The sequence below is a fragment of the Budorcas taxicolor genome, chromosome 12 (genome assembly GCF_023091745.1).
Source record: "Budorcas taxicolor isolate Tak-1 chromosome 12, Takin1.1, whole genome shotgun sequence".
NCBI lineage: Eukaryota > Metazoa > Chordata > Mammalia > Artiodactyla > Bovidae > Budorcas > Budorcas taxicolor.
The window spans coordinates 70,144,848-70,433,205 of NC_068921.1; the positions used below are offsets into that span (position 1 = coordinate 70,144,848).

Consider the following 288,358-nt stretch of genomic DNA (forward strand, 5'->3'; position numbering starts at 1 on the left):
CCTACTCCTTATTTTCAACACTTGTCATCAGAGGGATTACAACCTGATATTAACATCCAAGTTTGTTGTGCTCATATTGTGAGAAACCCTTGGGCAGACAGTATTAATAGATTTCTCAGCCTCTTTGTCACTCTGTGTTTATCTCCAGGCTTCGAATTAGTAAAATGATTTTACTTATCAATTTGCTCTAATGGTAAAACTTGTTAATCAGAATGATCGGAACTCTAGTGGATCTACAGGTTGTTTGGCATTAAGTTCAGCCCTGTTGAGGGTTCTAATGGGGCTATTTCCTCCGTAGAATAAACACACATGTTTTTTTAAAATTATGTCTCCAGTAGATATGATTTGCTTCAAGTGAAGAAGGCACCTAGAAATGTGTTGCCTTAGGAGAAGGACTTTAAAACTCTTAAACATTTTGTTTTTGTCTTTCCCCACCCCCAGGTGAATTATGAAGGAAATAGCCAGATATCACTCACAGTGACTGTGTGGTTTTATGAATGTTATGAATGTCTAGGGGACAGCCCTCAGCCCTAACAATTTTTGAGTCAACTCTGTGATTCTACCATGAGTTCATGTCTATTCCAAAGGCATTTTTCCAATAGGTTTTTGCGCCGCATAAATTGTACTTTTTTTTCACTAACAACAAATATTTACATAGCACAAGATGTTTACTTTTTTCTATAATTTTTTCCTCCTCCTTCACTCGGTGCTTTCAGGCTCTTGCAAAAGGATTTATTATCTTTATTTATATGTTACAGTGTTTTCTTTCTTATCCAAATCAGAGTGCGGGTCACCAATAAACCTGTCTCCCAGGTTTTGTGTCTTGAGAGACTCCAGAGCCAAACTCATTTTCTAAGATTTGAGACGAAGTTGTCACAGATTTTTTTTTTTTTTTACTGTTTCCAGAATTACATATTACTTTCCAATTATGTCAGGGCTTCTGTTTACTTGAAGATACTGTGAAGTTGTTTTGTGTTACTACTTCCTTTATGATCCATTTTCCCACTCAAAGATCTCTGGTTAAAATACTAGACATAACTAATAGGAAAAACATATGATACATGTAGTTTAAGTGACATTATAGGAAAGAGAGATGTTGCCCTCCAAAAAAACTATGGTTAAAATATAGGACAATATTTTATGTTCATCTGTGTCCCCTGCATTGCAGGCAGATTCTTCACCATTGAGCCACTGGGGATGCCCTCTAAAAGAGAAGAAAGAGAAAATATGCTTTCTCAAAGTAGGAACCCTTCCTGGGATTTGCTCATGAAGGACAAATGTGTGTTAGACTGTCTTCTAGATACAGTATTTAATTTTTTTTACATTTAAAAAATGTGGTAAAACATATATAACATAAAATTTGCCATATAACCACTTTTAATAATACAATTCAGTGGCATTAATCATGTTTACAAGGTTGTGCAACCATCGCTGTCTAGGTAACTTTTGGTAAAGGTTGTTATTTCTGCAGAGTCATTCTGGTATGTTTCATTTTTCTAGAAGTGGATTTGTTTCCTGTGAATTTTGAGCTTGACTGGCATAAATATATTCACAGTATCTTATATGCTTAATCTCTGTCCTTTTGGCTTTTAGTTTTCTTTAAGCTTTCGCTTTTTTATTAACAATCTTGCATAACTTTTTCCTATTTTCAAAAAATCAACTTTTTGTTTTATTGAGGCTCTATTTTTTTCCTAACTCCTCACATCATTTTTTCTTCCCTTCAACTTTTCCTCTGAGATTTTTTTTCTCTAAACTCTTAAATTGGAAACATTAATAATGTCATTATTTTTCTAATATAAGTATATGAAGCTGACATTTTTTTCTGAGATCCACTTTAGCTGCAACCTACAAGTTTTGATACTTAGTTCAATCAATAGTCAAAGTATTATGTATTTTCTAAATACTAATTTAATTCATTAACTCTATCTTTTATCTATGGGTTATTCATAAGTATAATGTTTTCTAAGTTTCAAATGCTAATGGATTTTTTTCTATTAGATTGAACCATGTGGAACTGCTAACATCCAGTCTTTTTATAAGCTATAAAATGGCACTTTTTAATGGTTAAACAATAATTTTCTTTTGTTATTAATATATAACTTAATTTCATTTTGGTCAGACAACATTAGACTGTGGATTTTAAACCAAAAGTAACGACATTCTCACAAAAAATCCTTGTTTCTACCATTTTATATTTTATTTGGGGGGTTTATAATGTTATAAATATGTATGTAACCAGTAATTTTCAAATAAATATCCTTCCTGAGTACTGGAATGTTTTCTGATATGTGTTGCAGGCGGATTCTCTTGGATGCAGACTCGGTTGGAGTTTAGTATTAGGATGTGTATCAGGGGTGCCCTTGGGGTCAACACTGTGGAATCAGGAGGGATGAAACGGGATAGGGCAGAGGAACACTGGCCAGATGACCTTAGCTAACCACATGGGGGTCTGGAGTGATGATGGCTTTCCAGGGTTGTCCTGACACGTCCACTGGCCAGGCTGTCATACCTCCCCCTGGATGGGTAGTGCACATAGGCTCGTTTCGGAGGGGCTGGTGGTTTAAACTTGCCCACTGGCAGCACTTCCAGCAGTTGGACAGTGAGTCCTTGAAGGGAGGTCAGTCCTTAAGGTCAGAACAGCACATCTTCATGTTCCCCTCATAGTATGTATCACAGCTTCAGAGGTAGGTGATGAGGGTGTACTGTGGGGGAAACTCTTGATGACCGATATGTAAGTCAAAACAGTGATTTAGTGATTCTCCTCAATACCCTCTGGTCTAAAAAATAGAGGAGAAGGTTCATACAGGGGAGATATCCTCATTCTGCAGGGTCAGCCCAGTTGTCACCTCCTCTAGGAAGTCATCATCCTAGGTAACTTGTATTTCTGTAGGACCCTGAGCACCTCTCGTTTGTTAAACTGAACCATGCTTGGTTAGTGTCCTGTTGTCACCATCCTGAGATACTTCATTTGTAAACAAGGGGTCTGTTTTTCCCATTGTGCACTGCTTCTATATGATGTGGCCTAGAGGTTAAAGCATCTACCTAAAATGCAGGAGACCTGCGTTCGATCCCTGGGTCGGGAAGATCCCCTGGAGAAGGAAATGGCAACCCACTCCAGTATTCTTGCCTGGAGAATCCCATGGACGAAGAAGCCTAATAGGTTACAGTCTACGGGGTCGCAAAGAGTCGGACAGGACTGAGCGACTTCACTTTCACTTCCATCCTGATTATGAGTGTTCACACGTGGTCTGTTTTCTCATTAAGTCAAGTGAGAAAAAGACTTGGAATTGTGCCCTATTCACTTTTTAATTACGTCTTCAAGCGCAGTGTGCATCATGTGGGGGGTGCTCAGTAAATGTTGAATGAATAAATGTTGACTGAGAACAAACATTCCTTTTCAAATTTATAATTTTGAAATTCTAAGAGGTAGCCTGGGATAACAGACAGCCCTGGGTTTGGAATCAGTCACACTGACCTGCCTGTCAGGTCTTTCTCTGCTCTCACCAGCAGTGTGAGTGTCCAAAGAATGTATTTTCCAGAGTGGGACACTTGAGAGTGACGGGAAACCGATAACCAGCCAAGATTCCAGGGAAATGAACTGGCCCCATCCTTGATAAAGCGGGCTCTGGACACCGTACAGCCATGCAGACTTAGTTTCATGCTTGGGAGAGTATCTTAACCTCTGCCTCTCAGCTACTTTGGAAAATGAATATAATTCCTGCTCTTGAACCATTGCTTTGGTTGGGATGATGGATGGACCAAGAACATCCAAAGACACAGGGTGCAATCACTGACCGTGGTGATTCTTAATCACCAAGAGAAAAGAGCAAAACGGGTGTGGATGAAGGAGGTTTGTGGACTTTAGAAGGTGTATTTGAGGAGGTCCTCATCTGATGGGCTAAACCAGACTGTCCCTCCTTCACATGTAGTTAAAATGACACTAGCACACGGGGAGGAGCGCAAGCTCTGGCGTCAGCCTTCCAGGGACAAATCCGGGCTCCTCTGGACACTAACTGGGTTTAGATACGAGTTCAGCTGCCTGCTAATTATGGGCTTTTAAGGTTTGGAAGCCCACTGTGCTTCAGTGTCTTTGTCTGAAAGTCGAAGTGGGGATAGTATGACTCTCAGAGGGCTGTTGCAAAGATTACCTATGACAGTGACACTCGCAATGTGGTCTGTGCACTAGTGCCAGTCCATGAACTGTTTGTAACCAGGTTAGAAGTACGCACAGGAAATTTAAGAAAGCGAGAAACTCATCCATCAGCTATGGCTGTGACATCCACACTCAGGATGGTGGGATCCTGAACATCCCAGAGACTAGTGTGGGTGTTGCACTTACAGGGGGAGGGGCACAGGGCTGAGCTGCACACTAGCAGCGCACAGTGGATCACTGATCAGGCAGCAATGGACTGAAAATGTGAAATTAAATAAAACTGATACTAATCCCAGGCAGGTGAGAAACACTGCTTTTGAACAATGCTGGATGTGTAATTAGCTTTCAACCAGTACTACCCTCTCCAGCACTACCCTCTTTATTAATTGTTACCATCTTACTTATGCTTAAAATGAGACCATATGGGCTTTCAAAAGGTCCTACTGTACATTGTCAATATTTGTAATAGCATTAAAAAGTTGGAAATAATTAAATTTCTTTTTACGTTTAGAGGCCCCCCCCCCCCCAAGCCAATACTGTGCATGTATTTATACTGATGCTATTCTTGAATCAGCAACATGGTCCTAAAGTTGAAGAAGGTACCTGGAAATACAGCAGGCTACTTTAAAGCTCTTCAGAGTTTTTTAAACACATAAAAGATTTTATGTGTGAGCTCTTAATTTTCCTTTAAAAACAGAAAGAATAGGGATTAACCGAGGTTTTGTATTTTATTTTTTTAAATATAAATGTATTTATTTTAATTGGAGGTTAATTACTTTACAATATTGTATTGGTTTTGCCATACATCAACATGAATCTGCCACAGGTATACATGTGTTCCCCATCCTGAACCCCCTTCCCTCCTCCCTCCCCGTACCATCCCTCTGGGTCATCTCAGTGCACCAGCCCCAAGCATCCAGTATCATACATCGAAACTGGACTGGCGATTCGTTTCATATATGATATTATACATGTTTCAATGCCATTCTCCGAAATCATCCCACCCTTTCCCTCTCCCACAGATGTTCTAAGGAATTTTTTTCCCCCAAAACTAAAACAGCAATATGTGTTGAAAACTGGGATAAACATATATTTATTTGAATTTAAACCTAAAAAATAACATTACAAGAAGGAATAACATGCCCAGCACTATGAAACCTCCATCTGTACTCCAGACCCATCTGACTTGCCTTAGGAGTCCAACTGGGATTGTGTGTTTGTGTGTGTGGGTGTGTTTTAAGAAGAACCAAGGTTAAGACACACTAAATGCTTTACACAAAGTATACATTGAATGGTTCTGACTAAATTCATTCTTTCACTCAGCAACCATGCTCGCAATTATCCATCCCAATAGGTGGAAGCTTGGGATATTCCGAAACAGTGTTTGATCCAAAATCTAATCATATTTAATTCTGGAGAACATTGTGTGAAAAACATTTTTAAAATTACATTTTGCAGACTATCTAGACAAGAATGAGTCTCTTAGATGTAGTTTATATCACATTAGAAATGTCAAGAGTAATGATAAACAGAGGATTGAGGGTTTTAAAACCCTACATTTCACAACAATAAAATTTTTTTAAAATCTGAATTTATATTGATTCCAATAAGACAGAAAATAGGAGGAAGGGAAAGCTCTTTTTTGCTGTAGAATACCAACTCACAAATCTAAACAGGTTGACAGAAAAGTACCTTATGGCAGCCATCATTGTCATAAATAATTCAGACAAATTTCATCATTGGCTGAATAGACAGTGAATGTTTGGGGGCTGGGGGAGACATGGCATTTTCATGGACTCAAAATATTTTCTCAGATTAATTCTTTAGGGAAGAATTATATTTTTAAGTTGAAAACTGGAAAACACCAGGCTAAGCAAGTAACCAAAATAAACATTACTAATAACGAACCTAATGACACCCTTAGCGTTTTTTTTTCCATGTTTCTTTAAAAATTTGTTTAAGCATAGTTGACTTACAATGTGTTAACTTTTGCTGTACAGCAGTGATTCAGTTATAGAGATACATTCCATTTCATATAAATTAAATCAGGGTGACAATATACAGCCTTGTCATACTCCTTTCCCAATTTTGACCCAGGCAGTTGTTCCATGTCAGGCTCTAACTGTTGCTTCTTGACCTGTATACAGGTTCCTCAGGAGACAGATAAGGTGGTCTGGGATTACCATCTCTTTAAGTTTTCCAGTTTGTTGTGATCCACAGAAAGGCTTTAGCGTACTCAATGAATCAGAAGTAGATGTTTTCCTGAGCAGAGACCATAAGGCCCCCAAAGCCTGGAAATACACTTCCTGGTCCTTTACAGGAAAACCCCTCCTACCCTGCTCCAGATCCCTGCTGTTCTAAGCAAGGCCTGTGGACCAGCATCCTTGGCCTGCCCTGGGAGGCTGTTAGAACACGGAATCTTGTCTCTAACCCAGACCCACTGACTCAGAATCTCCGGACCCCAGGTGACTCCTGCTCACAGTACAGTCAGAGAAGCGCTGGTTTAGAAGCCCTGTTCCATTATTCTGTGGTTGCACCCTCCCCAGGGGTAGGCAGAGAGGACCAGGGGGTGTGGCCACCTGGAGCCCCACCCCCTCCAGGTGTGCTCTGAGCACCTGGACCCCAAAATCCCTGCTCCCAGAGCCAGTGCCCGCCTCCCTCCCGTGGGTTATGTCCCAGCCTGACAGGAGGTCAAGATTCAGCTCTTTAAAGGGTGGAAGAGGGTGGTCTGAGCTTGGACTTGAAGGTTGGGGGTGCTCTTTTTGAGCAACAGATTGCACAGAGCCAGAGGTGGGAAGAGCAGGGGGAGGGCTGAGGGCTGGGGCGGCCCCTCTTTCTGCTGTCCTGCCTTCTGGCTTGGAGCTCAGTCTGCCAGGTTTTAATAGTTAGAAAGGTGTACTTGACAGTTTTGATTGACTGATTTATAACTTTTAACTGTTTAAACATATAGTATGGGCTTCATTTGTACTCTTGACCTGGGGCCACGGATGTGAGTGACAGGTCTGTTAAATGCTTCTCAAAGTGTGTTCAGAGGACCCCCTGCATCAAAATCCACTGGGTTGTTGGTTAAAAATTCAAATCCCAGGCCCCACTATGTGACCTCCTGGATCAGATCTTTGGGAATGGAGCCCAGGAACCTGCATTCTGACCCCTCCTCTGGTGACTCTGATCCACAGCAGAGCTACAGGAGCATGTGTAATGAAGAGAGGGGCATGGAGGGGAGCTGCCACGAGTGGTGGGAAGTGTCAGGGGGAGAGAGGGAGGTCCCAGGTCAGAGGTAAGTGTTGACCACGAGCTCACTCTCTTCCTGCTTCTCTCCTGGTTCTCCTCACAGCCTGGCTTGACCCCAACCCCGGGAGCTGGCTGCAGGGAGAAGCTACCAGAATGGGACAAGGGTGTCCTCCTGCCGCTCGTGGGGCTCTCGGGGGCTGCCTTGGAGAAGGAAGGACCCAAGTCAGGGGCAGTAGGAGCAAAGGGGCTGCGAACGCCTGGAGGGACCTCACGGACCCACCCGAGGAGTCAGGCTGAAGCTGATGAGCAGGTCTTTGGCCAGGGAGACCTCCTAGTCCTGCGGGACACAGGTGGAGTGGGGACAGACCGTGTGGTCCCATCTGCCTGGGCTCACAGGCTGCGTCTGTCAGTTAGGAGTCCTATGACATTGATCAAGGTCCTAAAGTGCTATAAGATGGGGCTTCTAATACCCTCTGAGCGTGTGTTAAAATTAAACATGATAGTCTTTTTGTTCAGGCCCATGACATTGGCAGAATGGGCAAGTGTCACAGTCTTCATATTGCCAGGAATTTCTGTAGCCACCAACAAGCCCAGAAGTGGCATGGTAAGTAGTACAAGAAAGCCCATTTGGAAAGCCCTGAAGGCCAACCCTTTTGGAGGTGCTTCTCATGCCAAGAGAATTGTGCTCAAAAAAGTAGGGGTTGAAGTCAAACAACCAAACTCTGCCATCAGGAAATGTGTCAGGGTTCAGCTCATCAAGAATAGAAAAAATCACAGCCTTTGTACCCAGTGATGGTTGCTTGGATTCTATTGAGGAAAATGATGACATTCTGGTTGCTGGATTTGGTTGCAAAGGTCATGCTGTTGGTGATGTTCCTGGAGTCCTCTTTAAGGTTGTCAAATTAGCCAGTGTCTCTCTTTTGGCCTTATAAAAGGCAAGAAGGAAAGACCAAGATCATAAATTCTGATGAAGAGAGCATGATAGTAATAAATTTTTATATACCAAAAAATAATTAAATGTGCTAGTTAAGTAAAAACACATCCTGGCACACAGAACAGAATAAGGGGCAGCTGATGTTTATTGGGACTCTCATTACCTTACACCTCTGCCCTTCTTGATGCATAGCCACTTGTTACTGGCTGTGCACAGTCACGTCTGACTCTTTGCAACACTTTGACTGTAGCCTGCCAGACTCCTCTGTTCGTGGGATTCTCTAGGCAAGAATATTGGAGTGGGTTGCCGTTTCCTCCTCCAGGCATCTTCCTAAACCAGACAAGGAACTTGCCTCTCCTGTGTCTCCTGCATTGGCCATTGAGGCTGGGAAGCACCTGTCACTGCCTGATAAGATCAATTTCCTCAACACCCCAGGGAGTGCTTGTGGTAAGGAATCTGCCTGCAACTGTAGGAGACCCAAGAGATGCAGGTGTCATTCCTGGGTCAGGAAGATCCCCTGGAAGAGGAAATGTCAACCCACTCCAGTATTCCTGCCTGGGAAATCCCATCCTCTGTCCATGGGGTCCCCAAAAGTCATCATGACTGAACACACACACCCCTCAGACCCCAGGGACAGGAAGACTCCATTCACAGCCCTGTTATAGACTCGTGCTTGGCCAGTGGCCCGGAGCTCCTTGAGCTTCCCTGTGCAGGAGAGACTCCTGAAGTTACTGCTGAGCTGCTCATCCTATAAGGTTCCCAGGATTTCCCTCCCAGCAAGCCACACCTTGGGACTCAGGCTCAGGTTTGTGATGAACTAAGGCTGTGGTGGTTTAGTCACTAAGTCATGTCCAACTCTTGTGAATCCAAGGATTGTAGCCTGCTAGGCTCCTTTGTCCATATGGGATTCTTCGGGCAAGAATACTGGAATGGATTGTCATTTCCTGCTCTAGGGGATCTTCCTGAACCAGGGATTGAACCTTGTAGCTTCTGTATTGGCAGGGAGATTCTTTACCACCAGAGCCACCAGGGAAGCTCAACTAGGCTGGGCTGGTATGAAACCTCCAAGAACAACTGTGCTATACTGAACATCACCACCAGGGGGCAGAGGAATCCATGTATCCAGGTGAGCAGCGTGGAAAGGCCATGGAAGGAGGCGACAGGAAGACCTCTCAGCGGGCAAGAGGTATCACAGGCCCCCACCTCAAGCACCTCATCTACACCCTAGACACAGAAGAACACACTCCTGCTCCTACAGAATCACCTGATTTATTTACTCTGTTCCTTGTCCAGATAGAGTCCTTATAGCTTAAACATGGCAAAGGTTTGTGGTTTGTAAAATCACCAGGGGAGCTCTGTAAATTCCAGTGCTGAAGCCTCATCTCAGTTAAATCAGAATCTCGGGAGAGGGAAGGCAGGAGGCAACGCTTTTTAAAACCCCACAGGTAATTCTACCCTGCAGCCAAGAGAGGACCTCTGTTGGAAACAAAAGATCTCATTTCTTCCCAAATGGCAGCAGCTTTCATTGCTAGAAAATGTTTGTTACTCCGTCTTTTCTGACTCTTTGGAACTCCATGGACTATCAGTTCAGTTCAGTTCAGTTGCTCAGTTGTGTCCGACTCTTTGTGACGCCATGAATTGCAGGACGCCAGGCCTCCCTGTCCATCCACCAGAATTCCATGGAATTCTCCACGTAAAATACTGGAGTGGGTTGCCTATTCCTTTCTCCAGGGGATCTTCCCAATCCAGGGATCAAACCCGTGTCTCCTCCATTGCAGGCAGATTTTTTTACCATCTGAGTCACCAGGAAAACCAAAGATGGTTTGATTTCTTCCTACTTTGTTACTGACCCTCCCCAGTCAGACCCAAACAGGGGGCTGGAAGTCCTTTAACCAGGTTTGTGTGTGTGCTTAGTCACTCAGTCATGTCTGACTCTGCAACCCCATGGACTGCACCCCTCCAGGCTCCTCTGTCAGTGGGATTTCCCAGGCAAGAATATTGGAGTGGGTTGCCATTTTCAGCTCCAAGGGATCTTCCTGATACAGGGATCAACACAAGTCTCCTGCACTGGCAGGCAGGTTCCTTATTGCTGAGCCACCTGGGAAGCCCCTCTGCCAGGCGTGGCTTGTCCCAATAGAATGTGCTCTAGAGGACACACTCTCTCCTAAAAGCACTCCTGGGACTGCTGTGTGTGATTCTTATCAGCTGGGGGTTGGAGGGGTTCTCACAGGACAGGCTCAGCTGTACTGCTCGTGGCTCCAGGTTGTAATGCTGGGTCAGCATCTCTGCACACAGCCCCGTTGCCGCCATTTTGAATCACAGTGCTGGGCTCAGCATCTCTCCACACGGCCCCCCTGCCGCCATCTTGAATCACAGTGCCGGGCACAGAGACACACGGCCCTCAGAACTGAGGTGGCTTTTCACACCAGGGAGTCTTTTCTGAAGGGACAGGTGTGAGGCTTCTGCACGAGGTGCCCTGTGAGCAAGTGAAACAAGACTCAGCACAGAGGGAGAGAAAAAAGGTGACACTTTATTTCATTATCCAGATTCTACTTTTACTCCAGGAAATTGTTGATGGGCTTTGTCAGTGACTGTTCCATCACAGCCCAGCCTCCCTGAATATTAAGGGCCCCGCCTTACCTTTAATGGCTGTTTCCTTTGTTACCTGTGGAGATAATCTTGATGAAGAGAAAGAGACGAATTTCTCCCTATGCCTGAAGGTTCAATAGGAAATGTATTGATATAATCAGTTTTGTTTTCTTTAATGCATAAGGTAACTCCCTCTTGGCTGGGGCTTGATGTTGCACCGGAAGTAAGTGGGAGTTCCTGGTGCCCTTCATTTGAGGAAGACAGCCTAGTATTGCTTAAATGGGAAAGGGAAGGATATAGGCATCAGGGTACACATAGAAGCTTGTGTAACCCCATACACAGGTATGGACTTCAAGATGACAGGCTAAGATGGCCTTGTCACTATGGAAACAATGTGTCCATGCTGTTGAGACAGAAAGGAAGAGGGGCATATATATTGAGAAAAACAGGATCCCACAGAAACTGGCTTGAACAAGCTAATCAAGATGGTGTTGACCGTGGTCTGGTCTCTGATCCTGCATTATAACACTAAAAGTCACTCCCCTCTCAACATGGCTGGTGCTGTGATAGTTCGAAGGCTGACCATAGAAGGCTAAAAAGTGATACTGAAGGGGTGGGGGGCATCTGGCTGTTCGCCGCTCAAAAGCCAATACAGAGACGAGGTTGGTGGAAAAGAACTTTATTTTAGTTGCCAGTATATATGAGTCGGGGGAGAGTGGGCAGCTGTTCAAAGGCTGATTGTCCCCACTGTTGATAGTGGACAAGAGCTTTTATAGACAAGGAGAGGGCTATGAGTATAAAGAGCACAGTCAGCGCTGACAGTTGTCTTGAAATTAGTCATTGGTGGTCTGACCAGCATCACCTTGATTGTTTTTAGTACAGCTAAACTGCAGATGGTGACTGCAGCCATGAAATTAAAAGATGCTTACTCCTTGGAAGAAAAGTTATGACCAACCTAGATAGCATATTCAAAAGCAGAGACATTACTTTGCTGACTAAGGTCCATCTAGTCAAGGCTATGGTTTTTCCTGTGGTCATGTATGGATGTGAGAGTTGGACTGTGAAGAAGGCTGAGTGCCGAAAAATTGATGCTTTTGAACTGTGGTGTTGGAGAAGACTCTTGAGAGTCCCTTGGACTGCAAGGAGATCCAACCAGTCCATTCTGAAGGAGATCAGCCCTGGGATTTCTTTGGAAGGAATGATGCTAAAGCTGAAGCTCCAGTACTTTGGCCACCTCATGCGAAGAGTTGACTCACTGGAAAAGACTCTGATGTTGGGAGGGATTGAGGGCAGGAGGAGAAGGGGACAACAGAGGATGAGATGGCTGGATGGCATCATGGACTCGATGGACATAAATCTGAGTGAACTCCGGGAGATGGTGATGGACAGGGAGGCCTGGCGTGCTGCGATTCATGGGGTCGCAAAGAGTCGGACACAACTGAGCGACTGAACTGAGCTGAACTGAATCTTCACTTTTCTGTGATTGTGGTTTTCAGTCTGTCAAAATTGCCGGGAGAAATATCAATCACCTCAGATACGCAGATGACACCACCCTTATGGCAGAAAGTGAAGAAGAACTAAAGGGCCTCTTGATGAATATTAAAGAGGAGAGTGAAAAAGTTGGCTTAGAGCTTAACATTCAAAAACTAAGATCACGGCATCCAGTCCCATCAATTCTTGGGAAATAGACTGGGAAACAGTGGAAATAGTAACAGATTTTATTTTCTTGGGCTCCAAAGTCACTGCAGATGGTGACTGCAGCCATTAAATTAAAAGACCCTTGCTCCTTGGAAGAAAAGTTATGACCAACCTAGACAGCTTATTATAAAGTAGAGACGTTAATTTGCCAACAAAGGTCCATCTAATCAAAGCTGTGGTTTATCTAGTAGTCATGTATGGATGTGAGAGTTGGATTATAAAGAAAGCTGAGTGCTGAAGAATTTAAGCTTTTGAACTGTGGTGTTGGTGAAGACTCTTAAGAGTCCCTTGGACTGCAAGGAGATCCAACCAGTCCATCCTAAAGGAAATCAGTCCTGAATATTCATTAGAAGGACTGATGTTGAAGCTGAAACTCCAATACTTTGGCCAGCTGATGCAAAGAACTGACTCATTAGAAAAGACCCTCATGCTGGGCAAGATTGAAGGCGGGAGGAGAAGGGAATGACAGAGTATGAGGTGGTTGGATGGCATCACCAACTCAATGGACATGAGTTTGAGTAAACTCTGGGAGTTGGTGATGGACAGGAAGGCCTGGTGTGTTAGAGCCCAGGGGGTCACAAAGAGTGAGTGACTGAACTGAACCAGTTCTCAGACTATACAGACACAACTGTGTCCCACAATTAAGTCAGTTCTGACACTGTCTGCCTGGAGTTTTTGTTAGACCTTGTTATAGGTCAAGGACCCAGTCCCACAATACTACCCCTTCTTCTCAACTTCAGAAGCCAGTGGTGAGTCTAGGTGGTTACCTGTTTTTCTTACAGACTGATCACAAATCAGGCTTCCCATAACCTCCTCCTTGGGTTTGGTAATTTTCTAGAGTGGCTTACAGCTCAGGAAAACAGCTTACTCAACTAGATCACTAGTTTATTATAAAAGGATTCAACTCCAGAACAGCCAGATGGGAGAGATGCAGAGAGCAAGGGAGGGGAGGGGCAGGGGCTTCCAGGCCTCTCCAGGTGAGTCGCCCTCCCCACACCTGCACAGGTTCACTAGCTGGGAAGCTCTGTGAACCCCATCCTGTTGGTTTTTTATTGAGCCTTCATAGAAACATACTTTAGTCAAGACTGGTTAATACATTGGCCATTGGCAGTTCAGCTGTTTCCAGTCCTTCTCCCTTGACATGGCAGGGTGTGGCTGAAAATGCCAACCCTTTAATCAGGTGTTTGGTTTTTCTGACAAACAGATGAATTCACTAAAACTCAGGTGTAGTTGAAAGGGGGCCTGTGATAATTATCAAAAGATACTTCTTCACTCTTACCTTAAAGCACCTAAGGGTTTTGGGAGTTCTGTGCCAGCAACATCATGAAGACTAAATACATATTCTAATTATAAGTCACAACATCACAGTCTTCAAGGTTCATACACGCTGCGGTGTGTGTCAGAATTTCCTTCCTTTTTAAGGCTGAGTGATATTTCATTGTATGTTTATACCACACTTTGTTTATTCATTCCAGAAACATTTCTTTGAATGCATTTATTTTCTTCATATATATGCATATGGGCTTCATGTATGGGAAAAATGACTGCAGTTATTCATTTCCCGCTTGAACTGATGTCTGCTTATTGGCTGATTCAAAATTTATTTATTTGAGGGATAAACAAAGTAAGTGTTGACTTCTTGCCTATGTATTTTTCTCTGTGCATCAGTTTACTGCTGCGTAACTGTCCTTCATGCCAGGAGAAGAATGTGCTTTACTTTTCCTTTTTCTTTACTTTTCCCTGCTCTTAACAAAACAGGATTCCTCAGGGCCAGCCTAGCAGCAGACCAGACACTGGGGAGCCTGGGGCTGTCATCTCAGTAGCCTGGCAGCTTTGTGCCCATCATCTGTGCTCACCTCCACTGACCAGTACTGGCCACTAGCTCAGGGTATCTCGCGGTGGGGTGGGGTCTCTCCCAGGAAGGCCCCCCCAGGGTCCTGCTCCATTCCAGTTGGAGACCTTCCCACAGCGCCCTGGTTTGGTCCTGATGAGGGCAGCGTGCCCAGAGGGCGGGCTGCTATCTCCTTCTGCCAGCTTTCTCTGTCTTCACCACAGCTGAGGGGCGTTTCTGCTGCAGCCTGCCCCTCCCTCTCCATCTTCTGGGTGGGGTCCCGGGCTCAGAGCGCGCCCTCTGGTAGACTTGGCAGCCCAGTGCGGAACGAGGGCACCTGGGGTCCTGCGCCCCGCGCCTTGCGGTTCCCCCGCCGGCTCCATCAGCGGCGCCTGCGGCCTCGCCTCTCACCTGCGTGTGGCCCCCGGCTGCCCCGACCCCACGTCCCCGGCCCCCGCGGGTCCAAGCTGGCAAGATGGGGCCGGTGTCCCCTGAGGAAAAGCCCAACCCGCTGCAGGACGCGAACTTCTGCTCCCGGCTGTTCTCCTGGTGAGCCCCGCCTGGGCTGAGACACCCCGCCGCCTCAGGCCAGTGCCTGAGTTGCGCCTCTCAGGGGCTGAGGGTCGAGGGTCAGGGCGAGGGAGCGCTTCCCGATGGCTGCTTGTGGCGGTGGGGTCTCCTCACGCCGGCCGCGTGGTCCCTGTCTGCGCCCTCTGGGTGAGGTGGCGGGAAGGGGTAGCAGGAACGGGAAGAGGGACCTGGTCTCGGGGCTCAGGGTCTCCCTGCCTAGCAGCTCGCTGCCCCGTCAGCCTCCTTAGTCCCTGGGAGCAGGAGGGGCAGCGGGAGCAGGCGGCAGGGAGGCAGAGAACCCAGCCTGCCCAGGGGGTCACCGCCAGCGGGAGAAGGACCTGACCCTGCACGCCATCCTTAGCCGCCTTTCCCAGTACAGCGCTGGATTCATAGTTCTGAACTAATTCTTACTTCCCCCGCTAAGCAAACAGCCCTGAACCGCTTCCTTTATCTAATTAGTGCTCTGCTCCTGTTGCCATCTTCCAATAATGTCCCCTCCTTTCCCCACATTCCTTGGGTGACAGCTGAGTCCAACCGCACTGGGTTCCCTTGTCCCTGTGTCTGTGACCCTGTCTCCCTGCCTCCCTCTTTCTCTCCCTGTGCATCGCTCACTGTACATCCTGGTACCTAGTTGTGACACATTTCATGTGTGTAAGAACACTGTTGTTTTTTATTTAATGAACGGGGACATAATTCTTGAACCCATTTTGCTTTTACTTGGGATACATTGGGAGGACTGGAGGATATATTTGACCAGCCCCTTACCTAACTGTGAATGTCTCTGCTTCCACCTTTGAGAGTCACCCTGGGAATGGGGTCCCTGAAGCCTATGGGGTCTTATCTGCATCTCTAGCCTTTCCAGAAGCAGTGCATGGTATTGATGCAGGTGGTCCTGCCCAGGAGTCCTCTGGTCCTGAAACCACTGAAGGGTCCCTAAGCTGGGAGGAAACTCACAGATGAGAAGGGATTCAGAGATATGAAGCTCTTAACTGAAGTTTTCCATCTGGTAGCTGCTGCTGCTGCTACTGCTGCTAAGTCGCTTCAGTCATGTCTGACTCTGTGCGACCCCATAGACGGCAGCCCACCAGGCTCCCCTGTCCCTGGGATTCTCCACACTGAAGTGTGTTGTCATTTCTTTCTCCAATGCATGAAAGTGCAAAGTGAAAGTGAAGTTGCTCAGTCATGTCTGACTCTTAGCGACCCCATGGACTGCAGCCTACCAGGCTCCTCTGTCCATGGGATTTTCCAAGAGTACTGGAGTGGGGTGCCATTGCCTTCTCCACCATCTGGTAGCTGGGACCACTAACTAGGTGGGGTGGAACCTCTGTGTTTAATCACACTTGAGTGATTATTTTATCTTTTGTTCCTGGACCCTTCATCTTTCATCTTTCCCACGCATTCTGGTATTTCCTTTGTTGTTATGTGGGAGGACCTTGGGGATCTCCAAGAAACAGAAACTCCTGTGCATGTTTTGATGGTGGTGTATTCAGTGTATGTGGCTACGTCTCTTGGCCGTTTGATAGCCTTTGAGGAAAAAGGATCAAGAAGGAAAAATATGGGTGTGGGATTCCCTGTTGACTCAGTGGTAAAGAATTTGCCTGCCATAGCAGGAGCCCAAGAGACCTGGGTTTGATCTCTGGGTGGGGAATGTCCCCTGGAGGAGGAAATAGCAATCCACTTTAGTATTCTTGCCTGAGAAATCCCATGGACAGAGGAGCCTGGCAGGCTATAGTCCATGGGGTTGCAAAAGAGTGGATATGACTGAGTGGCTAAATAGCAACAACTGCAAATGATACCAAAGTAGAGCCACCTCTTCTAACTTCAGGCAGGGCAAGGAACTCTCCACGGATGTTCTATTTGTGGAATTTCAAAATGTGTGTGTATGGAAATGGGAAGATGAGGACTTCTCATTGATTTGGGTAGACCCCCCATTTCCAATTTTCCTGCTGAATTGGAAGGAGCTGTTACCTCTTATTTTGCACGTGAAGTCACTTAAGCAGAGAGTTTGAGTAATTTTTTTACACTATTTTATATTGGAGTATAGCCAATTTACAATGTTGTGATAGTCTTGTGTGGACAGGAAATGGACTCCGTCATAGTCGCTCAGTTGTGTCTGACTTCGAGACCCCATGGACTGCAGCCTACCAGGCTCCTCCATCCATGGGATTTTCTAGGCAAGAGTACTGGAGTGGGGTGCCATTGCCTTCTCCGATACATGTATCCATTCTCCCCCAAATTCTAAGAGTTTGAGTAACTTGCCTGCATCACACAGCTTAATAGTGAAAGTTGGACCCCAAATCAGGAGTCTTGCTCCCGAGTTTGTGTTGCCCTGTATGTAACTGCTATTTTGAGTCGCTTCTCTTTGGATACTTGTTCTTAAATGCAGAGAGAAGGCAAATGCAAACACACCCTTTGATCTTGTAGGCAGGAGTTTCTCAAGGGAAGTTCTTAAAGTTCTTGCTGTTGGAGATGATGCTCGTGAAACATCTCTATAATCAAGGTTTAGGGCAGCTGTTCTCAGAGTATGGCTCTGAGACCTGCGGCATCCTTGTCACCTGGGAGCTTGTTAGAAATGCAAATCTCCCTATCAAGTCGTTTTAGACCAATTCCTTAAGTTTAGAAATGGTGGGGGTGGGGTTAAACAAGCTCCAGGTGATTCTGATGGAAGGTGGAGGCTGGCTTCTGCTTTAAGCCTCTCCTCCCACTGGCATTGTTCCTTCAGTGCTAACTTTTAAAAAGGGTCCAGACTTTGTGATGTTAGTTGGTGACCACAATTGCCATCCTGTTTGTAAAGTCTGAGGTACCCTTGTGATTTCCTTGTGTCCTCCACTCGCTGTCCTGGGAAATTGAAATGAGCCCAGGCAGGAAGTGCTGCCCAGAGAAAAGGCCCACCTTGTACAGAAACTGAGTTTTCATCTTCTCATTGGGTGTTTGCTTTTCTTCTCACATTTCATCTGCTTTCTCAGCTTGTAAATGATGCCAGTATCTAGCTTACTGACTTTATACAAATGACCACACTGAGGTTTTAGTGTTTTCACAGCACAGGTAGGACTGAGAGTTTAATTGTGAATTTTAGAATACATAATTTTCTATTTCTATAAAAAACTTAAAACATAGAAGAAGAAGGGCCTCCCAGATAGGTGGCACAGAGGTAAAGAATCTACCTGCGAGTGCAGGAGACACAAGAGATGTAGGTTTGATTCTTGGGTTAGAAAGATCCCCAGTGTAAGAAATGGCAACCCACACCATTATTGTTGCATAGAGAATCCCATGGACAGAGGAGCCTGGTGGGCTACAGTCCATAGCATTGCAAAGAGTTGGACATAACTGAGCACATACAAGAAGAAAGGACTAAGGATTTGTTTTTATTAGCCAGGTCTACCTGCTAATATTTTGGTTATTTCTTAGTCTTCCCCTAGAAATCTTTCCATATCTGCACATGCACAATTTTTTTTTAAAAATTATAGCTCATATTTTTTTAGACTTGATTTTTATTGGAGTAAGTTGCTTAACCATGTTGTGTTAGTTATGCACCGCAATGAGACACCAGCTCACACATGGGAAACAAAAGGAAGAAACAATAGTGTTGGCAAGGATGTGGAGAAACTGGAGCTCTGCACACTGGCGGGTGGGGTTGCAAAATGGTGCATCACAAAGGACAAAGATTTTATGATTTGATTTACATGAAGTCCTCAGAGCAGTCAAATTCAAAGAGAAACAAAGTGGCCTCGTGGTTGCCAGGAGCTGGGGGCAAGGGAAGTGGGGAGTTAGTGTTTGATAGCACACCAGTACAGGATGAAAAGTGTGCTGGAAACTGGTTGCACGGTAATGTGAAGATAGTTACCAATAATGAACTGTGTGCTTGAAAAATCATCAAGATAGTAAATTTTATGTTGTGTGCATTTCCCACAGTTTTAAAAAAAGTAATGCAAAATAAAAATGGCACCTGATGTGCCTCATTTGGAAGTGTTCCTGTGTTAGAGTCTAGACTTTGCCACTTCCTGGTTATATGACCATGAACCAGCCACATAACCTCTCAGTATTGGCCTTGGGAAAGTGGGGTGAAGACCTGGAGAGAACACCTCCCTGGGATGCTGAGAGGATCGGTGATGCTCTGAACAGGACAAAGTCCCCCCAGACAAAGAGCAATCATCACCACCACAGAGTGCTCCAGTAATCCCATGTGGTCCCCAGTAGAAAGCCTCTGATAACTTTGATAGATGAGGTTACAACAGCAGCAGCCCCCAACAGGAAGAAGAGGGACTCCTCTCCTTTCCTGGCAAGGATGCAGGCAATGAAAAGCCATGACTCTGTAAGAGCCCTCCCAACCTCCTCTTCCCCTCTGTAAAAGTGCTCTCCAGCTCTGGCACTTTGGGGACTTACACTTGGCTCTCCACAAATGCAGACCCCAAACTGCCATTCTCTGCTGATTCTGAATAAGCCCATCTTTGCTGAAGAAATATCTGACAGTCTATTTGTTTCAGGTCAACAGAGGGTAGGGAATCAACACACTGGGGGACCCATGGAAGACTCTGGGTGGAAAATTATCCACTTGCTACCTCTGAAAGGACACTAGTCTCAGGCTGATCAGGTGCAGAACTACAAAGACCAAAAAAATCAAGAGTAAACTACAGGAGATAAACTTAAATTTGTTAGGTAGTTTGTTTTGCTGTAAGGACATACCAGTAAATTTGACTATACCTTTGGGATGTTCTATTTCTTGCTTGAGGCTGTGGTTATTGTATAAAGTTACCAAAACTCATCAAACTAAACATTCCCTGGGAACAGGTCAAGGTCAGAGAAAGCGCCCTGGGGAGCTCATGCAGCCTCCATCTACAGTGTGTGGATTTCTGACTGTTAATGAAGAATAACAGGTGGTATTCTGAAAATGGTGCAAAGAATCATAGTTTGAAATTAAACATTTCTATCCATTCACAATCGATAGTTACTGAGGCCTAGCAGGACAAACCTCCCTAAATGATCTCAGCACTTGGCCAGTTCACATCCCCCCTCATGTCATCAGCTTCTCTGAAAAGTGTCTCCAGAGAGTCTGTCTCGATACCAAACAGTTTCCACATCCACACTCCCTTTGCAAGGGGACAGTTCACTTACAGAGACATGGCCAGTGTCAGGGGAGCAAGGATTTAACAGCTTCCTGATGGGCCAAGTGCATCTGGTCCGAGACCCTGCCCCTCCCTCATCCCTGGGGACAGGTCCTGCACTCACCCTCAACCTGCTGGCCTCTGGGATGAGGGTGAAGAGAAATGCAGAGCTCACCCCAGAGGCTGCAGTAAGGACAGAGTCTCAAAGGACTGGACAGTCCAGTCCCCAGCTGGACATGCTTCATTAACTGTGTTTCTTATTTCCAATAGTGAGGAATAAGAAAAAGTCAGTAAACCATAATGGGAGAATGGACTGTTTTAGGAAAAAATGGGGTCTATCCTATATCAAAAACTTAAAAAAAAAAAAAATTCTAGCTGCCTTTACTATTAGAAATAAAATTAGAAGAAATCTGTAATAAAACACTGAGATTTAGATGACCTTAGGTTATACTACAGAAGATATACTACAAAAGCAGCAGGAGAAATGAAAAAGAAAAGCTTGATTTTATTTAATGATATATAATTTTAAACCTCTAAAGAACAAATGAAAATCTAAAAAGTATTATGTGCACGATTACAACTTATTTCAAAAATATAAATGCTCTATAGAAAATATATTAATAGACATTTGAAGAAAGACAGATGATCAAGAGACATAAAAAGTGTTCCATCTTCACAAATCAAATGGCAACCCACTCTTGTATTCTTTCCTGGAAAATCCCAGGGACAGAGGAGTCTGACAGGCTATAGTCCATGGGGTTGCAAAGAGTCTAACAGGACTGAATGACTAAGCATGCATAAGTCAAATAGATTCAAATTACAACTCCTTGAATTATTTTTAACTTTAGGCCCAGAAAAACTGTAATTCAGGTACTCAAAGTCGACAATGAAATAAGCTCACAAAGAGCTGTTAAGAAGGCAGATTAATCTGAACCTAACGGAAAACAATTCAGCCCTTATTCTACTTCTGGGAATTTGGAAAAAGGAAAGATGCATCAAAATATATGATCATAGATGTGCATCACATCCTAATTAGCAATAAACTGCATTAAACAAAAGTGAAAGACTGCATACATTTCAATTAAATACCACATTCTGACAGAAACAGACTCAGACTTTAGAGAATGAATTTATGGCTGTCAGGAAGAGTAAAGGGGGAAAGGGATAGTTAGGGAGTTTGGTAGGGACATGTACATACCGCTGTATTTAGGATGGAGATTCATGGGGTCGCAAAGAGTCGGACACGACTGAGTGACTGAACTCAACCAACAAGGACCTACTGTATTGGACAGGGAACTGCTCAATGTTATGTGGCAGCCTGGATGGGAGGGGCTTTGAGGGAGAATGGATACACGTGTGTGTATGCCTCAGTCCCTTTGCTGTCCTCCTGAAACTATCGTCCATTGGATATACTCCTTTACAAAATAAAAAGTTTAATTAAAATATAAATACCACATTTTGAACATTACTTAATGCTATAAATAAATGTTAAACTTTCCCATCGAAAGTTAGGAAGGAATCTGGATCCAAAGATATTTTGATGTTGAGTATCTTTTCCTCTTCAAGTAGAATTTTAAAAAGGTTCTTTGTGGGCTTCCTTGTTGCTCAGGTGGTAAAAAATCTGGCTGTATTGCAGGAGAACCTCGTTCAATCCCTGAGTCAGAAAAATCCCCTGGAGAAGGGAATGGCTACCCACTCCTGTATTCTTGCCTCGAGAATTTTATGGACAGACCATGGGGTCACAAAGAGTTGGACACAACTGAGTGACTAATGCTTTCACTTGGGGCAAGATGTCATCATCTGGGTGAGTCCCAGTGCTGATTCCCTGAGCATTTTCTGTAGGGGACAACTGTGGAATAAATCACCCAACATGTGTCAAACCTGCTTAGTGGTAAAGCTCCTAGATGTGCACCATTGTTTTGGAAGGTAACTGAGACCTAGAGATCGTGGAGCTGCTGAACTGGAGTGGAGACGTGGAGCAGAGGACAGCTGAGGCCCTGGGTGCTCAGCACCACAGCTGGGACTAGAGTCCTGTCTTCTGACTCCTGGACCAGGGCACCAAGATACCCAGATTAGCAAAATCTGAAGTTCAGTCTATCTTATTGCTTCTTTAATGAGTCATGGGTATTCATACATTCAACAAATAGTTCTTGAGCATCTGTACCCATGTTGTCGTAGGAATAACAGGAGAGAAGAAATGTGATCTCTATCGTTGCTGTTATTCAGTCACTCAGCTATGTCCGACTTTGTGACCCCATGGACCAGCACGCCAGGCTTCCTTGTCCTTTACTCTCTCTCATAGTTTGCTCAACTTCATGTCTATTGAGCTGGTGATGTTATCTAACCATCTCATCTTCTGCTCTCCTCTCCTCCTTTTGCCTTCAATCTTTCCCAGCATGAGTCTTTTCCAATCAGTCAGCTCTTTGCATCAGGTTGGCCAAAGTATTAGAACTTCAGCATCAGGCCTTCCAATGAATATTCAGGGTTGATTTCCTTTAGGACTGACTGGTTTGATCTCTATCCACAGGTTATTATGGTCTGGCCTTGGAAATTTCTTTACCCTGGCACATAAGTAAAATGGTGTTTACCAATGGACTATCTTTGCATTCTAACTACTATCATTTAAATAATGCATAATCAATCTGAAGAGGTTTTTTGGTGGGATCATCTGTACAGTTACTGTTATTTTTCCCTTTATAATAAATAATTGCAGAGAGATAAATTGTGATTATGTAAATATCATCTTCTACTTCAAGCTTTCACACACTTTTTTAAATTTCCATTGATGATTTTCTGACTTGATCCTTTTTTTCTGAATTGTTAAACATTTTTATTGGGCAGACTTATAACTTTACAGGGCATGCAGTGTAAAATATCAGTAAGCATATAAAATTTCAGCAGTCTTTTGGACCAGCACTTGATTTGCACCTGGGACTAAGCATCTATCTAGATCAGACATGTCTTGGGACACATAGTTTACAAATTGAATCACAAAACAATTTCCCAAGGGCTTTTCCTCATATAAAGAAAAAAAATCTTATACTTGAAAATTATTCAGTATAGTACATTTTCAGTTATGTACACAGCTTAAAAGTAACTGATTACTCCTTTTATATTTGTTTGGATTTGTTTGCAAGAGCTTACCTTTCTCTCCTGTTTACGTAGCACTATGGATTCATGGATTCTTTCATTATTTACTGGGTTAAGGCTCATTGCCATTTGATTGTTTTGATGCTCTAAGTATCCCAGATTTGTCTAGCAAGAGCCATTTGAGCTTCTCTGTCCTTCTACACATCCTCATCATTCCTTGAGTGCTTCCTTATTTTATGGCACAAGATGTCCCAGACCCATCTTGGACTTTCTCTGCCTGTTGGTCTTGGCCTGTAGAAAGTGAGGCTTTTGCCAGGGTTGCCTGGGACTGTGCTCACCAGGGCTCATACTAGTTATGCACAGCCCCCACAGAAATTCTCCTTTTGCAGCCAGTGTTGTGTCTGGACTGGCCCTTGTGTTTCTTAGGGTTGTGAGACACGTCTCAGAAACAACCATCAGTTCAGTTCAGTTCAGTTCAGTCTCTCAGTCGTGTCCGACTATCTGCGACCCCATGAATCACAGCACGCCAGGCCTCCCTGTTCATCACCAGCTCCCGGAGTTCACTCAGACTCAAGTCCGTCGAGTCCATGATGCCATCCAGCCATCTCATCCTCGGTCGTCCCCTTCTCCTCCTGCCCCCAATCCCTCCCAGCATCAGGGTCTTTTCCAATGAGTCAACTTTTCACATGAGGTGGCCAAAGTATGGGAGTTTCAGCTTTAGCATCATTCCTTCCAAAGAAATTTCAGGGTTGATCTTCAGAATGGACTGGTTGGATCTCGTTGCAGTCCAAGGGACTCTCAAGAGTCTTCTCCAACACCACAGTTCAAAAGCGTCAATTCTTCGGCACTCAGCCTTCTTCACAGTCCAACTCTCACATCCATACATGACTACTGGAGAAAAACATAGCCTTGAATAGAAGGATGTTAGTTGGCAAAGTAATGTCTCTGCTTTTGAATATACTATCTAGGTTAGTCATAACTTTTCTTCCAAGGAGTAAGCGTCTTTTAATTTCATGGCTGCAATCACCATCTGCAGTGATTTTGGAGCCCAAAAATATAAAATCTGACACTGTTTCCACTGTTTCCCCATTTATTTCCCATGGAGTGATGGGACCAGATGCCATGATCTTCATTTTCTGAATGTTGAGTATTAAGCCAACTTTTTCACTCTCCTCTTCCACTTTCATCAAGAGGCTTTTTAGCTCCTCTTCACTTTCTGTCATAAGGGTGGTGTCATCTGCATATCTGAGGTTATTGATATTTCTCCTGGCAATCTTGATTTCAGCTTGTGTTTTTTCTAGTCCAGAGTTTCTCATGCTGTACTCTGCATAGAAGTTAAAGAAGCAGGGTGACAATATACAGCCTTGACGTACTCCTTTTCCTATTTAGAACCAGTCCGTTGTTCCATGCCCAGTTCTAAGTGTTGCTTCCTGACCTGCATACAAATTTCTCAAGACACAGGTCAGGTGGTCTGGTATTCCCATCTCTTTCAGAAATTTCCACAGTAGATTGTGATCCACACAGTCAAAGGCTTTGGCATAGTCAATAAAGCAGAAATAGATGTTTTTTTCTGGAACTCTCTTGCTTTTTCCATGATCCAGCGCATGTTGGCAATTTGATCTCTGGTTCCTCTGCCTTTTCTAAAACCAGCTTGAACATCAGGGAGTTCACGGTTCACGTATTGCTGAAGCCTGACTTGGAGAATTTTGAGCATTACTTTACTATCATATGAGATGAGTGCAATTGTGCGGTAGTTTGAGCATTCTTTGGCATTGCCTTTCTTTGGAATTGGAATGAAAACTGACCTTTTCTAGTCCTGTGGCCACTGCTGGGTTTTCCAAATTTGCTGCCATATTGACTGCAGCACTTTCACAGCATCATTTTCAGGATTTGAAACAGCTCAACTGGAATTCCATCACCTCCACTAACTTTGTTCATAATAATGCTTTCTAAGGCCCACTTGACTTCACATTCCAAGATGTCTGGCTCTAGATTAGTGATCACATCATCATGATTATCTGGGTCGTGAAGATCTTTTTTGTATAGTTCTTCCATGTATTCTTGTCACCTCTTCTTAATATCTTCTGCTTCTGTTAGGTCCATACCATTTCTGTCCTTTATCGAGCCTGTCATTGCATGAAATGTTCCCTTGGTATCTCTAATTTTCTTGAAGAGATCTCTAGTCCTTCCCATTCCGTTCTTTTCCTCTATTTCTTTGCATTGATCACTGAAGAAGGCTTTCTTATCTCTTCTTGCTATCCTTTGGAACTCTGCATTCAGATGCTTATATCTTTCCTTTTCTCCTTTGCTTTTCCCCTCTCTTGTTTTCACAGCTATTCGTAAGGCCTCCCCAGACAGCCATTTTGCTTTTTTGCATTTCTTTTCCATGGGGATAGTCTTGATCCCTGTCTCCTGTACAATGTCATGAACCTCATTCCATAGTTCATCAGGCACTCTATCTATCAGATCTAGGCCCTTAAATCTATTTCTCACTTCCACTGTATAATCATAAGGGATTTTATTTAGAACATACCTGAATGGTCTAGTGGTTTTCCCTACTTTCATCAATTTCAGTCTGAATTTGGTAATAAGGAGTTCATGATCTGAGCCACAGTCAGCTCCTGGTCTTGTTTTTGTTGACTGCATAGAGCTTCTCCATCTTTGGCTGCAAAGAATATAATCAATCTGATTTTGGTGTTGACCATCTGGTGATGTCCATGTGTAGAGTCTTCTCTTGTGTTGTTTGAAGAGGGTGTTAGAAAGTGGTCCACTGGAGAAGTGAATGGCAAGCCACTTCAGTATTCTTGCCTTGAGAACCCCATGAACAGTATGAAAAGGCAAAATGATAGGATACCAAAAGAAGAACTCCCCAGGTCATTAGGTGCCCAATATGCTACTGGAGATCAGTGGAGAAATAATTCCAGAAAGAATGAAGGGATGGAGCCAAAGCAAAAACAATACCCAGTTGTGCATGTGACTGGTGATAGAAGCAAGATCCGATGCTGTAAAGAGCAATATTGCCTAGGAACCTGGAATGTCAGGTCCATGAATCAAGGCAAACTGGAAGTGGTCAAACAAGAGATGGCAAGGGTGAATGTTGACATTCTAGGAATCAGCAAACTAAAATGGAGTGAAATGGGTGAATTTAACTCAGATGACCATTATATCTACTACTGCGGGCAGGAATCCCTCAGAAGAAATGGAGTAGCCATCATGGTCAACAGAAGAGTCCGAAATGCAGTACTTGGATGCAATCTCAAAAACGACAGAATGATCTCTGTTCGTTTTCAAGGCAAACCATTCAATATCACAGTTATCCACATCTATGCCCCAACCAGTAATGCTGAAGAAGCTGAAATTGAATGGTTTTATGAAGACCTACAAGACCTTTTAGAACTAACACCCAAAAAAGATGTCCTTTTCATTATAGGGGACTGGAATGCTAAAGTAGGAAGTCAAGAAACACCTGGAGTAACAGGTAAATTTGGCCTTGGAATGCGGAATGAAGCAGGGCAAAGACTAATAGAGTTTTGCCAAGAAAATGCACTGGTCATAGCAAACAACCATCAGGAACTTTGAAATACCAAGTCGTATCACTCACATGCCCTGGAGGGTGCAAGGCACCCCTGGGGTGACACAGTGAGGTCCTGGGTAGAGAGTGAGAGCTCATGAGCAAGCTTGGACTTGGGATTCTGCCCTTTTGAGGTTGAGAGTGGGGTGTCTAGGATTTTAAATGTTCACTCTTTATTGATGAATTTAAAAAATGAGAATGGGAATTAAAGTGCGGGAAAGGAGAAGCAAGCAGTCAGTGAGATGGTCTGTTATCAGGTCAGCCAGAGCTTTCTGAAAGCAGGAACTTCACGGGTGGGGTGGCCTGGCTCTTTATCTCACTGTGTAGCTGTCACGTGTTCACCAGAGATGGATGTCTTTGGCATGGATATCTCCAAAGCTTCATGTCAGGCACTTCTATTACAGTAAAAAAACAAACAAACACACACACACACACACACACACAAAACAGAATTATCAGTGTTAACGCACACAGCCCCAACCTTGGAACCAGCCATTTCTTCAGTTGGTTCCTTTTTGGGAAGAAGGATATTAAAAAGCCAAGGCCTGGATGAAGGGGGCCAAAAGACACAAACTTCCATTATAAAATAAGTTATACAGTAAGATTAACTATAGTCACCAGACTGCACATTACATTCTCGTGAAAGTGAAAGTCCCTCTGTCGTGTTGGACTCTTTGTGACCCCATGGACTATACAGTTCATGGAATTCCCGCCTGCAATGTGAGAGACCAGAGTTTGATCCCTGGGTTGGGAAGATCCCCTGGAGAAGGGAAAGGCTACCCACTGCAGTATTCTGGCCTGGAGAATTCCATGAACTGTATAGTCCACGGGGTCGCAAAGAGTTGGACGCAACTGAGCAACTTTCACTTTCATGAAGGTATAATGTCCAGTCTGGTGACTATAGTTAATCCTACTGTATTGAATACTTGAAAGGTGATAAGACAGTACACTTTAAAAGTCCTTCCCACAAGAAAAAAAAATGTAATTGTGTATGTTAAACAAAACTCCAAGAATCAGGGGCTAGAATGCTCTTTGCTACCAGTGTGTCATTGCTTCCAGGGCCTCTCAGCCTACAGAGTTAGGGAGTGTGTATGTATCTGTGTGTGAGTGTGTAAACACATGTCTAATTATTCCATCATATCTCTATATATTTAAAATATAGTTTTTTTAAAAACAAAGCCCATCACTGTAGATTCTAATTAGAGCTGTGTAATTTAGATATATGTCACTGCCCTTTTAATTTTTAACAGGTGGCTAAACCCCTTGTTTAAAATTGGTTATGAACGGAAATTAAAACAAGATGACTTGTACTCAGTGCTTCCAAAAGATCGCTCCCAGCATCTTGGAGAACAGCTGCAAGGGTGAGCACAGACATCAGAGAGAAGGGGAGGAAGAGTGAGAATTTCCATGTGGGGCTAAAGGTGTGCGGGGTCTTTGCTTCCTCTGGGTTCTTCTGAGCCTCCTCCCCTGACATTGCACACTCACCCCTTCAAGCTGACCCCAGGCTTAGCCCACTTTGGAGGCTGGGGGAGCCCGTGTTCCCGCTGAGCTCTGTCCCCGGATGTAGGGTCCCTGGAGGAGGGTGTCTGCCCTCTTGAGCTGTTCATGACCTGTGAGTCCAGCAAATTATGGCAGGTACTTGTTTCCAGAATCTGGAACTTCTCCCTCAACGCCTGCTCTGGTGCTTTTTCAGGTGCTTCGGTCTACACTGCTCATCCTTCAGGAGCCCTGTGAGCAATTAGCCATCATTTATGGGGCAGCCGCAGAGCGCCCTGTAGTAAAGCCTTCTGCTCCGCCCTCCTCCGTTTTACCTGAGCAGGGCTATTCTTTCCTGTGCTTTGTTTCTCATCACAGGTACTGGAATCGAGAAGTTTCGAGAGCCAAGAAAGACGCACGGGAGCCCTCTTTAATGAAAGCAATCGTCAAGTGTTACTGGAAATTCTATTTCGTTTTGGGGCTATTTACGTTTCTTGAGGTAAAAGCTTTTCCATGCTGTGCATTGCTTCTCAGTGTATGCAGATCATTGCTGATATGGATGAGATGGTGGGGAGAGAGGACAGTGGTTTAAGATCTGAAGATAAAACTTGTCTGTGAATCATGATGTAGTTCAGCGGTTGTATTTACTTTTAGAATGGACAGGTGCTTAAAGACAAATGCTCCAGGGGATTACTATTGGGTTGGCAAAAAAAATTCTTTCAGGTTTCCCATACCAGCTTATGGCAAAACTTGAATGAACTTTTTGCCAAGCCAATATTTTTCTTTTAACCCATTAAAATATAGTATTGTGGAAGGATGGCACTGTCAAGAAAAGACATTTTATACCATACTAGAAGGAAATGGCAACCCACTCCAGTATTCTTGCCTGGAAAATCCCATGGATGGAGAAGCCTGGTAGACTACAGTCCATGGGGTCACAAAGAGTTGGACATGACTGAGTGACTTTACTTACTTAGGACATTGATAGTGTTCAGTAAATGATATAAATGTTAACAGTTATCCTTGATTAGCTCTAGTAATTTTCTGGTGGAGTCTTTAGGGTTTTCGATGTAGAGGATCATGTCATCTGCAAACAGTGAGACTTTTACTTCTTTTCCAATTTGGATTCCTTTTATTTCTTTTTCTGCTCTGATTGCTGCGGCCAAAACTTCCAGAACTATGATGAACAGTAGTAGTGAAAGTGGGCACCCTTGTCTTGTTCCTGACTTTAGGGGAAATGCTTTCAATTTTTCACCATTGAAGATAATGTTCGCTGTGGGTTTGTCATATATAGCTTTTATTATGTTGAGATATGTTCCTTCTATTCCTGCTTTCTGGAGAGTTTTTATCATAAATGGATGTTGAATTTTGTCAAAGGCTTTCTCTGCATCTATTGAGATAATCATATGGCTTTTATTTTTCAATTTGTTAATGTGGTGTATTACATTGATTGTTTTGTGGATAATGAAGAATCCTTGCATCCGTGGGATAAAGCCCACTTGGTCATGGTGTATGATCTTTTATAAAATCAACACAGAAATCCCTTGCATTCCTACACACTAATAATGAGAAAATAGAAAAAGAAATTAAGGAAACAATTCCATTCACCATTGCAATGAAAAGAAAAAAATACTTAGGAATATATCTACCTAAAGAAACCAAAGACCTATGTATAGAAAACTATAAAACACTGGCGAAAGAAACCAAAGAGGACACTAATAGATGGAGAAATATACCATGTTCATGGATTGGAAGAATCAATATAGTGAAAATGAGTATACTACCAAAAGCAATCTATAGATTCAATGCAATCCCTATCAAGCTACCAGCGGTATTTTTCACAGAGCTAGAACAAATAATTTCACAAGTTGTATGGAAATACAAAAAACCTTGAATAGCCAAAGTAATCTTGAAAAATAAGAATGGAACTGGAGGAATCAACCTCCCTGACTTCAGGCTCTACTACAAAGCCACAGTCATCAAAAGAGTATAGTACTGGCACAAAGACAGAAATACAGATCAATGGAACAAAATAGAAAGCCCAGAGATAAATCCACACATCTATGGACACCTTATCTTCGACAAAGGAGGCAAGAATATACAATGTATTAAAAACAGTCTCTTTAACAAGTGGTGCTGGGAAAACTGTTTAACCACTTGTAAAAGAATGAAACTAGCACATTTTCTAACACCATATACAAAAATAAACTAAAAATGGATTAAAGATCTAAACCAGAAACTGTAAAACTCCTAGAGGAGAACATAGGCAAAACACTCTCCGACATAAATCACAGCAGGATCCTCTATGACTCACCTCCCAGAAACCTGGAAATAAAAGCAAAAATAAACAAATGGGACCTAATTAAAATTAAAAGCTTCTGCACAACAAAAGAAACTATAAGCAAGGTGAAAAGACAGCCTTCGGAATGGGAGAAAATAATAGCAAATGAAGCAACTGACAAACAACTAATCTCAAAAATATACAAGCAACTCCTGCACCTCAATTCCAGAAAAATAAACAACCAATCCAAAAATGGGCCAAAGAACTAAATAGACATCTCTCCAAAGAAGACATACAGATGGCTAACAAACACATGAAAAGATGCTCAACATCACTCATTATCAGAGAAATGCAAATCAAAACCACAATAAGGTACCATTTCATGCCAGTCAGAATGGCTGCGATCCAAAAGTCTACAAGCAATAAATGCTGGAGAGGGTGTGGAGACAAGGGAACCCTGTTACACTGTTGGTGGGAATGCAAACTAGTACAGCCACTATGGAGAACAGTGTGGAGATTCCTTAAAAAACTGGAAATAGAACTGCATTATGACCCAGCAATTGCACTGCTGGGCATACACACAGAGGAAACCAGAATTGAAAGAGACACGCGTACCCCAATGTTCATCGCAGCACTGTTTATAATAGCCAGGACATGGAAGCAACCTAGATGTCCATCAGCAGATGAATGGCTAAGAAAGTAGTGGTACATATACACAATGGAGTATTACTCAGCCATTAAAAAGAATACATTTGAATCAGTTCTAATGAGGTGGATGAAACTGGAGCCGATTATACAGAGTGAAGTAAGCCAGAAATAAAGACACCAATACAGTATACTAACGCATATATATGGAATTTAGAAAGATGGTAATGATGACCCTGTATGCGAGACAGCAAAAGAGACACAGATGTATAGAACAGTCTTTTGGACTCTGTGGGAGAGGGAGAGGGTGGGATGATTTGGGAGAATGGCATTGAAACATATATAATATCATATAAGAAATTAATCGCCAGTCCAGATTCGATGCATGATACAGGATGCTTGGGGCTGGTGCACTGGGATGATCCAGAGGGATGGTATGGGGAGGGAGGTGGGAGGGGGATTCAGGATGGGGAACACGTGTACACCCTTGGCAGATTCATGTTGATGTATGACAAAATCAATACAATATTGTAAAGTAAAAAAAAAAAAGTTTTCCTTGAGAAAAAGAAGATCCTAAAACCTCAAGGAATATGTGCCTCCTGGTATGGAGGAAGTAAACTTGGACCTGAGCCCAAAACCGAAGACATTTTATAATCACTCAGCAAGCAGTTGTTAACTTGGCCAGGACACATCTGATAAATGCTTTCCTAAGAAGGGATCATAGCCTCTCCTGTTCAAGTGGAACAGGACCCAGGGCCCTGCATCTGGGCAGGAGCTGCCAGAGCTCCAAGAGCACACCCTTCCCTGGGCTGCTCCCTCTTCATGGGCCAGGTCACCCAAGTCAGGGACCCCCATGGGGAGGAGCTCCAGCTTTACCATGAATCGTGGAGAATCCATGTACCATCAGTGCTAGTTTCAGTCCTGGCTGTGGGGGTGGTTTGCTGGTTGAAGGGAGAGTCTTGGTATCCTGGCATTGGCAGAGAGTGTAGGAGGGGATGTGCAGGAGAAAACCAAGGCAGAAAGCTGTGAGGTCAGTGAGCTCCATGACCCTGAAGATCCTGAGTCAAGCCCCCCCAGAAGACAGTCCACCTGGGGACACAGTGCTGTCAGCCCCCTGTTCTGGCTGAGACTGCTGGAGGTCTGCTGCAGACCCCCCTGGGTGGCTCATGCTCTCCGTGGTCCCTTAGAACTGCCTAAGGACATGGGCGGCCTGTGCATGTCTGAGGGCAGGATGGATGAAAGATGCAGTTGCTGTGAAAGGGGTGTTTTAGGTGGAGAAGGTGTGAGCTGTCTTCAGTCCATTGTGTTGGGGGTGAGGTGGGTGGGCCAGGCAGTTTACAGGTGGGTGGCGTGGCTTTTGTTTAAAGGCTGTGCTGTATTGAAGGGCACTGGGCAGCTGGGCAGGTGAAGTCCACCCCATACAACTGGAGAGACAGAGAATCTGTCAGCTCCCAGGTGACTGGGTCAGGAAGTCAGATTTGGGACCTGAATGAGGGTAGAGTTCAGGTGTCTATGTCCCCTGGGTGCCAGATTTGACTAGGATGTTGATGCTAGAAGCAACATCATGCTGTGTTCAGATAGACCAAGAGCCCTTTAACCTTCCCCTCATTACCATCCTTAAGTGGTGATAATTTTAGATAGCATAAGATCTAAACTCAGCGTAGGACTCTCTAAATCATGAACACATTTACTTTGTGACCTCCTGCCCTCTTTTAATTCTTCTGGTGCACAGAACGACTCATGGGTTACCCATGGTTCCCAGACAGTGCTGTGACCAACCACAGTGCAGGCACTCCAGGCAGCACCAGTGGGAAGAGGCAGGGTGATGCTAGTCCAGGGTGAGGCTTTAAGGGTTAGGATTTCGAAGTGTGAAACTCTGTCCTGTGAGAATTGAGGAGTGATCACAATGCTTGGGGAAGCCAGTACCAGGCTAATGTTCAACCTGGAGCACGTGCAGGTCCCCCCTAATTAGAACAGAACAGCCAGCAAGTTCCCAGCACCTTGGCCCCTGTGTGCACCCCCATGGGGACCTCGGGTGAGGAGAAGGAGAATAGGTCTCCTCCTGCCTGGGGCCCTCAGAGTGGAGAGGAGGATCCTAAAGACTCTTCCTGGACCAGAGACACAGAGACCACCTCCCCAGGTCATCAGGGCTTCTCTCTGAGAGGTGAGGTTTTCACCTGCTGGTGTGTAAATGCGGTGACCTTGAAGAGCCTCAGTGGGTTCACTCACTCCCGACCCTGGGAACCTTAGAAATGGCTGGCCTCATCTAATCACTGACCTTTATCCAAGACCACTTTTGCTGGTTGTCTCTGTTTTAGGTAGAGGCTATAGGAAGATACATATTTGTATAAGTCTTCGATTTGGAGCTCAACTGATGGGCAGGGAGTAAGGAGAATCATCTGAGTCCCAAAGTGGGCTTTGTGCCTCGACTCAGGGCTGGTTCCCCAAGAGCTAAGTGGTCTTTGCATTTATTTCCCAACTCTTTCTTCCATGTATCCCTCACTTCTGCTCGACCTGGGAGGCTGAGGAGTGGCTGCTGGTGGCAGAGATACTGTGGGCTCAGAGCAACCACTGAGGACCACACAGCAAGGGAGAGGAGGAGGGGGCACTGAGCCAAGCAGCCAGGGACCTGCAGAGCAGACCTGTCTTGCTGATTCTTGAGAGCATAGCGTTAGCCATCAGATGTCAGTAATATCCACAGTGATGACCTTGAGGGTGGTGCTTTTCAATTCACTTTTAAAAAAAAACTGTATTTTTATTGTCTCGTTGAAAACTTTTTTTTAAAAAAAATTGAAGTATGATTGACTTACAATATTATATTAGTTTCAAGTGTATAGCATAGTAATTCAATATTTTTGTACATTATAAAATGATCATGCTGATCAGTCTAGTTGCCCTCTGTGACCATACAAAGTTATTCCAATATTATTGACTGTATTTCCTATCTTGTACATTACATTCCCATAACTGGAAGTTTGTGCCTCTTAGTCTCCCTCACCTATTTCATTCATCCTCCAATCCCTCTAAATCCATTTTCTTTAATAAGTCAAGGAAACAGATGACTCCTTTTTAAAAAGATTGCTTTCATAATGGTGAAAAATTCAAAATTCTTCTTAGAAGTGAAACTTCTAATTACTGTCCAGAAAAGTTGATTTTTAGAAGTGACTTTTCTCAATAGTTCTTGTTCAGCTATGATGGCCTATAAACAGCAATGAGTTTTCTAAGCCCTTTGTGAAACCAAGCTCTGCCATTAAGGATAGGATAGATCTCTTCCCAGGACTCCTGTCTTTGTGCAAACTGTAGAAATCTTCGCTAATTTTTTGCTTTCTGATATGACAAGAAGTTTCTGGTTTATTGTTACACACAAAAAAGCTGGGCATCTTAAGTACAAATTTGCCCCAGCCCTGGAGTCTCCATTTCTCCAAGCAGCCATGGCTCCTTCTAGTGGGAAATGGTATTTAGAGACTATGGTCTGGGCACTAGGGATGCTCGTTGCTGTTGAGTTGGCTACTGTTTCTCAGCTTTGTCATTGTACAGAGCTAGAATACCTTTTTTTAAAAATAGTAAACAGACCTTGAGTTTATATGGGTATTTCCAGTCTAAACCAGATTCAGGACAATAGTATTTTTACTTTATCTTTTTACTCTTAGATGGTTATCTCTTTTCCTCTCATCATCTTTTCTCTTTTCTGCCATGCTTAATGTTGGCTCAGATGGTAAAGAGTCTGCCTGCAGTGTTGGAGACCTGGGTTCGATCCTTGGGTTGGGAAGGTCCCCTGGAGGAGGGCATGGCAACCCACTCCAGTATTCTTGCCTGGGAAATTCCATGGATAGAGGAGACTGGCAGGCTATAGTCCCTGGGGTCACAAAGAGTCAGACACGATTGAGCAACTTCAGTGAATCGCAGTTCTCAATGATACCGACATAATTATTCATTTAAAAATCTTTTTAAAAAATCTTATAATATCAACACTATTAACCATAATGTGACTTTTGGAAGTGTATTGTTGTTGTTGTTGTTGTTGATATTGTTCTTAGATAGACATATCACACAGGGAATGTGTTTTCAATTTTTTTTTAAAACCACTTTTAATAATTCGTTTTTATGTAATTGCCAGCCTACTGGATGGATATAGTTTTTGTTTCATTTTACTCTGAAATTTTAGGAATTGATTTTGAAAACTTTATTGTTTTATAATTACAATTCTGTATAATGTTTTCACAATTCCAAAGTCAACTCAACAGAAGAGGCTGTTTTAAAAGAAGACTGGTATCCTTGTTCCATTCTAATTCTTCTCCCTCTTTAGATGTAACATTACAAATTTTGATTTATATTTTTATTTTGTAAATACTGTATTTTATAAACATTTAATTTTTTCCTGTGGTTTCAAATGAAAGGTCTGAATTTCATCTTTGGAGTCTCAAGAGCTTGGGTTCATAAGGAATTTTCTTAGAAGTATGATATGTAACATGGAACTCAGGTTTAAACTTTCTGTGGTACTTGTAAGTCCTTCAAAGCAGGTTCATGGCACCTCCAGGCCCAGATGCCCTGATGATGCAGGAGAATAGCAGATGCTTCCATGGGATTAGTTTCTACATCCAGAATCTTCCAGGGAGAGGGAACTTCAGGGTCCATCCTTAATCAGTTGAACCTAAACCAGTTTCTGGAGGCTTGCCTTCAGGTTTCAGAGTGCTCTTAATCCCTCCCAGGTGATGCTAAGGTGCAGTCAGGATGAAGACCACTTTGTCAGGAGGAGTGAAGTTATATTTAGAATCCTAGTGATTATGATTTTCCAAGAGTCATTTATTTTTCTCCTTAGCTCTGGATCTTTCTCAACTCTGCTGTTTGTCACCTGTTCCCCCATTTCTGAAGATAAATTGTCCCTTCATTTCTCCCACAAGCTCATTTTTTTCTGCTTATATATTTCACTCAAGTATTTTTTTTTTCTTTGTCTGATATAGGCTTTTTCTGTTTTCTGTGTTTTCTTAATTTTTCTCATGAAGCAGAGATGGTGAAGTTGGGTAAGAAACCTTTTAAGTATGTGTGGAAATGTAACGGAGAAACTATACTGAGTGGGGAATATTAGCACTTAACCCTGTGAAAATTTCCCCTAAGAAGCAGGAAATAGGGCCCAAAAGTCAAGTGCTATCAGGAGGCTGAATACAAAGGACTCCTCCGAGAAATGTCTGCTGCAGAGACTCAGATTCTTGTAGAACTTTGATCAAATGTGGTCATATTATATTAGACTCTTTTTTAAAAAATCTTTCATGGTTTCATAGTTGTGAAGAATTCCTATAAAGATATAAAAACTCTATTTTTCAATGGTTTGTGGAAAGAATATTCAAAAATCAGACTGATGTCGAAGATGAAGAGTTTGGGGGAACAATTTTTGATCTTGTGGCTGCCTATCCAGAAAGTTTTCATTTGGTTAGTTTCAAGATTGATAGGGAATATTTTCTCAGTTGTTTTATTCCTCACTAGTTGAGGTGAGGATCAAGAATAGACAGAAGAGTAGAAGCTGTAGGCTACGGACTGGCATTACTCCTTAGTGAGTTTGCTCATTTGGGTTATTAAAGACTTTCTTTCAGGAGATAACCCTAGACGCTTATGCAGTAATGACCTGCCTTTATTTTACACTCTTTTTTGCTGAATTTCTTGCATTTATTGATATTCTTTTAGGTAGGTGACATTACTCTTACTCCTCCTGTAATTGAAACGATGTTATGATCAAATAGATGAGTAACAGACAGCTGAGTAACAGCCAACAAATGTCTGTCTAGTCAAAGCTGTGGTTTTATATGATATTATACATGTTTCAATGCCATTCTCCCAAATCATCCCACCCTCTCCCTCTCCCACAGAGTCCAAAAGACTGTTCTATACATCTGTGTCTCTTTTGCTGTCTCGCATACAGGGTCATCATTACCATCTTTCTAAATTCCATATATATGCGTTAGTATACTGTATTGGTGTCTTTATTTCTGGCTTACTTCACTCTGTATAATCGGCTCCAGTTTCATCCACCTCATCAGAACTGATTCAAATGTATTCTTTTTAATGGCTGAGTAATACTCCATTGTGTATATGTACCACTACTTTCTTAGCCATTCATCTGCTGATGGACATCTAGGTTGCTTCCATGTCCTGGCTATTATAAACAGTGCTGCGATGAACATTGGGGTACGCGTGTCTCTTTCAATTCTGGTTTCCTCTGTGTGTATGCCCAGCAGTGCAATTGCTGGGTCATAATGCAGTTCTATTTCCAGTTTTTTAAGGAATCTCCACACTGTTCTCCATAGTGGCTGTACTAGTTTGCATTCCCACCAACAGTGTAACAGGGTTCCCTTGTCTCCACACCCTCTCCAGCATTTATTGCTTGTAGACTTTTGGATCGCAGCCATTCTGACTGGCATGAAATGGTACCTCATTGTGGTTTTGATTTGCATTTCTCTGATAATGAGTGATGTTGAGCATCTTTTCATGTGTTTGTTAGCCATCTGTATGTCTTCTTTGGAGAGATGTCTATTTAGTTCTTTGGCCCATTTTTGGATTGGTTGTTTATCTTTCTGGAATTGAGGTGCAGGAGTTGCTTGTATATTTTTGAGATTAGTTGTTTGTCAGTTGCTTCATTTGCTATTATTTTCTCCCATTCCGAAGGCTGTCTTTTCACCTTGCTTATAGTTTCCTTTTGGGAACACGTGTACACCTGTGGCAGATTCATGTTGATGTGTGGCAAAACCAATACAATGTTGTAAAGTAAAATAATAATAATAATAAAGCTGTGGTTTTTCCAGTTATGTATGGATATGAGAGTTGAACTATAAAGAAAGCTGAGCACTGAAAAATTGATGCTTTTGAACTTTGGTGTTCGAGAAGACTCTTGAGAGTCCCTTGGACTGCAAGGAGATCCAACCAGTCAATCCTAAAGGCGATCAGTCTTGAATATTCATTGGAAAGACTAATGGTGAAGCTGAAACTCCAATATTTTGACCACCTGATACAAAGAACTGTCTCATGGGAAGTGACCCTGATGCCAGAAAGATTGACGGTTGGAGGAGAAGGGGATGACAGAGGATGAGATGGTTGGATGGCATCACTGACTCAATGGACGTGAGTTTGAGCAGGCTCTGGAAGTTGGTGATGGACAGGGAAGCCTATCATGCTGAAGTCCATGAGATCACAAAGAGTTGGACACTATCGAGCAACTGTACTGAACAGACAGCAGTGATTCCCCCCAAAAATCAGAGTTTTAGGACACTCTGGGATGGCAGGTGTTATCACTGGGCTTCTGGTGGATATCCCCAGGTTTGTAGCCTGCAGCACTGGGCTTTCCTTGATCATATCTGGGCTGAGACTGCCATGTGTAGTTTGACTTTCTTGCTTCTCTGTGTAAGCCTCCAGACTTCCATCTCAGTAAATTGTATCAACAGTTTTACAATCTATGAGGGGCTCTTCTTAAGCTCTTAGTGCCTGCAGGAGTGAATGATGAGGCTTCCTAGAAATGTAACAGTGAGCCTTTGTGTTCTTGAGAACTAGTCATCTTCCTCTGATATGGTCATCCTACTCATAATTCTTCCAATAAACAGTCTTCTCTTCTCTGGAGTAGATGAAATCTCCTGTGACCTTGTGGAAGGTAAGGCAGGTGTTACAGCCTGTGAACATGTGTGTGTAGAGCAAGACAGGAGTGTAGGGCTTCAGTGCCTCATCCATTTGAGAGATGGCATCAGCTTTCTGTCAATAATCTGATCAGGCACTAGTTAGTTGAGCAGAAAATGCTTTTTAGTTATGCTTTGTGTTTTGAATTTTGGATTCTCCTTCTCTTCCTCCTGTGGATTCCTCAACATCTTACAGACAGAAGAGAGCTATCAAAAACAAACCCATCAGGGGACTTCCCTGGTGGTCCAGTGGTTAAGAGTCTGCCTTCCAATGCAGGGGTCATGCATTTGCTCTCTGGTTAGGGAATTAAGGTATCACATGCCTCAGGGCAACTATGCTGCTGCTTTCCAACTAGAGAAGCATGTGCATTGCAATGAAGACCCAATACAGAAAAAAAAAAAAAGGTTCGTGTTGGAGATTTCTTGGTGAATGATGTTTTTCAGTTGAGTAGACCAGTTAAAGTTGATAGAGATCAAATCTAGACATTAATTGAGAACAATCAATGTTATATCATGTGGGAGATAGCCAGCATACTCAAAATATCCAAAAAAAGAAAAAAAACACATTGAAAGTCATTTCACCATCTTGGTTCAATTAATCACTTTGATGTTTGGTTTCCACCTAAGTGAGGAAAAAAGAAAAACCTTCTTGACCATTATTTCCACAAGCAATTCTCTACTGAAATGTAGCTATTAATAAAATGTTCCTTTTAACAAACAAATTGTGATGGGCGATGACATGTGGATACTGTACACTAATGTGCAATGAAAGAGATTGTTGGGTAAGTGAAATGAACTACCACCAACCACACCAAAGTCCAGTCTTCATCCAAACAAGGTGGTGGTGTGTATATGGTGGGACTGGGAGGGAGACCTCTGTTATGCACTGCTTCAGAAAACCAAACAGTTAATTCCAATGAGTACTTCTCCTCATTAGGCCAACTTAAAGCAGCACTTGATGTAGAGTGTTTGAATTAGTCAACAGAAAATGAATTATCTTCCATCAGGGTAATGTAAGACCGCATGTTTCTTTGATGGCCAGACAAAAACTGTTACAGCTTGGCTTGGAAGTTCTGACTCATCTGCCATATTCAGCAGACACTGCTCCTTCGGGTTTCTATTAATTTTGTTTTTTATAAAATTCTTTTAATGGAAAGAATGTTAATTCCCAGGAAGACTTTAAAAGGTACCTGAAATAGTTTTTGCTCAATATAAAGTTTTGGAAAGATGGAATTATAGTTTCCTGAAAAATGGCAGACGATAGTGGAATAGAACTTTGAATATGTTCAACAAAGTTCTAGGTGAAAATGAAAAATATGTTTTATTTTTACTTAAAAACCAAACGAACTTTTTGGCCAACCCAATACTAAGACTTTATTGTCTTTGAATGTAAGATTTTGGCTTACGTTAAAACTATTTTCTGCTTCTCTTATTGGAGATAGTGGATCTGTGTATTTTTTTTTAAGATTAGCCATGAATGTAGCATTTTGTCAAGATGGGTTTTTAAAATGCTATAATAAAAGTAAAGCTTGTGTTAAGAAAAACTGGCATGACTTGTATTTCTAATTAGGGCTTTTTTCTTTCAGGAGGGCACCAAGGTAGTTCTGCCCATGTTTTTGGGGAAAATGATTAGTTATGTTGAAAACTATGATCCTGCCAATTCTGCCGCTTTGCACGAAGCCTACGGCTATGCGGCAGGGCTGAGCGCCTGCGTGCTTGTGTGGGCCGTCCTGCACCACTTGTGCTTCTATCACATGCAGCGCGTGGGGATGAGGCTGAGAGTAGCCGTGTGCCGTATGATCTACTGCAAGGTGAGTGTCGCTCGGTACCACGGTGTGTTCCTCCCCTGAAGGATCAGGAACATTTGGGGGAAGTTCTCTGTATATTACAGATTTTGTAACTGGGATCATTTACACCTTCCTAGAGAAGCTTGCTATTTGCATCAGGCCAATTTTTTTATTGTCATTTAAGCAAACTTTACCAGTAAATAATGAAAAGTTTTGTATTGAGATTGGGTCAGGGCTGCCTTTGATAACTTTAATCCACAAGTTGTTGCATAATATCCACTCAACTTGTAATGGAATCTAATTAAAAAAATAAGTATAAAAAGTATTAAATTGGTTTTCAATGTTTCCGTACCTTAATGTTGTAGCTGTATTTGTGGCAATTTTGTTGTTCGTTAAGACCATCTTTTATATCAAAGTTGTATTTAAAAGTAAACCTCAGTGATCAGATTTGTAAAGTTAAATCTAGGAGCACAGAATGTATTTGAGAAAGGGAATGATTATATGTTTAAATGACCCATCTAATCATGTTGAATGTAATTTTGTGAACTAAAGAAAAATATAAATGGAATCCATGCTAAATATAGACTCGCTCACTATATCCTATAGTTATGATTGTTCATAATGGTATTAAAGAATAGAGCTGATGTTGGAATGAAACTTGAAATCTTATGCTGTTTTTAGTAATTTTGGTGAGAATTTATTGCTATTCATTCAAGTTATTTTCTTAATTCAGTATTTCCTTTTTCTTTAATATAAATTTTAGCACTTTTAATAAAACCTGATTTGATGTGTTCAGTGATTTTGTATTGAGAAATGTGACAGAATTATTCCATAGTTTACCCTGATCTTAACTAGTTTAAAAGAAATAAGGATTTTAGGTGTTTTTACAAAGGAATTGCCACTGATACACCAGTGTTAAGAGCTGAAGAGCTCTTTATAAACTTGATCCTGCATATCTCTTTGCCCTGGTCTGTTTGCTTTTTTCTAGAAAAATTTTGTTATTTAGCTGTATTTTATAGTTAAAATTTGCAGAGAGAGTAGATCTTAAGTGTTCTCACCACACACACACGAAAGGATAACCATGTGTGATGATGGATATGTTCATTTGTTTTCCTATTGTAACCATTTCCCAATGTTTATTTATATCAAAACATCATGTTGCCCACATTAAATATATTTAATTCTTATTACAAATGAAGAAAATCCTCAGTGAAAGCTAAAATGAGGCAATTTAAATGAAATTTATTGTTTCTTTTACTGTTTGTTACTTATCTAGAGCTCCTGTTTCTTGGGAATACTTTTCTGGGCAAAATGTAGAATGTCTTCCCCATGTTTCCTTGAGCAGACTCTTGTTAAATCTGGGGACTGTGTGGACTCAGGGCCCTGGCATCTCACTGTGTGTGTTTGGTACATGATCCCAGTTTCTCCTTGGGTGACATACCTTCCAGTTAAGGGTCTTCACTGTCAGCCATCGTCATTTTTGTTCTTCTCTTGCACCTTCTACCATTTAGTAGACAAATACACAGATTTCCCTGAAAATTAGCTAGATGTTTATCTTTTCAGATAATGCTTAGTTTTCAGAAGTATGCAGGAAACTTCACCAGAACTGCATTGTGAAAACCTTAAGTTAGATTTGAGATGATGGTTTAGTCAAACAAAGCTCATGCTTTGCTGCATCAGTAGGCCACTGTCCACCTAGTTTTTTTCCTCTTCCCACTAACACTTTGGAATCCTTTAGGAAATCTGATTTTGGAATCCTAAAGGAAATCCAGATTTCCTTTAGGAAATCTGATTTTACCTTGTATGTTGCCTATGTGAATGTAATCATCTCCCAAACTGTTCATGTACTGGCTTAATTAGCCTAAAATAATTGTTTCTTTACCAAGTCAGAAACTGTACATAACCTGAAATTCCAGAAACATGGGAATTTCCTTGTGCACAGCCTTACATCTGGATTTCTAGTGAGGTGCAGAAATAAGACACTTCTTGCAGGTTACATGTGGGCCGATTCCTTAGGGCAAACCTGGTGCTGCCGAGTGGCTCTGAAAGGCCCCTGTGAATGTCTGTGGTTCATGCTCAGGCCCCACCTCCTGACCCCTGATCCTGAGGAGAAAGCTGGTCGGGTGTTGGAAATGGAATGGCTGCTAAGCTCAAAGTCATAGTTTGTAATTTGGAATATGTATCATATATAATGGAGAAGGAAATGGCAACCGACTCCAGTATTCTTGCCTGGGAAATTCCATGGACAGAGGAGACTGGAGAGCTACAGTCCACAGGGTCACAGAAAATCAAACGTGACTGAGCGACTAGTACACACATCACATATAAGACGGCTTGTCATTTATTTACCTTTCTGCAGATTTGGTAAAATTACTGTTGGCTTTGGTTCATTCATTTAAAAAAATTGTTGTAAAATATTCACGACATAAAATTTACCATTTTAACTGTTTTTAAGTTTACCATTTAGTGACATTAAGTACATTCACATTAAGCCATCGCTACTGTGCATCTCCAGAATTTTTTCTTCTTCCCAAACTGAATCTCTGCCCCCATTAACTCCTCAGTCCCCTCCTTTTAGTCATCATCCTTCTACTGCTTCTTTCTATGAATTTAACTCCTCTAGGTCCCTCATATAAGTGAAATCACACAAAGTTTGTCATTTTGTTTATGCCATGTGAGTACAATGTCTTCAAGATTCATCAGTCTTGGAACAGATTCAGAATTTAAGTCCCTTTTAAGATTGAATCATATTCCTTTATATGTATGTACAACATTGTGTGTATCCATTCATCTGTTAGAGGGCATGTGAGTTGTTTATAACTTTCGATTTTTGTACATAATGCTGCTGTGAACACAGTGCACAAATAATCAGTTTAAGTTTGTGCTTTAATATGAGTACATTTCTGGAAGTGAAATTGCTATCAGTTCAGTTCAGTTGCTCAGTCATGTCCAACTCTTTGCAACCCCATGAATCACAGCACACCAGGCCTCCCTGTCCATCACCAACTCCCGGAGTTCAATCAGATTCACATTCATCGAGTCAGTGATGCCATCCAGCCATCTCATCCTCAGTCGACCCCTTCTCCTCCTGCCCCCAATCCCTCCCAACATCAAAGTCTTTTCCAATGAGTCAACCCTCCGCATGAGTTGGCCAAAGTACTGGAGTTTCAGCTTTAGCATCATTCCTTCCAAAGAAATCCCAGGGCTGATCTCCTTCAGAATGGACTGGTTGGATCTCCTTGCAGTCCAAGGGACTCTCAAGAGTATTCTTCAACACCACAGTTCAAAAGCATCAATTCTTTGGCGCTCAGCTTTCTTCACAGTCCAACTCTCACAACCATACATGACTACTGGAAAAACCATAGCCTTGACTAGACCGACCTTAGTTAGCAAAGTAATGTCTCTGCTTTTGAATATGCTATCTAGGTTGGTCATAACTTTTCTTCCAAGGAGTAAGCGTCTTTTAATTTCATGGCTGCAGTCACCATCTGCAGTGATTCTGGAGCCCCCAAAAATAAAGTCTGACACTGTTTCCACTGTTTCCCCATCTATTTCCCATGAAGTGATGGGACCGGATGCCATGATCTTCGTTTTCTGAATGTTGAGCTTAAACCAACTTTTTCACTCTCCTCTTTCACTTTCATCAAGAGGCCTTTGAGTTCCTCTTCACTTTCTGCCATAAGGGTGGTATCATCTGCATATCTGAGGTTATTGATATTTCTCCTGGCAATGTTGATTCCAGCTTGTGTTTCTTCCAGTCCAGTGTTTCCCATGATGTACTCTGCATATAAGTTAAATACTCAGGGTGACAATATACAGCCTTGACGTGCTCCTTTTCCTATTTGGAACCAGTCTGTTGCTCTATGTCTAGTTCTGACTGTTGCTTCCTGGCCTGCATACAGATTTCTCAAGAGGCAGGTTGGGTGGTCTGGTATTCCCATCTCTTTCAGAATTTTCCACAGTTTATTGTGATCCACACAGTCAAAGTCTTTGGCATAGTCAATAAAGCAGAAATAGATGTTTTTCTGGAGCTCTCTTGCTTTTTCCATGATCCAGCAGATGTTGGCAATTTGATCTCTGGTTCCTCTGCCTTTTCTAAAACCAGCTTGAACATCAGGAAGTTCACGGTTCACGTATTGCTGAAGCCTGGCTTGGAGAATTTTGAGCATTACTTTACTAGCATGTGCTGCTGCTGCTGCTAAGTCGCTTCAGTCGTGTCTGACTCTGTGTGACCCCATAGACGGCAGCCCACTAGGCTCCCCCATCCCTGGGATTCTCTAGGCAAGAATACTGGAGTGGGTTGCCATTTCCTTCTCCAATGCATGAAAGTGAAAAGTCAAAGTGAAGTCGCTCAGTCGTGTCCGACTCTTCGCGACCCCATGGACTGGAGCCTACCAGGCTCCTCCGTCCATGGATTTTCCAGGCAAGAGTAATGGAGTGGGGTGCCATTGCCTTCTCCACTAGCATGTGAGATGAGTGCAATTGTGTGGTAGTTTGAGCATTCTTTGGCATTGCCTTTCTTTGGGATTGGAATGAAAACTGACCTTTTCCAGTCTTGTGGCCACTGCTGAGTTTTCCAAATTTGCTGGCATTTTAAGTGTAGCACTTTCACAGCATCATCTTTCAGGATTTGAAATAGCTCTACTGCAATTCCATCACCTCCACTAGCTTTGTTCATAGTGATGTTTTCTAAGGCCCACTTGACTTCACATTCCAGGATGTCTGGCTCTAGATGAGTGATCACACCATCATGATTATCCAGGTCATGAAGATCTTTTTTGAATAGTTCTTCTGTGTATTCTTGCCACCTCTTCTTAATATCTTCTGCTTCTGTTAGGTCCATACCATTTCTGTCCTTTATAGAGCCCATCTTTGCATGAAATGTTCCCTTGATATCTCTAATTTTCTTGAAGTGATCTCTAGTCTTTCCCATTCTGTTCTTTTCCTCTATTTCTTTGCATTGATGGCTGAAGAAGGCTTTCTTATCTCTTCTTGCTATTCTCTGGAACTCTGCATTCAGAAGCTTATATCTTTCCTTTTCTCCTTTGCTTTTCGCTTCTCTTCTTTTCACAGCTATTTGTAAGGCCTCCCCAAATTGGTATACTATATGTTAATTTCATTTTTGGTCTTTTGCGAAACTGCCATACTCTCTTCCATTGTGGCTGTATCACTTTATAGTCTTACTTGATCATTGATTTTTCTGTTGAACTTGAGGACTAAGTAGAACATTTTTATGAACCATGACATTTTGTTTGGATCCATGGCTCCAGTTGGTGGTCTGTTCACATAGCTCCAGGTGGTCTGTTCAGGTTCCTTGGATCTCTAGGGAATTTTTCAGAGCTTTTTATCAAATGAAAGAATTGTACAGCATAGGCTGTGCTTTTTGTAAAGTCAGCAGACTGGCATTAAGAACATAGGTTCCTCATAGGATTAGTGTTTTGAATATTTTACTGGTTAGTTTTAGAATGAGGAAACTAAGACCAAAGTGTTTAAATGATGTCACACCTGGTATTAATGACTGACCACATTTATAGTCCAAGTCCCTTAATCTCTTTCCTTGAGGCAGCCTCTCCACTCTCATCTTGTTGTTGTTGTTCAGTCACTCAGTCCTGCCCAGCTCTTGCTGACCCCATGGGCTGCAGGACACTAGCCTTCCCTGCCCTTTAGTATCTCCTGGAATTTGCTTAAACTCATGTCCATCGAGTCAGGGATGCCATTCAACCATCTCATCCTCTGTTACCCCCTCTTCTTCCTGCCCTCAATCTTTCCCAGCATCAGGGTCTGTTCCAATTCATCAACTCTTGGCATCAAGTGGCCAAAGTTTTGGAGCTTCAGCTTCAGTATCAGTCCTTCCAATGAATATTCAGGGTTGATTTTCTTTAGAATTGAGTGGTTAGATCTCCTAGCTGTCCAAAGGACTCTCAAGAGTCTTCTCCAGCACCACATTTCAAAAGCATCAATTCTTCTTGATGGTCCAGCTCTCACATCTGTACATGCCTACTGGAAAGCCTATAGCTTTGACTATATGGACCTTTGTCAGCATAGTGATGTCTCCACTTTTAGGTCTGCTGTCTAGATTTTGGCGCAAAATTGCTTTAGTTGACCCCTAAGTCTAAATCTGTATCCCTTTATCCTTCACACAGGTCCAAGTTCATTGAGAAACAGGGTGGAGGGTTTCACCTGTCTCCTGCTCCTCCCTTTGCTGTTCTTGTAGGCAGGGCTGCTGCCACATTAAATCATCTAAGGATGAACATGGGTCGCTAGAGCCCTGCTTTCAGGCATCATCCTGTTTGCTCGTCCTGACACCACACAAAACCCCAGGAAAATGCACTCCATCTTGCTATGTTCTCAGACTGACTTGGTGTCACGGTAGGAATCTGATTCTCTGTCTTTCTCTCATTTCAGTCACTTCACCTGAGTAGCTCTGCGATGGGGAAGACCACCACAGGCCAGATAGTCAACCTGATGTCCAACGATGTGAACAGGTTTGATCAGGTGAGCTGCCCCTGAGGGATCCTCTTCCATTTCCCATCCTCCTCACTGGGTTTAGCTTATTGGGCTTCCAGGTGCCAGGGTTTGGTGTCAGCCAGGGTTCTGTTGAGGACGCAAGGCAAAGATTCTCTTTATCCAACCCTCATTTCCTCTGTGTGCAGCTTAGATGTGATAATATGTGCTGCCCTGTAGATGAGGGTTTTGTTTTCCTGACAAGGTCTGCAGCCTACTTTCAGTAATAGGCAGGCAGTGGCACCCCACTCTGGTACTCTTGCCTGGAAATTCCCATGGACAGAGGAGCCTGGTAGGCTGCAGTCTATGGGGTTGCTAAGAGTCGGGCACGACTGAGCGACTTCACTTTCACTTTTCACTTTCATGCATTGGAGAAGGAAATGGCAACCCACTCCAGTATTCTTGCCTGGAGAATCCCAGGGACAGAGGAGCCTAGTGGGCTGCCGTCTATGGGGTCACACAGAGTCAGACACGACTGAAGCAACTTAGCAGCAATAGCAGCAGCAGCAGCAGCAGCGTTCTTGCCCAGCTTGGTTAGTGTTTCTGGGTTCCTCCTGGAGTGGCCCATCTTGGCACGTGGTGTGAGTGTTGCTGGACTGTTTTCCTCCCCATCGGGATGATGAAGGCCTGGTGGGCAGGGATTGTTCTTTCTGTGTGCTCTGTTCAGTGCCTGCTGCATAGGGAGCCTTTGAGGAATAATGCCAAGTGTGTGGTCCCCAGTCAGACACAGCCTCCTCTCTGCTGTCCCATCATACCCATTTCACACTTACTTTATGAACAGATCACGTTACCCAGAGTGTTGTAGCTGTTGGTCAGATCTGTATAGACCACTTCTCTTTCCTGGATGATCCTGGCCTTTAAGTTTAGGGGCTTCCCTTGTGGCTCAGGTGGTAAAGAGTCCACCTGCAATGCAGGAGGCCTAGTTTCTATCTCTGGGTCAGGAAGATTCCCTGGTGAAGGAAATGGCAATCCACTCCATGATTCTTGCCTGGGAAAATCCCATGGACAGAGAAGCTTGGTGGGCTACAATCCATGGAGTCGAAAAAATCAGGCATGACTAAATGACTAATGCTTTCACTTCTCCTTCAGTTATTTATTCATTAAACATGATATAAGGCCTCTACTTAATTTGAAGGTGAATCAGCCTTAATTTCTGCCCTGGAAAGGCCACAGCCTGTCTGGAAGGTAAATACACAAGTAGATATTGGAGAGTGTGGTAGGTACCATAATATAGGCTCTTCTGGGGTGATGGGGGCTGAATTTTGGGACAGAGAGAGTTTGGGGAAGCCCTGAGCTCATCTGTGTTGTGGACAAAATCAACATTTTCCTTCAGTGCTACTGTTCAGGTTCTCCCTGGCACATCCCTGAGGCCGGCCCTGTGCTGCCCCAGAACAGCGTCATCTGGGGTGGACACTTGGATTTCTGCTTCATCAGGTTTAAAACTCACTGAGATCATTTCTGTTTAGATTCCTATCTGTTCCTTCAGAACAGATTGTTCTACACTCTGTCCTTACTTATTTTGATTTTATAGTCCTAAGAAGGCTTGTCTTTCTCTTTTAAGGTTACAGTGTTCTTGCACTATCTGTGGGTGGGGCCACTGCAGGCTATCGCAGTGACCGCCCTGCTCTGGATGGAAATAGGAATATCTTGTCTTGCTGGGATGGTGGTTCTCATTATTCTTCTGCTTCTGCAAAGCTGCTTTGGGATGCTGTTTTCATCACTCAGGTAAGAGAAACACTGGTTTAAAAACTAGGTGATGTGTGCTTGGTAGCATTCACCATTTGCTCGATGCTTCTCTTCAAAAACAAAACCAATGCCTTCTCTAGTCTCTTCTTTACGTGGACTGTAGACCCTTCAGGCTTAGCCAGTGGAGGCTCCAGCCCTAAACTGAAGGCTTATCGAGAAGAGGGAAAGGTGACTGCACTCACTGGCTCCTTCTAGCACCATACCTGAATAAGTGGAGTGTCCTTGAGCAGAAGTTACCTATATGGAAGTTATTTAAGTATTATTAAATAGTAACATTCCTGTATGCTCAAGTTTAGCTGCATGAATTTTGGTAATGCAATTTTTCAGTTATCTATGTTCATGTCTTGGTTTTAATTCAGTGTTTCCATTAACTTATATGAGCCTCAAGGACAAGGTCAGTCTTAATTAACTTTGCCTTTATACAGCCCCACAGTCCCAGCAGCATATGTGATAGAACAGTGGCTGGTGATGAAGGGCCTAATGGTGATGAGATAGACCTGAAGCAGGTCCCACAGGGTTGGAGGTGGGTCATTGTCCAGGTTGTCAGGTGATGGAGGTATTGTGCTGTTTGAAGATTTTTTTCTTTGAGTTTTTTTTTCCTTCTTTTTTTTTTTGTGACTTTACATGTGATGTTTTTGTCTATTTGAAATTCCCTTTCCTGTCTTGCTGTGGAGAGATGTTCCTTACCCTTCAAGGCCCTGTTCCAGCGCTGCCAGGTCTCTGAAGCTCTTACTCTCCTTTCCCAGTGGAATTAACAGTGCAATCTTTTCTGCTCGCCGGCATTTCATTCCTATTTTATCACCGCACAGACACTGTCTTCCCGCTAGATTCAGTGTCTTTTTTTTTTTTTTTTTTTTTTACTTTATTTTACTTTACAATACTGTATTGGTTTGGCCATACATTGACATGAATCCACCACGGGTGTACATGCGTTCCCAAACATGAACCCCCCTCCCACCTCCCTCCCCATAACATCTCTCTGGGTCATCACTGTGCACCAGCCCCAAGCATGCTGTATCCTGCGTCGGACATAGACTGGTGATTCGATTCTTACATGATAGTATACATGTTACAATGCCATTCTCCCAAATCATCCCACCCTCTCCCTCTCCCTCTGAGTCCAAAAGTCCGTTATACACATCTGTGTCATTTTTGCTGTCTTGCATACAGGGTCATCATTGCTATCTATCTCAGTGTCTTTTTAAATCCCCTGCCCAACTGTGACCTTAGGTGGAAAGTTTGTACCTGACTCACTTCAGGTCTTCCTCAGCCAGTACTGCGAGTTCTCCAAGTTACTCCTTGAATTGGTCTGAATGATTGACTTCCTAGAAGGCTTTGTCTCCATTTGCACTTTGAGAAGGACCTGCCTGTGATGTCAGCACAGAGGAGCTGTAGGGAATCATGGATCCCTGGTCCCTCCTTGTGCCCCCTGCTGCTGCTGCTAAAGAAAGTTGGCCTGTGGTCACTGAGGCTCATCTCTCACATCTGTCTCCTCAGGAGTAAGACCGCAGCTGTCACAGATGACAGGATCAGGACCATGAGTGAAGTTATAACTGGCATCAAAACAATAAAAATGAATGCTTGGGAAAAGTCATTTATAGACCTTATTACCAGACTGAGAAGGTAAGTTTTTTATGTATCACACCATATTTTTGTATTCCCCCCACCCCCCATTTTTACTGACTGAAATTAGAAGTCTTACCACTTTTCACATGAAGATGAGCTTAAATACTATGAATCCACACCTCACATGTGGCAGGAGGGTTAAGTGGAAGAGGGGAGATGTCATTTTAACCTGCTGTTCCATTTACAATCTTATTAAAGGCAAAATATGCTTCTGAAGTCAAACAGTCAATAAACACGTGAAAAAATGTTCAACATCATTATTAGAGAAATGCAAATCAAAACTACAATGAAGTATCACCTCACACTGGTAGGAATGGCAATCAAGAAAACATCTACAAACAATACCCGTTTGCTTTGTGGTGGGAGTGCAAATTGGCACAGTTATTATGGACAAGTTATTATGGAGATTCCTTAGAAAACTAGGAATAAGTCTACGTATGACCCAGCCATCCCACTACTGGGCATATACCCTGAGAAAACCAGAATTCAAAAAGACACATGTACTTCAATGCTCACTGCAGCACTATTTACAATAGCCAGGACATGTGCTTCCAGAGGGGCCATTGTGCCTGCCTCTGTCTGATGTCTTGGTGTCTCACAATTTTGGGGTGTCTTATTCTCTTCCCCCACAAGTTCATGAGATCCTGGAGGAGAGGGGCTGTGTCTTTCTGTCATCAGAGGGGAGCCCCGCCCAGGACTTGTGGTTATGAATGCTTGTTGAATGAATATTCAAACCCAGCCTGATTGACCCACAGTGTTTACAAGGGTGACAGGAAGCCTCTGCTTAGTTGGAAGAGTGAAGTGGTGATGAAGTGTGTGGTCCTGGTGTTGGGACAGATCCCTGGAGGTGCACTGTATAGTCCCTCCATGTGAGGACTTAGATATCAATACTTCTTTTAAAACCTATTTCATTCTCTCTTTTCCAGGAAGGAAATTTCCAAGATTCTGAAAAGTTCCTACCTTAGGGGCATGAATTTGGCATCATTTTTTGCTGTAAGCAAAATCATGATTTTTGTCACCTTCATCACCAATGAGCTCCTTGACAACCGGATCACAGCCAGCCAGGTGTTTGTGGTGGTGACGCTGTTCGAGGCTCTGCGGTTCTCGAGCACCCTCTACTTCCCCATGGCCGTCGAGAAGGTGTCAGAGGCTGTCATCAGCATCCGAAGAATCAAGGTTTGGGGACAAATAACTTTTTAAAGTTATAGGCAGATTTTACCCAAAATAGCTCCTTTATGTGGTATCCCTGTGTGCCAGTTAGGTGAGATTTAACTCTCCCAGTGCCAAAGCTGGCAGTCTTCCCAGAATGTTGTAGGTACTCTCTTTTTTTATTAGGTAGAGTGCGTTACAGATATTGTAAGACTGGTTCTCATGTAGGGGCAGTAGTATGTATAAGTAGCAGTAGCACAGGGCTCTAGTGTGGTAATGCCTGCAGAGTGACTAAAATGTCTAAAAGCAGGAGAAGCATCAGAGTGCACCTCCTGTGCTGACTCCAGGGACCAGGCAGCGACAGTGCAGTCCTGGGGCACAGGAGTCCTCTCTGGGCCAGGAGGGGAGGAGCTTGCTGAGAGCTCCCTGCTGCTTGGACAGGAAGAGTGGCCTCAGATTCACTTAACTCTCTGTGTTCAAAAATGAGTTCTTTCCTCCACAGATGTTTTGCTTGTTGGTGTCTGAGCCTGCCTTTTGTATCTGCCTTTTCATCCCTGGCCCCTTTTTATTTACTGTGTAATCCTCTCTCTAACTGCCCTCTTCTTTTCAAATTTGTAATTCCCACCATTATGTGAACCAAGAACTTCCACATGCACAAGCTGGATTTATAAAGGCTTAGGAACCAGAGATCAAATTGCCAACATCCACTGGATCATAGAAAAAGAAAGATAATTCCAGAAAAGCATCTACTTCTCCTTCATTGAAAACACTAAAGTCTTTGACTGTGTGGCTCACAAGGAACTGTGGAAAATTCTGAAAGAGATGGGAATACCAGACCATCTGACCTGTCTCCTGAGAAAACTGTATTCAGGTTAGAAAACAACAGTTAGAACTGTTGCTGGAACAAGTAATGGAACAAAGACTGGTTTCAGATTGGTAAAGGAGTACGTTAAGGCTGTATATTGTCACCTTCTCTCAAGGGTCGGTCAGTAAAGAATCTGCCTGCAATGCAGGAAACCAGGGTTTGATCTCTGTTTTGGGAAGATCCCCTGGAGAAGGGCCTGACAACCCACTCCAGTGTTCTTGCCTGGAGAATTGCCATGGACAGAGGCGCCTGGAGGGCTACAATCCATGGGGTCCCTGGTCGGACACGACCGAAGCAAGGAAGCAACTCAGCACAGCACAGCACGTCAACGCTGTTTATTGTCACCTTGCTTATTTAACTTATATTCAGAGTATATCATGTGAAATGCCAGGCTGGATGATGCTCAAGCTGGAATCAAGATTGCCAGGAGAAATATCAATAACCTCAGATATGCAGATGACACCACCCTTATGGCAGAAAGTGAAGAGGAACTAGAAAGCCTGTTGATGAAAGTGAAAGAGGAGAGTGAAAAAGTTGGCTTAAAGCTCAGCATTCAGGAAATTAAGATCATGGCATCTGGTCTCATCACTTCATTGCAATATATGGAAAACAATGGAAGCAGTGACAAATTTTATTTCCTTGGGCTCCAAAATCACTGCAGAGGGTGACTGCAGCCATGAAATTAAAAGACGGTTGCTACTTGGAAGAAAAGCTGTGACAAACCTAGACAGCATTATTAAAAAGCAGAGACATTACTTTGCCGACAAAAGTCCAAATAGTCAAAGCTATAATTTTTCCAATAGTATTGGACAGATGTGAGAGTTAAACCACAAAGAAGACTGAGTGCCAAATAATTGATGCTTTGGAATTGTGGTACTGGAGAAGACTCTTGAGAGTTCCTTGGGCTGCAAAGATTTCAAACCAGTCAATCCTAAAGGAAATCAACCCTGAGTACTCAGTGGACGGACTGATGCTGAAGCTGAAGCTCCAATACTTGGCCACCTAATGCCAAGAGCTGACTCACTGGAAAAGACTCTGATGTTTTTTGAAGATTGAAGGCAGGAGAAGGCAGCAACAGAGGGTGAGATGGTTAGATAGCATCACTGACTCAGTCAGCATGAATTTGAGCAAACTCTTGGAGATAGTGAAGGACAGGGGAGCCTGGCATGCTGCAGTCCACGGGGCTGCAAAGAGTTAGACACTACTTGATGACTGAACCACAACAAATGCACTATGTTATACGATTTTATTGATATATACCATGAGCTGTAATAGCAGTAACTGTTATTCCATATGCTATTTAATATGTTCTGATGTGAACTAATACTTTAAGTACAGTTGGTAAAACATTTAGATTGTACAAAGGTTTTTATTGCAAATCCCAGGAAAGCAGTTGTTTTTTGTTTGTGCTTTCTTCCACAGTTTAACAATCTGTTTTTTGTTTGTTTTGTTTTCTGTAGAATTTTCTATTACTTGATGAGATACCAGAACTCCACCCTCAGCAGCCATCAGATGGTGAAAGGATAGTGGACATGCAAGATTTCACTGCTTTTTGGGATGAGGTAACAAGTCCTCCATTCCAGGATCCTGACTTCTAACAGACAACTGTGATGTGAATTTACTGGAGAATTTTTAGATTTTATGTGTGGTGTAAAATGTGACTTGCTCATTTACTGAAAGTATGTTTTAAAAATTCTCAAAATTTGGACTAAAGTTGTATCAAATGGAGATTAAGTATAAAATCAACCCAAGACCTTTGACTTATTGCTTGCTCTTTATCTCATTTTCAAGAGAGCTTTCAAAGTATTAGCACCTTTTGAACTTAAAGCACATGCATTTGTAATGTTAGCATTTATAGGAATGGACAGACAAAATGCTGCAGTGTGGAATGGGTTAATTGCACAACTGGTTGTTAAAGAGGCTTTGGGGAGTTAGTGTACAAGTTAGCCTTGATTATCAGATCACATTATTATACATAGAATGAGGCTGTGATCTGGATTTTGGCTGGGAGCTCCCCCATCCTGAGCTTCTGGATGGTTCTGGACACTTTGGTGGCAGCCAGGGGCAGGAGGAGACAGCAGGTGGGCATGATGAGCACCAGTGATTCCCAGTTAAAGGACTGCACTTGATGACAAGTCGACAGAGTTGTTGACAAGTTGGTGACAAGTTGGTGGTTTCCAACACTTGGTTTATTTGTTAGTTGCAGGCAAAGAGAAAAAATGACCAGGTCTGGTCTCAGGAAGCTGTCACTATCGCACACCCAGTGTAGCCTCTTTACCAACGGAAATGCTCCCCCACCCCAGGTTTCGTGGCCCTCTGTGCTCCCCTCCTGTGTCAGTGTGGATTAGTCAGGAAAACTGAACCCCACCATGGGAGAGGGAGTTCCATGCAGGGAGTTAGTTACGGAGGTGATGAAAGAGGGAGGAAAAGTTAGAAAGGGTAGAACAGTGGTGCATGAGAAAACTCAGAGCTTAGCAAAGGCAGGAAGCTGCTCCCACCCCAGGGCTGGAGGGACTCAGGGAGGAGACACCTCCACCAGAGGGTCCACCCTCCAGAGCAGAGCCCAGGAGCCCGGCTGTCAGAGTGGGGACCACAGAGCTCGCGTCCTGACTGTAGACTCACCCTGTCTTCCACGCCTGTGACTCTGTGGTGCCCCCTGCATCGTGTTCACCTGCTTCTGACTCAGCACCTGCCGTCCCCACCGTCAACACAGTGGTTTGTTCCCAGATACATGAAACCGTGTCCCTACACCTTCTGTCCATGAAAACTTACACATGGTGCCTGCCCTGTTCTGATGGTTTCTCCTGCCTTAATATAGTAGATTTATCTCCTGCTTGGTGTTTCTCGGCATAATGCTCTTGAAGCATATATAGAAAGCACCACTAAAATTCCATCTTAAAGGCCACTCTATGTGAATGCTAACACATACTTTATATGACTCATTAGCAGATTTTTTTTCCAGTAAACACATAGATTTATTTTATCTATTTATTTTTTGTAGATTAATTTTAAATCAGTTTGATATACAATGCAGATTGGTTCTGCAGTTTTTAGTGAACTGAAATAAAAGTATCTATATACAACAGTGTCTGCCTGTGCAACAAATATCTGTAAGGTAAACTAAGGGACTTATTTGTACTACAGTCTATGTGAAAAAAACAGATGAAAAATCTGAAAAGGTTTCTATATACCTTATAGAGTAAAAAAAAATCAAATTATTAATAACTCAAGGTACTAAACTGCTAAAGGAAGAGGAACAAGGCTGTGAGGCTTTCCTTGTAAACTCTAACTCCATATTATGGTTTTGTTAGAGCAGCATTCAAAATTACAGTAGAGGCTTCATCAGCTACATTTTCACAGAAATACCTACAGTGTTAACATTACTGTGTGGCAACATGTTCCTGTCTACCTAAATGACAATGATGCCTTTGCAGCTAATATTTACCACTTAGGGAGAATGGAAATTCTATGTATTTTCAAATGAATCTTGTATCTTCTAGCACTCACTAAAAACTAACAGTCATGGCACTATTGTGAGGTACCTAGGTTGTTACTACTGAGGGAAACACAAAGATGTAAGCCTGCCTTTCCCCAGAAACCTCTGAAGCCAGAGATTTTAAACAGTTAAGGCCCTTGAAAACACTAGAGATATGTACAGATTTGCAAGGAAAAGAAGCTCTAGCTGTACCAGCAAGTAATGAAGAAACAGTAAATCTTCATTTTATGAACCTTTAATTATCTAAATGTAAGGAAACTTGGCTTAAGAAATGGACAAAAGCAATTTGTCATTTCTTACCATAAAATATTGAAAACCAAGTGCTAAATTCAACCACTATAGACTAAAGAAACCAAAACAAAAAATCCTTAGTAATTGGAGCCTTAATGAGCAAAAGCTCATTTTAAATTGATTTGAGCTCCTGAACTAATTCTGTGTGTCAAAGGCACGGAAGAGGGATCCCTCTAAACTGGAATAAACTAGTGCTTCATAAGGAAACTAAAGAAATGAAAGTATGCATGTTATCACACCACAGGAATTGAAACTGATAAACGATGGGAGAGAAGAAAGAAAAAGTATGATCTGCGTACCCAGGGCAATCATCATTAAAAATCCACAGTAATCTGACCAACTAAATTTTTTTCTGAAATTACACTGCTCACACTTACTGTGTTAAAATGATTGTCTCATTAAAGAGCAAATGATTCTAAAACAATTTCTTTCTTGCCTCATAGAAGTTACTTTTCAGGAAAGCTTGGTGGAAATCTTTGAGGCACAACAGTGTTAGGATAATTTTTTAAAGTACAGAGGAAAATAAAATTAAATCAACTTTATACTTTTTATTAGCCATAAGAAAACTTTTGGGTTGTTCAATAGATGAAGGCTTTTGACTTTGTATAACATCGTTTAAGTCACTTGGGTTTTGAATAAAATAGGGATGTTTTCAATTAAATGCTAACACTTTAGTATCTTAAAGCAGGTTTTTTACTGCCCACATCAACAGTTACATCCTCAGAGGAACTTTTCCCTTCTTTAATGTGAAATAGTGAATCACCAAAATTTTAGATTAAGTTTACCTTTCAGGCTGTCTTTAAGGCACTGTTTTTTAATTTCTCAAAGATATAAGGTGCTTTGCAAGTATGAACAATATGCTGCTATACTTTACTATTTTTCTTTTTTCTATGTAGAAAGAATAACTATTATTAAGCACAGAATTTTGCTGTAAGGCTACTAAATTTATAAATCTATTCCATTTTGGAAATGATAGCCAAAAATCCACCTGATTGATGCTGCTTCAGCATATTTTTCTCAATTTTGTCGCTAAACTACATCCTGAGTTCGCATAAAAATAACAGCTTTCAGACTTTAAAATGACAACATTTAAACTGCCAAGGGAGTCATGGGGTTGTCTGCACAGAACAGAGTTTTCCATCACTTACAGAGTCACAGCTGACATGTCAAGAAGAGAGAACCAATCAGTCATTTAAGGTAAAAGAAGACACAAGGTTTCATGCAGAATGTTTTAAATATTCCCTTGAGCAAAGTGATTTAACTGATTCTTCTTCAAGGGTGGTGCTCATATGGGAACAGTTAAAAGTTCTAGAATAACATCTTCCATGTGGGACATATTGAAAGAAAATATTGTGGTTTCAGTTAGTTACACTCCAGTCCTTGTTAATTTAGCAGGTCTGTTTTCACAGTGTAGTAGTTTTGTTTTTTAGATCTGCAGAATTTATAGAGAAAGAAAATGATACCTTGCACACCCAAGACAAAGATATTTCCTCTAAAGAAACTGGATGTGTCAAAGGCAGACTTTGGCACAGGTTGGGAGGTCGGAGTTAGAGTGGTGTTACTTGTACCTGACGTGGTCTCTGTGGTGGGAGCTGAGGAGGGGAAGGCAGAGTCGTGGTTTTAGAATTTGTTGGCGTTGGTTGGCAGTGGGCACAGAACAGAATTCAGCACCTGGCAGTCACTAATGTTGAGTTATCTGAACAGTAGCTTTTACCTTTCATTTTTTCCCAAAGAAGCTAATATTAGCAACCTTAGCATCAAAACAGGAAACACAGCTGTTGTGGTTTCCCAGATTTATGGTGCTGGAGAGGTACCCCTGAGGAGTAGCAGCACTGGGGCTCTCGTGGTGCTCAGTAAAGTCGGGCTATAGTCACGTCAAGGCCAGGGTGGTGCCCTAAACCAGTCATCACACAGAGCATGGCCAGGCAGCCCACAGCCCAGAGCAGCAGGTGGGAGAGCCCGACGTCGCGTCCTCCATGCAGGTGTTCAAGTAGACCTGGGGCGCCCAATGCTGTCTGTCCTTCTGTCCCCTGCACCCTCCCACCCCCAGTGTGTGTAGGTGTCCATTGAATTGCTTTTGTGTAAACTATGCAGCATTTTAAAGAGAACTATCTTGTTCTTTCAAGAGCTTAATAACATGGTCACAGACTTCTGTGTAAATTGCACTATAGTCCAGAACACCCTGTCCAGTTGCCCTGGCCTTGCCTATGGAAGGACTGTGCCCCTTGCTGGGGTCATTAGTAATTAGGGCTGTCAGGTTAGGTCATGGGTGAGAGAGCCCTCGGAGGGGAAGGGGAAGATGTTGGGGTTTTGGAGAGAAGCTGAGTCTGAATGAAGCCCCTGCTGGGCTGGAAGGCAGGAGACAGATGTGAGCTCTGTAACCTGCTCCCCTAGACAGCCAGGTGGGCAGGTGGGGAAGGTCTCAGGGATCCAGGTCTCATTCATGGAATGATGGGACTTGGTCTCAATCTTTAAGCTTTAAAATAAATGGTCCCAGGACTTCTCTGGTGGTCCAGTGGTTGAGAATCCACCTTCCAGTGCAGGGGACGTGGGTTCTACCCCTGGTGAAGAATTAAGATCTCACATGCTCTGGAGCAATTAAGCCCACACACTACAACAAAGACCCAGAGCAGCCAAAATAAGAAAAATAGTCCTGTGGGAGCCTGCAGATCTCACAGGACCGGGGTTTCGAACTGTGTCTGCAAGCCTGGGCTCAGATGATAATCCTTGAGTCAGTGTCCCCCAGCCTGGATAACCAACCAGTCGGGGAGGGGACCCAGCAGCCATGGACTGTTGAGTGCTGCCACCTTCTGGTCACCTCAGAGCAGTGCCGGATCCTGGAGCCTGAACAGGGAGGGAACACTGTCTGGCCCTAACAGACAGTTCAATTCAATTCAGTTGCTCAGTTGTGTCCAACTCTTTGAGACCTCATGGACTGAAGCACACCAGGCTTCCTTGTTCATCACCAACTTCCAGAGCTTACTCAAACTCATGTCCATCGAGTCAGTGATGCCATCCAACCATCTCATCCTCTGTCATCCCCCTTCTCCTCCCGCCTTCAGTCTTTCCCAGCATCAGGGTCTTCTCAAATGATTCATTTCTTTGCATCACGTGGCCAAACTATTGGAGTTTCAGCTTCAGCATCTGTCCTTCCAGTGAATATTCAGGGCTGATTTCCTTTAGGACAGACTGGTTGGATCTCCATGCTGTCCAAGGGACTCTCAAGAGTCTTCTCCAACACCATAGTTCAAAAGCATCAATTCTTTGGTGCTCAGCTTTCTTTGTAGTCCAAATCTCACATCCATACATGACTCCTGGAAAAATCATAGCTTTGATTAGATGGACCTTTGTTGGTAAATTAATATCTCTGCTTTTTAATATGCTGTGTAGGTTGGTCATAGCTTTTCTTTGAAGGAGCAAGCATCTTTTAATTTCATGGCTGCAGTCATCATCTGCAGTGATTTTGGAGCTCCAAAAAATAAAGTCTGTCACTGTTTTCATTGTTTCCCCATCTATTTGCCATGAAGTGATGGGACTGGATGCCATGATCTTAGTTTTCTGAATGTTGAGTTTTAAGCCAGTTTTCACTCTCCTCTTTCACTTTCATCAAGAGGCTCTTTAGTTCTTCTTCACTTTCTGCCATAAGGGTGGTGTCATCTGCATATCTGAGGTTATTGATATTTCTCCCAGCAGTCTTGATTCCAGCTTGTGCTTCATCCAGCCTGGCATTTCGCTTGAAATGACAGACAGGGGCTGTGATAGGAAGCTGATGTTTGTAGGTGGTTCACTATTTTGTAGTCATAACTCAGTGAAAAGTAGTAAAGTAGGAATTCCAAGTGTCAGGCAGGAAGAAAGGAGTGGAGAAGCTTAAAAAGCTTAAAAAATATTTCTTGTGTTTTAAAATCTAGTTTCTTGTAGATAATTTGTCATTCCCCAAATCTGAAAGTAGCATTTTTTTTGGTGATGAAAAATCATTGTCATTATTTTAGTATGTGAATGTTGTATAATCAGTTCAGTGCTTTCCAGAAAATATTTTCAGTTTGAAGATTATCTAGACTTTTAATCCAGACTCTGTGCTTTTAGTCTTTAGGGCATTTTACTTAATCACGTGTAACCACTATTTTTTTTTTCTTGACACAGAAGTTACTGGCAATTTTATTAACATTTTTAATATGTAAACACACACAGACACACACCCTTAAGTCTACCAGGAATACAACCTGTGATTGGCTTGATGAATACTATGTTTTTTTCCCTCACATTGCTCTTGTGTGTACCTTCATGCTGTATGTTTTTCTTACACTACAAGTACTTTATTGGTCCTATTTAGCCGGGACAGGTAATGCATGTAAGACATTGGAAATTGAGTCTTTATCACTTTACCCCACAATGTCATTAATTTCTTTATTCCCCAATTGTTGTTGTGTTTGTGCTACAGTATTTCAGTTCAGTTCAATCGCTCAGTCATGTCCGACTCTTTGCGACCCCATGAATTGCAGCACGCCAGGCCTCCCTGTCCATCACCAACTCCTGGAGTTCACTCAGACTCACATCCATCGAGTCAGTGATGCCTGTTACTTATAAGAATTAATTTACCAAGAGTGACTTCTTCATATAAAGTTCCCCTTTGCTTGCTGAGCATTACTGAGGTTCATTCTATATGGAATGAAAATGGAGGCATTTGTGGAGATTTCAAATTATTTATTGAAGGGCCAGGCACACCAGGTACTTATGCTGCCACCTTGTGGATTAATGAGATAGACAGTTAAAACCAAGGGTCATGATGAAAACTTGAAAAGGAAGTGAAAGTGTTAGTCTTTCAGTCATGTCCGACTCTTTGCGACCCCATGGACTGTAGCCTGCCAGTCTCCTCTGTCCCTGATATTTTCCAGGCAAGAATACTGGAGTAGGTTTCCATTCTCTTCTCCAGGGGATCTTCCTGACCCAGGGATCGAAACTCGGATCTCCTACATTACAGGCAGATTCTTTACCATCTGAGCCACATGATTAAAAACCTCCCACACTGAATATTGTATTAAGTACATTATTTTTAATAAACTAGCATGCATCCTTCAGTTTGCACTTCAGGCAGGTACCTTGTCATCTCTGCTATTTAAAATCTTTGGGTGTCTAGAGCTGTGTCTAGAAATCTGGTAAAAGAAGGAGCCTTCCTAAAGGCAGCTAAAACTTCTTCAACACCCCAAAGAGAGGATGGATGAAAAGGCCTCTTGGGCACAGTATATTGAAACAGGAAGGAGAAAAATGTTGGTTAATGTTAGCATATCAATAACTATTACATTATTTTCTCTATTTTCTAAAGTAAGGTATGTGTTACTTTATTGAAATGGGTACATTTTTATAAACTTTACTTTGCAGGAATCAGAAACCCCAGCTCTACAAGGCCTTTCCTTTACTGTCAGATCCGGTGAACTGTTAGCTGTGGTTGGACCTGTGGGAGCAGGAAAGGTAAGTTGTGATGCCCTTGATGCAACACCATAGCCCCTGTTAAATTCTCAAGAGTGGAGCCCAGAGCTGAGTGTGACACAGTTTGAATGTATCTAGAATGACATTTCTCTAGGTGTGTTCCATGCAATATTAGTTTTGTGAGAAGGTTTCGTGGCCACATAAACCTGGATAAATGCACACTGTGCTTTCCTTCTTGGTGCTTTACGTTGCACAGTTGGGAACTGGTGTCAGGAATTTGGATATCTCGGTGAGGGAGATTATCTATGTGACAGCTGTTCAGGGTGGATGCAGACAATGGGGGCTTCTTTTTGTCACAGTGGCCCCTCCAGGAAGTCTGGAGGTGGTAAAGGCTCTTCTAGGAAGCTCTGAGCATTTCCTTATGTGACTTAACTTGGTCCCATCAGTGCATGTGCAGTGAAGGTGCAGCCACGTGCTGGAGATAAAGATACAGACTTTATCCCGACTCTCTGCCTTTCAGAGGCAACCCGGTTCTGGGGCAAGATAGATACACAGGCAGATTATTTCAGCCCAGTGTGGTGAGCACTCTGAGGGTGTGGACACGGACACGTCATTTCTCTGTGTTACAAGAGATGTGAAGGGTGTGTATAGGTGCTCTTAGTGTCCTGTGTTTTGTACAACAAAATGCAGAAACCTAAATATGGAGTGTGTACACGAGAGGGTGATGATTTCCTCCATGAAGGGCTTTAATAATTTTTATTTTTTTAAAATTGGAGAATAATCACTTTACAATATTGTGTTGGTTTCTGCCATACATCAACATGAATGAACAGCCATAGGTATACAGATGTTTCCTCTCTCTTGAATCTCTTTCCTACCTCTCACCCTGTCCTACCACCCTAGGTTGTTGCAGAGCACAGGATTTGAGCTCCCTGGGCATGATGGACTTCTATTCTTCAAACACAACTAGCTCAGAGTTCTTTTAAATAATAATCTTTGGATATATTCTTCACATATAGCTTAAAAAACTTTTTAAATATATTTTAAAATTTATTTGGTTGTATTGGGTCTTGGTTGCAGTGCGTGGGGTCTCTAATTGTGGCATGTGGGCTGGGTTGCCCTGGGGCATGTGGGATCTTAGTTCCCTGACCAGGGGACCAGGGATCTAATCAGAACTTCTGTCATTGGAAGGCGGATTCTTCTTTTTTCTTTTTTTTTTTCAGTGTTTATACTCTGAATGTAGTTACTATTGTTTTAAACTTTTTATTTTGTATTGGGTGGTAGCCAGTTAGCAATGTTCTGATAGTTTCAGGTGAACAGTGAAGAGTGTATGTCAGCCATATGTACACATGCATCCATTCTCCCACAAATTCCCCTCGCATTCAGGCTGCCGCATAACATTGAATAGAGTTCCATGACTGATAGAGTAGGTCCCTGTTTGTTATACATTTCAAATATAGCAGTGTGTACCTGTCCATCCTGAACTCCCAGACTGTCCCTTCTGCCCATCCTGGAAGGTGGATTCTAAACCATTTGACCACCAGGGAAATCCCCACATAGCTTTTTTCTTGTGGTTGCAAAATACATTTAATGATGATAACTTTATATAATTTACTTCCTATATTTGATGTTACAAACTTTAGGGTCTTTGAGATAGGCAGGATCCTGGTATGTAACTGGCATAAACCCCAAAATTTGAGCTCTCTTAATTGCTTCTGTGATTTCTTTTTTTGTTCCCACAAAGACCTGTTTTGTGCCTTCTATAAATGCATCCAATAAATGGAGAAATAAACTAGGATAAAAGCTGTAGATTCTTATAATCTACACATTTTTCATACAAGATACATTTTTTTCAGAGGCTCCTTATAAGGATTTTCCATTGGAATAGGCAGGTCCCTGTTGCTGGTTACCTGTTTATATTGTGAACAACTTCTTCTCCACAGCCCTGCATGAATCCCGGGATTTGTGAGGCAGACAACAGCTGTTGTGAAACGTGTCAGCTTTCTCTTCCCTGGCCCACTGCAAAGAGCTACCATAGCGGCCATGGTTCCTTGCTCCTCCCCTCCCCACAGTTTTTTAAGAAAAAGTATTTGTCAAGTAACAAATATCAGATGCAAGAACAACTGCATTAAACATCAGATACAGAAAGTACACATCATGCTGGTCTGCTGTGCTAGCGAAGGATGTTAATCATTCTTAGTCTTTGCTGAGTAGAGCACTTCATTTGGGGGAAACTCTGGCAGGGTGGAATGTTACAGTATTAATATTCCTTATCAACCTTTAGTCTACATTGACCAATAATGCTGTTTTCCATTTTTTCCTGCAACTTCCAGAGCTGTACTTTATCCTGTTCTGATATCACTGATCAAGCACCAGGGTGGGGTCAGCTGTGCTGCGGGGTGTGTTCCGTGAGTGCTGCCTGTTCACATGTATGTGTTGCTGTCTGTTTCAGTCGTCACTGTTACGTGCTCTGCTGGGAGAGCTGCCCCCGAGCCAGGGGAAGGTCACCGTGCACGGGAGGATTGCGTATGTTTCTCAGCAGCCCTGGTTGTTTCCAGGAACTGTGAGGAGTAACATTTTATTTGGGAAGAAATATGAGAAAGACCGATATGAAAAAGTAATAAGGGCTTGTGCTTTGGAAGAGGTGAGTAATGACTCTTGAGTTGCATGTACTCAGATTTCAAATAATGATAATATTGGTTTAACCTCTAAGATTTGTTGAAAGTTCTTTTTATTTGATTTTGAAAGGTCTTTTATTTGTTGCTTTAAGCTGGACTTCTAAGTAAGTATGCAGTCATATACATTGTTGTTTTAATTCTGGTGTGATAATGATGGTCACAGAATGCCTTTGTTTCATTTGGTGAAGTTTCATTCACTCTTAGATTCTTTTTGTAATGGACAATTAACAAAAATTTGTAAGAATAGAGAGCACTCTGTAATGAATTCTCATGTTCCCACCCCGGGTTCAGCCAGGGTCAGCTGGTGGCCAGTCTTGCTGGGTCTTTACCCCTGCCCTGTGCCACCCCTCCAGCCAACATCCCACCCCATCCCCTGGTATTCCAAAGCAGATCCTAGACCTCAGGTTAGTTCATCTGTAGACATTTTTGTTCTGTCACTAAGTCCTATCCAACTCTTTTTGACCCCGTGGAGTACAGCACGCCAGGCTTCCCTGTCCTTCACTATCTCCTGGAGCTTGCTCAAACTCATGTCCACCAAGTCGGTGATGCCATCCAACCATCTCATTCTCTGTTATCCCCTTCTCCTCCTGCCCTCAGTCTTTTCCAGTGTCAGGGTCGTTTCCAATGAGTTGGCAGTTTGTACAAGTGGCCAAATTATTGGAGCTTCAGCTTTAGCATCAGTCTTTCCAATGAATATTTAGGGTTGATTTCCTTTAGGATTGACTGGTTTAATCTCCTTGCAGTCCAAGGGACTCTCAAGAGACTTCTCTAGAACAATAATTCAAAAGTATCAATTCTTTGGCACTCGGCCTTCTTTATGGTCCAACTCTCACATTCATACACGAGTACTGGAAAAATCATAGCTTTGACTGTATGGACCCTTGTCAGCAAAGTGATGTCTCTGCTTTTTAATATGCTGTCTAGGTTGGTCGTAGCTTTTCTTCCAAAAGAGCAAGCATCTTTTAATTTCATGGCTGCAGTCACCATCTGCAGTGATTTTTTTTTCATCTGCAGTGATTTTTGAGCCCAAGAAAATAAAATCTGTCACTGTTTCCACCTTTTCCCCACCTATTTGCCAGGAGGTAATGGGACCAGATGCCACATAAATCAAGAGTAAACATATTCTGTTACCATAAGCAATACAAAATGTAACATTTGACTGTATATTATCTTTAACCACTTTTAAAAACTTAAAAAAAATTTATTAAAAGCTTTTAATGATTTTAAAAAAGTTTATAAAAAGCTTTTAATGATTTTAAAAACTTTTAGGCATTACATAAAGGTATCATGCTGATAAATTCTAGTTTGATATTTTCCCACATAGATTGCTTGACCTTACAACCCCCTCTTGGATGCCTGTAAGTTTGTACTTTCATCTTATATTTACACATTCCTGCCAACTTGGACATTTTCTTTTCAGACTGCCTTAACAATCATAGGATAATAAGTTAACTGATCCTTCTGTGTCTAGGTATAGAGGCCTTTGAGACTTGAGTTATTTTAGTGTTGCTTTCATTTCAAATATAATCTTCGGTCACCACCTGGGCAGTGTGATGTGAAAGAGCAAAAGGCTATGAACTGGTTCAAAAGGACATCATCTGGTTCAGATTCCAGCTCTTCTGTTTAACAGTTGACCATCCTCAGATCAGTGATATGACCTCACTTAGTAAATTTGCTCATCTGTGAAATGGGGCCAGAACTTCCTGTGAGCTTGTTGTGAGGATTAGAGATAATCAGCGTCAGGGCCCAGCCCAGAGCTTGGTGCACAGATCTTACCCCCCCACCCCCACCCCTGCCAGGAGCTGAGAGAAGCTATGTACACATGTACAGATGATGGAGCAGAATAAGATGGTCCTTCGTGAGAGATGGGAGGTGTAAACAGAGCCTTAGGAATTCAGCAGGTAGGGATGAGTCCAGGATGGTTCCATGGGAAAGGGTACTTGGGACGAGCCTGGGGAAATGGGCAGGATACTGACAGGCCATGAGAGGAGGGGTGATTCCACATGGAAGAAAAGCTGTGAAGGAAGGAGGGTTCCTGCTGCTCGACTCTCGAGTCCAGCCCTCCTCTGCCAGGGCCTCACGTCTGGCCCCCATTAACCATTTCAGCAGTCTGCTCTGTGGTGCTTCTATTGTAAGTCTCCACCATCGCTGAAGGGCCCTTGATGTGCTTCTGGACAGATGGCATCAAACCTGCTTTGCCATTTTCTAGTTTGCCTCTAATGTGTGTGTCTGCTGTTCAGTGAGAATTGGGGAAACTTAACTTAAAAGAAAATAACATGAATAATAATACCTTTCTGTCAGCGGGGGGAATTGTAGTCTATACTCAAGTTAGACTTTTCCCTTTAACCTAATCAGAAAATAGTGGCTGGGAAATTAGCAGGACTTGGATTTTATTTCTAATCCTGTGAAATGTTTTTCCCATTTGGGGCTGGTCTATAAATAATGGTCAGAGTCAACAACAAGCTCACAGTACTGCTACCAGACTTGGAGAGAGTTTGTTTCTTGTGCCCCAGCTGTGCTGAGTGAATGAGTGGATTTAGGTGCCTTTTCTAGAACATGGTTAAGATTGCTGTGCTATGACGTGTTACTATTTTGAGAAACAAAATGAAACAACGTAGAATCAAAGCATAAAAACTAAGTGGAACAGTTTACAAGGACTTCAACAGTGAAACACAGGCCAACAATTCTGTGTGTGTGTGTGTGTGTGTGCGTGCACGCGTGTGTGCGAGAACCTGTCTTAAAATGGCTCTGTTGTTCATGAAAACCAAAGCAAGGGATGGTAATAACTTTTGAACTCAACAAAGGAAGAAGGTGAAATAATGATGATTTTCATGACAGACCAATTGCTACCTTTCACTGGATGTACCCCAGTTAAGCTTTGAGTGAGCAGGGAACCTGTGCGTCTGTGTGCCTGTCAGGGAGGGTTATGATATAGACACCCTCTTTCTTCTCTTTATGGTCACGTGCTTTGCATATTGTGATCCACACTATGAATGGGTTCCCACTGTTGGCTTGATGAGAAAATAGGCATCAGACACCAGTAGCAAGTTATAATCAATTCCAGTCCTTTTTCCATTTATGGAGGGTGTTCATACTTAGATTCTCACAGCATCCTTGAGTTTAGTAACTCTTGTTTCTGTAGCACATTCTGTAGAAGAGGAAAGTGAGACTTAGGGAGATCAAAGGACTTGTTATCATGCTGACTCCAGTGTGCTACCCGCTTTCTCCCCAGATTTGCTAAAGTAGAGACAGAGAGTGAGGGCGTCATCTGCAGAAAGGTACCGCTGTGTATCTTACATTGATGCCTGAGGGGTTTAGTAGATAATTCAAAGATTTTTAATTTAATAATTGTGTAACTTAAGCCTGATTGTTATCTTGTCATTTTGGGGATTTTTTTGTCATTTTTAAAAAAATTTCCTCAGGTGCTCTGGGGAAAATAGACTGATTTATCTATTTACTTCTTAAATAGCGTTCAGATATAATTTATGGTAGATTCCCAGATCCTCAAGTCAAAACTTCATATCTTTCTTAACTTTGAGTTTTTCCTGCTTTTACAGACAAGCATCTACTTAGTTCAGCTGATCTGCTGGGTGTCCATTGAGTAAACTGTTTCTTTCCTTTTGGTTTTCCTGCCCAGCCTGCTCTTTCTGCTCCCATTTCTTGTACAGACCTTGTCTATCACACTATGACTTGCCTTAAGTATCACTGTGAAGACATTGGTCAGGTGTTATCCCTTCTCTGAAAGTAGGAAGCAGAGACCAAGATCAGCAAAAGTGGTAATTTAAGATACAATAAATCCTCTTCCTTCACCAGCCTGGGCCACCAGCTCTCACACCTGTGTCTCTGGCACAGACCTTCATACCTGCATGTCCAGCTGCACTGGTGGCACTCAGTGGCATCACTGAGAGGTCATCTCAGCTTGTCCACAAGAAAAGCCTCCTAAACCTGCATCCGCCATCTTCCCCAACTCAGTAAATGGAGACTCTGTCTTTCCCTTTCTTCCACCCAAACACCACAGTCCTCTTCTCTTACAGACAACACCCATCCTGTCAGCAGGTCTTACAGACTCTGCCTTCCAAATGTCTCTGCAGTGTGACCCGGTCTCTCCATTCCCACTGTTTTCTAGCTTATTCCAGTAATGTCCTCACTTGTATCCACCTTCACCCTTCCCCACTTACTGTCTGTTTTCTGCAAAGCACAGGAGTTTGTTTCCTTGTAAACCTCAGACCATGTCAGTCCTCCCCTAACTCTCTTCCTCTTACTGGAGTGCCCCCAGGCTCCTCCTGCTCTGTCTCCACCCTCACTCCCATCATTCTTACTCTGCTCTGCTCTCCTGACCTCCTTGCTTGTCCTGAACCCCTTGGGCATCTCCCTGTGGCCTCTGCACTCGCCCCTCACTCTGTGTGGAGCAGCCTCTCCAGGTCTGCCTGAGCCCCTCCCGCTCCCCAGATCTGCTCACAGCTCCTCTGAGCAGAGCTCCCACACCCCAGTGTGGACTCACTTCCTCCTTCAGTCTCCATTCCCCTGAGCTGGTTTGCTTTTCCTTCTTGTCCTCAGTTCTTGTGCTCGGGTTAATTTTCCATATCATCATCTCCCACCATGGAAAGAAATTTTAGGGGCTCTGTTTCCTTGTGGCTGAATTCATTGTGCCCAGAACGGTGCCTGGTGTATAGTCAGTCCTCAATAAATACCTGTTAAAGTGGTCAAATGCATAAATGCTTCAAAAAAATACAGAATGAAAACAAAGGAAAAGCCCTGCGAGGTTTTTTAATTTTCCTGGTTACAGTTAGTCACTATGCAATAAGCCCATTGCCATTGATTAAATACTTGTATGAAGAAATGATGCAAAAATATTAGGATGGCAGGAGGAGAGCGCATTTTAAGTCTTTTTCTTTTTTCCTTTTCTATCTCCATGCAGGATTTGCACAATTTGAAGGAAGATGTAATCGTGAGAGGAGATGGAGGAACCCCACTGAGTGAAGGAGAGAAAGCCCGAATCAGCCTTGCAAGGTAAGTGGGGTTTCAGTTGCCATCCTGCTCCTACTCCTCCGCGGCTCCTAGTGGACGTGAACACGCAGACCCCGCTCACCGGGTGGGTCTGTGTGAAGCAGGGTCTTGCCTCTTTCCCTGGGCTCTTGGAATGAACATGGGGTTGTTGGATGCCATCATGATTCAGAGATGGGACCCAGGGAGTGTGAAGTGTCCCCTCCTGACATCTCTCTACATTTTCTAGAGCCGTGTATCAGGACGCAGACATCTACCTCCTGGACGATCCATTCAGTGCAGTGGATGCAGGAGTCAGCAGGCACTTGTTCGAACAGTGAGTTTGCTCCTGTGTTTCTATCATCTCTGCTTTCTAAGAACCCTGTAGAGATCAGGGAAGAGAGCTCAGGAAAGCCTTTGTGCTTTAGGAGTCTCAGCTCTCTCTGCCTTGCTGTTCCTCCCTCCCCTCCCTTCCCTCCACACAAGATCCATCGTAGAGAAGTTTTGCATCCTGAAGATGTCAGGACAGGAAAATACGCCAGGTGCTTCAAGTGTGTGGAGGAGAGTGGGGTCAGTGCTTTAGGGAGTGAGGGATAGATGGTTGATTCCCCCATGACTTGCAGGTAATGGATCCAAACCCTAAGGATAAGAATGATGTAAAAATTTTAAATCCAAGAGTAGGCCTTGGGAACCTGATAACTGGATGCCAAACATTTTCCTCCATCATGTGTTAAAGACACATTAGAAGTGAAGTTTTCAGTACCAACATAGGGCTTCCATGGAAAGACTGTTGGTTTATTAATCCATTGGTTTGGAAATACTTAATAAAGTCTAGAATTTACAAATGATTTATTTCATATCTGAGTATGATTCAGGTGTTTAACATTGCTTTATAGATTCTTACTAGAATTAATACTTCAGTTCAGTTCAGTCACTTAGTCATGTCCAACTCTTTGCGACCCCGTGAATCACAGAACACCAGGCCTCCCTGTCCATCACCATCTCCCAGAGTTTACTCAGACTCATGTCCATCAAGTCGGTGATACCATCCAGCCATCTCATCTTCTGTCATCCCCTTCTCCTCCTGTCCCCAATCCCTCCCAGCATCAGAGTCTTTTCCAATGAGTCAACTCTTCACATGAGGTGGCCAAAGTACTGGAGTTTTAGCTTTAGCATCATTCCTTCCAAAGAAATCCCAGGGTTGATCTCCTTCAGAATGGACTGGTTGGATCTCCTTGCAATCCAAGGGACTCTCAAGTCTTCTCCAACACCACAGTTCAAAAGCATCAATTCTTCAGCGCTCAGCTTTGTTCACAGTCCAACTCTCACATCCATACATGACCACTGGAAAAACCATAGACCCTCGTGTAGGGTTACCTTGAATTTGAAACTCAGTATCTTGTTTGAAGTCCTGACTCTCACTTTGTTCTGGAATTTGTTGTCAATGGCTCTTTCTTGGCCACAGAACTCCTGAAGGAGAACAGCTCTGATGCTTCTCTGTCCTAATACATGCTGACTGAGGCCTCTGGTGGAGTCTAGACTGACCTCTTTGAAAGCCTCATGAATTCGCTCTTTCTGAAGCAGCCTCCACATCTACCCCATAGTTAGTTCTCTTGCTGTTGTTCACCTTGTTAAAGCCAATGAGCCTTCTAGCTGCACTTATTAAAGACCTACTGTGTGCACTGAGATCGATGCCCTTACAGATGTTACTGCACAAAACCTCTCAGTTTACAAGGAGGACAGTGAGCCAGGAGAGGGGAAGGACCACACTGGGCAGAATAAGGGAGACCAGGACATCCAGCCCTCATTCCTGCCTCTAACGAACCTGTCTCTACGTGGAGCTTGTTCAGACAGATGCCTGGGGAAATGTCAGCTGAGTCATGGTTTAGAGAGTTTCCATACAGGGTAGGAAATACTAAGTGGAAGTGGCAGCTGGAGGCTTTCACTGAAGTTGGAAAGCTCCCTGTGCCCAGGGCTGGGCGGGCAGTGCCCTGGGGGCCTGCAGCCTGGGCAGGTGTGTGGAGGCTGAGAAGAGGACCCAGTTCTTTTGGGGAAGGAAGAGGAGAAGCTCAGGTGCCGGGGGAGGAGGAAGCAGGGCTGTGAGGAGAACAGCAGACACATCCTCACCTGGAGGAGCGGGGGTGTTCGGCAGGGAGAAGCGGTTTGGGAATTCTCGCTGCGAGGTCTTGTGTCAGTTTGCTGGGGCTGTGTCCGTCCAGGCTGCTGTCACAGGAACCAGAACTGGGTGGCCTAGAAATAATGGAAGTTTATCTCTCTTGGTTCTCGAGGCTGAGAAAGTCCAAGGTCAGGGTGCCGAGAAATTCAGTGTCTGGTGAGGGTCTGATTCCTGCGTCCTCACGTGGTGGAAGGGGTGAGGGTGTCCTGTGGTTCCTTTTATCAGGACACCAATCCCATGTATGCAGGTTCCACCCTCCTGACCTGGTCCTGCCAATGGCCACACCTCCTAATACCAACACAGTGGGAATAGCTTTTAATGCATTAATTTTGAAGACAGAAACATTCAGTCTATAGCAAGTTATCGCGATGGGGGTGCTGAAGAACAGAAATGGATTCTCTCACGGGTCTCGAGGCTGGGAGTTAAGTGTGTGGGCAGCTTTGCTCTCTGCTGAATGCGTCTCCTTGCCTGCTGGTGGCGGCCACCGCGTGGTGTTCTCACGCGGTCCCCTCTGTCCTCAAGCACCCCGTGTCTCTGTTCATTTATTTTTTTTAAAGTTTTTATTGAAATATAGTTGATTTACAGTATTGTGTTAATTTCTTTGTACAGCAAAGTGGCTCAGTTATACACATATATACATTCTTTTTAATATTCTTTCATTATGGTTTATCTCAGGATATTGAATATAGTTTGCTGCACTATACTATAGGACCTTGTTGTCTGTTCATTATACACATAATAGTTCACATCTGCTAACCCCAAATTCCCAGTCCACCACTTCCCCACACCCCTCCATCCATGCAACCCCATGTCTGTTCACTATGTCTGTGAGTCTGTTTCTGTTTTGTAGATAGGTTCATTTTTGCCACATTTTACATTCCACGTATAAGTGATGCATGATATCTGTCCTTCTCTTTCTGACTTACTTCGCTTAGTATGATGAAGTCTAGGTCCTTCCACATTTCTGCAAACGGTATTCTTTCTTTCTGTTTATGTTATGGCTGAGTGGTGTTACATTGTCTATATGTACCATATCTTCTTTATCCATTCATTTGTCTGAGGACATTTAGGTTATTTCCATGTTAGGTTGTTGTGAATAGTTTTGCTATGAACATGGGGTGCATGTGTCTTTTTGATTTACAGTTTCCTCCAGATATATGCTCAGGAGTGGGATTACTGGATTATGAATTAATTCTGTTTTTAGTTTTCTGAGGAACCTCCATAGTGTTTTCCATAGTGCCTGAGATAGCTGATAATCCCACCAGCAGTGTAGGAGGGTTCCTTTTACTCCATTCCCCCTCAGCCACTGTTATTTTAATGATGGCCATTCTGACTGGCATGAGGTGATAGCTCATTGCAGTTTTGATTTGCATTTCTCTAATAATTCAAAATGGGAGCTTCTTTTCATGTACCTATTGGCCATTTGTACGTGTTCTTCAGCGAAATGTCTATGTAGTTCTTCTGCCCATTTTTTATTTTTATTTTTTTAATTTTATTTTTACTTTATTTTAATTTACAATACTGTATTGGTTTTGCCATACATTGACATGAATCCGCCGCGGGTGTTTATGAGCTCCCAATCCTGAACCCCCCTCCCACCTCCCACCCCATATCATCTCTCTGGATCATCCCCGTGCACCAGCCCCAAGCATCCTGTATCCTGTATCAAACATAGACTGGCGATTCGTTTCTTACCTGATAGTATACATGTTTCAATGCCATTCTCCCAAATCATCCCATCCTCTCCCTCTCCCTCAGAGTCCACAAGTCCGTTCTATACATCTGTGTCTCTTTTGCTGTCTCCCATACAGGGTTACCATTACCATCTTTCTAATTTCCACATATATACTTTAGTATACTGTATTAGTGATTTTCTTTCTGGCTTACTTCACTCTGTATAATCGACTCCAGTTTCATCCATCTCATTAGAACTGATTCAAATGTATTCTTTTTAATGGCTGAGTAATACTCCATTGTGTATATGTACCACAGCTTTCTTATCCATTCATCTGCTGATGGACATCTAGGTTGCTTCCATGTCCTGGCTATTATAAACAGTGCTGCAATGAGCATTGGGGTACATGTGTCTCTTTCAATTCTGGTTTCCTCGGTGTGCATGCCCAGCAGTGGGATTGCTGGGTCATAAGGCAGTTCTATTTGCAATTTTTTAAGGAATATCACACTGTTCTCCATAGTGGCTGTACTAGTTTGCATTCCCACCAACAGTGTAAGAGGGTTCCCTTTTCTCTACATCCTCTCCAGCATTTGTTGCTTGTAGAATTTTGGATCACAGCCATTCTGACTGGTGTGAAATGGTACCTCATTGTGGTTTTGATTTGCATTTCTCTAATAATGAGTGATGTTGAGCATCTTTTCACGTGTTTGTTAGCCATCCATATGTCTTCTTTGGAGAAATGTCTATTTAGTTCTTTGGCCCAGTTTTTGATCGGGTTGTTTATTTTTCTGGAATTGAGCTGCATAAGTTGCTTGTATATTTTTGAGATTAGTTGTTTGTCAGTTGCTTCATTGATTGGATTTTGTTGTTGTTGTTGAGTTGTATGAGCTGTTTGTATATTTTGGAAATTAAGGTCTTGTTGGTCACATCATTTGTAGTATCTTCTCCTGTTCTGTAGGTTGTCTCTTCATTGTGTTTATGGTTTCCTTTACTGTGAAAAGCTTGTAAGCTTGATTACATCCCATTTGCTTACTTTTTTTAATTAAAACATAATTATTTGTTTATGGCTGTGTGGGCTGTTTGTTGGTGGGGCTTTCTCTCTAGTTGTGATGAGCAGGGGCTTCTCTCTAGTTGCAGTGTGTGGGCTTCTCATTTCAGTGGCTCCTCTTGAGCAGAGCACCGGCTCTAGGGTGTGTGAGGCTCCTGGGCCCCAGAGCACAGGCCCGGTAGTTGTGGTGCGTGGACTTAGTTGCTCCGTGGCATGTGGGTCCCTCCTGGTCCAGGGATTGAAACCATGTCTCCTGCACTGGCACATGGGTTCTTTACCAGTGAGCCACCAGAGAAGCCCCCATTTGTATATATTTGCTTATGTTTCTATTGCCTTAGGAGACTGACCTAAGAAAACATTGGTATAACTTATGTCAGAGAAAGTTTGCCTCTAATCTCTTCTAGAGTTTTATGGTGTCAGTCTTTAATCCATTTTGAGTTTACTTTTGTGCATGGTGGGAGGGTGTGTTCTAACTTCACTGATTTGCATGCCTGTGTCCATTCCTTGTGTCTTAGTCTCCTCTTCATCTAAGCACACCAGTCAGCTTAGATTAGGTCTAGTATAATTAAGGGTAATGATTATCTTTTAAAAGTCTCTGTCACTGAGTTCTACAGTACTGATGGTTAAAGTATCAAGTGAATCTGAGGGGACATGACTGATTTACAGCAGGTCCAGAATAGCAAAGTAAAGAGACTTCAGCAGAGTCCAGTGTGTGAGAGGGAGATGTGTGAGGAGCTCTGAGCTCTGGACACGAGGAGCTGGGATTCCACGTCCACTAAGCAGGGGTCGTTAGTCTTTGGTGGGACCTGCCCGTATGTAAAATGTGCTCAGTGTTGGGGTGATGAAAGAGTCGTGGAGATGGATGATGGTGATGGCTGCACAACTATGTAAACGTACTCAATGCCACTGAGCTATATGCTTAAAATTGTTAAAATGGTAAATTTCATGTTAGGTATATTGTAACACCCATACAAACCTGCATAGTAGCACTGAATCTTTGAGAACATGAGAGAACAGGGCAGATGACGCATGGCATGGCCTCCAGCTCTCTGATCTGACCCTCCATTCCCAGCCTCTCCTGTTCATGGCTTGATGAATTTTCCCTTAGAGAAGTGCCTGTGTCTTGTCATGAGTTCAGGGACAGGAGCTCGTGCTGTGACAGGGATTCCCCACCCCCACCCTCTTGGCATCATGAGTATCCCAGCCTCCTTGTTCCCAGCGCCCTGCCCTGAGCTCACAAATGTCTTGTGTGCATCTGCACAAGCTCCCCATCACGGCAGGAACAGATTCTACTGGCCGTTGCATCTGTGTCACAGGGGAAGGCAGTTGGTGTCAAATATAGTGTGCTGATCACAGAAGTTCTCCTGAGCTCTTTTTCAAACACAGGAGATATTTATAAAATCCTCTCAAATATTTTGGGTGCACCACTTTGGATATATATTGATAGAAGCAGGCTTAAAACTGTTTTTTGCTAATCAGAACCACATTCTTTAAGGTGACTTAAAGAAAAAAAACAGACAGCATGAAAACAAATTAGGAAATCATTCAGTAGCAGCTGGAGAGTGTTCTCAAGTTAGAGAACTGGATGGAACAATATGCTATGAGAGATGGTGGTCACATGGAAGCTTAGTCATGTGAAGGGTTTTGTATTAAAAGTGAATGAATCACACTTTTACTTATGATTAGCAGATTCCTTCAGTAATGGAGAATGGTCATTAAGGTTTTTGAGTTTTACAGTTTATGCTGTGAACACTAAATGGGTTCTGTCACCTACAGAGGGGCCTTGGGTGAACTGATGCTGTCCCACCTGTGTCCAGCTATGGATACTGTCCTGGTTCAGCCCCACATCCCAGACTCCCACCTCCTGCATTATCAAGTCTTCGGGTCTGTCCTGATCAGACTCCCAGGCTGCTGTCTACACAGCTCACCCTTCTGCTCCAGCCCTTCTCAGACCCCTCTTCACATTCAGGGAGCAGCTTCAGGTCCTCAGATAGAGAATAGGCTTCTGCTGCCCCCATCAGCATTTCTAGCTCATCCTTATATTCACTCAGTATCCAGCTGCGCTGGCTCTGTGGGGTCCTCTCTCACCCCTGTCTGTCTGTACATACTGGTCCCTCTGTTCCAGAGCCAGGCAGTGCACAGGACACAGAAGGAAGACAGGCCCTGCCGTCCCCTCCTTCTCCACCAGGGGGCGCCCGTGCCCTCTGTCTTCCCACAGCCTCAGTGGGTGCACTTGGCCATTTATGAGTCCCCCCACAATCCCCCAAGCTGTAAATGCAGGAAGGTGCCTCAGTCCAGCCTGTTCAGTTCCAGAACCCCTGCACCTGCTGTGTCTTCCAGGATGTTTCCCCAGAGAGTCTCAGGGCTCCCGTGTCTCCCTATCTAAGACAGCACCCTCCCTTGCTTTTTCTTTAGAGCACACACCACAGCCCAATAGTGCATTTTCTATAATCGTTCAGTGCGTCCCCCTGTGCACGGTGCAGAGTATAATCTTCTATCTTGACTTCAGCATATCCTCAGCACTTAGGACAGTGCCTGGCTCCTCAACAAACCTCTGTTGACTCAATGAATGGAGGTAGGGTCTCTGTCTGTTTCATTTGTGTCCCCTCCACCACGGGATGTGTCCTCTCTTAAAGTGAAAAGTGAAAGTTGCTCAGTCGTGTCCAACACTTTGCGACCCCATGAACTGTAGGAGTTCTTCAGGCCAGAATACTGGAGTGAGTAGCCTTTCCCTTCTTCAAGGGATCTTCCCAACCCAAGGATCAAACCAAGGTCTTCCTCATTACAGGCAGACTTTTTACCAACTGAGCTATCAGGGGCCAGCCCTTATATATGATTATATGTGGGATTCTAGGATTAACACAGTCTTTATATCTGAATAACAACTAAACAACTGGTTGCTGACTCAGTAATTTCTATATCATGACTTGGAAATTTTTAATCTAAAAACTTGGAAAATAGTGTATCTTCCTAATGATTTGGATAAAAGCATTTTTTAGGAAAAAATATAAAGCCATCAATTGATCACTTCGTTATAATTATGTTACCTCATCTGTGATGGACTGTTGAGAACACTTTAAAACTTTTGTATTGGTCCATCTTGGACATAACAGCTCATTGGATTTGATTAGCAAATCCAATCTTCTAACAATTAACAAATCTTCTGAGACTACTGGCAGGTAATTATGAATTAAGGAGAAAAAATTCTATTTAAATGCTTTAGTACGATATATGAAAAAAGTGTTAGTCAAGAAACTTAGTATGAACGCTAAATAACACATGTTAAAGGGTAAAAATGAATCCTTTTGGACTTAATGAAGTAATGGTTTATGTGTCTATATCCTGGGGTCCTGATTCTGATCACAAACCTAGTGTCCAGAGTGTCCCCTTAAGACTCTTCTGTACTGAGTCCAAAGCATGGGGCCACTTGTGGTTAGGGAGGAGTGGAGAAGGAGGCTGATGTTTACTGAGCGTGTTGGTGGTTTGATTTCTCAGAACGTGTGGATGACGTTGTCATTGACGTTTGAGATGAAGAAACAGAGATTTAGTCTCTTGTCCGTCAGGCCTGTGAGAGGGACTGAGCTGCAGTCTGCTGCCTCCAGACTCTCCATCTGACTCACAGGCTGAGCGCTGGCCCAGGTTCTTGAGATTTTCTCTGCAAAGGGCTGGGGCACTCAGACCTGCCTGTGATCACGTGCGCCTCCCTAGAGAGGTTGTGGACCCTTTGGGGTTAGACTGGGCTGAGTTCCTAGGGGTCTGCATTTAAAATGTAGGAGCAAGTTTTTTTTTTTTCTTTTTTCCTGTGAAAAATATTTAAGGTTGAGTAGTGAGGGGGTGTAGATTACTGATGATTATGAGTGAAATGACACAGAACTCATGAGACATATGAGACACACAAGAGACAGACAGGACACCACTCTGGCCAGAGGAACAACTGGGCAAACTAATTGCCATTTATTATTATAAAGCCCCCTAGGCAGAATTCTAGACTGTATGAATAAGCCTTTTCAGTACAGTGCAGGTGCATACATGTTATCGTACAGCAAAGGGGAGTGAAATCCCTGTCTACTGCAAAGTCTGTCCAGAGCCCTTATCACAAGAAGGAAAGGTTCCCTCGTTAGCAAGGGGCCATTAATCTCAAGGCTATGTCCATCTCCTTGGCAGAACATCTTGTTTGTAAGCAGCATATCTCCACTTTCCCTATTGTGGCCGCATTAACCGTTCATCTCCCCCTTTTTTATTTTTTCAAGATAATCATGCAAGGTATGATTAGCTCTTTCAATGATAGGTTGCCCTTGACTATTATACGGAATACCAAAAGTATGAGTTATATGGTATTGAGATAAAAAGTGAGCTAATTTTGTGTATTGGTAAGCAGGTGCATTATCAGTTTTCAATTCAATTGGTAATCCCATAACTGCAAAACAAGATAACAAAGGAGTAATAACAGTGTCAGCCTTTTCAGAATATAATGCAGTGTCCCATTGAAAATGTGTGCAAGTATCTATAGTATGATGCACACATTTTTGTTGTCCAAAGGAAGAAATGTAAATTACATCCATTTGCCATATCTGATTTGCTTGTTGTCCTCTTACGTTGACACCTGGTGGGGTAAATGGCAAAGCAAAGGGTGCACATATGGAACAAGAACGAACAATATTTTGAGTTTGTTTTCGAGTAATAGCATGAGATTTTTGTAACCCTTTGGAGTTGGTATGTTGCAAGAGATGTTCTTGCTTTGCTGCTTCTATAGGATAAAGTAAGGCATCAATTGTAGCATTTCCAAATGATAAGGGTCCAGGAAGGGCAGAATGTGCACAGATGTGAGTAAAGAAAATTAACTCTGAATGTTGCAGGAGCAATTGTTGTACTTGGTAAAACAATTTATCAGTAGCTGTTTTAAGGGTCAGTGGAAGGGAGACATGGGGAAGCTGTAGGCAAGAGAGAACAGCATATTGAGAATCTGAAACAATGTTAATAGGAAGTTGGGGAAAATCTTGCAAAACTAAATAGATAGCCCACAACTCAGCGGGCTGTACAGAAGAAAATGAGTGGGGGAGAACCTTGGAACTTTCCGGGGTCCAATATCCAGCAGTATTTTTATTTGCATCTGTAAAAATAGTGGGTCCCTTAACTGGAACATCTGAAATTGGGGAACAAGATATCATAGAGTTAGTCCAGAGAAAATCAATCAATTTAGATGATGGATAATGATTAGAAAATGAACCAAGATATGAGGCAAGAGAAATTTGCCAGTTTTCATTAAATTATAAACATCGAGATATTTGAGCAGTTGTTAACTGAGTAACAATCTGGTGTGGTTCACATCCTGACAATTGTAAAATACGATGGCGACCTTTCTGTATAAGGAAGGCTAATTTATCCATATATATAGTCAATTTTTTGGAAAAACTGTTAGGTAAGAAAACCCATTCTATTAATCCTTTTTCTTGAGCAATTACACCAGATGGGGAATAAGGGGTATGAAATATGATCAAAGAAATAGGTTGAGATGCATGTAAGTAAGTAAAAAAGCCGTCATTTAGTCGTTGCTCAACAAATTGAAGTTCCTGTAAAGCCAATGGGGTTAAGGTCCGGGGGCTATCCAGAGCTGTATCTCCTTCTAAAGTAGAAAACAAATGTCATAATTGATAAGTAGGAATCCCAAGTACCAGGCGTAGCCAATTAATATCTCCCAATAACTTTTGAAAATCATTTAAGGTTTTAAGATGGTCTCTTCTAATTTGCAACTTTTGGGGCCTTATTCTATGTTGTTACAATATTGTCCCTAAATATGAAATAGGAAAGTCTTTTTGAATTTTTTCCAGGGCTATTTGAAAACTGTATAGTCTTAAAGCCTCCTGTACTTTTAAAAAGAATTCATCACGTTCAGCAATACTAGGAGCTGCCAATAGGAGATCATCCATATAATGATATAGAATATAATTGGGGTATTCTTGACGGAGGGATTATAAAGAGCGAGCTACGAATTCTTGGCATAAGGTAGGACTATTTATCATTCCTGTGGTAAGACTGTCCACTGATAATGCTTAACAGGCTGAGCATGATTAAGAACAGAAACTGTAAAAGCAAATTTATCTCTATCTTGCAATTGTAGGGGAATGGTAAAAAAACAGTCTTTAAGATCTAACACCATTAAGGACCAGTTCTGAGGAATAAGAGCTGGAGAGGGGAGTCCCAACTGCAAGGCTCCCATAGGTTCAATACATTTATTAACTTCTCGTAAATCAGTTAACATTCTCCATTTTCCAGATTTCTTTTTTATAACAAAAACAGGAGAATTCCAGGGGGAGGTAGAGGGCTCTATATGACCAAGTTGGAGTTGTTCTTGTACTAATTGTTCTAACGCCTCGAGCTTCATTTGTGGTAATGGCCACTGCTCAACCCATTTTGGAGTATTGTTAACCATTTTAATGGGAATGCTCGAGGAATTTGAGCAGTGGCTATTAGTTTTCCGATGGAATGGTCATAGAAGCCCCCAAAGGAGAGAGAAGATCTCTTCCCCATATATTAATAGGTATATTTACAATATAAAAGGTAGCAAACACTGATCTTCCATTATGGAATTGACATTGTAAGGGATGGGTACTCTTCCAGACATCTGCAGTGGAGCCCAATCCCGTCAGCATTAAAGGGCTTTTTTTTTTTTTCCCCCAATCTTGGGGCCATTGTTGAGAAGAAATGACTGAAACATTCGCCCCTGTGTCTACTAGTCCCTCAAAGTTGTTTCCCTGTATAATCAAGGAGAGAACAGGGTGGGAATCTTTGATAAGCATTTCCCAAAATATATGTCGCCCAGTTCTTCCATATCCTCCTGTTCGTTCATTAGGAAGAGCCAAAAATGGGTGATAAGGTAGAGAAGTATTTGAGCAGTACATTCCCCAGCTAACAATGAAAGTGTGGTAGAAGTAGAGACCATAATTAAAGTTTCCCCAACATAGTCAGAGTCTATTACCCCAGGAATTATGATTAAACCTCTCAAAGCCGCGCTGCTACGGCCTAATATCAAGCCAAAAGTGCCTTTAGGCAGTGGTCCAAATACATTTGTTTTTAAATTGTAAATGCCTCCCTCTGGTGACAAAAGAACATTATCAGCTAGCGGCAAATCAGCAGCAGCACTCCCTGAAGTAGCAGACCGTAAGTCCGAAATCATCATCTGAGGTCCTTTTAACGGGGCATCGGCTCGTAGCGGTTGTTGGGAGGGAATAGGGTTGGGGCAGATGGGATGGGAGGAGGGCAAGGAAGAGAAGTCCCTGGTATTGTTCCTGACCCCAAGGACTTAGGCCCGCAGGATAGTTTCCGGGTATTGGGTTGCTCATTTTGTCTGTTTTAGATCTGCATTCATTAGTCCAATGAAGCCCCTTCCTGCACCGACGGCAAAGTCCAGGAGGAGTCTTATTCTTCCCAGCAGGAGATCTGTCTTTAGGAATTGCACTTTGATCAGCTTTTAATTTCTGACACTCTCTTTTCATATGACCAGGTTTTCCACAATGGAAGCAGTTACCTCCCTTTGGTGGTCTCATAACCTTGGCCAAGGCTGTAGCAAAGACATTAGCCTGATGCTCAGTTCCTCCTATTCCCAAGCAGGCTCTGATATATTCAGCTATAGATGCACACTGTCCCTTTAAAGGTCCTAGTATACGCTTGCATTCAGGATTTGCATTTTCAAATGCTAAAGTTTGTAATAATATCTCTCAAATCTCATCCCTCCCTATAGCCAGTTCCACAGCTACCCTCAATCTTGCTAGAAAATCAGTATATGGCTCATTAGGGCCTTGCATTGATTTAACAAAGGTGGGCTGGGCTTGGCCAGTAGGCACCACACGGCACCATGCTCGTAAAAAGACCTGGCAGACTTGTTGTTAAGTCCTGATCAGAGTATTGAGCCTGTTCTCTTAAAGCCCGATATTGGCCCTCTCCCATTAGCTTGTCCTCGAGAGGACCAGGGGGATTTTGTCCCTCATTAATCCGAGCCTGCTTTATAGCTTCTTCTTCCCACCAGCTACGAAGTTGCAACCATTGAGAGCCCTCCAAGACAGCTTGGGCAATAGATTCCCCATCTAACGGAATGATTAATTTGCCTTTTTCCAATGATTTCAACATAGACAAAACAAAGGGAGATTGAGGACCGTATTGTGCTACTGCAGCTTTAAATTCTTTAAAAAATTTATATTCCAAAGGAGCGTATTGAACATTTATCACATTGCCATCCTGCTGTCTCTGGATGGGAAACAATCGTGGAGGATCGATAAACCCACCAGGGGGAGCAGACAAGTCATCATCATGAATCATAGACAAAGGAAAGGAGAAGCGACAATGTTCCCTGCCCACATCAGGCCGATTAACTGCAGTGGGGAAAAGAGAAGCACAAGGAGGAGCAGAAGGTGTAGATTTTTTCTCCTCCTTACGGGATTTCCACCATTCCTGGAATAGATGGGTCATTTCTTTAATCTTTTTGCCCTCCACTGACGAAACCGAAGAAGCCTCCGAATCTGATTCTGAACTGTCAGATGTTTCACCATTTACAGGAGGAGGCTCATTTGTATCCTTGCCTTCAGGCAATGCAGAAGCCCCACCAACGTCTGACACATCCTCATAAATTATTTCTCCCCTCCTTGAAGCATTAGATTTAGTTTTACTATCAGTAGAGAGCAAGGTCAAAGCCTGTGTTATAGCGCTACACAAAGTCCACAACTTCAAAGGGATCACATTACCCTTCTGATGTTGCTTTTTCAATTCCTTTTGAATTATTTTCCATTCCTTCAAGTTTAACTGTAACTTAGTTTGATATTGAAACCAATGACAATATTGCTCCACCAAGCGAAAGAGCTCACTCAACTGAGTCGAGGCTTTAACGCCTATGGAGTGGAGAAGTCCTTGGACTAACTCCATGTATTGTGCCCGTAATGATGATGAGGATTTCCCCATGATTTTTTCAAAGTTCCCCTCTGCTAGGGTGAGGAATTCAAAGTTCTCCTGCTATGGATTTAAAATCCGCCCCCCCCCCCCCCCCCGGGTTACTCACCCTTTCGGTTTCACTCGAGCCCCACGTTGGGTGCCAGATGTAGATTACTGGTGATTACGAGTGAAATGACACAGACCACATGAGACATATGAGTCACACAAGAGACAGACAGGACACCACTCTGGCCAGAGGAGCAACTGGGCAAACTAATTGCCATTTATTATTATAAAGCCCCCTAGGCAGAATTCTAGACTGTATGAATAAGCCTTTTCAGTACAGTGCAGGTGCATACATGTTATCGTACAGCAAAGGGGAGTGAAATCCCTGTCTACTGCAAAGTCTGTCCAGAGCCCTTATCACAAGAAGGAAAGGTTCCCTCGTTAGCAAGGGACCATTAATCTCAAGGCTATGTCTGTCTCCTTGGCAGAACATCTTGTTTGTAAGCAGCCTATCTCCACTTTGCCTATTGTGGCCGCATTAACCCTTCAAGGGGGGTCTTGACTATAGAGCATTGGCACGTGCTCTGAGCCACTGGGTGATTTCCACTGTGATTTGGGCCATTTGGATTCCGTTCTTTTATTTTCATGTTTGGAAAGTGTTCAGTCCTAATGGAAGAAGACTTGCTTCCTGGATGGAATATTCCTCTGGAATTTTGCAGAGACTAATGGAGGCCACGCTGGCATTTGTTTTTTATCTAACATTCTTTGGGAACAATTGTCTAGCAAATGCACTGTTGCAAAGATTACCAAGAATCTTTTAGTTTTTGTTGTTGTTGTTGTTAATATTAACATCATTTATTATAATCACCTAGAAAGCTGTCTAAGAATGTTCACATTGTTATATGACATAGATCCCTCTCCTCCCATTCCTACATAGCAATAAAATAGTATTTTAGTTCAGTAGAATTTTGGAATCTCAGTATTACTCAATTGTTTTTCTTTATGAAACATGTATATCATTGTTGAGTTTTATTAAAAGACCTTAGCTATTTGTGCCTCCTTCAATGGACTGCTTTTTAGAATTTTTTAAGCAGAGTTGGGTTCAAATTTGCTGCTGATAAATTTAAGAACATAGTCGGATTAATTGATTTGTGTTTATTTAATAATTATTATTGATTTGGTATTTAAACTGCAGATCTTTGACTGCTGTGTGGTCTTTTTCTTATTCTTTTCAAAATATACACTTCCAGTTTGAAGCACCCCCATTAACGTGCTTTTGCATACTGTACCTTTTACATTCGTAGGTGTATTCGTCAGGTATTGAAGGAGAAGATCACAATCTTAGTGACCCATCAGCTGCAGTACCTAAAGGATGCAAGTCAGATTCTGATACTGAGAGATGTAAGTAGTTTCTAGAAGTCTGTGGACTTCCTAGCACTCAGGTGTGTTCAAGAACAGTCATTCTCCTCGCATTCATGGTAAACACCCTCCTCTCCCTGAGTTTTATGCCCTCTTCTTCTCAGAGCTGCTGTTCATGCCTTGGAGGATGAATCCAAAGACCTGTAGCCCACCTGGCTCTTCTGTTCATGGGATTTCCCTGGCAAGAATACTGGAGGGGGTTGACATACCCTCCTCCAGGGGAATCTTCCCGACCCAGGAACTGAAACTGAGTCTTTTATCAAACACTGTCTCATTGGCAGGCAGGTTCTTTACCACTAGCGCCACCTGGAAAGCCCAGAAATATCACTACTACACTCTAAGCCTACACTCTAGGGCTCCCCCTTGTGGGTCAGTTGGTAAGGAATCCTCCTGCAATGTAGGAGACCTGGGTTTGATCCCTGGGTTGGGAAGGTCCCTTGGAGAAGGGAAACACTACCCACTCTGGTACTTTGGCCTGGAGAAGTTCATGGACTGTATAGTCCATAGGGTCGCAAAGAGTTGGACACGACTGAGCAACTTTCACTTTCTTTCACACTCTAAGCCATATAAACCCTAGGTTACTGAATCATCACTCTTCTAATGAAATCTGTTAAGTATAATGTTTATTTAGAATTTTTTATTTTCTTCTTCCATGACTTAAGTTAAAGTGTATTACTTAGAAATTAGAGATACTAATACCTGTTTGTATCTAGGTGATCGTTATACCTAGTTTGCTTCAAGAGCATCTTCCATTAACACAAGAAGTGAGGTTGGGTAGGCGAGCACCCAGGTCAGAGATGCCCACTCTGCTGGTGTCTCCAGTTGCTGGTGTCACTGCCCAGGTCTCTATGTGCCCGATACGTGTGGGAGTCTGTGCAGCAGGAGGACAAGGCCCTGCCTTCACGGGGCTCCTGTTCTTATGGGGAGGATGTGACAGAGAGAGAGGTGGGTGGGCTGACATCCTGGCTGCCTCGCTGAGGAGCTGGTGCCTCACGGGGTCTGAGTGACATGAAGGTGGGGGGACCATGCAGTCACCTGGGGGAAGGGGTCTGAGGCAGGGGGTCCTCAGGAAGGAGCGGCCTGGCAGGTTGGAGGAACAGCAGGAAGACCAGTGTGTCTGAGGAGAGTGAGCAGGGGGACGGGAGGGAGCTGGTCTCTGAGCTGTGGGCAGGGACTGGAAGTGGGATGAAAGCCTTGCACGGTCCAGAGCAGAAAAGGGATGTGGTCTGATGTGAGAGTTAAGAGATTCCTCTGATGGTCACTGGAGGGGCTACAGAAGAAGCAGTTGGGAATCTTAGTAAAGCTGAGAAGACAGAAGTGTGGGCTCAGGCTAGAGTGTCAGTTTTTAGAACTACTGTAACCTAGTACTGCAAACTGAGTCACTTACAACAGCAGAAGTTTATTATCTCCCTGTTCTGGAGGCTACAGATCCCAAATCCAGGTGCTGGCAGGGCCGTGCTTTCCCTGAAGGCTCCAGGGGAGAATCCTTTCTTCCAGCCTCTGGTGTTCACCGGCCTTGCTTGTGTTCCTTGGCTTCTGGCTGCAGCGCTGTGATCTCTGCCTCTGATGTCACATGGCCATTGTCCCTGGTGGTCCCTGTGTCAGTCTAGGGCTCTTCTCATAAGAACATCAGTCATATTGGATGTAGGGTCACTCTGCTCCAGTGTGACCTCATCTTAACTTGATTACATCTGCCGAGACCCTGCTTCGAAATAAGGTCACATTCGCAGGTGTCATGTTTGAACTTACCTTTTTGGGGAGGGAGCACCATCTGACCCACAGCTCCTAGCATGGCTGAGGGTGGGGTGGAGATTAGTGAGAAGTGTTCAGACTTGGTGGTCATTTGGTGCTTCACTCCTTGGCTTTTTTACTTCTAGATCTCAGCACCTTTGTTGTTAACCCCTGACTGTTCCACAGGCCCTTGGTCAGATCCCTGACTTCTGAAATGAATCTCTGTTCCAAGAAAGATTATTAAAATACAGAACCCCTGCCTCTCTGGAAGGAGTTTCATGTGTCAACTCTTTCTCCACTCCTCTAGAAGGGGCTAAGGTTTACAAGGTTGAGAGCAGTTGATTTCATGTGCAGAGGGGGCAATTCTAGTGTGTAAACCCAGTGTTGATATTGTTATGAGCACAGGATCAGTGGCAGGAGAATGACCTATTTAGCCTGTCCCTAGATGTTTTGGAGCCCCCTTATTGCTTCCTTTAAGGATACTACCCCCAATTTTAGTATTAATAAAACCACTATTTGTCTACTGGTGAGCAATCCTGGATGAGTTGGGGACCATCCTCACTGTTTGTCAGGTCCCTCTCTCACAGCAGAGAGGGGATGGCTGCCCCCTTGTTCCCTCGTAATTGTCAGCACTTGATTGCTGAGTGAAATTGCTGTCTTTGTACTACCAGTCATTTAATTTGCATATTACAGATTTGATGTGGTGAATGGTGATTTCATTAAAGAGGTGTGTGAATTTTGCCTCCCAAGTGGAACAAGACACAGTACATTTTGCATAATTTTCTAGTTCTGCAGTATCTGACAGTACCCAAAGGCTTCCCTGCATTTCTTCCAGTGGACCCCCTCAGGAGAGAGGTTTAGAGGGGTCCCAGTGAGGGTCCTGGGCCAGCTCCCTCCACCTGAGCTGCCTCAAGCAGAGCTGCTCTCATTTGATGAGTTTTGCATCCTGACATTTTTTCCCTCTGAGGTTTTATTTGCTACTGAGTGCATCAGCTGAGTCTGGTTTCATGGGGTCAGAAAATAGCAAAACATCTGCACATTATTTTATATGACTTTGGAAGGGAGGGAAACTGTACAAGGATGTGTCACATGTGTTCCAAGAAAGTAATTTGATTGGCTGTAGCTTAAGCAGTTGCCTGATTTGGGGAAACCTGATTGGATGCTTGTGGTTGGTCGTTCCTAAATTTTTTCTTGGATCTGAGTGCATTGATTCTGGCTTAGGTTTTGGCTTGTGGGCATAGACTGCCAAGGTTTAAGAGCCACCCCAGCCCTATGACCTCCTTGTTTAATTACTTTAAAAGGTGGAATATTGAATTTTCAGTTGGGAACTTGCTGTGTGTAGGGGCAGGTGTAGAGACCATGGAGAGGCCTCTCATGGGTTTTCTGTCCGGGGCTGGCTCCTGTTATCCTGGCCGGGCACGTGACAGTGTGACAGAGACAGTGGGCAGTGAAGATTAATGAGAGACTCTCACTCACATGCAGATGTGCTGAGCCCCACCTCTGGGCTAAGTTTAAATTTCTTTCCTGGAATTGTCACATAAGGCATCTCTCAGTTCCCATGATGTCTGAAAAGACTATGCTGATCCTGCCACCAACCTCTGTGCTTCTTGCTTCCCTAAGTGCCCAGGGTAGTCATGTCAATGGCCTCTATTTTAAACACATGAGCAGACCTTTATTTCCTATCCCCCAGCACCTAACACAGGGACACGGTTTGGCAGAGAATCCAGTGCTCAGTTGTGTACTGAGCTGACTGAACTAGATTTCTCAACAAGAATTCTAGACACAGGGATCATATTTTTCTTCAAAAATCATAATTTAAGACCAGATAACTTTTTTGATTAGTATTTAGGTTGGTTTAATATTATCAAATATAAATTAATTTCTCTCTCTCTCTCTTTTTTTTTTTTTTTTAAATTTTAGGGCAAAATGGTGGAAAGAGGAACTTACTCTGAGTTCCTGAAATCCGGAGTAGATATTTTTTCCCTTTTTGAGGAGAATGAGCAGTCTCCAGTTCCAGGAACTCACACCATGATCTCTGAGTCTTTGGTTCAGTCTATCCAGTCTCGCAGACCCTCATTGAAAGATGCGGCTCCAGAGCACCAAGATGTGAGTTTCTCATCCTGCAGGGTGCCCGGGTCTGTCTGCCCTTGGTGGTCTCATGAACCTTCAGTCTGCTTGTGACATCTTCATTTGTCCCAAAGTAGACCCTAAGTTCCCAAAGTCTTGTTCCATGGAATTGATAGAGTTAGAAGAGAATGAGAGGAGCAAGCCTGCTTGGGGTTCCCCTTTGGATGTAGGATGGAGGATCTTATGGAGACCAGTAGTGGGTGCACTGCTATGAATTTTGGAGTACATGTGGCTCACACTGATTGAGAACTCTTCAGGTTACCTTAGTTACATCCTAGTCATGCTCATGGCCCCTGGCTTCCCTTAGGCATCCAGAGACTTAATGTGAAGACCCCCTTAGACTGAGTCCTGCTGTTGCCACGTTAAGTCAGCTACTTGTCCTGTGTGTTGAAATGTTCTGGCACTCAGGTGACTGATGGTAGTGTTTTGCCTCAGTGTCGGACGGTTTGTGAGAGGCCAGAGGTAATGTGTGCAAAGGACCTGACACATGGTAACACTTTTGGTGTTAGTTCCTGTCCTTTCTTACCCTTCAAGACTGAGAAGCACATCTTATCAACCTTGAATCCCAGTGGCCGGGGTAGAGCCGAGGACACACTAGGCTCCTGTGACTCTATAATGCAGTCCAAGTCCTCCAGACAGAAATGAGGAAATGCACTAGATCTCCCTTAAAAACATGCACAGATATTCCCTTGATAGCCAAACCCTCAGTATCCAAACCCAGGAGCCTGGGATGGTTCTGATAAGTATTCAGATGAGCTGTTCACTTTCTGAACTCAGGAATCACTCTCTGAAACTTAGGAACCAAATAGATTCAGATCGTATGTTTGCAATGTGTTATCCAAACTCATATTACTCCAGCTCTCTCTGTGAACTCAGTTTACTCCATTTGGCTAGTATTTTGAGCCCCAAGTATGTGTTATGTTTCTATCATTGAATGACACAAGTCATCTAGAGGGATACATTAGCTCCATATCATTTTGTGTGTTATCTTAGATCAAACTTCTGCATTTATACGTTAATTGATTTTGTTGTGTGTGTGTTGAGAGTCTTGATGTATTTTAAGCAAAACTATGCAACATTGAATGAACTCATGTGAATGAAATATCCTTATTTCTAATAGATTCCTAGAAGTAGGATGGCTGGGTCCAAGTGTCAACACATATGTGGTTTGGCCAGATATCCCCACATCGTTCTCTGTAGGAGATGGACCATCCTGCACTCCTACCAGTGTATGAGATGTGTCTGTTTCCCACAGCTTTGCAGTGGATGACATTGCTGAGATCTTGAAATTTGGGGTTCATTTTTAAAAATTTCATCTCTCACTGCCATTTTTCTTTTCTAGACTGAGAATATACAAGTTACACTACCTCTGGAGGACCATTTGGAAGGAAAAATTGGTTTTAAGACTTATGTGAAGTACTTCACAGCCGGTGCTGACTGGCCTGTCATCATCTTCCTTATTCTAGTCAACATCACAGCTGAGGTACATAAGGGTGTTTATTTTGGTTTGTGCACTCAGCTTGATATTCATATACTATTTATACTGTATTTTATAATTATTTTTAAACATACATATTAAGAGATTTATCTCAAAGACTTTGCTCATGCAGTTGTGGGCCTAGCGTGGTGAATGTGAAATCTGAAAGGCAGGCCTGCAGACTGAAACCTCAGACAGGAGCTGACCCTGCAGTCTTGAGGCAGAATTTCTTCCTCCTCCAGGAAGCCTCAGGGTTTGCTCTTCAAGCCTTCATCTGACTGGATGAGGCCACCATGGTGTTGAGTGTGGTCTCCTCTCCTGAAGTTCTGATGATGGGTGTGATCCATATCCACAGAATACCTTCACAGCAACATCTAGATGAGTGTTTGGTTGAATCACTGGAGACTGACCCAGCCAAGCTGACACCCAGAACTGACCATCACTATACCTATCAAGCTTTTGCTTTGAAAAATCCCAACATTTGTACTGTTATTACTGCCTTTTGCAGTCCACTTGGATTTGCATTGATGTACATTATATTTGGGGAGCAAAGTCATCTAGGGAAAAGGGGATTTCTTTTAAAGATATTAACTTGTAAGATGCCCTCCCCTGACCTGTGGTCATCTGGGGGGTGGGGCTTGGTGCAGACCTGAGCCGGAAGGACCGTCTCCATGTTCTGGAGCCTTCCCATCCCCCATCCTAGTGAGCGGGGTGTGAGGCTCAGTGATGTGAGTGTGTGAGTGACAGTTGTTTCCTGCTCCAGGTTGCCTATGTCCTGCAGGATTGGTGGCTTGCATTCTGGTGAGTGATTCCTGGTCTGACCCAAAGTGCTGTGAGATCTACACAAAGCCCCTTTTCCCACAGAGTCAGGGGGAGAGATGGGGCAAGTTCAGCCTCCTCTTCTGACCCTTATGTAGTTTCCCTGAAGAAAGATGAAAGTTCCTACAGGTGGTGTGTGATCCCCCTGTGGTCTCTCCCCATGTCCCTCCCTGTAGCAGCTTCTTCACAGACAATTCTTTTTCTTTTTCTGAACTTTTAATATTGTATTGCAATATAGCTGATCAGCAAGGTTGTGATAGTTTCATATGAACAGTGAAGGGATGCAGCCATGCATATATGCGTATCCATTCTCCCCCAAACTTCCCTCCCATCCAGGCTACCACGTAACATTGGGCAGACTTCCATATGCTATACAATAAGCCCTCGTTGGTCACCTGTTTTAAATATAGCAGTTTGTGCATGAGCATCCATTCTATCTATCCTTCCCCTCGGCAATCATAAGTTCATCTTCTAAGTCTGTCTTCACAGATAATTTTGAAAACTGAAAGTCATGATTCAGATTTTTAAAAAGGAGACACACAGAGGGCCTTGTGTGCTGGGAAACACTTTCCAGCATAAAATACATTTCTTGAATTGAGGTAACTTTTTGTGTGATATTTGTGTAAATTCTATGTATATATATATAGTGCAATATTTTTTATTTCCTGTTCCATAGGTCAAATCTACAAAGTGAACTGTATTCTGGGGATTTAGTAAAAGAAGATGAAGATGTAGTGTTCGTTCTGAACTGGTACTTAGAAGTTTATTCAGGTAAAGTTGAGTCTTCTGCTCTGTAATACCAGAGTTTAAGGTGCTTACAATGAGTCTGCATGAGCAAGAGGGCTTCCAGAGTAATTCAGTAATGTCTTAATAGATTAAGTATCTGAATTACATTTACTCTGTGAATTAATTAGAGTAGTTATTTTTAAAAAGATATATTAGAAGAAAAGAGGTTGAATGGAGACTCTTAATTTAGTCCATACTGGATTTTGGTAGTTAAACCAGGATTGCATATTGAGAAAATCAGCCACTGGAAATATGTAGCTATTGTGTATTCTAATAGGTGCTTTAAGTAAATCTTATATTGCTGTATGGATGGGTAAGGGGATTAGAAATGGGAGAATGGCATTGAAACATGTATAATATCATATATAAGACGAATCGCCAGTCAAGGTTCTATGCATGATGCTGGATGCTTGGGGCTGGTGCACTGAGATGACCCAGAGGGATGGTACGGGGAGGGAAGAGGGAGGGAGGTTCAGGATGGGGAACACATGTATACCTGTGGCGGATTCATGTTGATGTATGGCAAAACCAATACAATATTGTGAAGTAATTAACCTCCAATTAAAATAAATAAATTTATATTAAAAAAGAAATAGACCCCACCCCGTGGTTCAGGTTGTTCCAATTCTGTCTGAATAAGCCCCAGCTTTTATTGATCTTGGATGAAATCCTCTGGCAGCCTGGGCCCCAGATAAAAGCATTATTCCCTCCCAGGTAGGCAAAGCTCCCATTTCCACACTGCTCATCTCCTGGGCTTCACTAATAACTTGAGAAGCTAAGCAGGGGAAGTCCAGTATCTGGATTAGGATTCCTTCTCTTTCTTACCCTGAGATCACAGTGTTATCTCCTCCTCAACTGTGTGATTAATTCAAAGTTTGGCTTGCCAGACTAGTATTATCATGGCTGTCTCTATTCACAAGAGTATTTGGAATATATATAGCATAGCATTACATACTGTTTAAAGGATGTCTTTAACAGAAACTTTAAATGCCTTATTTATCCATTCATCTGTTGATGGATATTTAGGAGGCTTCCATGTCCTAGCTTTTGTAAATAGAGTTGCTATGAACACTGGCATATTGAGTGCAACACTTTCACAGCATCATATTTTAGGATTTGAAATAGCTCAACTGGAATTCCATCACCTCCACTAGCTTTGTTCATAGTGAACTTTGAACTTGACTTCACATTCCAGGCCCATTTGACGTCACATTCCAGGATGTCTGGCTCTAGGTGAGTGATCACACCATCATGATTATCTTGGTCTTGAAGATCATTTTTGTATAGTTCTTCTGTGTATTCCTGCCACCTCTTCTTAATATCTTCTGCTTCTGTTAGGTCCATACCATTTCTGTCCTTTATTGAGCCCATCTTTGCATGAAATGTTCCCTTGGTATCTCTAATTTTTTTGAAAAGATCACTAGTCTTTCCCATTCTGTTGTTTTCCTCTATTTCTTTGAATTGATCACTGAGAAAGGCTTTCTTATCTCTTATTGCTGTTCTTTGGAACTCTGCATTCAGATGCTTACATCTTTCCTTTTCTCCTTTGCTTTTCACTTCTCTTCTTTTCACAGCTATTTGTAAGGCCTCCCCAGACAGCCATTTTGCTTTTTTGCATTTCTTTTTCATGGGGATGGTCTTGATCCCTGTCTCCTGTACAATGTCCCGATCCTGAGTCCATAGTTCATCAGGCACTCTATCTATGAGATCTAGGCCCTTAAATCTATTTCTCACTTCCACTGTATAATCATAAGAGATTTGATTTAGGTCATACCTGAATGTTCTAGTGGTTTTCCCTACTTTCTTCAATTTCAGTCTGATTTTGGCAATAAGGAGTTCATGATCTGAGCCACAGTCAGCTCCTAGTCTTGTTTTTGTGGACTATAGAGAGCTTCTCCATCTTTGGCTGCAAAGAATATAATCAATGTGATTTCATTGTTGACCATCTGATGATGTCCATGTGTAGAGTCTTCTCTTGTGTTGTTGGAAGAGGGTGTTTGCTATGACCAGTGCATTTTCTTGGCAAAACTCTATTAGTCTTTGCCCTGCTTCATTCCACATTCCAAGGCCAAATTTGCCTGTTACTCCAGGTGTTTCTTCACTTTCTACTTTTGCATTCCAGTCCCCTATAATGAAAAGAACATCTTTTTTGGGTGTTAATTCTAAAAGGTCTTGTAGGTCTTCATAGAACCATTCAACTTCAGCTTCTTCAGCATTACTGGTTGGGGCATAGACTTGGGTTACTGTGATATTGAATGGTTTGCCTTGAAAACGAACAGAGATCATTCTGTCGTTTTTGAGATTGCATCCAAGTACTGCATTTCAGGCTCTTTTGTTGACCGTGATGGCTACTCTATTTCTTCTAAGGGATTCCTGCCAGCAGTAGTAGATATAATGGTCATCTGAGTTAAATTCACCCATTCCAGTCCTTTTTAGTTCGCTGATTCCTAGAATGTCAACATTCACTCTTGCCATCTCCTGTTTGACTACTTCCAATTTGCCTTGATTCATGGACCTGACATTCCAGGTTCCTATGCAATATTGCTCTTTACAGCATGGGACCTTGCTTCTATCACCAGACACATCCACAGCTGGGTACTGTTTTTGCTTTGGCTCCATCCTTTCATTCTTTCTGGAGTTATTTCTCCACTGATCTCCAGTAGCATATTGGGCACCTACTTACCTGGGGAGTTCCTCTTTCAGTATCCTCTCATTTTGCCTTTTCACACTGTTCATGGGGTTCTCAAGGCAAGAATTCTGAAGTGGTTTGCCATTCCCTTCTCCAGTGGACCACATTCTGTCAGACCTCTCCACCATGACCCGCCAGTCTTGGGTGGCCCCACGGGCATGGCTTAGTTTCATGGCAAATTTGGAAAACTCAGCAGTGGCCACAGGGCTGAAAAAGGTCAATTTTCATTCCAGTCCCAAAGAAAGGCAATGCCAAAGAATGCTCAAACTACCGCACAATTGCACTCATCTCACACGCTAGTAAAGTAATGCTCAAAATTCTCCAAGCCAGGCTTCAGCAATACGTGAACCATGAACTTCCAGATGTTCAAGCTGGTTTTGGAAAAGGCTAAGGAACCAAACATCAAATTGCCAACATCTGCTGGATCATCGAAAAAGCAAGAGAGTTCCAGAAAAACATCTATTTCAGCTTTATTGACTGTGCCAAAGCTTTTGACTGTGTGGATCACAATAAACTGTGGAAAATTCTGAAAGAGATGGGAATACCAGACCACCTGACCTGCCTCGTAAGAAACCTATATGCAGGTCAGGAATCAACAGTTAGAACTGGACATAGAACAGACTGGTTCCAAATAGGAAAAGGAAAACATCAAGGCTGTATCTTGTCACCCTGCTTATTTAACTTTTATGCAGAGTACATCATGAGAAATGCTGGGCTGGAAGAAGCACAAGCTGGAATCAAGATCACCAGAAGAAATATCAATAACCTCAAATATGCAGATGATACCACCCTTATGGCAGAAAGTGAGGAGGAACTAAAAACCCTTTGAGGAAAGTGAAAGAGGGGAGTGAAAAAGTTGGCCTAAAGCTCAACTTTCAGAAAATGAAGATTATGGCATCTGGTCCCATCACTTCATGGAAAATGGATGGGGAAACAGTGGAAACTGTGTCAGACTTTATTTTTGGGGGCTCCAAAATCACTGCAGATGGTGACTGCAGCCATGAAATTAAAAGATGTTTACTCCTTGGAAGAAAAGTTATGGCCAACCTAGATAGCATATTGAAAAGCAGAGATGTTACTTTGCCAACAAAGGTCCATCTAGTCAAGGCTATGGTTTTTCCTGTGGTCATGTATGGATGTGAGAGTTGGACTGTGAAGAAACCTGAGTGCTGAAGAATTGATGCTTTTGAACTGTGGTGTTGGAGAAGACTCTTGAGAGTCCCTTGGACTGCAAGGAGATCCAACCAGTCCATTCTAAAGGAGATCAGCCCTGGGATTTCTTTGGAAGGAATGATGCCAAAGCTGAAACTCCAGTACTTTGGCCACCTCATGTGAAGAGTTGACTCATTGCAAAAGACTCTGATGCTGGGAGGGATTGGGGGCAGGAGGAGAAGGGGACGACAGAGAATGAGATGGCTGGATGGTATCACTGACTCGATGGACCTGAGTCTGAGTGAGCTCCGGGAGTTGGTGATGGATAGGGAGGCCTGGCGTGGTGAGATTCATGTGGTTTCAAAGAGTTGGACAAGACTGAGTGACTGAACTGAATTGACTGAACTGATCTGATGAACACTGGAGTGCATGCATCATTTTCAGTTATGGTTTTTCTCAGGATATGTGCTCAGTAGTGGGATTGCTGGGTCATATGGTGGTTCTATTTTTTATTTTTTAAGGAACCTCTATCCTGTTCTCCAAAGTGACTGTAGCAATTTACATTCCTAGTAACAGTGCAAGAAGGTTCCCTTTTTGCACACCTTCTCTAGCACTTATTGTTTGTATATTTTTTGATGATGGACATTTTGCCTGGTGTGAGATAATACTTTATCAGACTTCTGGTCTGCATTTCTCTAATAACGATATTGAGCATCTTTTCATGTGCCTCTTGGCCATCTATATGTCTTCTTTGGAGAAAGATCTATATAGATATTCTGTCCATTCTTTTGATTGCGTTGTTTGTTTGTTTTAATACTAAGCTGCATGAGCTGTTTGTATATTGTAGAGATTAATCCCTGGTCAGTTACTTATTTTGTAATTATTTTCTCCCATTCTCAGGACTGTCTTTTCATCTCATTTATGGTACATATATACACTGGGTTGGGGGGTAGCTCAAATGGTAATTAATCTGCCTGCAATGTGGGAGACCTAGGTTTGATCCCTGGGTCAGGAAGAACCTCTGGATAAGGGTATGGCAACCCACTCCAGTATTCATGCTTATAGAATTCCATGTACAGAGAAGCCTGGCAGGCTGCAGTCCATGGGGTTGCAAAGAATCAGACATGACTGAGCAAATAACACACATATACACTGGAATATTATTTATCCATAGAAAGGAATGAAATTGGGTCATTTGTTGAGACATGGATGGACCTAGAGTCTGCCATACAAAGTAAAGTCAGAAAGAGATAAACAGAAAAAAAATACTTGAATTAATGCATATATGTGGAATCTAGCCTCTTTGTGGATCACTGCCTTATCTTGGTGAAGGGCCTTGTGTAACTCAATGAAGCTATGAGCTGTGCCATGTAGGGCCACCTAAGACAGACAGGTCATAGTGCAGAGTTATGACAAAATGTGATCCACTGGAGGAGGGAATGGCAAACCACTCCAGTGTATTAGCCACGAGAAACCAATGAACTGCATAAAAAGGCAAAAAGATAAGACACCAAAAGATTAGCCACAGGTCAGAAGGTGTCCAATATGCTACTGGAGAAGAGCAGAAGACAACTACTAATACCTTCAAACAGAATGAAGTGGCTGGGTCAAAGTGGAAATGACGCTCAGTTGTGGATGTGTCTGGTGGTGAAAGTAAAATCTGAGGCTATAAATAACAGTATTGCATAGGAGCCTGGAATGTTAGGTCCATGAATCCAGGTAAATTGTATGTGGTCAAGCAGGAGATGGTAAGAGTAAACATCAACATCTTAGGAATCAGTGAACTAAAATGGATGGGAATGGGTAAATTTAATTCAGATAACCATTATATCTACTACTGTTGGCAAGAATCATTTCAAAGAAATGGAATAGCTTTCATAATCAACAAGAGTCCAAAGTACAGTTCTTGGGTGCAACCTTAAAAACAACAGAATGATCTTGATTCATTTCCAAGGCAAACCATTCAACATTTCAGTAATCCAAGTCTATGCCCCAACCACTGATCCTGAAGCAGCTGAAGTTGACCAGTCCTAAGAACACCTAGAAGACCTCCTAGAATGAAATGCAGAGTTCCAGAGAATAGCAAGGAGAGACTGGAAGGACTTCAATGGACAATACAAAGAAATAGAGGAAAACAACAGAAAGGGTAAGGCTAGAGATCTCTTCAAGAACATTGAAAATATCAAAGGAACATTTCACCTGATAATGGGCACAATAAAGGACAGAAACAGTAAAGACCTAATTGAAGCAGAAGAGACCAAGAAGAGATGGAAATAATACACAGAAGAACTGTACAATAAAGATATTAATGACCTGGATAAGCACAGTGATGTAGCCTCTCACTCAGAACCAGACATTCTGGAGTGTGGAGTCAAGTGAGTCTTAGGAAGCACTACTGCCTATAAAGCTAGTGAAGGTGATAGAATTCCAGCAGATTTATTTAAAATCCTAAAAGATGATGCTATTAAAGTGCTGCACTCAATATGTCAGCAAATTTGGAAAACCCAGTGCCGGGAGCCAGCGTGAGGAATCCTGCCCGTGACAAGGTCATGCGGAAGGAAGCCTGACAAACGCAAGGATGTGATCAAGCTTCAGGGGTTTCCCCTGCAATTTTCTGAGCATGTACCCCCGAAACCAAAAATCTGCCAGCTTTCGTACTCTGCTCTTCTGATATTCTCTGGAAAAAGTCAAATCAGGGCTTTAGTCTTTTGCATTTGAAAGGGATGTTTCAGTTAAACCCCCTCTGATAGCTCTCTAGTTTGCCTAACAGGTTCCCCAGACCTCTTACAGCTTGTGAATTGCTTACAGCCCCCAACCACGAGAGGCACAAAGCTTAAACGCATCTTAAAGATACAGAGCCTTTTCTAAAGAGTTAAAAATTATATTGGTAGAGGGTTTTCACTGTTGACTCAATGATTGCTGTCAGGCCTCCATATTCTTTATCTTTTAAGCACCTGGGAGGATGTTAATCAATGTAAACAGGATATGGAAAAAGATATATAGTAGTTCTGATGTTAGCAACACTAGACTTCTGAGTTAATTACTTTTCTTTTGTTATATATCACTGCACTCCTCTTGTGTCCTTGCTATGTAAAAATGTAACTTTATTTAGTGCTTTCTGAGAGTGGCACCAGACTTTGGGAAGATCAACACAAATAAGTCTTCTGGTTGACAAACTCTTATCAGAAAAAAGGCTATAAAATGTTAACTGGCCCTTTTTGGCCAGAAGATGATGTAAATCACCTAAGACTTGTGTATACAATTAGGTATGCAGAGAAAAAAGCCTGGTTTTGGTAAGAGTCTGTGCTGCTAACACTGCATAATTTTGTATTACCCATTGATCTCTATGTACAAAAAAAGGTATAAAAGGCCTTTCTAGACAATAGGGACTGGAGCCAGTTGCTGGACTGGTTTCCCCCGTGTCTCCTCTTTACTCTAATTTCAGGCTGAATTCCTATCTGGAGTGGGGTGGCTCACTAAGTCTACTTACTTGCCCTGGCTTTTAAGACCCACGCGAAAGGGAGCCTAAGGCGGGGCACCCTTTGATATTCATGTGGGCTCCGGTGGCCCAACATAGATGGTGCAAGCTCCTTGTCTGGAACTTTATTGGCCTTCCCCGTAAGCCAAGTTATTCAGCCTTCTTTCTCCACTTAATTTTCCTAGTATACTATTGTTTCTTAATCTAATCTTATATTAATAAATAAATAAGTTTTCCTCGCCAATGCCATCCATGCTTCGAATTCCCTAGATCCACCGGGGCTGGACCCTGGCAACCCAGCAGTGGCCACAGGACCAGAAATGGTCAATCTTCATCCCAATTCCCAAGAAGGGCAATACTAAAGAATGTTCAATACACCATACAATTGCACTCATCTCCCATGCTACTAATGTTATGCTCAAAATCATTCAAGCTAGTTTTCAGCATTATGTGAATTGAGAACTTCCAGATGTTCAACCTGCATTTAGAAAAGGCAGCAGAACCAGAGATCAAATTGTCAACATTTTCTGGATCATAGAGAAAGCAAGGAAATTCCAGAACAACATCTACCTCTGTTTCATTGGCTAAGCTAAAGCCTTTGACTGTGTGGATCATAACAAACTGAACAAGTCTTAAAGAGATAGGAATACCAGACCATCTTCCCTGTCTCCTGAGAAACCTGTACGTGGGTCAAGAAGCAACAGTTAGCACCCTGTATGGAACAACTGATTGATTCAGGATGGAGAAAGAAGTATGAAAAGGCTGTTTGTCACCTCATTTATTTAACTTATACACAGAGCACATTATGTGAAATGCTGGGCTGGATGGCTGATAAGCTGGAATCAAGATTTCTGAAGAATATCAACCTCAGGTATGTGGGTGATAGCACTCTAATGGCAGAAAGCAAAAAGGAACTAAGGAGCCTTTTGATGAGGGTGAAGAAGGAAGGTGAAAAAGCCAACTTAAATTTGAATATTAAAAACAAAACAAAACTAAGATCATGGCATCCAGTCCCATCACTTCATGGCAAACAGAAGGGGAAAATGTGGGAGAAGTAACAGATTTCCAGTGACAGATTTCCTCTTCTTGGGGTCTAAAGTCAATGTGGATGGTGACTGCAGCCATGAAATTAGAAGACAATTGCTTCTTGGTAGGAAAGCAATGATAAACCTAGATAGTGTATTGAAAAGCAGAGACGTCACTTTGCCAACAAAGGTCCATATACTCAAAGCTATCTTTCCAGTAATCATGTACAGATGTGAGAGCTGGACAGTAAAGAAGGCTGAGCACTGAAGAATTGATGCTTTAGAACTGTGATGTTGGAGAAGACTCTTGGGAGTCCCTGAAGATAAAATCAGTCAGTCTTAAAGGAAATCAACCCTGAATACTCATTGGAAGGACTGAGGCTGAAGCTCAAGCTCCAGTACTTCGCCCTCCTGATGCAAACAGCTGACTCACTGGAAAAGACCCTGATGTTGGGAAAGGTTGAAGGCAGAAGGAGAAGAGGGTTACAGAGGATGAGCTGGTTGGATGGCATCACTGGTTCATGAACTTTGGCAAACTCTGGGAGATGGTGAGGGAAATGGAAGCCTGGCATGATGCAATCCATGGGGTTTTGAAGAGTTGGACAGGACTTGGCAACTAAACAACAACATGGAATCTAGGAAAAGTGGTATAGATGAACCTATTTGCAGGGGATGACTAGAGTCATAGTTGTAAAGAATAGATATTTGGACACAGAGTGGGAATGGGGAAGTGAGGGAAATAAATTGAAAGATTAGGATTGACATATACACACTACCATGTGTAAAACAGATAGCTAGTGGGAAGCTGCTGTATAGCACAGGTGCTCAGCTCGGTGCTTTGCAATGACCTAGAGGGGAAGGATGGGGGGAAGGGAAGTCCAAGAGGAAAGGGATATATGTATATGTATAGCTGATTTACTTTGTTGAACAACAGAAACTAACACAACATTGAAAAGCAACTATACCCTAGTAAAATTAAAAACAAAACAAAACAAAACAAAAAAACTAAAATTGAAATATCCTCACAGGAAATGCTTGTACAAGCTTTCTACAAAGAGTAAGTTATGTAAAAATCCACTCATTGAAATTTGGTATTTATTTTATTGATCACTTGATAAGAAACTCGAATCTACCAGCTGTTCACCTTCTGAATTGGTGGACAATGAGTGCTTAAAGAAGAAGAAAGAGATTCTGTTACACATTCATATAAGATGGTGGGCTAAGGCAAATTCCTGTTGATGGAATTCAGGAATTTGAGCAGCTTTCAGAAATTAAATAACACTGATGTGGTAGCTGAACGGAAAAAAAGGACTATATATTGCCAAAGTTATCCCCACTCTGTATAGCATTGTGAGTTAAAGAGATGTTTGGAGGGCTATTTTAATTTTTATATGCATAGTAGTACTCATTTATGTCATTGATAAGACATAAATTTAAATGATTATATTTATTTACAAATGCTTTGGGGTTCTGTAAAACAGTGAGAGATTAGTTTAGATTATCTTGTTTAGATTATCTCATGTCAAAATATAATTTGTAGTTTCTTGCAGTACAATAATTTAAGAGATTGTCCACTTGCAACTTAACATGGTCTTTCATACTCTTTATAGCTACTTGGACATAGAAGTAACTAGTTTATTTTTATTATTTTAAATTTTTATTAATTTTTATTATAGTTGCTTTCCAATGTTGTGTTAGTTTCTGTTGTTCAGCTAAGTGAACCATTGAACATATATATCTTTGGATTTCCTTTCCATTTAAGTCACCACAGAGCATTAAGTAGAGTTCCCTGTGCTATACAGTAGGTTCTTAAAAGTCTACTTTACATGGAAGTAAATTTCCTTGTAAATTACAAGGAAATGGTATATCATGTCTCCTTTTCCCTGTTAATTCATGTGCTGGTAGCAAAGCATTGGAAAAGGAAATGGCAATCCACTCCAGTGTTCTTGCCTGGAGAATTCCATGGTTAGAGGAGCCTGGGGGCTACAGTCCATGGGGTTGCAAAGAGTATGAGCAACTAACGACTGAGCAACTAACACTTTCACTTTCACCAAAGCATACCTTATTTTTAGATTATGGGACATGTTTTAAATAATGAGATTTGAAATGTGGAGAAAGAAAGATCAGCTACTTGTATAATTATCTGTCTTATAAGTTTTATTAGAACTTGTAATTGAATTAGGCAAGCCTAGAGTGAAACTGTTCAGTTCAATTCAGTCGCTCAGTCGTGTCCGACTCTTTGTGACCCCAGGAATTGCAGCACGCCAGGCCTCCCTGTCCATCATCAACTCCTGGAGTTCACTCAAACTCATGTCCATCGAGTCAGTGATGGCAGTTTACACTTATTTTTCTCCCCTGTGTTATTTCTATTTAGTGAGAGGAAAACTGATTTTTATACTTTTCTTTATAAATGTGGTTTTTTGAAAGCATTAAACTCTTAGAAAATCTACTTTCTTTTTTAATTTAAATTTATTTATTTTAATTGGAATCACTTCTAATGAGGTGGATGAAACTGGAGCTGATTACACAGAGTGAAGTAAGCCAGAAAGAAAAATACCAATACAGTATACTAACGCATATATATGGAGTTTATAAAGATGGTAACAATAACCCTGTATGCGAGACAGCAAAAGAGATACAGATGTATAGAACAGGCTTTTGGACTCTGTGGGAGAGGGAGAGGGTGAGAATCTACTTTATATATATATATATATCAGTTTTTTATTCTGTATTCTATATATGTAAACCTCTATACAAATTTGATTTATAGAATGAAATACACAGTATATTTTTAAACTGCCTGCCATGCTTTAGCATGGTTGAGGATAAGACCGAGATTTTGTGCTGAGTCATGTTTCTTTATTGCAGGGTTAACTGTGTCTACTGTCCTTTTTGGCATCACACGGTCTCTGTTGATATTCTACATCCTTGTTAATTCTTCACGAACTTTGCACAACAAAATGTTGGAGACCGTTTTAAGAGCTCCTGTATTGTTCTTCAATATAAATCCAATAGGTAAGTCAGACACCAAATTTTTTAGTGAATATGTCTTGTTAACACATTAAGTGCCTAGTTACATTTTCATATTTGAAAATGGAAGATATGCTTGGAAGAAAATCACTGTGTATGTTTATTCATTTTCTACAAAAGCTTCACTGATAATTTTTCCTGCCAGAGAAAATCTGAATATAGGAGCATATAAGCTTTTATTCCAATTTATACATGTCTGCAGCAATACATGAATGTTTACTTTGCAGGATGATTTAGGTGTCCATTTGTTATGTGGCATATGAAACACCTACAGATGATGCAAATATGTTGAAATGTTTTTGACTAGTTGTTGAAACGTTGGCTGTGTTACACAGTGTTACGCTAACTAGGAAGGACCTTCTTCCAGGAACATCTCTACAGGATACAGGCTGTGTGTTTCTTTCTTTCTTTGCCCATCCATTTCTGGAACCACAGAGCTCTGACATGTGCCCATATTTTGAGTTTTACCTAAACGGTAATGTAAGATTAATTAAAATACAAGATCAGTGAAATGTAAACATCCTCTTCAATAAAATCAATCCTCTAGTTTTACAATGGACTTTTGGTTACATTTAAGAAGTCTTGTGGTTTATAGCAGGTGGACCTTCAGTGTGAAGAGTGTCCCTGACAACTCCCAGTGGTTGTTTCCTCCTCCCTGAGGCCTTTGACCTGTCTTGCTTCTGAAGGTGGCCTCCTGACCTGGGTTCCTCTGAAGAGTTAGTTCATCAGCACACATGCCACTCTGTTCAGTTGGTTAGACTTGTGCTGAGGCCCAGGGTGGCTTTGTTTTTGCCGGTCATATAGGACCTGTTGAGGCAGGGATGTGACTGGAGAGAGGACAGCAGTAGCCTTGACCTGGCCACCAACTAGCTGTGTGATCAAGGCCAAAGTAGATGCATACTACTGGGGAGGCAAACCTCCAGGCAGGATGTTGTCATGGTTATAAGTATGGACCCTGGAGCCAACTTCCTGGGTTCAATCCTGGTGCTAGTTACTAACAATAGTAGCCAGTTATAGTTATGTTAGGACTTATATGCTAGTTATTTAATTTCTCCGTGTTTCAATTTTCTTACCAATAAAATGAGGATACTATTTACACACTTACCAATATCTTGATGTTGTGGGCATTAAGCAGGTTAATACATTCACAGCACTTAGGAAAGGGTCAGTGCCTAATTAACCTCAGTGAGGATGACAGCATGGTGTCTGGGAACTTCTCTCCTGTGAAATGGGAATGACCACTACCCTTCCTGTTCCACAAGACTGTTGTGAGGATTAAAGAAGACTGTTTAGTGCCACATCTTGTGCAGATTTATTCAACACATGTTCTTTAGTCCAGGTAATGTGAGGAGCACAGGATGGTAAACTGCAGAGGCCCACGCAATCTCATCTTATTATGAAGCTGAAGTGAGGAAGTGATTGGAAGAGTCTTTGCTATTACAGCTGTGAAGTCTACTTTTCCTGTTAAAGTGAAAACTACAGTCATAAATTTAGGAGCATCAAGTGGGACTGAATTTCTGTTATCACAGCCTCTGAGAGGTTGTGACCACTATTAACCAGGCTCTTGATGACCTATAGACTTCTCTAGATGCTGATTTATTATTCAAGGGTTTGGAAACAAGTTTAAATCTTTAAGATCACTAATCCTAGAGCAGCAGGCACACATGGTGTATATCTTGTCTCCCTCTCCTGTGTCTATTATCAGAACTTCATTCCTTCAAGAAAATAGAAGCACAAATAAGTACTGCAAAGATAGGTCCAAAGGTTTAGGGGCATCAGTTATTTACTCTTTTAGTGGTATATATATATTAAATTGAACTCTTCTCTGTGTTTATTTTCAAAAGTAGAATTTTTAATAGATGATTTATGGTGGTCTTTGTTTCTGGTATGTGATGGCATGAAGAGAAAAACCACATATAGTGGTATTATTTGCTACCAAGTTCAAGCTTGCTCTGCTTGCCTCACAATGCCAGTGAGTCTTACAGACGACGTGTTAAGGCAAAGGATAATGACTTTATTTGGAAACCTGGCAGACTGAGAAGATGACAGACTAATGTCTCAAAGTAACCATCTTGTTGGGGTCTGAATACCTGGTTCTTTTACAGAACATAGGGGAGAGGAGGCGAGGAAGTGAAGTCAAAAGGCCATTTATCTTGCACAATAAGAGGGTATTTTTTCTGTAGCCATTCACAGCTGGTGAGGGTCAGATTGTCTCCCTGTGAGCTGATAAAAGCCACTTTGGTTTAATATTCAGGCAGGAGGGCAGGGGTCCCTGACAAAAGCATTGAATAGCAATGGTCAAAGAAACAGATCCAGCATGGAGTCAGTATTGGCTCCTCCCTGCTACAGTTCCTTTGGTGTGCACCTCCCCTGTCTGGGCCAGTATCCTGTTCTTTCTCATCCTGAGTCTCCTCAGGGTGCACCACCCTTGCAGGGGTGGCTGCAGAGTCCTGATGGCTGCTGAATCCTTTGTTTACTGATGTGACAGGTGACATTTTTAGTTTGCACCAGATATTTACCAAAAATTCCCATATTCTATTCTGCAGCCTTAAGGATATACTATTATTGTGGATTCTAAGAAGGGAAGTAAAATCGATGATAAGTGATTCTTGGTCATTTAGTAATATTTCAGTTTTCCTGCCTACATCCCTCTGGTCTTCTTAGATGCTTATTCATAAGTCTGTACTTGTCATACCTGGTATACTTATGAAAATAATGGCTTATTACCCCAGTAGTAAACTTACAACTTGGAAATGGCCACAAGCCATAATTTCCCAAAATGTGAGCTGCTGTGAGCCATCTGGAGGGGAAGAAAAATTGCAGAGAAGTTACAATTATGTTTATTTAAAAAGTATCACTTGGCAAAATTAATCTTGATAATTAAAGCAAGATTGATGTAACAATTAGGATTAACTTAGGTATTTTGTAACTATTTGTTTACCGATTTAGCACTTGGAGTAAGTCTTAGATGGCATGAATCTAAAGAGAGGGAACATTCTCAAATCCACCAACCCTTCCTGTTACTGCCACAAGATTTCCCCATTCTTTTAGAAATCAGGACTCAATTTCAATTCCCCACCCACTGCCATTTGGTGATATTTTTGTTTCTCTTTAAGTGTCATCCTATTTTGTTTTTCTCTTTACCACTGACATTGGCTTATTTCATATGAATTTGTAATAAATTTATTGTTGTGTTACCACTAAGTCATGTCTGACTCTTTTGTAGTCCCAGGGACTGTAGCCTGCCAGGCTGCTCTGTCCATGGGATTTCTCAGGCAAGAATACTGGAGTGGGTTGTCATTTCCAACTCCAAGGGATCGTCCTGACCCAGGAATTGAACCCCTATCTCTTATGTCTCCTGCATTAGTAGGTGGATTCTTTAGCATGAGCCCCTCGGGAAGCCCAATATATTAAATATTTAATACATGTACTTTTTAAAAAAGATTCATTTATTTGTTTTTAGTTGCATGGGTCTTTGTTGCTGCACATTGTGGTGGCTTTTTCTGCTACAGGTCTCAGGCTCTAGGCACATGGGCTTCAGTAGTTCTGGTGCACAGGCTTAGTTGCTCTGTAGCATGTGGAATCTTCCTGCACCAGGGATCAAACCCATGTCCCCTGCACTGGGGAGACTGTATCACCAGGATAGTCCCTAAATACATATACTTCAAAAATATTGTTTTGATTTGTTCATGAATCATTTCTCTTAAAGCTCCTATCTGAGGAAATGAGTAATTTTTGTATCCTATTCTTGCAGGAAGAATTTTAAATCGTTTCTTCAGAGACATTGGGGATATGGATGACTTGCTGCCCCTGATATTTCAAGATTTCATCCAGGTAGTGTACCAGTCCTGCCAGAGTTTTCACAGGGAAGAGCAGAGTGCCTGTTTCTCAAGGATTTTTCACAGGGACTGGAGGCGGGCCTTTCAGCCTGGTGATGTGTCCTGTTATCTTCCGTAAGAGGCTGTGTTTCTGAGAGAGAGGTGTGGCTGTGATTGGGAGGCTGAGTTAACATGAGTAACCCCTGGTGCAGGAGTGGCTACACAGTCACATCAAGATTGGCCTGAAGCAGGAACATGCTGGGTAAATGGTTCTCCCTCTGCCTTCCAGGTGTCTGGTGTGGACTCCCTTTACTGTGAACACATCTCATAACAGAGAGACAATAAACTCTCATGGAAAGATAACCTAGATTAACTAAATTATGCATTGTATTGGGCTTCCCAAGTGGCTCAGTGGTAAAGAATTTACCTGACCATGCAAGAGGTGCAAGAGATGAGGGTTCCATTCCTGGGTTGGGAAGATGCCCTGGAGAATGGAATGGCGACCCACTTTAGTATTCTTGCCTAGAAAATTTCACAGACAGATGAGTCTGGTGTCCATGGGGCTGCAAAGAGTCAGGCACAACTGAGCATGAGGATGATGCATTATATTCCCACAGAGGACAATTATTTGCTGCACCATTTTATTTGGATAAAGCCAGGTGTGGTTACTTACAAGTAAAGGATTGGTTAAAAATAAGGTGAAAATAATACTTTAACAAGTACAATGTTATTTAGTTGCTAAATTGTGTCTGACTCTTTTGTGACACCATGGACTGCAGCCCATCAAACTTCTCCATCCAAGGGATTTCTTAGAGACAAATACTGTAGTGCATTGCCATTTGCTTTTCCAGGGAATATTCCTGACCCAGAGATCAGACTTGTGTCTCCTGCGTCTCCTGCAATGTAGGCAGATTCTTACCACTGAGCCACCTGGGAAGTCCAACAAGTTTAATAGAGAGCATCTTTGAAGATATGAAGGCTTTTAAGCCAGTAATTCTATTATGGGATCAAAGTCATCTCAGAAAATGTCTTTTGTTTTCGTAGATACTTTTTCTTTGGCTCAGATGTTAAAGCGTCTGCCTGCAATGCAGGAGACCCGGGTTTGATCTGTGAGTGAGAAGGAAATGGCAACCCACTCCAGTATTCTTGCCTGGAGAATCCCATGGAGGAAGGAGCCTGGTGGGCTTCAGTCCACCGGGTTGCAAAGAGTTGGACACAACTGAGCGACTTCACTTTCACTTTCTTTTCACAGGCTGATTGCTTTGTCTTAAGGTGTCTTATTGACAAATTCAGACTTAAATCAAAGGAAGTAGGGAAAACCACTAGACCATTCAGCTATGACCTAAATCAAATCCGTTATGATTATACAGTGGAAATGAGAAATAGATTTAAGGGACTAGATCTGATGGACAGAGTGCCTGATGAAATATGGATGGAGGTTCGTGTCTTTGTATAGGAGTTAGGAGTCAAGACCATCCCCAAGAAAAAGAATTGCAAAAAAAGCAAAATGACTGTGGAGGCCTTACAAATAGCTGTGAAAAGAAGAGAAGTGAAAAGCAAAGGAGAAAAGGAAAGATATAAGCATCTGAATGCAGAGTTCCAAAGAATAGCAAGGAGAGATAAGAAAGCCTTCCTCAGTGATCAGTGCAAAGAAATAGAGGAAAACAATAGAATGGGAAAGCAAAGGTGTTGAAAACTTTCTAAAGTGGTTACATGTATGCATCCCTTTGGGGTTACCACAGACTGAATCTTCCCATGTACAGATAATATGATTTCAGTTTAGATTTACTACCTTACAATGCATTGTTGTATAAAATACATCTTGTTTGTGCTTTACATGAAATATTTTCTTAAAAGGCTTTGTGTACAATTAAAATGTGTATATTTTCCTACAGATCTCCATTGTGACTTTCAGAGATATAGCCTTAAAAACAAATTGGCCCTGAGAAATTTATTCAGTGTTTTTCCAGGTGACCTCTATACATTGAGGTTATTAGGTCTCCACTAGACCCAATGGCACCCCACTCCAGTACTCTTGCCTAGAAAATCCCATGGATGGAGGAGCCTGGTAGGCTGCAGTCCATGGGGTCGCTAAGAGTTGGACACAACTGAGCGACTTCACTTTCACTTTTCACTTTCATGCATTGGAGAAGGAAATGGCAACCCACTCCAGTGTTCTTGCCTGGAGAATCCCAGGGACGGGGGACCCTGGTGGGCTGTCATCTCTGGGGTTGCACAAAGTCGGACATGACTGAAGCGACTTAGCAGCAGCAGAGATCTCTTCAAGAAAATTAGAGATACCAAGGGAATATTTCATGCAAAGATGGGCTTGTTAAAGGACAGAAATGGTATGTACCTAAGAGAAGCAGAAGATATTAAGAGGTGGCAAGAATACACAGAAGAACTGTACAAAAAAGATCTTCACGACCAAGATAATCACGATGGTGTGATCACTCACCTAGAGCCAGACATCCTGGAATGTGAAGTCAAGTGGGCCTTAGGAAGCATCACTACGAACAAAGCTAGTGGAGGTGAAGGAATTCCAGTGGAGCTCTTTCAGATCCTAAAAGATGATGCTGTGAAAGTGCTGCACTCAATATGCCAGCAAATTTGGAAAACTCAGCAGTGGCCACAGGACTGGAAAAGGTCAGTTTTCGTTCCAATCCCAAAGAAAGGCAATGCCAAACAATGCTCAATCTACCACACAATTACACTCATCTCACACGCTAGTAAAGTAATGCTCAAAACTCTCCAAGCCAGGCTTCAACAGTATGTGAACCATGAACTTCTAGATGTTCAAGCTGGTTTTAGAAAAGGCAGAGGGACCAGAGGTCAAATTGCCAACATCCGCTGCATCATCGAAAAAGCAACAGAGTTCCAGAAAGACATCTATTTCTGCTTTATTGACTATGCCAAAGCCTTTGACTGTGTGGATCACAATAAACTGTGGAAAATTCTGAAAGAGATGGGAATACCAGACCACCTGACCTGCCTCTTGAGGAACCTGTATGCAGGTCAGGAAGCAACAGTTAGAACTGGACATGGAACAATAGACTGGTTCCAAATATAAAAGGGGGTACGTCAAGGCTGTATATTGTCACCCTGCTTATTTAACTTATATGCAGAGTACATCATGAGAAATGCTGGGCTGGAGGAAGCACAAGCTGGAATCAAGATTGCCAGGAGAAATATCAATAACCTCAGATATGCAGATGACACCACTTTTAAATGGCAGAAAATGAAGCGGAACTAAAAAGCCTCTTGATGAAAGTGAAAGAGGAGAGTGAAAAAGTTGCCTTAAAGCTCACCATTCAGAAAATGAAGATCATGCCATTCAGTCCCATCACTTCATGGGAAATAGATGAGGAAACAGTGGCAGACTTTATTTTTCTGGGCTCCAAAATCACTGCAGATGCTGAGTGCAGCCATGAAATTAAAAGACGTTTACTCCTTGGAAGGAAATTTATGACCAACCTAGACAGCGTATTAAGAAGAAGAGACATTACTTTGTCAATAAAGGTCCTCTAGTCAAGGCCACGGTTTTTTCAGTAGTCATGTGCAGACGTGAGAGTTGGACTATGAAGAAAGCTGAGTGCCATATGTGCGTGGATTTATCTCTGGGCTTTCTATTTTGTTCCATTGATCTACATTTCTGTCTTTGTGCCAGTACCATACTGTCTTGATGACTGTGGCTTTGTAGTAGAGCCTGAAGTCACGGAGGTTGATTCCTCCAGTTCCATTCTTCTTTCTCAAGATTGCTTTGGCTATTTGAGGTTTTTTGTATTTCCATACAAATCTTGAAATTATTTGTTCTAGTTCTGTGAAAAATACCGCTGGTAGCTTGATAGGGATTGCATTGAATCTATAGATTGCTTTGGGTAGTGTACTCATTTTCACTATATTGATTCTTCTGATCCATGAACATGGTATATTTCTCCATCTATTAGTGTCCTCTTTGATTTCTTTCATCAGTGTTTTATAGTTTTCTATATATAGGTCTTTAGTTTCTTTAGGTAGATATATTCCTAAGTATTTTATTCTTTTTGTTGCACAGGATACAGGATGCTTGGGGCTGGTGCACGGGGATGATCCAGAGAGATGATATGGGGTGGGAGGTGGGAGGGGGGTTCATGTTTGGGAACTCATGTACACCCGTGGTGTATTCATGCCAATGTATGGCAAAACCAATACAGTATTGTAAAGTAAAATATAGTAAAAATAAAAATTGAAAAGAAAGAAATAAAAAATAAATAGAAGAAACATTAAGAATCCAAAATAAATAAATGAATAAATAAATTTGAGGTCAGATAAAAAAAAAAAAAAAGAAAGCTGAGCGTCAAAGAATTGATGCTTTTGATCTGTGGTGTTGGAGACGACTCTTGAGAGACCCTTGGACTGCAAGAAGATCCAACCAGTACATCCTAAAGGAAATCAGTCCTGACTATTCATTGGAAGGACTGGTGTCGAAGCTGAAACTACAATACTTTGGCCACCTGATGCAAAGATCTGACTCCTGGTCCAGGAGGTGGGCAGAGCTTCTAGGAGGTAAACTTTGTTCCCGGATGAGAGGGAAAGGCCGCTGTGGATGGTTGGGCAGAAAGTGTTGGTGGAAGCCAAGTTCCTGTGTGGGACCCAGTCTTTTTCTCTATCATCAGCTGAGGAGGGGCTGGGGGAGAAAAGAGGCTGGAAAGTCCTTGTTCAGCTTTGTAAGCGTACCTGTGTTCAAACTCATTTTTGATGATTTTGCTTATCCTTGTATTTGATAAACCTTAGAAGATTCTTGATCATTTTTATTTTTATTACTTCTAAAGTGTTTATTCCATATACTTTCCATCATCTAATTTATTCTCACTCCCTTAAATGAAATTTCAGACCATTTATTTAATATTTTGTGATAGTGATGCCAAATGTGGCTAAGGAAAACCCTGGATTCTGAGTAGTGGTCCACACTGCAGGACAGTTCACCCCCTCAAGTGATATCACTCAGAGATCACATCCCAACAGAGAGATGATCATGAGTTTGTGCACCATTCTGTGCACTGACTCTCACAGCTACCAGCCTGTTCAGTCACATTATATGTGTTTGGGCAAATTGGAGCTGTTCACCATTTCAAAGGATGAAGGATAGCAGCATAAAAAAGTCAGTTTATGTGGTGTGATTGCACCTGATAATCATTTATGGTGCCAACAGCTTTAAAGTGTGGCAGTGCAGATCCCTCTAGTCTCCCTTTCCAAGCCCCCGTCCCAGCTCTCCCTCTTACCATCTCCACCCCACAAACCCTCATTCTCCTTTCTGTAAAATGGAGAAAATAACACCCACTTCCTAAGAATGTTGGAAGGATAAAGGGAAATTAATTTTAATACTATTTTTGCATAACATCTAAATGCATGTTGAGCACTAAGTAACTGTTTTAAAAATACCATATGTGTTTTAGGTAAGAGAAGTCGTTTGATGACTGTGGTATTTGTTGTTGTTCAGTTGCTAAGTCATGCTTTACTCTTTGTGATCCCATGAACTGCAGCACACCAGGCCTTCTTGTCCCTCACTGTCTCCTGAAGTTTGCCCAAGTTCATGTCCATTGAATCAGTGATGCCATCCAGCCATCTCATTTTCTGCCACCCTCTTCTCCTTTTGCCTTTGGCAAAGTGGCATTATGTTGCTTTAAAGTTATTGTCAGAGACAGTCTCAAGGCCCATAAATATCTCATGAATTTGTACCACAGAGATTCTAGATTTGTAATCCTTGAAGATTTTGATGGACACTTTCTTTTTTTTAATATAAATTTATTTATTTTCATTGGAGGTTAATCACTTTATAATATTGTATTGGTTTTGTCATACATCAACATGAAAACATGTATAATATCATATATGAAATGAATCGCCAGTCCAGGTTCGATGCATGATACTAGACATTTTCTTATATAGACTCACAAAATAAAAGTCAGTTGTTTCAAGATAGACCACTGAGCATTAAATATTTCAGAGTCATGTAATTTTCATACAATTTGCCAAAGTCCCAAATAACACTGAGTAAGAAGTCTCAATTATCTACAATTCTTGTCATTGAAATCATCACCTCCAAGGTGTCTTCTTACTGTTAAAACAAGTGAAAATGAAGGTGAGATGAGGAAGTTAGGTTTAGGCATATTAATTTTCCAAAAAAAAAGTTTGAGACTGCTCTGAGCATGTGAACTTACACAGCTACTCTCAGCAAAATACTGTAATTTATTGAGGAAAACTAAGTTGCAAAATGCTTATTCCCACACACTCCTCATTCAGGGGAAAAAAAAAATCAGAAGCTTGGCAGAGCTGAACTAGTCTTCACGTCCTTTCATGGTCACAAAGGGCTAATCCTGAGGGGACTTGAGTCACCAGTGGCAGTTGTGGTGGGACCACCAGGGACTATGTCATTCCCTCCTCAGCACACACAGAGCACACTGACTGCAGTTTTATGAAGTGAAAATGCCCAAGAAAAAGAAAATGTGAAGGAAGTGTCCTCAGTCATTTCTTTTCATAGAGGGGAGCCCAAAAGAACAGACCACTGCATCTGGATATTGAGAAGAAAGCCTGAGACTCAGTGTAATAGGTTATTATGAGTCACTTGCTTTTATAAAAGCAAAGAGTGGAAATGCCTTTACTTGTCTCAGCACCACTGACCCTTGCATTTTGTTGTGTAGAGATGTCAGGGAAAGTATGTAGAGAGTATTCAGCCTCTCCCACTGAATAATGAGTTAGTCATTTTGAGATTTCTGTGATATGTTGATCCCTTCTCCAACCCCTTCTTCAAATGTCCCTTGGGGATGTTTATTTTTAAGATATATTTAATATTAGTCTTTTGTGGATATTTTCTTCCAGTCAGTGGCTTGCCATTTATATCCTTAGTGGAGATAAAGGTTTAATTTTGATGAAGTCTAATGTTTACCTTTTTTTTTCATATTTAATGTTTTTGTATCCTGACATGTTTACATATCCTTAGGAATGTGAAGATACTTTTCTATGTTCTACCTTTTTAGATATTGATGCATCTTGCACTAATTTTTATATGTGAAAGAGTAATTAGTGGGTTAGTTTTATTTTTTCCAATTATTCTGGACAAGTTTGTTAAAGACTTTTATGCATTGGATTAAGGAAATCTGCATCTGTATAATTTATGTTGTTCCTCAGTAGTTGCAGTTTATGCCAATATTTTGATCCTTATACCAAAACTGCATTCTTAGTTACTGTACATTTTAATAAGAGATGAAACCCATAGTTAAATTGTCTAACTTTGTGCTTCTTTGTCAAGGTTGCTTTGATCATTCTGGATTCTTTACTTTTATGTGTAAATTTTAGAAGCCTTTCAATTTGTTTTTAAATAAAAGCCTGAAAATTTTATTAATATTTCCTTTTAGCTATAGAATATTTGAGAAGTCTGAGTCTTAACAATGTTGGATCTGCAATTACTAATATGTGTCTCTCTGCTTATTTAGGTCTTCTTTAATTTTAGAAATATTTTGTAATTTTTGGTATAGACATCTTACACTTCTCTGGTTAAATTTATTTATGCATATTTGCCTTTTCATAGTATTATTGGATTGTTTTCTTAAAATTATTTGTTCATTTATTTTGGATGCACTGGGCCTTCTTTGCTATGTGTGGGCTTTCTCTAGTTGTGGTGAGAGGGGGTGACTAGTTGCTGTGGGTGGACTTCTCATTTTGGTGGCTTTTCCTATTGCAGAGCATGGGCTCTAGGGCACATGGGTTTCAGTATTTGTGGCACATGGGCTTGGTAGGTGAAGCTGTCTGGTTCTAGAGCCTGGGCTCGGTAGTTGTGACACATGGGCTTAGCTGCTCTGCACATGTGGATTCTTCCCAAACCAGGGATCGAACCTGTGTTGCCTGCATTGGCAGGTGGATTCTTAACCACTTGGACCACTAGGGAAGTCTTGTTTCTGATACCATTATTCACTTGCTTGTTGCTAGTCTATAGAAATGTTGATTTATTTGTGAATTAACTTTGCATTGCCTGGAGTCAATAGCGGTATGTTTTTTTTATTTTTATTTTTTAATTCTGTAGGATTTTGTCCATATGCAATCATGTCAGCTGTAAATAATGACAGTTTTATATCTTCATTTCCAATATTTATGATTTTTATTTCCTTTTCTTGACTTGTGGCTAGAATTTCCAGTTAGTGTTAAAGAGAATTGGTTAGATTAGATAACCTTGTATTCTTAGGGCAAAAATCTTTCAGTAATTTTTTATTACAAATAATATCAATTGCAATTTTTTAGGTAGATATCTGTTATCAGATTGAAAATGTTTCTTTTAATTCCTCAATTGCTAAGAATTTTAATTTTTAAAAAAATGAAGACTAGGTATTGAATTTTATTTTTATTTTACTTTACAATACTGTATTGGTTTTGCCATACATCAACATGAATCTGCCACGGGTATATATGAGTTCCCAATCCTGAACCCCTCTCCCACCTCCCTCCCCATACCATCTCTCTGGGTCATCCCAGCGCACCAGCCCCAAGCATCCTGTATCCTGCGTCAAACCTAGACTGGCGATTTGTTTCTTACATGATAGTATACATGTTTCAATGCCATTCTCCCAAATCATCCCACCCTCTCCCTCTCCCACAGAGTCCAAAAGTCCGTTCTATACATCTGTGTCTCTTTTGCTGTCTCACATACAGGGTTACCATTACCATCTTTCTAAATTCCATAAATATGTGTTAGTGTACTGTATTGGTGTTTTTCTTTCTGGCTTACTTCACTCTGTATAATCGGCTCCAGTTTCATCCACCTCATTAGAACTGATTCAAATGTATTTTAATGGCTGAGTAATATTCCATTGTGTATATGCGCCACAGCTTTCTTATCCATTCATCTGCTGATGGACATCTAGGTTGCTTCCATGTCCTGGCTATTATAAACAGTGCTGCAATGAACATTGGGGTATAAGTGCCTATTTCAATTCTGGTTTCCTCCAAGTGTATGCCCAGCAGTGGGACTGCTGGGTCATAAGGCAGTTCTATTTCCAGTTTGCCATCCAACCATCTCATCCTCTGCCATCTCCTTCTCCTCCTGCCCTCAATCTTTCCCAGCATCGGGGTCTTTTCCAATGAGTCCGTTCTTTGCATCAAGTGGCCAAAGTAGTGGAGTTTCAGCTTCAGCATCAGTCCTGCCAATGAATATTCAGAACTGTTTTCCTTTAGGATGGACTGGTTGGATCTCCTTGCAGTCTAAGGGACTCTCAAGAGTCTTCTCAACATCACAGTTCAAAAGTGTCAATTCTTATGTATCCTCATGAAAATACAAGGGAAATATTTCCATTTTTAATGGTCAGTTTAATGTCAGCTTGACCAGACTACATTCCTCAGTTATTCAGTCAAAAGGTGATCTGTGTGTTGCTCTGTAGGTATTTTGTAGATGTGATTGAAGTCCGTGATCAGTTGATTTTGAGTAGGGACAAAGCCTCCCTGAAGTAAAAAGAAATTCTGCTTGTGGTGAACAGCATCAGCTCCTGCCCAAGGGTTCCGGCCTGTCCTTTGTAACAGGAGAAACTGAGGATTTTAGACTTGCCCAGTTAAGTTAGATTGTGGAATATTATCTTTTTTTATATGGCTAGATTCAGTTCATTGTTATGTTGTTTAATATTCCAAGACAGTTTGGTTTTCAATTTTTCTTTCTTTTAATGTCTTTATCTGGTTTTTATGTCATGATAATGCTGGACCCTGGAAAAGTACCCTAGAAAAGTTTGGTAAAACTTTTCTGCACAATGTTTTTGTGAAGCCCTTTGGACTTACAGTCTTTTCTTTGAGAAATTTAAAAATTATGTATTCAGTGACTTCCCTGATAGTCCAGTGGTCATGACTTGGTGCCTTCAATGCTGTGGGCCTGGGTTCAATTGCTGGTAGGAAAACTAAGATCCCACAAGCTACATGGAATGGCCAAAACAATAAAATTAAGTAAAATTTTAAAAAGTATTAAAATTCTTAAATCAATATGCAGTTATTCAGATTTTCTATGTCATTATGCTAGTTTTTATGTCATTTTAAAAGACATTTGTCCTTTTCATTAAAATTTTAAAATTTATCTGCACAATGTTTATTATATTCTCTTTGTAATGCTTATGGTGTCTTCTGTATTAAAATGAAAGCTAAAGTGTTAGTTCCTCAGTCATGTCCTACTCTTTGTAACCCCATGCACTGTACCTGTCAGTCTCCTCTGTCCATGGGATTCTCCAGGCAAGAATACTGGTGTAGGTTGTCACCTCCTTTTCCAGGAGATCTTCCCAACCCAGGGCTCAAACGTGGATCTCCCCTATTGCAGGCAGATTTTTTACAGCCTGAGCCACCAGGAAATCCCAATCTTTCGTGTTATCCTCTTTTAATGTGTGTGAATTGTAAATTTTCTCTTTTTTTTTCTTTCTTTTGGATTTTTAGTGATTTCAAAGAACCACGCTTTGTGTTTGTTGATTTTGCTGCTTAGAATTTAGTTTTCTCTTTCATTCAGGTCTTTTGTCATTTAGTTGTTCAATTGTGCCTGACTTTTTGTGATCTCATGGACTGCAGCACACCAGGCTTGCCTGTCCTTCACTATCTCCCAGAGTTTCTTCAAACTCAGGTCCATTAAGTTGATGATGCCATCCAACCATCTCATCCTGAGTTGCTCCCTTCTCCTCCTGCCCTCAGTCTTTCCCAGCATCAGGGTCTTTTTCAGTGAGTCAGCACTTCACATCAGGTGGCCAAATATTGGAGCTTCAGCATCCAATCTTTCCAGTGAATAATCAGTGTTGATTTCCTTTGGAATTGACTGGTTTGATCTTGCTGTCCCAGGGGCTCTCAAGAGTCTATTTTTTCTTATTTTCATTCTTCTACATACTTTAATATGCTGTTTTTTTCCCTTTATTTATAAGATGAATTTCAAAGCCCTTGACTTTTAGCTTTTTTAAAGACTTTTTTCTTTTTTAAAATTTATTTTAATTTTATTGGAATATGGTTGATTTACAGTGGTGTGTTTATTTCAGATGTACAGCAAAGTGATTAGGTTATACATGTACATATATTCATTCTTTTTTAGATTCTTTTCTCATATAGGTTATCACAGAATGTTGAGTACATTTCCCTGTGATATACTTTTATAATGTCCTTCTTTTTAAGGTGTACCTTGTTAAATTAGCAAATAAGAGGACTCCAGAGTTAAATTTTGTATTAACGTTGAACCCTGACAAAAGTGAAAAGGAAACCATTGATCAATGAGATACACTAAACATGAAGGAAGAGACACACCATGTTTCCCTAAAACTTCCTATTGTGCTGGTTAGCAAACTGTGAACCAAACCCCACCATTCGCTCTCCAGTGGAGTTAGCTGTGACTCTCAGGTGGGAGCAAATTTGTGTGTGTGTGTGTGTGTGTGTGTGTGTGTGTGTGTGTGTGTGTAATAAAACCTTTAGAGACATCCTTTTTGCATTGCCTAGAATTTAGGACCATGAAATCTGAAAGACCAAACCTAACTTCAGAAGTTCTGAGAGCAATAGTAATGGGTTTTCAGTGGTTACCTAAGGAAAAAGCATTGGCACAGATTCCATGGAGCCCTTCATTTTGATCTTATCTCTGCCTCCCAGGTTACCTACTGGGCTGGGTTAGTCATAAAAGGCCCTCACCTGGAGTGGTTTAGTCGCTCAGTCTTATCTGACTCTTTTTGACCCCAGGGACTCTAGCCTGCCAGGTTCTTCTGCCCATGGGATTTTCCAGGCAAGAATACTGGAGAGGGTTGCCATTTCCTTCTCCAGGGGAATTTCTTGACCCAGGGATCAAACCTAGGTCTCCTGAATAGCAGTCAGATTCTTTAATCACTGATCCACCAGGGAAGACACCTGGGGAGACCCAGATTATTTAAATGAATGAATGGTCATCAAATGATACAAGTCTGCTAAAAACCAGTAATTTGAATTTTTTTATAATTAACATTTTAGTAGCTTTTTTTTTTTTAAACAACAATGGCAAGCCAAGTGACCTAAAGGCTAGACTTAGAAGGAGCTGGAAGGACCCCTCCCCATGAACATGAAGGTTGTAGTCTGGTAGGATGCACAGTCAAGCCAGCGGCTGTAAGAAATTGTTTTCTATAGGTCTAGTAGGAGGGAGGTCAGACAGCCCTATTTTTCTCCACTTATGATTAGCATTTATTCCTTCAGAATTCCATCCTCTTCACTCTCAGTTTTCTTTTGATACCACGGGAGAGGTGGGGAGAAACAGGAAAAGCACATGGGTCTCCATCCAGATCATGCAGTTTGGTTCCCAAGGGCTCCTGGCCACAGAGTCACAGTTCTGGCCGTTTGCTCCTCCCACCTTCAGCTGTGGCTCTGGTATTCCCTGAGCACAAACTGCTCCTCTCCTCTAGGATAAGCAGTACCTTCCTGGGAAACTTTAGGACAACCACTTACCCTGACAACCTTGTATTTCTTTTTTTTTTTTTTTTTTAAATTTTTCTTCCAGTTTTATTGAGATATAATTGACATAAAGCACTGTATACGTGCACAATATAATGATTTGAATTACATACATCTTGAAATGATTATTACAATAAATTTAGTGAACATCCATCATCTCATATATATACGAAATCAGAGAAATAGAAAACAAACTTTTTCTTGTGATAAGGACTCAGGAGTAAATCTCTCAACAGCTTTCATATGTAACATATGGCAGTGTTAATTATACTGATTTTGTTGTACATTACCTCCCTGGTACTCATCATCTCACAACTGAACGTTTTTACCTTTGGAATTGCCTTCAGTAACAACTTTAATAAAGTGAATATGGGACAGTCAGTCCTCCTTCTACAGTCAGATGTATGACACAGACTCTGGACACCAATACTTGCCTTGCAGCATTACGTTTGCATAAAGTGAAGTGGACGTGGAAGTTGCTCAGTCATGTCTGACTCCTTGCGACCCCATGGACCGTACAGTAAATGGAATTCTCCAGGCCAGAACACTGGAGTGGGCAGCCCTTCCCCTCTCCAGGGGAATATTTCTTATCTTAAAGAACAGCCAGTGTTAACTCAGACAAGCATCTCAGCCTTTTCATCCCAGCTCCCTTTTGGTCAAAATTTCCATCAACTGTGATTACTGCCTGAAAATCATTCATGCCATTCATTCTATTTGTTAAACAAGCCTATAAAATCATCATGAGTCTTAGAATCATCTAAAAATATTCAGATATTCCTCCCTGTGTTTCCCCAGCACCCTGTGCAGATCACCATGGATTTGTATCCACCTGAGATCATAAACATCAGAGGCCTTGGCCCAGACTGGGTGAATCTGCTAGTCCCTACCACCCCACTCCATTTTCATAGCAGGCAGACACTAAATGTTGATTGCATTCTTATTACCTGATACTGTCCTCCAGGGTATCATAATTTTCCTGATAAAGATGGATGCTTAAATCAGCATCAACCAATGATTTCATTTTCTATTCTACCTGCTGTCTTTTATAGGCCAAGATCATTTCCCCAGAGAATATCATCTCAGGGGATAATGTGATGATTAAGAGAATGTTCATGGAACTCAGCACAGAGCCTTACACACAGCACACACATTGTAAATGGAATCTGAGTTGTTATAATAGTTAACCTTTGGAATGGGCCTTTTAAGTACTTGGTATAATGATAGAAAGATGGCTGTATATTGGAGGCAAGCTTAAATATGTCATAATGGCTCATTACTTGGGCTTGCCAACGCCATGACTTAGGCTTTGCAGTCTCCATCAAGTTGCTTTACCTCTCCCTGTTCCTCACTGTCTCCATTTGTAAAATTAGATAATACTGTTACTAGATATGTTACACTGAATTTGTAATTAACTACTTCTTTATCCCTACATGTATAGCTGATGTGTCTGGATTCCTCACCTCTCTAGTAACACCTGCCGACTCCTGACGGATTGAGATGCAGCTCCTACTCTCTGAGCCTCAAATAGTCGCATCTGTTAAAAATAGTAATACCTGCCTCAAAGGGCTGCTAAGTGTATCACAAGAGCTGATACCTAGAAAGTTCTTATCAGAGTGTTTGGTGCATGCAATAAACATCATGAGGACCACCTATAATTTTATTTTTTTTGGAAGGGAAAGGATTCCCTGCTGTTTCAACAAATTTCAAAGAAAGGAGTTTAATCCTAACAAATCAATAAAATTTATCTTTGAAAAGTATCTTTGACATGAAGGCCTCTGTATTTTCAATATTTCAGACATTTCTACTTATGATTGGTGTCATGGTTGTGATGGTGGCTGCGATTCCTTGGACTGCTATACCTGTGATTCCCCTTGGCATCATTTTCTTTTTTCTTCGGCGATATTTCTTAGAGACGTCACGAGATGTGAAACGCCTGGAATGTACAAGTGAGTACCAGGGCTCTCAGGTTGGGAGGGCAGTGCAGGCTGACTTCCATTCATACTGTAATTAACCAGACCCTTGAAATTCTGCAGACTGTCCTGTAGAATTTCTCACTGTTAACATTAAGTAATTGAAAGTTATGGCCCCTGAGAGTAGGTTTGGCTCTTAAGGCAAATGGAGCTGGCGGTGGTTCAGCTGCACTTTGCATTTTAGCCCAAGGAAGATGGATGTGAGCACCATGAGGACAGGGACCATTTCTGTCTTGTTCATGACATACTTCCTTACACAGAGTATCCACTCTATTAATACTCAAAAGCAGAGACATTACTTTGCCGACTAAGGTCCGTCTAGTCAAGGCTATGGTTTTTCCAGTAGTCATGCATGGATGTGAGAGTTGGACTGTGAAGAAGGCTGAGTGCCAAAGAATTGATGCTTTTGAACTGTGGTGTTGGAGAAGACTCTTGAGAGTCCCTTGGAATGCAAGGAGATCCAACCAGTCCATTCTGAAGGAGATCAGCCCTGGGATTTCTTTGGAAGGAATGATGCTAAAGCTGAAACTCCAGTACTTTGGCCACTTCATGTGAAGAGTTGACTCATTGGAGAAGACTTTGATGCTGGGAGGGATTGGGGGCAGGAGGAGAAGGGGACGACAGAGAATGAGATGGCTGGATGGCATCACTGACTTGATGGATGCGAGTGTGAGTGAACTCCAGGCGTTGGTGATGGACAGGGAGGCCTGGCATGCTGCGATTCATGAGGTCACAAAGAGTCGGACACGACTGAGTGACTGAACTGAACTGAAAGTATTTAATCATGTTGAAACTCTTATAGAAGGAAAATAGAGAATTTTTCTTCAAAACAAAGCTGAGTGCTGAAGAATTGATGCTTTTGAACTGTGGTGTTGGAGAAGACTCTTCAGAGTCCCTTGGACTGCAAAGAAATCCAACCAGTCCATCCTAAAGGAGGTCAATCCTGGGTGTTCATTGGAAGGACTGATGTTGAAGCTGAAACTCCCATACTTTGTCCACCTGATGCGAAGAGATGACTCATTTGAAAAGACCCTGATCCTGGGAAAGATTGAAGGCAGGAGGAGAAGGGGATAACAGAGGATGAGATGGTTGGATGGCATCACTGACTCAATGGACATGAGTCTGGGTAAATTCTGGGAGTTGGTGATGGGCAGGGAGGCCTGGCATGCTGCAGTCCATGATGTTGCCACGAGTCAGACACAACTGAGCAACTGAACTGAACTGAACTGAAAGTTACCAGAAATGACAAGGAAAGGAAAAGATTAGGCAAAGGAAAGGAGACCTCAGGAAATATATGTCAGAAGTGATATATTTGAAAAATACATTTTTTCACATGTTCTAGTAAGTTGCAGTTGTTAAAAGTATTGAAAATTCAGCTCAGTCGCTCAGTCATGTCCGACTCTTTGTGACCCTATGAACCACAGCATGCCAGGCCTCCCTGTCCATCACCAACTACTAGAGTCCACCCAAAGCCATGTCCATTGAGTCAATGATGCCATCCAACCATCTCATCCTCTGTCGTCCCCTTCTCATTCTGCCCTCAATCTTTCCTAGCATCAGGGTCTTTTCAAATGAATCACCTCTTCGTATCAGGTGGCCAAAGTATTGGAGCTTCAGCTTCAACATCAGTCCTTCCGATGAACACCCAGGACTGATCTCCTTTACAATGGACGGGTTGGATCTCCTTGGAGTCCAAGGGACTCTCAGGAGTCTTCTCCAACACCACAATTCAAAAGCATCAATTCTTCTGCACTCAGCTTTCTTTATAGTCCAACTCTCACATCCATATATGACTACTGAAAAAACCGTAGCTTTGACTAGATGGACCTTTGTTGGCAAAGTAATGTCTTTGCTTTTTAATATGCTGTCTAGGTTGGTCATAACTTTCCTTCCAAGGTAAGTGTCTTTTAATTTCGTGGCTGCAATCACCATCTGCAGTGATTTTGGAGCCCTCCAAAATAAAGTTTTCCACTGTTTCCCATCTGTTTCACATGAAGTGATGGGACCAGATGCCATGATCTTCGTTTTCTGAATGTTGAGCTTCAAGCCAACTTTTTCACTCTCCTCTTTCACTTTCATCAAGAGGCTCTTTTGTTCTTCATTTTCTGCCATAAGGGTAGTGTCATTTGCATATCTGAGGTTATTGATATTTCTCCTGGCTATCTTGATTCCAGCTTGTGCTTCTCCAGCCCAGCATTTCTCATGATGTACTCTGCATATAAGTTAAATAAGCAGGGAGACAATATTCAGCCTTGCTGTACTCCTTTTCCTATTTGGAACCAGTCTGTTGTTCCATGTCCAGTTCTAACTGTTGCTTCCTGACCTGCATACAGGTTTCAAGAGGCAGGTCAGGTGGTCTGGTATGCCTATTTCTTTCAGAATTTTCCGCAGTTTATTGTGATCCACACAGGCAAAGGCTTTGGTGCCGGGGTCCAGCCCCGGTGGATCCAGGGTGATTCGAAGGTGGGGACAGAGTTGGTGTCCTTGGAAAAATACATATTTAATTACAGATATACAGAGAGATTAGAAACGGATAGTGTAGTAGGAAAATTAGTGGAGAAAAAGAGGCTGAATAACTTGGTTTACGTGGAATAGCATCCATGCTCCAGATGGGAATTCAGCTGGAAAAACGGGGAGCAAGAAAGAACGACATGGGGGTATCAGTCTTTCCGGAAACTGATCCCATTTCTTTATTTTTGGGTTTGCTTATATACCTTTTGTTACACATAGGGATGAATACAGAGTCACGCGGGGGTCAGCAGTCCTGACCTTTATCAAAATCAGGTGCTTCACATAAATGTATAAAAAGAAGGTCTTAGGGATTTTACGTCATCTTCTGGCCATGAGACCTGCTGACATTTTATGATCCTTTCTTTCTGATAACCAAAAACTTATTTTTTCCAAGGGTGTATTTTCTTAAACCAGGCACCACCCTCCAAATAAAGTTGCATTCCTATAGGATGAGGGTGTAGTGAGTTACAATCAAGAAAGGAATTTATTTAACCCAAGGTTAAATGATTAATCTTAAAGGTTGATACTTATTTCTCCTATATGCTTAAAGGTTAAAGCTTATTTCTCCTATATGCTTAAAGGTTAATACTTATTTCTCCTATATGCTTAAAGGTTATTGCTTATTTCTCCTATATGCTAGTTATATTCATTATAAGGGCAGGGAACATGGAGATTTAGCAGCAAACATCAACCCAACAAATGAAAATCCTTTCACCAATGTTCCCCTTAAGATCTATTTAGTCTTAAGATAGTGATAAAGTTACAGTTTTACATATAGTGATCTATTTTACATACACTATTTTACATACAGTGATCTCTTACAAAAGAGAAAATTCATTAACTTAAAAAATCTAGTATTGCTAACCTTAAAAACTACTATATTTCCTTTTCTATATTCCAAATACATTGATTAATATATTCCCAGGTGCCTAAGGATATGGAGGCCTGGTGGCAATCATTGACTCAACAATGAGAAAAGCCCTATGCTAATTAAGACTCTCAAAATACTCCAAAACTCTCTGTGCTGTTTATGGTTGAGAGGTTGTAAACAATCATGTGGTAGAGTATGGATAATCCTGTCACACAAGCTAGTCTGTCAGCAGAGAGGTTTGACTTAAGACACCCTTGTCACACCCAGGGCAGGAAATTAGCAGCAATTATTGGCACAACAAATGAAAAACCCATCACCAATATAATTCCTAACCAACCCACTATACTAATAATTTCCAGTTCCTCAAAAGAATTTGCCTTTAGTAAGTCTAAAACATCTTGTGCCTCTCAGATTGGGAGGCTGTAAACAATCACATGTGGCCAGACAAACCTATACAGGCGGGCTAGATAACCTTCAGAGGAGTCCGTAAGCTGAAATGCTCTTGTCATGTCCAAGAATTTTTATTGCCTTGGAGCTGCAGGTTTACTCCTTCTCCAAGAAAAACAGTTATGGGGGAGAGCATAAAACAGACTCTGGTTTTGGGGTAGATGCTCAGGAACAGGGGGTTTCCTGAGGCTTGATCACGTCTTTGCATATGCCAAGCCTCCTTCCTCATGATCTTTGCCATGGGTGGAGTTCATCACGCTGGTTCCCAGCACTTTGGCATAGTCAATAAAGCAGAAATAGAGGTTTTTCTGGAACTCTCTTGCTTTTTTGATGATCCAGTGGATGTTGGCAATTTGATCTATAGTTCCTCTGCCTTTTCTAAAACCAGCTTGAACATCAGGGAGTTCACGGTTCACGTATTGCTGAAGCCTGGCTTGGATAATTTTAAGCATTACTTTACTAGTGTGTGAGATGGGTGCAATTGTGTTGTAGTTTGACCATTCTTTGGCATTGCCTTTCTTTGGGATTGGAATGAAAACTGACATTTTCCAGTCCTGTGGCCACTGCTGAGTTTTCCAAATTTGCTGGCATATTGAGTGTACCACTTTCGCAGCATCATCTTTCAAGATTTGAAATATCTCAACTGGAATCCATCACCTCCATTAGCTTTGTTCGTAGTGATGCTTTCCAAGGCCCACTTGACTTCACATTCCAGGATGTCTGGCTCTAGTTGAGTGATCACACCATGGTGATTATCTGGGTCATGAAGATCTTTTTTTGTCCAGTTCTTCTGTGTATTCTTGCCACCTCTTCTTAATATCTTCTTCTGTTAGGTCCCTACCATTTCTGTCCTTTATTGAACCCCTTGGTATCTTTAATTTTCTTGAAGAGATCTATAGTCTTTCCCATTCTATTGTTTTCCTCTATTTCTTTGCATTGATCACTGAGGAGATGTGTGTTAGTCACTCAGTCATGTCCAACTCTTTGCAACCACGTGGACTGTAGCCCACTAGGCTCTTCTGTCCATGGAGTTCCCCAGGCAAGAATACTGGAGTTGGGAGCCATTCCCTTCTGTAGAGTATCTTCCTGACCTAGGGATTGAACCCAGTCTCTCGTATCACCAGAGGATTCTTTAATGTCTAAGCCAGGGAAGCCCTGCTGAAAAGATAAGCCCTGTTACTTTCAGGTTTGCTCTTTGTCATTGTCAGGATTTGGGGTGACACCACACTGTTTGTGTACCCCTTTTTCAAAGCTATTCATATAAATGATGCTGAAAATAATCCCCTAGGAGAACTCGAAGGGGAACTGTTCAGTATGCATTTAGTTGATTACTCCATTCACCTTCCTAGTTTTAGAATAATGGGGAACAGAGACTTCTCTGGTGATCCTGGGGTAAGACTCTGTCCTTCCAATGTGGGGGCCACCCCTTCAGTCCCTGGTTGGGAAATCAGATCCTGCAAGGTGCAGCCAAAAAACAGAATAATGGGAAACACATTTTATGATTAGTTAGTCGATTCTACAGGTAATTACAGGTGATTAAATAATCAAATTTCTCTCTTATTAATGTATACATTTCATAAATATTAAAAATAAGGAAAATATTATATATTTTTTAAAGTTATAAAAACAATAGCCAAAAAGTAAGGAGAGAATATATTTGCATCAGAGACCTCAACCATGAATAATTATTGCAAATTAATACCAGCTTAACCTTCTAGAAACCAAGCCAAGAACAGACACATATAGAGTCTCATGCTTCTCTGTATCTACTAAGTGGAAAACAAATCTCAGTTCGTCCAGTCAGAGGAGATTTTTTTTTTTTAAATTGTGGCATTTGTATGTTTTGTTTTTAATAATAAACACTTGAGGTACTTACCTTTATTTGCAAAATGGATAGTGATCATCAGTTTCATAAAATCTGTAGAAGACATTTTCACTCATCAAGAGAAGCAGCTAACCTCCTGTGAGGTTGAGTTTGGCAAGGTGTTTGGATGGATGGGAGCAGTACAGTCCAGATGTGTGTGACGTTTACCTGTATGACTGAGTAGAATGGTAGGACCTGGGGAGGCAGAAGAGGAAGTGATGAGCTCCATCCAGTCTTCTGTGTAGATAGGGCTCCAGACATTTTATGGTTTGAGGCCACTCATGAAATGGAGTCATTCAACAGTCTTGTTGCAAAGCAGGTCTCTGGAACATTGAGAGAGAGGTTGTTCCAGAGAGAATATTTGACAGAATTTTGGCCTGGGGAAGGGCAATTTCCCATTCATATGGAAGTGGAGAGAAGGGCTCCTCCTGAGGCTTTTGTCAAGAAGCAGTACAGGATTTCTCAGTATTTGATCTGGAGAGTCTGAGAACTTTGGCACCATCACTGTGGAATATTTGGACTTTTTGCAGCCAGTAGGCTGAAACAAGTTAGACAATACATTTAATCCAGGTATCCCATCCTGCACACCTCAGATAACCACATGTGGTGGCCAGTTGATTAGAATGTTTATGTTCTCTCTCTAGGTGGTGGTGGTGGTTGTGTTTAGTCCCTCAGTCGTGTCCGACTCTTTGACCCCATGGACTACATGCAGCATGCCAGGCTTCCCTGTCCTTCACCGTCTCCCAGAGTTTGCTCAAACTCATGTCCGTTGAGTTGGTGATGCCATCCAACCATCTCATCCTAGGGCTGAGTGGATGGTCACCTGGCCCCCAGCCCAGGCTATCCTCCCCCAGTCCAGGGCTTCCCATTCTCTCTGAGCCCCAGTGTCTCACAGAAGGAAGCCTGCTCCTTCCTTCCTTATAGAACTGGGAACACTAAACACAAGAGAAGGTTCTGTGTCTTTACCTATTTGTACCTCAACCCCTCTAAATGTGCAGTGCCAAGATGCATGTTGGTACTGACTGAACTGTCACCAGACAGGCATTCAGATACTGGACTAAAGAGTGAGGATCTGAGAACAGTTTGGAGTTTCACCCTTGATTCTTTCCCCATCATTTTATAAAATCTCTGTGGCCTCCTGTAAGATGCATTACTAACTTCCCATAAACAACCTCATTGTACTAACAGGTCTTCTCTAGGAGACACACAGGTAACAAAGTGATGTCAGTATTTCCTGCTGATACAGCACAAGTTATCACTCACCCCAGACAGAGGTCACAGGCTCACTGTGTGCCCCTGACAACAGCAAGTTACAGCCTCATTCATGGTGAGGAATGAAAACCCCACCAGGAAGTGTCCTCCCTGCCTGGAAGCCTGCAGCCCACTTGTTCCCTGACAGGCAGGAGCCTGACCCTGAAGCTCGTGGTCAGTGTGCTCTTAGAGAAGATGGCAGGAAACGGGCAGTCATGTGACACCAGGCCCCAAACCCACATGAAGTCACTCAAAAGATGGACACTGAGGCCACTGTCGGAGTCTAAAAGAATGATGTGAGTGTCACATGCCACCGTGATCTCTGAACACTAGGACATTTATCTATCAGGCAGTTATAAAAACATTCATCAGATTCCCGGAGCAGAAGCCAAGACTGTTCAAAGGCTCCTCGTCTGCCGGGTCCTGTGGGCACAAGGGTGACGCAGTGCCGGGTGACCCACACAGAGGCTCCTGGCACAGGTGCAGGGGGAGGCCCAGGACGGGTAGATGGCGGACTGTCTGCTCCCCTGACTTATCTCACTGCTGTTCTGTGTTTGGCTCTGGTTCAGGGTGGGGGATGTACTGACTCTATCCCAGCCCTTAGGTTACTTATCTAAGGAGGAGGCAAAACACAGATAGCTCACCTAAATTCAGTGTGGTGAGGACTCTAATGAGGAATTAAATTTCAAAATGCTACTGATTCAAAAATTAGTGAATAGTAATTACTCACCCATGAAAAAGAATGAAGTATTACCATTTGCAGCAACATTGATGGACTTAGGGAATATTATTAGTAAAGTAAGTCAGAGAAAGATAAATATGATATCACTTATATATGTAATCTAAAAATAATACAAATGAATCTGTACACAAAATAGAAATAGACTCAGAGACATAGAAAACAAACTTACAGTTGTCCAAGGGGATTGGGAGAGAGGGAAGAACAAGTTAGAAATATGGGATTAATAGACACACTGCTATTAATGTGTCAAATAGACAACAACAAGGAATTACTGTAAAGCACAGGGAATTTTATTCAGTATCTTGTAATAACCTGTAATGGAATATAATCTGAAAAAAATAACTGAATGACTATACTATATACCTGAAACTAGCACATTATTGTAAATCAACTATACTTCAATATATATATATTTTTTAATGTGAAGAATTCCTACCTGGTGAGATGCCAGAAAAATTTGGAGGGAGGCATGTTTGAGAGGATCTTGATGAAAGAACAAGAATTTCTTTATTTAAATCTAGCTGTGATTTGAATTTGATCAAAGGTAGTTTCAAGGAGAATCTTTCATTCCCAGGTCATTAAAGTGAAGCTTGGTGTGAGCAGGAGTTTAGGGTTATATGGAAGATTCCCTTTGATGGAATGTGTGACCACAGAGCCTGGGAGGCAGTGGTTTCCTCGCGTCCAGCCTCCCTGACTTTCTCTGTCATGTGTCTGTCTCTGTTTCCCCAGCACAGAGCCCGGTATTTTCCCACTTAGCATCTTCTCTCCGGGGACTCTGGACCATCCGGTCATACAAAGCTGAACAGAAGTTTCAGGAACTGTTTGATGTGCACCAGGATTTGCACTCAGGTCTGTAAGTTTCTGGACATGATCTCAATGGATGGGATGTGCTCCCTTCTGAGGCTGACCTCCCTCTCAGGTGGCCTGGCTGCCCGCACCTCTCTCTGTGTCACCCCTCATCCCCCTCTGCACCCCTGTCTCCCCCACCCCTTCCTCTCAGCATCCCCTCAGTGCTCCCTTCTTCCCTGTCATCCCCTGCTTTGCTCCCCTGACTGGCTCGCATTGTCCTTGCATCACTGTGCCCTGTAGACTTCTGTCTCTTTAGGACAAGAGTCAGCAAACTTCTTTTTGGTAAAGATCCAGATAGAAAATATTGTAGACTTTGTGTGTTATATACTGTGTCTGTTGCAGCTACTTACCTTTGCTGTTGTAGCACAAAGACAGGCAAAGTAATAAATGAGTGAATGGTTGTATCTGTGTTCCAATAAAACTTTATTTACAAAACCAGGTGGTGGCTGTTTTCGCCCTCCAGGCTGCAGTTTTCTGACTCTTTTCAGAGCGTGGAGGGTGGCAGATGTGATTGAGGAAATAATTTCCTGATTTGCCACCCACTTGATTATGTTTTTATCAGTGAAGATTTTTCCCTAATTAGAAAATTCATAATTTCCTCTAAGTCTATAAAATCCAAGCCAAACTTTCCAATCATTATTGTATTTTGAAGATAAAAATGGCATTTTGAAAGTCACTTGCAGATCCTGTTAGCTGATGATCATATAGACAGTGGCTCCTAAGAATAAACACCACAGGGCCCTGTAATGAGGGCAGAAGGTGCTGGAAACAGTGTGAGCTGTGCTCTCTGCTGTGTGAGAGCTGGGAGCAGTTGGCCCTGTGAGAGGATGATCTTAACGTTGAGGCCCAGCGCTGCAGGAAATGCACTGATGAGGCGATTTTCCATCTTCCTTCTTGTGATCCTGTTTTTGTTGATAACCTGTGGGTTGATGTTTTCAGTGCATGCTTCCTGGACTGATTCCTGTGTGTCCCATACATTGTCTTGTGTTAGAACCTAGTTTTCTAGAATCTTCAGGTTCCTTGGGTGTGTAACTTTGCTGTCCTACCTTGTGTAAAATCTTCTGTAGCTCAACTGAGAAAATATTCTCCCTCATGAGAAGCAGCTAACATGGTTTTACTATTTATGTATTATGCTTATTACGGTTCACAAACCAGAGGCTTGGTTCCTGCTTTTGACGACGTCCCGGTGGCTCGCTGTGTATCTGGATGTCATCTGTGCCATCTTTGCCACTGTTGTTGCTTTTGGGGCCCTGATTCTGGTAGAAAGTAAGTACAGATATGAATACTTGTGATATGTTTACACTTTTTAGCTTTGTTTGTAGCGATTAAACTCTTGTCATCATGTCTAATATACTCTTTGGTTCTAATGAATTGTATTCAAGTGTCTGCAGTATGTGACTCTACAGTGTGGTCCATGTGAAGTTGTTTGTGTCTTAATGAGAACTTTTATCTTTTATTTTTCATTTACTTATTTATTTACAGTAGGTCTTTTTGAGGCCATTTAAAAAAATAATGATTGGCATATGGTTGATTTACAATGTGTTAGCTTCAGGTGTACAGCCAAGTGAATCTGTTATACATATATCCACTTTTTAAAGATTCTTTTTCCATACCCCATGAACATTGGGGTGAATGTATAGTTTTTTAGTAATTTGCATTTTGATTAATACTTCAAATGAACTGTCTTTTAGAAAAGAATTTCTACTTTTCACTTTCAGAATCCTTAGGAGCAAAGTCTAGGTATGACATGCCTACTCCAGCAGCCCTTTGGTGCCTTGGGCCCCTGCTTTGGCTCACTTAGGCCATTCTTTAATTTTTATTTTAAGTTTTATAGGGGTATAGTTCAGTTACACTGTTGTCTTAGTTTCTGATGTACAGCAAAGTCAATCTGCTGTACATATACATATATCCACTCTTTTCTAGGTCCTTTCGCATGTAGGTCATTACCGAGTTCTCTGTACTTTACAATAGTTTCTTATTAGTTATCTATTTTAATATTTTATATATAGTAGTATGTATGTGTCAATCCCAGTCTTCCAATTTATCCCTCCCCTCCCTTATCCTGTTAACCATAAGTTTATTTTCTACATCTATTATGCTACTTCTGTTTTGTAGATAAGTTCATTTGTAGCCTTTTGTTGTATTCCATATATAAGCAATATCATATTCTCTTTTTCTCTGACTTACTTCACTCAGTATGAAAATCTCTAAGTCCAGCCTTGTTGCTGCAAATGGTATTATTTCACTCTTTTTTATGGCTGAGTAATATTACACTATATGGATGATAATGCATCTTCCTTATCCATTGCTCTGTTGATGGACATTTAGGTTGCTTCTATATTCTGGCTATTGTAAATAGTGCTACAGTGAACATAAGGGTGGATGTATCTTTTTAAAAAAATTTTATTTTTACTTTATTTTGCTTTACAATACTGTATTGGTTTTGCCATACGTTGACATGAATCCGCCATGGGTGTACATGAGTTCCCAATCCTGAACCCTCCTCCCACCTCCCACCCCATATCATCTCTCTGGATCATCCCCGTGCACCAGCCTCAAGCATCTTGTATCCTGTATCGAACATAGACTGACGATTCATTTCTTACATGATAGTATGCATGTTTCAATGCCATTCTCCCAAATCATCCCACCCTCTCCCTCTCCCACAGAGTCCAAAAGTCTGTTCTATACATCTGTGTCTCTTTTGCTATCTTGCATACAAGGTTATCATTACCATCTTTCTAAATTCCATATATATGTGTTAGAATACTGTATTGGTGTTTTTCTTTCTGGCTTACTTCACTCTGTATAATTGGCTCCAGTTTCATCCACCTCATTAGAAGTGATTCAAATGTATTCTTTTTAATGGCTGAGTAATACTCCATTGTGTATATGTACCACAGCTTTCTTATCCATTCATCTGCTGATGGACATCTAGGTTGTTTCCATGTCCAGGCTATTATAAACACCTTATCTTCAACAAAGAAGGCAAGGATATACAATGGATTAAAGACAATCTCTTTAACAAGTGGTGCTGGGAAAACTGGAAAACCACTTGTAAAAGAATGAAACTGGATCACTTTCTAACACCATACACAAAAATAAACTCAAAATGGATTAAAGATCTAAACGTAAGACCAGAAACTATAAAACTCCTAGAGGAGAACATAGGCAAAACACTCTCTGACATAAATCACAGCAGGATCCTCTATGATCCACCTCCCAGAATACTGGAAATAAAAACAAAAATAAACAAATGGATGTATCTTTTAGAATTATGGTTTTCTCTGGATATATGCCCAGGAGTGGGATTGCTGGATCATATGGTAGCTCTCCTTTTAGTTTTTAAAGGAACCTCCATATTTTTCTCCATAGTGGCTTTATCAGGTTACATTCCCACCAACAATGTTGGAGGGTCCCCTTTTCTCCACATCCTCTCCAGTATTTATTGTTTTGATGATGGTCATTCTAACTGTTGTGAGGTGAAACCTCACTGTAGTTTCTTGCATTTTTTTCACTATAGTTTTGATATACATTTTTCTAATAATTAGAGATGTTGACCATCTTTTCATGCATTTTTTTTTTTAGGCCATCTGTGTTTCTTCTTTGGAGACCATCTCTTTTTATCTTCTGCCCATTTTTTGGATTTTTTTGTTTACTTACTTATTTATTTTTTGATATTGAACTGCATGAGCTGTTTGTATATTTTGGAGAGTCATTCCTTGTAAGTCACTTTGTTTGCAAATATTTCTCCCCATTCTGCAGGTTGTCTTTGGTGTGTGTATGTATATATGTGTATATATATATATATATATATATATATATATATATTTGGTTTTCTTTGCTGTGCAAAAGCTTTTAAGATTAATTGGGTCCCATTTGTTTATGTTTTATTTTATTTTCATTACTCCAGGAGGTGCAGCAATTTATGTCAGAGAGAGTTCTCCCTATATTTTCATCTAAAAGTTTTGTAGCGTCTGGTCTTACATTTATGTCTGTAATCCACTTTGAATTTATTTTTGTGTATGGTGTTAGGGAAAGTTCTAATTTCATTCTTTTACATGTAGCTGTCCAGTTTTCCCAGCACCAATTATTGAAGAAACAGTCTTTTCTCCATTGTATATTCTTGCTTAATTTGTCATAAGTGATCATAGGTGCCTGGGGGTTATCTCTGGACATTATGTACTGTTCTGTTGATCTGCCTTTCTGATTTTGGTGCCACTTTCAGTTGCTGTATCTTTGTAATATAGTCTAAAGACAGGGAGCGTGATTCCTCCTACCTCCATTTTTCTTCTTTGTTTTTCTCAAGATTACATTGGCTATTCATGGTATTTCGTGTTTCCATTCAAAATGTAAACTTTTTTGTTCTAATTCTGTGAAAAATACCATTGGCAATTTGATAGGGATTGCATTGAATCTGTAGATTGCTTAAGTAGTGTGTTTGTTTACAGTAGGTCATCATGGAGATCTTTTATCTTTTTATCTTTCTTTGAATGGGTTGAGGTCTACATAACTGTAGCAGGATAACCTTCTGAACATCCCAGGTAGTGTCCTGTAGTTGGATAGAGAGAACCAAGTTTACTATTAAGCTTTCTGTAAAGCTTAGAAAAGGCTGAGGAACTAGAGATCAAATTGCCACAATCTGCTGGATCATCAAAAAAGCAAGAGAGTTCCAGAAAAACATCTATTTCTGCTTTATTGACTATGCCAAGGCCTTTGACTTTGTGGATCACAATAAACTGTGGAAAATTCTGAAAGAGATGGGAATACCAGACCACCTGACCTCTCTTCTTGAGAAGCCTATATGCAGGTCAGGAATCAACAGTTAGAACTGGACATGGAACAACAGACTGGCTCCAGATAGGAAAAGGAATACATCAAGGCTGTATATTGTCACACTGCTTATTTAACCTCTATGCAGAGTACATCATAAGAAACACTGGACTGGAAGAAACACAAGCTGGAATCAAGATTGCCGGGAGAAATATCAATAATCTCAGATATGCAGATGACTCTACCCTTATGGTAGAAAGTGAAGAGCAACTAAAAAGCCTCTTGATGAAAGTGAAAGAGGAGAGTGAAAAAGTTGGCTTAAAGCTCAACATTCAGAAAACGAAGATCATGGCATCTGGTCCCATCACTTCATGGCAAATAGATGGGGAAACAGTGGAAACAGTGTAAGACTTTATTTTTGGGGGGCTCCAAAATCACTGCAGATGGTGATTGCAGTCATGAAATTAAAAGACGCTTAATCCTTGGAAGGAAAGTTATGATCAACCTTGATAGCATATTCAAAAGCAGAGACATTATTTTGCCAACAAAGGTCCATCTAGTCAAGGCTATGGTTCTTCCAGTGGTCATGTATGGATGTGAAAGTTGGACTGTGAAGAAAGCTGAGCACCGAAGAATTGATGCATTTGAACTGTGGTGTTGGAGAAGACTCTTGAGAGTCTCTTGGACTGCAAGGAGATCCAACCAGTCCATTCTAAAGGATATCAGTCCTGGGTGTTCTTTGGGAGGACTGATGCTGAAGGTGAAACTCCAGTACTTTGGCCACCTCATGTGAAGAGTTGACTCATTGGAAAAGACTCTGATGGTGGGAGGGATTGGGGGCAGGAGGAGAAGGGGACGACAGAGGATGAGATGGCTGGATGGCATCACCGACTCGATGGACATGAGTTTGAGTGAACTCCAGGAGTTGGTGATGGACAGGGAGGCCTGAGTTCAGTTCAGTTCAGTCACTCAGTAGTGTCTGATTCTTTGTGACCCCATGAATCACAGCACGCCAGGCCTCCTTTTCCATGCAGAATACATCATGCAAAATGCTGGGCTAGATGAAGCACAAGCTGGAATCAAGATTTCTGGGAAAAATATCAATAACCACAGATATGCAGATGATACCACTCTAGTGATAGAAAGTGAGGAACCTCGTGATGTACGTGACAGAGCAGAGTGAAAAAGCTGGCTTAAAGCTCAACATTCAAAAAACTAAGATCACAATATCCAGTCCCATCTGGGGAAAAATTAAAAACAGTGACAGATTTTATTTTCTTGGGTTACAAAAATCACTTCAAACTGTGACTACAGCCACGAATGAAAAGATGTTTGCTTCTTGGAAGGAATGCTATGACAAATCTAGACAGAATATTACAAAACAGAGACGTCATTTTGCCAACAAAGAGCCACATAGTGAAGGTATATTTTTTTCCAGTAGTCATGTAAGAGTTGTCAACAGATGTAAGAGTTGGACCATTAAAAAAGGCTGAGGGCCAAAGAATTGATGCTTTCAAGCTGTGGTTTTGGAGAAGACTTGAGAGTTCTACTGTAAGGAGATCAAACCAATCAATCCTAAAGGAAATCAACCTTGAAATATTCACTGGAAGGACTGATGCTGAAGCCGAAGCTCCAATACTTTGACCACCTGATGAGAAGCACTGACTCATTAGAGAAGACGCTGATACTGAGAAAGATTGAAGGCAGGAAAAGAAGGGAGTGGCAGAGGATGAGATGGTTGGATGGCATCACCGACTCGATGGATGTGAGTTTGAGCAAACTCCAGGAGATAATGAAGGACAGGAAGCCTGGTGTGCTGCAGTCCATGGAGACACAGAGTCAGACATGACTTAGTGACTGAACAACAACTTTGGTCAGTTCAGTTCCTCAGTCATGTCTGACTCTTTGTGACCGCATGGACTGCAGCATGCCATGCCTCCCTGTCCATCGCTAACTCCCGGAGTTTTCTCAAACTCATGTCCATTGAGTTGGTGATGCCATCCAACTATCTTATCCTCTGTCGTTTAACAACTTTGTTAGTTCTTTCTAAATTCATAATATTAAAAAAAATTACTTAATTATTTGGCTGTACTGGGTCTTAGTTGGGGCACGCAGGATCTTCAGTCTTGGTTGTAACAGGCAGGAATTTAGTTGCAGCATGTGAACTCTCAGTTGTGGCATATGTAGTCTACCTGTTCCTTGACCAGGGATCAAACCTGGACCCCCTGCATTGGGAGCTCAGAGTCTTAGCTAATGGACCACCAGGAAAGTCCCTCATAGTGTTTTTTTTTTTTTAAACTTTATTATTGTCTCATACAACAGAAGTAATATTATGAGTAATACTATCATTACATGCAAATGATTTAAATATTATAAAGGAGTCTTCTCACTACTATATATAAAATAGCTAACTAAAAAACACCTACTGTATAGCACAGGGAACTCTATTTAATACTCTGTAATGATATATGTGGGAAAATAATTTTAAAAGAGCAGATTACATATATGTCTGGCTAATTCACTTTACTGTACACATGGAACTAACACAACTTTGTAAATCAACTATACTTCAATAAAAATCATAAAAATAAAGGAGTCTTCTTTGTAGAGTGACAGAAGGACCTGTGTGAGGGGTTGAGAAGGAGACTCACTTTCTTCTTCTTCTTCCTCATTTAGCTTTGGATGCTGGGCATGTTGGCCTCGTCCTGTCACTAACCATCACACTTACCAGTATGTTCCAGTGGTGTGTCAGGCAAAGTGCTGAAGTTGAGAACATGGTGATGTTTATTTTTCTGTTCTTAGCCTTTTCAAGTCTCCTTGCTGTTATATGACATAAAAGCAATTCTTATGTAAAATAATAAAACTGTTACTTTGACATCATTTTACAAAGTTTTTTACATTCTCCTCCATCCTCTTAAGGGCTTCCCTGGTGGCTCAGATGGTAAAGAATCCTCTTGCAATGCAGGAGCCACAGGAGACTCAGGTTTGATCCCTGGGTCGGGAAGATCCCATGGAAAAGGGAATGGCTACTCCAGTATTCTTGCCTGTAGAATCCCCATGGACAGAGGAGCCTGGCAGGCTACAGTCCATGGGGTTGCAAAGAGTTGTGCATGACTGAGTAAGTTTCACTTTCACTTTCCATGTGCTTAAAGTTAATGTAAAATAAAATATATGCATATTTTTCTCAGTCATGTGTATGCCATGTCAGAAGGTTTTGTATTCATCACAAACTGTCTTCAAACACAGTAAATGTCTCGGTAGGAGGGAGATTCTGAAATTCTGGAGGCAATATAAGCTAATTTCGTAGCAGCTTGTTTGCATTTGTTTCTTAATGGGTAATTCCTCATTTTTGGTAAAAGAAAATAATCCAATATTTTGAGGTTTATTTAATTACTATGTTCCTCCACCCATCCCCCATTTTATCATTTATTTTTGTGTGTGTTGAACACCGAATTTGCTGGTGGCCTTCTTCCTGGTAGAATAGGCTCCCTCTCAGAATATGCTCTCTAAGATGTGAAGTCATGGTTGTTTAGAAGAAACATTATATACTTTTGAATATTTGTACCTTTTTCTAAAGGGAGAAAAACAATAAAAATGAAAATTTTCCATATCTTTCTTCTAACAGAATAGAAGTAGTGAAAGTTGCTCAGTCGTGTCTGACTCTGTGACCCCATGGACTATATAGTCCATGGAATTCTCCAGACCAGAATACTGGAGTGGGTAGCCTTTCCCTTCTCTAGGGTATCTTCCCAACCCAGGGATCAAACCCAGGTCACCTGCATTGCGGGAGGATTCTTTACCAGCTGAGCCACAAGGCAAGGCCAAGAATACTGGAATGGTTAGCCTATCCCTTCTTCAGGGGAACTTCCCAACCCAGGAATTAAACCAGGGTCTCCTGCATTGCAGGCAAACTCTTTATAAACTGAGCTATTAGGAAAGCTCATAACAGAGTAGAAAATGACTGATTATTAAAATAAGGTTTGATGACCATCCAATTCTGTTCATCTGTAACACGTGGCCCTTCTGTGGCCACACATTACTAATTGGTGTCCAAAAGTATTCTTTTCTTTGAAAAAATTCTTTTTTTTAAATTCAGATGTGAAAGGAGGATCAATAAAATTTTACCATGCATTTCTCTAATTTTTTAACTTTAATATAAAATTGAAGGAAATAGTCATATGTAAAAGTGTTGAAGATAATGAACAAGTTTTTAAATCATCCAAGGCCTTATCAAACTCCCACTTCTGTCCTTTGTGGATGCTGAGATCTAGGTTCTGAACTGTATAAAAGCAGAAGGTTTCATTTACAATGTCTGAACATCCATAAACAAGACCCTCTGATAATAACTTATGAGATGTCATACATATTTCAGATGATTTCAGTAGAAAGGGTGATTGAATACACAGACCTTGTGAAAGAAGCATCCTGGGAACTTGAATATCGTCCACCGCCATCCTGGCCCAACATGGGAATGATTTCCTTTTACAGTGTGTACTTCAGCCATACGTCGGATGGGCCTCTGGTATTATGGAACATGTATCCAAAATTTTACCCAGGACAAAAGGTTAGTTTAAGCCATTTGCCTTTTTAAAATCTGGCTAAAGATTTAGCACCACATCTGCTCTTGACTTCTTTGTCAGTGTGTCAGGGGGACTATGTTCCTAATGGATGCAGATTAGATCAGTGACATTGTAGGTGAATCTTTCTTGGAAACTGACCATGGAATGGGGATACCAGGAAATTTCTTCCCTGTGTTGTGAGTTCCCTTATGATGGTTGATAGGCCCTGGGATCCAGGGCTTTATTTTAACCTGACCCAGGACACTATATGTGACACCTGATTATTCATACAAAGTCTGGGACGTCCGCCTTGTCTTCCTGGCCCTAACTCTCCAATATCTCATTCCTTTCCATCTTTTCTTGTTTGTATTTCTGAAATCTCCTCCTCGTTCGATGGTACCCCCTGATTGCTGCCTCCTTTTCTGTCCCTTAGCCCTTCCTGTAGCCTTGTTCTCCACTCACCCACACTGAGCTGCCATCCCCCTTCCCTCCCCCCACAGACTGCTGCTTTCTTTAGCACAGATCTGATCCTTACTGGCCTGGTGAGCTGCTACTGGAACCATAGCATAGCTTCAAGTCCACTCCAGCAGGGACCATGGGGTGAGCTTGTGTCCACCAGAGAAGAGCCTTAATAATGACCCAGTCAGGAGTGAGGAATCATGGTATCAGTTGGCGGCAAGGTCTAGAGATTGGCTCAAAGTCAAAAGCAAATTGGAGCAGAGAAGATCCATGTGGGAGACGGCAGAGAGGCTTGTGACCTGGACCTGTCAGCATCCATGTCTGCTGGTGATGTTCCTTCCACACTCAGTTTGAGGCCCTCAGCTGGGATCAGGATGAAATCTTGAAGAAGAGACTGAATTGGAACAGACAAGGTGTTAGGGGCTCTTCCCCACCTCCCTGTGCAGCCAGTTTGTCTGACACATACATAACCTGCACTCGGATTGTGTGTAGTTTCTCCCAAAGCACCACATCCTCCCTGTTCCCAGTGCACATGCTGCCCCTCAGCCTCAGAGACCCAGGCCCTCTGTCATCTGGATAGTTAAAATCTCCTCATTTTCTGAGTCAACCCTAATGCATCTTTGAGACCCTCAGTTCTTCCTTGCTGCTGCTGCTGCTAAGTCACTTCAGTCGTGTCCGACTCTGTGCGACCCCATAGACGGCAGCCCACCAGGCTCCCCCATCCCTGGGATTCTCCAGGCAAAATACTGGAGTGGGTTGCCATTTCCTTCTCCAATGCATGAAAGTGAAAAGTGAAAGTGAAGTCACTCAGTCGTGCCGGACTCTTAGCGACCCCATGGACTTCAGCCTACCAGGCTCCTCAGTCCATGGGATTTTGCAGGCAAGAGTACTGGAGTGGGGTGCCATTGCCTTCTCCCAGTTCTTCCTTAGTGTCTTATATATCCTTTCAAGATAGCGTTTATGGTGCAGCTATATTTATAGCAGCCAAAAGTTGGAAGGAACTAAATCCTTATGTGAAGTATTATTTAGCCTTAAAAAGGAAGAAAATTCTGACCTGTGGATAAACCTTGATGACATCTTGCTAAATGAAATAAGCCAGACACAAAAGGAATGAATACTCTGATTCCATTTATGTGAGATTCCTAGAGAGTCAAATCCAAGAAGATAGGAAGTAGGATGGTGGTCTCCAAGGACTGGGGGAGGGGGAATGGGGAGCTGTTTATTTAATGGGTATGAATTTCAGTTTTATGAGGCAGAAAAAAATTCTCAAGCTTGGTTGCACAGCAATGTGAACGTATTGAACACTGAACTATCCACTTAAAAATGGTCAGATAGTTAAATTTTATGTTATGTGAATTTTATCATAATTAAAAGAAGAGATAGCATCTGCAGCATGCTTTGTAATTTGGGATTTGTATCTCATAATACCTTGAGGCTTTGTAAAATCAGGGAGCATCTTGTTTTCATATTTGTTCCCAGAACGTAGCATTCTCCAGGGCACAGAGAGAGTACTGAGGGACTTCTGGTTGTGAGGGTGAAGTGAATTACACAGGTGTGAGCAAGCAGAAATCAGCACACACACAAAAACACATGACAACTCCGTAAATAACTGAAAGAATTTCTGTTTAAAACTCTTACCACCCCACAGACTCATCTAGTGGAAAATAGCTATAATTTAATGTGTTATTGATTATTGCAAAGCCTTTGACTGCGTTAATCACAATAAACTATGGGAAATTCTGAAAGAGATGGGAATACCAGACCACCTGACCTGCCTTTTGAGAAACCTATAAGCAGGTCAGGAACCAACAGTTAGAACTGGACATGGAACAACAGACTGGTTCCAAATAGGAAAAGGAGTACAGCAAGGCTGTATATTGTCACCCTGCTTATTTAAGTTATATGCAGAGTACATCATGAGAAATGCTGGGCTGGAAGAAGCACAAGCTGGAATCAAGATTGCCAGGAGAAATATCAGTAACCTCAGATATTCAGATGACACCACCCTTATGGCAGAAAGTGAAGAAGAATAAAAAGGTTCTTGACAAAAGTGAAAGAGGAGAGTGAGAAATTTGGCTTAAAGCTCAACATTCAGAAAACGAAGATCGTGGCTTCTGGTCCCATCACTTCATGGGAAATAGATGGGGAAACAGCAGAAACATTGTCAGACTTTATTTTTTGGGGCTCCAAAATCACTGCAGATGGTAATTGCAGCCATGAAATTAAAAGACGATTACTCCTTGGAAGAAAAGTTATGACCAACCTCAGTTCAGTTCAGTTCAATCCAGTTGCTCAGTTGTGTCTGACTCTTTGCGACCCCATGAATTGCAGCACACCAGGCCTCCCTATCCGACCAAACTAGATAGCATATTAAAAAGCAGAGACATTACTTTGTCAACAAAGGTCTGTCTAGTCAAGGCTATGATTTTTCCAGTGGTCATGTATGGATGTGAGATTTGGACTGTGAAGAAAGCTGAGTGCCGAAGAATTGATGCTTTTGAACTGTGGTGTTGGAGAAGACTCTTGAGAGTCCCTTGGACTGCAAGGAGATCCAACCAGTCCATTCTGAAGGAGATTAGTCCTGGGTGTTCATTGGAAGGAATGATGTTGAAGCTGAAACTCCAATACTTTGGCCACCTCATGTGAAGAGTTGACTCATTGGAAAAGACTCTGATGCTGGGAGGGATTGGGGGCAGGAGGAGAAGGGGATGACAGAGGATGAGATGGCTGGATGGCATCACTGACTTGATGGACATGAGTTTGGGTAGACTCCGGGAGTTGGTGATGGACAGGGAGGCCTGGTGTGCTGCAATTCATGGGGTCACAAAGAGTTGGACACGACTGAGTGACTGGACTGAACTGAACTGAATGAATGAAACCCTTGAAACATAAAAGAATATTCAACTTAATGCCTGAATGTTACCCAGGGAGCAGCTTCAGTTAGTTCAGGGCAAAAGCTGGTCCTAATTATTTCCATTTCCATTGTAGGTCAGGGAAAAGGTGAACTACTGTGTCAGGAAAATATTAATCACAGCTCTTGATACAATCTTGTCCCTCAGAGCACTGTATGTGATGTTTACTTACTGTCAGACAATGTGTTTGTCAGATTTTCTGTTGTAAATGTAATTCTGTTAACCTGTACTTGTCTTAAATTTTCCCCAAAGCCATAAAATATGAATTATCTAAGAAACTCTGTAGTATAATTTAGAATCATAACAGATTCTTCTTCCTTCTTAAAACCTGTAAATCATAGGATCATTGAGATTCTAAAATGTTTGAGGGAAAATTGAATTTGGAGACTGAATTAATAAATTCAGTAATGTGACTTTTGATCTGTGCCTTGGTCCACTCTCAGTATCACTGTTAGCTTCATTTCTGTATTTGGAAATGATACCCAGGCAGTGTGTTCATGAATTGATTTTGCTATGCCTGTTACATCCCAGGTTCCCTCTCCTGTCCACCTGCCCCAGCCCTAGTCACTCCGGGACATCCCTTTGGTGCTGGATTTGATTGAGAGAGGCTATTGTCGGGGGGTGGGGAATGGGGACATGGGAGTGAGCCAGCCCAGCAGAAGGGGGGCTTTATTTTCTTTCCCTCATTTCTTCTTCTATCCCAATTTCTAGAAGTTACAGTCAGTAGGAGAGTATGTTAGGTACTATGCAGAATTTTAATTCACAGAAGAAATAGCAAGTGAAAATAAAGAACTAGCACTTCCCTGGTGGTGCAGCAGATAAAAATTTGCCTGCCAAGGCAGGAGACACTGGTTTAATCCCCGGTCTGGGAAGATTCCACATGCCACTGAGCAACTAAGCCCTGAACCACAACTACTGAGCCTACATGCCACAACTACTGAAGTCTTTGCTCAGCAACAATAGAAGCCACCTCAGTGAGAAGCCTGTGCACTGTAAAAGGGAGTAGCCCCAACTCATTGCAACTAGAGACAGCTCGTGCAAAGCAATCAGGACCCAGCACAGCCAAAGATAAAAAAAAAATCAACATGAGGTAAATAGCACCCTAGACTTTCTGGTTAGTCTGAACATGGGCTGCATTTTTCATTTAGATGATTTTGTGATTGATTTGATCATTTTAGAGAGTCCTGAACAATAAAGTATTGTCCAGTTCTTGAGGTAGATTGATTTTGCTTTGTTTTTGCTCACAGCTATTATTTGGATGATACATTTTTACAGATGGCTAGTAGACCATGCTATAATGTGCAAAAATATTAGTTTACTACTTTTTCCCTTTTTTATATAATATTTTCTTAAAACCCGCTCCTCTCCCTCCCAGATTATCCCCTTCTCCTGCCGGCTTCCTAATTCCCTGTGACTCAGACTGTGGTGCCAGGGCCAGCAGCACCTGCCTCTCCTGGAGCTTCTTAGAAATGCAGAGTCTCAGGCTCACCCAGACCTCTTGACTCAGATTCGTATCTGAACATGACCTCTTCCTTTCTCTCCCATGGACAGTTTTTGATGAGTGATAACCTGTGATTCTCAGGAAATGTCCTTTGACAGTTTGAAATTGAACTCAAGAATTCCCAAATCTCTGTTGCGACTGAGCAAGAGGCTCTAGAATGTTCTGTGGCCCTAGATTTACTTACTTTTATGCTCTATAAATTGCACTTTTACATTATAATCTAATTCTGTGTGATTCCACCGCATTATTTGTCTTTCCAGTGGAGTCTGTCTTCATTACAGGCAGTTTTCATCCTGCTTTCTGTCCTTCCCCAAACCAGCCTCCTGCAGGGACTGGAGGGATTTCCCAGACTCAGCCCTGCCTGGACCTGTAGTCAGAGACAGCCCCATGCAGCAGTGTATATTCAGCTGTTTCACCACCTGATGGGATAAAAAATGAATCCTGCTGCCCCAAGCAGGGCACGAGGTCTGTTTGGCCTGTTCCCCAGGCACCCTGTGTCCCACTTATGCAGGTTTCTCTCTCAGTCCGGCTGTGGGTGCCGGGTCTTCCTGCTGACAGCTGGTCCACCTGCCCTCAGGTACCCTCTTTGCTCTCACTCACCACATATACACCTGTGTTCATGTCATGCTTTAACTCTCTGACCATAATATCTCTATGATAGGCCTGTTCCTTTAACTACAACTACGCCTCTCCCTACTTTCTCTGTTCTATCTACACAGAGGGGCATGATAAGTTGTCAGGCCATCCAGGGGATAAAGAGGCCCATCAGCAGATGGAAAAGAGGCCAACAGACGTGGATTTGAGTCCCATCCTGCTACTTACAGGCTCTGATATCCAGACAGACTAATTTATCTAAGCCTCAATCTTTCCTTATGCAAAATGAAGTGAAAGGATGTAACCTGTAGGCCTGATGTACAATTTAAGATAAGACATGTAAAGCACCAAAAGTAAATGCTTGGACAAAAATGGTCATCATTTTCATAGGGTGCAAAAGGACCATAACCACTTATGCTGTGGAAGGTGGTGTCTGTCCCATGAGAATGAGATATTGGCCATTTGAAGTTGTATTTATGGCTATAGGATCCATCTGCTGTGTCTCTCTCTGTCTGATTTATCTTATACCTAAATAATAGGATAATAGACTTCCCATAAATTTCTCTGGCTTGAGTTAAAAAATCTCAGCTCCCAGTGAAAGTTTCTTTGTCTCGGGGCACCACAGGTAATACAAATAAGAAAAAGTCAAACCCAATACAGATCCTGATGTCAACATATACAGTCTAGTTAAAGAAACAAGAAAATGGTTATATTAGCTTTGTAAGCTAGAACGAGGTCACAGTTTTTATAGATGTATATAAAATATGACATAGCATCTGTTGGAGTTAGAACAAACCCACATGAGGAGACACAGAGAGCATTTCCAAGGAATTAGACATGTGAGACAGACTTAGTGATGTGTGGTTACGGTTTCAGCAGGTGGAAATGCATGTGAAAGGCATTCCAGGAGGTGGGACCAGCATAAGCAAAAGCATGATGTCCTGATACAGTGAATGAAGACCTAGACACCTGCAAAGCATTCAGGAAAATGAACTACAGAGTATGTAACACACACTTTTACATTCAACCCTTACCACTACCTAGTGATGCCAAGGAAGCTGACTCATGTACATGAAGAATGGAGAGGTTAGAAAGGAAGAAGAGACATCCTGGGGTGGAGTGTTGGGTGCTGAGCTGGCATTCAGGAGTTTAATCTGAGAAGTGAGAGCACATGGACCAGAGTGGGCAGGTGCAGGGGGCAGGGAACCAGGAGCTGTTATGCCTCCAGCAAGATATCCTGGGAAAGTGATTCCACTTCTTGGAATCAAATTGATTTCGATTAAAACAAAGCTATATCACCTGGATTTCTGAACATGCAGGGGAATGGGTGGGAGCAGAAAATAGTAGTATACTTCTGGAGGGTAGGTTAGCAGTTTAACAGCTCCCTCTGAAAATGTTCATACCTTGTTGTTGTTCAGTCACCTAGACATGCCCAACTCTTCATGACCCCATGGACTGATACACACCAGGCTTCTCTATCCCTCACGCTCTCCTGCAGTTTGCCCAAGTTCATGTTTGTTGTATCAATGATGCCATCCAGCCATCTCATCCTTTGTCCCCTTCTCCTCCTGCTTTCAATCTTTCCCAGCATCAGGGTCTTTTCCAACGAGTTGACTCTCTGTGTCAGATGGCCAAAGTATTGGAGCTTCAGCAGCATCCTTCCAATGAATATTCAGAATTGATTTCCTTTAGGATTGACTGGTTTGATCTCCTTGCTGTCCAACGAATTCATACTTGCTGTTCTAGGGGTTCATATTTGACTCTCAGCAATTCCACATCTGAGAATTTATGTGAAGAAAATGATTTAGATTGTTTGCAAAGATTTAGCTTCAGGGATATTTAAGACAGAGTTATTTATAATAGCTAACTGTTTGATGCTGCCTAAATATCAAGCAGTAGAGGATTTGTTAAATAAATGATCACATGTACTATAATATTATGCAACCATTAATGTAAATTTTTATGAAATATGAAATGAAAGCACATATAACAGTATGTTCACATTAATCCCATTTTGTTTAATATGTGAACTTGTGTCTTTAAGAACACATCCAAAAAAATACAACAACAGCAACAACAAAAAGAACACATATAGAAGCCTAGAAAGTAAAAACATCATTTTAAGAATGTTTTTTTCAGAGTGCTGGGGCATAGCTAGTATTTATTTACTTTTCAAATTCATTTGCACAGATTATGATTAAGGAAAGAGTTTATTTTGTTTTTTAAACCCTGTGAGCCTGGGAAAGATGTAATGAGAGTAAGTGGGGAAGACAGATGAAGGAGTTGTTTTGTGTGGAGCATTGGTTGTTGATTATGTTGAGTTTGAGGCATGAAGAGAGATCCAGGAGCAAGTGTCTAACAAGTTGTGTTATCATCAGAGAGCAACCTGGTTGGAAAAACAGAAAGGGGCCACTGCAAGCAAGTAACAGAAGATTTTCTTTAAGAGACTTTATAATTGTATCTATTTATTTATTTTTGGCTGGGCTGGGGGTCTATTGTTGCTCGGGCTCCTCTCTAGTTACTGTGTGTGGGCTTCTCACTGTGGTGTCTTCTCTTGTTAAGAGCATGGGCTATAGGGTGAGAGGGCTTCAACAGTTGTGGCACATAGGCTTAATGGTTGTGGTTCACGGATTCTAGAGCACAGACTAAATAGTTGTGGCTCACGGGCTTAGTTGTTTTGCAGCATGTGGGATTCTCCTGGACTGGGGATTGAACCCACCTCTCCTGCATTGGCAGGCAGTTACTTGACCACTGAGACAACAGGGAAGCCCCCAAATGACTTTAGATTGGAGAATGTAAGCTTACTGATACTGGTGACACTCTCCATGGGCAATTGGTAAAACCCTTTGATTACCCAGAAAAGACATTTAGACTTAGTTTTGATGACTGAACTCTAGCAATAATCAGAATCAGGTTTTCTTTGAGTTGCCTTTTTCTTTTGGGGGGGTCTGAGGCCATGCAGCATGTGGGATCTTAGTTCCCTGACCAGGGATCGAATCCATGCCTCCAGCAGTAGAAGCACAGACTCTTAACCCCTGGAATGCCAGGGAAGTCCTCTGGTTTTTTAGTTCTCTTCACTAGAGTTTGGAACTCATAGTCCTGTGGTCATGAACAGTCCTCGGTGCCCCTATATATCTCAGTCCATTTACCCAAAGTTTACAGATATTCCCATTTGCACAGATGGATCAGTTTTGGTGGAGATGATAACATGGGAACATACACACATTTTCACAGATCGGTTCTCACCTATGTCCTGATGTGTGTTGATTTATGTATGAGAACAGTCAGAAATATAGGCCCAACTGTTTTACTGTGCTTCACAGATAATGCTTAAAAAAAAAAAAAAAAAAGACATTTATGGCAACGCTGTGTCAGGCAAGTACACTGGCACAATTTTTCCTATAGCATTTGCTCACTTCGTGTCTCTGTCAGATTTTGACAATTCTCGCAGTATGTCAAACCATTTTATTATTATTATATTTATTATCCTGATCTGTGATCAGTGGCTTTTAATGTTACTGCCCTATAAATGCTTAGATGGTTAGCATTCTTTTAACGATAAAGTATTTGAAATTGAGGTATGTACATTTTTTATATGTAATGCTATTGTACATCACTAAACTACAGTATAGTATAAACGTAACTTTTATTTGCACAGAGAAACAAAACATTCATATAGCTTGGTTTATTTTGATACTCAAAATATCTTTGAGGCCTCCCTATACACAGAATGCATTAGCCATATAAATACATACTATGACCTGTCTGTATGCAAAGAATGGCCCATCTATATTATATGAATTAGGGTTTAACGTAAGGTACAAAATGTCCTGAGAAGCCTGTATGCAGATCAAGAAGCAACAGTTAGAACTGGACATGGAGCAATGGACTAGTTCAAAATTGGGAAAGGAGTACCTCAAGGCTGTATATTGTTATCCTGCTTATTCAACTTACATTCAGAGTCCAGCATGCAAAATGCTGGGCTGGATGAAGCACAAGCTGGAATCAAGACTGCCAGGAGAAATATTGGTAACCTCAGATAAGCAGATGATACCACCCAAATGGCAGAAAGCAAAGAGGAACTAAAGAGCATTTTGATGAAAGTGAAAGAGGAGAGTGAAAAAGCTGGCTGAAAACTCAACATGCAAAAAACTAAGATCACGGCTTCTGGTTCCATCACTTCATGTCAAATAGATGGGGAAACAATGGAGTGATAGACTTTATTTTCTTAGGCTCTGAAACTCACTGTGGATGGTGACTACAGCCATGAAATTAGAAGACACTTGCTCCTTAGAAGAAAAGCTATGACAAACCTAGACAGAATATTAAAACACAGAGACATTACTTTGCTGACAAACGTGCGTATAGCCAAAGCTATGGTTTTTCCAGTAGTCATGTACGGATGTAAGTGTTGAGTCATAAAGGAGGGTAGGCACTGAAGAATTGATAGTTTTGAACTGGCATGCTGGAGAAGACTCTTGAGAGTCCCTTGAATAGCAAGGAGATCAAACCAGTCAATCCTAAAGGCAATCAGTCCTGAATATTCATTGGAAGAACTGATGCTGAAGCTCCAATACTTTGGCCACCTGACACGAAGAGCCAACTCATTTTGGCTCTTGACCCTGATGCTGGGAAAGACTGAAGGCAGGAGGAGAAGGGGATGACAAAGGATGAAATGGTTGGGTGGCATCACTGATTCAATGGACATGAGTTTGAGCAAACTCCAGGATATAGTGAAGGACAGGGAAACCTGGCATGCTGCAGTCCATGGGGTCGCAAAGAGTCAGACACTATTGAACAATATCAAAATATCTTATAGTCATTGCATTATCTTTGTAAGATAATAAAATTAGCTGAACCCACTTTTCTTACGTTTAATCTCTATAAAGATAAATTCTTTTTTTGAAGTGCCATGATTGATTTGACAGACTAAGATGTGAAACTTCAGAGGTTTTCAAATCAGGAAACATGAAAAATTCTAAGCATTCTGATTACATTGCTCAGAAAGATTTAGTTCTTTATTTAAAGCCATGAGTTTTAAAATGTTACCGATTTACAAATGATTCAAGTATATCTTACACTCTCATCAATTCCAGATTTTACATAGAGATGAAATCATCTCTTGGAAAGCTTCCTTCATAGAATTTGCAGTTGGGCTTTCTGGGTGTCCCAGACGGTAGAGAATCTGCCTGCAAGGTAGGAGACCCGGGTTCCATCCCTGGGTCAGAAAGATCCCCTGGAGTAGGAAATGGCAACCCACTCTAGTATTCTTTCCTGGAGAATTCCATGGACAGAGGAGCCTGGCAGGCCACAGTCCATGGGGTCGCAAAGAGTTGGACACGAATGATAGTCTAATGCTTTCTTTCACTTTAAAATTCATTGGTAAAAAATGCCAGTTTCTGCATATATATTTGAATGTGGTTTTATCCCCCACCAGCATTTTACCTAGGAAAAGGAAACGTCAACCCACTCCAGTATTCTTGCCAGGAGAATCCCTTGGACAGAGGAGTCTGGCAGGCGACAATCCATGGGTTGCAAGAGTCAGACACTACTTAGCAACTAAACTACCAACCACCAGCATTTTACCTACACTGTATTGATTCTTTAACCTTACTGTTCAGTTCAGTTCAGTTCAGTCTTTCAGTCATGTCCGACTCTTTGCCACCCCATGAATCGCAGCATGCCAGGCCTTCCTGTTCATCACCATCTCCCGGAGTTCACTCGGACTCACGTCCATCGAGTCCGTGATGCCATCCAGCCATCTCATCCTCTGCCGTCCCCTTCTCCTCCTGCCCCCAATCCCTCCCAGCATCAGAGTGTTTTCCAATGAGACAACTCTTCGCATGAGGTGGCCAAAGTACTGGAGTTTCAGCTGTAGCATCATTCCTTCCAAAGAAATCCCAGGGTTGATCTCCTTCAGAGTGGAGTAGTTGGATATCCTGCAGTCCAAAGGACTCTCAAGAGTCTTCTCCAACACCACAGTTCAAAAGCATCAATTCTTCGGCGCTCAGCCTTCCTCACAGTCCAACTCTCACATCCTGACATGACCACAGGAAAAACCATAGCCTTGACTAGGTGGACCTTAGTCGGCAAAGTAATGTCTCTGCTTTTGAATATGCTATCTAGGTTGGTCATAACTTTTCTTCCAAGGAGTAAGCGTCTTTTAATTTCATGGCTGCAATCACCATCTGCAGTGATTCTGGAGCACAAAAAAATAAAGTCTGACACTGTTTCCACTGTTTTCCCATCTATTTCCCATGAAGTGATGGGACCGGATGCCATGATTTTCATTTTCTGAATGTTGAGCTTTAGGCCTACATTTTCACTCTGCTCTTTCACTTTCATCAAGAGGCTTTTTAGTTCCTCTTCACTTTCTGCCATAAGGATGGTGTCATCTGCATATCTGAGGTTATTGATATTTCTCCCGGCAATCTTGATTCCAGCTTGTGTTTCTTCCAGTCCAGCGTTTCTCATGATGTACTCTGCATTACTGTTAGTGCATTTAATTTCTCTCTGCTTTGCTTTTAATCAATAGACTGATGCTTGACATGTGTTTTTCCAAGGTTCAATTTTAAGTATTAATGTATTAATAAATGTCTTTTGAACTGCTTTGATGAAAGGTCCCATGTAAATAGCAAATATTGTCTGTGTTGTTGTTGATCTCATTATGTACATTTTGTCTACTGGCCTTTGTGTTTCAAGACTGAGACCTGCATTTTATATGTGAAGATGTTTCCTTTCAAGATAAAATATAATTAAGGTATTTAATATCAGGAAGTGATTTCATTTTTCTGCCAAAGAATAATTCCTCTTAAATAAATACCATACCCCTGAGAAAGTGAATACTTGTTTGTGTATAATCCTTCTGACTTGACTTGTTGATATCTCTGTAAAATTACCCTTGTAATTCTCAAGGTCAAATTACACAGGGAGTAGGAATAAAACTAATTTAAAATTGACTTCTTATGGACCAGTTAGGAGACTGCTGGGTTTTCACTACAGTCAGATTATCTAAGTCATCTTCTTCCTTTATTATTGATGTTAGTTACATACATACACATGAACACACACACATATATAATACATACACATATGTGTCTTCCCCTCTAACATACCACATAATGGATAATATGTGATAATTATAGAAAACAAGCAATTTTCTGCATATTAAGCATTTACTCAGGGAAATCTGAATAGAAGGCATGAAAGTCACTATAGTTTATATTGTGTATTCTTGGGATGATGGTGGTCTCATTCAGGGACATTTGTGAATTTCCGTCATTTTTGGTTGCCACAGTTTTGAGGGTTGCATCTGGTATCTAGTGAGTTCATGGCTACTGTTAATCATCCTAGAATATACAGGACAGGCCCCCGACACTCAACAGTGAATTATCTGGTCCAAAATGTCAGCAGGACCTTGATTGAGTTTGGCATTTTGGACTATTCGTTACATATAATAGAACTTTTAAAATTCATCTTCAACAATCAGGGTTCTCCTGGGTTTTGTGCATCCTGTTAATTCTTCATCCCCCTGGGTCTCTTTACAGGTTGGCATTGTGGGAAGAACAGGAGCTGGGAAAAGTTCCCTCATTGCTGCCCTTTTTAGATTGTCAGAAACTGAAGGTAGCATTTATATTGATGACATCTTGACAACCCGTATCGGGCTTCACGATTTAAGGAAGAAAATGTCAGTTGCACTTCAGGTATGCACAGCAGAGTACTCTCACATGTTCTTTTTATAAGGTGTCTAAAGTTTAAGTGCTTTTAATTTGATTGGTCTTTTCAAGTTAAGTGAATGAGTTGATCCTTTTTTTTCCCAATAGAGCATATTTTTAGCAGGAGGTATTTTCAACAAACACTTTCATTGGATACCAGGTTTGGTTTTGTTTTGTTTTCATCTGTTAGTTTTGTGTGCATGTGATTTAATAACTTCCGGAGATAGATTTCTGGACTCAGACTTCCTCAGTTTCCACAATGTTATCCACTGATAATCACATAATTCTGAGAACAGAAGGATAAATGGTTTGCTTAGCACTGGAGAATTTCCTATAGGGAAACATTAATTTTATTAATAAGTGTCTTACAGATATAATTTTGCTGTAGGAAATGAGGACATCTTTTAAAAAGTGATATCTCCTCAGAGAACTTTCTGTGAAATTGTGGGGCTTTGAGAATTATAGGATATATAGATGCTTTGGGGAGACTGACAATTTAGCCATTAATGAATAATTTTCACCAGGGAGGCAATACAGAATAGTGAGGAAGAGCAGGGGACTCAGAATTCTGTCTCCATGTATCTTGGTTTTCTCTGTCTTACAAGGCAGATAACAGGACCAACCCCTCAATCTGTTGTGAGGACAAAATAGGTCAGTGAGTGTGAAGTGCTTCATGTAGATCCATATGTGCCTGCTGTGATGGTGGAGTGTTGAGTTGGCCATCTCTTTCTGGGCTCTTATTCTGTTTTCTTTTCTTCTTCTCCATAAAGTAGTTTAACTTTCAGGGAAAATTTTGGAGACTGGATTATATGGATGGGTAGACACTCCTGTCTTTCCTTGTGGTTCATTCACTGAACATAATTCCGTGATATTTACTGAGAAATTACTATCCTCCAGGTATATAGCCAAGGGCAACCTAGTCCCTGTGTCCTCATCTATCATCTTGCCCTCTGGTTTGACAGACTTGCTTATTAAAAAAAAAATTGAGTTTTTTATTTATATACTTAGTAATCATTTGCCCATCAAAGGAAGCTCAGAAAAATACCCTCTTGAGATGAGAAACAGAGAGGAGAGGAGAGACAATAAGCCAGGCAAATGTGCTTCCTGGAATGTGGGTGAAATGTGTCCTGAAACACCTATTTATCAGGAAGCATGTACAACATGACACCCGAAGGGAGGCGAATGTGGACTTGGGTACAACTGTTGTTACGTGCCCGTGACCTCAAAAATACCTGGAATTACTCTAAGTAATTTTAAAACCAAGATATTCTTTTCAGCCTCTAGTGAAATGCCACCTCACACCCCTTAAGATGTCTGCTATCAAAGAAAAGAGAGAGAAAAATGAAAATGATAAGTGTTGGCAAGGATGTAGAGAAATCAGAATCCTTGTTCATTGCTGATAGGAATGTAAAATAGTCCAGCTACTATGGAAATCAACTCGGTGGTTGCTCTGAAAAGTTAATGATGGAATTATCATCAGTTCAGTTCAGTCTTTCAGTCCTGTCCAACTTTTTGCGACCCCATGAATCGCAGCACGCCAGGCCTCCCTGTCCATCACCAACTCCCGGAGTTTACTCAAACTCATGTCCATCGAGTCGGTGATGCCATCCAGCCATCTCATCCTCTGTCTTCCCCTTCTCCCCCTGCCCCCAATCCCTCCCAGCATGAGGGCCTTTTCCAATGAGTCAGCTCTTCACATGTGGTGGCCAAAGTATTGGAGTTTCAGCTTCAACATCAGTCCTTCCAATGAACACCCAGGACTGATCTCCTTTAGGGTAGACTGGTTGGATCTCTTTGCAGTCCAAGGGACTCTCAAGAGTCTTCTCCAACACCACAGTTCAAAAGTATCAATTTTTTGGCGCTCAGCTTTCTTCACAGTCCAACTCTCACATCCATACATGACCACTGGAAAAACCATAGTCTATGACCTAGCAATTCTACTTTAGAGTATAAACCCAAAAGAATTAGAAGAAAGGTCTTGAAGAGATACTGGAACATATTTATTATAGCAACATTATTCTCAAGGCAAAAATGTGGAGGCATGCAAAGGTCCATTGACAGATGAGTCAACAAATAAAATGTTGTGAGTATACATACAGTAGAATATTCAGTTCAGTTCAGTCACTCAGTCGTGTCTAACTCTTTGTGACCCCATGAATCGCAGCATGCCAGGCCTCCCTGTTCATCACCATCTCCCAGAGTTACTCAGCCTTAATAAAGAAGAAAATTCTGACACATGCTACAGCACAGATGAACCTTAAAAAAATTAAGCTAAGTGAAATAAGTCATTTACAAAGGACAAATACTGAGTTACCTAGAATAGCAAATTCATGGATACAGGATGTAGAATGGTGGGTACCAGGAGTGGCCAGGAGAGGGGAGTTGTTGTTTAATGGGTACAGAGTTTCAGTTCTTTAAGATGAAAGGAGATCTGAGGCTGGATGTTGGTGATGGCTGTACAACAATGTGAATGTATTTAGCATCACTGGACTGTGCACTTAAAGTGGCTAATCTAGCAAATTTTATGTATATTTTATCACAATTGAAAAAAAATTTTTTCAAAGGTATCTCTTTTAGGAAAAATAGGAAGAACTTTTTAGCACATTCAGTCCCCATATTTAAAGATTTCCTCTGGCTATTAGATTTATGACTTATGGTTACAGTAGAAAATAAATGAGCTTAGATTCCCAAGTTTTATGTTTTGATGGTACTCATCGCTGAAATGGCCATGTGAGATTAGTTAGTAGAAATAAAGGGCATGTCTGTAAAGTCCTTTCATATCCTTGGATGCAAAGCTTTAGAAACATACCCTTAATTATTTTTAATGCTTCTTAAAAGGAGAAAGTTGCATGCTTGTATACATAAAATAACTCTGTAAATAAATAACACTGGATGATTCTTGGCTCTGCCAATAATATTTGGAAGCACATCTGAGCAAAGATTAAACATGCCTTGACCTCAGCATGTTTTGGTTCTGTTGGTTTTCATCCTTCCTTGGAGCATGTTCTAGGTACACACTCCAGAAAGTGTGTTTACAGAATAGTGCTAAGCTTTGTATCTATGTAGATTCCACTTTATATGCCTTTGTCTCCAAGGTGCAGTGTTGGTTGGTTAAAGAAAAAGAATCTGGAGAGAACTTGCAATGTGTAAAGATTCCCAGGAAGCCATTCAGGAAGCAGAGAGGGCTAGAATGTTGAGAGTGTAGCCCAGGTGTCAGTGTGACCCACAGTTTATTCCTGCTCTGCCTCGTCAACTGTGGGGCCTTGATGTTGTCACTTGGCTGCCAAGCATCAACATCCTCGTCCTTAAACCCAGTCTGGAAATCATTGCCCCACAGATTTGTGATGAAGATGTAATTTAGTCAGATAATGTTTGTGCCCTTGTTTCATTCTTAGGAATGCTCAGTCATCAGGAGCTGTTATTATTCTTAAGAATCAGGGCACTAGCCTTTTGGTTATTATTTCTACTTAAGTAAAAGAGTAATACCTTCTGAAATGACTTTACTCTTTACTTTCTGTTTATGTGTTCATGGTCTTTGGTGATTTTTTTTATATTTATTGTTTAATAATAAAAACTAAATTGTTACATAAATATGAACAGTAAAGCAAAGAAATAAAAACAAACAAACAAACAAAACACGATAAGAATTTTGGGGAAAAGCATAACAGAGAAATGTATCTAACATTTTCCACCAAGAGCAAGAAATCAGACTAAAATTTTTTTTATATTTTGATTTCTGGCTTTCCTTCCACCAGCTTCTTTCCTGACCATCACCTTGTGCACACTTGCCAGGGTCCTGCCCCGGTGGATCCAGGGAATTCAAAGCAGGGACGGCATTGGCGAGGAAAAACTTATTTGTTTATTAATATAAGATTAGATTAAGAAACAATAGTATACTAGGAAAATTAAGTAGAGAAAGAGGGCTGAATAACTTGGATTATGTGGAAGACCAATAAAGTTCCAGACAAGGAACTTGCACCATCCACGTTAGGCCGCCGGCGTCCGTTTGAATATCGGACAGTGCCCCACCTTGGGCTCTCTCTCTTACGGATCTTAGAAGCCGGGACAAATAAGTAGACATAATGAGCCTCCCTGCTCCAGATGGGAATTCAGCCGGAAAAAGAAAAGAACGACATGGGGAAGCCCAGCATCGGTGCAAGACTCCAAAAACTATTTTTCAAAATCAGCTTATATACCCCAAAGTGTACATAAAGAAATAGAGTTATGCAGGGGCAGCAGTCCTGACCCTCATTGAGACAAGGCTTTCTTTTTTGCATATCCTCCCGTATACAAAAGGTCTCAGGTGTTTACATTATCTTCTGGCCAAGAGGCTTGTTAACATTTCTATGGCTCTCTTCCTGGATAATTGTCCAGTAAACTCCTTTTCCCTAGAAGTGTTTTTTCTTTACTCTGCATCACCCTCAAAGTACAAAAAAGTTACATTCCTGTAGAACAAAGGTGCAGTGGGTTATAACAAAGAAAGTACTTAACTCAAAGATCTAATATTGCTAATACCAGGTCTACTACCTGTTTTTCTATATACCAACTATACCTAAAAATAAAAGATATGAAAATTTGGCAGCAAGTATTGGCTCAACAAATGAAACCTTTAATCAGTCCTATTCTAATGATTTTGACTCCTTGGAAGCCTCGACATTCCTAGGATGTTTTAAGCTTCCTATGCCTCCCGAAGAGAGGCCTCAAACAATCACATGCGCAGCTGTATGAGTCCTGCAGGCAGGCTAGAAAGCCATCAGAGGGGTTTTTGGATTGAAACACTCATATAATGCCCAGGAGATTTATTATCTAAAAGCTCTAATTTTTTCCAGAAAAAGGTGGTGGGGGGGACAGTCCCCTGTTAATGACAGAAGAATAGGTGGAAAGCATAACATAGTAAAGCAGGCAGATTCTGGTCTTGGGGGGTGGATGCTCAGGAATTTCCAGGGGGAATCCCTGAAGCCAAACATGTCCTTGCATTTTGTCAGGCTTCCTTCCTCATGTCATGGGTGGGATTCCTCACTCTGGCTCCCGACACACATTCTTACTTTCCAATCAGAGAAGGCAATGGCACCCCACTCCAGTACTCTTGCTTGGAAAATCCCATGGATGGAGGAGCCTGGTAGGCTGCAGTCCATGGGGTCGCTAAGAGTCGGACACAACTGAGCGACTTCACTTTCACGTTTCATTTTCATGCATTGGAGAAGGAAATGGCAACCCACTCCAGTGTTCTTGCCTGGAGAATCCCAGGGACGGCAGACTCAGGTGGGCTGCCGTCTCTGGGGTCGCACAGAGTCAGACACGACTGAAGTGACTTAGCAGAAGCAGGACTTTCCAATCCCCCACCAAGAAGGCCAGCCTTTTTCTCAGCCCTTCCCACACTCTTGACTATTTTCTTTCTCTCTTTGAGGACAGGGCCTATATCTCTCATTTCTGTTCCTATCACCCCTGGGATTTCTTTGGAGGGAATGATGCTGAAGCTGAAACTCCAGTACGTTGGCCACCTCATGCAAAGAATTGACTCATTGGAAAAGACTCTGATGCTGGGAGGGATTGGGGGCAGGAGGAGAAGGGGATGACCAAGGATGAGATGGCTGGTTGGCATCACCGACTCGATGGACACAAGTCTGAGTGAACTCCAGGAGTTGGTGATGGACAGGGAGGCCTGGCGTGCTGCGATTCATGGGGTCACAGAGTCAGACGCTATTGAGTGACTGAACTGAACTGAGTGCTTGTTACAGTCCCTGACAAGTTACAAGAGTATTAATAATAATTCCTAGCGTTTATGGAATTGTTAACACATTTTAATTTCTTATCCCACCATTTCCTGCTTAACCCTCACAATTTGTTGTTATCTTTATCTGACAGATTTAAAATATTAGTCACTGGGAGCTTATCCTACTTTTCAAGTAAGGGGCAGAGCCAGGATTCAAATTTTATGTATGTCTACTTTTTAAAAATTGAAGAATAGTTGAGTCACAGTGTTTCAGTTGTATAGTGAAGAGTTTCAGGTTTATCTCCAAAGACTCCCATCGCAGCAGAGTACAATCCAAAGTACTAGTCACATGAAAGAGACCTACGCTCTGCAGTCTCCACCTTGTCCACTTCTCAGTCGTGTCTGACTCTTTGTGACCCCATGGACTGCAGCACGCCAGGATTCCCTGTCCATCACCAACTCCTGGAGCTTGCTAAACTCATGTCCATCGAGTTGGTGATGCCATCCAACCATTCCCTTCTCCTCCTGCCTTCAGTCTTTCCCAGCATCAGGGTCTTTTCCAATGAGTCAGCTCTTCACATCAGGTAGCCAAGGTATTGAAGCTTTAGCTTCTGTATCAGTCCTTCCAGTGAATATTCAGGGTTGATTTCCTTTAAGACTGACTGGTTTGATCTCCTTGCAGTCCAAGGGACTGTCAAGAATCTTCTCCAACACCACAGTTTAAAAGCATCAATTCTTCAGCTGTGTTGTACTCATCAGATATTTTTCTCATTTTTCCTACCATTCCACTTCAAAGGACCCCCCCCAAACCATAGCAAGAATGAATAAGTATAGAGCAAAGCCAGAAGATACTACTCCTATTGCTCTGTCCTTCATTTGGAAAATATCAGTTTAGAAATGGGTTTATGCACTTGTATGTCATGGGCTGATATGTGTCACGAGAAGACACTCAAAATGTTATCCCATCCCGACCAAGAGCCCTTTGTCTTTACAGCATCTTGCTAGCTGCAGAGGTGGAGAAAGTCTGTTAGTTTGGTTGCTTGAATTTACTTGCCTAAGTGCAGAAACTTACATTTGTCTTCCCCACAGATGAGTAGGAAGCAGTGATGTTTGTGTCTCAACACACCAGTGTAGGGAACTTAGGAAGCTGAGAGCAGACTCTGCAGAGGGGGAGCCCAGTGCTGTTTCTTTGAGTTGCCCCTCTTAGCTGAGCCAGGCCCACACTGTCTTCCCTGGATCCCTGGTCCCTGTGATCCAGGAAGCAGCAGGAAGCTTCCATGGTGTTCTCTCTTCCTCCCAGGCTCATCCCCATCACTCCCAACCCTGCATGAACAGTCAGAACTGGGAAGATGTGATAGTAATGAGGACCTGAATAGGAGCAGAGACAGGGGATTGGGGACATAAACCATCAGTCCTGGGGGGAACTTTCAAAGATGAATATGGTGTTCTTAAGAAGGTACTCCTCAACTTCTGTTCAAAATTTTAGGAATAATCTAAAATGAAAGTTCTTCTTAAAAAATTTCCTGAAACACAACAGGTAGCTGAAGTATGTGTGTTCTTTGTGCTCAGGATCTGAAGTAGTTAAATATGTCCCTCAGAAAGAACACCAATTGAGATTATATGCAGGGAGTGGCCTGCTTACTTGAAAGAACCTAGAAAATGGAGGGAAGATGGAGAAGGGAAGGAGGAAGAATATTGGGGACCAGCCTCCCCTCGCCTGGCTACATCGCTTGTGTGAACCTCATGGAGACAGCTGAAGGGTGAGAAATCACCAGCATGTGGGAATCTTAAGGTTGATAATTACAAACAGTAGCAAGTTTTTATAAAAATCTGAAGTAGAATGATGATTATTCCCCTGACAAGGAACGCTTACCATTGTTTAGGTGGTTGTTTAGTCTTTGATCCTAAATTCAAGTTTTAAGGGAAACCTTAAATTTGGTCTTGAGAGTTTTTAGTTCAGTTCAGTACTCATTCTGAAATATTAGTGATTTTCAGTGCTTTGGAAGCATATTGGCCACTTAATCAACTTTGTGTGATTAAATCTTCCTTTATAATGTCTTTTTAATTGTGGCTTGTGCTCAGGGGTATGTCTTTATTTGGTGGCACACCCTGAGTTTTCTGTATTCCTTTCTCTTTCACCAGACTTAAAACTGAGGCCATATTGAAGGAAGGTTTGGAAGGCTTCCAGAGTATCACTCTTCCTCATGATTAGGGAAAAGAAATGTCTGTCTTCTTCGTCTTTCCTCTCAGGCTTTTGTGAAGTGAGGAGGAAAGTCCAGCCCCAAGGCCAGGCAGGACTTGAACGTAGGGATTCTGAGCATCTGGGCACTTGTGGAAGAGTCGGGTCTCCTCTTGTTCCCACACCTGTGCATCCCATTGTCCTGCCCCCTTTACTGAAAGGAGCCTATTGGGCTCTTCTCTTCTGCCCATATACTTATGACCTGGCTTATTGAGCCTTCCAGAAGAAAATGTAAATGACCTACATAAGCTTATGTATAGGATTCTCTCTTGAGGCCAAGAGCAGACATATATTTCCAGAGCAATTTACTTGTGGCTCCTCCTGAAGCAGATGAATAGGAAGAACTATTTAAATTAAAGTATCATGACACAGGTCACAGTGGGTTTCAGGTCCTCCTGGCCTTGCAGTTAATAACGAATTTGAGGCAGGCCATCCTGACACACATGTAAGAGAACATGGGGGCCAGCTGGTGCCAACATCAGAGGTGCACTCTCCATGGACAGAGGTGCTGCAGACCCCAGGAGCTGACATTCCCCTTGCACATGTGGGGATGCTCATTTCACACATGTGGAGAGATTCCAGATCCTAGAAGACAGTCTGACCAATGGAGAAAATAGCCTAGTTTAGTCTCCAGTGCTAATGTGTAAATATTTAATGGTGTGCTTTGAGGTACAAACCTCTACTAATCATGCTGTTGGTATTTCCCAGTCACACTAGGATTGACAGTTAATTTATGTAGATCTTGATGTTAAGTTTCTCAGGTAATTATTTCCTCAGTTTGTGTGAGTGTTTAAACAGATATTTATTACCAGGGTGGTATTTTTTTTTTTTAAATCAAATCTTCCTTTGTGTTCAGTTTTTTCCTTAAGATGAATAAAAAACTTCAACACTTTCTTCTGTTATTGTTCAGTAGTTCAGAAGATATTTTCTAGCACACTTTGTACAATGGAAAATTATTTTAGAGATACTGTTTTGTAAACATACATTTGCAACTTAATTATTAATAATTAATGAATTTAGATGTTTTTGTATTTTAATTTTGACAGTCTGTACACATTGGAATAAAATGAAAAGAGGTTAAGGTAATAACATTCACTGTTTTGGCATATTTAGGAACCTGCTTTATTCACTGGAACAATGAGGGAAAATCTGGATCCCTTTAATGAGCATACGGATAATGAACTGTGGAATGCCTTAGAAGAGGTAATTTATTAATAGTAACTGTAATTAACTTGTTAGCATCAGTAACTGTGTGTTTATATTTAGAGCATTGCAGATAATTAAGGGGAGTGTATCAGTTTCACTGACTTTGGTAACCTACTAGGAAAACACTGATGACATGGGTGCGCTTAAAAATGTGTGTATTGATGATGATGAAAATCAACAATATAATGTGACATGTTTTGTTTTAGCTATTTTCCTAGAACCCTGAACAAATAGACACATTATCTTGTCCTTAGCAGAGTATTCAATTAGAGTTTAAAACTGTGGGATCGAATTCTACTAGTGACCTAGTGAATTAATTACTCCATTACACTCCAATATTCATTTTATTCCTCTCGTCTTAGGAAACATCTCCTGAGTGGAGACAATAGTAGTTTTTCCTTATTAACTAAAAGATATAAACAAGATCATACTAATAAACTGTAGAAGTTTTATAGGAAAGTGTTTATAAAGATAAATTATATAGTCAGAATTAATGATGATTATTTATTGACAATTCTGTCATTTTAATGCACAATGCAGATAACAGAACCCTGGAACATCTACTCAGCTTTTATATGAGTAGGTTCATTTCTAGAGAATTTTCTGTTATTTGTGTCATGTTTTCCCTTGTCCCACTTCTTTGAATTTCCTCACCCTTGCATGAAAAAAATTTGACTATATTAAGTTACTGTCAGCTTGTATTTTAATACAGACTATTTTGTGTATTTGCACTCCTTTTACAAATCAGTTCTACTGATGGCAGAAACCCTAGACTTCTTTTTGGTGATTTATTTATTTTAATTGAGGGCTAATTACTTTACAATATTGTAGTGATTTTACCATACATAGTCTTTTACTTTTAAAAAGTAAGAATGAGCATTCCTATAAATTAACGATGAAAGATCAGAAAGAGAAGTTGAGAAAAAAATCCCATTTACCATTGCAACAAAAAGAATAAAATACCTAGAGATAAATCTATCTAAGGAGACAAAAGACCTGTACTCATAAAACTACAAGATACTGACAAAAGAAATCAAAGATGACACAAAACAGACAGAGGGGTATGCCATGTTCTTGGATTGGAAGAAACTATTGTGAAAATGACTATACTACCCAAAGAATCTACAGATTCAATACAACCCCTGTCAAATTACCAATGGCATTTTTCATAGAATTAGAGCCAAAATTTTACAGTTTTAATGGAAACACAAAAGATCCCAAGTAGCCAAAGCAGTCTTAAGAAAGAAAAACGAAGCTGGAGAAATTAGGTTCCCTGACTTCAGAATATATTAATGAGCTGGCCAAAATTTTGTTACATATGATTTTATGGAAAAACTTAAATGAACTTTTTGACCAGTTTAATACAGAGCTAGAGTAATCGAGATGGTATGGCACTGGCACAAAAACAGAAATATAGATCAATGGAACAGGCTGGAGAGCCCAGAGATGAACTCACAAACCCATAGCCAACTAATCTATGACATATAGGAGGCAAGAATATACAATGGAGCAAAGGCGGTCTCTTCAGTAAGTGGTGTGGGAAAAGTGGACAGCTATGTGTAAAAGAATAAAATTAGAACACTCCCTGATACATACAAAACTAAAATCAAAGTGGATTGAAAACCTAAATGTAAGACCAGATACTATAAGACTCTTAAAGGAGAACACAGGGAAAACACTCTACCTAAATAACTACTAAATGTTTGATTGATCTTTTCATTTCAGAGAAGTGTGGCGTATTTTTAAAAAAATCTTTGTTGTTGTTACACAGATCTGAGAGATTGATCGTGTTGGTTTGAATTGGTGTGTTTGTCATTTAGTGTCACCCTTCTAGGGAAGCTCTGAAATCTGTAATATACAGATGAACCTTGACTATGAGCAGGCAGATTTGGAGGCATTACCATTTCCAGCCAGTAATTCTGGTTTCTGAAGGATGTCACCACTGAGTCTTTATACACCTACCCTGCTTTTCAGCAGCATGTGGATTTTGTTTTCTTAAATTGAGTCTATTGCTTCACCTTCTCCTCCTGAAAAACAGTGCACCTCTGATTTCATTTAAGTTTGTGAGTCTTTTACAGTAAAATTCTACAAACGAAGAGGTGTGTAGAGCATTTAACCATTAAACGCAAAGAATGATAGGATGATCCATTACTCTTGAATTCATAGGACAAATTTAATGGTGAAATTGGGACACATCTTCAAAAAGAAAAAAACAGAAAGTATTGGTAAATTATTTTTCTATTTGTTTCCCAGATTTTTTCACAGATTCTCAGGTAGTATTACTCTAGAATTTTAGAACATATTGTTCCGTGGACAGAGAGGCAATCTAAATTATAAAAATGCTGAAGTAGTAGATAATACTAAGATCTACTTCTATTTAAATTACATTTGGAACTTTCTATAAAAAGGAAGAAATCTGAGTTTATTTCATAAAGTGAAGTGTGTGGTTTCCATGTATTGTTTCTGGAATTAACCCTGTTAATTTTGGTGATATCACTTAGAGAAATCATCCCATTATTATGCTTCTATAGGAATTGATTCCTGATGACTATGTTAAAAGAAAACTTTTTAAAATATAAATTTATTTAATTGGAGGTTAATTACTTTACAATATTGTATTGGTTTTGCCATACATAAACATGAATCTGCCACAGGTATACACATGTTCCCCATCCTGAACCCTCTCCCTCCTCCCTCCCTGTACCAAATCATTCATTGAAAAACATACAAATGTGATAAAGATATAATTCCTAGAGGATCTGGATAAGGGGGTGATTTATCACTCTAAGTTATTGTCGTTCAGTTGCTAAATCACCACTGACTCTTTGTGACCCCATGGACTACAGCAAGCCAGTCTTCCCTGTCCCTCACCATCTTCTGGAGTTTGCCCAAGTTCATGTCCATTGAGTCGAACATGCCATCCAGCCATCTCATCCTCTGATCCCTCTTCTCCTTCTTCCTTCAAAGTTTCCCAGCATCAGTCTTTTCCAATGAGTCAACTGTTTGCATCAGGTGGCCAAAATATTGGAGCTTCAGCTTCAGCATCAGTCTTTCCAGAGAACATTCAGGGTTGATTTCCTTTAAGATTGACTAGTTTGATCTCCTTGTTTTCCAAGGGACTCTCAAATGTGTTCTCCAGTACCACAGTTCAAAAGCATCTATTTTTCAGTTTAGTTCAGTTCAGTCATGCAGTCGTGTCTGACTCTTTGCAGCCCTATGAACTGCAGTACGCCAGGCCTCCCTGTCAATCACCAACTCCCAGAGTTCACCCAAATTCATGTCCATCAAGTCGGTGATGCCATCCATCCATCTCATCCTCTGTCGTCCCCTTTTCCTCCTGCCCCCAATCCCTCCAAGCATCAGAGTCTTTTTCAATGAGTCAACTATTTGCATGAGGTGGCCAAAGTATTGGAGTTTCAGCTTCAACATCAGTCCTTCCAATGAACACCCAGGACTGATCTCCTTTAGGATGGACTGGTTGGATCTCCTTGCAGTCCAAGGGACTCTCAAGAGTATTCTCCAACACCACAGTTCAAAAGCATCAATTCTTCGGCACTCAGCTTTTTTCACATTCCAACTCTCACATCCATACATGACCACTGGAAAAACCATAGCCTTGAATAGACAGGCCTTTGTTGGCAAAGTAATGTCTCTGCTTTTGAATATGCTCTCTAGGTTGGTCATAACTGTCCTTCCAAGGAGTAAGTGTCTTTTAATTTCAGGACTGCAGTCAACATCTGCAGTGATTTTGGAGCCCCCCAAAAATAAAGTCTGACAATGTTTCCACTATTTCCCCATCTACTTCCCGTGAAGTGATGGGACCAGAAGCCATGATCTTCGTTTTCTGAATGTTGAGCTTTAAGACAATTTTTTCACTCTCCTCTTTCACTTTCACCAAGAGGCTTTTTAGTTCCTCTTCACTTTCTGCCATAAGGGTGGTATCATTTGCATATCTGAGGTTATTGATATTTCTCCCAGCAATCTTGATTCCAGCTTGTGCTTCTTCCAGCCTAGCGTTTCTCATGATGTACTCTGCATATAAGTTCAAAAAGCAGGGTGACAATATACAGCCTTGACGTACTCCTTTTCCTATTTGGAACCAGTCTGTTGTTCCATGTCCAGTTCTAACTGTTGCTTCCTGACCTGCATATAGGTTTCTCAAGAGGCAGGTCAGGTGGTGTGGTATTCCCGTCTCTTTCAGAATTTTCCACAGTTTGTTGTTATCCACATAGTCAAAGGCTTTGGCATAGTCAATAAAGTAGAAATAAATGTTTTTCTGCAACTCTCTTGCTTTTTAGATGATCCAGTGGATGTTGGCAATTTGATCTCTGGTTCCTTTGCCTTTTCTAAAACCAGCTTGAACATCTAGAAGTTCACGGTTCACATACTGCTGAAGCCTGGCTTGGAGAATTTTAAGCATTACTTTACTAGCGTGTGAGATGAGTGCAATTGTGTGGTAGTTTGAATATTCTTTGGCATTGCCTTTCTTTGGGATTGGAATGAAAACTGACCTTTTCCAGTCCTGTGGCCACTGCTGAGTTGTCCAAATTTGCTGGCATATTGAGTGCAGCACTTTCACAGCATCATCTTTCAGGATTTGAAATAGCTCAACTGGAATTCCATCACCTCCACTAGCTTTGTTCATAGTGATGTTTTCTAAGGCTCACTTGACTTCACATTCCAGGATGTCTGGCTCTAGATGAGTGATCACACCATCGTGATTATCTTGGTTGTGAAGATCTTTTTTGTACGGTTCTTCTGTGTCTTCTTGCCACCTCTTCTTAATGTCTTCTGCTTCTGTTAGGTCCATACCATTTCTGTCCTTTATCGAGCCCATCTTTGCATGAAATGTTCCCTTGGTATCTCTAATTTTCTTGAAGAGATCTCTAGTCTTTCCCATTCTGTTGTTTTCCTCTATTTTTTGGCATTGATCACTGAGGAAGGCTTTCTTATCTCTCCTTGCTATTCTTTGGAACTTTGCATTCAGACGCTTATATCTTTCCTTTTCTCCTTTGCTTTTCACTTCTCTTCTTTTCACAGCTATTTGTAAGGCCTCCCCAGACAGCCATTTTGGTTTTTTGCATTTCTTTTCCATGGGGATGGTCTTGATCCCTGTCTCCTGTACAATGTCATGAACCTCCGTCCATAGTTCATCAGGCACTTTATCTATCAAAGCTAGTCCCTAAAATCTATTTCTCACTTCCACTGTAAAACCATAAGGAATTTGATTGAGGTCATATTTGAATGGTCTAGTAGTTTTCCCTGCTGATGCTACTGCTGCTAAGTCACTTCAGTCATGTCCAACTCTGTGTGACCCCATAGACAGCAACACACCAGCTCCCCTATCCCTGGGATTCTCCAGGCAAGAACACTGGAGTACATTGCCACTTCCTTCTCCAATGCATGAAAGTGAAAAGTGAAAATGAAGTTGCTCAGTCGTGTCTGGCTCTTAGCGACCCCATGGACTGCAGCCCACTAGGTTCCTCCATCCATGGGATTTTCCAGGCAAGAGTACTGGAGTGGGGTGCCATTGCCTTCTCTGAGTGGTTTTCCCTACTTTCTTCAATTTATGTCTGAATTTGGCAATAAGGAGTTTATGATTTGAGACACAGTCAGCTCCCAGTCTTGTTTTAGCTGACTGTACAGAGCTTCTCCATCTTTGGTTGCAAAGAATATAATCAATCTGATTTCGATGTTGACCATCTGGTGATGCCCATGTGTAGTCTTCTCTTGTGTTGTTGGAAGAGGGTGTTTTCTATGACCAGTGTGTTCTCTTGGCATAACTCTATTAGCCTTTGCCCTGCTTCATTCCGTATTTCAAGGCCAAATTTGTCTGTTATTCCAGGTGTTTCTTAACTTCCTACTTTTACATTCCAGTCCCCTATAATGAAAAGGACATTTTTTTTGGGTGTTAGTTCTAAAAGGTCTTGTAGTTCTTCATAGAACCGTTCAACTTCAGCTTCTTTAGTGTTACTGGTTGGGGCATAGCCTTGGATTACTGTGATATTGAATGGTTTGCCTTGGAAATGAACAGAGATCATTCTGTCATTTTTGAGATTGCATCCAAGTACTCTAGATTGCACCCAAGGACTATACAGTCCATGGAATTCTCCAGGCCTGAATACTGGAGTGGGTAGCCATTCCCTTCTCCAGGGGATCTTCCCAGAACAGAGATGGAATTGTCCATAATCTAATTGATTCTTCAGTTCTCTGTTACTGTCCAGCTCTCACGTCTGTACATGAGTACTGGAAAGACCATAGGTTTGATTATACGGACCTTTGTCAGCAAAGTGATATCTTTGCTTTCTAATGCACTGTCTAGTTTTGTCATAGCTTTCCTGCCAAGACGCAGTCATCTTCTAATTTCAAGGCTACAGTCACCATCTGCACCGATTTTAGAGCCCAATAAGAGGAAATCTGCCACTGCTTCTATCTTTTCCCCTTCTATTTGCCATGATGGGACTGGATGCCATGATCTCAGTTTTATTAATGTTGAATTTTAAGCTAACTTTTTCACTCTCCTTCTCCCTCATCAAGAGGTATCACTAAATCAATGAAGTCAGTTTTTAAGTGAACCAAAAACCCTAGTTATTAATTTGTGTATGATTCCTAACTGGATATGTGAACCCAAACTCACAGAGTTAACCTGAGAATGAATAGGAGGGAACCACTATGTTTTCCTCTTTATGAACTTCAATTAAAAGGAAAAGATGGCTTAAGATTTTTTTAATGTCCTCTAGTTCTGTTTCCTCCTTCTTCCTTGGCAGAGATGGACATTCAGAAGGAAGACAGTCCTATGGATGCTGCCTGTCTCATTTTGGTTATTTTTCTAAATATGCTGAAAATACATTTTTCATATATTGAAATCTTGCCAAGTTACTGTAAACTGATAAAAGTTCATCAGAAATTGGTGCTATTGGGGTGCTAAAAAGCAAAGGCAGCTCCAAAAATATAACATGAGTAGTGCCTGAAGATGAAGAACTTTATCATTCAGAGGTTAAAAGATCATAGTAGATAAAACTCTGGAAATGAATCATTGATGTGTTGCTTCTGTTAAAAAGCAAAAACAAAACACCTTAGATACTGGGATTTGGAATTAAGGGTAGAGCATGGGGGCTTCCCCAGTTGCTCAGTGATAAAGAGTCTGCCTGCAATGGGGGAGAAGTAGGATTGATCCCTGAGTTCGGAAGATTCTCTAGAGGAGGTAATGGTAACCCGCTCCAATATTCTTGCCTGGGAAATCCCATGGACAGAGGAACCTGGAGGGCTAGAGTCCATAAGGTCCATAACTTAGCAACTAAACAATAACAAAAATGTCCTGTCAAAACTGGGAAGAAATCATGCAGTTAAATGTCTGACATTGATAGCATCTGTTAGGACACAGGCATGTCTCATCACACAGGAAACTAAGATGTAGAAACCTGGGCATCAGCAGCCTGTGCATCAGGAACCACGTTGTTCAGTCCTTGTGGTGGAGAAAGGTCACATGTCCATTTCCCGGGACTTTGTGTTAGGTGAACTTCCTTTACTGCCGGCCCTGCTCTGGTAAAAGCTCTTCCCCATCTGTTGATTGCATTTCAGTGTCTCCTTCTGGCCCACACCAGATTTTCTCTTTGAAAAGTAAGAAAGATCCAAAAAGTGAGGAAACCACCTGACCTCTGTGTTCCCCTCCTGTGAGGGGCGTCAGCACCCACTACACAGAGTGCACACAGCAATGCTGGAGGCAGGGCGCCTTATGAGGCCAGTGTATTATTCTTCAGTTTAACTATATTTTATTATTCTCCCAAGCTCAAAAACAATTTCAGGTATTTTATACTGAGATATATAGTTTTGAATAGTAGTTGTTTGTTCTATTTTCCTTAAATTTTAACTTTTTCAGTGCTTTCCTTTGTTTAAAGTGTGATATGATATCTTGGAGTCAGTTAATTGTTATAAGAATATATCCTTTTTACAATTACACTTACTAAGAAAACAGTATTAGATATAAATTATTTATCCATATGAATTTAGTTTCTAATTTATATGAACAGGTATGTCACGCAATTAGAGTCACTTATGCCTTCATTCATGTTGTTGCTGTTTGTCACGTCTGACTCTTCTGCAACCTCATGAACTGTATCCCACCAAGCTCCTCTGTCCATAGGATTTCTTAGTCAAGAATACTGGAGTGGGTTGCGATTTCCTTAGCTAGGGGATCTCACACAGGATCGAACCCAAGTCTCCTGTTTGGCAGGTGGATTATTTACCACTGAGCAACCAGGGAAGCCCACCTTCATCCAGCCAGCAGATATCTACTAAGAGCTTGTTAGGCAATGCTGCAGATTCTGGGGCTGTCACAGTCATCAAGATACAAAATGTCTGTCCTTCTGGAGCTTAACTTCTCCTGAAGAAGTTGAAAAGCAAGCCAATGATATGTAACAAAATGTACATATGTAACAAAATCTCAGTGCTGATACATGCAAAGGAGAAAAGTGAAGCAGAACTTGAGGAGGAGCAAGCTGATAGCATTATTAATAATGGGCAATATCTCTTGATCTGTTACAAATTCTACATGCAGTGACACATTTGATATTCTTAACAATGTTAAGAGGTACAATTCAGTTCAGTTCAGTTCAGTCGCTCAGTCGTGTCCGACTCTTTGCGACCCCATGAATTGCAGCACGCCAGGCCTCCCTGTCCATCACCAACTCCCAGAGTTCACTCAGACTCACGTCCATCGAGTCAGTGATGCCATCCAGCCATCTCATCCTCTGTCATCCCCTTCTCCTCCTGCCCCCAATCCCTCCCACCATCAGAGTCTTTTCGAATAAGTCAACTCTTCGCATGAGGTGGCCAAAGTACTAGAGTTTCAGCTTTAGCATCATTCCTTCCAAAGAACACTCAGGGCTGATCTCCTTTAGGATGGACTGGTTGGATCTCCTTGCAGTCCAAGGGACTCTCAAGAGTCTTCTCCAACACCACAGTTCAAAAGCATCAATTCTTCAGTGCTCAGCTTTCTTCACAGTCCAACTCTCACATCCATACATGACCACAGGAAAAACCATAGCCTTGACTAGATGGACCTTTGTTGGCAAAGTATACACATCTTTATAATTATGATAGTATAGTCTTACTTAGAGTTTAGGAAGATAAGATAGAGTAGGTTCAGGAACTTGCCTAGTTGGAACAGCCAGGCAAGACTTATGCCCAGGCTGCCTTGCTTCAAGTCTCCAATTTATTTTTTTGGCTGCAAAAACAGTAGTCAACAAAATAGTCTAAAATGTGGTACTTTGGTGTAATCTCAAAAATGACAGAATGATCTCAATTCATTTCCAAGGGAAACCTTTCAGTATCACAGTAATCCATGTCTATGCCCCAACCACTAATGCTAAAAAAGCTGAAGTTGAACAGTTCAATGAAGAGCTAGAAGACTTTCTAGAACTAAAACTAAAAAAGATGTCTTCTTAATCATAGGGAACTGAAATGCGAAAGTAGGAAGTCAGGAGATACCTGGAGTAACAGGCAAGTTTGGCCTTGGAGTACAAAATGAAGTAGGACAAAGGCTAACAGAGTTTTGCCAAGAGAACGTTCTGGTCATAGCAAACACCCTCTTCCAAAAACACAAGAGAGAACTCTACATGTGTACATCACCAGATGGTCAATACTGAAATCAGATTGATTATATTCATTGCAGCCAAAGATGGAAAAGCTCTATACAGTCAGCAAAAACAAGATGGCAGCTGACTATGGCTCAGATCATGAACTCCTTGTTGCAAAACTCAGGCTTAAATTGAACAAAGTAGGGGAAACCACAAGGCAATTCTGATATGACCTAAAACAAATCCCTTACAGATTATACAGTGGAAGTGACAAGCAGATTCAAGGGATTAGTTCTGATAGACAGAGTGCCGGAAGATCTATGGACAGAGGTTTGTAACACTCTACAGGAGGTGGTAACAAAACCATCCCCAAGAAAAGAAATGCAACAAGGCAAAATGGTTGTCTGAGGAGGCCTTACAAATAGCTGAGAAAGAAGAGAAGCTAAAGGCAAAGGAGAAAAGGAAAGATAAACCCATCTCAATACAGAGTTCCAAAGAATAGCACAGAGAGATAAGAAAGACTTCCTAAGTGATCGATGAAAAGAAATAGAGGAAAGCAATAGAAAATGAAAGACCAGGGATTTCTTCAAGAAAATTAGCAATAGCAAGAGACCATTTCCTGCAAGCATGGGCACAATAAAGGACAGAAACAGTATGGACCTAACAAAAGCAGAAGATATTAGGAAGCGGTGGCAAAAATACATGGAAGAACTATTAAAAAAAAAAAAAAAAAAGGCCTTAATGACCCAAATAGCTACAATGATGTGATCACTCACTTAAAGACAGACGTCCTGGAATGCAAAGTCAAGTGGGCTTTAGAAAGTATCATGATAAGAAAGCTAGTGGTGACAGAATTCTAGCTGATCTATTTCAAATCCTAAAAGATGATGCTGTGAAAGTGTTGCACTCAATATGCCAGCAAATTTGGAAGACTCAGCAGTGGCCACAGGACTGGAAAAATCAGTCTTCATTCCCATCCCAAAGAAGGGCAGTGCCAAAGAATGTTTAAATTACCACACAATTGCACTTATTTCACATGCTACTACTACTACTACTACTACTAAGTCCCTTCAGTCGTGTCTGACTCTGTGCGACCCCATAGACGGCAGCCCACCAGGCTCCTCCGTCCCTGGAATTCTCCAGGCAAGAACACTGGAGTGGGTTGCCATTTCCTTCTCCAGTTTTCCTTTAAAATTGGAGGAAGTTACAGTTCAGTACACACAGGCAAGGTCATATCCGACTATTTCACATGCTAGCAAAGCAATACTCAAAATCCTTCACGCTAGGCTTCAATAGTACATGAACCAAGAACTTCCAAATGTACAAACTGTGTTTAGAAAAACCAGAGGAACCAGAGATCAAATTGCCGACATCCATTGGATCATCAAAAAAGAAACAGAATTCCATAAAAAAAAAAAAAAATCTGCTTCATTGACTATACTAAAGCCTTTCACTGTGTGGATCACAAGAAACTGTGGAAAATTCTTAAAGAGATAGGAATACCAGACCACCTTACCTGCCTCTTGTGAAACCTATATGCTGGTCAAGAAGCAACAGTGAGAACCGGACATGGAACAGCTTGTTCCAAGGCAACAATTTGGACTGGTTCCAAACTGGAAAAGGAGTAAGTCGAGGCTATATGTTGTCATCTTGCTTATTTGACTTATATGCAGAGTACCTCATGCAAAATGCTGGGCTGGATGAAGCACAAGCTGGCATCAAGATTTCTGGGAGAAATATCAATAACCTCAGATACCCATCTAACACCGCCCTAATCATAGAAAGTGAAGAGGAACTAAAGAGCCTCTTGATAAAAGTGAAAGAGGAGTGTGAAAAAGCTGGCTTAAAACTCAACATTCAAGAAACTAAGATCATGCCATCCTGTCTCATCACTTAATTGCAGTAGATGGGGAACAGCGGAAATAATGACAGACTTTATTTCCAAAATCACTGCAGATGGTGACTGCAGCCATGAAATTAAAAGATGCTTGCTCCTGGGAAAAGGAGTTGTAAGAAACCTAGACAGAATATTATAAAAAGCAAAGACATCACATTACCGACAAAGTCCATGTAGTCAAACCCATGGTTTTCCCAGTGGTCATGTACCAATGTAAGGGTTGGACCATAAAGAAGGCTGAGTGCTGAAGAACTGATGCTTTTGAGCTGTGGTTCTGGAGAAAATTATTGAGAGTCCCTTGGACAGCAAGGGAATCAAACCAGTCAATCCTAAAGGAAATCAACCCTGAATTTTCCTTGGAAGGACTGATGATGAAGCTGAAGCTCCAATACTTTGGCCACCTTATGTGAAGAGCCAACTCACTGAGAAAGACCCTGATGCTGGGAAAGATGGAGGGCAAGTGGATAAGGGTACAAAAGAGGACAAGATGGTTGGATGGCATCACCAACTTAATGAACCTGAGTTTGAGCAAACTCCAAGCAATAGTGAAGGACTGGGAACCCAGGTGTGCTGCTGTCCATGGGGTTGCAAAGTGTTGAGCATGACTCAGGGACTGGATGACAATAACCTGTATCCATATCCTGGGGTAAAAAGGATATTGTGTTCTATTTTTCATGCATTTTCATTCACTACAATGCATTTATGACCCTGAAGAAAATGCACTTGATTGGTCCACTATTTACAGGATTAAACTTGGGATAGAGCCATCATCAGAATGGGCTCCAGGATTACTAATGTATAAGGGGCAGTTTGTAGTTGCTTGAACTTGCATATATTAAACTTTAGAAAATAATAAAGGGCCAATAAGCTTATATCTTCAGAGAACCAGATTTTCTGTAAAATTTTTGAAAGTTTTTCTCTAGTGTACGAACTCCTATGCAAAATGTACTTTGGGAAACATGACTCAACCATAAAGGTCTTTTTAACTTTTCTGTTTAAGTCACATAACTTACCCCTAGGTGGGGTTTCTGGTGGATGTCCTGTGATGGGAATGGGGGACACTGAGATCTTCCTGTCCTGAGTTGACTCCACCATCTTTCTCAATGAACATTCCCTGGAAGAAGCTCTCCCCATCATCTGGCTGTACATGTAATATACGTAAGAAGTCCTGAGGATGTCAAAGCTCTAATGTCTAAGAGGCTTGTCTTAGACAAGTAGCAGTTTGCTTAGAAAAATGTCATTCTTTCTGTATCCACAGGTACAACTCAAAGAATCCATTGAAGGTCTTCCTGCTAAAATGAATACTGAATTAGCAGAATCTGGATTGAACTTGAGTGCTGGTCAGAAACAACTGGTGTGCCTTGCCAGGGCTCTTCTCAGGAAGAATCAGATACTGATTATTGACAAAGCCACATCATATGTGGATCCAAGGTATGGAGCTGAGCCCCAGGAAGTCTTGAACTGACTTGTAAATGTGGTAAATGGAAAACATTTAGTGAATCTTTGAAATGTTTCTAAATGCTTGCTTGGCCTCATGGATATCTGTTGATAATATTAATTCCAGAAAACAAAGCAAAAAACCAAGACATATTATATGGTGTTAATGTTGTTTTGAGGCACGATAAGAGAGCTGAATTCCTAAATTCAGCTCCTGATAGTTTCAAGCAATTTTGAGGGAAGACTAATTTTCTATGATTTTGTGAAAAATATCAAATTTCTAAGTAGATTTTTATACTTAGCTTTTTAGGAACAAGACTGTATGTTAAAGTATTGATTTTTAAAAACATTGTAAAAATATCAGAATATTTTTAAGTCTTAAGTCTGCTTTTCCTGTCTTTACTGAACTAAATCAACTTCTTTGTTTCTAGAACTGATGAGTTAATAAAAAAAAAAATTCATGAGAGATTTGCCCAGTGCACTGTGCTGACCATTGCACACAGGTTGAGCACCGTTATTGACTGTGAATTTATACTGGTAAGACCCTCTCCATTTTAGCTGTTTCCATTTATGTTCAATTTTCAATCTATCCTTCCATGTAAAATTTGATAGGAATGTCCATTAAGTTTTCTCTTAGTTTTTTCTCTCATTCCTGAAAATTACTCAAGTACTTAACTATACTTTTAGAATGCACTATTAAATAATATATCCAATAATCTTATATTTTCATATTAAAAGTTTATTTGAATTGTCATTTTTTTATGATCACCAACCGTTAAAATATTCCAAACTCAAGTTATGGCTCCATATTTTAGTGGGGCAGAATACTGTGATTTTCACTGTATCATAGTCATTTCAGCATTTTTGGATTCTCTTATTAAAAAATTTGGCTCTAATTTAGACTGCCAGGAGGTTGATGGCTAAAGTTGTAGAATTTCTCAGGAGTCCGTGAGAAGAAAAGGCCTAGTGAGAAAAACAGTACTTTAACTGAAAGGATTTAATATAAGAAATGTATTATATAGGGATTAGAGGGCTAGAAAAATGAAACACTGGGGTAATGATTTTAGAAAGCAGCTACCATATCCTCGGACAGATCTCCAGACCTGAGTATTCAGAAGAGAGGCCCTAAAAATTTGATGTTCAGATCTCCAAGGAGAGGTCACTACCCAGTTACTGGTCATATTTGTGAGGGAGCAGGATGGGGCTGGTTCTCCAGGTGCTAATAGCCTGGAGCTGGAGTCAGGTCCCAGGGCTGAGGTGACGCTAGTAGCAGATTCAGGTAGAACATTAGCTGTTTCCCACCTTCAGTCTCCCTCTAGTGCCCCCTACTGGAAGGACCTAACAAAGGCCACCTGGCAAAAGAGTCAACTGCTGCAGTGACTTGCAGAGACCCAGCTTCTGCATCACAGATGAGAGTTTGGAAACAAAGGCAAATCAGGGAGGAGAGACTAACTAAACAACCACCGAGTCTCTTAACAATAGCTCTGCTCTGCACACATGGCAGGCTCCAGGCTTTGGCCCCTGGATATCTGTCTAGTATATTCCTTCCAGGTTTGGTTGGCTCTTTCTTCCTTAGGAATTTAATATTTCCTTCCTTAGCTTTATTTCCTTCCTCCATCTATTCCTTTTCTCTCTCTTTTTCATTTTATCACTTTCCTTGTCCTTTCCCTCCGTTGCTTGCTCAGTTTCAATAAGTGAGAAATGGGATGTGGCTTTATAACATAAGAAAAACATTCCTCAGAGGAAAAACTTTGGCAGCAAATAATCTCAGGGAATACAAGATACTTTAAGGTATTTTGATGGTCCATACAAAACAGGTAATAATCACTAATGAGTGGTCAGTAATACCCCACAGTTCCTTATGTCTAAGGATAATAGTACCACCTTTTTTGACTTCTTGGGCAGCTTCTGGAATATCACCTCCTGTCCTACTTCACATGCATTGTCAGATGGGATCATCAGTGGGGCACTGAGTAGATACCAGGCTGTCAGCATTGAGGCAGTGCCTGTAGTCTCACTCCCCAAGCTGGGTGTGCCTCCCTCTGGAAAAGGCAGACAGGAGAGGGGCATCCCCAACCAAAAGGATGCTCTAGGCTCCAAGCAGTGTGTATGGCTACCTGGACTAGACATCAAGGTAGGAAGCAGGCTCTACCTGCAGACTTTCATGAGAGATAGGGTGACATTCAAGATTGCCCAACAGTGAATCTTAATGTCTAGAAATGTTTTGTGTCAGGCATCCTTAGTCCTTCATTTTGTGTTCATGGGAATGCTAATTGGAAAAGTAACCTTTTATTCCTAGTTTTTACCTGTCACTTTATTGGTCTTACCTTTCAACATTGTATTTCAAAGACTGTCCCCCAATGCACCATTTTTCCATAAAAAATAAATGATTCTATGAAAAGTACCTGTTTTAAGCCCTTTGTCAGGCTTTAGACATAGCAGCAGAAAGATGGCTTGATCTCCCACTCAGTTAACAGTCTGTTCAATTAAATTCTTTGTTCCTAAATGTACCCTGAATATTTATTTTTGGTTTTTGGTATTACAGCATTAATAACATTCATGGTAGCAGATTCTTTATATTATCTAATTCTTAAAAATGCTGTCAGCTTGAAATGTGTGGTTGGTTAGGGAAACTGAAGAAGGCATAATTTGGAGGCTATGTCACCTGGTCAGTCCTAAAGAGTTATCACTCAGCACCTGATCTGCAGATGTGAACATCTATACCCTCTCAACCAGTCAGCTTTCTTGATATTATCAAAATACATTCATTTTTTAAATGTTTTGCTTACTGGTTTGTTGTTCAGTCACTCAGTCATGTCCAGCTCTTTGCAACCCCATGGACTGCAGCATGCCAGGCTTCACTGTCTTTCGCTATCTCCCAGAGCTCACTCAAACTCATGTTCAATGAATCAGTGATCCCATCCAACCATCTCACCTTCTGTCATCCCCTTCTCCTCCTTCACCCAATCTTTCCCATCATCAGGGTCTTTTCCAGTGAGTTGGCTCTTTGCATCAGGTGGCCAAAGTATTGGGGCTTCAGCTGCAGCATCAGTCCTTTCAGTGAATATTCAGGGTTGATTTCCTTTGGGATTGACTGGTTTGATCTCCTGCAGTCCAGGGAACTCTCAAGAGTCTTCTGCAGTACCACAGTTCAAAAGCATCAGTTCTTAGACTGGCACCCAGTCTTTATAATCCAACTCTCATATCCATACATGACTTCTGGAAAAACCATAGCTTTGACTATATGGGCCTTTGTCAGCAAAGCAATGTCTCTACTTTTTAATATACTGTCTAGGTTTGTCATAACTTTTCTTCCAAGGATCAAGCATCTTTTACTTACCAATATCTCCCGGTAAGGAGGTTATAAGTTTCTATAACCTCAAATTTTTTCTCCCTTGGTCAGTGTCTATGAACAAATCTTTAAAGTAGTTTCATGAAGCAGTGCACTGCCCGTCCCTCCCCAACTTTCTAGTTTTGTCTCACTCTGTTCTCCCTCCTTCCTTTACAGCTAAAACCACACTGATGGTCTTTCAGTTCTCCAAATTCAATATTCACTCTCTTACAATGTGCCCTCTCTAGACTGTTGGCTTAGTCTAAGGTGCCTGCAGTGGAAATGGTGAGATGGTGGGACCTGGGGTAGATAAGGAAGTGGAGCCAAGTGGACTGTGTGATGGATTGAACGTGGGCTCTGAGGGCAGAGGAAGAAGTTGACACTGGTTTCTGGGTGCAGAGACTGAGCATCTGGGTGAATGGTGAAGATGGATGGAGAAGGGAAAGGCAAGGGTTCTGTTTGGAGCTTGTCATCTTTGTGATGAATGACCTTGTTTCCAGAAAAGGATCTTACCCTTCACTGTGGAGCTGCTCTTTCCACTCCTGTGTCGGGAGACCTTCAGTTTAAGGTTCCCTGGTTGAGGTCTTCAGTGAGGTCAAGGGGAGGTACACCAGGAGATGTAACCTTGGCCCTGTGTTTACATCTCAGTCTGAGCTGGTTGAGGTTACTCATTCCTCTGATAGGAATAATAGGATTAGACCTCCGGCCACCAAGAGACAGGCATCCCCCAGCTTCAGGGTTGGGGATTGTCCTCTGTGCTCCATTCACCCTAGGTGTAAAGCTTATATGTTATTCTAGAGCTTCTAATTACCAGTTGACTTTCAATGTAGCAAAAACATCACAAATGATGTTCTTTCTCAAATCTTCAATTTTTGAGGCAATCTTATTTTTATTGCTTGCTTTAGAACTATAGACATACCTTGTTTTATTGTGCTTCCCAGATACTGCAGTTTTTACAAATTGGGAGCTTGTCATAAACCTGCATCGAGCACGTCTATAGGCACCATTTTTCCATCAGCATCTGCTTATTTCATGTCTCTGTGTCTCCTTTTGGTAATTCTCACAATATAGCAAACAGTTTCCCTATCATTGAAGTTGCTTTGGTGATCTGTAACATCAATGATCTTTGATATCACTACTATGACTTCCTGAAGTCTCTGATGATGGTTAATATCTTTTAGCAATGCATTATTTTTAAGTTAAGGTCTCTACATTATTTTATTCAGACATAATGCTATTGCACACATGCTTGGGTATAGTATAGTGTAAACATAACTTCTATATGCCTTGGAAAACCAGAAAATTCATGTGACTCACATTATTCCAATATTCACTATATTCTGTTGAACCCGCAATAGCTCTGAGGGATGCCTATACCAGTATGGGTATAGTATAGTGTAAACATAACTTCTATATGCCCTGGAAAACCAGAAAATTCATGTGACTCACTTTATTCCAATATTCACTATGTTCTGTTGAACCCGCAATAGCTCTGAGGGATGCCTATACCAGTCCCTTTCTGGAAAGAAAGTGATTTTCTGTTCTGAAAGCTTTAAGGATATAAAGACAATTCAATCTGCTGCAAAGCCTGATGCTTCACAGGGAGGGCTGCCAGCCTGAGGGAGGGGCTGGGAAGTGACAGATGCTGACGCAGGGCATAACCAACAGTGATATCACCATAAAGGCCTGTCACTGCAAGTGTTAAGGTGTAATAATTACATACTGTTGCACTGATGAATACTTCTGCACAAAAATAGATGGATCTTTTCTCTTCTCCTGTTTTTTAAAATGAAGAGCCTAACTCATAAAAATATATTTTTGTTACAAAAAGGCAATAAATGTGCAAGGTAAAAATAGGAAAATTTTTTAAAATCTCATAAAGGGAAGATTACAAAATACATACCACCAGAAAGTAACAGTTGTATAGTTCAGTTCAGTTCAGTCGCTCAGTCCTGTCCAACTCTTTGCGACCCCATGAATCCCAGCACACCAGGCCTCCCTGTCCATCACCAACTCCCGGAGTTCACACAAACTCAGATCCATCGAGTAGGTGATGCCATCCAGCCATCTCATCCTCTGTCATCCCCTTTTCCTCCTGCCCCCAATCCCTCCCAGCATCAGAGTCTTTTCCAATGAGTCAGCTCTTCACATGAGGTGGCCAAAGTACTAGAGTTTCAGCTTCAGCATCATTCCTTCCAAAGAACACCCAGGGCTGATCTCCTTTAGAATGGACTGGTGGGATCTCCTTGCAGTCCAAGGGACTCTCCAGAGTCTTCTCTAACACCACAGTTCAAAAGCATCAATTCTTTGGCACTCAGCTTTCTTCACAGTCTAACTCTCACATCCATACATGACCACTGGAAAAACCATAGCCTTGACTAGACGGACCTTTGTTGGCAAAGTAATGTCTCTGCTTTTCAATATGTTATCTAGGTTGATCATAACTTTTCTTCCAAGGAGTAAGCATCTTTAAATTTCATGGCTGCAGTCACCATGTGCAGTGATTTTGGAGCCCCCCAGTATAAAGTCTGACACTGTTTCTCAATCTATTTGCCATGAAGTGATGGGACCAGAAGCCATGATCTTCGTTTTCTGAATGTTGAGCTTTAAGCCAACTTTTTCACTCTCCTCTTTCACTTTCATCAAGAGGCTTTTTAGGTCCTCTTCACTTTCTGCAATAAAGGTGGTGTCATCTGCATAGCTGAGGTTATTGATATTTCTCCCAGCAATCTTGATTCCAGCTTGTGCTTCTCCCAGCCCAGCATTTCACATGATGTACTCTGCATAGAAGTTAAATAAGCAGGGTGACAATATACAGCCTTGACGTACTCCTTTTCCTATTTGGAACCAGTCTGTTGTTCCATGTCCAGTTCTAACTGTTGCTTCCTGACCTGCATATAGGTTTCTCAAGCGGCAGGTCAGGTGGTCTGGTATTTCCATCTCTTTCAGAATTTTCCACAGTTTATTGTGATTCACACAGTCAAAGGCTTTGGCATAGCCAATAAAGCAGAAATAGATGTTTTTCTGCAACTCTCTTGCTTTTTCCATGATCCAGCGGATGTTGGCAATTTGATCTCTGATTCCTCTGCCTTTTCGAAAACCAGCTTGAACATCTGGAAGTTTACGGTTCACGTATTGCTGAAGCCTGGCTTGGAGAATTTTGAGCATTACTTTACTAGCGTATGAGATGAGTGCAATTGTGTGGTAGTTTGAGTATTCTTTGCAATTGCCTTTCTTTGGGATTGGAATGAAAACTGACCTTTTCCGGTCCTGTGGCCACTGCTGAGTTTTCCAAATTTGCTGGCATATTGATTGCAGCAGTTTCACAGCATCATCTTTCAGGATTTGGATAAAATTAGAACTATTAATAGTTTAATAATTATTCTTATGCAAAACAGAGTATTTCACCAGCAGAATTTTTATAGCAACAATATATTCTTCAAATCCCCCATGTTATTAATTAATGTTCTATAGCATGATTTTAACAGCTCCCTAAAATTTCATCTTGGAGATCGAGTACAATTAATCTGAAACTTTGACATAATATGGGTTTCCCTGGTGGCTCAGACTGTTAAGAATCTGCCTGCAATCCAGGAGACTGAGTTTTGATCCCTGGGTTAGGAAGAGCCCCTGCAGAAGGGAAGGGCTACCCACTCCAAGATTCTTGCATGGAGATTTCCATGGACAGAGAAACCTTGCAGGCTACAGTCCATGGGGTTGCAGAGTCAGACATGACTGAGCCACTAACACTTTCACTTTAGAGATTATATATGTTTTAAATTATCACTTCTATTCAAAAATCTTGAAATGATTAGATGGATATGGTTTTGCTTAGTGTAAGTGAGCAAGAGAAAAGGCTGTTGGGAAACAACTGTGACCCAGTTAATAACTTTGTGTATGCGTTGGCTCTCTGAAGGGATTTACCCAGTTTGGGTTCGTTAAACCATTTCAGAATTTTATTTTCCAAAGAAATTCTCTTAATTTTAAGTATTTTAAAGATGTCATAACAGCATCTAAGTTATGATTAAGCATAAAATCATAACAGCAACTAAGTTAATCGTCCTCATTTGCTCCAAAATGGTGGAGCAAGACAGACAAATTAGAAATCCTTTTTTCTCCTAAGACTCACTACTGTCTCTACATTAGAGGGTTCTTCCTACAGATTTTAGGATTAGCTGGGTGCTTGTGACCTGCTTTCTCTGCAGCCAATAGCACAGCTGTTGCCTCCAATTCCTGCACACTGCAGCCTTCATATCACCTGAATTCCCCCTAGAACCATGAACAAAGAGGCATGTGACAGTCTGCACTTGGATTAACAGTATTGTTGTCTGTGGTCAACAGTTTCACTGTCTGCAGCTAGAGAATTCTTTGGAAATGAATGATGAAGAACCAAAACCAGGGACAGGAAACTCAGATTCCACCTCTTTTGTTTACAGTCAGTCTCATGATGTTATGTTTTTATGTTTCTTCCTCAACACAAACCTCTTCTCAGTAGATTTTTTTCCCAGAGAAATCAAAACTAGAAACTATTGTAATATCCCCACCTGGAAAGCACAAAACAGTTCATACCTAACTAGAGTTTTACTTAAGTTCTATTTTTCACCTTCATGGAACATTTCTTTCAGAAGCCTACATGGCTGCAATTAGAATATTTCAAAAGTGAAAATTCCTTCAAAAACTCCAAAAGATTTCACTCAAGTTTTCAAAGGAAAATAACTAATATGGAGGTAGAAAGCCTAGCTGGGGAGAAGAGATTACTTTAAGAGGGGAGTGCTTATGAGCAAAGGCAGCTGATTTGGGAAAGTGACTGTGGAGGTGACCATGACCCAGCCTTCATCACCTCCCTGGTGAGAGACTAATTTATTATTTCAAGATCTAGGAAAGGATTTTGAGCTAATTCTTGCCACGTTGCCCTGTCACTGAGAAAATCACGGGCACCCATGTTACCAATGAGGGGCCCACGATGCAAGTTTGGACAGCGGTCCCTGTGTCATCACCTGGCAGCCAGAAACAGAGATATGACGCAGACCCTCTCCGTGCAACTCTACTTGTCGATAAGTGGGGCTCTATCTCTATTGTTGTCATCATTTCTTATCAGGCTCTAACTCCATCCTCTCCTGCCCCCCTCCTCTCCGTGCACTTGCCCACATCTCCTTGCATTGCTCTTCTTCACTGATGGCATCTTGCCAATGAATGGATCAAGTTATCTTGCAGTGGGTCCATTTAATTTTTATGTCTAGACAGCTACCAGGAATATCTGTACATAAACAGGTTTGATAGACACATCTTCATTGAGCTTATGTAACTCACTTACTTGTCCAGCATAATGTGTTTTTACTTAACCTACTAGAGCTTGATAAATAATTCAAGATTGGATTTCCTGGAGAGATCCTGAGATTCAGGGATTATTATCACACCGATTTTAATGTGTGATTTAGTTTATAGTTTAACGTGTTACAGCAAGTGTGGGGACATAGTGGGAAATTATACGAGATTTTTCTTATAGGGGATGAAAAAAATCCAAAACTATACTTATTTTTCTGTACATAAAGAGAATTTAGATTTGCTTTATTTGTATTTGTTCTGAAATATCTGGAATCTTTGATCAAGCTAGTAAATGTTAAAGCTAAGTTGGTAAAATTCTGTTTCCAGCTATTTTTCAGTCTATGTCCCATCTTAGCTCTTGTAGCCCCTAACGTCTTGTCTTTTAAGTTTAATTAGATCCAATTACTTTTGCTTTTATTTCTTTTGCTTTGGGAGACTGATCTAAGAAAATATTGCTGCGATTTATGTCAAAGAGTTCTCTGCCTGTGTTTTCCTTTTGGTTTATAGTACCCAGTCTTATCTTAGCTCTTTAAACTATTTTGAGTTTATTTTTATGTGTGGTATGAGGGAGTATTCTAATTTCTTTCATTTCTAGGTATGCAGCTTTCCCAGAACTATCTAGCAAAGAGATTGTCTTTTCTTCAATATATATTCTTACCTAATCTTTCATAGATTGATTGAACACAGATATTTGGAGACCTGTGTTTTAAAACTGCAGTTTTTCTTCTTCAACATCAGGAGGAACAGTTATGTTCTATCTATGCTATGCTTAAGTAAAATTGCACATTCAAGGCATCTAAATTGACATGCCCAATTGACATATAGAAAATTCATTATGTGGATGAGGCATTCAATTATTCTTGGACTTTTTTCAGAAAGGTGCTCTTAACAATGATTCACAGTATAAACAAAAGATTAATAGGAATATGCCCTTTGTGAAACTTAAAAAATGGTTCCAATTTAGTACAAAGGATGAAGTTAACTGCAATACCTATGTGTAGAAAAAATAACTTGTGTCTTGTTTAGACTTCCAGCATATTATCTTCTTTTAAAAAAAATATTATTATTAATTTATGTTTGGCTTTGCTGGGTCTTCATTACTGTTTGGGCTTTTCTCTAGTTGCGGCAAATGTGCAGACTTCTCTCTGCAGAGGCTTCTGTTGTGTGGAGCACAGGCTCTAAGCACTCAGGCTTCAGTAGTTGTGACATGTGAGCTCAGTAGTTGTGGGGCATGAACTTATTTGCTCCACAGCATGTGGGGTCTTCCCGGACTAGGGATCAGGCCTGTGACTCCTGCATTGGCAGGCAGATTCTTTTACCACTGAGCCACCAGGTAGGCCCATGCCGCATATTCTCTTTAAATACATTTACTCTAAATATGACCTAAATGAAGAATTAAATTCCACTTAACATCAGAACTGTTTTTGTAGTTCTATTATTTGTTTCAGGTACTTTTTCCCCCCTCCATAACTATTAACCAAAGTCACTCAAAAGTAGAAAGGCAGAGTTTAAAACCCCTTCCTCTCCCTTTCAATTTCCAATTAGCAGGTTTGTTAATGAGCAATAAAAGGGGTGAAAGGCAGGCACCTTAAGAAAGAAAGAGAAAGAAGCAAATAAAGGTAATTTGTGAAAACATATTCAGATCCTAGGCAGTTCAGTTTGGGCTGCCCCATGTGCTGTGCAGGCTGTGATCACTTCAATTTCGAGCTCAATTTTTTATTTGCTTTTATAGTCTTATCCAACAAGAAAATGGGATTTCTAGAAATTCCTTCTGTGCATAGCAGTTATGCAAAAGCTGCTTATATAGCAGCTCCTTTTGCCAGTCTTTCACTCTCATAATAATAAACTACAGCCACAGCCAACTTCAGGAAGCATCTTAACCTCCTGGAAAAGGATTCTGCCCCTCTTGTTGTTCAGTTGCTCAATCTCTCAGTTTCCTACTCTTTGCAACTCCATGGACTGCAGCACTCCAGACTTCCCTGTCCTTTACTTACTGGAGTTTGCTCAAACTAATGTCCATTGAATTGGTGATGCCATCCAACCATCTCATCTTCTGCCGTCCCCTTCTCCTCCTGCCTTCAATCTTTCCCAGCATCAGGGTCTTTTGCAGTGAATCAGCTCTTTCCATTAGGTGGCCAAAGTAATGTACCTTCAGTTTCAGTGTTAGTCCTTCCAGTAGGGACTGACATAATCCAGGACCCTGAAGAAATTCCAGAAGCATTTACCATTTTTCCCCCAAATATCGCTCAGACTGTCAAATCAACTTGACAGTTAATTTGTTGTCAGGACACTGCTATGTGGTTTGTATGATGTCAACCTACTTTTTAGATAAATACAGTCCAATTTTCTTGAATCAAGACATTTTCCAACTCTGCGTATCTATATAAATAGCCCTCAAAGCTCAGAGTCTGAGAGCTAAAAGCACTAACGAATGATAACAACCCCAAATGCCCTGGGCAGAATATAAAATGCTACAGACTGTTCAGTTCCAGTAATCATATTCTAAATGTCATTTTCTTCCTTTCCTATAACCATATAATGATGAAAGGCTGGGCTGGGCCCTTGTCTCCCAGTAAAACAGGGGAATCAAACCACTTAAATACCTCCAATCCTGCTACAAAATGTCTCCCTGACCTGCCCTCTTTTGAAATATTGTCTGAGTTATGTTACTGGGGGATATTGTGTGCTAATGGGTTTCTTTCTGCTGTTAACAGGTTTTGGATTCAGGGACATGGAAAGAATATGATCGGCCATATAATTTGCTGCAAAATAGAAACAGCCTGTTTTATAAGATGGTGCAACAACTGGGCGAGGCGGAGGCTGCTGATCTCACTGAAAGGGCAAAATAGGTGAGCCTGCTGCGGGAAGCTGTAATAAAATTCACCCTCAGGGTGCACTCTTCACAGGCTCTCCACCAAGAGTCTGGCAACAAACACTCTGTGCTCTTTTCAATTAGAAGCCACCAGAGAGGAAGCTTCATGACTGGGTCTTAATGACATGTGGCAGGTTGAAGTCTTGTCTGCTGAGAATCTGCAGCAGTGCTAGGGGTGGGGTCAGGATATGTGCACCCTTCTGTGTGCACACACCTGTGCCTGAGACAGAGATTTTGGATCAACCTTCCACATGTTCAGACTCTGAGTTGAGATTTTCATGGAGCACTGAACACTTTCATTTTGTAGACCCTTTACATTCATTCTGAATGTAAATGGTGCTCAGTATATTAGTGATACAAGTTCTGTTGAGAAATATCCAGGAAATTTGAGAGTTTGAGGGGAAAAATCTTAGAATATTTTGATTCTAGGAAGATCTTCCAGAGAAAGGTGTAGGTCTCTTCTGTTTTGTAATCTATAAAGAAAACTCTTACCTGAAATTATCACTTTCTCCCTAATTCTTTGTTGTTTAGAATTAGGTCCATTTGCCCCCATGCTTCCTCTATATTCTAGAAAATGAAATTGTCATCAGGATAAATCAAGAACTCACAACACCTTCACACTGTAATCTGAATGGTGCCTGAAGGTTACAGAGCACTTTCACGGAGATGTGGTGTGTGAGGCACTAAGCACTGTATGTGGTGTGAGGAAGGGTTTCGATGGGTAACACTCAGGTCCCGTGGTATCTTCCTAACAGAGGTGCAGTGGTGACCAAGGTCTGGTTTAACAGACTTAGCTACTGTCATGCAGCCATCTGTAAGTCTTTCTGGAACCAGGTGGGATTGGGATTGAGGTTGATGGGAAGATAGAGGGAGGGAAGGAAGGTCTAGTGTTTTTGCCCCTTAACATGCATGGCTCAGGGTGGAATTTGGCTTCCCTATCGAAAATTTATCCCTGGATGTTAAATTATGGGTGTAGTTTCCATTCTTCACTCCTTTCTGCCTCTCCCAGATTTTCACTTGTAAATAGAATAAGATTATTTGTGTAATATTTAAAATGTCTTAAAGAAAATATGTCCCAGTGTCTTAAATACTTCTATATGAAAGATTTATCTAAAATGTGGCCTGAGTTCCTCACTGTTTCCTCTCAGTCCTCTCTAGAAATGAGGAAATGCAAAGCAGGGCCTTCCGCTGCTCATTGGGTAGGAGGCGTCCTGGGTCCCAGAGCTGGCTGAAGAGCTGGCAGAGCTAGAGTTCATGCTTTTAGTTTTAGTTTTAGTTCAGTCGCTCAGTCGTGTCCGACTCTTTGCGACCCCATGAGGAAAAGGAAGTCTGTGTTCTGAACTTTTCATAAGTACTTACATTGTGTGCAAATGTTGAGAAGCTGAACAAGGAACTTTGTATATTTTTTATGCCTGAAATTCACAGAGTGCTTTTATCCACCAGAGTGTCTCCCAGTCAGACTATCCCTCCTGAGACCTCCAGAGCCAGGAATCTCCCAAACCCTTTTGCTCTTTTGACCTGAGGCATTTCACATCAAAAAGAGGTGTTCCCACCTGTTTGCCAAAGTCTTCCTTTTAAAACTATATTATCATGTCATTGAATAATGAGAAATGCTGCTACTGCTAAGTCGCTTCAGTCGTGTCCGACTCTGTACGAGCCCACAGACGGCAGTCCACCAGGCTCCCCCATCCCTGGGATTCTCCAGGCAGGAACACTAGAGTGGGTTGCCATTTCCTTCTCCAGTGCATGAAAATGAAAAGTGAAAGTGAAGTCGCTCAGTCGTATCCGACTCTTCACGACCCCATGGACTGCAGCCCACCAGGCTACTCCGTCCATGGGACTTCTCAGGTAAGAGTACGGGAGTGGGTTGCCAATGAGAAATAGAACATAGAATTTTAGATTGGTCCAGATAATAAGATAATAGGATTCAACCCTCTCTTTGTACAGGTGAGGAAACTAAGGTGCTTTAGAAGGAAGGTGGCCCTATGTATATAACTGGTGTTAAGCTAGTCTGCAGCAGACACAGAATTATAAATTTGTTCTTTCAGTAAATATTTTAAATCAAGTGCAACATATATACTGAAGCAGACATAGGTCATAGAATTAGAAATCTTGTGATTCCAGGTCTAGTAATCCTGCACCTACTCTAACAATATTAATGGTAAATTATACTTGTGTAGTCTTTTATAATTTATTTTATACAGTTCACACATGTATGATTTCACTTAATCTTCTGATGGTCCATTTTTATCCCATGTCATGGATGAGGAGAGTTTGTCCAGGGCTCACCCAAGGTCACAGAGCTGGTCCAGGGAGCACAGAGAGGGAATTGCTAAGGGAGGCTGGGTGCTGTCCTAGGTACTGTGTTCTGTGTCAAGCTTGAGAACACTGCTCCTGTCACTTGATAGCCAAAGTAGGGCCAGTCACTGAAGTCCACAGGGTGACAGAACCTCACTCTTGGATTTCAGTCCTGCCACTGGCTCAGGTCACCTCTACAGAAACAAATACATTTCTTAGTTCTCATCACATCTTGACATTATTTGTGCATGCTCCATATCCACTTAGGAGGATAAACCATCAGACTATCAGTCTTTTGAATGTGCAAACATCAGATATCAGTGCATTGTTCAGAGCTGTAACACGGGGAGCACTAGCCTAAGTCACAAGGTTCTCACTCTAATAGAACAGAATTCATTCATCTGAAAAGAAAACCCAACATCTGGGAGAAGGTGCTTCCACATCACATTTTCTTGAACTCGTAGCTCAGGTGAGCTGATCACTATCTGATTGTCCCTTTTTGAATGATCCATGAAATAGTAGAGATAGTACCTTTTAGACATATAAAGCTAAAGGTGGCTGTAGTTTGCTAGGGCTGCCGTACAAAGACCAAAGAGTAGGTGACTTAAACAGCAGAAACTTATATCCTCACAGCCCTGGAGGCTGGAAGTCTGAGGTCAGGGTGGCAGTAGGGTTGTTTTCCTCTGAGGTCTCGCTCCTTGTCTTGGAGACACCATTTTCCCTCTGTGTCTCACATGCTCTTCCCTCTGTGTGGGCCTGTGTCCTGGTCTCTTCTTATGAGAACTCCAGTCTGTTAGATTAGGACCCACCTGTATGATTTCATTTTAACTTTCTTGCCTCTTTAAAGATGCTGTCTCCAAACACAGTCACATTCTGTGGTACTGAGGGATTTAGGAATTCAACATGTAAAACTGGAGGTAAGAGGGTAACAGTCAGGAAGACCAGGGGTCTCCAAATGGAGGGAGTAGGCTGCAAGTGTCAGACATTTTTTATCTCTCTCTTAAGCTGCAGGAATAAACAAACTACTAGTGTTATATTTTTTCCCCTTCAGTGTACAAATTTATATCTGCAGAAAAAGGAATGCAAAAAGGTAAAATGGTTGTTGAGGAGGCCTTAAAAATAGTTGAGGAAAGAAGAGAAGCTAAAGGCAAATGAGAAAAGGAAAGATGTACCCATTTGAATGCAGAGTTCCAAAGAATAGCAAGGAGAGATATGAAAGCTTTCCTCAGTGATCAAAGCAAAGAAATAGAGGAAAAAAAAAAAAAAAAAAGAATGGGAAAGACTAGAAATCTCTTCAAGAAAATTAGAAATACCAAGGGAACATTTCATGCAAGATGGGTACAATAAAGGACAGAAATTGTGTGGACCTAACAGAAGAAGAAGATATTAAGGAGAGGTGGCAAGAATACACAAAGAACTATACAAAAAAGATATTCATGATCCAGATAATCATGATGGTGTGATCACTCACCTAGAGCCAGATATCTTGGAATATAAAGTCAAGTGGGCCTTAGGAAGCATCACTATGAACAAAGCTAATGGAGGTGATGGAATTACAATTGAGATAATTCAAATCCTCACAGATGATGCTGTGAAAGTGCTGCACTCAGTATGCTAGCAAATTTGGAAAACTCAACAGTGGCCACAGGACTAGTAAAGGTGAGTTTTCATTCCAATCCCAAAGAAAGGCAATGCCACAGAATGCTCTAACTACCACACAATTGCACTCATCTCACAGTCTAGCAAAGTAATACTCGAAATTTTCCAAGCCAGACTTCAATAGTATGTGAATTGTGAACTCTCAGATGTTTAAGTAGCTGGATTTAGAAAAGGCAGAGGAACCAGAGATCAAATTGCCAACATCTGCTGGATCATCTAAAAAGCAAGAGAGTTCCAGGAAAACATCTACTTCTGCTTTATTGACTATGCCAAAGCCTTTGACTCTGTGGATCACAACAAACTGTGAAAAATCCTTCAAGTGATGGGAATATGAGACCACCTGACCTGCCTTCTGAGAAATCTATATGCAGGTCACAAAGCAACAGTAAAAACTGGACATGGAACAACAGGCTGGTTCGAAATCGGGAAAGGAGTACATCAAGGCTGTATATTGTTACCCTGCTTATTTAGCTTATATGTGGAGTACATCATAAGAAATGCTGGGCTGGATAAAGCACAAGCTGGAATCAAGATTGCCAGGAGAAATATCAATACCCTCAGATATGCAGATGACACCACCTTTATGGCAGAAAGTGAAGAACTAAAGAGCCTCTTGATGAAAGTGAAAGAGGAGAGCTAAAAAGTTGGCTTAAAGCTCAACGTTCAGGAAACTAAGATCATGGCTTCTGGTCCCATCACTTCAGGGCAAATAGATGGGGAAACAGTGGGAACAATGGCAGGCTTTATTTTTAGAGGCTCCCAAATTACTGCGGATGGTGACTGCAGCCATGAAATTAAAAGACACTTACTCCTTGGAAGAAAAGTTATGACTAACCTAGACTGCATATTAAAATAAATACATTTATATTAAAAAAAAAACACACAGAGACTTTGCTTTGTTAACAAAGGTCCATCTAGTAAAAGCTATGGTTTTTCCAGTAGTCATGTATGGATGTGAGAGATGGACAATAAAGAAAGCTGAGCGCTGAAGAATTGATGCTTTTTAACTATGGTGTTGGAGAAGATTCTTGAGAGTCCCTTGGACAGCAAGGAGATCCAACCAGTCAATCCTAAAGGAAATCAGTCCTGAATATTCATTGGAAGGACTGATGCTGAAAATGAAACTCCAATATTTTGGCCTCCTGATGTGAAGAACTGACCCATTTGAAAAGGTCCTGATGCTGGGAATTATTGAAGCCAGGAGGAGAAGGGGATGGCAGAGGATATGGCATCAGCAACTCAATGGGCATAAGTTTGAGTAAGCCCTAGGAGTTGGTGACAGGGAAGCCTGGCGTACTGCAGTGCATGGAGACACAGAGTAGGATAGCACTGAGGGACTGAACTGAACTGATACAAATTTTAAAAGAGGTTTCTTTTAAAATGCTGTGTTGCCATAAGAATACCTGGTTCCACCTGAACTTAACTTTTCTCAAACCTTGAGCTAACCAAAGCATTTTTCTTATGGAAATGTTTGTCTTAAACTAAATTAAAAGATGCTTACTCCTTGGAAGAAAAGTTATGACCAACCTAGATAGCATATTCAAAAGCAGAGACATTACTTTGCCGACTAAGGTCCATCTAGTCAAGGCTATGGTTTTTCCAGTAGTCATGTATGGATGTGAGAGTTGGACTGTGAAGAAGGCTGAGCACCGAAGAATTGATGCTTTTGAACTGTGGTGTTGGAGAAGACTCTTGAGAGTCCCTTGGACTGCAAGGAGATCCAACCAGTCCATTCTGAAGGAGAGAAGCCCTGGGATTTCTTTGGAAGGAATGATGCTAAAGCTGAAACTCCAGTACTTTGGCCACCTCATGCGAAGAGTTGACTCATTGGAAAAGACTCTGATGCTAAAAGGGATTGGGGGCAGGAGGAGAAGGGGATGACAGAGGATGAGATGGCTGGATGGCATCACTGACTCGATGGACGTGAGTCTGAGTGAAATCCGGGAGTTGGTGATGGACAGGGAGGCCTGGCGTGCTGCGATTCATGGGGTCGCAAAGAGTCAGACATGACTGAGCAACTGAACTGAACTGAACTGATGTAAATGATTTATGCATTTACCCTAGACTCTGTCTTCAGGTGGGTTCCCCCTAAGACTCAGAATTGACTTGACAAACCAGTATGTTTTTCTCATGCAAATTCCTCTTAAGCTATGTCAGTGAGACTGTATCTGCTTAGAAACCTGCCTTTCTTCAAGACTCATGTCAATTATTTTATGGCCAGGGACAATTCGCTTTGTGCCAGTGTTATCTCAAAATAAATGCATGTTGTGTGTGAGGGGCTTGGTGCCAGTCTCCGAGTTTTGAGGCATTTCCTTTCTCTAATTAGCATGCGTCTAGTAGCTATATGGATCTTCCCTGTAGCTCAGATGGTAAAGAATCTGCCTGCAATGCAGGAGACCTGGGTTAGATCCCTGGGTCAGAAAGATCCTCTGGAGAAGGGAATGACAATCCACTCCAGTATTCTTGTCTGGAGAATCCCATGGACAGAGAAGCCTGGCGGACCACAGTCCATGTGGTCTCAATGAGTCGGACTTGACTGAGCGACTAACTACTAATACTAGTAGCTATATAACATCCGCCTAAAAACTAGCAGGGGGCACTCTTTCTGCCTCTTTCTGATGTCTATGTCAGAAGCTTTCTCTGTCTCTTTTATACATTAATAAAACTTTATTACACAAAAGCTCTGAGTGATCAAGCCTCATCACTGGCCCCAAATTGAATTCTCCTCTGGAGGCCAAGAATCATGGTGTCTTTCATGGTTCAGCAACAGCCTTTCAGAGGGGACATGGTTTAGCTCCAAGAATAGATGCTTGTCATCCATTCTGTTCTTTGATGAAGCAGATCAGATTGAGGTTTTTTGAAGTTTCTTTGTTCCCAGTGTATAACAGAGGTGTCATTTTGTCTATTCATAAAATCATCTAATACCGCCCAGAAGTTATAAAATTCTCATATCCAAGCTCTAGGAGCCTGGTCCAGTTGGATAGATGGAGGAGGTACTTAGAATCCACGTGGTCTTGTGTCCCTCAGGTTCTCTGAGCCTCAGGTCCTCACCCGTGTGTAGAGCAGGATTATAACCCTACTGGCTTCTTCACACTTATCACAGGGATCAGATGAGAGAGCAGATGCTTAAGTGCTTTGAGAATATAGAGCATTTTACGGTATAAAAATGGGATCATTTTGTAAAAGGCTGTAGGTAAAACCTTGCCTCCCAAGAATAAAACAAATATACCCATAGTTCTTCTAGGTCACTTTAGAGACTCTAAATCAGGGGTCTCCAACCGCTGAAGATCCTTTTCAGTATTCAGTTCAGGTATTTCAGACCATGAAGCAAAGTCCTTTTCAGTTAAAAGTTGCTAGAAATAATATTTTCTTTATAGAAAATTGTATTGAGAAGGGTTATGGAGAAAAGAACCAGATGATTTTGGAAAGAATATTAAGCAGTAGAAAATGAAATGAATTTTCTTTTGTTCCTTTAACTGTTTTTAGTTTCACCAAAAGAGTAAATATATAATCACAAAATATGTCTATCTTAATAAAATGGAGGAGGGTGATGATATGCAATTAAACTCCCCTCTATTTCCACCAAAGGCTTTTTTTTAAGTGCTTCCATTACAGTGGAAATAGCCTCAGATTTCAGCCAGTGGGCCCAAGCATTCTTGGAGAGTTTATTTTTCTCCTTAAGTGACATTTAAATATATAGCATTTCATATGCAGAGCGGGTTATTTTAGCAACAAGAAAATAAGAAAATGCACTTACTATGAAGGTAGGTGTCCTAGTGCTTTTCTGTTTCATGCATGAAGTTCATTCTCTCTCATGATAACTTTGTTTATAGCGCCCACAATGCACTCGCAGTCAGGTTTTATAAAAGAGATCTGGAATCATATGTCTAAGCAACCCAGTTTGTGACATGAGTCAGCCTCTGGTAGAGGATACATTTTCTGTTTTAAAGACTCAATTGAAACTTTTCACATTCTTCTTTGAGGAAAAGATTTACACTTGAAGTCATTTTTTGCCCAAACCTGTTCAGAGATAAAATAATGTCAGGGCTTGTGAAACCTTATTTTGTTATGTGCATCTGTAAGGAACCAAGATATAATGCAGCTACTAAAAACTGATGATTGTGGACCTTGACAGCACTTCATTCCTTTGTGTTCTGATTATACACTGAGAAAATACTGATATACTTCATGTACCAAAAAATACTGATATAGCTGTATCTCTTCCAGTTCAGCTCAAATTTGGTAGAATTCAAGAGCTCAAAGGTCTGGCACAGATCTGTCCTTTTATTGGGTATCATCTTACATTTTAGAGAAGTCTCTTGGTTGAGTCACTGTTAAAGCGTTTGATTCTCTTTTCATTCTTGGGACCCACTGTCTACAGATCACATCTCTATAGACCCTATAACTGCTCTGCCACATGAATTAAACACCAGGATATTTCATACATATATGCCAGTGTTTCAGTGCCTGTTAATCAGAGTTAATAAAATATAAAGATAACAACCTGATACTAACATCCAAATCTGTTGTGCTCCTTTTATGTGTGAAAATGACAAACCCTGTTCAGATGCTAGATTTCCTATCCTCTTTGTTACCCTGTTTTTAATTTATTTCAGGGAATAAAATGATTTTGCTTATCAATTTATTGTAGTGATAAAGCATATCTGTGAATCAAAAGGATCAGAAATCTAGGATATCTATAGGTTATTTGGCATTACGTCCAGACCCACTGGGGGTTTTAATGGGGCTACTTCCTCCATAGAATAAATACAGCCCTGGTTTTTTAAAACTATGCCTCCAATAGTGATATGGTTGCTTCACATGAAGAAGGAAATCTAGAAATGTGTTGCCCTAGGGGGAGGACTTTAAAACTTTTAAACATGTTGTTTTTGTCTTTTTCTCCCTCAGGTGCACTTCAAAAGGAGATAGCCAGATATTACAGTGACCTTGTGGTTACCAGTGTTTCCAGTGGACAGCCCTCAACCTCACCAATTTTGGAGTCAACGCTGTGATTCTACCATGAGTTCGTGTCTATTCCGAAGGCTTTTTTCCAATAGGTTTTGCACTGCATAAACTATATTCTACTTGTTTTACACCAGCAACAAATATTTACACATTACAAAATGTGAGTTCTCCAACTTCACTCAATGATTTCAAGCTCTTGAAAAAGGATTTATTATGTTTACTTCAATGTTATATTACTTTCTTTCTTATCCAAATCAGAGGTGCAGGCCACCAATAACAGCTGTCTCCCAGGTTTTGTGTCTTGAGAGACTCCAGAGCCAAACTCATTTTCTAAGTTTTGAGACAAATTTGTCACAGGTGTTTTTTTTTTTTTTTTTTTTTAACTGTTTCCAGAATTACCTATTACTTTCCAGTTATATCAGGGATTCTGTTAACTTGAAGACTGTGTGAAAGTACTCTTTTGTCTCATCACTTCCTTTAACGTGACTAGGATCCATTTTTCAACCAAAAGACCTCCGATTAAAATACTATGGAGAAAACTGATAGGAAAACATACAATATACTATAAGTAACAAAAAATAGATATATGGTTAAATACCGAAGGACAATATTATATGTTCTAAAAGAGAAGGAAGAGAAAATATGCTTTCTCAAAACAGGAGCCCTTCTAAGGGATTTGTTAATGAAGGACAGACATGTGCTAGACTGTCTTCTAGATAGAGGATTTTAGTGAGTTAGTTAGTTTGTTTGTTTACATTACAAATGGTGGTAAAGTATATATAACATAAAATTTACCATATAACAATTTTTAGTCACATAATCCAGTGGCATTAACCACACTCACAGTATTGTATAGCCACATTATCTGGGTAACTTTTGGTAATTATGTTTTTCCTATTCAGTGTGTTATTTCTGCAGAGTCATTTTGATAAGTTATTTCCTGTGAGTTTTTCTTGATTGGCATACATTTATTCATAATATCTTTAATGTTTAATATCTACAGCACCTCTAACTGTATTCTTTTGGCTTTCTATTTTTCTTTTAGCCTTCTTTTTTATAAATAATCTTGCATAACTTTTTCCTGTTTTCAAAGAATCAACTTTCTGCTTGAGCGATGCTCTCTTTTTTCCCTAGTTCATCATATCATTCTTTCCTTCAACTTTTCCTTAACTTTGAGGTTTTTCCTCTAAATTCTTAAATTGAAAAGAGATTATTAACCTCATTATTTTTCTAATATAAATATATAAAGCTGACATTTCCCCTAAGATCCATTTTAGCTGCTACCTGCAAGTTTTGGTGCTCAACATCATTGATAGCCATAGTATTATGTATTTTCTAACTCCTAATTTAATTCATTAACAATATCTTTTACCCATGGGTTATTTATATGTATAATGTTCTCTAAATTTCAAATTCAAATGGATCTTTTTTTATTAGAGTCAGCCATGTGGAACTACTAACATTCAGTCTTTTTTATAAGTGATAAAGTGGCAGTTTCATTAGGTTCAACATATAGTTTTCTTTTGTTATTAACATATAACTTAATTTCATTTGGTCAGACAGTGTTAGATTGTGAATTTTAAACCATAGGTAACCACATTCACACAAAAGCTCCTTTTTTCTTCCATTTTATGTTTTATTGGGGGGTTTTAAGATGTTATAAATACATGTGTAACCAGTAATTTTTAATAAAAGTCCTCCCCAAATACTGGAATATTTTCTGGTACGTGTGGCAGGCTGGCTCTCTGGGATGCAGATTCGGATGGAGTTTAGTGCTGGGATGTGTATCGGAGGTGCCCTTGGGGTCAACACGGCGGAATCAGGAGGGAAGAAACAGGTTAAGGGCAGAGGGAAGGATCAAGCTGGATCACTGGCCAGATGACCTGAGCTGACCCCATGGGGATCTGGAGTGACGATGGCCCCTCAGGGTTGTCCTGACACATCCAATGACCAGGCCTTTATACCTCCACCCAGATGGGTCATTGCACGCAGACTGTGCCCAGAGGGGCTGGTGGTTTAAGGTTGCCCAGTGGCAGCACTTCCAGCTGCTGGACGAGTTCCTGAAGGGAGGTCAGGACAGCACGTCTCCATGTCCCCCTTGGGCATATATCACAGCTCCAGAGGTAGGTGATGAGAGTGTACTGTGGGGGAAACTCTTGATGACTGATGTTTAAGTCAAAGTGATGACTCAGTGATTCTCCTGAATACCCGCTAGTCTAAAAAATAGAGAAGGTCCATGTAGGGGGAGTATCCTCATTGTCCAGGGTCAGCCAAGTTGTCGCCTCTTCTAGGAAGTCACATTAAGATCAGTTGCCATACTAGGTAACTCAGATTTGTGTGTTACCCTGAGCACCTCTCATGTTAAACTGAACCATACTAGGTTAGTGTCCTGTGTCACCATCTTGAGAGACTTTATTATTAAACAAGGGGCCTGTTCTTTCCGTTGGCCATGTAGCCTGCCCTGAGTGTGAGTGTTCACACGTGGTCTTTTTCCTCACTAAACTAAGTGAGGAAAAGACTTGAAACTGTGCCCTGTTCACTTTTTAATTATGTCTTCCAGCAGAGTATCTGTGCACAGAGGGTGCTCAGTAAATGTTTGTAGAATGACAAATGATGACTGAGAGAGCAAGCCTTCCTTCTCAACTGTGTAACTTTGAGATATTAAGAGATAGCCTGGGATAACAGAATGTCCTGGTTTTTGAGCCAGTCACGCTGGTCTGTTCTTTCTCTACTACTCACTAGCAGTGTGGGTGTGGGCAACCAGTAACCAGCCAAGGTGCCAGGACATTGGAATGGCACCATCCTTGACGAAGTAGGCTCTGGACACCCTGCAGCCACGTAGTCTTAGATACATGCTTGAGTAAGCATCTCAACCTCTGAATCTCAGCTCATTTGTCTGGAAAATTAATACAGTTCCTGCTCTTGAACTATTGCTTTGGTTGGGATGATGGATGGACTAAGAGTATCCAAAGACACAGGGTGGAATCACTGACCTTGGAGATTCTTATCACCAGGAGAGGAGAACAGGATGAGTGTGGATGAAGGAGGTTTGTAGACTGAAGAAGGTGTGCTTGAGGAGGTCCTCATCTGATGGCCTAAACCAGACTGCTCCTCCTCCACGTGTAGTTAAAATGACACAAGCACATGGGGAGGGGCACAAGCTCTGGATTCAGCCTTGCAGGGACAAATCCTGGCTCCTCTGGGCTCTGACTGGGCTTGGGTACAAGTTCTGCTATCTGGTAAGTGTGGGCTCTTAAGGTTGGGAAGTTGAGGTGGGGATAGTATGATTGTCAGAGGGCTGCTGCAAAGATTAACTGTGACAGTGACGCAGTGTGGTCTGTGCACTAGTGCCAGTCTCTGACCTGTTTGTAACCCGGTTAGAAATAAGTACAGGAAATTCAAGAAATGCACAACCCTGTATTGCTGTGACATCCAGCCTCAGGATGGGTGGGATTCTGAACACCCCGGGGACCAGTGTGAGGGTTGCATTTGTGGGGTGGGGGAGGGGCCCATGGTTGAGCTGCACACTAGCCATGCACAGTGGGTCATTGATTAGGTTGCAATGGGCTGAAAATGTAAAATTAAATAAAACTGCTATTTAATCCCAGACAGATGAGAAACACTGCTTTTGAACAATGCTGGATATGTGATTATCTGTCAATTGGTACTATCTTCTCCAGCCATATCCTCTTTATTAATGGTTACCATCATATTTATCTTAAAATTAGAGCACACAGGCTTTCAAAAGGCCCTACTATTCATGATCAATATTTTTAATAGCATTAAAAAGTTAGAAATAATTAAATTTCTGTTCAAGTTTAAAGTTTTTTTTTTTTTTAAATCAAGTCTAAAAACAATACTGTGCATATATTTTACCAAATCTATTATTGAATCAACAGCATGGTCCTACTGTTGAACAAGGTCCCTGGAAGCACAATAGGCCACTTTAAAACCTTCAGAATTTTTTTAAACACAAGGTTTTAAGTGTAAGCTGTTAATTTTCCTTTAAAAACAGAAAGAATGTTGATTAACTGAGCTTTTGTTTTTTTTAACCTAATGTTCTAAGGAAAGTGTTTCTTTTTTCCAAAAACTAAAACAGCAATGTGTGTTGAAAACTGTGAGAAATATATATTTGTTTTAATATAGACCTAAAAAATAATATTATTAGAAGGAATCGCATGCCCCAGCCCTATGAGACCTCCATCTGTACTCCAGGCCCATCTGACTTGCCTTAGGAGTCAAACTGGGATTGTGTGATTTTTTTAATACGAACCAAGGTTAAGACTTAGATACACTAGGAATGTTCTACAAGAAGTTTACATTGGATGATCCTGAAAATTCACTCTTTCACTCAGCAAATATGCTCACAAGTATCCATCCCAATAGGTGGAAGCTTTGGGTATTCCAAACCAGTCTTTGATCCAAAAGCTTATCGTATTTAATTCTGGAGGACATTGCAAGAAAAACACTTTAAAATTAAAATTTTCAGATTATCTAGACAAAATATGAGTCTCTGAGATGGAGTTTTTATCACATTAGAAATGTCATAAGTAAATAATGATAAACAGAGAACTGAGGACTTTTAAACCCTACATTTTTATAACACTAAAAATATTTTAAAAATACATGAGTTTATACTGATTCCTATAAGACATAGAATAGATAGTAGGAAGAGAAAGCCCTTTTTTTGCAGTAGAAGGTCAACTCACAAATGTATACAGATTGACAGAAAATTACCATATAGCAGCCATGCTTGTCATAAATAATTCAGACAAAATTCATCATTGTCTGAATATAAGGTGAATGTTCATGGGTTGGGGAGACACAGCATTTTCATGGACTCAAAGTATCTTCTCAGATTAATTATTTAGGGAAGAATTGTATTTTCAAAGTGGAAAAGTCTGGCAAACACCTGGCTAAGTAAGTAACCAGAGTAAATATTATTAATAGTGAACCTACTGACACCCTTGACTTTTCTTTCTTGTTTCTTTAAATATTTACTTAAGTATTATTGATTTACAATATCTTAATTTCTGCTGTACAGCAGTGATTCAGTTATACATATACATACATTCTTTTTCATATCAGTTAAATAAGCAAGGTGACAATATACAGGTCATACTCCTTTCCCAATTTTGACCCAGGCAGTTGTTCCATGTCTGGTTCTAACTGTTGCTTCTTGACTTGCATACAGATTTCTCAGGAGACAGGTAAGGTGATCTTTAAGTTTTCTCATTTGTTGTGATCTACAGAGTTGAAGGCTTTAGGGTAGTCAATGAAGCAGAAGTAAATGTTTTCCTGAGCAGAAACCATAAGACCTACGAAGTCTGGAAATGGACTTCCTGGTCCTTTACAGAAAGATTCTGTCCACCTTGCCCCAGAGCTCTGCTGTTCCAAGTGTGGCCTGTGGAACAGCAGCATTGGCTGTCCTGGGAGGGGGTTAGGACACGGAATCTTGTCTCTGTCCCAGACCTCCTGACTCAGAATCTCCAGATCCCAGGTGAGTCCTGCTCACAGCACAGTTAGAGAAGTGCTGGTTTAGAGGCCTTGCTCCATCATCCTGTGGTTGCACCCTCCCCTAGGTGCAGGCCGCCAGAGAGGACCAGGGGGTGTGGCCACCTGGAGGCCCGCCCCCTCCAGGCCATGCTCTAAGCACCTGGACTCTAGAATCCCTGCTCCCAGCGCCAATGCAGGCCTCCTTCCCGGTGCCCATGGTCTAGCCCAACAGGTGGTCAAGATACAGCTGTTCATGGGTGGGAAGCGTGTGGCCTGAGCTTGAACTTGAAGGTAGGAGTGCTCTTGCTTGAGTAGCAGATTCCTTAGGGCACAAAGAGAGTCAGAGCCAGAGGTGGGAAGAGCAGGGGGAGGGCTGGGCTGGGATGGCCCCTCCTTCTACTGTCCTACCTTCTGGCTTGGAGCTCATTGTCCAAAATCCCAGTCTGCCAGGTAATAATAGTTAGGAAGGTGTACTTTACAGTTTTGTTTGACTGATTTATAACTTCTAAATATTTAAAAATACACTATGGCCTTCATTTGTACTCTTGACCCAGGGCCCACAGATGTCAGTGGCAGGTCTGTTAAATGTTTCTGAGAGGAGGCGGTCCTAAGATGGGGGAGGAATAGGATGGGAAGACCACTTTCTCCCTCACAAATTGCTCAAAAGAACATTTCAACGCTGAGCAAACTCCACAAAACAACTTCTGAATGCTGGCAGAGGACATCAGGCAATCAGAAAAGCAGACCATTGTCTTCGAAAACAGGTAGGAAAAAATATAAAAGATGAAAAGAGAGACAAAGGAGGTGGGGAGGGAGCTCCGTCCTGGAAAGGGAAGCCTGTCCCGGGAAGGGAATTTTAAGAAGAGAGGTTTCCAAACACCAGGAAACACTCTCCCTGCTGAGTCTGAGGCGAGCCTTGGAAACACAGAGGGCAACATAACAGGAAGGAAAAATAAATAAATAATTGAAACCAACAGATTACAAGCCCGACAGTAACTCCCCCAGCGGAAAATCAGCACAGACGCCTGCATCTGCCACTAGCAAGCGGGGGCAGGGCAGGGAAGTGAGGGAGGCGCGTGCTGCAGAGATTTGTAAGAATCGGGCAGGAACGCCCCACGCGTAACCAGAACTAACTTGGGCTAGCAAACCAGACTGTGGGATAGCTACCACGCAAAAAGCTCGAACATAAGACACTGCCAGGACCGCGCACAGAACAAAGGACGGAACAGAAAAAGCCGGCTGCAGACCATCCCCCGCCAGGGACAGGCAGCCAGAGCTCTAAGGGCTGGAAAGGGGCAATTGCAGCCCCGGAGAGACTCTACCTACCAAACTGCAAGCAGGCTTCTTTGCTAAGACTTCTGGGGGTGCTGGACAGTCACCATCTGCCTCACAAGGGGCGCCAGTGGTACACCCAGAAAAATGAGCAGCAGAGACACAAAAGGCGATAAGTCACAGCGACCGCACTCACCAAACTCCTGAGCTACTGGGACCTGGGAAGGGCACAAAACGCAGTCCCAACCGAATCTGAGCCTCTGAGGGCTACCTGAGCGCCGAACCTGAGCGGCTTAGACCGGGGAAGTGCACGCAGCCTAGGGCCGGCCTCAGACGGTTCCCGGCTGAGCATCATAGAACCAGAGCGGTTTGTGCGCTGTGAGAAGGGACAGGTCCAGCGGGGCTGAGACACTGTGTGCACACGACAGCGCTATTTGTTTGCAGCATCCCCCCTCCCCACAGCGCGACTGAACTAGTGAGCCTAAAAAACCAGCAAACAGAAGAAGTTAAACAGAGGGAATTGCCTTGGAAGTGACCCCACACTGCCCACAACATCAGAAAAGGGCCAGATATATCTTTACTATTTTTACAATCATTCCTTCCCCCCCCCCCTTTTTTTTTGCTTTTTTTTCCTAACTTTTTTAAAAATTGTTAAGTCTTCTATTTCTCCTCTAATTTTTATTTCTATAACCTACTATTACTTTTCAAAAAATAAAAGACTATTTTTTTAAGGCAAACACCATATATAGTCTTTATGTGGTTGTTGGAGTTTTTTTAATAATTCTTGTGACTTTTTTTTCCTTTTTTTTTTCTTCTTTTTTCCTTCTGCTTCTTTTCTTTAATATTGTATTCTTGAAAATCCAACCTTTACTCTAGATTTTTAATCGTTGCTTTTTGGTTTTTGTTGTCAATTTTGTACATTTAAAAACCCAAACTTCACTACCCAAGTTTACCTGAGAGGAGATTACTGGCTTGACCGCTTTCTCCTCCTTAGGACTCTCCTTTTTCACCACCAGGTGGCCTCTGTCTCTTTCCTCCCCCATCTATTCTCTATCCAACTCTGTGAATATCTGTGTGTTCCAGATGGTGGAGAACACCTAAGGAACTGGTTACTGGCAGGATTTGTCTCTCTCCTTCTCATTCCTCTCTCTTATCCTCCTGGCCACCTCTGTTTACTTCCACCCTCTCCTCTTCCCTGTATAACTCTGTAAATACCTCTGAGTGGTCCAGACTATGGAGCGCACATAAGGAAGTGACTACTGGCTAGCTTGCTCTCTCCTCTTTTGATCTCACCACATCTCATTCCAGTCACCTCTAACTACCCCCTCCCTCTTCTCTCCTCCATGTAACTCAGTGAACTTCTCTGGGTGTCCCGCAATGTGGAGAAACTTTTCATCCTTAACCTAGATGTTTTATCATTGGTGCTGTATAGCTGGAGAAATCTAGAGGCTACTGTAAAAATAAAACTGAAAACCAGAATCAAGAGGCTTAAGTCCAAAGCCTGAGAACATCAGAGAACGCCTGAATTCAGGGAACATTAAGCAATAGGAAGGAGCTCATCAAACGCCTCCATATCTACACTGAAACTAAGCTCCACCCAAGGGCCAACAAGTTCCAGAGTAAGACATACCACACAAATTCTCCAGCAACACAGGAACACACTCCTGAACTTCAATATACAGGCAGCTCAAAGTTACTCCAAAACCTTTGATGTCTCATAACCCATTACTGGTCACTCCACTGCACTCCAGAGAGAAGAAATCCAGCTCCACCCACCAGAACTCCAACACAAGCCTCCCTAACCAGGAAACCTAGACAAGCCACTGATACAACCCCACCCACAGTGAGGAAGCTCCATAATAAAGAGAACTCCACAAATTACCAGAATATAAAAAGGCCACCCCAAACGCAGAAATATAACCAAGATGAAGAGACAGAGGAATACTCAGCAGGTAAAGGAACAGGAGAAATGCCCACCAAACCAAACAAAAGAGGAGGAGATAGGGAATCTACCTGAGAAAGAATTCCGAATATTGATAGTGAAAATGATCCAAAATCTTGAAATCAAAATGGAATCACAGATAAATAGCCTAGAGACAAGGATTGAGAAGATGCAAGAAAAGTTTAACAAGGACCTGGAAGAAATTAAAAAGTCATTATATAATGAATAATGCAATAAATGAGATCAGAAACACTTTGGAAGCAACAAATAGTAGAATAACGGAGGCAGAAGATAGGATTAGTGAAATAGAAGATAGAATGGTAGAAATAAATGAATCAGAGAGGAAAAAAGAAAAATGAATTAAAAGAAATGAGGACAATCTCAGAGACCTCCAGGACGATATGAAATGCTCCAACATTCGAATTATAGGAGTCCCAGAAGAAGAAGACAAAAAGAAAGACCATGAGAAAATCCTTGAGGAGATAATAGTTGAAAACTTCCCTAAAATGGGGAAGGAAATAATCACCCAAGTCCAAGAAACACAGAGAGTTCCAAATAGGATAAACCCAAGGCGAAACACCCCAAGACACATATTAATCAAATTAACAAAGATCAAACACAAAGAACAAAAATTAAAAGCAGCAAGGGAAAAACAACAAATAACACCCAAGGGGATTCCCAGAAGGATAACAGCTGATCTTTCAATAGAAACTCTTCAGGCCTGGAGGGAATGGCAAGCCATACTTAAAGTGATGAAAGAAAATAACCTACAGCCCAGATTACTGTACCCAGCAAGGATCTCATTCAAATATGAAGGAGAAATCAAAAGCTTTACAGACAAGCAAAAGCTGAGAGAATTCAGCACCACCAAACCAGCTCTCCAACAAATTCTAAAGGATATTCTCTAGACAGGAAACACAAAAAGGGTGTATAAGCCCGAACCCAAAACAATAAAGTAAATGGTAATGGGATCATACTTATCAATAATTACCTTAAACGTAAATGGGTTGAATGCCCCAACCAAAAGACAAAGATTGGCCGAATGGATACCAAAACAAGACCCCTCTATATGCTGCTTACAAGAGACCCACCTCAAAACAAGGGACACATACAGACTGAAAGTGAAGGGCTGGAAAAAGATATACCATGCAAATAGAGACCAATAGAAAGCAGGAGTGGCAATACTCATTTCCGATAAAATAGACTTTAAAACAAAGGCTGTGAAAAGAGACAAAGAAGGCCACTACATAGTGATCAAAGGATCAATCCAAGAAGAAGATATAACAATTATAAATATATATGCACCCAATGTAGGAGCACCACAATATGTAAGACAAATGCTAACAAGTATGAAAGGGGAAATTAACAATAACACAATAATAGTGGGAGACTTTAATACCCCACTCACACCTATGGACAGATCAACTAAACATAAAATTAACAAAGAAACACAAACTTTAAATGATAAATTAGACCAGTTAGACCTAATTGATATCTATAGGACATTTCACCCCAAAACAATGAATTTCACCTTTTTCTCAAGTGCTCACGGAACCTTCTCCAGGACAGATCACATCCTGGGCCATAAATCTAAACTTGATAAATTCAAAAAAATTGAAATTATTCCAAGCATCTTTTCTGACCGTAATGGATTAAGATTAGATCTCAATTACAGAAGAAAAACGATTAAAAATTCCAACATATGGAGGTTGAACAACACACTTCTGAATAACCAACAAATCACAGAAGAAATAAAAAAAGAAATCAAAATATGCATAGAAACTAATGAAAATGAAAACACAACAACCCAAAACCTGTGGGACACTATAAAAGCAGTGCTAAGAGGAAAGTTCATAGCAATACAGGCATACCTCAAGAAACAAGAAAAAAGTCAAATAAATAACCTAACTCTACACCTAAAGCAACTAGAAAAGGAAGAATTGGAGAACCCCAGAGTTAGTAGAAAGAAAGAAATCTTAAAAATTAGGGCAGAAATAAATGCAAAAGAAATAAAAGAGACCATAGCAAAAATCAACAAAGCCAAAAGCTGGTTCTTTGAAAGGATAAATAAAATTGACAAACCATTAGCCAGACTCATCAAGAAGCAAAGAGAGAACAATCAAATCAATAAAATTAGAAATGAAAATAGAGAGATCACAACAGAGAACACAGAAATACAAAGAATCATAGGAGACTACTATCAGCAATTATATGCCAATAAAATGGACAACGTGGAAGAAATGGACAAATTCTTAGAAAAGTACAATTTTCCAAAACTGAACCAGGAAAAAAATAGAAAATCTTAACAGACCCATCACAAGCATGGAAATTGAAACTGTAATCAGAAATCTTCCAGCAAACAAAAGCCCAGGTCCAGACGGCTTCACAGCTGAATTCTACCAAAAATTTCGAGAAGAGCTAACCGTATCCTCCTCAAACTCTTCCAGAAAATTGCAGAGGAAGGGAAACTTCCAAACTCATTCTATGAGGCCACCATCACCCTAATACCAAAACCTGACAAAGATCCTACAAAAAAAGAAAACTACAGGCCAATATCACTGATGAACATAGATGCAAAAATCCTCAATAAAATTCTAGCAATCAGAATCCAACAACGCATTAAAAAGATCATACACTATGACCAAGTGGGCTTTATCCCAGGGATGCAAGGATTCTTCAATATCCACAAATCAATCAATGTAATTCACCACATTAACAAATTGAAAAATAAAAGCCATATGATTATCTCAATAGATGCAAAGAAGACCTTTGACAAAATTCAACATCCATTTATGATAAAAACTCTTCAGAAAGCAGGAATAGAAGGAACATACCTCAACATAATAAAAGCTGTATATGACAAACCCACAGCAAACATTATCCTCAATGGTGAAGAATTGAAAGCATTTCCCCTAAAGTCAGGAACAAGACAAGGGTGCCCACTTTCACCGCTACTATTCAACATAGTTCTGGAAGTTTTGGCCACAGCAATCAGAGCAGAAAAAGAAATAAAAGGAATCCAAATTGGAAAAGAAGAAATAAAACTCTCACTGTTTGCAGATGACATGATCCTCTACATGGAAAACCCTAAAGACTCCACCAGAAAATTACTAGAGCTAATCAATGAATATAGTAAAGTTGCAGGATATAAAATCAACACACAGAAATCCCTTGCATTCCTATACACTAATAATGAGAAAGTAGAAAAAGAAATTAAGGAAACAATTCCATTCACCATTGCAACGAAAAGAATAAAATACTTAGGAATATATCTACCTAAAGAAACTAAAGACATATATATAGAAAACTATAAAACACTGATGAAAGAAATCAAAGAGGACACTAATAGATGGGGAAATAAATCATGTTAATGGATTGGAAGAATCAATATAGTGAAAATGAGTATACTAGCCAAAGCATTTTACAAATTCAATGCAATCCCTATCAAGCTACCAGCGATATTTTTCACAGAACTAGAACAAATAATTTCAAGATTTGTATGGAAATACAAAAAACCTTGAATAGCCAAAGCAATCTTGAGAAAGAAGAATGGAACTGGAGGAATCAAGCTGCCTGATTTCAGGCTCTACTACAAAGCCACAGTCATCAAGACAGTATGGTACTGGCACAAAGACAGAAATATAGATCAATGGCACAAAATAGAAAGCCCAGAGATAAATCCACACACATATGGACACCTTATCTTTGACAAAGGAGGCAAGAATATACCATGGAGAGAAGACAATCTCTTTACCAAGTGGTGCTGAGAAAACTGGTCAACCACTTGTGAAAGAATGAAACTAGATCACTTTCTAACACCGCACATGAAAATAAACTCAAAATGGATTAAAGATCTAAATGTAAGACTAGTATAAAACTCCTAGAGGAGAACATAGGCAAAACACTCTCAGACATAAATCACAGCAGGATCCTCTATGATCCACCTCCCAGAATTCTGGAAATAAAAGCAAAAAATAAACAAATGGGATCTAATTAAAATTAAAAGCTTCTGCACAACAAAGGAAAATATCAGCAAGGTGAAAAGACAGCCTTCTGAATGGGAGAAAATAATAGCAAATGAAACAACTGACAAACAACTAATCTCAAAAATATACAAGCAACTCATGCAGCTCAATTCCAGAAAAATAAACGACCCAATCAAAAAATGGGCCAAAGAACTAAATAGACATTTCTCCAAAGAAGACATACAGATGGCTAACAAACACATGAAAAGATGCTCAACATCACTCATTATCAGAGAAATGCAAATCAAAACCACAATGAAGTACCACTTCACACCAGTCAGAATGGCTGCGATCCAAAAATCTGCAAGCAATAAATGCTGGAGAAGGTGTGGAGAAAAGGGAACCCTCTTACACTGTTGGTGGGAATGCAAACTAGTACAACCACTATGGAGAACAGTGTGGAGATTCCTTAAAAAATTGCAAATAGAACTGCCTTATGACCCAGCAATCCCACTGCTGGGCATACACACCGAGGAATCCAGAATTGAAAGAGACACTTGTACCCCAGTGTTCATCGCAGCACTGTTTATAACAGCCAAGACATGGAAACGACCTAGATGTCCATCAGCAGATGAATGGATAAGAAAGCTGTGGTACATATACACAATGGAGTATTACTCAGCCATTAAAAAGAATACATTTGAATCAGTTCTGATGAGATGGATAAAACTAGAGCCGATTATACAGAGTGAAGTAAGCCAGAAAGAAAAACACCAATACAGTATACTAACACGTATATACGGAATTTAGAAAGATGCCAATGATGACCCTGCATGCAAGACAGCAAAAAAGACACAGATGTGTATAGTGGACTTTTGGACTCAGAGGGAGAGGGAGAGGGTGGGATGATTTGGGAGAATGGCATTGAAACATGTATACTATCATGTAAGAATCAAATCACCAGTCTATATCCAATGCAGGATACAGCATGCTTGGGGCTGGTGCACAGGGATGACCCAGAGGGATGTTGTGGGGAGGGAGGTGGGAGGGGGGTTCATGTTTGGGATCACATGTACACCCGTGATGGATTCATGTCAATGTATGGCAAAACCAATACAGTATTATAAAGTAAAATAAAGTAAATATAAAAATTAAAAAAAAAAAACAGATTTCATCAGAATCTGCAATCCAAAAGCAAAGTACTGAATGTAGTTTATAATTTTTATAGTAACTTTATTCCTGAATAAACTCTTTCCATTAAATAAATAAATAAATGTTTCTGAGAGTGCTCACAGGACCCCCTGCATCCCAATCCCCCAATCCACTGGGATGTTTGATAATAATTCAAATTCCCAGGCCCCACTGTGTGACCTCCTGGATTAGATCTTTGGGAATGGAGCCTAGGACTCTGCATTCTGACCCCTCCCCTGTGACTCTGATCCACAGCAGAGCTACAGGAGGACTTGTAATGGGGGTGTGGGGAGAGGAGCGTAGAGGGGAGCTGCCATAAGTGGCGGGAAGTGTCAGGGAGAGAGAGGGAGGTCCCAGGTCACAGGAAGGTGCTCACCACGAGCTCACTCCCTTCCTCCTTCTCTCATGAGCCCTCACAACCTGGCCTGACCCCACCCCCGGGAGCTGGCTGCAGGGAGAAGCTGCCAGAATGAGGCAAGGATGTCCTCCTGCTGACTGTCGGGCTCTCGGGGCTACCCTGCAGAATGAAGGACCGGAGTCAGGGGCAATAGGAACAAAGTGGCTGTGGGCACCTGGAGGGACCACCTGGAACCACCCGGAGAGTCGGGCTGAAGCCACTGGGAAGATCTTTGGACAGGAGAGAACTCCGGTTCCTGCCAGGACAAGGGAGGAGCGGGGACAGACTGTGTGGTCCCACTGCCTGGGCTCAGAGGCCGCATCTGTCAGTTACGAGCCCTATGACCACGAGCAATTTCGTTAAGCTCTGTAGGCTTGTTTCCTTCTCTGTGAGATGGGGATCCTAACACCCTCTAGGCTTGTATTACAGGTAAACACAGTAATTAAGTAAAAACACATCTTTGCTATACTGGAGAGCGGAATATACAGCAGGACTGTTGCCGTTTACTGTGAAGCTTGTCAACTTACAGCTCTGCACTTCCTGATGCTTGATATCACAAGCACTTGTCACTGACTGTTAAGATCAATTTCCTCAAACTGCAGGCATAGGAAGGCTCCAGTCATAGGCATGCGCCAGACCCGTGCTTGGCCAGTGACCTAGAGCTCCCTGAGCTTCCCTGTGCAGAAGCAACTCCTGAAGTTACTGCAGAGCTGCTCCTTGTGTATGGTTCCCAGGATTTCCCTCCCAGCAAACCACATCTTTGGGATGTGAGGATATCTTGCTCACGGATTTTTGATGAATGGAGGAGGGGCTTGTATGAAACCTCCAGGGACAACTGTACCATACTGAAAATGACCACCAGGGGGCAGCAAAAACCACGAGTCCAGGTGTGGCGCATGGAAAGGTCATGGAATGAGGGACCAGGAAGGCCTCACAGCAGGCAAGAGAGGTGGGGCCTCTAGCTTTGCCTCACCCTCATTCACTGCACCCTCCACACACAGAAACGCACACTCCTGCTCCCACAGAATCACCTGGTCTCTGTATATTCAGTTATCTCCTCCAGGTACAGTCCTTTATATCCTCAATATGACAAAGGCTGGAGAAGGAAATGACAACCCACTCGTGTTCTTGCCTGGAGAATCCCAGGGACGGGGGAGCCTGGTGGGCTGCCCTCTATGGGGTCACACAGAGTCAGACACGACTGAAGTGACTTAGCAGCAGCAGCAGCATGACAAAGGCTGGTGGTTTGTAAACTTGGCTGCAAATTTGAATCACCAGAGGAGCTCTATAAAATCCCAGTGCTGAGTAGTCATCTTAGTTAAATCAGAAGCTCGGGAGAGGGGAGGCAGGAATCAACACTTTTTATTAATAAAATCCCACAGGTGATTCCACCCTGTTGCCAACTGAGAACCACTGTTGGAGGCAAAAGATCTTTCTTCCCAAATGGCAGCTGCTTTCATTCATATTTCTGACAAAACATGGTCTACTGGAGAAGGGAATGGCAAACCACTTCAGTATTGTTGCCTTGAGAACCCCATGAACAATATGAAAAAGGCAAAAAGATATGATACTGAGAGACGAACTCCCCAGGCTGGTAGTTGCTCAATATGAACAGTGGAGAAATAACTATAGAAAGAATGAAGAGACAGAGCCAAAGAGAAAACAATGCCCTATTGTGGATGTGATTGGCGATGAAAGTAAAGTCTGATGCTGTAAAGAACAGTATTACATAGGATCTTAGAATGTTAGGTCCATGAATCAAGGTAAATTGGAAGTGATCAAACAGAAGATGGCAAGAGTGAACATTGACGTTTTAGGAATCAGTGAGCTAAAATAGACCGGAATGACTGAATTTAATTCAGATGATCATTTCTTCTATTACTGTGGGCAAGAATCCTTTAGAAGAAATGGAGTAGCCCTCATAGTCAACAAAAGAGTCTGAAATGCAGTACTGGGGCACAATTTCAAAACAACAGAATGATCTCTGTTCATTTCCAAGGCAAATCATTCAATATTAAACTAATCCAAGTCTATGCCCCAACCACTAATGCCAAAGAAGCTAAAGGTGAATGGTTCCTTGAAAACCTAAAAGACCTTCTAGGACTAATACCAAAAGAAGATGTCCTTTTCATCATAGAGGGGTGGAATGCAAAAGTAGGAAGTCAAGAGATACCTGGAGTAACAGGCAAAATTTGGTCTTGTAGTACAAAACAAAGCAGGGCAAAGGCTAAAAGAGTTTTGCCAAGAGAACACACTGGTCATAGCAAACACCCAATTCCCCAAACACAATAGATGACTACACATGGACATCACCAGATGGTCAACAACAAAATCATATTGATTATATTCTTCTCAGCCAAAGATAGAGAAGTCCATACAGGCAGCAAATACAAGACCGGGAGCCGACTATGGCTCAGATCATGAGCTCCTTATTGCAAAATTCAGACTTAAATTGAAGAAAGTAGGAAAAACCACTAGACCACTCAGATATGACCTGATCAAATCCCTTATGAGTAGAAGTAACAAATAGATTCAAGGGATTAGATCCAATAAATAGAGTGTCTGAAGAACTATGGATGGAGATTCCTAACATCATACAGAAGGCTGTGATCAAAACTATCCCCAAGAAGAAGAAATGTAAAAAGACAAAATGATTGTCTGAGGAGGCCTTAAATTAGCTGAGAAAAGAAGAGAAGCTAAAGGCAAAGGAAGAAAGGAAGCATATACTCATCTAAATGGAAAATTTCAAAGAACAGCAAGGAGAGATAAGAAAGCCTTCTTAACTGATCAATGCAAAAAAAAAAAAAAAAAAAAATAGAGGAAAACAATAGACTGGGCAAGACTAGAGATCTCTTCAAGAAAATTAAAATACCAAGGGAACATTTCATGCAAAGATGGACACAATAAAGGACACAAACAGAATGTACTTCACAGAAGCAGAACATATTAAGAAAAAGCGGCAAGAAAACACTGAACTATGAAAAAAAAAATCTTAATGGCCTGGATAACCATGATGATGTGATAACTCACCTAGAGCCAGACATCCTGAAACGTGAAGTCAGATGGACCTTGGGAAGCATCACTATGAACAAAGCTAGTAGAGGTAATAGAATTCCAGTTGAACTATTTCAAATCCTAAAAGATGATGCTGTGAAAGTGCTGTACTCAGTATGCCAGCAAATTTGGAAAACTCAGCAGTGGCCACAGGACTGGAGAAGGTGAATTTTCATTCCAATACCAAAGAAGGGCAATGCCAAAGAATGTTCAAACTACTGCACAATTGCACTCATCTCACATGCTGGCAAATTAATGGTCAACATTCTTCAGGTGAGGATTCATCGTATGAGAACTGAGAACTGCCAGATGTTCAAGCTGGATATAGAAAAGGCAGAGGAACCAGAGATCAAAATGCCAACATCCATTGGATCATAGAAAAAGCAAAAGACTTCCAGAAAAAACATCTACTTCTGCTTTATTGACTATGCCAAAGGCTTTGACTGTGTGGATCACAAAAAAACTGTGGAAAATCCTTCAAGTGATGGGAATACCAGACTACCTGACCTGCCTCCTGAGAAATCTGTATGCAGGTCAAGAAGCAACAGTTAGAACTGAACATGGTGCTACCAAATTTGGAAAGAGTACATCAAGGCTGTATATTGTCACCCTGCTTATTTAACTTATATGTAGAATAGACCACACTAAATGCTGGGCAGGAAGCAGCACAGGTTGGAATCAAGATTGCTGGGAGATATATCAATATGCAGATGACACCAATCTTTTAGCAGAAAGTGAAGAGGAACTAAAAGACTCTTGAAAGTAAACAAGGAGATTGAAAAAGCTGTCTTAAAACTCAACATTCAAAATACAAAGATCCTGGCATCCAATCCCATCACTTAATTGCAAATAGATGGATAAACAATGGAAACAGTGAGAGACTATTTTGGGGGACTCCAAAATCACTGCAGATGGTAACTGCAGCCATGAAATTAAAAGATACTTGCTCCTTGGAAGGAAAGTTATGACCTACCTAAACAGCATATTATAAAGCAGAGACATTACTTTGCCAACAAAGGTCTGTCTAGTCAAAGCTATGTTTTTTCCAGTAGTTCATGTAGAGATGTGAGAGGTGGACCATAAAGAAAGCTGAGCGCCAAAGAATTGATGCATTTGAACTGTAGTGTTGGAGGAGACTCTTGAGATCCCTTTGGACTGCAAGGAGATCCAACCAGTCCACCCTAAAGGAAATCAGTCCTAAATATTCACTGGATGCTGAAGCTCCAAACTTTGGCCATCTGATGGGAAGAACTGACTAATTGGAAAAGACCCTGATGCTGGGGAAGATTAAAGGTGGGAGAAGGGGACGGCAGAGGATGAGATGGTTGGATGCCGTCACTGACTCAATGGGCATGAGTTTGACTAAACTCCGGGAGTTGGTGATGGACAGGGAAGCCTGGCACATGGCAGTCCGTGGGTTTGCAAAGAGTCAGACACGATTGAGTGACTGAACTGAAAGGAGCTGATTATGTGGGGTTCTTAAATTTTTTTTTAGTCTTTAATTTTTTTTATCCTATGTCTTAGATAGAGTCATTGTGTTTAATAGTTGGTGTTTCAAAAAGAACATAATTACATGGCTCCCTTATTAGGAGGACTGAGTGTTATCACTGTTTTCCTCCAGATCTAGTCCCAGGCCTGCCCTATTAGGTGCTGAGGAAGGTTGGATTTTAACTGCTCAGTGAAAACCCATAATGGGGCATGTAAGAAGTTGGGGAAGGACTCCTTTAGGATGGAAGGCTGTGTCCACAGGAGGAGGTGGGATGGCTCCTCCACCACCGAGTCCTGCCTCCTCTCCTGCTTCATCTCCAGACTTTCTCTCACTCAAGCCTGAATTCTATGTGTCTTAACTGTTTTAGTTTCTCACATCCATTAACCTCTCCTTTGTTCTGGACTTTTGGACCCATCTTTTTCTGCCAAGGAAACCTTCCCCCCACACACATATTTTATTGATTGACTCTTACTCTCCTCTCAGGTCACAGGTGAGACATGGCTCTGCCCAGCAGGACTCCTTCTCCCTGAGCATCTCAAGCCCCATGCCCTCCCCTGACCGCCCCCCTCCCACCCTTTCCTGGCTCTCCTGTGTTGGCTCCTTGCTTGTCTCCTCCCTCCTTCAGCCTGGAAGAGTGGCAGCTGTGTCTCCTCCAGGGACCCCAGCACCTGTCTGGGAGCCTGGGCACAGGAGGGCTCAGTATTTGGTGACTGACTTTGAAAGCACTCAGGCGGTAGAGGAACAATTTTCCAAGTCTCACATGTGTCCACTTGCTTCTCTTTTCCCATTGGACTTAGGAGTTAGTGGCTAATAAACCAGGTGTTTGGGGGGACGGTTAGGACACTTGCGTGATTTAAATAGAAGACAGTTGGAGAGAGAAGGGAGAAAAGAACCGGGAATTTCAGAAAGAGCATGGCTGACAGCCAGTTGCTGTGATTTGCACAAAGCCTGTCCTGTGTGTGTGAAAGAGGCTCGCAGGAAGAATGTGCCATGGAGGTGTTCCCTGAGGGCTCAGTCTGGCTGGTTCTCTGATATGCTGAGGCTCTGAGGTCAAGGCTGTGAATGGAAACTCAACTTGAGGGAAACATGTGTTGTGTCTCTTTGTATAAGTGGTTGCTACTCTGCACTGGCAAACAAGCCACTTAAATAGGGACATCACACATTTTACAGTGTCCAAATCTCTCATCCACTCCCAGGGAAGGAAGGACTGGTTATCACTGAGTCCTATCCTTCAACCTCTGAGAACTCTTAACTCACTTTCCCCAGAAGAGCAGGGCTGAGGGTAAGAGAAGGTTGGTTGTGTCTCCATCACCAGCCCCTGACTGCTGAGTGAGCCCGTGACTGAGAGGTGGGGAGGAGGGAGAGATGAATGAGGATGCTCTGGTCCCACAGCCAGTCCTCCCCCCACCCTGCCCCCATCACCTCCACCCTTCCATTCCCTCTGCCCTTGGACTTGCCCTTGGATTTCCTCTCATATTCATTCAAGGTTTCCCAGAGTTCTATCTCAGAGCTGAAATCTTTCTTAAGCCATCTTTTCCTTTGTTTAAAATCTTATCCCTTGATAGTTGAGTGACTTCACTCAGGAGGACAAGGGGAGAACCAGGAGTATGGAAAAGGCAGAAGGGTCTGAGGTGTTACTTAGTTTCTTATCTTAATTTTAAACTAGGGTGTGGGGCACTTAACACAGCAAAGGCAAACATCACAGCATTTCACCAGAAGCAGATCCCCTACACCTGTGAAAGGGAGGAAAAGTTACCTTTGTTGGCCCCTGACCTCCATGTCCATGAACCGTGAACTTCCAGATGTTCAAGCTGGTTTTAGAAAATGCAGAGGAACCAGAGATCAAATTGCCAACATCCACTGGATCATTGAGAAAGCAAGAGAGTTCCAGAAAAACATCTATTTCTGCTTTATTGACTGTGACAAAGCCTTTGACTGTGTGAATCACAATAAACTGTGGAAAATTCTGAAAGAGATGGGAATACCAGACAACCTGACCTGCCTCTTGAGAAACCTATATGCAGGTCAGGAAGCAACAGTTAGAACTGGACATGGAACAACAGACTGGTTCCCAAGAGGAAAAGGAGTACGTCAAGGCTATATATTGTCACCCTGCTTATTTAACTTATATGCAGAAATGTTTAGAGCATACAGAATTAGTGTGAAAGTTGTATTAAACTATTAATACAACTATTAATAATTGTATAACAGAAAATGTGATGGTTATTTGGTGTGAGAACACAGGCAATGGTCAGAAAAACAATCTAAAATTTTTCAAGAAAAAATAAATTAAAAAGAGACTTAACTATGAAAAAAAAAAGAAAAGAAATGCTGGGCTGGAAGAAGCACAAGCTGGAATCAAGATTGCTAGGAGAGACATTAATAACCTCAGATATGCAGATGACACCACCCTTATGGCAGAAAGTGAAGAGGAACTAAAAAGCCTCTTGATGAAAGTGAAAGAGGAGAGTGAAAAAGTTGGCTTAAAGCTCAGCATTCAGAAAACGAAGATCATGGCATCTGATCCCATCACTTCATGGGAAATAGATGGGGAAACAGTGGAAAGAGTGTCAGACTTTTTTTTTTTTTTTGGCCTCCAGAATCACTGCAGATGGTGATTGCAGCCATGAAATTAAAAGACACTTGCTCCTTGGAAGGAAAGTTATGACCAACCTAGATTGCATATTCAAAAGCAGACATATTACCTTGCCAACAAAGGTCCATCTAATCAGGCTATGGTTTTTCCAGTGGTCATGTATGGATGTGAGAGTTGGACTGTGAAGAAAGCTGAGTGCTGAAGAATTGATGCTTTTGAACTGTGGTGTTGGAGAAGACTCTTGAGAGTCCCTTGGACTGCAAGGAGATCCAACCAGTCTATTCTAAAAGAAATCAGCCTGGGTGTTCATTGGAAGGACTGATGCTGAAGCTGAAACTCCAGTACTTTGGCCACCTCATGTGAAGGGTTGACTCACTGGAAAAGACCCTGATGCTGGGAGGGATTGGGGGCAGGAGGAGAAGGGGACGACAGAGGATGAGATGGCTGGATGGCATCACTGACTCGATGGACATGAGTTTGAGTGAACTCCAGGAGTTGATGATGGACAGGGAGGCTGGCGTGCTGTGATTCATAGGGTTGCAGAGTCAGGCATGACTGAGTGACTGAACTGAACCGAACTGACCTCCTTGTCACTGTCAGCCCCTCTCAACACTCCAGGTCTTTGGTCTGTTCCTACCTCTCCTCAAAGTGAAAGTAAAAGTCTTAGTCGCTCAGTCATGTCTGACTCTTTGTGACCCCATGGACTGTAGCCTGCCAGGCTTCTCTGTCCCTGGATTCTCCAGGAAAGAATATGAGAGTGGGTAGTCATTCCCTTTTCCAAGGGATCTTCCCAATCCCAAGGATCAAACCCAGGTCTCCCACATTGCAGGCAGATTCTTTACCATTTCAGCCACCAGGGAAGCCCTCAAACTCATGTTTATTATCTGGCTCCAGTTGTAGGGTGGAAAATTATCTCATTTCCTTATTGCATAGTAATAACAAAAGAAAAGGAGTGGTGTCAAGATAAGACTGAAGCTCATTATCCAATGTTTCAAAGGGAAGAAATAAATCATTCCAGAAACGGCCCTCATGTAAAATTCCAAATAAGTGTGAAAGAAAGTGAAAGTCATTCAGTTGTGTTGGCCTCTTTACAACTCCATGGGCATACTCCATGGACTTCTCTAGGCCAGAATACTGGAATGGGTAGCCTTTCCCTTCTTCAGGGGATCTTCCCAAGCCAGGAATCAAGCCCAGGTCTCCTGCATTGCAGGTGGATACTTTACCAGCTGAGCCACCAAGGAAGCCCAAGTGCAGTATTAAAGCAATGGCTTGTGATGATTTAGAATGACCCAGAGGGATGGGATGGGGAGGGAGGTGGGAGGGGGGTTCAGGATGGATTCATGTCAATGTATGGCAAAACCAATACAATATTGTAATTAGCATCCAATTAAAATAAATAAATTTAATTAAATAGAAAAGGAAGCAGTGATCATTGGAACAACTTCTTGGGTTCAATACATAAAGGATTGTATGTTGAATTAAATGTGTATGCTTATAACGGCTGATGGATCTGAAGAAAACTGTAGTGAAATCCTAGCACTAAAATTTTAGCAGGCAACTGTCCTTTTCTTAAGATTCTCTTGAGATACTGTACTGAGTGTGAGTATATATATCCGTACACACACTTAAATATTAATGTTAAGGTGATTAGTAAAGGGATGATGGTACTGTGTTTATCTTTCTCAAGTGTTTAGCTCTTTGAAACATGTACTGGAGTATCAGTGGGTGAAATATGTATCTGGGAATTGTGCTAAATACTGGTGGCACTACTGCAAAAGAGGAGAGTTTAATGAAATGAGATGGACAACATGTGAATAACAGTTGAAGCTTGTTTTGTGGAAGTTCATTGTGCTATTCTACTTTTGGATATGTTTGAAAATTTTTATAATAAAAAGTTTAAACACCTACTTGCCATGATAGGATATGAACAAATAAGAACTAAGGACAGGGTCTTTGATAAGATGAATTCCCAGTGTTTTAGGGTTGGGAACTCACCATCCCTCATGATACTTCCTTAATAGGCAGGCACAGGAGAGAGAATTATTATTCATTATGTAAAAAGAAATGTGTATGTGAGTCAAGAAGCAACAGTTACAACTAAATGTGGAACAACTAATTGGTTCAAAATTGGGAAAGAAGTACATCAAGGCTGTATATTGTCACCCTGCTTATTTATCTTCTATGCAGAGTACATCATGCAAAATGTCTGGCTGGATGAATTACAAGTTGGAATCAAGATTTCCAGCAGAAGTATCAACAGCCTCAGATATGTGGATGATACCACTGCAATGGCAGAAAGTGAAGAGAAAATAAATAACTTCTTGATGAGGGTGAAAGAGGAGAGTGAAAAAGCTGGTTTGCAACTCAACATGAAAGCAACTAAGATTTGGTATATGATTCTATCACTTCATAGCAAATAAAAAAGGAAAAAGTGAGAGCAGTAACAGATTTTATATTCTTGGGCTCCAAAATCAATGCAGATGGTGACTGTGGTTATGAAATTAAATGACAATTTCTCCTTGGTAGAAAAGGTGTCACAAAGCTAGAGAGTGTATTAAAAAGCAGACATTACATTGCCGACAAAGGTCCATATAGTCAAAGCTCTGGTTTTTCCCATAGTTGTGTATCCATGTGAGAGTTGGAGCATGAAGAAGGGTGAGGGCCAAAGAACTGATGTTTTTGAATTGTGGTCTGGAGAAGACTTTTGAGAGTCCCTTGGATAGCAAGGATATCAAACCAGTCAATCCTAAAGGAAATCAACCCTGAATATTCACTGGAAGGATTGTTGCTGAAGCTTCAATACTTTGGCCATCTAATGCAAAGAGCCATCTCATTGGAAAAGACCGTGATCCTGGGAAAAAACAAAGGCAAAAGGAGAAGGGGGTGGTAGAAGATGAGATGGTAAATAGCTTCACTGACTTAAGTGGACATGAATTTGAGCAAACTCCAGGAGACAGTGGAGGACAGAGGAGTCTGGTGTGCTACAGTTCATAAGGTTGCAAAGAATTGGACGTGACTAAGTGACTGAATAAGAACATGAAAAACCAAGGGAATGAGGGCACAATTATATTTAAAAAGAAGATGGTTGTCTCTGCAGACAGGTGTTCTAATGTTTGTTACCAGTGACTCTGCAAGTTAATTCCAGAGCCCTCTCTCCATTGCCCTCATGTCGCAGTTTGCTCTCCAGACCTCTAGACTTCCCTCATTGAAAAATAAGCCTGGGAGGAGTTCCCTGGTGGCACAGTGAATAAGAATCCACCTGCCAATGCAAGGGACACAGGTTCGATCCCTGGGCTGGGAAGATTCCACATGCTGTGCAACATCCAAGCCTGTGTGCCACAACTGCTGAGGGCCCATGCTGCAACTACTGAAGCCGACATACTTGGAGCCTGTGCTCTGCAACAAGGGAAGTCACCACAACAAGAAGCTCACACACCACAATGCAGAGCAGCCCCTGCTCTCCTCAACCAAAGAAAGCTGCATGAAAGCAACAAAGAACGAAAGACCAGCACAGCCAAAAATAAAACAAGTAAACAAACAATCCTGGGACTAACCTGCCTTCTTTCCTTTTTTTTTTTTTTTTAATGTCACACTGTGTGGCAGGGGTGTCTTCGTTCCCTAACCAGGGAAAATAAGATTAAACCTATACCTCCTGCATCGGGAGCATATAGTCTTATTAACCACTGGACCGCCAGGGAAATCCCTTTTGTTGCTGTTGTTTAACTTTTGGGTTTTTTTGCCTTGCCTTGCTGATTTTCAATCAGTTCCTTGATCAAACTTTGACCCTACTTGAGAAATCAATTCCTTTATCAGACTTTGACACTATATGAGTGTTGCATCAACAAACTACAGCAGGGTGAAAGAGAACTTTACATTCCACATACTATTCTTTGGCCACCCAACTGAGTATCCCCAACACAAGACCAGATTCTTTCTCAGAGCAGGTGAAATGTTAAAGGAGGGAAGCAGAGAGAGGATAGATGATTGGGTCACCATGATGGGTCTGTCCACCAAAATACTGCTGGGTTCATCTCTTGGTTTCTGCAGTTCCACCTGCTCATCCCAGCTCCACCTCCACCACTCAAGCCAGGTGAGGAGAATTTCTCTCCCAGAAAACAGAGGAAACCCTGCATTCATTCCAGCCCAGTGGTTCTCAGCCAGGAACTGGCTTCCCCGAGGATACCTCACCAACAATGTCTGGACACATTTTTGGTTGTCAAGACTGAAGGGGGAGGTGACTGCTGCATCCAGTGGGTAGAGGTCGGGGACGCTGCGACACACCCTGCGATGCACAGGTCTCCTCACCCACAAAGACTTGTCTGGTCCAAATGTCCACCCTGCTAAGGTTGAGAAAGCCAGCTCCAGTCCCCCTGTAAAACCTGAAATGCATAATCATGCTCTTTCTTTAAAGAGAACATCAGATTGTGTCACCCCGTTGCTTAACACTTTTCAACGGTTTCCCACTCTTAGTACAAAGATTAAAAACAAACAACAACAACAAAAAAACTCCTTAGCTCCTTGAACTTGCATGACCTGACACTCACCTCCCCTCTTTTCTTATATTACTTGCAGCAACAAAACTAACTTTATTCTTGTTTTTCTAGAAAGTATCATACTTTCTCCTCCCTCACAGGGTCTTGCTGTTATCTCTTATAAGTCAATTTCTGTCCTCTCACCAGCCTCTCCCCCTTTTCCCTGCTCACTGCTGCCTTCTAATCCTTTAGGAGGCCTCAGCTGGAAAGTGACTCCATCACTGACTCCCTCCCTGGCCACTGAGCTGTCAGAAGCCTGAGATGAGAAGCCACATGAGGGGAGAAACCAGGCCACCCCAGGTCCTTCAGCCATCCCAGCTCAGGCTGGAGTGGAAGTGAAGCCTGTCTGGACACCCAGTGCCAGGGAGGCCCCCAGCTGTGGGCAGGCCTGTGAGTGAGCCGAGGAGGCCAGCAACAACTCTGCCTCATCAGCCTCACAACTGTACTGAGTAATGAATAAGCGACCACTGCTTTAGGCCGCTTACATCTCAGGTGATTGATGTAGTGACAGACAGCAGATTCGCTCTCCCTGGTGTTCCTGACTATGCGGTAAGGAGAGCTCCCTGCTACTGTGGGGAATTCCCCCCCTCACCTCCTGCTCGGTCCCCTTCCCAGGACTGCTCTCAGGACCTGAGTTTCTGAGTCACGGTCCACTTGACAGGATGAGGCTCTCTCCCCAGTAGGTCAGTGAGTGGAGGTGGGGAGACTCTTTCCCTTTCCATCTCACCATTCTGTCCCATCAGCCTCCCTGGAACTGTAGCCCTGCACTGAGCTTAGTTAACTCAAGAACCAGAATATGTTTAAAAGGGTCAGGATCTATTTCAGTAAGCAGGGAAAGAGCTAAAGTTTATCACAATTTGTCTTTTCCCGTATTATAAAGGGGAAATCACTTAGAGAATTGAGACTAGGCTTCCCTTGTGGCTCAGATAGTAAAGAATCTGCCTGTAATATGGAAAACCCAGGTTCAATCCCCGAGTTGAGAAGAGCCGCTGGAAATGGGAATGGCAATCCACCCCAGTACTCCTGCCTGAGAATTTCCACAGCCAGAGGAGCCTGGCAGGCTACAGTTTATGGGGTCACAGAGAATCGGAAACAACTGAGCAACTACACTTTCTTTCTTTCTTTTGGGGGAACTCCCCAGGGTCACACCATCCCTCTGGAACCTGGATTTTTACTGAGAATCCCTTTCCATTCTGTTCACATGAATCTCTACCTGCCTCCTGCAGGAGACCCATCCTCATGGGAAAACCCCATCCCCATGAAGGTCTTGAGTCAGGCTCCATTCCCTGGCCAGTCACCAAATCTCGAGTTTACATCCTCAGTTTAGCATGATGGGGCGTTTCTTGGGCCTCAGGTGGGGAAGGGTGGGGGCATCTGAAGGAAAAGATGCTGTTGATTTCTGGCTCTAGTGTGAGCCTGGTCACCCAGACAACGAATTTCCCTCAAGAATCCCACTCTGAGAAGCTCCTGAGAGTCTGGTTCTGTAAGTCTTTGACCTGATAGAACAGGAAGGTATATCAGCCTCACCTGGTTTCTATCAGGAGGGGAGGCACAGGTTTTCAAGAGTAAACATAACTCTTAAAGGGAATGATGCAAACTACAATGGTATTAAGCCTAATTTTCTTGACTAGTCTGCTGCTTCTCCCTTACCTAGGTCTCCAGGAGAATCACACTCTTATTCAGCAGAAGGGGGTTGGATTTCTTCCTGTTCTGTTACCCACCGTCCCACGTCAGACCCCAACAAGCGTCCTTTGCCAGGTGTGGCTTGTTCCAATAGAACTTGCTCTGGAGCACGTGCTCCCCGCTAAAAGCCTCCAGGGGCTGCTGCTAGTGGTTCATGTGAGTGGTTCATGGGGTTCTCGCGAGTCCAGGCTCAGCTATGTAGCTACACGCCCAGATCCGGTACCAGGTGCATCGGCTCTGCCCACGGCCCCCTGGCCGCCATCTTGAATCATAGCCCCGGGAGCAGCGTCTCAGCACATGGCCCTCTGCGTTGAGGTGTCAGTGGAACCATTTCTCCCTAGGGAGTCTTGTCTGAAGGGCCAGGGATGTGAGGCCTCTGCAGGAGGTGACTTGTGAGCAAGTGAAAGTCAACTCAGCACAAAGGGAAAGAAAAAGGTTAGATTTTTATTTTATGACCCAGATTCTACTTTCTGTTGTTAGTTGCTCAGTCAAATCCAACTCTTTTGTGACCCTGTAGACTGTAGCCCACTGTGCTCCTCTGTTCTTGGATTTCCTGGGCAAGAATACTGGAGTGGGTTGCCATTTCTTTCTCCAGGGGATATTCCCAACCAGGCATCAAACCTGCATCTCCTGTGTCTCCTGCATTGGTGAAGTGAAGTGAAGTGGCTCAGTCGTGTCCGACTCTTTGCGACCCTGTGGACTGTAGCCTGCCAGGCTCCTCTGTCCATGGGATTCTCCAGGCAAGAATACTGGAGTGGGTTACCATTTCCTTCTCCAGGGGATCTTCCCGACCGAGGGATTGAACGTGGGTCTTCCGGATTGGAGACAAACACTTTAACCTCTGAGCGGTAGGCGGGTCCTTTACCACTGAGTCACCTGGGAAGCCCCAGGTTCTACTTTTACTCCAGGGAATTGTTGGTGGCTTTTCTAGTGACTGCTTCATCAGCACCTGGCCTCCTGGGATATTAAGAGCACCACCTTACCTTTAATGACTGTTTCCTTTGTTACCTGTGGAGATAATCCTGATGAAGAAAAAGAGACCAGTTTCTTCCCTAAGCTGAAAGAAATAATCGATTTTGTTTGTTTTGTTGTTGTTGTTGTTTTTTTACCCACAAAGTAACTCCCTCTTGGCAGGGGTTTGATGTTGCTCCTGAAATTAGTGGAAGTCCTTGGAGTCCTTCATTAGAGGAAGACAACTGGGTATTGTTTAAATAGGAAAGGGAAGTGTCTAGGCATCAGGGTGCAAGAGAACTAGGTCTGGGCTCCAGGGTAAGGGGCTAAGATGGCCTCATCACTATAGAAACTGTGTCTATGCTTGTGAGACAGGAAGGAGGGGGCACAATAGTTAACAGAATGAGGACAGGAGCATAGATATTAAGAAAAATAGGATCCCACAAAAACTGGCTTGAACCAGCCACAATCAAGATGGTGTTGAGCATGATCTGCTCCCTGACCTCTAACTCATTACACCTTCATTAGAACAGTAAAAATCATTCACCTCACACCATGACAGGTGGTGTGATAGTTCCAAGGCTGACAATAAAAGGCCAAAAAATGTGCAGTGAGCCAGCTCCTGACACTCCCCATCCCTTCCTCAGAATAGCAAAAATATTCTTCCCATTCTTCGCTATCCTATGAAATTCCCCACCCATTAAAAACTCACAACCCCATACTTCGGGGGCACTCTTGCCTTCTGAGAAAGTCCACATTCTGTCTGTGGAGTGTGTACCTCCCTGAATCAGTCCATTTTCTCTCTACTTCAGCTCGCTCTTGTATTCTTTCCTGCAGAAGCCAAGGACCCTCCCTGGACAGCTCATCTCAGGGCTCCTAGGACACAATATTTCCTCCTCCTGTACCACTGGTACTCTGGAGAATGAAGGATAGAGATTATAGATCTAAACTGATTATAAAGTAGTTGACCTATATTTAAGAAGAATTCTTATTTATTGTCCTAATGTCTCTTAAACTCTAGCAAAGTCTGGTTTCTGCTTTCCCAGCAGATTTTGCTTTTTTAACTTGTTTTGTTTTTAAAATCTACTTTGCTATGGGATTTTAGGGCCTCCCTGATAGCTCGTATTGCTGAAGCCTGGCTTGGAGAATTTTGAACATTACTAGCGTGTGAGATGAGTGCAATTGTGTGGTAGTTTGAGCATTCCTTGACAATGCCTTTCTTTGGGATTGGAATGAAAACTGACCTTTACCAGTCCTGTGGCCACTGCTGAGTTTTCCAAATTTGCTGGCATATTGAGTGCAGCACTTTCACAACATCATCTTTCAGGATATGAAATAGCTCTGCTGGAATTCCATCACCTCCACTAGCTTTGTTTGTAGTGATGCTTTCTAAGGCCCACTTGACTTCACATTCCAGGATGTCTGGCTCTAGATGAGTGATCACACCATCGTGATTATCTGGGTCATGAAGATCCTTTTTGTACAGTTCTTCTGTGTATTCTTGCCATCTCTTCTTAATGTCTTCTGCTTCTGTTAGGTCCATACCATTTCTGTCCTTTATCGAGCCCATCTTTGCATGAAATGTTCCCTTGATATCTCTAATTTTCTTGAAGGGATCTCTAGTCTGTCCCATTCTGTTGTTTTCCTCTATTTGTTTGCACTGATCCCTGAAGAAGGCTTTTTATCTCTTCTTTCTATTCTTTGGAACTCTGCATTCAGATGCTTATATCTTTCCTTTTCTCCTTGGCTTTCACTTCTCTTCTTTTCACAGCTATTTATAAGGCTTCCCCAGACAGCCTTTTTTTTTTTTTTTTTTTTCTCATTTCTTTTCCATGGTCATGGTCTTGATCCCTGTCTCCTGTACAATGTCACAAACCTCATTCCATAGTTCATCAGGCACTCTATCTATCAGATCTAGGCCCTTATATCTATTTCTCACTTCCACTGTATAATCATAAGGGATTTGATTGAGGTCATACCTGAATGGTCTAGCAGTTTTCCCTGTTTTCTTCAATTTCAGTCTGAATTTGGTAATAAGGAGTTCGTGATCTGAGCCACAGTCAGCTTCTGGTCTTGTTTTTATTGACTGTATAGAGCTTCTCCATCTTTGGCTGCAAAGAATATAATCAATCTGATTTCGGTGTTGACCATCTGGTGATGTCCATGTGTAGAGTCTTCTCTTGTGTTGTTGGAAGAGGGTGTTTGCTATGACCAGTGCATTTTCTTGGCAAAACTCTATTAGTCTTTGCCCTGCTTCATTCCATATTCCAAGGCCAAATTTACCTGTTACTCCAGGTGTTTCTTGACTTCCTACTTTTGCATTCAGTCCCCTATAATGAAAAGGACATCTTTTTTGGGTGTTAGTTCTAAAAGGTCTTGTAGGTCTTCATAGAATCATTCAACTTCAGCTTCTTCAGCATTACTGGTTGGGGCATAGACTCGAATTACTGTGATATTAAATGGTTTGCCTTGGAAACGAACAGAGATCATTCTGTTGTTTTTGAGATTGCATCCAAATACTGCATTTCAGACTCTTCTGTTGACCATGATGGCTACTCCATTTCTTCTGAGGGATTCCTGCCCACAGTAGTAGATCTAATCGTCATCTAAGTTAAATTCACCCATCCCAGTCCATTTTAGTTCACTCATTCCCAGAATGTCGACATTCACTCTTGCCATCTCCTGTTTGACAACTTCCAATTTGCCTTGATTCATGGATCTGACATTCCAGGTTCCTATGCAATATTGCTCTTAACAGCGTCAGACATTGCTTCTATCACCAGTCACATCCACAGCTGGGTACTGTTTTTGCTTTGGCTCCATCCCTTCATTCTTTCTGGAGTTATTTCTCCACTGACCTCCAGTAGCATATTGGGCACCTACTGACCTGGGGAGTACCTCTTTCAGTATCCTATCATTTTGCCTTTTCATACTGTTCATTGGGTTTGGGTTCTCAAGGCAAGAATACTGAAGTGGTTTGCTGTTCCCTTCTCCAGTGGACCACAGTCTGTCAGACCTCTCCACAATGACCCACCCATCTTGGGTTGCCCCACAGGCATGGCTTAGTTTCATTGAGTTAGACAAGGCTGTGGTCCTAGTGTGATTAGATTGACTAGATTTCTGTGAGTATGATTTCAGTGTGTCTGCCCTCTGATGCCCTCTTGCAACATCTGTCATCTTACTTGGGTTTCTCTTATGTTCAAGCTGGTTTTAGAAAAGGCAGAGGAACCAGAGATCAAATTGCCAACATCCACTGGATCATGGAAAAAGCAAGAGTTCCAGAAAAACATCTGTTTCTGCTTTATTGACTATGCCAAAGCCTTTGACTGTGTGGATCACAATAAACTGTGGAAAATTCTGAAAGAGATGGGAATACCAGAGCACCTGACCTGCCTCTTGAGAAACCTGTGTGCAGGTCAGGAAGCAACAGTTAGAAGTGCACATGGAACAACAGACTGGTTCCAAATAGGGAAAGGAGTACGTCAAGGCTGTATATTGTCACCCTGCTTATTTAACTTCTATGCAGAGTACATCATGAGAAACGCTGGAATGGAAGAAACACAAGCTGGAATCAAGATTGCCAGGAGAAATCTCAATCACCTCAGATATGCAGATGACACCACCCTTATGGCAGAAAGTGAAGAGGAACTAAAAAGCCTCTCAATGAAAGTGAAAAAGGAGAGTGAAAAAGTTGGCTTAAAGCTCAACATTCTGAAAACGAAGATCATGGCATCAGGTCCTATCACTCCATGGGAAATAGATGGAGAAACAGTGGAAACAGTGTCAGACTTTATTTTGGGGGCTCCAAAATCAACCTAGATAGCATATTCAAAAGCAGAGACATTACTTTGCCGACTCAGGTCTGTCTAGTCAAGGCTATGGTTTTTCCAGTAGTCATGTATGGATGTGAGAGTTGGGCTGTGAAGAAGGCTGAGTGCTGAAGAATTGATGCTTTTGAACTGTGGTGTTGGAGAAGACTCTTGAGAGTCCCTTGGACTGCAAGGAGATCAGCCCTGGGGTTTCTTTGGAAGGACTGATGCTAAAGCTGAAACTCCAGTACTTTGGCCACCTCATGCGAAGAGTTGTCTCATTGGAAAAGACTTTGATGCTGGGAGGGATTGGGGGCAGGAGGAGAAGGGGATGACCGAGGATGAGATGGCTGGATGGCATCACTGACTTGATGGACGTGAGTCTGAGTGAACTCCGGGAGTTGGTGATGGACAGGGAGTCCTGGCGTGCTGCGATTCATGGGGTCGCAAAGAGTTGGACACGACTGAGCGACTGAACTTAACTGATAGCTCAGTTGGTAAAGAATCCGCCTGCAATTCAGGATACCATGGTTCAATTCCTAGGTTGGATAGATCCACTGGAGAGGGGATAGGCTACCCACTCCAGTATTCTTGGGCTTCCGTGGTGGCTCAGCTAGTAAAGAATCCACCTGCACTGCGGGAGACCTTGGTTCAATCCCTTGGTTGGGAAGATCCCCTAGAAAATCGAAAGACTACCCACTGCAATATTCTGGCCTGGAGAATTCCATGGACAGTCCATGGGATCACAAAAAGTTGGACACGACTGAGTGACTTTCTCTTCTCTTCGCTTCATGGGATTTTAAAGGAACGATGTAATTGGTTCTCATCTGCTCCCCAGCTGGATAGCACACACTTCATCTCCCTGTATGACATTGTCTCATCCTGGCTCTAGACTCCATAAGTCTGTTGCTTTCCACTTTCTGAATTTTTCAGACCCCAAGTGGTAAATCAGGATTTTCTACTTCACTCATAACACAGGTTTATGGCATGGGAGTCTCCTCTACGAAGCTGATAACTCTGCTGGCTTCTAGCAGGAGGTAAGGCATGAGCCATACTTGAAGGGGTTTCTATCATATCCTGTGTCCCCCCTACTTTGGGGATGGTGATCACTGGGGACAGGCATCTCCAGCTCTCTGCCTCTCATTCCCAGACCTTTGCTCTCCTCTGACTTGGGGTTTGATCTGTCTTCTGTGGAGGAAATCTTGGTTGGCTGTTTTCTTGCCAATTGTGCTCTTTTATACCAGCACCAGTACCCTTTAGTCTATAACCTCAAGAATTCCATTTTCATTCCTTTTACACAAACATTCACACCATAGCAAGGGACAGGCAATTTAATATCCTGGTAAAATATCTTTCCATAATTGTTTCCACTGATTGAACATCTCTTTTGTGCTAGGAACTGCAGTAAGCACTTTCACATCAACAATAACTCCATGAAATTGATACTGATTTCCAGTACCCACTTTACAGATGAGAAACGTTGCTCAGGGAATACAGTTATCACCCGGAGGTGGAAGAGTGCCCCTGTTAGGAGATGGCCTCCCTTATTTATCTGATACATCTGCTGGGAACCTAAGAGTTTCCAAGTTTTGGAGGGATTAGGTAGAAAGAAAAGACATGTTTTAGTTCTACTTACAAAGGTCTAATTTTCCAAATTGTTGTAAGTCATAATTATCTTGAAGGAAACTGTTGCATTATATCTGGAAAATGCAAACTTAAACTGGTAATATTTTAGACAAAACCCATAAAAATCATAGCCATATTCACCAGTTCACTCAGCAACTAACCCTTTTTGTTAACAGTTTTATGAGGCCATTAGTCTTTCTGCTAGATTTATAAAATTTCTTACAAAGTTGACTAGCATGGTCTGAAATTTATCTGAAACCTGTATTTATCAAAAGTCGTTTCTATGAATCTGCTTGAACATGAAACACTTTCGCAAAACTGTCCGAGTACAGCAATAGCGATCTGTAAATGATAGAAGATCTTTCCATAAGTGTACATGCTGCACAGGTTAATAAACTGTATTTCTCTTGTTCATCTGTCTTACATCATTTGAATTTCCAAGGCTCCATCCAGCGAGCCTAGAATTGTAAAAGAGGAATTTCCTCTCCCCTACACAGTAAAGTATACACAATGTAAAACGAACCTTGTTAACCATTTCTTAAATGCACTGTTCTGTGGCATTAGTTATATTCACATTGTTATGAATCCATCTCCAGAATTTCTACATCTTCCCTTTAGATTTTCTTACGTTTGTCATAGCTTTCCTTCCAAAGGGCAAGTGTCTTTTAATATCATGGTTGCAGTCACCATCCACAGTGATTTTGGAGCCCAAGAAAATAAAATCTGTCACTGCTTCCACTTTTTCTACATCTATTTGCCATGAAGTGATGGGACCAGATACCATGATCTTAGCTCTTTGAATGTTGAGTTTCAAGCCAACTTTTTCACTCTCGTCTTTCATCCTCATCAAGAGACTCTTTAGTTCCTCTTTGCTTTGTGCCGCTAGAGTGATATCATCTGCATCAGTTCAGTTCAGTCGCTCAGTCGTGTCCGACTCTTTGCGACCCCGTGGACTGTAGCACACCAGGCTTCACCTGCGTATCTGAAGTTATTGATATTTCACCTGGCAGTCTTGACTCCAGCTTGTGCTTTATCTGGTCTGGGATTTTGCATGATGTAGTCTACATATAAGTTAAATAAACCGTACGACAGTATACAGCCTTTTTGTACTCCTTTCCCAATTTTTGTTTGTCTGAAAAAGTATTCATTTTTCCTTCACTTTTGAACAATCATTTCACAAATTACAGAATTCTAAGTTGTTTTTTTTTTCTCTCAACACTTAAAACTTTTTCACTCTACTCTCTTCCATGTTTGTTTGGTTTCTGAGGAGAATTGGATATAATTCTTATCTTTATTCCTCTATAGCCCAAACAATTTTTCTTTAATTTGAAAATAATAAGCCTAGTTGTAGGTCGTGCTCCCCATTTCTGTTACACTGCTTTTTATCTCTAGCATTTCCTCTTGGTTCTTTCTTAGAATCTCCGTCTTTCTGCTTCTATCGTCCATCTGTTTTATTTATTTATTTACTTTATTTTACTTGACAATAATGCATTGGTTTTGCTATACAGCAACATGAATCTGCCACGGGTGTATACATGTTCCCAATCCTGAACCCCCTCTCACCTCCCTCCGCATACCATCTCTCTGGGTCATCCCAGTGCACCAGCGCCAACCGTCCTGTATCTTGCATCAAAACTAGACTGGTGATTCGTTTCTTACATGGTATTATACATGTTTCATTGCCATTCTCCCAAATCATCCCACTGTCTCCCTCACCCACAGAGTCCTCCCTCCCACAGTGCGACTGAACAAGTGAGCCTAAAAAAAGTGTCCACCACCGCCCCCCCTTGTGTCAGGGCGGAAAGCAGACACTGAAGAGACCAGCAAACAGAAGAAGCTAAAACAGAGGGAACCGCCTTGGAAGTGACAGGTGCAATAGATTAAAACCCTGTCGTTAGTATCGACTACATAGGAAGGGGCCTATGGATCTTGAGAAATATAAGCCGGACCAAGGAACTATCCGAAAATGAACTGACCCCACACTGCCATCTGTTTTTATATGTTGTATATTTTATCCATTAGAGCCCTTGGCATATTATTCATGTTATTGTCGTTTAGTTTCTCTGTAGCGTTCGACCCTTCTGTGACCCCAAGGACTGTAGCCCACCAGACTCCTCTGTCTGTAGGATTTCCCAGGGAAGAATACAGGAGTGGCTTGGCATTTTCTTCTCCAGGAGATCTTCTTGCCCCAGGGATCAAACCCAGGTCTCCTGCATTGGCAGGCAGATTCTTTACCACTGAGCCACCAGGGAAGGTATAGCTGCCTTTGAATTCCTCATCTGATATTTCCAACATCCCTGCCATGTCTGGATCTGATGATGCTTTGTCTCTTCAAAAATATTTTTCTTTTTTCTTTTGCCTTTTGGTGTGTCTTGTAAGTTTTTCTTGAAATGCAGACATGATGTCCTGGATTAAAGGCACTGCTATAAGAGGGCTTTAGTAATGAGGAGGTGAGGTGTGAGCGCAGGTAGATCCCATGATTAGGTCTCAGCCCCTCAGTGAGCCTCTTCCTCTGAACTGTGAACCTCACAAGTGTTTCTCATTTTTCTTTCCCCTACCCCATCCCTTATGTGGGACAGAATGGCTCGAGCCAGCTGGAGCTGGGTATTCCCTTCTCCCACATCAGCTGGGCTCAGTTAATACCCTGGAGGGTTAGATTCTAGTGCTAGTTTTCCTCTAGAGCCTTCTTAAGAGGACTGAGTGTTCTGGTCTATTTCAAATTGGCTACCCCCTATCACCCCACTCCCAGCAGGAGGGCTGAGGGGATTTTCCCTGGTATTCCTGTGGGATCCTGGTGAAGCTCCTGGAGGTAAATCTCACAATATTGTGAGTCCCCGCATGACTGGGTCCCCTGGAGTTTTTACTCTCAGATTGTTCACACTGAGCCTCCAGCAGTTTGTCAGTTATGGCTCTGGTTTCCTCTCCAAGCACAGGTTCCCATGGTCGTTTCACCCTGAGGAAGCCTCAGCTTCCTCTGTTCACATGTGGGCCTCCCCAGTCTTGGGGGTGGCAGTTTGCCTCCTCTGACAAATGCAAGAGCAGGTCTCCCTTTGCACTTTTTTTTTTTTTAATCTACACTCACCTAAGTTGTCTTACCCAATACCATGGATTTTTTTTTTTTTTAAATCTTTTATTTATTTATTTATTTTTTTGCTCCCATGTTTGCAGAAGACTGACTCCCTGGTTTTGGCTAAGTTTCTCCTCTAAGAAGCCTTCTTGATCATCCAATTTAAAGCAGGGCTTGCCAGCCATCTCCAGCCACTCTCACTTCCTGTTCTTCATATTCCTCATCAAACCTGATATTATCTTGTTCATCCATTTACTTTTTTACCATCTATCTCCTACTACTTCAATGTGAACACCGTGGAAGATAAACCTTACATATCTTGTAGTCCATTGATTCCCAGTGCTTTGAAAGGTAGATGTATGGTAGATGTTCAAAAGCACTTGTTTAAAAATAATTCATAATTTATTCAATCATGTTGCTATTGGTAAACTTAGAAGTTAGGATATTTCTAAATCCTATTACAATTTAATAATAACCACTGTTCTGAGAAACATTTGCATATAAATAAAATTGTGAATAAATAGTTCTCTATAAATGACTTTTTTGCCTTCATCATCGTGTAAGTAAAAATCCTATTGAGTCAAAAAAGATGAATATTTTTAAAGGCTGTTAATAGATATTGTCAGATTATGTTCTGAAAATGCTTTTCTAATTTATAGTTTACCAATAGATTACAGTGCCTATCACACTTTTCATTAGCGTGGGCTATTCTGGTTTTTAAAGTGTATTGCTAATTTAATAGGTGAGAATGAATATACATTTAAATTATTTGTATCATTTTGCTGTAATTTTCTTTTTACCTATTCCTTTTCTAGATTGTGAGCCTAATGAAAGCAGGGTTTTCATTTTTTTAGATAAATTATTTTCTGAGGACACCCTTATCAACTTTTAGCAGTGGACAACTTATCTCAGGAATGGACTAGTTTTCCATAAGGCTGAAAACAAAATAACTGAACCTCCCAGTATTATTATAATATCTTAATGTTGTTTAGTCACTCAGTCATCCTCTTTTGTGACTGCATGGGATGTAACTGCCAGGCCCCTCTGTCCATGGGATTTCCCAGGCAAGAACACTGGAGTGGGTTGTCATTTCCTTCTCCAGGGGATCTTCCCAACCCAGGGATCGAACCCAGGCCTTCTGATTGGCAAGCAGATTCTTTACCACTGAGGCCCCATGGAAGCCATTGGCCCAAATTGAGAAGTTTTGCTTAATTTTTTACATCAGGGTTCTATATGATAGCAAAATGATGCAGTGGGAAGTGACAAGGGAACTCATCACTAACAACAAAGTTCTGAAATGTGAGTGTGACTTCTTTCCATGAATTAGATCACATTTGAAATTTGTATACTAATATGACCCTTACTGATTTGCTTTCTTAAGTGAGAGAGAAATTTTTGGTGCTAAAGCCTTTCCACTGGTTACAGCTGCGCTATCCATAGAAATATACAGTGAACCACATCTGTAAATTTAAATTTGTAATAGCCATGCAAAAAATTTAAAAGGTACAAATAATATTAGTAAGGTATTTTAAAGCCAATGTTTAAAAAATACTATATCAATGTGTAATAAATGTAAAAAATCATTGAGGTATAAAAGAGTTTTATGCTGTCTTTGAAATCTTTGTTGTGTTGTACAGTTAAAGGACACTTCACTTGGGACCAGATGCATTTCAAACCCTCACCCAAGGTTTATAATATTAAAAAAGGTTTTCATGGGTTCAAAGAGGAAGTGAATAAAGTTTTCAATACTTGGAATGATGTTCCTCAGAGGTTTCATAGTTTTGGTTTTCCAGTCACACTTTGAGGTAAACATTTGCGTGAAAGTGGTTTATTTTAGAAGTGATTGTAGGAAAACACACGTAGGGAGTGGAGAAGTGAGACAAAGTGGGAAGGAAACCAATAAAAAGTGTGTTAGCAAGAAAGTTACTGCTTTGGCACCTGGGCTCTTTCCCTTGTGGTCACCTTGGTAGACAATTATTCCAACTCATAGGCAAGGGCATTGGGGCATTTATCCATCCACTCCCCATCCATCACTGGTTAAGTGTTGAATCCAGGGTTTTTGGCTTGCTTTTCATATGGCCCCAGTGTGCTTCCATAACTAGAAAGAGGCCGTAAGTGGAGAGTTGCAGATAAGCAGTGAGCTCCTTAGTCCTGGAGAAGAGTCAGAGGACATGAGCTGGAAAGTGACAGATTCTGCTCCAGCACGTCACACTGTCCAAGGAGGGATCCTGTTAGCCTCAGGATGTTACAAACACTCTGCTTTATACCACTCATCCTATTCACTTGTATATCCCTAGATCCTGGAATAGTAGGTGTTTAATAGCTGCTGACTGTATGACTTTCCCTGAGTGCCTGCTTTATTCTTTAAGGCTCTCAATGTAAATGGGGCACATGGTTACCAATCATGGGTCATGTCCTTAAAACTCCCTAATCAGAAAGGAAAGAGAGGTTTTCTCTTTCTCAGTTCAGTTCAGTTCAGTCACTCAGTCATGTCCGAATCTTTGCAACCCCTTGAATCACAGCACGCCAGGCCTCCCTGTCCATCACCAAATCCTGGAGTTCACTCAGACTCGCATCCGAGTCAGTGATGCCATCCAGCCATCTCATCCTCTGTCGTCCCCTTCTTCTCCTGCCCCTAATCCCTCCCAGCATCAAAGTCTTTTCCAATGAGTCAACTCTTCGCATGAGGTGGCCAAAGTACTGGAGTTCCACCTTTAGTATCATTTCTTCCAAAGAAATCCCAGGGCTGATCTCCTTCAGAATGGACTGGTTGGATCTCCTTGCAGTCCAAGGGACTCTCAAGAGTCTTCTCCAACACCAAAGTTCAAAAGCATCAATTCTTTGGTGCTCAGCCTTCTTCACAGTCCAACTCTCACATCCATACATGACCACAGGAAAAACCATAGCCTTGACTAGACGGACCTTAGTCAGCAAAGTAATGTCTCTGCTTTTGAATATGCTATCTAGGTTGGTCATAACTTTTCTTCCAAGGAGTAAGCGTTTTTTAATTTCATGGCTGCAGTCACCATCTGCAGTGATTTTGGAGCCCCAAAAAATAAAGTCTGACACTGTTTCCACTGTTTCTCCATCTATTTCCCATGGAGTGATGGGACCGGATGCCATGATCTTCGTTTTCTGAATGTTGAGCTTTAAGCCAACTTTTTCACTCTCCTCTTTTACTTTCATCAAGAGGCTTTTTAGTTCCTCTTCACTTTCTGCCATAAGGGTGGTGTCATCTGCATATCTGAGGTTATTGATATTTCTCCCAGCAATCTTGATTCCAGTTTGTGCTTCTTCCAGTCCAGAGTTTCTCACGCTGTACTCTGCATATAAGTTAAATAAGCAGGGTGACAATATACAGCCTTGACGTACTCCTTTTCCTATTTGGATCCAGTCTGTTGTTCCATGTCCAGCTCTAACTGTTGCTCCCTGGCCTGCATACAGATTTCTCAAGAGGCAGGTCAGGTGGTCTGGTATTCCCATCTCTTTCAGAATTTTCCCCAGTTTCTTGTGCTCCACACAGTCAAAGGCTTTGGCATAGTCAATAAAGCAGAAAGAGATATTTTTTCTGGAACTCTCTTGCTTTTTCCATGATCCAGCAGATGTTGGCAATTTGATCTCTGGTTCCTCTGCCTTTTCTAAAACCAGCTTGAACATCAGGAAGTTCATGGTTCACGTATTGTGGAAGCCTGGCTTGGAGAATTTTGAGTATTACTTTACTAGCATGTGAGATGAGTGCAATTGTGCCGTAGTTTGAGCATTCTTTGGCATTGCCTTTCTTAGGGATTGGAATGAAAACTGCCCTTTTCCAGTCCTGTGGGCACTGCTGAGTTTTCCAAATTTGCTGGCATATTGAGTGCAGCACTTTTACAGCATCATCTTTTAGGATTTGAGGTAGCTCAACTGGAATTCCATGACCTCCAGTAGCTTTGTTTGTAGTGATGCTTTCTAAGGCCCACTTGACTTCACATTCCAGGATGTCTGGCCTTACATGAGTGATCACACCATCGTTATTATCCGGGTCATGAAGATCCTTTTTGTACAGTTCTTCTGTGTATTCTTGCCATCTCTTCTTAATATCTTCTGCTTCTGTTAGGTCCATACCATTCTGTCCAAAAAACAAAACGAAAATCACCCTCACTTCCCCCCCCCCCCCCACCCCTTCACTGCTCAGTATTCTCAAGGAAGAAATCCAGTTGCTCTTGTTAGCCATGAGATTATCTCTCAGCCAAGCCCTCCAAAGGGCTTGGCATATGATGGGAGGTTCATGGCAAGTTCATGGCATATGATGATTGGCTAGATTTCAGCTGGGTGCTCACTCCTGAGTTTAGAGGTGGCTATATTACTAGGAGAAGTGATAGAGAAATTATCACTATATTCAGAACTATGGATACCCACAGGATTATGTTTAAATTGTGAATTTCATTTTCCTATATGTCTTGGTTGAAAATGCTTGAGGACCAGCATTATCTCAGCTGAATCATTTTAGTACTGCTCTTATATCTGCTGCAGGTTTAACACTTAAAGCTCTGACGACTTGACAGAGATCCTATAGACTAGTCATTTTCAACCTTTTTGGAACCAGGGACCAGTTTCATGGAAGACAGTTTTTTCATGGACCAGGGAGAGTGGGATGATTTCGAGATGATTCAATCACTTAATCTATTGTGCACTTTATTTCTATTTTTATTACCTTGTAATATGTAATGAAATAATTATATAACTCACTATATTTCAGAATCAGGGAGCCCTGAGCTTGTTTTTCTACAACTAGATGGTCTCATCCAGGGGTGTTGGGAGAGAGTGACACCCAAAGTGTATTCTTATGTCCAATCTACTTTGTGATCTTGCTTTGACTGCTGTCACTGCAGAAAACCCTGCTTTACAAAGATAGATTGTTCGAAATGGAAGCAGGCTTTTCAGCACTTTGTGGCAATCTCTGCCACAGAGAATATCCTATGGCAGATTATTCTGCCTTGACTTTAATCTAGAAAGTATAGAAATTTGAATTTGCCTCAAACATACTTTTTAGGTCATCATCATTTGCAGTCTTAAAAAGCTGATCCTCTTTCTAGTGTGAACAAAGTCGATTCACCTGGCTTATTCACAGATGGGTTGCAGATCCATTCCTTCTCAATTCAAGAGTCTTTTGTTGTTGGGATGTAATGCTCAAACTCTTTAGAAAGCTGAGATAGGTGATCACACACCAGCTGGGAGAAAGATGTCCCTGGCTCAGCCTCTTTCAAAATCTCTGCTAATATCTGAAACTTGTCAAAAATCTCAGTGTTCACTTGTCACCCCCATAGATCCAGTTTGGCACGGAATGCAGCCACTTTACTTTGTTGGATAACTGGTTGCCACATATATGTGTTGCAATGAACCCATAATTGAATTAGAGCTCTCGATATTTTATCTTAAATGAAGTTTATTTTTGTTGGCGGTCTTAGAGTCTTTTGCTCTCTCATCACTGGGTCTCTCCCCCTTATCAAAGAAGCTCTCCAGCTGTGTTTGTTTTTCACTCATTTTGGTAAAGTTAGCTGTGGGCTTACCAGACTGAGGGAGACGAGTGTGCAGTGCGGGAAGAGCTGCTGATGGAAAATAATGGGTAGGACTTGCGCACACTGAAATGAGTGTCGGATTCTGACTTAAAGCCTATCACGAGATGTGACTGTCCAGTTGAAGTACATCAACTCATGCTACTGTACAGCCTGCCAGCAGATGCAGCTTGTCACTTGCCACTCACTGAAAGGGTTTTGATATCAGTCTGCAAGCAATTGTCTTATTTTGGTCTCTGTGTCATCAGCCTCTCTGCTCGTGATAATCTGTGTTTGCAGGTGCTCCCCAGTGCTAGCATCATCCCTTCAGCTCCACCTCAGATCATCAGGCATTGGATTCTCATAAGGAGTAAAACCTAGATCCCTCCATGGACAGTTCACAAACCTTACTGTGAACCTTATGAGAATCTAATACTGCTGCTGGTCTGACAGGAGGAGGAGCTCAGGTGGTAATGTGAGTGATGAGTGGAGTGGCTGTAAATACTGATCAAGCTTCTCTCCCTTGCCCATCACTCACCTCTTACTATGTGGCCTGGTTCCTAACAGGCCACAGACCAGAGGTTGAGGACTGCTGCTGTAGACCATATAATATTTTATAGTTTGCACAGATACAAATTTCCACCATCTATCCCTGAGGTTTGTTTGGAAATGAATCAACAAGTCCAACAAGATTGCATTTCTCCTTAGATACTGTTTTGTCCTCACTAGAGTCAATGGCTGGCTTCATTAACTCGGCATAATATATTCAATGTTCATTTGCTTTATGGCATAAATCAGTGTATCTATCTTGACAAATCATATCCTGTTGCATGCAATTCCAGATTTCATTTACCCATTCATAAGGTGGTATGCACTTTCTTCCTCCCATCCCTCACACCATTATCTTTAATGAATAATGGTGTTATAACATTTGTAACTAAGTTTTCAAGTGGACATATGTTTTCATTTATCTTGGATAGATAACTATGAGAAGAATTGCTGGGTTATGTGGTAACTTTGTGATGTACCATTTTACTTTCCCACCAGCAGTATATGAGGATTCTGGTTTCTCTGCATCCTCTCCATCCCTTGTTATTGCTCCTTTAGTCGTAGTATTGAGCCATTTCAGATCAGTAAACAAGTGCAGATAGAGGTCTTATGACATCTCCCCGCTTTGTAAGCTCCATGTCTGGCCTAGTGGTCCTGCACCTGAAAGGCATCCACTGAACATCTGTTCAAAACAAAGTTTTATTTGTATGTTGTTTTAGGTTTTTGTTTTTATAAAATGCTTTCACAAATCCTGAGGCTCACAGTAGCCCTGTAGGAAGGAGGATGAGTGAAGGATCTGGTCCCCTGGCTCTAGAGCCACTCTTTTCTGAACAGTTTAACACTGGATTTCAACATTTCTTCTAAACATCATATTAGTTTACGCTCAGAAAAGAATGCTAAAACTTTTCAAAAAACTCTTCGCTTTAAAAAATACAGCAGAAGCTGAAGGGACTGAGTGAGTTGACAGTTTGGAGATGACAATTATGGTCCTGAGATAGTTGGAACTGGAGAGAACAGTCTGGGGAATTGGGAAAAGGGAAGTCACCAGACTCCCAACTTCAGCAAGCAATTTCTTCATCTTTGAAGAAGAACTAGTAGCTGAACATTTATAGGGATGGAAAATGTAGAGAATTTCAGAGACAACTGGAAATTAGGTGAGGAGTGATTATTTAGATTGTAGATTGCATTATCTGAGAAAGAGTTAACACCAGAAAGATGGATAATTGAAACTGATGATTTTCAGCTCTGTCTTCCTTTTTGTAATAGAAAATTTCAAACCTGCATGAAAATTAAGAAAATAATATCAAGAAAATAGTATAATAAACAACCATCATGCCCATTAATAGAAAATAATCAACACATTGCCATTGTTACCTGTTTGAGTTATAAAAAATGTTTGAATACATTAAGGATTTCTTTAAAATTGATTTCTCCTCCAGCTTTATTGAGGTATAATTGACAATCAAAAATTGTATATATTTAGATGTACAACTTGATGATTTGACATACATATACACTGAAATGCTCATCATACTAAGCCAATTAATGTATCTATCACGTCACATCTTAATCATTTAGATTTTTTTTCTCTTTTATGTTGAGAACCCCTAAGCTCTACTCTCAGCAAATAAAAAGGACACAGCACAAAATCGTCAGTTGTAGCCACATCGCCATGCCCTAGTTCAGCAGAACATATTCATCTTGCATAACTGAAGCTAAAAGGCATCATTAATAACACCATTTTAGCCAAGGTGCATGGGAAATTATCAAAGAATAATGAGGTGATCTTGTTATAAGCCCCACAAACTTTGATCTTTCTTCATTTAGAATGAAAGGGAAGAAAAGCTGCTGAGCCTGGTAAGGCAGCCACAGAAATAACTTATCACGTATGAGTGAGGGCCTAAGATTTTGTTCTCAGTCCTACAGTCATTGATTCATTCAGATAGCATATTCTTGGCACTTTTCACACACTGATCATCCACCAGTGGGACAGTCATACTGGACTTGGACTTGAATCCAAATCAAGATTCATCATTTACTGATTCGAAGACATTGGAGAAGTGCTGTCTTTGAGCCTCATTTTTCTCATCTGTAAAACAGATAACACCTCCTTGAATAGGGCATTGTTTGAGTTAAAAGTAAAGTAAGTTCCCCACAAATGCACATAACCTGTGTTCTATAACATATGCCACTGTTACATGTTTGAGTTATAAAAAAAATAATTGAATACATTAAGGATTTCTTTAAAATAGATTTCTCCTCCAGCTTTATTGAGCTGAGCTCATGATGAAAGAAATCATAAGGTAATCTCTCTGTCCTAAATTCCCCTTGTAAGAGGGCAGCAAAAAGCTCACAAGAGTCCCCCCACAATGTAACCTGTGAGATGCAAGACATTTCACATCTTGTGGAGATCTCTAATGACAGCAAATTCACCTTTTGAAATCATTTGAAGTTTTCTAATCTGTCACATTACTCTAAATCTTGCAGCTCTATAAGCATAGTATGTGCTAACCCCTGTTGTTGGCCATCGTCAAATGTTTGCTACCTGGTTTGTACTGGCCAAACCAAGGTCTTGTGCCCCATGTACACTGAGGTGAAACAAACTGAAAATTTGGAGTTCTGAGCAGAGAAAGGTTCATTGCAAGGGTCAAGCAAGGAGTACAGGATGTTCATGCTCAGAATCCTGGAACTCCTCAATGGATTTCAGGAGGGGATTTTTAGAGGCAAGCTGAGGGAGAGTCCAGGGTACTTGATTAGCTCATGCACTATTCCGATTGATGTTGAGGAGCAGGGTAATGTAATAGGGGTTATCATCATAAATCCTTAGGTTCCAGTTTATCCTGGTCATCATGCAGTTAACTTCTTCCACCTGGTGGACATTTTAGCATCTGCAAAACAACTCAGGTATGTGCACCAGACCCTGTTATAAAGATTCTGTGATTGCTGTATGGCTAATCTATTGATGAAGTTTTTTTGTTATTAGATGTTCACATTCTTCCAATCATCCTTGAGCCAGCCTTTGTGACTCAGAGCAGGCCTGGAGAATGAAGCTTTTCTACAAACAAGAGCCAGGCAGAGGGCAAGGGGTGGGGGGTAGGGTCTATCCCAGGAAGGTCCCTCAGTGTCCTGCTCCATTCCAGTTGGAGACCTTCCCACAGCGCCCTTGTTTGATCCTGAGGAGGGCAGCATGCCCAGAGAGTGGGCTGCTGTCTCCTTCTGCCAGCTTTCTCCAGGTTTCCTCTGCAGCGCATGGGCAGCCTCTGAGCAGCAGAGATGGGTGGGGCCTGAGACTCCTGCCTCTAGTGAGTTCCTGGACTCAGAGCAGGAACTTCCTCTGAGTTTGCAGCCAGGTGCGCTTCAGGGAGCTGGGCTGGTTGTGCCCCACAGTCAGCCTGCCTGCCTGCCTTTATCAAAGAGCTGGTAGCTTTGCCTCCCACCTGCATGGGGCTCCTAGAAGCATCTACCTGAGTGTCCCTTAGTCCTGCAGGCTCACACGTGTCATGCTGCATCCATCCTAGACTTGTGGCAGCAGCTGCACAGAGCGAGTGCCTCAAAGGTGGACTCTGGAGGTTTCTCAGTCCTGGGAGGTGAGACCTGGCGCACAAAGGGCGCTCCACTCTCAGAAGCAGGTGTTCTCAGGCTCTGGCCCAGTGGACCTGCGGGGCGGCCAGTCTCCAGCATCCCCGCCAGCACCTCCAGGAGCAGCAGGAGCCCCACCGCCTCCTGAGCAGGGCGACCCTGGTCTGTGTCCACCTTCGCCTGCAAGATGCTGCCTGTGTCCCCGGAGGTGAAGACCAACCCACTGCGGAAGGCGAATTTCTGCTCGCGCCTGTTTGTCTGGTGAGCGCCCCATCTAAGCTGTGACAATTCCTGCAAGCACATGCCTGACACTGCTGGCTTCTGTTGGGGACCAAGGGACAAGGAGAGGGTGCGCTCGGGACTGGTGGCAGTAGGGGTGGGAGGAGGGCCCAGGGACCTGGTGTCCACCTTATCCAGCTGCCTCAGAACAGCTCAGCAATTCACAGTCAGTTCTGAAAGAAGCTGCAACTTTCACCCCAAGGAAGCAGCTTATGAACAACTTTCTTTATCTAATCAGTGACCTGCCCCTTTGCCATCTTCCAATAATGTCCCCACTTTCCCCATGTTCCTTAGGTGAACATTTGAGTTCCAGTTGCCTTGGGCTGCCTCTCTCCCCCTGTCTGTGACCATGTCTTTCTTTCTCTCCCTGCCTCCTTCCCTGTGTAGTTGACTGTTTGTCCTGTGTACAGAACACAATTTTTTTTTATGAAATGAATGGGAACACTATTCTGGAACACCTTTTGAATTTTTCCTGGGATATACAGCCAGGAGCAGAGTGTCTATTTTACCACAGCCCCTTTCCCTATTGTAAATATCTCCACTTCTACTTTTGAGGACCAAACCCTGGGGATGGGGTCCATGAAACCTGTGGGTTCTTATCCAGATCTCTAGCTGAGAGAAGCAGTACATGGTCTTGATGTAGATGGTCCTGCCCAGGAGTCTTATGGTCCTGAAACCATTGAAGGATCCCTGATCTGGGAGGAAACACACAGATGAAAAATGCTGCAGGGTGCTGAAGCTCTTAAATTAAGTCTTCATCTAATAACTGGGACTACAGAAAGGCAGGCCTGAACCTTTGGATTTTAATCACACTTGGGTGATTACTAGATCTTTTGTTTCTCAACTCTAACCCATTCATCTTTTCCACAAATTCTGATGCTTCTTTTATGGGACAGCCTAGGGGATCCCCAGGGGGATGGCGGCTCCTATGCTTGTTTTGATGGAGGTATATTCAGTGCATGTGGCTACATCTCTTGCCTATTTGATGTCCCTTATGGAAAGAGGGTCCTAGAAGAAGGAATATGTGTGTGGTTACCATAAATACTAGCAAAATAGATAAATGTCTCTTTAATTTCAGGTAGGGCAAGAAACTCTCAAAGCACATTCTGTTTGTTGATTTTGAAAATGATGTGCATAGAAACAGAAGGAGAAGACTTTAATTTTGGATGGCACCCATTTCCAGTTTTCCTGCTGGAGAGGAAGGAGCCTCTTATTTCACGCCTGAAGACACTGAAACATAGAGGTTGAGTGAGTTGCCCACCATCACACAGCTAGTAAACAGTGGAGTGGGATCTTCTCAAGCCAGGCAGTCTGGTTCTGGAGTCTACGTTTCTTGTGTATGTAACTGCTGTGCTTGTCATGGAATTGGTTGCCTGGACTTGTTCCAGGGTCCTAGCCCAGGCTGAGACCCTTTATCATGATGGGGAGTTTCTTGCTCCACTCGGATTCCCACAACCAATAAGTAAACTGATGGTGAGACTGGTAGAGCACTAGCTTTGCTCAGTGACCAAAGAATGAGAAACGGAGACTAGTTTGCAAATGAACCTCTCAGCCCACTTTGGCTTAGACACTGTGTATCTAGCAGGGTTGAAGCAAATGGAAGGAAATCCTATTAACAGAGGGAGGAATATTCATGAATTATGCAAGAGCAGGGTGTGATTTGGACCTGAAATTAAGAAAACACTCCTTTTTAGTCCTTGTATGAGCTCTTCACTTTGTCATCATAGCCATTGGCAACTGTAATGGTCCTAGTGGGTTCATTTAGCATGCTACTGTATTACAGTGAATGCGTAATGATGCTCTGTGTCTATTGGAGGTTAGGTCTTCTGCCACTTGGGTCCTGGCTGGTTCTAATCAGTTCTTATTTTTCTCTTTGATTTTATGACTGAGTCTGAAACTCAGATAAGAGCAACTAGTTTCCATTTGAGAAAGGGGCAGGGATATAATTCTGGGGCAACAGCCTTTCCTTTTTACTACTCCTCTTTTCTGATAGACTCTGAAAGGGCAAGGCTTGGTCTTCTGAAATGCTTCCTGCTGAGCATGGGTGTTGTCATATGCTAGGTTAGAGGGGCAGAATTTTTCCTGATTCACCGAAAATGAATCTGCTTGTCACCAAGCTAGAGTCCCAGTTTCTTATAGCCCTGGGTAAAGACCATCTGCAGCTTCATTATCTCAGTTCTTCAAGAGATAAAACTAATGAGACAATTGAGGAATCATGGACCAAAGAGCAAGAGAAGGAGAGTAACTGGAAGGGCTCTAAAAATGGCCTTAGAAGCTCAGGGAATCTGGGGATCTTTCTTTTGAAACTCACAAATTTTTCAGTCAGGCCATTCTTGTTCTGAGCATTTAGCCAAGTGGCCTCTCTCTTAAAAAAAAAAAAAAAAATTATTGGAGTACAGTTGATTTACAATGTTGTGTTAGTTTCAGGATACAGCAAAGTAAATCAATTATACATATATCCACTTTTTAAAAAAATATTATTTTCTTTAACAAAGAAAAAAAGATAAAGGCTATTGCAGAGTATTGAGTAGAGTTCCCTCTGTTATACAGTAGGTTCTTATTAGTTATCTATTTTATATATGCTTCCTTGGTGGCTCAGATGATAAGGAATCTGGCTGCAATGCAGGAGACCTGGGTTAGATCCCTGGGTTGGGAAGAATCCCTGGAGAAGGAGGTGGCAACCCACTTCGATATTCTTGCCTGGAGAATCCCATGGACAGAGGAGCTTAGTGGGCAACAGTTCATGGGACCACAAAGAGTCAGACACAAATATAGTAGTTTATATATGTCAATTCCAGTCTCCCAATTGTCCCTTCTTCCCTTATCCCCTGGTAACCATAAGTTCATTTTCTACATCTGTAACTCTGTTTCTGTTTGGTAGGTAAGTTCATTTGTACCGTTTTTTAAAGATTCTATGTATAAGTGGTACCATATGATATTTGTCTTAGTCTGCAAGTGGCTTTCTCTGGAAGTTGGGATGCACGCTCTTTTATCAGACTGCTTATATTAACACAGAAACAACAGGAAATGGTTGCTAGGGCACAGATTCCCCATTGATCAGCCAGCAGGTAATCAAGAGCTTTGTAGTGGTCAAGAGTCATGTTGGCCAGAGGGTCCAGTAAGATTTTGTCATTCTAAGGTTTGAACTGGTTTCTCTACTTACCCAGGCCAGTCTCTGACTTTTTTTTTTTTTTAATGGTTATGGGATTATAATTTTTTTCTCATTTTAGGCTCATCAGGGATCCTACAAGGGAGACAACTGCTATTACGTCAAGCTCCCCTCCTGACTAGATGAATGGCCCCTTTGATTCACAGGTTGTGCGAGTGTAATTAAAATTGAAAGTAACCTTGATCTGGGTGTGAACCACCTATAGCCCAGTGTCCCCTGGTAGAGTTCTCTTGGAGACAGTTGATGGCCCAATGTGGGTGGCCCTTGTCACAGGGGCCTTGAGGAATAAACTCCCACAGAGGTGCACACACTGTCTTTGGGTTTTCTTGAGTCAAGTTTAGGCTCATGGTGGTGCCCTTCCATCCAGGGTGCTTGCACATGGCCAGACCCCTCCATGTTTGGTATGATCCTGTTCCAACAGCCATTAAGCATGATAACTATCTAGAGTCAGCCATGCCTGTAGGTGGAAGGCTTATACTGAACAGTTGGTTGAACTCCCAGAAAACAGGGATTTGACTAACACACAAGCCTTTTCAGGGGTGTGGTGGCAGTGGGCAACCTTGATGTCCCCGGGCAGAAACCTGGGCGTGGAGGAATTAAACCACAGTTTGGTGATGCTATCAGCTGTTAGTGAAGTTCCCTGAAAGTCTGGCGGGCTGTATTTATTCCCCAACTGAGGCTGATGGTGATAGATCCAACAGTCAGCAAAATTCCAGCCCTTTTGGATGTTTGAATGTTACTTTTTAAAATAAATGAATCTGCCAGGGAGTGATACCAAGGAGGACCATAAGAATCAACTGTGCATTTTAGCTGGGAAGGTATTACCTATCTTGAGGTTGTCTTCAGAAGCTTGGGGTCAGAATGAGGCTCATATGAGCATTCTGACTGAGGGGAGTCTGACGGGACTGTAAGGATTCAGGGTCCAGAGCCTCTTAGACTCAGGGTTTTGTGTCCATAAGATAATTGCTTGTAAAAATTCCTCTCTGTTGACAGCTGATCTAAGGAGATCTTGACATCAGGGTTGAAACTGCTTTGAATATGACTGGTGCTCAGACACTTTAGTCGTATCTGACTCTTTGCAACCCCATGGAATGTAGCCCACCAGGCTCCCCTGTCCATGGGATTTTCCAGGCATGAATACTGGAGTGGGTTGCTGTTTCCTTCTCCAGGGGATCTTCCCAACCCAGGGATTGAACCAGCATCTCTTACATCTCCTGCGTTAACAGACGGGTTCTTTACTACTAGTGCCACGTAGGTATCCTTGAATCTGATACAGTTCAGAAGACTTAAGTCCTCAGTAATACAGGAACATATCTGCAGCCTTACCCACAATGGCCATTCAGCTCTATTCTGCTTGCCTGAAACACCGTTACTTTATTTTCATTTCTAGATATATTTTTTCCTTAATAATTAAAACAGATGTACAATGTATGTTCAGTAGGCCACAAACAGCCTGCTTTTAAGTTATACCATGTATAAGCCAGCATGACTTTCCTGTACCTAGAATGTATGTGTGTAAGCGCGTGTCTAAATTCCCCCTATATCTTTATATACTTAAAATGCAGACTTCTTTTTTTTTAACAATGTCCATGAATGTAGGTTCCTAATTAGAGATGTGTAATTTGTATATATGTCACTCTCCTTTTAATGTTTAACAGGTGGCTAAACCCCTTGTTTAAAATTGGTCACAAACGGAGATTAGAACCAGATGACATGTATTCAGTGCTTCCAGAAGATCGCTCCCAGCGCCTTGGAGAAGAGCTGCAAGGGTGAGCACAGACATCAGAGAGAAGGGAGGAAGAGTGAGAATTTCCACGTGGGGCTAAAGGTCTGGGGGAGGCTTTGCCTTCCTCTGGGTTCTCCTAAGCCTCCTCGTCTGACACTACACACTCACCCCCTCAGGCTGACCCCGGGCTTAGCCCACTTTGGAGGCTGGGGGAGCGTGTATTCCCTGTGCATCCGTGGATGTGGAGGGAGCCCGCAGCCATGGCCCTGCAGGCCGAGCTCTGTCTCGGAGGTGGGGTCCCTGGAGAGGGAGTCTGCCCTCCTGAGCTGCTCATGACCTGTGAGTCCAACAAAGCTTGGCAGTAACTTGTTTCCAGAATCTGGAACTTTTCCCTCAAGGCCTGTTTCTCTGGTGCTTCAGGGTCTGCACCGCTCGTCTTTCAGGAGCCCTGTGAACAGGTAGCCAGCACCTACTACACAGCCGCAGAGTGCCTGTAGTGCGGGCTCCTCTCCCACTCCGCCCCGCCCCCTTTCCCCTTTGGTGCACTCCGCCCCGCCCCCTTTCCCTTTGGTGGACTCGCTGCTCTTCACTGTGCTCTCTTTCTCATCGCAGGCACTGGGATCAGGAAGTGAAGAGAGCCCAGAAGGACGCACGGGAGCCTTCCTTCATGAAAGCGATCATAAAGTGTTACTGGAAACCCTATGTAGTTTGGGGAATTTTTACATTTCTTGAGGTAAAAGATTTTCATACTGTGCATTGATTTTTGGTGTATGTATCTCAGTACTGAGGTGGACGGGATGAGTGGGAGAGAGGCCAGTAGTCTAAGGTCTGAGGATAAACCCTCATGGAAACATGATAGAGCTCAGAGGTTGTATTTATCTTTAGAATGGCAAAGACTGGACTCCAAGGGTACAATTCTTTTAACTGATTAAAGAATGTTGTTAAAGGATGGCCTTGAAGTAAAAGACATTTTATATTATGGTAGAAAGTTCCTGGTGCTTAGTATAAATGTTGATTAATCTTTGACCAAAAGAAGATTCCAGAAACCTCAGGCAATATGTACCCTGTGATTTAGAGGAAGGTAATTTGGACCTGAGCCCAGAATAAAGTACATTTTATGGCACTTTGTTATAGTTTAACAAGGTAAAATTATTACCTTGACCAGGTCACATCTGATAAATGCTTTTCTAAGAAGATACCATTGCTGCTCCTCTTCCAGGGGAACAGAACCCAGGGCCCTGCATCTGGACGGTAGCCGCCCAGAACTCTTAAGAGCACAGCTTGCCCCAGGCTGCCCTCTTCTCTGTGGGCTGGCACTGTGAGCAAAGCCCCCGTGGGGAGGAGCTCCAGCTTCACCATGAATTCTCTGAACCCTCCATGCTGCTTTCTTTCCCTGGTTGTGGGGATGAATTCCTGGTTGAAGGGGTAGTCCTGATAGCCTGGCATTGCCAGAGGTTGTAGGAAGGAATATGCAGGGCAAACCAGAGGCAGAAAGCTGTGAGGTCAGTGACGTCCATGATCCTGAAGATCCTGGGTCAAGATCCCCCCGTGGACAGTTCACCTGGGGACACAGTGCCGTCAGCCCCCTGTTCTGGCTGAGCCTGCTGGAGGTCTGCTGCAGACCCCCCTGGGGGGCTCGTGCTCTCCGTGGTCCCTTGGCGCTGCCTTAGGGACACAGGCGGCCTGTGAGTGTGTGAGGGCAAGAGGGATGGAAGATGCAGTTGCTGTGAAAGGAGTGTTTTAGGTGGAGAAGGTGTGAGTTGTCCTCAGTCCATTGTGTTGGGGCTGAGGTGGGTAGGCCAGGTGGTTTAGAGGTAGGTGGCGTGGCTCTTATTTAAAGGCTGTGCTGGACTGAAGGGTGCTTTGGGCAGTGGGCAGCTGGATAGGTGATGTCCACCCCACACAACTGGAGAGACCAGAGAATCTGTCAGCTCCCAGGTGACTGGATGATCCTGGGGGATGGAGTTCTCACTGATGTCAGAAGAGGATTGGCCATTGTGCCAGAGGGTGGGACAGGTGTGTGGGGCAGGGTGCCGCCTTTGCGAGGACACTGACCACCTAGCTACTGCAGTGTCCTGTGAAGGACAGGGTGTGGGAGAGGGAACAGGAGCCCATCAGGCTGCCCCAGCCCTTCTTTGTCCCATGTGCAGCTGTCCCAGTCATGGAATTTCCACATGGTCACAGTAAGTCTGTTTGAAATACACAGATGGCAAGCTGGTATGGCCTGTTTGTGTAGTATTTCCTGACATCACACAGCAGAGCTCTCATGAATTCTGCTTATCAGGAAACCCTGGGGCCTCAGTTCTACCTGTGGCTCATGCCAGGTGCCTGGTTGGATGAGTGGCCTCCGGGTTTAATGTTGGATCATATCCTGGAGCAGGTCTTTCTCTGCTGTCACTGGCTCTCTAGTTTCTTTTTGGTACCAGATGCTGAAGAGTCTTAAAGTCAGGTGGGTTCAGAGCATAGCCCGTGTGACAGGGTTTGAACTGAGCTGCTGGTTTTTCTTGCTGTCGTGGGCTGTTAGCCCCTTGAGTGGGGTCACTAAGCCTTGGATGGATCCCATTCTAATATGAGTCCTGGGTCTTGGCTGTGGCAGCTCATGGGAGAAGCAGACATAGAGGGAGAGGCTGCAGGATCTGGGGTTCTTCCTCAGAGGTAATCCTCCCCACTGTGGTGCTGTGAGTGTTGATTTCAAAGTTGTGCAGCCCCAGTAACACTTCCTGCTGGGGATCCAGGAAGGCCAGGCCTCAGGCTGCATAAGGTGGAACTGGAAGAGCCCTGGGCCCTTTCAGGAGGTTGGTCTCTGGGTGGTCATGGCAGAGAAGAGGGGAGTAGAGGACATAAATTTAGGGGCTCATCTGTGTGATAGTACTGCTAGTACTAGTAGCAGTACTAGTTAGTTAAATAATTGATTTTCTGAAGCAACTTCCCGTGTTGTGATCAATCTATACTGCTTGTTATTCTTTATAGTTTAGATGGTGGAAATCTAAACTCAGCCCAGGACTTTCTAAAACACAAACATGTTTCCTTTTTGATCTCCAGCCCTCTTTTAATCGCTCAGATGCACAGAACACCCCGTGGATCATCCATGATCCCAAGCAGTGTGGTCTTTCCACCCACAGCATGAGCAGGGCCTCTCAGGTACTCCTGGCGGTACCAGTGGGAGAAAGCTAGGTGACGCCAGTCCAGGGTGAGGCTCTTAGGGTTTTAGGATTTTGAGATATGAAAACCTCTGTCCTATGAGAAAGTCTTCCCTGATAGCTCAGCTGGTAAGGAATCTCCCTGCAATGAGGGAGACCTGGGTTTGATTGCGGGGTTGGGAACATCCCCTGGACAAGAGAAAGGCTACCCACTCCAGTATTCTGGCCTGAAGAATTCCATGGGCTGTCCTGTGAAAACTGAGGAGTATCTCTTCCTCTCAGAGAAACAAGTAGCAGGCTATGGAGTACTTGCCAGTCACCCCTAATTGGAACAGAACAGCCAGAGAGCTCCCAGCACCACTGGCTCCTCTGTGCACCTCCACAGGTACTGTGGGTGGAGAGGACAGGTCCCCACCTGCCCGAGGCCCTCAGGGTGGAGAGAAGGAGCCTGAAGCCTCTGCCTGGGCCTGAGTCGCAGAGACCACCTCCCCAAGTCTTCAGTGCTTCTCTCTGAGTGGTGAGGTCTCCATTGCTGGTGTGTAAGTGGGGTGACCTCAGAGAGCCAGAGTGGGTTCATCCAGTCCCTTCCCCTGAGAGGGGAGGTGTGGCTGGGTTATGTCCTCTTCCCAGGACTGTTAGACGTGGCCCAACCTTGTCCGGCCACTTGGCCTTTGCCTGAAGCCACTTGTGCTGATGGTCTCTGGTCCCGTTGGAGGCTGTGGGAAACCCATGTGTGTGTAAGCCTTCACTTTGGAGCTCAGCTGATGGAAAGGAAGTAAACAGAATCCTCTGCATCCCACAGTGGGCTTTGTGCCTCAACTCATGGCTGGTTCCCCAAGAGCTGAGTGGTCTTTGCATTTATTTCCCAATACTTTCTTCCATGTGTCCCTCACTTTGTTCAACCAGGAGGCTGAGCAGTGGCTGCTGGTGGCAAAGATACTGTGGGCTGAGAGCAACCACTGAGGACCACACAGCAAGGGAGAGGAGGAGGGGGCCTTGAGCCAAGTAGAAGGGGACCTGCTGAGCAGACCTGCTGTGTGCGCCCTGCTGGTTCTTGAGAGCATAGCGTTAGCAATTAGCCATTGGGTGTTAGTAATATCCACAGGAGATATCCATGAATCAAGGCAAATTGGAAGTGGTCAAACAAGAGATGGCAAGAGTGAACGTCGACATTCTAGGAATCAGCAAACTAAAATGGACTGGAATGGGTGAATTCAACTCAGATGATGATTAGATCTACTACTGTGGGCAGGAATCCCTCAGAAGAAATGGAGTAGCCATCATGGTCAACAAGAGTCCGAAATGCAGTACTTGGATGCAATCTCAAAAATGACAGAATGATCTCTGTTCATTTCCAAGGCAAACCATTTAATATCACCGTAATCCAAGTCTATGCCCCAACCAGTAATGCTGAAAAAGCTGAAGTTGAATGGTTGTGTGAAGACCTACAAGACCATGTAGAACTAACACCCAAAAAAGATGTCCTTTTCATTATAGCGGACGGGAATGCAAAAGTAGGAAGTCAAGAAACACCTGGAGTAACAGGCAAATTTGGCCTTGGAATGTGGAATGAAGCAGGGCAAAGACTAATAGAGTTTTGCCAAGAAAATTCACTGGTCATAGGAAACACCCTCTTCCAACAACACAAGAGAAGACTCTACACATGGACATCACCAGATGGTCAACACTGAAATCAGATTGATTATATTCTTTGCAGCCAAAGATGGAGAAACTCTATACAGTCAACAAAAACAAGACCAGGAGCTGACTGTGGCTCAGATCATGAACTCCTTATTACCAAATTCAGACTTAAATTGTAGAAAGTAGGGAAAACCACTAGACCATTCAGGTATGATCAAAATCAAATCCCTTATGATTATACAGTGGAAGTGAGAAATAGATTTAAGGGCCTAGATCTGATAGAGAGAGTGCCTGATGAACTATGGAATGAGGTTTGTGACATTGTACAGGAGACAGGGATCAAGACCATCCCCATGGAACAGAAATGCAAAACAGCAAAATGGCTGTCTGAGGAGGCCTTACAAATAGCTGTGAAAAGAAGAGAAGCAAAAAGCAAAGGAGAAAAGGAAAGATATAAGCATCTGAATGCAGAGTTCCAAAGAAGAGCAAGAAGAGATAAGAAAGCCTTCTTCAATGATCAATGCAAAGAAATAGAGGAAAACAACAGAATGGGAAAGACTAGAGATCTCTTCAAGAAAATTAGAGATACCAAGGGAACATTTCATGCAAAGATGGGCTCGATAAAGGACAGAAATGGTATGGACCTAAGAGAAGCAGAAGATATTAAGAAGAGGTGGCAAGAATACACAGAAGAACTGTACAAAAAAGATCTTCATGACCTGGATAATCACGATGGTGTGATCACTCATCTAGAGCCAGACATCCTGGAATGTGAAGTCAAGTGGGCCTTAGAAAGCATCACTACAAACAAAGCTAGTGGAGGTGATGGAATTCCCGTTGAGCTGTTTCAAATCCTGAAAGATGATGCTGTGAAAGTGCTACACTCAATATGCCAGCATATTTGGAAAACTCAGCAGTGGCCACAGGACTGGAAAAGGGCAGTTTTCATTCCAATCCCAAAGAAAGGCAATGCCAAAGAATGCTGAAACTACCGCACAATTGAACTCATCTCACATGCTAGTAAAGTAATGCTCAAAATTCTCCAAGCCAGACTTCAGCAATACGTGAACCATGAACTCCTGATGTTCAAGCTGGTTTTCAAAAAGGCAGAGGAACCAGAGATCAAATTGCCAACATCCGCTGGATCATGGAAAAAGCAAGAGAGTTCCAGAAAAACATCTATTTCTGCTTTATTGACTATGCCAAAGCTTTTGACTGTGTAGATCACAATAAACTGTTGAAATTCTTCAAGAGATGGGAATACCAGACCACCTGACCTGCCTCTTGAGAAATCTGTATGCAGGTTTTGAACTGTGGTGTTGGAGAAGACTCTTGAGAGTCTCTTGGACTGCAAGGAGATCCAACCAGTCCATTCTGAAGATCAGCCCTAGGATTTCTTTGGAAGGAATGATGCTAAATCTGAAACTCCAGTACTTCAGCCACCTCATGCGAAGACTTGACTCATTGGAAAAGACTCTGATGCTGGGAGGGATTGGCAGTAGTAGGAGAAGGGGACGACAGAGGATGAGATGGCTGGATTGCATCACTGACTCAATGGATGTGAGTCTGAGTGAATCATGGGGTCGCAAAGAGTCGGACACGACTGAGCGACTGAACTGAACTGAATATCCACAGTGATGACCTTGAGTTATAAATTAGGGTTTTATATCCACCATCTTTTCTTTTTCTAATCAGATGTAAGTTTTTAATGTAAAATGAAAAGAATTTGAAAATTGAAGTATGATTGGCTTACAATGTTATATTAGTTTCTGGTATACATCAGTTCAGTTCAGTTCAGTCACTCAGTCGTGTCCGACTCTTTGCGACCCCATGAATCACAGAACGCCAAGCCTTCCTGTCCATCACCAACTCCCGGAGTTCACTCAGACTCACATCCATCGATTCAATGATGCCATCCAGCCATCTCATCCTCTGTCATCCCCTTCTCCTCCTGCTCCCAATCCCTCCCAGCATCAGGGTCTTCTCAAATGAGTGAACTCTTCACATGAGGTGGCCAAAATATTGGCGTTTCAACTTTAACGTCATTCCTTCCAAAGAACACCCAGGATTGATCTCCTTTAGAACGGTCTGGTTGGATCTCCTTGCAGTCCAAGGGACTCTCAAGAGTCTTCTCCAACACCACAGTTCAAAAGCATCAGTTCTTCAGTGCTCAGCCTTCTTCACAGTCCAACTCTCACATCCATACATGACTATTGGAAAAACCATAGCCTTGACTAGATGGACCTTAGTCAGAAAAGTAATATCTCTGCTTTTGAATATGCTATCTAGTTTGGTCATAACTTTCCTTCCAAGGAGTAAGTGTCTTTTAATTTCATGACTGCAGTCACCATCTGCAGTGATTTTGGAGCCCCAAAAAATAAAGTCTGACCCTGTTTCCACTGTTTCCCCATCTATTTCCCATGAAGTGATAGGACTAGATGCCATGATCTTAGTTTTCTGAATGTTGAGCTTTAAGCCAACTTTTTCACTCTCCACTTTCACTTTCATCAAGAGGCTTTTTTTTAGTTCCTCTTCACTTTCTGCCATAATTAATGATTTAATATTTCATACACTACATGATGAGTTTAGTTACCAACTGTCACCGTGCAAAATTATTCCAATATTATTGAATATATTCCCTATGTTGTATAATTCTGTGATTTATTTATTTTTAAAATTTTTATCTCTTTATTTTGTGCCCCCAATCCCCTTTTACTTACTTTAGAATTTGGAATTTGTACCTCTTAAGTTTCCTCACCTATTTCACTTGTTTCCTCCACCCTCCTCAATCCATTTTCTTTATGTAGTCAAGGAAGTAGGAGACTCTTTTTGAAAGATTGCATTCATAATGGTTAAAATTTTTCAAAATCTGGGTAGAAGTGAAATTATAGTCTAGAAAATTTGGTTTTACACATGTCTTTTCTCAAGAGTTCTAGTTCCACTGTGGTCGCCTGTGAGGAACAATGAGTTTTCCAAACCTTGGTGAATCCAGCCTCTGCCATTAGAGTAAGTCTCTTACCAGGACTTCTAGTGATAAAAGTGGTGAGAAATCCTTGTTTTTATGGTGGTTTCAGAGCACTCTGTGCTATTGTAGCTCATTTATGTGTCCCAGGATTCCTCTGAGGGAGGCACGGCTGGTATTTTCACAGACAAAGACCTGGAGGCCCAGGAGGGCACACGATGGGCTTGGGGTCATGTGACTTGCAGGTGGCTAACCTGATCTCTGAGTCACAGTGTTCTGACTTCTAGACACATGTTCTCTGTGCTCTGTTCTCTCCTCCCACAGCCTCCACTGAGGCTCAGAGCCAAGAGGAGCTGTTTTTCTAGCAACAGCTCTGGCCCCTCTGTCAACTGCTTTCTATAGTGTTTTTTGTTTTTGTTTTTTTTTTTTTTTAATTTCCTGTGGATTTTTAAGAACATTTCAAAAATACAAAAATATAATAGAATGGAAAGGTAACACAGTGTGTCACTCCAGAATAGGCCTCTCTGGAAGAAAGATTGTTGTGAGTTGATTGTGTTTTTCAGAAATAGACAGAAGAGAAACTCTGAAGACAGAGTAGAAGTTATTCTTCTGAAAGACATTTACACTGATAAAGGAAATCTCCATTTGTAAAGATGTCTCCCTCTCTGTACCAGAAAAAGAAGGATGGCTCTAAATCACAGCAGAATCCTGTTGAAGGACCGTCTTCAAGAAGGATGAAATCTGCTTGACAAATCCAACCCTACTGTAGTTTAAGCTGCTTTTCTTGTTAACCTCTCATTGGCGCTCCATCAACTTTTCTTTTGTCTTTAGGGGGAGATGGAATTTAAGGTGATGGCCTGGGCTATCTCAGGGAAGTTACTCAGTTCTTCTTGATATTTCACATGTGTATCAGAAATATACATGTTAATAAACTTCTGTTCTATTTTTCCTTGTTATTCTGTCATTTATTACAGGGATCTTCAGCTAAGAACTCAGAAGAGTAAAGGGAAATAAGCCCCTATGTCACCCTAAGTCAGCTTCAATAATTGCCATAATGAGCAGTCTTGATTCATCTGAAACTCACCCTCACTTTCCAAGATTATTTTAAAGAAGTTCCAAAACATCAAATCATATTTTATTTTATTTTATTTATTTCTTTATTTTTTACTTTACAATACTGTATTGGTTTTGCCATATATTGACATGAATCCGCCACAGGTGTACATGAGTTCCAAATCATTTTTATCCACAAATATTTTAGTATGTATCTTTAAAAGATGTGGAATCTTCCCCCACTAAACATATTTAGCATAAACATTATTTTTATAGACTTTCCTGGTGTCTTAGAAGGTAAAGCGTCTGCCTACAATGTGTGAGACCCAGGTTCAATCCCTGGGTTGGGAAGATTTCTTGAAGAAGAAAATGGCAACCCACTCCAGTATTCTTGCCTGGAAAACCCCATGGTTGGAGGAATATGGTAGGCTACAGTCCATGGGGTAGCAAAGAGTTGGACATGACTGAGCGACTTCACTTTCACTTTATTGTTTTTATGCTTAACTAGTAACTTTAATATCATTAGTATCTAGCCAGCGCTCACAGTTGTCTTTTCCCCCTCTTCTGTTGGAAGCAGTATTAAATAAGGTACACTTCGCTGACACAGGTTATACAGATTGCCTTTCTGTTCCCCTCCACCCCGTGCCTCTAGGTTGTTTGTCCATAGAGATTCCCTCAACCTGGATTTGGCTGATCGCATCTCCTCCTGTGTCAATTAACTTGTTCCTCTGGCACCTTAGGTTGGTGTTTAGGTCTAGAAGTTTTATATAGCTCATTTGGATTTTCTTCACCCCTTTTGTCTATGTAGGAGGTAGGGTTGTATATCTCCCTTATAAAATACATAACATCTTGTGTGTGTGTGTGATTTTGGAGCTATTCATGATCCTTGCTCAAGGTCCATTAATTTATTAAGGGTTGCAAAGTGGGGATGTTCTAAGCTCTTTGGTTAATGCTGAACTATAGTGTTTATATGGAGAGTAGGGGAAAATAAATTTTTCCGTTTTTAAAACCTGTTTTCAAAATGAGGAATTGGTTCTCCTCTAGTGAGGAGAGGGGCTAGTGAGTTTTCATGGTTGTTTTTCGGTTTGGTTCTGTGAATGTCAGTTTGAGCTCATGTATTTAAGGATTTCTGATCTACTTCAGTGCATTTCATTTGTTACGCTTGCGTCAACCTTTGGCCATCTTTGGGCAGTGGGAGTATGTTCAGGTTGGGTCCTAAGTCTTTTGCACATACTCTAGAAGTTGGCTAGTTTTTTTTTTTTTTTTTTTTTTAATGTCTTTTTTTGTTTGTTTTGTTTTTTTTGGTTTCTGGTGTGACAGGATGTTTCTAGTTCATTTTGTACAGCATTTGCTCAGCCCTGGAACCATCCATTTCTCTAAGCAGCCCTGTCTTCTTTTAGTGTGAAATGGTATTTAAAGACTATAGTCTGGATGCTAGAGGGGCTTCTTGCTCTTGGTTATTGTTTCTTGGCTTTTTTTCATTAGACCAAGTTAGAATACATTTTTAAGGTAAACAAATATGTTTATATGTGTGTTTCCAATCCAAATCAGATACAGGACACAAGTTTTTTACTTCATCTTACTGTGCTTACATCTGTACCTCTTTTCTCCCATTATCTATTCTCTTTGTCCCACGCCTAAGCCCAATTCTCAGTGATATTAACATAATTATTCATTTGTTTTAACTTATAAAGTGACTTCTGAAAACATAATAAGATTTATCTTTCGGCAGTTCATACTGTCTTCAGGTGGGTATATCACGCAGATAATGTGTTTTCAAATTGTTTTGTTTAAAACCACTTTTGATAGTTATTTTCTGTATGGCTCTTTGAACCAACAGGATGGGTAGATATTTAGGTATCTTTATTTAAATTTACTCTGAAATTTTAGGAATTGCTTTCTTTAAAATTAGTTTTTTCATAATTATAATTCTGTATAATGTTTTCCTGATTCCAAAATCAAGAGAAGGCTGCTTTTAAAGAAGGCTGATATCCTTGTTAACTCTATTCTAATTCTCCTTCTCCTTTTAGAGATAACTTTCCAGACTAATTTTGACTCATCTTTTTATTAATGTTTTTTAAATATAGTTTTATCTGAAATTTTAGTTTTCCTACTGTGCAGAATGAAAATTTTCAACTTCAATACTATAATCTCTGGACTTGGATTTATAAAGATTTTTCTAGAAGCATGAAATGTGTCATGGGACTCTGGTTAAAACTCTTTGTGATCATTGTAACTCCTCCATAGTAGGTCTGTAGCCATTCCAGGCTCAGATGCCGAAACAGTGCAAGAGTGGAGGTTAGCAGATGCTTACATGGGGTTAGTTTCTGCATCCAGAATCTTCCAGGGAGAAGAATCTTCAGGCTCCACCCTAATCAGTTGAACCTAAACCAGTTTCTGGAGGCTGGACCTCGGGCACAGAGTGCCCTTATCCCCACCCAGGGGATGCTAAGGTGCAGCCAGGATGAAGACCACTGTGTAAAAGATGAGTGAAGGCTAGGATATCCAGAATGCTGGTGGCTATGATATCCCAGATTCACTGCTTTTTCTCCTTATCTCTGGATTTTTCTCAACTCTACTTTAGAACTCCCCCAGTTCTAAAGATTAACTGCCTGTTCAGTTTTTCCCTACAAGCTCACTCTTTTCTGCTTATATGTTCCACTCAAGTGTTTTTCTTTGTTAGCTTGCTTCTATTTTTGTGTGTTTGTTTCCATGAATGAGATGTGGAGAAATTGGGTGAGAAATGTTTCAAGTACCTTAACTTGGAGGATAAATTCTATCCGCTGCAGAAGTTCTAGTTTCTAACTGAACCCTGCAAGAAGTTATCCTAAGCAGCAAAAGGTGGGACCCAATATCAGGTGCTTTCAGGAAGCTGAATACCAAGGCCTCTATCAAGTATTGGCTACCACAAGCTTCCCTGGCAGTACGGTGGTTAAAACTCCATGCCCCCAATGCAGATATGAGGGGTTTTGATCCCTGGACTAGGAACTAAGATTTTGTATGCCACAGGGTGTGGCCAGAATAACAAGTCTGCCTCAGAGACTCAGACTCTCAGATAATCCTGAGTAATGGATGTTGTGGTATTAACTTCAGCTCTTTTAAAGATCCTTTATGATTTCAGAGTTGTGAAGAATTCTTGTGAAAGAATAAGAACTATATTCTCAATTGTGGAAAGAATATACATGTAGTTATACATGTGATGTCAGAGAGGAAAGGTTTAAAGGACAGTGTTTCACCTTGTTCCTGCTTATCAAGAAAGTTTTAATTCAGTTAGCTTCATGATTGATAATGAATATTTTCTCAGTTATTTTATTCCTTATTAATTGATGGTGAGAATCGAAAATGTACAGATGAGAGAATTCCTTGGTAGTGTCTGCCCACACCAGTGTACACGTGGTGGGGCAGCTCCCGGGAATGGCTGTCCCCAGTGCCTGTGTCCCCAGGGTGAGCCACAACCACTCCTGGCCTCTCTGAGAGACTCTCCAAGACAAGCAGAGTCTTCTGAAATTCGGTCTATCCTTGGGGTTCACACCACTGTTTCATTTGGACTTAATACTTGGACTAGAGCATTGAGCATATGCAGGAGTTAATCTTCTGGTAGCTGGACAAACTTTTGCCTGGTTTGCCTCAGGCGGTTTTACCAAACGTCAGAAATGGAAACACTCACAGATTACAAGTGCTGCTGCCAGCTGTCCTGCTAGACGACTCTCCATCTCTAACCTTTCCTTGTGCGTGGAGGGGATGGATTTACTCAGTCTACCTTTGATGGCCTCAGTCACATCTGCCCTGTGTGATCTGCAAGCTTTGAAGAATCGTATTTAATATGTGTATTCTTTCTTTCTATATGTACTTGGGGTTTTGTTTTCACAATTTTGTGCTATTCATTATTTTGCTTTCTATTTTTTTTTTTTTTTGAGAGAAATTACTGGAAAATTGTTTTTTACTTCCTGTTAGTTTTCATATGGAGCATGATATCAATTTTCTGTTTTCCATAGTTGCAGCTTGTGCCAGCATGGAAATTCCTGTGCATTGTGTGTTTCGTCACTTTTCTGAGTTGCCGTGGCTGCTCCTTGCTGGAGGCACAGCTGTGCATGTGTGCTCCATCACTCAGTCATGTCTGACCCTTTGTGACCCCAGGGACTGTAGCCCGCCAGGCTCCTCTGTCCATGGCATTATCCTGGCAAGAATCCTGTAGTGGGTTGCCATTTCCTCCTCCAGAGGATCTTCTCAACTCAGAGATTAAACCTGCATTCCCTGTGACTCCTGCATTCAGATGCATTCCTAACCACTGAGTCATCAGAGGAAGTCCCAAAATAGTGCTTAAAAATAATAAATGACTCCTCCCAAACTGCATCAGTAACAGTTCATGTTTGAAATCCTTTGTTATCTTTTTGAAAGATAACACATTTTCTATCCCAATTAAATAATAATCATTATCATGAATAAAAAGAATTCACAGATGAGTGGAAGATATGAGCCATGAAGTGGCATTATACCTTAATGAGGCTATTTCTCTCCCTGTTTTTTTTTTTTTTTTAATTGATTTATTTGGCTGTGTTGGGTCTTAGTTTCTTCATGTGGGATCTACTTCCCTGACCAGGGATTAAACCAAGTTTCCCTATACTGGGAGTGTGGAGTCATAGCTAAAGCACCACCAAGGAAGTCCCTCAGCTAGGTTATTAAATATTGTTTCTCAGTGAAAAACTCCAGATATGCTAGGCAGTAATGACCTGCCTTTATTTACAGCCCTTTTTGCTGGATTTATTGAATTTGTCCATATTCTCTTTGGTGAGTACTATTACTCTTATTTCTTCTGTAGTTACAAGGATGTTAAGCTCAAATGGAGAGCTGAGTAACAGGCAACGGTGTTCCCCAAATAGAATCATAATTTTCAGGAAAGTTTGGGATGGCAGATATTACTGCTGGGCTTCTGGTGGTTTGTGGCTCCAGCACTGGACTGCCCTTGGCGGCACCTGGGCTGGGACTGCCCGTGTGTACAGTTTGATGTTCTTGCTTCTCTGTGTGGCCTCCACATTTCCATCTCAGGAAACTGTAAACAGTGTGTTTGACAATCCACTGTGTGAGGGACTCTTCCAAGAGCTCTCTCTGCCTCTTGGGATGGATGACAGAACACAGTGGAAATGTATCAGTTACATTTTACTCAGTTCTGATCATCTTACTTGCACTTCTTCAACTAAATAGTGTTCCCTTTATCCTCTATAGTAGATGAAAATCTCCATGACTTCATGGAGGGAGAGGCAATTGGTGCAGCCTGTTAATGTGTGTGTGTGCATGTGTCCATTTGTGTAGAACAAGACAGGAATGTAAAGGTTTAATGAGACCACTGTGTGAGGGATCGGGACATCTTTTGATAAATATCCTGATCAGGCACTGGTTGGCTGAGCAGGAAATGCTTGTTTTTTTTTTTTTTTTTTTTTGGTGTTTGGTGTTATGGATTCTCCTTCCCTCCTCTTATGTGTGGGTTCCTTAGCTTCAGACAGAGGAGAGCTAGCAAAGCACACCTGTCAGGTAAGCCAAGCTTCCCCTGTCTGTGTTAGTAATGCGGGATTGCCAAGAAAGGAAGAGCCCTGTTCCTGAAAGACTTCCAAACTTTTAACATTTTGTCTTTTAAGAAGTCTGTGGAGGAAATGATATTGCGGCCCAAGGTGTTTAGTTTTGGCAACTTGGATTTGTTGAATGATTTTCCTTGATGGTGAAGAAGGGGACCTAGGAAGAAGGGGACCTTCAAGGGGTGACTAGAGACAGGAAGTAGCTTGTGAGGTGGAATGGCTGTTTCGCAGGGTGGGTAGGTGTTGCTGTTCCTTTGCCTTTTTTTTCTTTGGGAAAGAAACTTGCTTTCCCTAAATCTTATTCAGGGTGGAAGCCTCAGTGCACCCTGAGTCAATTGGTTTAGGCCTTGGGGAAGAGAGGATTGGTAACATTTCTTCCAAACCACCAATTTCAGTGGATGGTGGATCAAGAACTACGGAAGACATGACTTTTTAGCTTGGCCTCCACCATTAATTTTTTACTCCAAGGAACATTCCAACTTCTAGCAGGTAGAGACATATTGAGGCATGCTCTCGGGAGCTGAGAGCCTGCAGAGCTGCCAAACCTGGTTTCTTTGTGGTGCTCCAGCCAAAGCTGGTTTCCATTCCCTTGACTACATGTGGAGTTTGGGGTAGAAAAGAGTGGATGTGTTTGTGCCAGTGTCTCAGTTCATAAGGATTCATGAAGAAGGTGATGAAAGCCTGTCTCCCATATGTGAACCACATTGACTTTCTATTGGGCTGGGACATTGAGAGTATGGGGGACAGGGGCAGGCTGCCAGCAGGCTTCTTCCTGTGGAAGCAGATTTCTTCCTCTCCTTCTGCCACCTTTTTCTTTACGCATCTTAAGGCTCAGTTGGTATTGAACCTGTTTGTGATATTTGTTGAGCATCCACGGTGTGCTAAGCACAATGTACTAAGGCTTTACTATGTTTGAATGGAAAATTTTGCCTTAAGGTTAAACTGCTGCCTGCTTGTCTTATAGGACATAATAAATCTGCATATTTTTCTTTCAAGTTAATCACCAATGTAGCATTTTGTCAAAATGTATTTTAAACATGATAATGATAAAAGGAAATCTTGTATAAAGAAAAACTGACATTTCTAATTAAGACTTTTCTTTTCTTTTAGGAAGGCACCAGAGTAGTTCAACCCATATTTTTGGGGAAAATGATTAGCTATGTTGAAAACTACCATCTTTCCGATTCTGCCGCTTCGCACGAAGCCTACGGCTACGCGGCAGGGCTGAGCGCCTGCGTGCTCGTGTGGGCCGTTCTGCACCACTTGTACTTCTATCACATCCAGCGCGTGGGGATGAGGCTGAGAGTAGCCGTGTGCCACATGATCTACCGCAAGGTGAGTGTCGCTAGGTACCATGGTGTGTTCCTCTCTTGAGGGATCAGGAGTATTTGGGGAAAGTTCTCTGTAAATTACAACTTTTGTAACTGGGATCATTTACACCTTCCTAGAGAAGCTTGCTTTTGCATCAAGCCAAGTTTGTTGTTGTTGAAGCAAACTTTACCAATAAATAATGAAAAGTTTTCTTTTGAGATCAAGTGTGGGCCACCCTTGACAACTTTTAGCCATAGGCTGTCACATAATAACCACTAAATTTGTACTGTAAAATATTACATTAATATTCAAGAATAAGTATTAAAAGTATCAAGTTGATTTTCAATGTCTTCATGCCCAAATCCCATAGTGCTGTTTATGGAAATTGTTTGTTGTCATTCATTAATACCTTCAGTTACATCAAATTTGTATTTAAAAGTGAACTTCAGAGATTGGATCTACAAAGCTATATCTAAGAGCAGAGAATGTATTTGATAAAGAGAATGATTCTAATTTTGAAAGACCCTTCTAATTATATTCAATATAATTATGTTTGCTAGAGAAAAATATAAAGATAATTCATGCTAAATATAGACCCACTCCTTATATTTTATAGATAATTTTTGTTAATGATATGAAAGAAAATAGGATATTTGAGATGAAACTTGAAATTTTACATTGTTTTATTAATTTAAAGAGAATTTGTTGCTCTTCATTTAAATTATTTTAATACAATATTTCCTTTTATTTTGGGCATGCATTGTAGCAGTTTTAATAAGAACTAATTTAATGTGTTTAGTGATTTTGTATTGAGGAATGCCATGAAATTATTCCATCATTTACCCTTGTCTAAACTAGTGTAAAAAGAGTAAGGCTTTCAGATATCTTTACAAAGGTATTGCCACAGATATATCAGTGTCAAGAGCTGAAGGGCTTTGTATAAACTTGATTCTGGATATGTCTTTGCCTTAGACTGTTTAAAAAAATCCTTATTTGACTGTATTGTATCCTTGAAATTTTCAAGGGAGTAGATCTTAAATGTTCTCACCATACATGTTAAATAGGATAACTATATTATGGAGTGGATACTTTAAGTGATTTTACTACAGTAATCATTTCCCAGTGTGTATTTATAGCAAAGTATCATGTTGTAACCTTAAACATATGCAATTTTTATTAATAAATAAAGTCCTCATAAATAAAAAAAATATTGCTTCTTTTACCTGGTTGCCGCTTACCTAGAGCTTCTGCTTCTTCAGAATACTTTTTTCAGCAGAAAGTGAGATGTCTTCTCCTCATCTTTTCTTGAGCAGAGTCCTGTACTTTTCACGATTGTGTGAAACTGGGGACCTGGCATCTCACTGTCTTGTCTGACAACAGAATTTGAGCTGCTTTCCTTCTGAGTGATGTGGAAATTGAAGCTGTGCCTGCTAACTGCAGACAGAGGTCTTCACTGTCATTTATCATCATCTTTGTTATTCTGTTGCATCTTTAACCATTTAGGAGATGGATACTCAGATTCCCCCACAAATTGGCTAAATTGGCTAAATGTTTGTCTTTCCAGATCATACTTAACTCTCATAACAGTTGCAAAATTTTCCCTGAACCGTGTTGTGAAACCTTAAATTAGGTGTGAGGTGATGGTTTGGTGAAAGCTCACTCTTGGCTGCACAGGTGAGCCATGGTCTACCTGTGTTTCTTCCTCTTCCCACCACACTTTGGAACCTTGCCTTTGGGAATTGTGATCTGACCTGGCACATTGGCTAATGTGAATGTAAATATCTCCCAAGAAGTTCCTTTACTGCCTTGATTTTACCTAAATGTTGGCCCTATATGAAGACAGGAATCATGGGGATTATAACATAGACATAACTTGAAATTCCAGAAACCTGGAAAAGACAAATTTCCTCATGCACAGCCTTGCATCTAGAGTCCTGCTGCAGTGCAGAAACGAGACACTTCTTTTCAGGTTACAGGTGGGCTGATTCTTTAGGGCACAGCTGGTGCTGCTGAGCAGCTCTGAAAGGCCCCTCTGAACTTCTGTGGTTCATGCTCAGTCCCCCTGCCTGATCCCTGGTCCTGGGGAGGAATCAGATTGGACATTAGAAATGGAGTGGCTGCTAAGCCCGTAGACATAGTTTGTTCTGACCATGGATTCCAGGCTGGGGCAGGTCTCCAGGAGGTCTCTAAGGCTGCACATATTCCACTCCTAACATGGCCCATTCAGCATTTCGTGCTCTTTGCAGCTGAATTTTGAATGATTGTGAAGGAGGTAGCGTATATAAAAATAACTTGCCATTTATTGGTTAATGCATTTCCACAGCTTTGGTAAAATTACCTTTGGATTTTGATCATTGTTTCTGTTGTTGTGGTGGTGGTGGTAAAATACACCCAGCATAAAGTTGACCATTTTCACTACTTTTAAGTACAGCATTTAGTGACATTATGTACACTCACATTCTTGTGTAGCCATCACATTATTCATCTCTGGAACTTTTTCTTTTTCCCAAACTGAACTTCTGCATCCATTAAACACTAACTCCCCAACCCCTCTCCCCACACCCAGCACCATTCTACTTCTTCTGTCTGTGAATTTGAATACTTTAGTACTTCATGTAAGTGGAATCATACAGTGTTTGTCATTTTGTGTGAGGCTTATGTTCTGTAGCACAATGTCTTCAAGGTTCATCCATGTTGTGGCAGGTGTCAGAATTTAATTCCTTTTTAAGGCTCAATAATCTTCCATTATAGGCCTATGCAACATTCTGTGTGTTTGCTCATCTGTCAGTGGACAGTTGTTTCCAACTTTTAGCTATTGTGAACATTGCTGCTGTGAATATGAGTGTACAAACTGTCTGTTCAAGGTTGTGTTTTTAGTTTTCTTGAGTGTGTCCTTAGTAGTGTAATTGCTGTATCGTATGCTAATGTCATGTTTAATTTTTGTGGAACTTCCATATTCTCTTCCATCGTGGTTATATCATTTTACATTCTCACTTGATCATTGTTTTCTTCTTTAGCTTGAGGAGTAAAGAAAAAGTTTCTTATGAAGTATGACATTGTGTTTGGATCAGTGGCTCCAGTTGGTGGTCTGTTGAAGCAGCTCCGGGTGTCTTTTCAGCTTCCTCAGATCTCTAGGGCATTTTTCTTATTAAATAAAGGGATTGAGCAACACGGGTTGTGTATTTTGTAAAATCAGCAGACTGGCATCAAGACCACAGTTTCCTCACAGGAACCGTGTTTTGAACATTATACTTGTTCATTTCAGAATGAGGAAACTAAGCCCAAAGTGTTTAAATATTGTCACCCACAGGATGAATGATTGAATCCAAGTCTCCAAATTTCTTTCCTAAGGCAACCTCTCCCGTCTCATCTAATTTGGCTGAAAATTACTTAGTTGGCTCCTAAGTCAAACCCACACACTTTAACCTTCAGGCAGGTCCAAGTTCACTGAAACAGGGGGTGGATTTTGCTTCTACCTCCTGCTCCTCCCTGTGCTGTCCTTGTGGTTGGGGCTGCCGCCACACTCAGGAGTTAGAGGCTGAACAAGGGTCCCTAGAGCCCTGCTGTCAGGGGTCATCCTGCTCCTGCTGACACCACTCAGGACCCCGGAACACATGCTCCATTGTGTTATGTCTAAGATGACTTGATATCACCTTAGGAATCCGGATCTCTGTCTCCCTCTCTCATTTCAGGCCCTTCGCCTGAGTAGCTCCGCCATGGGGAAGACCACCACAGGCCAGGTAATCAACCTGCTGTCCAATGATGTGAACAGGTTTGACCAGGTGAGCTGCCCCTGAGGGATCCTCTTTCATTTCCTGTTTTTCTCACTGGGTTCAGCTTAGGGGGATGCCAGGTGCCAGGGTTTGGTGTCAGCCAGGGTTCTGTTGAGGATGTAAGACAAAGGTTCTATTTATCCAACTTTCACTTCTCTGTGTGCAAATTCGATGTAATTATATGTATTGTTTCATAAGTGAGAGTTTTGTTTTTCTAATAATAAATAGACAGCAGTGTTCTTGCCCAGCGTGGTTAGTGTCCTAAAGGAATCCGCCTGGAGCGGCCCTTCTTGGCACGTGGTGTAGGTGTTGCTGAACTGTCTTCCTCCTCCTCTAGGTGATGAAGGCCTGGTGGTCAGGGGTTGTTTTTCCCCTGCAGCCTGCTCAGTGCCTGCTGCATAGGGAGCCTTCACGTGGGTAGTCCCCAGACACTACCTCCTCTCTGCTGTCCCCACACACTCTTTTTTCCACTGACCTTAAGCATAGATCACATGACCCAGAACATCGTAGCTGTTGGTCAGATCTGTGTTGTAGTGGACACTTCTCTTTCCAGTATTTATTCATTGAACATGAAGTAAGGCCCCTACTCACTTTCAGGGATGAATAAGGCTTAGTTTCTGCCCTATAGAAGCCACAGTCTATCAGGGAGGTAAATATAGAAGTAATTACTGGAGAGAGCAGTAAGTACCGTAATACAGGCTTTCCTGGGATGCTGGGGAACCCAGGAGAGATGGGGGCTAAACTCTGGGATGGAGAGCATTTGGGCAAGCCCTGAGCTTATCTGTGTTGTGGTCAAAATCCACATCTTCCTTCATTGCTGCTGGTCTGATTCTCCCGGGACATCCCTGAAGTCAGCCCTGTGCGGCCCTGGAACAGCGTCATCTGGGGTGGACACTTGGATTTCTGCTTTAGCAGGTTTAAAACCCAGTGAGATCATTTCTATTTAGGTTTCTGTCTGTTCTTTCAGAGCATATTGTTTCTATACTCTGTCCTTAATGGCTTTTATACCATCCCAAAGAGAGGCTATGCTAAAGAATGCTCAAACTACCGCACAATTGCGCTCCTCTCTCACGCTAGTAAGGTAATGCTCAAAATTCTCCAAGCCAGGCTTCAGCAATACATGAACTGTGAACTTCCAGATGTTCAAGCTGGTTTTAGAAAAGGCAGAAGAACCAGAGATCAAATTGCCAACATCTGCTGGATCATTGAAAAAGGGAGAGAGTTCCAGAAAAACATCTGTTTCTGCTTTATTGACTATGCCAAAGCCTTTGACTGTGTTGATCACAAGAAACTGTGGAAAAGTCTGAAAGAGATGGGAATACCAGACCACCTGACATGCCTCCTGAGAAACATGTATGCAGGTCAGGAAGCAACAGTTAGAACTGGACATGGAACAACAGACTGGTTCCAAATAGGAAAAGGAGTATGTCAACGCTGTACATTGTCACCCTGCTTATTTAACTTCTATGCAGAGTACATCATGAGAAACGCTGGACTGGAAGAAGCACAAGCTGGAATCAAGACTGCCAGGAGAAATATCAATAACCTCAGTTATGCAGATGACACCACCCTTATGGCAGAAAGTGAAGAAGAACTAAAGAGTCTCTTGATGAAAGTGAAAGAGGAGAGTGAAAAAGTTGGCTTAAAGCTCAACATTCAGAAAACTAAGATCATGGTATCCAGTCCCATCACTTCATAGCAAATATAGTGGCTAATTTTATTTTTTTGGTCTCCAAAATCACTGCAGATGGTGACTGCAGCCATGAAATTAAAAGACGCTTACTCCTTGGAAGGGAAGTTGTGACCAACCTAGACAGCAGATTAAAAAGCAGAGACGTTACTTTGTCAATAAAGGTCTGTCTAGTCAAGGCTATGGTTTTTCCAGTAGTCATGTATGGATGTGAGAGTTGGACTATAAAGAAAACTGAGCACCGAAAAATTGATGCTTTTGAACTGTGGGGTTGGAGAAGACTCTGGAGAGTCCCTTGAACTGCAAGGAGATCCAACCAGTCCATCCTGAAGGAGATCAGTCCTGGGTGTTCATTGGAAAGACTGATGTTGAAGCTGAAACTCCAATACTTTGGCTACCTCATGTGAAGAGCTTACTCATTTGAAGAGATCGTGATGCTGGGAATGATTGAAGGCAGGAGGAGAAGGGGATGACAGAGGATGAGATGGTTGGATAGCATCACCAACTCAATGGACATGAGTTTGGGTAAATTCTGGGAGTTAGTAATTTACAGGGAGGCCCGGTGTGGTGTGGTTCATGGGGTCACAAAGAGTCGGATAGGACTGAGCGACTGAACTGAACTGAACTGAAGAAGGCTTTGTCTTTCTCTTTAAAGGTAATGATGTTCTTGCACTTTCTGTGGGCAGGGCCACTGCAGGCTGTTGCAGTGACCGCCCTGCTCTGGATGGAAATAGGAATATCATGTCTTGCTGGGATGGCGGTTCTCATTATTCTTCTGTTTTTGCAAAGCTGCTTCGGGAAGTTGTTTTTATCACTCCGGTAAGAGAAACACTTCTTTTAAAAATTGATAATATGTAATTGGTAACATCCACAGTCTGCTTGATGCTTTTGTTCAAAATCAAGATAAATGCCTTCTCTAGTCTCTTCTTTGTATGAGTTGTAGACCCTACAAGCTTAGCCAGCGGAGGCTCCAGCCTTAAACTGAAGGCTGATCCTGAAACAGGAACAGGAAAGGCATTCACTGGGACCTCTTGGCACTGTGTCTGAAAATGTAGAGTGTCCTTCTACAGAATTTACCCATGTCCAAGTTATTTAAATATTGGTAAATAGTAATAATCTTGTAGCCCCATTTCTCACTGCATATATTTTGGTTATACTTGTGTTGGAGACTTTCAGGTATTTATTCATGATTCCATTAAGTTATAAGCACCCCCAGGGCCAGGCTGATCTTCATTGTGTCTTTATGAAGCCCCACATTCACAGCAGCACATGTGACAGAAAAGTGGCTGGTGGTGAAGAGCCTTCTGCTGCTGAGTTAGACTGAAGCAGGTCCCTGAGGGTTGGAGGTGGATGGTTGTCAGGTGATGGAGATGTTGTGCTATTTGAAGCTCACTGAGTTCTTGTGTGTGTTGTGTGTGTAGTTCTGTGCTTGGTGTCTTTCATTATTTGGAATTTCCTCTCCTGTCTTTGCTGTAGAGAGAGATACTCCCTATCCTTCGAGGCCCTGTTCCAGTGCTTCCAGGTCTCTGAAGCTCTTCTTGTTCTCCTTCCCGGTGGAATTAACAGCCCCATCTTTTCTGCTCCCCAGAACTTCTCTCCTATTTCATTACAGCACAGACTCTGTCTTCCTGGGTGTCTTTTTGCCTCCCTACCTGACCGTGACCTCTTTGAGCAGATGGTTTGTATCTGACACATTTCAGATCTTTCTTAGCCAATCCTGCACGTTCTCCAAGTTACTTCTTGAAATGGACTGAGTGGTTGACTTCCTAGTTCAAGCCTTTTTCTCCATTTGTACTCTGAGTAGGACCTGCCTGTGTTCTAAGTGCAAAAGGGCTGTAGAGGATGATTTTATTCGTAGCCCCGCCCCCTGCCCACTCCTGCTGCTGCTGCTGAGGGAAGCTGGGCTGTGGTCACTGAGGCTCATCTCATGTCTGTCCCCTCAGGAGTAAGACTGCTGCTCTCACAGACAAGAGGATCAGGACCATGAGCGAAGTCATAACTGGCATCAGAGCAATAAAAATGAATGCTTGGGAAAAGTCACTTATAGACCGTATTACCAGACTGAGAAGGTAAGTTTATATATATAGATGTCACTGCATATTTTCATGCTTTATTTCCTATTCTACTGGATGCTTTAGATGTCTTACCAAAGAAGGATTTCAGTTCATCTTCACATTAAGGTGAACTTAAGTACTGACTATTCTCTGCATCCCCTACATGTTGCGGGAGGGTTAAGAATAATGAAGATGTTATTTAACTTGCTCTTTCATTTGCCATCTTCTCAAAGGAAAAAATATATATGCTTCTTACTTATATAGAAAGGAAATTCTAAGTAGTTCTTAATACCTCAAATCCCAATAAGCAATGCTTTTAGCATAGTATTTGAGACAATGACATTCAAATTAAATTGTAATTTATGGTGATGGCTGATAACCTGGAAGATTACAGAGACTTGGTATACTTGTATTGAGCCGAACTGTATGAATCACTATTGTTCATTGTCGCTATGCTTAGTCTCTCAGTCGGATCTGACTCCTTGTGACCCCATGGACTGTAGCTCGTCAGGCTTCTCTGGCCATGGGACTTCCCAGGCAGAAATAGTGGAGTGGGTTGCCATTCCTCCTCCAGAGGATCTTACAGATGCAGGGATTGAACCCGTGTCTCCTGCATTGGAGGTGGATTCTTTACCACCATGAAAGCTCGTGAATCACTATTATTCATTTCAAATGGAGCTATGAAAATAATGTACCTTTTGTTTTGCTTAATGTTTGTAGGATGTTTCTCCATCTTTCATTTAAATATCTGGTGAGCATTTCTCTGACCCCACCTTGTCACCTCTCACTTTGCACCTTGGCAGAGCCCATCTTCCTTCTACTCTGGCCTCCAAGCCTGACTGACTCCAGCTCATCTTCAGGGTCCACGTGTGTGTGACTTGCCCTGATTCCACTGCTCTGAGTTATATATCCCAGCTCTGGGCTCCCTTGGGGGCTGTGATGACTGTCTCTGTCTATTGTCTCCCAGTTTTGTGGTTGCTAATTCTCTTCACCCGTAAGTTCATGAGCGCCTGGAGGGGACAGGCTGTGTCTTTCTGTGAGGAGCCTGGCACAGACTTGTGATTATGAATGTTTGTTGAATGAATGTTCAAACCCCCTTGGATTGACCCAAAATGTTTGAAATTGTGACAGAAAGCCTCCTTTTACTTGACAGAGTGAAGTGGGGATGAAGTATGTGGTCCTGGTGTCGGGCAGACCCCTGAGTGTGCACTATGCTAATGTCTCCATGATGTGAGGGATGGTTTATCTTAATCTGTGTCCATTCCTAGAAAGGGGCCCCTTACACAGGGCACTGAATCCATGTCTTGTATGCTGATGCTTCTTATAAAACCTTTGTCCTACTTTCTTTTCACAGTAAGGAAATTTCCAAGATTCTGAAAAGTTCCTACCTTAGAGGCATGAATTTGGCATCATTTTTCACTGTGAGCAAAATCATGATTTTTGTTACCTTCATCACCAATAAGCTCCTTGACAACCGGATCACAGCCAGCCAAGTGTTTGTGGTGGTGACGCTGTTCGCAGCTCTGCAGTTCTCAAGCACCCTCTACTTCCCCATGGCAATCGAGAAGGTGTCGGAGGCCATCATCAGCATCCAAAGAATCAAGGTTTAGTGAAAAATAACTTTTTCAAGTTATAGGCAGGTTTTACCTAAAATACCTCTTTTATGTGGTGTCACTGTGCGCCAGTTAGGTGAGATTTAACTCTTTCAGTGCCAAGCTGGCAATCTTTCCAAAATGTATGTATTCCCCTCTTTTCTTAGGTAAAGTGCGTTAAAAGTACTGTGAGATCCATGCTTGTTTAGGGCCAGTAGCATAAATGGCAGCAGCACAGGCTCTTGATGTGCAGTGATGGCTGCAGGATGATTGAAATGTCTAAAAGCAGGAGAAGCAAACAGATGCATCTGCTGTGCTGATGGAATGACTAGGCCGCGATGGTGCACAGTCCTGGGGTGACTAGGAATCCTCTCTGGGCCGGGAGGGGAGGAACTTGCTGAGAAGTCCCTGTTCCCTGGGCAGCAAGAGTGGCCTTAGTTTCACTAAGGGAAGATTCACTTAGTTCTCTGTGTTTAAAAATGGATTCTTTCCTCCAAAAGATGTTTCCTTGTTGATTTCTGATCTCTACATTTTTATTCCTGTCATTATTTTACTTGGTGTCTAAGCCTGTCTCTAGCTGCCCTCTACCTTTCAAACTTGTAATTCCGACCATACTTATTGTCTCTTCTTTTAAACTAAATGTCCCTAAGTAGTCACACAAGGGCCTGGCACACAGTAGGTGCTCAAGTATTTCTGTTTAAAATGAAGATTAACTCAGCTCTGTAAAAATGAATGATTTATTATGACCTCATAAGCCCAAGAACTCTCTCCATTTTCCTCTAAGTGAGGAAGGGGGGCCCATGGTCCTGGCCTTGGATGACTCCAATAGGATTGCAAAATATCTCAACTTCAAAGCACTCACTGAAAGTCTTCAGTAACTTTAACATCTAGTAACAGCCTGTCTCTGAGGTTGTTTTCCATTACCAGCTACAAGCAAGTCAGTCTTTTGGGTAGTATCAACTTTCCTGCATAACCTGTTCTGGGTCTGCTATTCATGGCTCTACTGGCCATTTAGTTTCAGCTTTTTCATCAGACCGAGTCTTGGAGAAAAATCCAGCCAGCACTTCTGGCGCCCTTACAAGCTGATCATGTGTTGAATGAGGTCTCATTTAACCCTTGGAAGACTGACATCTGTTCGCCTCAGAGGTATTGTTTGTGGACAGGTGCTCAAGAAATTTAATTCTTCACATAATAATTTCTTTATTTTTTGTTTGAAAGTGGAGTGTTTCTATTCTAACGTATACAGATTGAGTATCAATGTCTTGGTTACATGCTTAAGCTGAAACTGGAAATTGATTCTGTCTAGACCAGATATATAGTCGGACATGACTGAGCAACTTCACTTTCACTTTTCACTTTCATGCATTGGAGAAGGAAATGGCAACCCACTCTAGTGTCCTTGCCTGGAGAATCCCAAGGATGGGGGAGCCTGGTGGGCTGCCATTTATGGGGTCATACAAAGTCGAACACTACTGAAGTGACTTAGCAGCAGCAGCAGACCAATATACAACATATACATTACTCTCCAGGGCCCTTGGTCTTTTTAATCAATAGAAGTTGATAATAGGCCAGACGAGAAATTCAAGCAAGGCTTCACTGAGGCTTGTGCAACAGCACAAAGTATGAAAACAAGAAACTGATGCCCGATTGATGCTTTGAGGAGTGGGCTGGTCCTTAAGTGGGGTGAGGGTGGGGGAGGATTGGTGGTTTGAGCCACAGGGGTGACTTAAGTGGTCTGCCCCCCGTCTTGTAGGTGCCATGTGCCAGGATCGTGCACAGTTCCCTGCTTTGCTCCCAGCAGCTCAGAAATGCCAGTTGGCTGGTGGTGTTTTCGTATCTTACTGTTCGTGATTGCCTTTGCATGTGTGCAGGTGTGTTTAGTCTCTTGTGGTTTCTTTGTATTTTGTTGCTCAAGAAAATGTTTGTCCAGATGCAGGCACTCCCATAGAGGGTCCCAGGTCCCAGCCTGTCTCATCACCTTTTGCTGTTGCTGTGTCAGCTTAGACTATGTGAGGCTGTAGCCATGTGGTCAGTGGTTGGATGGTTTGAACAGCCATGCAGTCTGTTCCTTCCTTTAGCTGATGCCTTCTATAGGCTGACTGTGCAAGGCTAGGTCTTAGTTGGAGTTGGGACTGTAAAAGCACACGAATGATGTAGTGTCTCCCCTCTGTGTGACTTAGGATTCCTCAGGGGATTCAGAGGTAGGGAGGTCAGTGCCAGCTGGGTATGTGCTGAGCTGCTTTCAGCAGGGTTAGTATTTGAGATGGACCAGAAGTGTGGTGGGGTCAGTACTCAGGGTGCCCAGGCAGAGGCTGCCTGGGGAGCATGGACTTAGGTGCAGGTGAGCCACTTCAGGGGTGGTGTTAAGCTTGTGGACACTCTCAGAGGAGCTGTAAGGAGATAAGGAGGGAGTGGTCTTGGGGTGGGGTCATTGGTGTTGGGGAGGACTGGGGAAGGAACCAGCGAAAGAAAAGTTGCGTTACTGAAATAACTAATAGTGAGTCAGTTCAGTTCAGTCGCTCAGTTGTGTCCAACTCTTTGCGATACCATGAGTCGCAGTACGCCAGGCCTCCCTGTTCATCACCATCTCCCGGAGTTCACTCAGACTCATGTCCATCGAGTCCGTGATGCCATCCAGCCATCTCATCCTCTATCATCCCATTCTCCTCCTGTTCCCAGTCCCTCCCAGCATCAGAGTCTTTTCCAATGAGTCAACTCTTCGCATGAGGTGGTCAAAGTACTGGAGTTTCAGCTTTAGTATCATTCCTTCCAAAGAAATCCCAGGATTGATCTTCTTCAGAATGGACTGGTTGGATCTCCTTGCAGTCCAAGGGACTCTCAAGAGTCTTCTCCAACACTACAGTTCAAAAGCATCAATTCTTCGGCGCTCAGGCTTCTTCACAGTCCGGCTCTCACATCCATACATGACCACAGGAAAAACCATAGCCTTGACTAGACTGACCTTAGTCAGCAAAGTAATGTCTCTGCTTTTGAATATATTATCTAGGTTGGTCATAACTTTTCTTCCAAGGAGTAAGTGTCTGTTAATTTCATGGCTGCAGTCACCATCTGCAGTGATTTTGGAGCCCAGAAAAATAAAGTCTGACACTGTTTCCACTGTTTCTCCATCTATTTCCCATAAAGTGATGGGACCGGATGCCATGATCTTCATTTTCTGAATGTTGAGCTTTAAGCCAACTTTTTCACTCTCCTCTTTCACTTTCATCAAGAGGCTCTTTAGTTCCTCTTCACTTTCTGCCATAAGGGTGGTGTCATCTGCATATCTGAGGTTATTGATAGTTCTCCCGGCAATCTTGGTTCCAGCTTGTGTTCCTTCCAGTCCAGAGTTTCTCATGATGTACTCTGCATATAAGTTAAATAAGCAGGGTGACAATATACAGCCTTGACATACTCCTTTTCCTATATGGACCAGTCTGTTGTCCCATGTCCAGTTTTCACTGTTGCTTCCTGACCTGCATACAGATTTCTCAAGAGGCAGGTTAGGTGGTCTGGTATTCCCATCTCTTTCAGATTTTTCCACAGTTTATTGTGATCCACACAGTCAAAGGCTTTGGCATAGTCAATAAAGCAGAAATAGATGTTTTTCTGGAACTCTCTCTCTTTTTCCATGATCCAGCGGATGTTGGCAATTTGATCTCTGGTTCCTCTGCCTTTTCGAAAACCAGCTTGAACATCAGGGAGTTCACGGTTCATGTATTGCTGAAGCCTGGCTTGGAGAATTTTGAGCATTACTTTACTAGCATGTGAGATGTGTGCAATTGTGTAGTTTGAGCATTGTTTGGCATTGCCTTTCTATGGGATTGGAATGAAAACTGACCTTTTCAAGTCGTGTGGCCACTGCTGAGTTTTCCAAATTTGCTGGCATATTGACTGCAGCAATTTCACAGCATCATCTTTCAGGATTTGAAGTAGCTCAACTGGAATGCCATCACCTCCACTAGCTTTGTTCATAGTGATGCTTTCTAAGGCCCACTTGACTTCACTTTACAAGATGTCTGGCTCTAGATGAGTGAACACATCATCATGATTATCTGTGTCATGAAGATCTTTTTTGTACAGTTCTTCCATGTATTCTTGCCACCTCTTCTAAATATCTTCTGCTTCTGTTAGGTCCATACCATTTCTGTCCTTTATCGAGCCCATCTTTGCATGAAATGTTCCCTTGGTATCTCTAATTTTCTTGAAGAGATCTGTCATCATTCCCATTCTGTTGTTTTCCTCTATTTCTTTGCATTGATCGCTGAAGAAGGCTTTCTTATCTCTTCTTGCTGTTCTTTGGAACTCTGCATTCAGATGCTTATATCTTTCCTTTTCTCCTTTGCTTTTCACCTCTGTTCTTCTCACAGCTATTTGTAAGGCCTCCCCAGACAGCCATTTTGCTTTTTTGCGTTTCTGTTCCATGGGGATGGTCTTGACCCCTGTCTCCTGTAGAATGTCATGAATCTCATTCCATAGTTCATCAGGCACTCTCTCTATCGGATCTAGGCCCTTAAATCTATTTCTCACTTCCACTATATAATCATAAGGGATTTGATTTAGGTCATATGTGAAAGGTCTAGCGGTTTCCCCTACTTTCTTCAATTTAAGTCTGAATTTGATAATAAGGAGTTCATGATCTGAGCCACAGTCAGCTACTGGTCTTGTTTTTGTTGACTATATACAGCTTCTCCATCTTTGGCTGCAAAGAATATAATCAATCTGATTTCAGTGTTGACCATCTGGTGATGTCCATGTGTAGAGTCTGCACATTTTCTTGGCAAAACTCAATTAGTCTTTGCCTTGCTTCATTCCATATTTCAAGGCCAAATTTGCCTGTTACTCCAGGTGTTTCTTGACTTCCTACTTTTGTATTCCAGTCCCCTGTAATGAAAAGGACATCTTTTTTTGGTGTTAGTTCTACAAGGTCTTGTAGGTCTTCATAAAACCGTTCAACTTCAGCTTCTTCAGCTGGGGCATAGACTTGGATTACTGTGATATTGAATGGTTTGCCTTGGAGACGGACAGAGATCATTCTGTCATTTTTGAGATTACATCCAAGTACTGCATTTCAGACTCTTTTGTTGACCATGATGGCTACTCCATTTCTTCCGAGGGATTCCTGCCCACAGTAGTAGATGTAATGGTCATCTGAGTTAAATTCACCCATTCCAGTCCAGTTTAGTTCACTGATTCCTAGAATGTTGACGTTCACTCTTGCCATCTCTTGTTTGCCATGTGGGTCCCTTTTATAAGGACGCTAATCCCTTTCATGGAATCTCTACCCTCATGACCAGGTCCCTCCGATGGCCCCACCTCCTAATACCAACACAGTTGGGATTAGGTCTCAATAGATGAGTTTTCAGGAGTAAAACATTCAGTCTATAGCACATTGTCACAGATGGGGGTGCTCGAAGAATAGAAATTAAATTTCTCACAGTTCTTGAGGCTACAGGTTTACGGTGTGGGTGGTCTGCTTTTTCCTGAGACCTTTCTCGGCTTCTGACCACATCCCCTCTCTGTGTCCTCACACGGTCGGGGTTTTCTCTAGTTGCAGTGGGCAGGGGCTACTCTCTTGCTGTGGTGCATGGACTTCTCACTGTGGTGGCTTCTCTCGTTGCAGAGCACAGGCTCTAGGGTGCATGGACCTAGTAGTTGCGGCTCCTGGGCCCCAGAGCACAGGCTCAGTAGTTGTGCTGCCTGGGCTGAGGTGCTTTGTGCATGTGGGAGCTTCCTGGACCAGGGAGGGATCCTGTGTCCCCTGCACTGGCAGGTGGATTCTTTGCCACTGAGCCACTAGCAAAGCCCCCATTTGTATAGTTTTGCTTATATGTCTGTCGCCTTAGGGGACTGACCTAAGAAAACATTGGTATAATCTATGTCACAGAATGTTTTGCCTATAATCTCTACTGGGAGTTTTATGGTGTCACGTCTTATGATTAAGTGAAGGTGAAGGTGAAGTTGCTCAGTCATGTCCGACTCTTTGCGACCCCGTGGACTGTAACCTACTAGGCTTCTCCGTCCATGGGATTTTCCAGGCAAGAATACTGGAGTGGATTGCCATTTCCTTCTTCAGGGGATCTTCCCGACCCAGGGATCAAACCCAGGTCTCCTGCATTGGAGGCAGACGCTTTAACCTCTGGGCCACCAGGAAGTGATTAAGTATTTATGCCATTTTGAGTTTATTTTTGTGCATGGTGAGGGGGTGTGCTCTAACTTCATTGATTTACATGCTTGTGTCTCTGTCCTTGTGTCTTAGTCTCTTCATCTAAGCACACCAGTCAAATCAGATTAGGTCCAGTATAATTAAGAGTAATAATTACCTTTAAAGTCCATGACACCAAATTCTAATGTACTGATGACTCAGGTGACTGCATGTGAATCTGAGGGGACATGATTGATTTACAGCAAGTCCAGAATAGCAAAGTAGAGACGTCAGCAGAGTTAAGAAATGTGAGAGGGAGGCCTGTGAGGAGCTCTGGGCTCTGGACACTAGAATCTGGCTAGGAGCTAGGATTCCACATCCACTAAGCAGGCGTTGTTAGACTGTGGTGGAACCTGCCCTTGTATAAAACATGCTTAGTGTTGGGGTCATAAAAGAGTTGTGGAGATGGATGGTGGTGATGGTTGCACATCAACGTGAATGTACTTAATGCCACTGAGCTGTGTGCTAAAAATAACAAAAATGGTAAATTTCATGTTAGGTATATTGTAACACACATACAAACCTGAATAGTGGCACAGAATCCTTGAGAATAAGAGGGAACAGGGCAGATGACACATGGCATTGTCTCCAGCTCTCTGATCTGACCCCCCTTTCCCAGCCTCTCCCATTCATGACTTGATGAGTTTTCCTTTAGAGAAGTGCCAGTGTCTCATCACGAGTTCAGTGACAGCGGCTCGTGCTGTGACAGAGATTCCCCACACCCGCCCTCCTGGCACCATGAGTGTCTCAGCTTCCTTGTTCCCAGCCCCACCCTGAGCTCACTAATGTGTGCCACCCCGTCTTGTGAGCATCTGTGCAAGTTCCCCATCCAGGAGCAGATTCTGCTGGTCATTGCATCTGTGTCACAGGGAAGGGAGAGTAAGGCATTTTGGTGCCAAGTACAGGGTGCTGATCGCAGAAGTTCTCCTGAGTTCTTTTTCAAACACTGGAGATATTTATAAAATCTTCTCAAATATTTTGAGTGTTCAGTTTTGGATATGTACTTGATGGAAGCAAGCTTAAGACTATTGTTTGTAATCAGAAGCACATTCTCTAGGGAAAGTTAAAGCAGAGAGTGTGAAAGCAATTTAGGAAACCACTCAGCAGCAACTGGAGACTGTTCTCAAGTCAGAGAATCGGATGGAACAATATGCTGTGAGAGATGGTGGTCCTGTGGAAGCTTGGTCATGGGGAGGGTTTTGTATTACAAATGAATGACTCACACTTCTGCTTTCCTTTAACAGTTTCCTTCAGTCATGAATTTATATCCAAGGTCATTGAGGTTCATGACTTTACAGCTTTATGCTGTGAACACAGTGGATTCTATCAGCTACAGAAGGTGAGGGCCTTATGTGAACTGATGCAGGCTCATCTGTGTCCAGCCAAGGGTCCCATCCTGGTTCAGACCCCTGCCTCCTGCATCATCAGATCTTGGGGTCTGTCCTGATCAGACTCCCACGCTGCTGTCTACACGACTCACCCTAATGTCTACACAGCTCACACACCTGCTCCAGCCCTTCAGGGACACCTCCCCCACCGACTCCGCCCACCCCCACCACTCCACCACCACCACATTCACAAAGCAGCTCCAGGTCCTCAAACAAACAGGCTTCCTTGCCGTCTGCCCCCTTCAGCCTTTCCAGCTAATCTGCACACCCACTTGGTGTCCAGCGGTGCTGGCTCTGCGGGGTCCTTTCTCACCCCTTCTGTCTGTACACACTGGTCCCTCTGTCCCAGAGCCAGGGAGCACTGCCCCAGGACACAGAAGGAAGGTGGAAGACGGGACCTGCCATTCCCACCTACTCCTCCAAGGGGCGCCCGTGCCCTCTGTCTTCCCCCAGCCCTCAGTGGGTGCACTTGACCATTTATGAGTCCCCCTGCCACCCACTGTAGCTCAGATGAAAAAGAATCTGCCTGCAGTGCAGGAGACCTGGGTTCGACTCCTGGGTCAGGAAGATCCCCTGAAGAAGAAAATGGCAACCCACTCCAGTATTCTTGCCTGGAAAATCTCATGGACAGAGGTGCCTGGCAGGCTACAGTCCATGGGGTTGCAAGAGTCAGACATGACTTAGCCACTAAACCACCACCACCACCTGCCACCTATAAACTATGAATGCAGGAAGGTGCCTCAGCCCAGCGTGTTCTGTCCCAGGAACCCTGCACCTGCTGTGCCTTCTTCCAGGATGTTTCCCCAGTTAGTCTCAGGGCTCCCATGTCTCCCCATCTAAGACAGAAGCTGCCCTTGTTTTTCCTTCAGAGCACAGGTCACAGCCCAATAGTGGATTCTCTATGCTTGCTCACTGTGTCCTCTACACGGTGCAGAACATTCTCTTCTGTCTTGACTTGTGGTGGGTCCTCAGCACTTAGGACAGTACCTGGCTCCTCAGTAAACCTCTGCTGATTGAATGAATGGAGGTGGGGCCTATGTCTTACTTGTATCGCCTCCACCACAAGATGTGTCTCCTCTTAATAGAGCCCTTATATTGGATTATATGTGGGATTATAAGATTAACACAGCCTTTATATAGGAATAACTGTTATACAACTGGTTGCTGACTCAGTCATTTCTATGGCATGACTTGGAAATCTTTAAAAACTTGGAAAATAGTGTATTTTTCTAGTGATTTGGATTAAAGCATCATTTATGAAAAATTCAAAGCCATTAATTGATCTCTTCATTATAATTATTTATATTACTTCATCTGTGATGGGATGTTAGGAAGAAAACATCTTAAAACTTTTGGGTTGGTTTACTTTGGACACAACACCCTGTCAGATTTGATTAGCATCCACTTTTAGGGATTATTGGCAGGCAATTATGAATTAAGGAGAAAAAAATCTGTTTTAGTACTAAGTTTGAAAAGGTGTTAGTCAAGAAACTTAGGTATGAAAGAAACTTAGGTATGAATGCTGAGCTAACACATGTCAAAATGTAAAAATGGATCCTTTTGGACTTAGCGAATGTATGGCATATGTGTTTACATTCCAGGGTCTTGTTTCTGATCACAGATTCAATATCCAGAGTGTCCCCTTAAGAGTTTTCTGACCCGAGTCCAAAGCACATGACCGCTCATAGTTAGGGAGGAGTGGAAAAGAAAGCTGACATTGGCTGAGTAGATTGGTGGTTTGATTTCCAGAACATGTGGATGAGTTGTTTGATCTTGTTTTGAGATGAAGAAACTGAGGTTGAGTCTCTCATCTGACATCAGGCTCATGAGAGGGACTGAGCTGCAGCCTGCTGCCTCCAGATGCCCACTCACAGGCTGAGCTCTGGCCCAAGTTCCTGAGATTTGCTCTGCAAGGGCCTTGGGCTCCCAGAGTACCTGCCTGGAGCCCTTGCTTCCCTGGATGAGTTGTCGATTTTGTGGGATGACACTGGGGCTGAGTTCCTAGGGGTTTACATTTGAAATGCAGGTGTAGTTTTTTTGTTTTGTTTTTTTTGTTTGTTTGTTTTTTACTGTGAAAACAATTTAAGTTTGAATAGTGAGAGGTGTCTTGACTAAGAGAACTGGTGGGTGCTCTGAGTCACTGGGTGATTTCCACTGTGATTTGGGCCATTCGGATTCTGTTCTTTTACTTTCATGTGTGGAAGGTGTTCACTCCAAATGAAAGGAGACTTGCTTCCTGGATGGAACTGGGAATGTTGTAGTGACTGATTGAGGCCACGCTGACATTCATTTTCTATCTAATATTCTTTGGGAACACGTGTCTAGCAAATGCACTCTGGCAAAGATTACCAAGAATCTAGTAGTTTTTTGTTGTGAATATTTACATCATTAATTATAAATAATCACCTAGAAAGCAAAGAATGTACACATTTTTAAATGACATGGATCCCTCTCCTCCTATTCCCAAATAGCGATAAAATAGTGTTTTAGTTTAGTCAAGTTTTGAGACCTCAGTATTACTCAGTTGTTTTCCTTTATGAAACATGTAAATAATTGTTAATCTGAGTTTTAGAGGAAAACACTTAGCTGTTTTTGCCTCCTGCAGTAGACTGGTTTTACGAATTTTTTATAGCACTAGATGCAAATTTGCTGCTGATAAATTTAAGAATCTAGTTGGATTAATTGATTTATGTTTATTTAATTTTTATTATTGATTTGGTATTTAAACTAAAGATCTTTCACTGCTGTGTGGTCTTTGTCTCACTGTTTTAAAAATATAGGTTTTCAGTTTGAGGCACTCCATTAATGTGATTTTGCTTTCTGTACCTTTTACATTTGTAGGTGTGTTCGTCAGGCCTTGAAGGAGAAGATCACAATCTTAGTCACTCATCAGCTGCAGCACCTAAAAGATGCAAGTCAGATTCTGATATTGAAAGATGTAAGTAATTTCTAGAAATCCGTGGAATTGCGAGCACTCAGGTGTGTTGAAGGGCAGACCTCCCCGCGGGTCACTCTCTTTGGGTTCATGGTAAATGCCCTCTTCTCCCTCAGTTGTTTGCCTCCTTCTTCTCAGAGCTGGTGTTCATGCCTTGGAAGATGAACCTAAAGCCCTGTAGAAATGTCACTATTACACTCTAAGCCACATAAACCCTAAAGTGTATAAAAGTGCAACCACAGGGTTATTGAATCATCACTATTCTAATGAAATTTGTTAAGGATACTGTTGCAATTTTATTTAGAACTTTTTAATTTCCTCTTCCATGGCTTAAGTCAAAATGTATCACTTAGAAATTAGAGATTCTAAGATCTGTTTGTATCCAGGTGATTGTCATACACAGTTTGCGAAAAGAGCATCTTCCATTAACACCAGAAGCGAGGTTGGGTATCCGAGCACCCGGGTCAGAGATGCCCTCTCTGCTGGTGTCCCCATTTGCTGGTCTCACTGCCCAGGTCTCTATGTGCCCAATACGTGTGAGAGCCTGTGCAGCAGGAAGACAAGGCCCTGCCCTCACGGGGCTCCTGTTCTTATGGGGAGGATGTGACAAAGAAGGTGACATTCTGGCTTCCCTGAGGCGCTGCTGCCTCATGGGGTCTGAGTGACATGAAGGTGGCGGCCACACAGTCACCAGGGGGAGGGGGTCTGAGGCAGGGGGTCCTAAGGAAGGAGCTGACCTGCAGGTTGGAGGAACGGCAGGAAGCCCAGCGTGTCTGAGGAGAGGGAGCAGGGGATGGGAGGGAGCTGGTCTCCGAGCAGTGGGCAGGGAACCTGGAAGTGGGATGGAAGCATTGGATGGTCCAGAGCAGAGGAGGGATGTCATCTAGAAGTGGGAGTTAAGAGATTCCTCTGATGGTCACTGGAGGGGCGACAGAAGAAGCAGTTAGGAGTCTTATAAAGCTGAGGAGACAGAAGTGTAGGCTCAGGCTAGAGATTCAGTTTCTAGAGCTGCCGTATCACAGCACCGCAAGCTGGGTGACAGCAGGAGTTGATCATCTCCCTGTTCTAGAGGTTTCAAGTCCCAAATCCAGGTGCTGGCAGGGCCGGCTCTCCCTGGAGGCTCCTGGGGGGAGTCCTTCCCTCCAGCCTCTGGTGCTCACATGCCTTCCTTGGGTTCCTTGGCTTCCAGCTGCAGTGCTGTGGCCTCTGGCTCTGATGCCACATGACCACTGTCCCCGTGTCAGTCTGCGTCTCTTCTATTCTCATAGTGACATCAGTCTTACTGGCTTTAGGGTCATCCTGCTCCAGTGTGACCTCATCTTAACTTGATTACATCTGCAGAGGCCCTGTATCCAATAAGGTCACTCCACAGGTGTCATGTTTGAGCACATCTTTTTGAGGAGGGGCACCGTCCAGTCCACACCTCCTGGCATGGCTGGGGGTGGGTGGAGAGTAGTGAGAAGGGTTCAGACCTGGTGGTCATTCGATGCTTCACTCCTTGGCTTGTTTGCCCCTGGGTCTCATCACCTCTGTCGTTAACCCCTGACTGTTCCACAGGCCCTTGGTCAGATCCCTGACTTCTGAAAAGAATCTCTATTCCAAGAAAGATTATTAAGATACAGAACCCCTGCCTCTCTAGAAGCGGTTCCATGTGTCAGCCCTTCTCCACTCCTCTAGGAATGAGGGGAGACTAAGGTTTCTCAGGCTCGAAAGCAGATGATTTCATGTGCAGAGGGGGTGATTCTAGTGTGTAAACTCCAATGTTCATAGTGTTATGAGCACAGGATCAGTGGGCAGGAGTATAACCTATTTTGCCCATCTCTAGATGTTTTGGGGTCCCCTTGTTGCTTCTTTTGAGGACCTGACCCCCAGTTTTAGTGCTAACAAAACAACTATTTGGCCATGGGTGAGCACCCCTGCCTGAGTTGGGGACCATCCTCACTGTTGGGTCCCTGTTTTCAGAGCAGATGGCTGTCCCTTCATCCCCCCGGAACTGTCAGTGCTTGACTGCTGAGTGAAATTGCTGTCTTTGTACCACCAGTCATTCATCGTGCATATTACAGATTTGATGTGGTGAGCGGTGATTTCATCAAAGAGGTGTGTGAATTTTGCCTCCCAAGTGGAACAAGACATAATATATCCTGCATAATTTTCTAGTTCTGTAGTATCTGACAGTACCCAGATGCTTCCCTGAGTTTCTCCCAGTGGACCCCCTCAGGGGAGAGGGTGAGGGAGGTCCCAGTGAGGGTCCTGGGCCAGCTCCCTCCACCTGAGCTGCCTCAACCAGAGCTGCTCTCATGAGTTTTGCATCCTGAGATTTTTTTTTTCCCTGATGTTTTATTTGCTACTGAGGGAATCAGCTGAGTCTGGTTTCATGGGGTCAGAAGATAGGGAAACATCTGCGCATTATTTTGTGTGACTTTGGAAGGGAGGGAAACTGTGCAAGGATGTGTCACATGTGTTCAAAGAAAATGATTTGATTGGCTGTGGCTTAAGCAGATGCCTGTTTTGGAGCCTGGTTGGCTGCTTGTGGTTGGTTGTTCCTAAGTTTTTTCTTGGATCTGAGTGCATTGATTCTGGCTTAGGTTTTGGTTTGTGGGTACAGACTGCCAAGGCTTTAGAGCCACCTCAGCCCCATGGCCTCCTTATATAATTACTTTATCAGGTGGAATATTGAATTTTCTGTTGGGAACTTGCTGAGTATGTGGGGGCAGGTGTAGAGACCATGGAGATGCCTCTCATGGGTTTTCTGTCCAGGGCTGGTTCCTATTATCCCAGCCAGGCACGTGACAGTGTGACAGTGACAGTGGTCAGTGAAGATTAATGAGTGACTCTTACCCACATGCAGATGTGCTGGGCCCCACCTCTGGGTTAAGTTTAAATTTCTTTCCCGGAATTGTCACATGAGACTTCTCTCAATCCCCATGTTGTCTAAGAAGACTGTGCTGATTCTCCCATCAAGCTCTGTACTTCCTCCGTCCCCAGGTGCCCAGGGTAGTCATGTCAATGGCCTCCATTTTTGACAGATGAGCACACGTTTCTTTCATATCCCTCAGCACCTGCCATAGGGACAGGATTTGGCAGAGAATGCAATGCTCAGTTCTGTACTGAGTTGACTGAAGTAGATTTCTCAACAAGAATTCTAGACCCAAGGATCATTTTTTTTTTCAAAAATCATAATTTAAAACCAGATAACTTTTCTTGATTAGTATTTAGGTTGGTTTAATACTATCAAATATAAATTAATTCCTCTCAACTTTTGAATTTTAGGGCAAAATGGTGGAAAGAGGAAGTTACTCTGAGTTCCTGAAATCTGGGGTAGATATTTTTTCCCTTTTTGAGAAGGGGAATGAGCAGTCTGAACCATCTCCAGTCCCAGGAGCTCCCACTGCGATCTCTGAGTCTTTGGTTCAGTCTTTCCAGTCTCCCAGACCCTCATTGAAAGATGCGGCTCCAGAGGACCAAGAAGTGAGTTTCTCATCCTGCAGTGTGCCCGGGTCTGTCTGCTCTTGGTGGTCTCAGGGACCTTCAGTCTGCTCTGCTCATGACATCTTCATTTGTCCCAAAGTAAACCCTAAGTTCCCAAAGTGTTGTTCCATGGAATTGGTAGAGTTAGAAGAACATGAGGGGAGCAAGTCTGCTTGGGGTTCCCCTTTGGGTGTAGGGTGGACAATCTTATGGAAACCAGAAGTGGTTGTACTGCTATGAATTTCTGGGTTTATGTGACTCACACTGATTAAGAACTCATCAGTTCACCGTAGTTACACCCTATTCATGCTGGTGGCCCCTGGCTTCCCTTATGCATCCAGAGGCTTACTGTGAAGACCTCCTTAGACTGAGTCCTGCTGTTGCCACGTTAAATCAACTCCTTTTCCTATGTGTTGGAATACTCTAGCACTGCCTATGACTGATGGCATTATTTTGCCTCAGTGTCAGATGGTTTGTGATAGGCCAGAGGTAATGTGTGCAAAGGACCTGACACATGGTAGACACTTCAGTGTTAGTTCCTGTCCTCCTTTCTTACCCTTCAAGACTGGGAACCATATCTTATCAACCTTGAATCCCAGTGGCCAGGATAGAGGCAAGGACATCCTAACCTTCTGTGACTCTATAATGCATTCTAAGTCCCCCAGACAGAAATGCTGAAATGCACTAGATCTTCCTTAACAGCATATTCCTTTGATAGCCAAACCCTCAATATCCAAGCCTAGGAGCCTGGAATGACTCTGATAAGTATTTGGATTATCTGTTCAGTTTCTAAACTCAGGAATCACTCTCTGAAACTTAGGAACCAAATAGATTCAGATCATATGCTTGCAATGTGCTGTCCAAACTCATATTACTCCAACTCTCTCTGTGAACTCAGTTTACTGAATTTGGCTAGTATTTTGAGCCTCAAGTATGTTTCATGTTTCTATCCTTGAATGAAGAGTCATCTAGAGGGATACGTTATCTCCATATCATTTTGTGTGTTATTTTAGAGCAAGCTGCTGCATTTATACATTAATTGATTTTGTTGTGTGTCAGTCATGATCTATTTAGCAAAGCCACCCAACCATTAATAGCCTTTGATTATTTCTCATAGATTTCTACGAGGGGGATGGCTGGGTCCAGGGGTAAAAGCGTATGTGATTTGGCCAGATATTCCCACACCCTTCTCCATAGGAGATGGACCATACTGCACTCCTAACAGTGTATGCAATGTATCTGTTTCCCAAAGCTTTGTGGTGGAGGACATTGTTGAACTCTTGAAATTTGGGGTTCATTATTTAAAATTTCATCTCTCACTGCCATTTTTCCCCTTCCAGACTGAGAATATACAGTTTACACTACCTCTAGAGGACTACTTGGAAGGAAAAGTTGGTTTTAAGACCTATAAGAATTACTTCACAGCTGGTGCTGACTGGCTTGTCATCATCTTCCTTATTCTAGTAAACATCGCAGCTCAGGTACGTAAGGGGGTTTATTTTGGTTTGTGCACTCAGCTTTATATTTACATACTACTTATACTGTATTTTAGAATTATTTTTAAATATGTGTATTAAGAGATTTATCTCAAAAACTTGGCTCATGCAATAGTGGGATCTAGCTTGGTGAATGTAAAATCAGCAAGGCAGGCCTGAAGGCTGGATCCTCAGTCAGGAGCTGACCCTGCTGTTTTGAGGCAGAATTTCTTCCTCCTCCAGGAAATCTCAGGTTTTGCTCTTCAGGCCTTTGTCTGACTGGACAAGGCCACTGCAGTGTGGGGTGTGATCTCCTCTACTGAAGTTCTGATGATGAATGAAACATCATCCACAAAATACCTTCATGGCAACATCTGGATGGGTGTTTGGTTGAATCACTGGAGACTGGCTCAGTCAAGCTGACACCCAGGACTGACCATCACTGTACTTGTCAAGCTTTTGCTTTGAGAAGTCCCAACATTTGTACTGTTATTACTGCCTCTGGCAATCCACTTGAATTTACATTGAAGTACATTATATTTGGGGAGCAAAGTCTTCTAGGGAAAAGGGGATTTCTTTTAAAGATATTAACTTGTAAGATGCCCTCCCCTGACCTGTGGTCATTTGGGGTGTGGGGTTTAGTGCAGACCTGAGCCAGAAGGACCATGTCCGTGTTCTGGAGCCTTTCTGTCCCCAGACTGGTGAGCAGGGTGTGAGGCTTAGTGATGTCAGTGTGTGAGTGACTGTTGTTTCCTGCTCCAGGTTGCCTACGTCCTGCAGGATTGGTGGCTTGCATTCTGGTGAGTGATTCCTGGTCTGACCCAAAGGGCTGTGAAATCTACACAAAGCCTCACTTTCCCACAGAGTCAGGGGGAGAGATGGGGCTAGATCAGCCTCCTCTTCTGACCCTCATGTAGGTTCCCTGAAGAAAAATGAAAGTTCCTGCGGGTGGTGTGTGATCCCCCTGTGGTCTCTCCCCATGTCCCTCCCTTCAGCAACTTCTTCACAATTTTTTTTTTTTCTCTTTTGGAACTTATAATATTGTATTGGGCTGTGGCAAATCAACAATATTGTGATAGCTTCATTTGAGCAGCGAAGGAATGCAGCCATACATATACGCGTATCCATTCTCCCCCAAACTTCCCTTCCATCCAGGCTGTCACATAACGTTGTGCAGAGTTCTATGTGCTATAAAATAAGCCCTTGTTGGCTACCTGTTTTATTTATAGCAGTATGTGCGTGACCATACAAACTCTCTAACACTCCTTCCCCTCGGCAACTAAGAGTTTATTTTCTAAGTCTGTCTTCACAGATAATTTTGAAAACGGAAAATTGTGATTCAAATTTTTAGAGGGAGACATACACAGGGCCTTGTGGGCTGGGAAACACTTTCCAGCATAAAATACATTTCTTGAATTGAGGTAATTTTTTGTGATATTTGTGTAAATTCTATGTGTATCTATAGTGTA

The 288,358-nt window shown here is 42.0% G+C and overlaps 2 protein-coding genes across 2 annotated transcripts in view; both read left to right on the forward strand.

Moving 5' to 3' along the window:
- Positions 1-21,898: 21,898 nt before the first annotated feature.
- LOC128057589 (ATP-binding cassette sub-family C member 4-like) lies at positions 21,899-194,776 on the forward strand. The gene is given in 32 exon segments (XM_052650037.1): positions 21,899-21,912; positions 28,020-28,130; positions 28,624-28,744; positions 40,413-40,637; positions 47,019-47,108; positions 48,679-48,842; positions 50,361-50,486; positions 51,416-51,665; positions 53,964-54,065; positions 61,667-61,756; positions 64,167-64,358; positions 69,311-69,402; positions 69,626-69,712; positions 84,504-84,600; positions 88,270-88,455; positions 89,819-89,959; positions 90,717-90,754; positions 91,449-91,543; positions 102,771-102,917; positions 106,687-106,766; positions 120,987-121,137; positions 129,577-129,696; positions 130,852-130,962; positions 137,146-137,246; positions 138,842-139,033; positions 152,042-152,197; positions 161,275-161,364; positions 174,101-174,273; positions 174,711-174,816; positions 185,650-185,784; positions 194,673-194,709; positions 194,712-194,776. Coding segments are annotated over 32 exon segments (3,885 nt in total).
- Positions 194,777-241,558: 46,782 nt separating this feature from the next.
- The window catches only part of LOC128057705 (ATP-binding cassette sub-family C member 4-like), a 390,282-nt gene continuing 343,482 nt past the window's right edge, over positions 241,559-288,358 (forward strand). The window contains exons 1-8 of the mRNA XM_052650189.1: positions 241,559-241,722; positions 246,568-246,678; positions 247,248-247,368; positions 262,112-262,336; positions 266,005-266,094; positions 268,431-268,594; positions 269,719-269,844; positions 271,184-271,433. Coding sequence (XP_052506149.1) covers positions 241,649-241,722; positions 246,568-246,678; positions 247,248-247,368; positions 262,112-262,336; positions 266,005-266,094; positions 268,431-268,594; positions 269,719-269,844; positions 271,184-271,433 — 1,161 coding nt within the window. The 5' untranslated portion in view covers positions 241,559-241,648. The remainder of the gene's footprint in view (positions 241,723-246,567; positions 246,679-247,247; positions 247,369-262,111; positions 262,337-266,004; positions 266,095-268,430; positions 268,595-269,718; positions 269,845-271,183; positions 271,434-288,358) is intronic.